Below are 258,483 nucleotides of genomic sequence, written 5' to 3'. Positions count from 1 at the left end.
TATTCCAATTATTCCTTTTCACAGCCTAACAGATTAACATTCTTGGATCAGAATCACCTGACACTCTTTTCAAACATCAAGCTGTAATTACTGCAGTCAGTTAACCTTAGTACCTGTACTTTTTCGGCACCCTTAAACAGATGAAGGTAAATGTGCTTATTACAAGGAAAAATACATCCCAGCTTCAGCAAGATCACTCACCGGTACATAACACAGACGTACTGCACCAGATGCCTGGCCAAAGCTCTGCAGGTTCTATTTAATTAGGACTTTCAATAGTTTTAAGAACAGGTTGATGGAATATCTCAATGATAAGGGAAGCATATTAGAAGGACCTATCAGGCATGGGCCACCAGGCCTTATTAGGTATTCCTGAAAGGGAAGGAGGGGGGAAGGGACATTTAAGTGGTTCCCTGATATTTTCTTTTCTTCAACTTTTCTTTTTAATTTCAAAATTTGAAACATTTGTGTATGGCATGAAAACCAGATTCCTGGGACAATTAGTATCTGCAGGTTCCCTATTATGAAAGGTGTTGAGCCCCTTCCCAGCATCCTAAAATGGCTCTTACAAAACCTTGGGTGACGTAGCACAAAATTTAAAAAAAAAATGAAAGCAGCTAATTCGACGACGCTGGAGAGCGAAATTCGAGTGTGAAGGTGAAGATTTACACTTTTTATGTTTAAAAGAATGTGAAATTTTTATTCTCGTTCAATTGCTTAAAATATATTTCAGTCTATATCTCTTGATATAGACTATTTAATGAATATCTGACGGCTAGGATAAAACCCAATAAGATTAATTTATGTGCAAGCATATTAGGTATTATAGTAAAATAGTTAAAAAAAAAAAAAGGCATCTTTCAATTGAGGGAAATCGTTCCAAAACGGAAAAACGAAAAATGCGTCTTCCGATCAGAAATAAAGGGCAGTGTTTGACTGGACCGAGTAATACTAGGTTAAATCTAGATAAATTTTGTTTATGTACCTATAACAACCGTATTCTGCCAAGAAAATTGTATAAAAAAAAGTATGTTATCTACCCAAAATTTTAATATATCATTGCTTATTTGCATGCACTCATATTTAAATCTTAAACACTGGTGAATCTAAGTGAAAAGTTTGGATTATTTTTATCATGTGCCGGTTCTAATTTGCCTTTTTATCCGAGGAAGAACCTGGGGAAAAATTTAAGCATTGATTTTCAAGCAATAATTTCTGAGTGGTTCATGCAGTTAGTCTAACTCATAAATGTTGATAACTTGATAATGCAGATTCTGAGCTGGTTTAAATTTAAAACGTTAGCATATTTTAAGATATCAGTTTTTTTTTCGTAACAAGAGAATGCTTTCTCAGTTTGACAGCAAAACGTTTTTTTTTCTTTGTGGAACTTTCATCTCCATCATCAAGAAAAACAACCAGAGACTTCATAGCAAGATGTATTCTAGAACAAATATTTTCCAAACCGTCTGAACTACATAAATTTCCCAACACCTCAGGAAGCAGCTTTAACAAAGAAGTACGAGCCATTGGAATTAACAAATCGAAGTAAAGTAACAAATCGAAGTCTCCCTTCTATTTGATACCACTTAGACAAACCATCTTAAGAAGATGGTCAATTTTGTGCAATTTAGCTGAATGGTTAAGTGGTTTTCTTTCCTCGGCATGTTTTCCCAATCACATTTGACGTATTCAGAAGATTTCACTGGAAAAGCTAGAAACATCAACTTGCTGAACAAAAGGATGTTGAGTCTGCACTCCTTACTCACTAGAGTTCCAGTCTATGATATCCTGGATTTCCTAGACAAAATTGCTTCCACATCAAAAGGAGCTCCCACTTTAAATCCAGAGAATCTTAACCCAGGTTATATTACCAATGTTTACTCTTTCAACAATGAATTATTCAAACAGAAATGTATGGGAAGCCCACTATCTCCCGTTCTTGCTAATCTATAAATAGATTTTTAGAAACTTCCATCCTACCCAGCATCAAACCACCAGAGATGATCTTGTACAGATTCGTTGATGATGTCTTCGCCATATGAGACGCCTTAAGTCAGGAAACTCAAGTCAGAAGCACTTTTAACTCGCTCTTGGAGAATCTTAACCATTTTGTACCTTCTGTACAGCTCAAAGTTGAAAAGGAAACATGCAGTCAACTACCATTCCTTGATGTGCTCCTCACAAGAAATAACGATCAGGTTGAATTTTCACTTTTTAGTAAGCTCGTTCATACTGTTAACATGGGTCATTTCTACAGTCTCCCTTCACAACAAATTTAAAAGAACACCGTCTGAAGCTTTTTTTTAGGTACACTCAAGATATGCAGCCCCTCGTAGTTGAAACAAGAAGAAGAAATCCTCAGAGAACAATTTTCCAAACTGGGATACCATGACGGGTTTATCAGACAGAAAATAAAATAAATATTAATAAAAGCACTCTATCCATGGGATACACGTTACTCCTGTTATAGAAATGAATTTATCAATGAAAGGTGCTGCAAAATCTGTGAAGTACTTGTCTAGCTAGTAATTAATGCCAGTTACGCTATTTAAACATTCGATATTTTCCCGCCGCGGCAAAATGCTTCATATGAAAGGTCAACAAAATGGCACTAACACTCAGCTAACATACTGAATGTCTGATTTATCCCTGGCACTAGTGGAAACGTTAGGCATCTGTCTTTACACCTGCTGTTCCTATTCACCCATCAGTAAGTAGGTAACTGGATGTTATTTGAGTGTTGTGGATGTGTTGCATCCCAAGGATGGTTGTATGCCTCAGATAACGCTTTAAAATGAGCTGAGGCAGGATAACAGCTCTTAGCCTGTCAAACTGATCTTCGTTATTAAAATTATCATTAAAATGTAATTTAAAAAAAAAAATAGTGTCTATTAACCTCTTTCAACAACTTAGAGACGAATTATAAATTGTTATTTCTGCTCTATTAACAGATGATAGTATCACAATATTAACACACTGATATAGACGAAGGAAAAACACAAAAACATTAAAATATACCATTAAATTAAAAATATTTTTCATGAACTCTCGTCAGCAGTTTTCAGCTAAATATTTCACTTCTATATTTGAAAGTGTGAAAGCTTGCGATAAACTGTACGATAATGGAAAAGTTGTGATTGTTTGATACATTTGGTGATCTGAAAAAAAAATTATTGCTTAAAATTTAGCTTTTCATTGGTAACATTTCTTTCCTGAAAGTTTCTGGTGTCTTGAAAATTTGTTGGATTTTTAGAAGGTTGTAGTACCTTGGAAAGTTTGTAGTGCCTTGGAAAGTTTGTAGTGTCTTGGAAAGTTTGTACTGTCTCGGAAACTTTGTAGTGCCTTGGAAAGTTTGTAGTGCCTTGGAAAGTTTGTAGTGCCTTGGAAAGTTTGTACTGTCTCGGAAACTTTGTAGTGCCTTGGAAAGTTTGTAGTGCCTTGGAAAGTTTGTAGTGCCTTGGAAAGTTTGTAGTGTCTTGGAAAGTTTGTAGTGCCTTGGAAAGTTTGTAGTGTCTTGGAAAGTTTGTAGTGCCTTGGAAAGTTTGTAGTGTCTTGGAAAGTTTGTAGTGCCTTGGAAAGTTTGTAGTGCCTTGGAAAGTTTGTAGTGTCTTGGAAAGTTTGTAGTACCTTGGAAAGTTTGTAGTGCCTTGGAAAGTTTGTAGTGCCTTGGAAAGTTTGTAGTGTCTTGGAAAGTTTGTAGTGCCTTGGAAAGTTTGTAGTGCCTTGGAAAGTTTGTAGTGCCTTGGAAAGTTTGTAGTGTCTTGGAAAGTTTGTAGTGCCTTGGAAAGTTTGTAGTGTCTTGGAAAGTTTGTAGTGTCTTGGAAAGTTTGTAGTGTCTTGGAAAGTTTGTAGTGCCTTGGAAAGTTTGTAGTGTCTTGGAAAGTTTGTAGTGCCTTGGAAAGTTTGTAGTGCCTTGGAAAGTTTGTAGTGTCTTGGAAAGTTTGTAGTGTCTTGGAAAGTTTGTAGTGCCTTGGAAAGTTTGTAGTGTCTTGGAAAGTTTGTAGTGCCTTGGAAAGTTTGTAGTGCCTTGGAAAGTTTGTAGTGCCTTGGAAAGTTTGTAGTGCCTTGGAAAGTTTGTAGTGTCTTGGAAAGTTTGTAGTGTCTTGGAAAGTTTGTAGTGCCTTGGAAAGTTTGTAGTGCCTTGGAAAGTTTGTAGTGCCTTGGAAAGTTTGTAGCACCTTGGAAAGTTTGTAGTACCTTGGAAAGTTTGTAGTACCTTGGAAAGTTTGTACTGTCTCGGAAACTTTGTAGTGCCTTGGAAAGTTTGTACTGTCTTGGAAAGTTTGTAGTGCCTTGGAAAGTTTGTAGTGTTGGAAAATTTGTAATGTCTTGGAAAGTTTGTAGTGTCTTGGAAAGTTTGTAGTGTCTTGGAAAGTTTGTAGTGGAAAGTCTTGGAAAGTTTGTAGTGTCTTGGAAAGTTTGTAGTGTCTTGGAAAGTTTGTAGTGCCTTGGAAAGTTTGTAGTGTCCTTGGAAAGTTTGTAGTGGAAAGTTTGTAGTGTCTTGGAAAGTTTGTAGTGTCTTGGAAAGTTTGTAGTGTCTTGGAAAGTTTGTAGTGGAAAGTTTGTAGTGCCTTGGAAAGTTTGTAGTGCCTTGGAAAGTTTGTAGTGTCTAGGAAAGTTTGTAGTGCCTTGGAAAGTTTGTAGTGTCTTGGAAAGTTTGTAGTGACTTGGAAAGTTTGTAGTGTTGGAAAGTTTGTAGTGCCTTGGAAAGTTTGTAGTGCCTTGGAAAGTTTGTAGTGTCTTGGAAAGTTTGTAGTGCTTGGAAAGTTTGTAGTGCCTTGGAAAGTTTGTAGTGCCTTGGAAAGTTTGTAGTGCCTTGGAAAGTTTGTAGTGTTGGAAAGTTTGTAGTGTCTTGGAAAGTTTGTAGTGTCTTGGAAAGTTTGTAGTGCCTTGGAAAGTTTGTAGCACCTTGGAAAGTTTGTAGTGCCTTGGAAAGTTTGTAGTGCCTTGGAAAGTTTGTAGTGCCTTGGAAAGTTTGTAGTGTCTTGGAAAGTTTGTACTGTCTCGGAAACTTTGTAGTGCCTTGGAAAGTTTGTAGTGTCTTGGAAAGTTTGTATTGTCTTGGAAAGTTTGTATTGTCTTGGAAAGTTTGTAGTGTCTTGGAAAGTTTGTAGTGTCTTGGAAAGTTTGTAGTGCCTTGGAAAGTTTGTAGTGTCTTGGAAAGTTTGTAGTGTCTTGGAAAGTTTGTAGTGCCTTGGAAAGTTTGTAGTGCCTTGGAAAGTTTGTAGTGCCTTGGAAAGTTTGTAGTGCCTTGGAAAGTTTGTAGTGTCTTGGAAAGTTTGTAGTGCCTTGGAAAGTTTGTAGTGTCTTGGAAAGTTTGTAGTGCCTTGGAAAGTTTGTAGTGTCTTGGAAAGTTTGTAGTGTCTTGGAAAGTTTGTAGTGCCTTGGAAAGTTTGTAGTGTCTTGGAAAGTTTGTAGTGTCTTGGAAAGTTTGTAGTGTCTTGGAAAGTTTGTAGTGCCTTGGAAAGTTTGTAGTGCCTTGGAAAGTTTGTAGCACCTTGGAAAGTTTGTAGCACCTTGGAAAGTTTGTAGTGTCTTGGAAAGTTTGTAGTGTCTTGGAAAGTTTGTAGTGTCTTGGAAAGTTTGTAGTGTCTTGGAAAGTTTGTAGTGTCTTGGAAAGTTTGTAGTGAAAGTTTGTAGTGTCTTGGAAAGTTTGTGTCTTGGAAAGTTTGTAGTGCCTTGGAAAGTTTGTAGTGTCTTGGAAAGTTTGTAGTGTCTTGGAAAGTTTGTAGTGTCTTGGAAAGTTTGTAGTGCCTTGGAAAGTTTGTAGTGTCTTGGAAAGTTTGTAGTGCCTTGGAAAGTTTGTAGTGTCTTGGAAAGTTTGTAGTGTCTTGGAAAGTTTGTAGTGTCTTGGAAAGTTTGTAGTGTCTTGGAAAGTTTGTAGTGTCTTGGAAAGTTTGTAGTGTCTTGGAAAGTTTGTAGTTGGAAAGTTTGTCTTGGAAAGTTTGTAGTGTCTTGGAAAGTTTGTAGTGTCTTGGAAAGTTTGTAGTGTCTTGGAAAGTTTGTAGTGTCTTGGAAAGTTTGTAGTGTCTTGGAAAGTTTGTAGTGTCTTGGAAAGTTTGTAGTGCCTTGGAAAGTTTGTAGTGTCTTGGAAAGTTTGTAGTGTCTTGGAAAGTTTGTAGTGTCTTGGAAAGTTTGTAGCACCTTGGAAAGTTTGTAGTGTCTTGGAAAGTTTGTAGTGTCTTGGAAAGTTTGTAGTGTCTTGGAAAGTTTGTAGTGTCTTGGAAAGTTTGTAGTGTCTTGGAAAGTTTGTAGTGCCTTGGAAAGTTTGTAGTGCCTTGGAAAGTTTGTAGTGCCTTGGAAAGTTTGTAGTGCTTGGAAAGTTTGTAGTGCCTTGGAAAGTTTGTAGTGCCTTGGAAAGTTTGTAGTGCCTTGGAAAGTTTGTAGTGCCTTGGAAAGTTTGTAGTGCCTTGGAAAGTTTGTAGTGCCTTGGAAAGTTTGTAGTGCCTTGGAAAGTTTGTAGTGCCTTGGAAAGTTTGTAGTGTCTTGGAAAGTTTGTAGTGCCTTGGAAAGTTTGTAGTGCCTTGGAAAGTTTGTAGTGCCTTGGAAAGTTTGTAGTGCCTTGGAAAGTTTGTAGTGTCTTGGAAAGTTTGTAGTGCCTTGGAAAGTTTGTAGTGTCTTGGAAAGTTTGTAGTACCTTGGAAAGTTTGTAGTGTCTTGGAAAGTTTGTAGTACCTTGGAAAGTTTGTAGTGTCTTGGAAAGTTTGTAGTGCCTTGGAAAGTTTGTAGTGCCTTGGAAAGTTTGTAGTGCCTTGGAAAGTTTGTAGTGCCTTGGAAAGTTTGTAGTGCCTTGGAAAGTTTGTAGTACCTTGGAAAGTTTGTAGTACCTGGAAAGTTTGTAGTACCTTGGAAAGTTTGTAGTGTCTTGGAAAGTTTGTAGATGATTGGAAAGTTTGTAGTGTCTTGGAAAGTTTGTAGTGTCTTGGAAAGTTTGTAGTGCCTTGGAAAGTTTGTAGTGTCTTGGAAAGTTTGTAGTGCCTTGGAAAGTTTGTAGTGTCTTGGAAAGTTTGTAGTGTCTTGGAAAGTTTGTAGTGCCTTGGAAAGTTTGTAGTGTCTTGGAAAGTTTGTAGTGCCTTGGAAAGTTTGTAGTGCCTTGGAAAGTTTGTAGTGCCTTGGAAAGTTTGTAGTACCTTGGAAAGTTTGTAGCACCTTGGAAAGTTTGTAGTGTCTTGGAAAGTTTGTAGTACCTTGGAAAGTTTGTAGCACCTTGGAAAGTTTGTAGCACCTTGGAAAGTTTGTAGTGTCTTGGAAAGTTTGTAGTGTCTTGGAAAGTTTGTAGTGTCTTGGAAAGTTTGTAGTGCCTTGGAAAGTTTGTAGCACCTTGGAAAGTTTGTAGTGTCTTGGAAAGTTTGTAGTGTCTTGGAAAGTTTGTAGTGTCTTGGAAAGTTTGTAGTGTCTTGGAAAGTTTGTAGTGCCTTGGAAAGTTTGTAGCACCTTGGAAAGTTTGTAGCACCTTGGAAAGTTTGTAGCACCTTGGAAAGTTTGTAGCACCTTGGAAAGTTTGTAGTGTCTTGGAAAGTTTGTAGTGTCTTGGAAAGTTTGTAGTGTCTTGGAAAGTTTGTAGTGCCTTGGAAAGTTTGTAGTGCCTTGGAAAGTTTGTAGTACCTTGGAAAGTTTGTAGTGTCTTGGAAAGTTTGTAGTGTCTTGGAAAGTTTGTAGTGTCTTGGAAAGTTTGTAGTGCCTTGGAAAGTTTGTAGTACCTTGGAAAGTTTGTAGTACCTTGGAAAGTTTGTAGTGTCTTGGAAAGTTTGTAGTGCCTTGGAAAGTTTGTAGTGTCTTGGAAAGTTTGTAGTGCCTTGGAAAGTTTGTAGTGCCTTGGAAAGTTTGTAGTGTCTTGGAAAGTTTGTAGTGCAAAGTTTGTAGTGGAAAGTTTGTAGTGTCTTGGAAAGTTTGTAGTGTCTTGGAAAGTTTGTAGCTTGGAAAGTTTGTAGTGCCTCTTGGAAAGTTTGTAGTGTTGGAAAGTTTGTAGCCTTGGAAAGTTTGTAGTGTCTTGGAAAGTTTGTAGTTACTTGGAAAGTTTGTAGTTCCTTGGAAAGTTTGTAGTGTCTTGGAAAGTTTGTAGTGCCTTGGAAAGTTTGTAGTGCCTTGGAAAGTTTGTAGTGCCTTGGAAAGTTTGTAGCACCTTGGAAAGTTTGTAGCACCTTGGAAAGTTTGTAGCACCTTGGAAAGTTTGTAGCACCTTGGAAAGTTTGTAGCACCTTGGAAAGTTTGTAGCACCTTGGAAAGTTTGTAGCACCTTGGAAAGTTTGTAGTGTCTTGGAAAGTTTGTAGCACCTTGGAAAGTTTGTAGTGTCTTGGAAAGTTTGTAGTGTCTTGGAAAGTTTGTAGTGTCTTGGAAAGTTTGTAGTGTCTTGGAAAGTTTGTAGTGTCTTGGAAAGTTTGTAGTGTCTTGGAAAGTTTGTAGTGCCTTGGAAAGTTTGTAGTACCTTGGAAAGTTTGTAGTGTCTTGGAAAGTTTGTAGTGTCTTGGAAAGTTTGTAGTACCTTGGAAAGTTTGTAGTGTCTTGGAAAGTTTGTAGTGTCTTGGAAAGTTTGTAGTACCTTGGAAAGTTTGTAGTACCTTGGAAAGTTTGTAGTACCTTGGAAAGTTTGTAGTACCTTGGAAAGTTTGTAGTACCTTGGAAAGTTTGTAGTACCTTGGAAAGTTTGTAGTGCCTTGGAAAGTTTGTAGTGTCTTGGAAAGTTTGTAGTGTCTTGGAAAGTTTGTAGTGTCTTGGAAAGTTTGTAGTGCCTTGGAAAGTTTGTAGTGCCTTGGAAAGTTTGTAGTGCCTTGGAAAGTTTGTAGTACCTTAGAAAGTTTGTAATGTCTTGGAAAGTTTGTAGTGTCTTGGAAAGTTTGTAGTGTCTTGGAAAGTTTGTAGTGTCTTGGAAAGTTTGTAGTGTCTTGGAAAGTTTGTAGTGTCTTGGAAAGTTTGTAGTACCTTGGAAAGTTTGTAGCACCTTGGAAAGTTTGTAGTGTCTTGGAAAGTTTGTAGTGCCTTGGAAAGTTTGTAGTGTCTTGGAAAGTTTGTAGTGTCTTGGAAAGTTTGTAGTGTCTTGGAAAGTTTGTAGTGTCTTGGAAAGTTTGTAGTGTCTTGGAAAGTTTGTAGTGTCTTGGAAAGTTTGTAGTGTCTTGGAAAGTTTGTAGTGTCTTGGAAAGTTTGTAGTGCCTTGGAAAGTTTGTAGTGTCTTGGAAAGTTTGTAGTGGAAAGTTTGTAGTGCTTGGAAAGTTTGTAGTGTCTTGGAAAGTTTGTAGTGTCTTGGAAAGTTTGTAGTGTTTGTAGTTGGAAAGTTTGTAGTGTCCTTGGAAAGTTTGTAGTGCCTTGGAAAGTTTGTAGTGGAAAGTTTGTAGTGCCTTGGAAAGTTTGTAGTGTCTTGGAAAGTTTGTAGTGCCTTGGAAAGTTTGTAGTGCCTTGGAAAGTTTGTAGTGTCTTGGAAAGTTTGTAGTGTCTTGGAAAGTTTGTAGTGTCTTGGAAAGTTTGTAGTGTCTTGGAAAGTTTGTATTGTCTTAGAAAGTTTGTAGTGTCTTGGAAAGTTTGTAGTGTCTTGGAAAGTTTGTAGTGTCTTGGAAAGTTTGTAGTGTCTTGGAAAGTTTGTAGTGTCTCGGAAAGTTTTTAGTTTGTAGTGTCCTTGGAAAGTTTGTAGTGTCTTGGTTTGTAAAGTTTGTAGTGCCTTGGAAAGTTTGTAGCACCTTGGAAAGTTTGTAGTGCTTGGAAAGTTTGTAGTGTTTGTAGTGCCTTGGAAAGTTTGTAGTGTCTTGGAAAGTTTGTAGTGTCTTGGAAAGTTTGTAGTGCCTTGGAAAGTTTGTAGTGCCTTGGAAAGTTTGTAGTACCTTAGAAAGTTTGTAATGTCTTGGAAAGTTTGTAGTGTCTTGGAAAGTTTGTATTGTCTTAGAAAGTTTGTATTGTCTTGGAAAGTTTGTAGTGTCTTGGAAAGTTTGTAGTGTCTTGGAAAGTTTGTAGTGTCTTGGAAAGTTTGTAGCACCTTGGAAAGTTTGTAGCACCTTGGAAAGTTTGTAGTGTCTTGGAAAGTTTGTAGTGCCTTGGAAAGTTTGTATTGTCTTAGAAAGTTTGTAGTGCCTTAGAAAGTTTGTATTGTCTTGGAAAGTTTGTAGTGTCTCGGAAAGTTTTTAGTACCTTGGAAAGTTTGTATTGTCTTAGAAAGTTTGTAGTGTCTTGGAAAGTTTGTAGTGTCTTGGAAAGTTTGTAGTGTCTTGGAAAGTTTGTATTGTCTTGGAAAGTTTGTAGTGTCTTGGAAAGTTTGTAGTGTCTTGGAAAGTTTGTATTGTCTTGGAAAGTTTGTAGTGTCTTGGAAAGTTTGTATTGTCTTGGAAAGTTTGTATTGTCTTGGAAAGTTTGTATTGTCTTGGAAAGTTTGTAGTGTCTTGGAAAGTTTGTATTGTCTTGGAAAGTTTGTAGTGTCTTGGAAAGTTTGTATTGTCTTGGAAAGTTTGTATTGTCTTGGAAAGTTTGTAGTGCCGTTTGAAAGATAGGAGGGCTTTTAAAAATTTGTAGTGCCTTTCAAAGTCTGTGGCACTTTTATAAGCTTGAAGTGCTCTTTGAAGTTCGTAGTGTCGTTGAGAATTCGTAATGCTTTGAAAGTTTGTAGTCTTCAAATCCGGTTGTTTCGTGAACATTTGTAAAATCTTGTATTTTTGTAGTCTCAAAAGTTTGAAATCTTGGAAGTTTGAAGAGGCTTTAAATTTTGCAGCGTTTTGAGAATTTGAGGTGACTGAAGTTCATGATTGGTTAAAAGTTTGTAGTGGTTTGAAAGTTTGTCAATGAATGTTTTGTTGGCTAGAAAAGTTGTGGTAGTTTGATAGTTTGTGGTTGCTTGAAAATCTGTGTTTGATAGTTTGTGGTTGCTTGATAGTTAATGGTGACTTGAAAATTTGAAGTGGCTTAAAAGTATGTAGTGATTTGAACGTTCGTGAAGGCAAGAAAGTTTGTGGTGGATTGATACATTGTGGTGGACAGAAAGTTTGTAATGCCTTGATATTATATGGTGGCTTGAAAGTTTGCTGTAGTTTGAGAGATTATGGTGGCTTACAAAGAGTTTGAAATTTATGAGAGAGAGACAGAGAGAGAAGGAGGGAGAGGGAGAGAAAGAGAGAGGGAGAGGGGGAGAGACTATTTGGAGGGTGATGAACGGACTACCTAAATAAGCAGAGAGATATTAATGGCATTATGCAAAAGATGGGTCATCAGGGGCACTTTGTAATGGTTAAGTTGTCAGGTGTAGAATGGGAGGGTTGGGTTGTCAGGGGAGGAATGAAGGCTAGCTTGTTAGGAGCAGCATATACGGGTTTGACATGGGAAGCACTGGATTGCCTGGCTTAATATTTAAATCTTGTGTTATTAGGGGCAGACTGTAAGGGTTGGGTTGAATTGCCAAAAGCAACATAAGAAGGTTTACACGTCAGGAGAATCGTGTAAGTGATGCAGTGTCAGTGATAACATGACAACGGCGTCATACAATGGTTGGATTACCAGAGTTCAGTATTTCAGGGTGGGTTCTAAGGGATTCGATGTAAACATATAAGATATATAAGACTTAGTATTCTGTGTGTGCATTTTATTTAGCTTGTTAAATATTTTTTTTAATTTTCAGGAAGAAAGAGCTATTTACTTATATTTCAGGATTTTTGCTCACATTCAGTTTTTTGTCACATTCAGTAGAATGAGAGAAGCAAACTTTAAAAAATGTTTTATGCAATGACATCACATCACAATAATAGAAAGATAAATGTGTAAAAAATTATATTTGAAAAAAATAGCGATATATATATATATATATATATATATATATATATATATATATATATATATATATATATATATATATATATATATATATATAATAAAATTAATGAAAACTGTTAGACTCCAGAACAGGTTACATTAACAAGAGAAGTTTGTCAACCTGGGGTAATAATTACTTACGTCTTCATAAACTACCATCATTTTTCACTGGGTGCAATAGGTCATTACGAAACATCAGTCATATGATTAAAAAACTTTTTTTTTTTAGCTATATATATATATATATATATATATATATATATATATATATATATATATATATATATATATATATATATATATATATATATATATATATATATATATATATTATTGTAACCACGAACAAGTATTTAATCAATAACAACACTGCGATTAGACGTGGCTTCGAACCCATGTCGTTTTGGCCCGCCTCCTGGTGAGCGAAAATCACACGACGCTCTAACCCATAGGACCACAGAATCCTACAAGAATCAAGCTCCCAGCAGAGCTAGGTGTTTTACCTTGATCCGAGGATATTCGGTGGTGTGGGTGCCTCTGAGCTAATTTCATTCTACTCCGTTTAGTGTACCAGCCCTCACGAGCAGTCTATATATCAGTGAAATACTGGCCAAGCCGCAGTTCTGTTTATGATTCCAAATCACTTGTTTAATGATTTCACTGATTAAAAATTCACTTGTTTCGTGATTTCATTATTATATATATATATATATATATATATATATATATATATATATATATATATATATATATATATATATATATATATATATATATATATATATATTGTAACCACGAACGAGTGGTAATGATCAATAACAAACTGCGCAAGCCAAGGACACGAACCCATCTCATACTGGCTCGCCATTGTGAGCGAGAACCACATGACGCCTTAACCCACTGGACCACCCAATCCTACAAGCTGTGTACTTGCTTCTTGTAGGATTTGGTGGTCCTGTGGGTTAAGGCATCATGTGGTTCTAGTTCACAATGGCTGGTCAGTACTACATGAGTTCGGGTCCTTTGCTAACGCAGTGTTGTTATTGATTATATATATATATATGTATATATATATGTCGTGCCGGATAGGCAGAACTTGCGATCTTGGCTTAAATAGCAACGCTCATCTTGCCACATAAGCGAAAATTTGTGTATGCAATAATTTCGCCAAAATCATTCTGAACCCAACGAAAAAAATATATTTCACTGTGTTTAGTATTAAATTATTGTAAACAAATCTAAAATATATTTAGTTGGGTTAGGCTAAAATAAATTGTTCTTGTTATAATAAGGTTAGGTAAGTTTTCTAAGATTCTTTTGATGCAAAATTATAAATTTTTACATTAACATTAATGAAAAAAATATATCTTTAAAAGTATAAGAGAAAATTTTAGAAAGGACTTAATTTTAAATGAGTTCTTGCTAATTGACCAGTTTTACATATTCGGCACGACATATATATATATATAATATATATATATATATATATATATATATATATATATATATATATATATATATATATATATATATATATATATATATATATATAGGCAAAATGATGGGCTAGTGAGAATGTAGGTAAAAAGGTTGAAGAGGTATGGAGGAGACTTATTAAGAATGCAGTGTTAGAGAGTCGAGACGAAGGTTGTGTAAATAGGAGGGAGACTGAAGGAAAGAAGAGGAGCTATTGGTGGAATTTAGCAGAGAGTGGTAAGAGAAAAAAAAGTAATTATTTGACAGGCTTTTGTAAAACAGAAATAAGGAGTGAAAGGTATATAGAGAGAAACAGTGAGGTTAAGAAATTGATAAGGGACTGTAAAAAGAGTAGAAATGAGAGATCGTCTGAGGCACTGTCAACAAATTTTGCTGAAAATAAGAGAAAGTTTTGGAATAATATTAATAACATGAGAGAGCGTAGGAAAAGAATGGATTTAACAGTTAAAAACGGAAGAGGAGACTTACTAGATGAGAAGTTGGAGGTATCGAGAAGACAAAGGAATATTTTTGAGGGTCTCATAAATGTTGAAGAAATGGAAGCTTCGATTTCATGCATTGATAAGGGAGGTATAACATCTCTTAGGAGTGAGGAAAAGCCATATATGAGTGTGTGGAAGTGCGTGGGGCAATGTGTAAAATGAAATAGGTAAAACAGCTGGGATTGATGGGATAAAGACAAATGTTGAAAGCAGGTGGGTATATAATTTTGGAGTTGCTGATGCTTTTATTTAATATATGGAAGAGGATATGGTACCTAGGGAGTGGCAGTGTGTGTTCACAGTTTCTTTGTATAAAGGCAAAGGAGGCAAAAGAGAGTGTGAGAATTATAGGAGATTAAGCCTTTTGAGTTTACCTGGTAAGCTGTAGGGTAGAGTTATCATTGAAAGAATTAAGAGTACGACGGAGAGTTGGATAGCAGATGAACAAAGAGGTTCAGGAATGGCAGGGGTTATAAGTGAACAGTATTTAGATAAGGGTAAAGAGGTTTTCGTTGCATTTATGGATTTTTCCAGGGGATGTGATAGGGTGCATAGGGAAGCAATGTAGTGTTTGGAAAATGTGATACGTTTATGAAAGTAGTTAAGAGATTTTACGAGAATAGTGAGGCTCACGTTAAGGTATGTAGGGGAGAGGTAGATTATTTTCCAGTAAAAGTAGGCCTTAGACAAGGAAATGAGATGTCACCATGATTGTTCAATATAATCATAGATGGGGTTGTAAGAGAAGTTAATGCAGGAGTATTAGGAGAGGTGAGGGATTGGAAGATAAAGAATCTAACTGACAAATTAAATTTAACGTGACAAATTAAATTTAAGCGACAAGAAATTCAGTAATAGAACGCACGGTTTACAACTGAAGGGACACAGGTTTGATTCCCGGGCTGAATAGTTCGAATGAACAAGTCTTTTTTCATCTTTTTCTTCTGTTCGTCTAGCGGGTAATTAGTTGCTAAGTGTTAATTAAAAAAATATGGGCACTTGAGGGAGGTCACTCCATCCTTCTAACTACTATGTCAATTTTCACGTAAGGTTTGTAGAACTTTTCTAAGTTAGGTTATGTTATTTTAGATTACGTTACGTTATGTTTGGCAAAGATATGGCTCAAAAAATAATGAGATAAATGATAAAAAAAATACGAGGTAACTGAAAACGGGTAACCACCTCACGTGGCTGATGAAATAGTGATATTTCAACTGCTGAATTCTCCATCAAGAGGTCGGGCTGGATTGTATCACAAAACTGAGACAAGATTTGCAATAATTTCTTTAAAATAACAACCATAAGGATGTAAGTAAAAGTTATTTGTGGCATGATGTCTGCTAGAGGTGATTTTTATAATTATAATCATGGGGAGCGCTAAACCCGTAGGATTATACAGCGCATGTGGGGGGATGGAAGGTATTCAGGTTCAATTCAGGGAACCGGAGCACAGATCCAATTCCCTAGATCAAGAGCCCCTCACCAACGTCAAGGAACCTCCCTTGAGGGGTGCTAGAGGTGAAAAATATTGTTTTAAGCATTTCATTTTACTGAAGATTTTAAATAAAATGTGTGATAAGTAAGGAATGTATGAGAAAGTCTGCTGCAGGATTAAGGCTTTGAGTCATGAAAGTCTGCTGAACTTAGCAGTTGTGGCTAGTGTACATTTGTACGTCTGTGAAATGAAGCTTTTGTCAATTGAAGAGAAATATAAGCAGCCAGGTCCCTCACTGTGTTACATTTTATATCGTGGTAGGAATATTTGTTGCCAACCTTCTTATTAACCCTGTAAAGATTATTCTGGTAAGAATCACAAATTTTACCTAGTAATTGAAACCATCCATTATTTATCGTCATATAAGGTGATTATCAGGTCTGTTAATGTTTTAGAGTTAGACGTAATTATCAGGTCTGCTGGACTGTTTTAGACCAAAGGTCATAATTTAACATCATCAGGTCTGCTGATTTAAGCATAAAAATTATTATATAACATCATACATTCTGCTCATTTATTTATATTAATGAGTTTTACTGAATTAAGTCTTATATAAAATTGGGTCTCTTGATAATATTTATATACATTATCTACTGGATGTACTCCTCATCTCAGTTTAAAAAAAAAAAAAAAGGAAATTGGATGACCAAAATCTCAGACCCCCATTAACACAGGTCAAATTTTGTAGCCGAAATTTTACATGATGGAAGTTTCTCCAAATAAAATTCTACCCCAGGCGCCGTAATAAAAATTCTACCCCAGGCGCCGTAATAAAATTCTATTCCAGGTGCCGTAATAAAATTCCACCTCAGGCGCCGTAAAGCGGTTCTCCACAGGACCAATCATCACAAAACAGTTGATTACTTGCAAATCAAACATTTCGAGAGAGGTTGATAAAAAGATTTCTACATACAACAGTACAAATTATTTCAAAGATTATTGCTTCTTCTGTATTAGTTTATATATATACATATAAATACAAATTATTGTTGGTTTTGGAAATGGAATGCAGGAACACCATTTCTTACCAAATTCCACTTCCAAAAGAAACATTTTGCCAATACTGTTTTAACTCCCAACACTACCTTTTGTGGTAGCTTCGTAGTTACAGGGAGAACATGTCCCGTATCGATGTGGTTTAAGTATATACACATCTAGGCTAAGGTACCCTTAACTACTGAAGCAAAACACGACACAACCACACGCACGCTGACTCATTATAACGTAGGTCCCGTCAACAGGAGGTAAATAAAAACTGCAATTTGGTATTACTTTGTAAAGACAGGGACCTTACCGAGATTTATGACTTCACAATTACTGTGTGCTGAAATGCAGAAGTGATAAAGAAATATTACGTGCTGGTGAACTTGGTGTGCATTTGATAAATTAATAATCGTACATTTTTATTAAGCCTTTGGACGAGGACATTAATGCTTTAGCCTGCTGATGGGATATTTTAATTTACAATGGAGAATATAAGACAACAGTACTAAGGACAAACATACGTAAGAAACAAATCAATTGTATATATATATATATATATATATATATATATATATATATATATATATCAAATTCTGTGACAGAAATCAAAAAAACGGTGTAGCATCAAAGAAAACATGTGCTGATGAACGAAAAAATGGATCTACCTTGAGTGAGGTCTTAATGTCTTCGTCTCCCATGGCCACCGCAGCCGCTCTGTCCTTGTCACAGTAGACTTCCTCCTTTCCCGGTCCTCCAAGGTGGCCCATTAGTTTCCTTTTCTGCCTCAGTTCAGTTGCCACAAATCTGTTAACCATCTTGCCTTTGAGCGTGCGTATACTATCGTCTGCTTCTTCAGGATTCCTGAGAGAGTTGTGAGGCATATTGAGGAAGTGACGCAGCCAGGGATATCATGTATAAAGATAATGAAAGAACAGTACACATTATTGGCTGAAGAACACATATGGGCATTGTCTTGTAAATTATAGCCCAGGAGTTAAAAATAAATAAACAGGAAATTAATGCGTATATTGCTGTTCAAAAAAACGAATACTTTCATAATATATAAGAACATTTTTGTGCCAACCGTATGGATCTGAATACAGTATTTATAGCAACTTACTCAAGCACAGAAATTAGCGGTAAATCAACTTGATACTGAGGCTGACGGTTAACATCTGTGTTTATCTCTGCCTAGTGAGCAGCAGCCAGCATCTTCTGCCAGTACGCTCCTCTCTTGCTTACCTTCATATCTTTTCTCTCTCCTATAGTATCATCACACATGACTTCTTATGCATAACGAAAATACTTTTTTACATCAATAGACAACAAAGATGTGCCTTATTTGTTAATAAATATCTTCTAACTCGTGAAAACGGTGACTACTTAACTGATTCACTCAACGAAAACTTTGTTAGATCTGAAAACGCCTACAGTGGTTTTACAACATATTTCTCCTCTTTTGGTTATTGTAATATATATAGTCTTGGATCTCAGAAAAAAAAAATTGGAAAAATATTTCTTTAGCAAAATGAACTTTGTGATGGCAAATGGTACCTTTAGAATCTCGAACACCTCAGTGATTCAGCTCGACAGCTGGAGCGAAGCTCAAAGCATCTGACATCCTACGAATATGTAGAGTGAATATACAAGAAATTTTAAAAAACAAAATAGGAAGAGTGTAAAAAATGCTCAAAAAAATGTGGCGCTCGCTCAAATATCAAAATAATTTGTTGAATTATACTTCGAGGATGGCTCGAGCTCTTGGGCCAAATTGGTCACTCGGTCCATCGTGCCACACTATATTGATCATCATTTCCAGAGAAACGAAGGTGCAAGCTCAGATAATTTATGTCGCGGTTTCTTGACAGTATAGCCACTGCATAAAGATCAAGCTTGATTCGTTTAAAGGTCCACCAGCAGAAGCCACCTACACACCAATGGAATGTGAAACACTTGCTTACCTGCCACGTCCACCACTAGCTTTGCCACGTCCTCTTCCGCGGCCCCTCACAGCACCTTTCTCCAAGGTCCCGAGCCCTGCCACACCATCCTGAAGGAGGTGTGCTTCAACGTTTGGAGTGTGGAGGCCTGGTGGTGGTGGTGTGGTGGTGACCGTTGTTGGTGTAGTTTCTTTGATGGTGGTGCTGGTGCGGGTGGGTGACTTATTCGTTGTTGGCGTTGTGTGGAATGCTAAAGATTTAACTCTAATCTAGTGTCAAATGACTGTAATCGAGTCATAAACTTCCATAACTGTAATCCTGTGTTTTTGTTTATGGAATTTCAATAGGTGATGTTGTTTTCAATGTTGGATACACTAAGATTCGTATTTATGATGTCAGTAGTGCACATGTTGGAGAAGTTATACATGTATATACATGGATACAATAGAATGTGTTAGTGAAGGTAGGATAAATTGATGCCACGAAACATTGAGAGTGCAACAGTAACATGCCTCACATTACCAACAGTGCTTTATGGCAATTCTACAAAACACACATCAATATAATAAGCGAACACACACATTATATTTATGTTTAACGGTGCTAGACAACGGACAGTCTTATATTCTGGAGAGTGCAAAATATCGGACATAATTACAGGTGCTGGACACGAACTACGAGTTGTTTACATTCCTACTCATAATAAAACTGATTATTCCTGAATAGTATTAAGTGCACTAAAATAAATATTTTGTTTTTGATAACTAAGTCAATGAATGTTCTTGTTTTATAAATGATCTAAAATCAGTGTTGCATTTACTGGGGATTACTAATATGCTTTTCGTTAGTCACAGTAATTAAAAATATTTATTAGCAATAAAATTAATGGGCCAGTAAGTTACAACTTTTGCAATTATTTATTTTTATAGATATTCAATTTATTTAAATAGGTTATAATGCTATAAATATAAAATTAAGATTGATATAATTCAGCTTTCGCCATATTTTTCTATTTTTCCTATGTATTATTCCTTCTTTGAGGTGTATAAGATGGAAGAACCGATAATTTATCCCATACATGATAAACGTGTGTATATGTGCATGTGTGAAGTAGCTGTAATATTAGTAACAGTGTCAAAGGCTCTTGGCCTTTTTTTTCTGTATATGTAAACAGAACCACAGTTTAGGAGTAGAATAAAGGTTATAAAAAATGTGCACAGTAACCATTCAATTCTCAAGAACAGTGAATAATTCATGTAATCTCTAGAAGCAATAAAACAATCACGTCACTTCTAATACTACATGTTAGATATTTCGACAAACAAAATTATCAACACACTACTGTAAATAAATTTTCTGTCAAGTTTATAAAACAAATACTACATTGTTATATGCAAAGTTACTTGCAAAGCATTAAGTGATATAATTATATAAGCTTCGTTATCTTATATTAACAGTTGGTTGGCGCATTTTATTGCCTATTAACCTTTGAATAAATAAGTTTACATTCAACGAAGGATGATTATATATATATATATATATATATATATATATATATATATATATATATATATATATATATATATATATATATATATATATATATAGTCGTGCCGAATAGGTAAAACTTGCAATTTTGGCTTAAATAGCAACGACCATCTTGGGGAATAAGGGAAGCGAAAATTTATGTATGTCATAATTTCACAAAAATCTTTCTGAGGCTAACGAAAAAAAACATACTTTATTGTGTTTGTTAATTATTAAATTATTGCTTAGTTGGATTAAGCTAAATTAAATTGCGCTAGTTATAATAAGGTTAGGTAAGTTTTCTAAGGCTCTTTTGGGACAAAATTTTTAATTTTTACATTACATTAATGAAAAAATGTATATCTTTAAACATACAGGAGAAAATTTTAGAAGGACTTAGTTTTAAATGAGTTCTGCTAATTGGCCAATTTTACCTATTTGGCACGACATATATATATATATATATATATATATATATATATATATATATATATATATATATATATATATATATATATATATATATATATACACAATATGCTCTGGATTTTTCAAAAACACACACGCAGAAATTTCTGTAAACCTACTAAGTAACTTAAAAGGAAATAAATAATATTTAATAATTAAGTGATCGTGCTGTCATCCTTCATTTTTTTAAATCTGTGCATTTAATTCATTTTTTTAAACTTGATTTAATGATGCTCTCGTTTATTATTTATGATTCAGTGTTGCTTTTGTCCATCTATTTTATGTATTTTTGAAAGTTGTGTGTGTGTGTGTGTGTGTGTGTGTGTGTGTGTGTGTGTGTGTGTGTGTGTGTGTGTGTGTGTGTGTGTGTGTACTCACCTAATTGTGGTTGCAGGGGTCGAGACTCAGCTCCTGGCCCCGCCTCTTCACTGATCGCTACTGGGTCCTCTCTCTCTCTCTCTGCTTCCTGAGCTTTGTCATACCTCTTCTTAAAACTATGTATGGTTCCTGCCTCCACTACTTCACTTGCTAGGCTATTCCACTTGCTGACAACTCTATGACTGAAGAAATACTTCCTAACGTCCCTGTGACTCGTCTGTGTGTGTGTGTGTGTGTGTGTGTGTGTGTGTGTGTGTGTGTGTGTGTGTGTGTGTGTGTGTGTGTGTGTGTGTGTGTGTGTTCGTGTCTTCACTTTCCACCTTATATTCCCATTCCACATTACTCGCTGCCGCAACTCTTCCACCATCACCATTATCAACACATTTGGTTTACCTCTGTTGTTTATGCTGGCCAAAAAAGTTTACATAAATTGTATACACTCAAACATAGACAAATTGAAGTTTAAACTTTAACATGCAAAGTAAATTCTACTTTACATTTTGAGTTTGTTAATAACATGTACACTAGAGATTGTTCTTGTAACATGTTAGTAACATGTACACTAGAGATTGTTCTTGTAACATGTTAGTAACATGTACACTAGAGATTGTTCTTGTAACATGTTAGTAACATGTACACTAGAGATTGTTCTTGTAACATGTTAGTAACATGTACACTAGAGATTGTTCTTGTAACATGTTAGTAACATGTACACTAGAGATTGTTCTTGTAACATGTTAGTAACATGTACACTAGAGATTGTTCTTGTAACATGTTAGTAACATGTACACTAGAGATTGTTCTTGTAACATGTTAGTAACATGTACACTAGAGATTGTTCTTGTAACATGTTAGTAACATGTACACTAGAGATTGTTCTTGTAACATGTTAGTACACTAGACATGTACACTAGAGATTGTTCTTGTAACATGTTAGTAACATGTACACTAGAGATTGTTCTTGTAACATGTTAGTAACATGTACACTAGAGATTGTTCTTGTAACATGTTAGTAACATGTACACTAGAGATTGTTCTTGTAACATGTTAGTAACATGTACACTAGAGATTGTTCTTGTAACATGTTAGTAACATGTACACTAGAGATTGTTCTTGTAACATGTTAGTAACATGTACACTAGAGATTGTTCTTGTAACATGTTAAACATACACTATATTCTTGTAACATGTTAGAACATGTACACTAGAAATTGTTCTTTTAACATGTTAATAACATATACTACAGTTTCTTCTTGATACTTGTTAATAACTTGTGGAATTTTTTTTTTGTAACATGTTAATAACATTTACCATTATAGTTTATTCTTGTAACTTGTTAATAACTTGTACTAGAGTTGTGACTCATGAAATCGCAATAACCCGACAACAAACATACCACGGCACGGGTGGGGATTGAACCCATGGCGAGTGAGTCGTAAAACTCCAGGCCAGTGCGTTAGCCACTGAATCAGCTGGCTACAATAGTATTCATCAAACCAGATATATTTATACACCAAAGGGAGGTTGGCATGGGCCACCACTGTGACCACAAATGCAAGCTTTTTACAGTTGAATCTCCTGACAGCGTGGCTGTGGTGAACTCAGGTTCAAGTCCAATCAAAGCCGCTATCACGACTCATGGCTTCGCACTGGCTTGGAGTTTTTCGACTTGCTCGCCATGGGTTCAAATCTTACCCTTTGCATGGTTCTCACAACAGTTTTTTCTTGTAAGTTAATAACATGTACTTCTATAGTTTATTCTTGTTAATAACATGTGCCTCTACAGTTTATTGTTGTAAGTTGTTAATAACATGTACTTCTACAGTTTATTCTTGTTAATAACATGTACTTCTACAGTTTATTCTTGTTAATGACATGTACATCTACAGTTTATTCTTGCTAATAACATGTGCTTCTATAGTTTATTCTTGTTAATTACATGTACTTCTACAGTTTATTCTTGTAAGTTGTTAATAACATGTATATCTGTAGTTTATTCTTGTTAATAACATGTACTTCTACAGTTAATTCTTGTTAATAACATGTACATCTACAGTTTATTCTTGCTAATAACATGTGCTTCTATAGTTTATTCTTGTTAATTACATGTGCGTCTACAGTTTATTCTTGTTAATTACATGTACTTCTACAGTTTATTCTTGCTAATAACATAACATGTAATAACATGTAGTTCTATAGTTTATTCTTGTTAATAACATATACTTCTACAGTTTATGTTTTTCTGTAGTTTATTCTTGCTAATAGCATGTACTTCTACAGTTTATTCTTGTAAGTTAATATGTACTTCTATAGTTTATTCTTGCTAACAACATGTACTACAGTTTATTCTTGCTAATAACATGTTTATTCTTGTTAATAACATGTACTTCTACAATTAATTCTTGTTAATAACATGTACTTCTACAGTTTATTCTTGTAATAACATGTACTTCTACTAATAACATGTACTTCTACAGTTTAATTCTGTTAATAACATGTACTAGTTTATTCTTGCTAATAGCATGTACTTCTACAGTTTATTCTTGTAAGTTAATATGTACTTCTATAGTTTAATAACATGTACTTCTACAGTCTTGTTAATAACAGTTTATTCTTGCTAATAACATGTACTTCTACAATTAATTCTTGTTAATAACATGTACATCTACAGTTTCTTCTTGTAAGTTTTTAATATCATCTACCACTATTGTATATATATAACAACTCCTCGTGACTAGGATATTTTCTTTTAATATATCATTTCTACAACTGCATCTACACTTAGAAATTTTAGGAAATATTTGTTGCACAAACAGCACTAATAAACGATAATAAATAAACCATGCAATGAAGTTTTTAGAACTTACAACAATAAACTGTAGAAGTACATTGGCTTTTGTTACTAGGTCAGATGCTGTGCTCCTTCCTTAAGTGAACGTGACCTGACCTGACTAGGTTAATTAATCCGATAAGAGAACTGAACCTGCCTCGCATGGGCCAGTAGGCCTGCTGCAGTGTTCCTTCTTTCTTATGTTCTTATATATAGGTAGATTTGATTAGGACCTGCCTAACAAGGGTCAATATATATGTAAACCTGACAAGTATTTGCAGTGAGTCTTACTAGCTGACGCTAGGTACCTTTTCTTCCAAGATGAGTTGTGCAGTAGAAGTCCACGAAGTAAACATACCACAATTGCTTTATGGTGTTATTTAGTTTGACATTGGATGACGCCGACCACTTATGTTTAATCTTGTCATTTTCTTGAAACACGTGTCTGGTTCTATCCCAAGCCATGACGTAGACGTTAGTATTTCGGCTTGGTACACAAGCGTTGGTAAGTTTAGTTGTGCCACCTAAGCAGCACAACTTAAAAAATCACAGGATTACAGAGATTACATTGGGTCTTTGTCCGACCCCACTGGTAAGTGTCACCTTACTAGAAAGAAATATTAGTCATTTCAAATTGGACAATTTCTTCACATAGTTAATGTACTCAGTACAGTATGGAAAATAATCTCTAAACATTGATATCTTACTACATCTGTGAAAACCCTTCGTTCATCAGTCGATGCAAAATGTGAATACAAGCAATGAGGTGTTTTGCCATATCATGTAAGGTTTGCATGGAGGTGTCTCTTAAAGGCTGGATGTTTGGAAACTAAAAAAATAGTGTTGCAGTGTGTGACCGTGTCTGTTCACACACTTTGAATTTTAGGTCATTGACTTCTTCATATAAACCGTACAGCCACAGATACAGCCTAGCCTTAGTCTAGTAGTAACATCTTTCAGTCTATTGAATCTGTTACTTTCTCCACTTATAAGTTTAACTTGACACTTTTCATTATACTCATTCTCTTTATTTAATGTTTGTTTAGCTAATTCACCAACTTGACCAATGTGAGAGGGAATCCACAAAAGATTAACTGTAATCCCTTTCTTAATAATTTGTGTATATCTGTGTCTAGCTTCATACACAAACATGACACATTTAGGTGTCAGGCTATTTAGAACAAGTATTGAGGGAAGTTTAAAATTACGCTGTGAGCGGTCAGTTCCCACGGGCTCGAGAGCAATAAATATGACAAATAGCTATTTTTTTTAAGGTGGAAGCCCAATTTTTTATAGGAAGCCTAATTATTATTGATATTATTGCTAATTCTGCAGGCATCTATGTGTTTATATATGCGTATGGAATGACTCCTAGCAGTTTTACAAATGAAAACTCGATAATAACTACTGGGGATGTTGTACACTGGCGTTCTTGGTTCCTGTGTGGTGTATGGATGCCTTTGTGATATTGCACATGGCTTTATTGTTGACCACAACAAAATGGATTTTAGATTTCCTTGTAATTGGAGCCGGTATGTAAACAACAAGATTTAAACGTAGGTATTTTGAGTCATCTAGAAACTAAACACCACAAAACAATATTGTTGTTTGTTTCCATTGGTATCTCTCACAGCACAACTCATCTTAGTAAAAAGGAAACCTATCGTGCGCCAGGAGCTCTGTTTAAGTGAAACTTCTAACCATACTAGCACTTACACCAGCCTTTGCTAGGCAGGTCCATTCACACTCATATTTGTCCAACCTCTTTTTAAAAGCATCAGTAGACTATCCGCCTCCGATGCTCTATATAAGAAGCATGTTCTCTTCAATAATAAATGTATTTGATAAAGCACACTCGTCGTAAAGATTTCATTGCATTCTGCCTATTTACTTCTTATTGGCGTTAAGAACTTATGTAATATGTAAGTATTAATAAAACTGGAAAAATAATGTATTTGTTACTATTAATTTCAATACGATTATTTCAGATCTGAAGTCAAATTAGCTCAGCACTTGAGGAATTTTAGCCACAGAAAACATTTTTTGTAACGAAATAACAGGCAAATCTTTGTTTTTCTTCTAGAATCAATATTAAAATTTAATATTAATGCGATACTTCACGATCATCAGTGTCTGTAAAATATTACAATGATATAAACAGAATAAAGTAACAGATTTATTACAAGTTAAAAATAGTACAATTAATTAAAATAAAGTAAAGACTAGAAGAATATACGAAGGAGAGGATGTTACCCCATGTGGAGTCACAGGTACTAACTACATGCTGACACTGGGTCAGTAGAGGTCATGTGGAGTCAGACAAGTAATAACTACATGCTGACACTGGGTCAGTAGAGGTCATGTAGAGTCAGGTACTAACTACATGCTGACACTGGGTCAGTAGAGGTCATGTGGAGTCACAGGTACTAACTACATGCTGACACTGGGTCAGTAGAGGTCATGTGGAGTCACAGGTACTAACTACATGCTGACACTGGGTCAGTAGAGGTCATGTGGAGTCACAGGTACTAACTACATGCTGACACTGGGTCAGTAGAGGTCATGTGGAGTCACAGGTACTAACTACATGCTGACACTGGGTCAGTAGAGGTCATGTGGAGTCACAGGTACTAACTACATGCTGACACTGGGTCAGTAGAGGTCATGTGGAGTCACAGGTACTAACTACATGCTGACACTGGGTCAGTAGAGGTCATGTGGAGTCACAGGTACTAACTACATGCTGACACTGGGTCAGTAGAGGTCATGTGGAGTCACAGGTACTAACTACATGCTGACACTGGGTCAGTAGAGGTCATGTGGAGTCACAGGTACTAACTACATGCTGACACTGGGTCAGTAGAGGTCATGTAGAGTCAGGTACTAACTACATGCTGATGTTGGGTCAGTAGAGGTCATGTGGAGTCAGACAAGTAATAACTACATGCTGACACTGGGTCAGTAGAGGTCATGTGGAGTCAGGTACTAACTACATGCTGACACTGGGTCAGTAGAGGTCATGTAGAGTCAGGTACTAACTACATGCTGACACTGGGTCAGTAGAGGTCATGTGGAGTCAGACAAGTACTAACTACATGCTGACACTGGGTCAGTAGAGGTCATGTGGAGTCAGACAAGTACTAACTACATGCTGACACTGGGTCAGTAGAGGTCATGTGGAGTCAGACAAGTACTAACTACATGCTGACACTGGGTCAGTAGAGGTCATGTGACACTGAGTCATGTGGAGTTTGACAAGTACTAACTACATGCTGACACTGGGTCAGTAGAGGTCATGTGGAGTCAGACAAGTACTAACTACATGCTGACACTGGGTCAGTAGAGGTCATGTGGAGTCAGACAAGTACTAACTACATGCTGACACTGGGTCAGTAGAGGTCATGTGGAGTCAGACAAGTACTAACTACATGCTGACACTGGGTCAGTAGAGGTCATGTGGAGTCACAGGGTCAGTAGAGGTCAGAGTACTAACTACATGCTGACACCGGGTCAGTAGAGGTCATGTGGAGCCAGACAAGTACTAACTACATGCTGACACTGGGTCAGTAGAGGTCATGTGGAGTCAGACAAGTACTAACTACATGCTGACACTGGGTCAGTAGAGGTCATGTGGAGTCAGACAAGTACTAACTACATGCTGACACTGGGTCAGTATAGGTCATGTGGAGTCAGACAAGTACTAAAAACATGCTGACACTGGGTCAGTAGAGGTCATGTGGAGTCAGACAAGTACTAAAAACATGCTGACACTGGGTCAGTAGAGGTCAACTAAATCCTTCATGGGGAGACACACTAATTTAAGCAGCAAAAAAAAAACTAGAGATGATACAATTAATTAATTTCTCGTTTAAACTATAAAGAAGAGACTTTCTACTGTTTTATTAACTCTTAAACTATCTCATGTCCTCGCTATAATTTTAAAGTTATTATCTTCAGTTTCAAGATAAGGTATGATTACTGAAAAGGAAGGTTTAACTTGTTAAGCGAGGGTCATTAATGACATTATTCATTTATGTTCATTTATCACTGCATAGAAGTTCCGAAAAGAATCACCAGTGCATCTAAAATTAAAGTAAAAGAAATAAACCTATAAATGACACTCCAAAATTGACGTAGTTTATCTTTATTCTTAAATCTAAAATGACAAGAAATCGTTAAAGAATTAACGTTGAATTTAAATAAGTTTTGTGGAAAACACATTTCTGTATATATTTTATAAATATTTCCATATAAATCAAATGGTCACAGAAAAGAAGATTAATTCGACTAACATTTTTAGAAAAAGTTACCATGCACTGTGTTCACTATATGACGAATTATTATCGAGGAAAGAATTTAAAATTTGTTGAAACAGTGAAAATGGTTAACTATGACATACCAAGAAGTTGTTAAAATTTATTCTCGATATTAAATAAAAAAAAAAATCCTAAATACTGTATTGTTAATACCAACGACAGTAGTTCTTAAATTTTCATCAAGAATGGACAACTTCTCATCTTTCTTCTCTTTCTCAGTAAAAACAGCTTACATGTTTAGAATGTAAATAATCCTTAATCTCGGCAGGATTTTAAAAAGCGGGAAAAAAATCTACTCAACATATGCCATATAAACATTTCTTTAAAGCTTAATTAAATAATCATCAGCTCATTTTTTTCCTCATACTAATAAACAAATATTAGCTAATGTAGAACTTAAAGATATTTCCTTACAGTTCCAACAACTACATCTGATGTGACTTTGTATTTGACAGTGAAAACCTGAACTTAATACCAATAAAAAAGGAGTTCGATTATAGAACTTTAAACAGTTGTCTCTCTCAAGTCTATGTTTAATATAAATTTTCCTCTACTGGTCTACTGTATGAATATAGCCAGTACTTGTCTACACCCACCTGAGATAACATTGTATGAATATAGCCAGTACTTGTCTACATCCACCTGAGATAACTTTGTATGAATATAGCCAGTGCTTGTCTACATCCGCCAGAGATAACAGTGTAGGAATATAGCCAGTACTTGTCTACACCCACCTGAGATAACTTTGTATGAATATAGCCAGTACTTGTCTACACCCACCTGAGATAACATTGTATGAATATAGCCAGTACTTGTCTTCACCCACCTTTGATAACTTTGTATGAATATAGCTAGTACTTGTCTACATCCATCTGAGATGGCATTGAATGAATATAGCCAGTGCTTGTCTACATCCACATGAGATAACCCAGGTCTTGAGATGGCATTGAATGAATATAGCCAGTGCTTGTCTACATCCGCCAGAGATAACAGTGTAGGAATATAGCCAGTACTTGTCTATATCGTCCTGAGATAACATTGTATAAATATAGTCAGTACTTCTCTAAATCCACTTGAGATAATATTTTATGAATATAGCCAGTACTTGTCTTCACCCACCTTTGATAACTTTGTATGAATATAGCTAGTACTTGTCTACATCCATCTGAGATGGCATTGAATGAATATAGCCAGTGCTTGTCTACATCCGCCAGAGATAACAGTGTAGGAATATAGCCAGTACTTGTCTATATCCTCCTGAGATAACATTGTATAAATATAGTCAGTACTTCTCTAAATCCACTTGAGATAATATTTTATGAATATAGCCAGTACTTTTCTCTATCCAACTGATATAACATTGTATAGATATAGCCAGTACTTGTCTACATCCAACTGAGATAACATAACATTGTATGAATATAGCCAGTATTTTTCTATATCCACCTGAGATAACATTGTATGAATATATCAAGTACTTATCTATATCCACTTGAGATAACATTGTATGAATATAGCCAGTACTTGTCTACACCCACCTGAGATAACATTGTATGAATATAGCCAGTACTTGTCTACATCCACCTGAGATAACATTGTATGAATATAGCCTGTACTTGTCTACATCCACCCGAGATAACGTAGTATGAATATAGTCAGTAATTGTCTACATTCACCTGAGATCTTGAATATAGCCAGTGCATATCAATATCCACCTGAGATAACATTGTATGAATACAGCCAGTGCTTATCTATATCCACCTGAGATAACATTGTATGAATATAGCCAGTACTTGTCTATATCCACCTGAGATAACATTGTATGAATATAGCCAGTACTTGTCTACATCCATCTGAGATAACATTGTATGAATATAGCCAGTACTTGTCTACACCCACCTGAGATAACATTGTATGAATATAGCCAGTACTTGTCTATATTCACCTGAGATAACATTGTATGAATATAGCCAGTACTTGTCTATATCCACCTGAGATAACATTGTATGAATATAGCCAGTACTTGTCTACATCCACCCGAGATAACATTGTATGAATATTGCCAGTGCTTATCTACATCCACCTGAGATAACATTGTATGAATATAGCAAGTGCTTATCTATATCCACCTGAGATAACATTGTATGAATATAGCCCGTACTTGTCTACATCCACCTGAGATAACATTGTATGAATATAGCCAGTACTTGTCTATATCCACCTGAGATAACATTGTATGAATATAGCCAGTACTTGTCTACATCCACCTGAGATAACATTGTATAAATATAGCCAGTATTTGTCTATATCCACCTGAGATAACATTGTATGAATATAGCCAGTACTTGTCTACATCTACCCGAGATAACATTGTATGAATATAGTCAGTAATTGTCTACATACACCCGAGATATTGAATATAGCCAGTATTTGTCTACATCCACCTGAGATAACATTGTATGAATATAACCAATACTTGTCTACATCCACCCGAGATAACACTGTATGAATATAGCCAGTACTTGTCTATATCCACCTGAGATAACATTGTATGAATATAGCCAGTACTTGTCTACATCTACCCGAGATAACATTGTATGAATATAGTCAGTAATTGTCTACATACACCCGAGATATTGAATATAGCCAGTGCTTATCTATATCCACCTGAGATAACATTGTGTGAATATAGCCAGTACTTGTCTATATCCACCTGAGATAACATTGTATGAATATAGCCAGTACTTGTCTACATCCACCTGAGATGACATTGTATGAATATACCCAGTACTTGTCTATATCCACCTGAGATAACATTGTATGAATATAGCAGTGCTTGTCTATATCCACCTGAGACAACATTGTATGAATATAGCAGTACTTGTCTATATCCACCTGAGATAACATTGTATGAATATAGCCAGTGCTTGTCTATATCTACCTGAGATAACATTGTATGAGTATAGCCAGTACTTGTCTACATACACCTGAGATAACATTGAATATAGCCAGTGCTTATCTATATCCGCCTGAGATAACATTGTATGAATATAGCCAGTACTTGTCTACATCCACCTGAGATAACTTTGTATGAATATAGCCAGTACTTGTCTACACCCACCTGAGATAACATTGTATGAATATACCCAGTACTTGTCTACATCCAGCTGAGATAACTTTGTATGAATATAGGCAGTACTTGTCTACACCCACCTGACATAACATTGTATGAATATAGCCAGTAGTTGTCTACACCCACCTGAGATAACTTTGTATGAATATAGCCAGTACTTGTCTACACCCACCTGAGATAACATTGTATGAATATAGCCAGTACTTGTCTACACCCACATGAGATAACTTTGTATGAATATAGCCAGGTACTTGTCTACATCCACCTGGGATGACATTGAATGAATATAGCCGGTGCTTGTCTACATCCGCCAGAGATAACTTTGTATGAATATAGCCAGTACTTTTGTATATCCTCCTGAGATAAATTGTATGAATATAGCCAGTACTTGTCTACCTCCACCTGAGATAACATTGTATGAATATAGGCAGCGCTTGTCTATACCCACCTAAGATAACACTGTATGAATATAGCCAGTACTTGCCTATATCCTCCTGAGATAACATTGTATGAATATAGCCAGTACTTGTTTATATTCACCTGAGATAACATTGTTTGAATACATCCAGTACTTGTCTACATCCACCTGAGATAACATTGTATGAATATAGTCAGTACTTCTCTAAATCCACTTGAGATAATATTTTATGAATATAGCCAGTACTTTTCTATATCCATCTGATATAACATTGTATAGATATAGCCAGTACTTGTCTACATTCACCTGATATAACATTGTATGAATATAGCCAGTGCATTTCTATATCCACCTGAGATAACATTGTATGAATATAGCCAGTACTTGTTTATATCCACCTGAGATAACATTGCATGAATATAGCCAATACTTGTCTATATAAATCTGAGACAACATTGTTTGAATGTAGCCAGTAGTTGTCTATAAAAATCTGAGATAACATTGTATAAATATAGCCTGTACTTGTCTACATCCACCCGAGATAACGTAGTATGAATATAGTCAGTAATTGTCTACATTCACCTGAGATCTTGAATATAGCCAGTGCATATCAATATCCACCTGAGATAACATTGTATGAATACAGCCAGTGCTTATCTATATCCACCTGAGATAACATTGTATGAATATAGCCAGTACTTGTCTATATCCACCTGAGATAACATTGTATGAATATAGCCAGTACTTGTCTACATCCATCTGAGATAACATTGTATGAATATAGCCAGTACTTGTCTACACCCACCTGAGATAACATTGTATGAATATAGCCAGTACTTGTCTATATTCACCTGAGATAACATTGTATGAATATAGCCAGTACTTGTCTATATCCACCTGAGATAACATTGTATGAATATAGCCAGTACTTGTCTTCATCCACCCGAGATAACATTGTATGAATATTGCCAGTGCTTATCTACATCCACCTGAGATAACATTGTATGAATATAGCAAGTGCTTATCTATATCCACCTGAGATAACATTGTATGAATATAGCCCGTACTTGTCTACATCCACCTGAGATAACATTGTATGAATATAGCCAGTACTTGTCTATATCCACCTGAGATAACAATGTATAGTATATCCACCTGAGATAACATATAGAGATAACATTGTATGAATATAGCCAGTACTTGTCTACATCTACATCCTATATCACCTACCCGAGATAACATTGTATGAATATAGTCAGTGAGATAACATTGTATGAATATAGCCAGTACTTGTCTACATCCCAGTACATTGTATGAATATACCCAGTACTTGTCTATATCCACCTGAGATAACATTGTATGAATATAGCAGTATATCATACACCAGTACTTGATAACCAGTGCTTGTCTATATCTATAGATCATTGTATGAGTATAGCACTTGTCTACATAAACCTGAGATAACATTGTATAGCCAGTGAATATAGCATTGTATGAATACAGTAGCATATATATAGCCAGAGATAACATTGTATGAATATAGCCAGTACTTGTCTACATCCACATTGTATGAATATAGCCAGTACTGAGATAACATTGTATGAATATAGCCAGTACTTGTCTATATCATGAGATAACTATGAATATAGCCCGAGATAACATTGTATGAATATAGTCATCTACATCCACCTGTAATTGTCTATCATACACCCGAGATATTGAATATGAGCCAGTACTTGCTATATCTATATGTATGAATATAGACCACCTGAGATAACATTGTGTGAATATAGAGATAACCAGTACTTGTCTACATATCCACCTGAGATAACATTGTATGAATATAGCCAGTACTGCTGTCTACATCTACCCGAGATAACATTGTATGAATATAGTCAGTAATTGTCTACATACACCCGAGATATTGAATATAGCCAGTGCTTATCTATATCCACCTGAGATAATATTGTGTGAATATAGCCAGTACTTGTCTATATCCACCTGAGATAACATTGTATGAATAAAGCCAGTACTTGTCTACATCCACCTGAGATGACATTGTATGAATATACCCAGTACTTGTCTATATCCACCTGAGATAACATTGTATGAATATAGCAGTGCTTGTCTATATCCACCTGAGACAACATTGTATGAATATAGCAGTACTTGTCTATATCCACCTGAGATAACATTGTATGAATATAGCCAGTGCTTGTCTATATCTACCTGAGATAACATTGTATGAGTATAGCCAGTACTTGTCTACATACACCTGAGATAACATTGAATATAGCCAGTGCTTATCTATATCCGCCTGAGATAACATTGTATGAATATAGCCAGTACTTGTCTATATCTACATGAGATAAAATTGTATGAATATAGCCTGTACTTGTCTACATCTACCTGAGATAAAATTGTATGAATATAGCCAGTACTTGTCTATATCTACCTGAGATAACATGCTCTTCTTGGTATTTTCATTTTGTCTTAACGTTTAAACTTAATTTTTTTTAACTTGTTAAACATCTGTTCCTTAAAAACATGGTGGCGAAAGACCATAAAATTTTGAATATTAATTCTTATGTTTTGTTAAAAATAATAATAAAGGTTTATGGTCCCTGTTTGGTGTACTAGTGCAACGAGCAGTATTTTATATTATTGTGACCACTAACGAACAGGGACTAGAATGAAATTAGCCTAGAGTCAACCACGCCATCGTGTGTCCTAGGGTAGCGAGTACAACATCTAGTTCCGCTGGATGTGCTACTCTTAAGGATTGTATGGTTCAGTGGATTAGGGCGTCATGTGTTTATCCCCACCATGAAGCAGGTCAAAGCAGCATGGGTTCGAGTCCTTGGCTAGTTCAGCGTTGTTATTGACCAATACCATTCGTTAGTGGTATTGATGTATATACATATATATATATATATATATATATATATATATATATATATATATATATATATATATATATATATATATATATATATGCAAGACAAGCCAAGGTGGGTGGAAATGTTTAGCTCAAGTATTTGTGTGGTAAGACACACATGCAACAGTTAGGTATCTTTATTTCGAAACGTTTCGCCTACACAGTAGGCTTCTTCAGCTGAGTACAGAAAGGTTGAAGTTTCGAGGTGGTCAGTCCCTCAGTCGGTATTTTATACCATTTCAATGTTCAGCTCAAGTATTTCCACACTTCTCAATGTGTCAGCAGGAGACATGCAATATTGCAAGGCTGCTACTGAAAGAGTGAGGGAAGTTTTCTCAGAATAGCGAAGTGTGGGTCTGTCACCAGCTGCTGTTTCTCTCAGATTGTAGGCATACGGTCAGTGCCAACCCCCGCACCACACATCATCTCCCGGCTCCCCATGTGGGGTAGGATGATTTTGAAATGTCAAGTATTATGAAATTAGAAGATTTAACAACGAGCCCCAAGCCCTCGTACTCCATATGGGGAGGAAGGGGATGGTGGTGGTGCGGGGGTTGACACTGACTGCAGTGCCCACATTCTGAGAGAAACCGCGGCAGGTGACAGACCCGCACTGTGCTACACTGAGAAAACTTCCTCACTCTTTCAGTTGCAGGCTTGCAACATTGCATGTCTCCTGATGATACATTGAGAAGTGTGGAAATACTTGAGCTAAACATTTCCACCCACCTTGGCTTGTCTTGCATATATATATATATATATATATATATATGTATATATATATATATATATATATATATATATATATATATATATATATATATATATATATATATATATATATATATATATATATACATATATATATATATATATATATATATATATATATATATATATATATATATATATATATATATATATATATATATATATATATATATATATATATATATATATTTTCAACAAGTCGGCCGTCTCCCACCGAGGAAGGGTGACCCAAAAAAGAAAGAAAATCCCCAAAAAGAAAATACTTTCATCATCATTCAACACTTTCACCACACTCGCACATTATCACTGTTTTTGCAGAGGTGCTCAGAATACAACAGTTTAGAAGCATACCCATATGAAGATACACAACATCTCCCTCCAAACTGCCAATATCCCAAACCCCTCCTTTAAAGTGCAGGCATTGTACTTCCCATTTCCAGGACTCAAGTCCGACTATATGAAAATAACCGGTTTCCCTGAATCCCTTCACTAAATATTACCCTGCTCACACTCCAACAGATCATGTCCCAAGTACCATTCGTCTCCATTCACTCCTATCTAACACGCTCACGCACGCTTGCATATATATATATATATATATATATATATATATATATATATATATATATATATATATATATATATATATATATATATATATATATATATATATATATATATATATATATATATGTATATATATATATATATATATATATATATATATATATATATATATATATATATATATATATATATATATATATATATATATATATATATATATATATATATATATATATATATATATATATATATATATATATATATATATATATATATACATCCTCACGAGCCGTATTTATATATTATTGCAACCCCGAACGAGTGGTATTGATCAATAACAACACTGCGCTAGTCAAGGATTCGAACCCATGTGGTTACTATAATATATAAATACTGCTCGTGAGGCTAGTACACCAAACAGGGATGAGAATGAAATTAGCTTAGAAGCTCCCACACCTCCGTATGCCCTCGGATGGCGCCCCAACAGCTAGCTGTGTGCTGGCTGCGCCATTCTTGTAGGGTTGGGTGGTCCTGTGGTTTAAAGCGTCATGTGGTTCTCGCTTACCATGAGGCAGGCCAGTACAACATGGGTTCGAATCCTTGGCTAGCGCAGTGTTGATATATATATATATATATATATATATATATATATATATATATATATATATATATATATATATATATATATATATATATATATATATATATATATATATATATATATATATATAATGTGTGTGTGTGTACAAACCCAAACCATTATGTTGTCTCACATTTCTGTGTGACGAGGAGCCCTTCTCCCGCCGGACGTGGCAAAATGTAGACCTGAATCTCTCATAAGGAGGTTTACCAAAGACCTGTCCCAAGAAGGAGCAGTCTAACCAGGACCCACAACAAACTTTCAGTGTGACATTGATAATAAAGCGGCAGACAGACAAACCAGTATCTGCGACTGTACGTGAAGGAGCAGCTCAGAGGATCATTACAACACAAACATAAACATGCAATGTAACCGCAACATTTAAACAAAAATTTGTGGAATTTTAAAAGACGAAGTTTCATCAATGCTACACGTAATTAATAGCTAATTAAAAAGAGTTCTGACACCGATCAAAATACAAAATACTATCAGGTTAAAGGTTTAGATGGTATCTAAGTTTAAATTTTATGACAATTCTTTAATAAGAGTTTTAAAAAACTCATAATTATTACTAGATGCTGAAGTGCTTGTATCAGATGTGTATTTACCAGGGTTGTAGAGGCCTTCATCCTCAGCTATGATGTGTGTGTATTTACTCTGGCAATAGAGGCACTGACTATGAACTATTAATGTAATGTGTGTGTTATTATGATTGTAATGACTTTCATCATGAGGTAGTGACGTGTTACTCTGATTATAGTGACTCATCATGAGGTAGTGACGTGTTACTATGATTATAGTGACTCATCATGAGGTAGTGAGGTGTTACTGTGGTTGTAGTGACGTGGGTCTTTTGTCTCAAGCAGTAACGCTGTAGACAGAAGAAGACCTGTTTACTGTGATTATATATATATATATATATATATATATATATATATATATATATATATATATATATATATATATATATATATATATATAATTTATATATTTATATATATATATTATATATATATATATATTATATATATTATTTATATATATATATATATATATATATATATATATATATATATATATATATATATATATATATTTATATATATTTATTATTTATTATCACACTGGCCGATTCCCACCAAGGCAGGGTGGCCCGAAAAAGAAAAACTTTCACCATCATTCACTCCATCACTGTCTTGCCAGAAGGGTGCTTTACACTACAGTTTTTAAACTGCAACATTAACACCCCTCCTTTAGAGTGCAGGCACTGTACTTCCCATCTCCAGGACTCACGTCCGGCCTGCCGGTTTCCCTGAACCCCTTCATAAATGTTACTTTGCTCACACTCCAACAGCACGTCAAGTATTAAAAACCATTTGTCTCCATTCACTCCTATCAAACACGCTCACGCATGCCTGCTGGAAGTCTAAGTTCCTCGCGCACAAAACCTCCTTTACCCCCTCTCTCCAACCTTTCCTAGGCCGACCCCTATCCCGCCTTCCTTCCACTACAGACTGATACACTCTTGAAGTCATTCTGTTTCGCTCCATTTTCTCTACATGTCCGAACCACCTCAACAACCCTTCCTCAGCCCTCTGGACAGCAGTTTTGGTAATCCCGCACCTTCTCCTAACTTCCAAACTACGAATTCTCTGCATTATATTCACACCACACTTTGCCCTCAGACATGACATCTCCACTGCCTCCAGCCTTCTCCTCGCTGCAACATTCATCACCCATGCTTCACACCCATATAAGAGCCTTGGTAAAACTATACTCTCATACATTTCCCTCTTTGCCTCGAAGGACAAAGTTCTTTGTCTCCACAGACTCCTCAGTGCACCACTCACCCTTTTCCCCTCATCAATTCTATGATTCACCTCATCTTTCATAGACCCATCCGCTGACACGCCCACTCCCAAATATCTGAATACATTCACCTCCTCCATACTCTCTCCCTCCAATCTGATATCCAAACTTTCATCACCTAATCTTTTTGTTATCTTCATAACCTTACTCTTTCCTGTATTCACTTTTAATTTTCTTCTTTTGCATTCCCTACCAAATTCACCCACCAATCTCTGCAACTTCTCTTCAGAATCTCCCAAGAGCACAGTGTCATCAGCAAAAAGCAACTGTGACAACTCCCACTTTATGTGTGATTCTTTATCTTTTAACCCCACGCCTCTTGTCAAGACCCTCGCATTTACTTCCCTTACAACCCCATCTATAAATATATTAAACAACCACGGTGACATCACACATCCTTGTTTAAGGCCTACTTTTGCTGGGAAATAATTTCCCTCTTTCCTACATACTCTAACTTGAGCCTCACTATCCTCGTAAAAACTCTTCACTGCTTTCAGTAACCTACCTCCTACACCATACACCTGCAACATCTGCCACATTGCCCCCCTATCCACCCTGTCATACGCCTTTTCCAAATCCATAAATGCCACAAAGACCTCTTTAGCCTTATCTAAATACTGTTCACTTATATGTTTCACTGTAAACACCTGGTCCACACACCCCCTACCTTTCCTAAAGCCTCCTTGTTCATCTGCTATCCTATTCTCCGTCTTACTTTTAATTCTTTCAATAATAACTCTACCATACACTTTACCAGGTATACTCAACAAACTTATCCCCCTATAATTTTTGTACTCTCTTTTGTCCCCTTTGCCTTTATACAAAGGAACTATGCATGCTCTCTGCCAATCCCTAGGTACCTTACCCTCTTCCATACATTTATTAAATAATTGCACCAACCACTCCAAAACTATATCCCCACCTGCTTTTAACATTTCTAGCTTTATCCCATCAATCCCGGCTGCCTAACCCCCTTTCATTTTACCTACTGCCTCACGAACTTCCCCCACACTCACAACTGGCTCTTCCTCACTCCTACAAGATGTTATTCCTCTTTGCCCTATACACGAAACCACAGCTTCCCTATCTTCATCAACATTAACAATTCCTCAAAATATTCCCTCCATCTTCCCAATACCTCTAACTCTCCATTTAATAACTCTCCTCTCCTATTTTTAACTGACAAATCTATTTGTTCTCTAGGCTTCCTTAACTTGTTAATCTCACTCCAAAACTTTTTCTTATTTTCAACAAAATTTGTTGATAACATCTCACCCACTCTCTCATTTGCTCTCTTTTTACATTGCTTCACCACTCTCTTAATACCTCTCTTTTTCTCCATATACTCTTCCCTCCCTGCATCATTTCTACTTTGTAAAAACTTCTCATATGCTAACTTTTTCTCTCTTACTACTCTCTTTACATCATCATTCCACCAATCGCTCCTCTTCCCTCCCGCACCCACCTTCCTGTAACCACAAACTTCTGCTGAACACTCCAACACTACATTTTTAAACCTACCCCATACCTCTTCGACCCCATTGCCTATGCTCTCATTAGCCCATCTATCCTCCAATAGCTGTTTATATCTTACCCTAACTGCCTCCTCTTTTAGTTTATAAACCTTCACCTCTCTCTTCCCTGATGCTTCTATTCTCCTTGTATCCCATCTACCTTTTACTCTCAGTGTAGCTACAACTAGAAAGTGATCTGATATATCTGTGGCCCCTCTATAAACATGTTCATCCTGAAGTCTACTCAACAGTCTTTTATCTACCAAAACATAATCCAACAAACTACTGTCATTTCGCCCTACATCATATCTTGTATACTTATTTATCCTCTTTTTCTTAAAATATGTATTACCTATAACTAAACCCCTTTCTATACAAAGTTCAATCAAAGGGCTCCCATTATCATTTACACCTGGCACCCCAAACTTACCTATCACACCCTCTCTAAAAGTTTCTCCTACTTTAGCATTCAGGTCCCCTACCACAATTACTCTCTCACTTGGTTCAAAGGCTCCTATACATTCACTTAACATCTCCCAAAATCTCTCTCTCTCCTCTACATTCCTCTCTTCTCCAGGTGCATACACATATATATACATATATATACATATATATATATACATATATATATATACATATATATATATACATTATATATATATACATATATATATATACATATATATACATATATATACATATATATATATACATATATATATATATATATATATATATATATATATATATATATATATATATATATATATATATATATGGCTGAAGGGGACTCGAACCCACGAACCTACCTTTCATTCCTCCTAGAGCTAGCTCACCACTTGTTTCTCTCTCTCTCTCTCTCTCTCTCTGGGTTCTCTCTCTCTCTCTTTTGGGTCTCTCTCTCTCTCATTTTTCGAGAAAAGGAGAAACCTTACCATGGAGTCCCATGCCCATGAAATTCCTCATCTGAGACCCCTTTCTCCTGCTTCGCCCTCTCACTACCCTGACTCGTTATTAGACCATTCTTCGGATCTCTCATATCCTGGTACCCTCGCGGGTAACATTTCGTTGCCCAACTCTGGTACCGAGGTTCCACCTGACTCTTGATTTGTCCGACCTTCGGATGTCATTGACCATACTTCTGGCTTCTGCCACTACAGCGCGACGATACACTACCACACCTAAAACGATCACGACCACTAATGGATGCCCTTCCCAGAAATTACCGATACGACACTTGCTTCCCTTACACTCTGCATTTAAAGATGCACAATGGATTAAGTTTTTCACTCTACAACTGACATCTCCCACTGACTATCTTTCTGATAATGTTACAGGTACACCATCGATTTTCCGGCAATGGATGGTCCAGTATCTCTTTAAGTTCGGACAAAAATACCAGTGGGAACGTATTAAGTACTGTTTAGTATTTCTTTAATTTAAGCATCTAATAGTCATAGTGTTTTAGTGACATACAGGAAATGTATAAGTAGTGGGTTAAAGTGTGTTGACGAAGATAACCACGGATAGTGCGGCAAAAGGACCTGCCTAGTATGGGCCAACAGGCCTGCTGCAGTGTTCCTCCGTTCTTATGTTAAAACGGTTACTACGACAAAGCTTTGGAACCAAGGGTACCGGAAAATCGGTGGTATACCTGTATCCTACGCCATATTGGTCAAAATATTTCATTTCATGCTTTTAAGAGTGGTGCACGCATTGTCATGGTATGAAATGTCAGCCAGGATCACTCTCTCCCTTCCTACTTCCACTTATGATACTACGGTCATGATTCATGAACGTATGTCTCTCATTTCTTTAAATGCTACTGTAGTTCTTCCACATACCATTGTCCAAAGTGATATCCAGACATGCGATGCTTACATTTAGAATATCGCGCTGTATAGTCCTTGTGGCTTAGCGCTTCTTTTTGATTATAATAATAATAATACATTTAGACTTGAGGTTAAAGACCTTCCACTTAAAGTGGACACTTATGTACTGCCTGCCCGTGGGCCGAGATGCTTTCCCTGCAACGTGGCTCTGTTAACTCTTGACTGCCGGGAATTTCCGTCCTCTGTATATATTGCGGGACACCGTTTACAAGTACAGGAATTGATTCCTACACCACAACAACGTAAAAATTGCTGGTGCTTCGGTCACTCAGCGATATACTGCAGGTCCATGATAGAAGGCCCGGTCTGTATTGCTGCTGACAATAACAACACATCCTGCAGCCGACCTCCCTCTTGCCTTAACTATAATGTGGCTCACCCGGCTTATTCTCACCGTTGCCAGGTTTTCTAAGAAACGGGAAATTCGCTGTCTCAAAGAGAAAGAAGGTTTCTATTACGCCGTGGCAGTCGCCCTTCTCCGCCTTCAAGGGAGACTTCCACGGCTTTCTTATTCTCAAGTTACTAGGCGGCCTTAAACCTCGGTGATACCTATTTCAACAATATCCTCTATAGTCCCAACTTCCACAGTCATCTCTGTATCTAACTCTTTTTGCAGCCCTGGACTCCGAGGTCCCTTTCTTGTCGACTCCCACTGTCCTCGCATGCATGTTTCTATGTCTACACGACCTCCCACAACACCACCATCACCTCGCGTCGCTACTTCTCCAAAGTCTAAAGCATTACCAAAGTTCAAATCTTCTTTAATCCTTCCATCACTCGTCCTTCCCGAACATATTCCTTTTCCGATGTTTGAGCCTGTTATGGGTGTTTAGGTTCATCCTTCCTTTTATACAGTTCCCTCCTCCCAAGTCCGCACTTAAGTACCTGCTTATCCTGTCCTATCACAGATTTCTTCTCAAGTTACCTTTATCCTCTCATCCCCTCTTTAGAAATTCACATTGTCTCTCCAGTCTTTACTCACCTTCCATCATCTGTTTCTGATATCTTACTACGTGCTATGTCATTGCCATCTGAAACCCTTGAAGCCATCTCCGAAGATACTGAGGAGATAAAGCCAATGATGGACACCGAAGCCCCCTCCTCTCACTCCTCCTTCACACCTCTTTTCTTTACAGCATTCTGATCCTTCACTGCTTACTAATTTGTAGCTGCCTGAACATATAGACTTTACTAACCCTGCTAGTCCGTAGACTCCTCCTGCTTCTTTTTACCGGTATACTTGTGTAATTGTACCTACCAGTATACCACACTCTCAGATCTTTGTTCATACTTCGCTTCATTACAATGCAGTCCTCATTTATTTGAACAAGTGGTATACAGCCTGTTCATTGTATCTTTCTCCTTCTCGACCTCTGTTCCTAATGTTGATTTTTTGTTTTGTTTTTTCCCTACCTCCACCTCGCCTACAAATAGGTGATTTTAAAGATCATTATTACCACTGGGGAGAAAGGTCTCATTGTGACTCTCGTGGCAATCAGTTAAAGGTTTTTCACACTTCTCTTTCCCTCCATGTTTTAAATATGGATACTCCCAGCCATTTTCACTCTCGAACTCAAACTCTGTTGCATAGATATCTCAATTTGCACTTCCTCAACTGCGTTCGACTTTACCTGGTCTGTGCTCCCAGAATTACATGGTAGTGATCATTTTCCTGTCCTTCTTACTTCCCACTCGTATTCTCACCCTCCTCAAAGCCCACGTTGGTAGTTTGAACAGTCGAATTGGGCCATTTACTCGCTTTAAGATGCTTTTAGTGAGGAACCTTCTTCTTCGTCCTCCCCTAATAAGCTTTTAAAATTATTTTTGGAATAGGTTTAACCGCGGCTTCACATTCAGTCCCTCAATCCTCGAGTAGGCACTCTTGGAAATGAGCGCCTTTTGATCTCATACTTGTGCTCGTGCAATGCATTTGAAACGTGATGCATGGGGCCAATATCGTTACAGTAGGACCACTGAGCGGTTCCTTGATTTTAGGCGTGCGAGGGCGGTTACCCGACATGTAATCAGTTAAGCAAAATGCACTTGTTGGCGGGATTATCTTTCTAACGCCACTTCCGCTTTCTATGAGTGCAGTTTGGAAAAACAGTACGGAAACTGAGTGGCAGGTATTCTCCAGCAGTTGCTCCTGTTCTTAGGATTGCCGGTGTCAGCATTGCAAATCCTATTGAAGTTACTACAGTAATTATAAATCATCTTGTCCGTATCTCTCTGGAGCTCCATCTGTCCCCATTGTTTCTTTCCCCAAAGTCTGTCAGAGAGATGCAGCTTCAGACTTTTCTTCTAGCAGAGATGAGTCTATTAATGTGCCTTTTACGATTCTGGATCTAGTCTTTTCGCTTGCCGATCGTCAGCAGCTGGGCCTGATGACATTCATCTGTCAGCCTTTGCAGTTCTCCTACGTCTTTTAATCTTGTTTGTTCGCAGGAGGTTCTTCTCTGTCCATGGGAAAATACCGTGGTTCTGCCCTTTCTTAAACCAGGTACTTCGGGCCGTGATGCTTCCACTATCGGCCCATTGCTCTTATCAGTGCAGTCTGCAAGTTGATGGAACGTCTAATAAATAGACGTTTGGTGTGGTATTTAGAGAGACAGTAATCTTTCCACTCGTCAGTTTGATGCTCCACCATCGACCCTTCTCCAGTTAGATACGTATGTTCGTAATGCCTTTGCTAGGAACCACTCGATTATGTAAGTCTCTTTTGATATTCAAAAAGCATGTAGCACTACTTATAATATCTTAGCCCAAGCTCATTCCTTAGGCCTCCGGGGCACTCTGCCACTTTTTCTTAATTTTTTTTTCTCCAAGATAGATTTCCGTGTCCTGGTTGATAATCTGCTTTCCCCTGACTATATCCAAGCTGAAGGTGTCCCTCCGGGATGTGTCCTTAACACCACTATTTTTTCTATTAGCTATTAATGATCTGACCTCTGTCGCCTCATCTAATATTTGAGCATCACTTTATGTTGGTGACTTTGCTGTGCAGGCGTAAACTGCCACCTAGTAGCAGCCTCTCTCCAGAATGTTATCGAGCGTGTTTCCCATTGGGTCACTACTCATGGGTTTAACTGTTCTTGTACTAAAACACACCAGATTACTTTTACTTGATGTTCTGTTGTCTATAATACTCCGCTATACCTGTAGAGTGCCCAGATCCCTAAACGTGATACGGTCAGATTTCTCGGTCTTGATCGCTGGCTGTCCTGGAAACCTCAGTTACCTTCCTGAAAGCAACTTGCCATAGCTGGCTGAACCTCCATAAAACCCTCGCCCATCTTTCGTGGAGAGCAGATCGTCGAACTTTCCTTCGTCTTCATTCAGCCCTAATTATATCCAAACTAGATTATGGCCACCAGAAATATTCTGCGGCCTTTCCCGCAAATCTTTCTAAACTTGTTCCCATTCATCATCAGCGATGACGTTTACGTCTAGGTGCTTTCCGTTCCTTCCCTGTCAAGAGCCTATATGCAGATTCGAATGTTCCATCATCCTTGAACAATCGTGGTTATACCAATTGTCTCGTATATTTTGTCCGCTCTCATGACCTTCAGGACAGTAACGGACGTTAGTAAAGATATATTATTTGTTCGCACTTCTGTTTACTCCATCTCTTTTCTTTTATCTTCCCTCGCTCTTGGCTTCTCTTTAATTGCCCGCTTTATATGTTTATCTGGCAACTAACTTGTCTCTTCCTGCATGGAAGGTTCCAAGAGTTCGAGTCTGTTGTTCCTAATGCCGCACGAGAAAGCTAAAATACCTACAGCTGCTTCTCGCTCGCTTTTTCTTCTACTTTTGGTTTCATTCTCATGTCATTGGAGTGTACACTGATGGTTCTAAATCCTCACCGGGTGTCGGGTTTGTAGCAATGTTTCCAGATAGTGCTGTGCGAGGTCATTTATTAGACTCGTCTACTATTTTCACGGCTGAACTGTATGTCATTCTCATAGCAATTATACGTAATGCGTTACCTCAACACTCGTTTTAGTTATAGACTCATTTAGTGCTTTGCAGGCTATTAGAAGATTTAATTTGCCTCATCCCCTAGTTCTTCGTGTAGAACTTTGGTCGCCCCGCATATCTTGCGAACACAAAGAAATCGTTCTCTGCTGGGTCCCTGGTCATGTTGATGCTCAGGGTAACGAGCAGGTGGACTCTGTTGCGCAGTCAACGGTATGACTTTCATGTTTCATATAGGGGTATTCCATTCTCAAGCTATTTTGCTGTAATCTCAAGTCATCTCCGCAACCGTTGGCAAAAACGTTGGTCTGGGTTGATTCATAACAAATTACATTCTATCAAACCGTGTTTAAGATTCTGGTCTTCTTATCATCGATGTCGTGATTGGGAGACTACGCTTTCCCGTCTTGGCATTGGGCACACATGTCTCACTCATGAGTATCTCATGGAGAGGCGCCCGGTTTCAGTCTGTGAGAATTGTCAGGTTCCCATAACAGTTTGCCATATTCCGTGACTGTCCTGTTTACCAGTGAGCACGCAGAATTTACCTCTGACGTCATCACCGCTCTAACAACTTTATCTTCCCTTCTCGCAGACGGACCCATCTTAGACACCGACTCCTTCTTTGACTTTTTGACATCACTAGTAAGGGTGGTGAAGAGCGCTAAAGGAAGTATAACCAGATATTATGTATTAACATAATATCTGGTTATACTTCCTTTAGCGCTCTTCACCACCCTTACTAATTTTACCTCTGTTATACTCTCCACCCTCGTTAGTCTGCAGTGCTGTATAACCCTTGTAAGTTTAACGCTTAGATCTGCTTATATTAATAATCAAGACGTGCATAGTCTACAGTGTCGTGAATAGCTATTCATACTTAGGTTTGCCAGGCGCCCATATGCTGCAGTAATTATTTGGTTGATGTGCGCCTCATGGGATGTGTTCGGTATGATACTCACCCCAACATCCTTTCCACTGAGAGATGTTCCAAGCCTTTGACGCCAGAGCCTAAACTCCGTGGTCTTCTTTGTCATTCGTATATGCAATTCTCATAGCAATCGTACGTCTGGCAAGAGAGCTGCTGCACACGTGAGGGTGAATGTGTTTCGGTTTTTGTTTGAGCCGACTTCAGGGAATGTGTGTGTGTGTGTGTGTGTGTGTTTATATGTTTATATAAATATATATATATATATATATATATATATATATATATATATATATATATATATATATATATATATATATATATATATATATATATATATATATATATATATATATCACCATACACTTGCAACATCTGCCACATTGCCCCCCTATCCACCCTGTCATACGCCTTTTCCAAATCCATAAATGCCACAAAGACCTCTTTAGCCTTATCTAAATACTGTTCACTTATATGTTTCACTGTAAACACCTGGTCACACACCCCCTACCTTTCCTAAAGCCTCCTTGTTCATCTGCTATCCTATTCTCCGTCTTACTCTTAATTCTTTCAATAATAACTCTACCATACACTTTACCAGGTATACTCAGCAGACTTATCCCCCTATAATTTTTGCACTCTCTTTTATCCCCTTTGCCTTTATACAAAGGAACTATGCATGCTCTCTGCCAATCCCTAGGTACCTTACCCTCTTCCATTCATTTATTAAATAATTGCACCAACCACTCCAAAACTATATCCCCACCTGCTTTTAACATTTCTATCTTTATCCCATCAATCCCGGCTGCCTTACCCCCTTTCATTTTACCTACTGCCTCACGAACTTCCCCCACACATATATATATATATATATATATATATATATATATATATATATATATATATATATAATGTAATATATATAATATATATACAATATATATATATAATATATATACAATATATATATAATATATATACATATATATATATAATATATATATAATATATATATATATATATATATATATATATATATATATATATATATATATATATATATATATATATATATGCATGCAATAAAATCACAGTAGACAGATGATTTTAAAATGTGTAATATAACCACTGTAAAAGAGTGGTGAAATTCCAAGCGCTTTCGTGACTTCTCACATTATCAATCAAGGAACTATAAAAACAATACATCAAAGGAAGGCATATAAAGGGTCAAGACTACACCTCACCATTACATCCCACAACAAAGCAACACCTCACTCACACGTGACGACACCCGACTCTGTGAAACCCACCTAATACTCTTCCCAAGAATTGAGATTTATTACTTATTTAATATATTATTAAATTCTTCCTAAATTTTATTAATTATAAATGAATCTAGTTTATATAAACCAAAGGAAATATTCATATTATTTTCAAAACCCTTTTTTTATGAAACATGATTTAATTATATTCTTGTCGACCATGGTCTTGCTTGATACAACTTTCTCAGCCTTTTGATAATTAATTGGATTGTTAAAATCTTTCACATGAATAAATAGAGCATTAGAATCTTGCCCAGTTCTAATGCTATATTTATGTTGTTTTAATCTTAGTTCGAGACTTATAGACACATCCGTCAGCAGTTTGGGGGGAATTCTTTGTCAAAAGTTTTTTTTTTACTTTATCAAGATTTTTAAATACAATTTTGATATTAAAAGTCTTAAGAAGAGAAGGCATATCAACCAAGTTTTCATGGTAAGGGAGAACCAACATATTTTTAGTTGAATAAGGCTGGTTGTCCCTTTTTGGGTTGTAAAAAGTATTTCTAGCAATTTTAAAAGATTTATCAATTACGTTTCTTGGGTATTTCAGATCATTAGCTATTTAATAAATTTTGGATATTTCTTTATCTATGACCTCTGGACTACAAATACGCAAAGCTCTCAAAAACATTGATGAGAAAACCGACAGCTTAACACTATCTTGATGTGAAGAATAATAGTGTACACAGAAACAGTTATTTGTAGCTTTTCTGTAAATTTTGAATGTGAAGTCATTAATACCCTTAATAATTAAAACATTCAGAAAAGGCAATGAGTTATTTTCTTCAAACTCAAGAGTAAAATCTATAGAATGGGCTAAGCTATTTAATTTAACAAGGTGGTTTATATCTACATTTTTGGGCATAAGACAAAATATCATCAACATATCTGAACCATTTAGCTCTATTAGGAAGGATTATATAAAGCTGTCTTTTTTTTTTTTTTGAAAATGCATATATAGGTTACTAAGAACAGGTGAAAGAGGATTTCCCATTGCCATACCAAACTTCTGAGTATAAAACTTATCATTATATACAAATTTTGTATCAACATTGCAAAGTTAATAAGTTCAATGATAGTAGGAACTGGCAATGATAAGTCGTGATTAATAAGTTCTTCAGATAAGACCCTTAATAAATCATCAACTGGAACGTTTGTAAACAAGGAAGTAACATCAAAACTAACCATGTTAATATTTAAGTCAGTCCAGGAGCTTAAATTATCAACTAAATCTATGTTGTTTTTAGCATTTAAGTTAGAAATTTTTCCAATAATAGGGCTCAGTATCAACAAGCAAGTCAGATAATTTATATGAAACTGATCCTATGGAGCTAATAATTGGTCTGACTGGATTACCTGGTTTGTGTGTTTTTATTAATTCATACATGTTGGGTAAAGATGGATTAGTGGAAGTAATTTTTTTAATTCATCTTTGCCTTTCAGTTGAAGTTTTATTGTTTTATTGAAATTGCTGTTAACAGTTCCTAAGGGATTCTAAGTTTAGAAAAGGTTTCAGTATCATCTACTAGATTATTCATTTTATCTTGGTAATCATTTTCTTTCATAAATACTATTGCATTTGTTTTATCTGCTTTAGTAAGGCGCAAATTTTTATTATTATTAAGTGTATCATAAGACTTAAAGAATCTCTGAGGGCAAATGGGAATATTTTGTTTTAACATAGAGGCATATACCATTCCCTTACTAATAATAATTTCATCAGTGGATAAATCAGAAGATTTTTCAAAGTTACAAAGGCTTTTTCGCAATTTCAACATTAATAAGTTTTTTTGAAGTTGAAAAACTTAGACCAAAACCTAGAGCAGCAGTTGTATTTTTATCTAATATTTCATCTGATAAGTTAATTACAAAATTGTTATTAGCATGCTTTGTCCAATCACTGTTTTCAATTAAAATGTCTAATTTTCTTTGTAGTTTGTTTTTTGAGTTCATTACAAATTCTTCTGAGTTTATTATAGCAATGATCTAACATACTGTGTTACCATCCTGATGGAATGGCTTGATTAAAGGAGTATTTTTTGTTTCTCAATATTTTGAATGCTTCCTTCTCCTGTATTTTAGCAATTTCAATATGAGAGCTTTGCGTATTTGTAGTCCAGAGTTCATAGATGAAAAAATATCCAAAATTTATGAAATGGTTAATGATATGAAATAACCAAGTAATTGATAAATCTTTTAAAATTGCTAGAAATACTTTTTACAATCCAAAAAGGGACAACAACCTTATTTAACTAAAACTATGTTGGTTCTCCCTTACAATGAAAACTTGGTTGATATGCCTACTCTTCTTAAGCATTTTAATATCAAAATTGCATTTAAAAATCTTGATACAGTATAAAAAACACTTTTGATAAGGAATTCCCTCCAAAATGCTGACGGATGTGTCTGTAAGGTTCCTTGTAAAATTAGCGATAAAGTTTATTTCGGTCAAACTGGTAAAAGTCTCGAACTAAGATTAAAACAACATAAATATAGCATTAGAACTGGACAAGATTCTAATGCTCTATTTATTCATGTGAAAGATTTTAACCATCCAACTGATTTTCAAAAAGTTGAGAAAGTAGTATCAAGCAAGTCCATGGTCGACAGGAATATAATTGAATCTTGTTTCATAAAAAGCAGTTTTGACAATAATATGAATATTTCCTTTGGTGTATATAAATTATATTGATTTATAATTTAATAAAATTTGGGAAGAATTTAATACATTAAACAAGTAATAAATCTTAAGTCTTGGGAAGAGTATTAGGTGTGTTTCACAGAGTCGGGTGTCGTCACGTGTGAGTGAGGTGTTGCTTTGTTGTGGGATGTGATGGTGAGGTGTAGTCTTGACCCTTTATATGCCTTCCTTTGATGTATTGTTTTCATAGTTCCTTGATAATGTGAGAAGTCACGAAAGAGCTTGGAATTTCACTATTCTTTCACCGTGATTGTTTTGTATATTTTTATTATTTTATTAACACACTGGCCGATTCCCACCAAGGCAGGGTGGCCCGAAAAAGAAAAACTTTCACCATCATTCACTCCATCACTGTCTTGCCAGAAGGGTGTTTTACACTTCGGTTTTTAAACTGCAACATTAACACCCCTCCTTCAGAGTGCAGGAACTGTACTTCCCATCTCCAGGACTCAAGTCCGGCCTGCCGGTTTCCCTGAACCCCTTCATAAATGTTACTTTGCTCACACTCCAACAGCACGTCAAGTATTAAAAACCATTTGTTTTGTATATATATATATATATATATATATATATATATATATATATATATATATATATATATATATATATATATATATATATATATATATATATATATATATATATATTATATATATATGCAATAAGATATTATTATAGTATATATTATATATGTAATATCAAATAGAAGATGAAGGCCTTTTCACGGTGTTGGGAAGATGTTTGTGTATGCAATAATTTCACCAAAATATTCTGATGAAAAAAGTATATTTCTTGTGTGTGACAGGATGTTTTATAACAAAATCATGCGAACACATCAAATTGTTCCTAACATAATCATGCAAACATTTACAACAATCACAATTATTGTGGACTTGATATTCTTGTGAAAACATTATCGATATTCTATGTAAATGTTTATAGGTACTTGTATGTTTATGTATGTCATATATATATATATATATATATATATATATATATATATATATATATATATATATATATATATATATATATATATATATATATATATATATATATATATATATATATATTCATCAATAAGTTACTAAATACTAAAATGGTGATAGAAGAGGAAGGTGGGCGGCGTGTGTGCCGCCGCCCACCCAGCCACCCACCACCACACCGGCCATCCATGGTGGCGGGTCCGTCCGTGCTGCCTGAACACCTTTGGCTTCCTCAGACTTCTTGTCTTTTTTCTCCTCTTCGGGTTCGTTTTGAAGCTAAAAGAAGGAGGTAACAATTATGTATAGTCAGTTGCAATCAGGTTACGTTCTTTAGGCACTAAACTAATGAAATACCAAGAACGTGTGATGATTGTCATATGGCTGGTGAGAGGCACTGGAGGCAATGCTTGCCTCACCACAAGGCTGGTGAGAGGCCCTGGAGGCAATGCTTGCCTCACCACAAGACTGGTGAGAGGCCCTGGAGGCAATGCTTGCCTCACCACAAGACTGGTGAGAGGCCCTGGAGGCAATGCTTGCCTCACCACAAGGCTCGTGAGAGGCCCTGGAGACAATGCTTGCCTCACCACAAGACTGGTGAGAGGCACTGGAGGCAATGCTTGCCTCACCACAAGACTGGTGAGAGGCCCTGGAGGCAATGCTTGCCTCACCACAAGGCTCGTGAGAGGCCCTGGAGACAATGCTTGCCTCACCACAAGACTGGTGAGAGGCACTGGAGGCAATGCCTCACCACACGGCTGGTGAGAGGCCCTGGAGGTAATGCTTGCCTCACCACAAGACTGGTGAGAGGCCCTGGAGGCAATGCTTGCCTCACCACAAGACTGGTGAGAGGCCCTGGAGGCAATGCTTGCCTCACCACAAGGCTGGTGAGAGGCCCTGGAGGCAATGCTTGCCTCACCACAAGGCTGGTGAGAGGCCCTGGAGGCAATGCTTGCCTCACCACAAGACTGGTGAGAGGCCCTGGAGGCAATGCTTGCCTCACCACAAGACTGGTGAGAGGCCCTGGAGGCAATGCTTGCCTCACCACAAGACTGGTGAGAGGCCCTGGAGGCATCTTGCTAGTGTAATTATGTCGTCAAAGTAGCCATTCAGAATGAGTCATCAAATAATTCCTGAAAGCTAGACAAGAAAATAGAAATACGCGTTGTGAGGGATGAGTCTGTGTGTTGTGAGGGATGAGTCTGTTGTGAGAGATGAGTCTGTTGTGAGGGATGAGTCTGTTGTGAGGGATGAGTCTGTTGTAGAGGATGAGTCTGTGTGTTGTAGGGGATAAGTCTGTGAGTTGTGAGGGATGAGTCTGTGTACTGAGGGATGAGTCTGTGTGTTGTGAGGGATGAGTCTGTGTGTTGTGAAGGATGAGTCTGTGTGTTGTGAGGGATGAGTCTGTGTGTTGTAGAGGATGAGTCTGTGTGTTGTGAGGGATGAGTCTGTGTGTTGTGAGGGATGAGTCTGTGTTGTGAGGGATGAGTCTGTGTGTTGTGAGAGATGAGTCTGTGTGTTGTGAGGGATGAGTCAGTGTGTTAAGGGATGAGTCAGTGTGTTGAGGGATGAGTCTGTGTGTTGAGGGATGAGTCTCTGTGTTGTAGGGGAGGAGTGTGTGTTGTAGGGGATTAGTCTGTGTGTTTTAGGGGATGAGTCTTGTGAGGGATGAGTCTGTGTATTGTGAGGGATGAGTCCGCGTAATGTGAGGGATGAGTCTGTGTTGTGAGTGATGAGTCTGTGTTGTGAGTGATGAGTCTGTGTTGTGAGTGATGAGTCTGTGTTGTGAGGGATGAGTCTGTGTGTTGTGAGGTATGAGTCTGTGTTGTGAGGGATGAGTACGCGTGTTGTGAGGGATGAGTCTGTGTGTTGTGAGGGATGAGTCTGTGTGTTGTGAGGAATGAGTCTGTGTGTTGTGAGGGATGAGTCTGTGTCATGTGAGGGATGAGTCTGTGTGTTGTGAGGGATGAGTCTTTGTGTTGTGAGGAATGAGTATGTGTGTTGTGAGGGATGAGTGTGTGTGTGTTGTGAGGAATGAGTCTGCGTGTTTGAGGGATGAGACAGTGTGATGTGAGGGATGAGTTCGCATAATGTGAGGGATAAGTCCGCGTGTTGTGAGGGATGAGTATGTGTGTTGAGGGATGAGTCTGTGTGTTGTGAGGGATGAGTCTGTGTGTTGTGAGGGATGAGTCTGTGTGTTGTGAGGGATGAGTCTGTGTGTTGTGAGGGATGAGTCCGCGTGTTGTGAGGGATGAGTCCGCGTGTTGTGAGGGATGAGTCCGCGTGTTGTGAGGGATGAGCCTGTGTCTTGTTAGGTATGAGTCTGTGTCTTGTGAGGGATGAGTCTGTGTGTTGTGAGGATGAGTCCGCGTAATGTGAGGGATGAATCTTTGTTGTGAGGGATGAGTCTGTTGTGAAGGATGAGTCTGTTGTGAGGGATGAGTCTGTGTGTTGAGGGATGAGTCTGTGTGTTGTGAGGGATGAGTCTGTGTGTTGTGAAGGATGAGTCTGTGTGTTGTGAGGGATGAGTCTGTGTGTTGTGAGGGATGAGTCTGTGTGTTGTGAGAGATGAGTCTGTGTGTTAGGGATAAGTCTGTGTTGTGAGGGATGAGTCTGTGTGTTGTGAGGGGATGAGTCTGTGTTGTGAGGGATGAGTCTGTGTGTTGTGAGGGATGAGTCTGTGTGTTGTAGGGGATGTGTGTGTGTTGTAGGGGATGAGTGTGTGTTGTAGGGGATGAATGTGTGTTGTAGGGGATGAGTCTGTGTGTTGTGAGGGATGAGTCTGTGTGTTGTGAGGGATGAGTCTGTGTGTTGTGAGGGATGAGTCTGTGTGTTGTGAGGGATGTCTGTGTGTTGTGAGGGATGAGTCTGTGTGTTGTGAGGGATGAGTCTGTGTGTTGTGAGGGATGAGTCTGTGTGTTGTGAGGGATGTCTGTGTGTTGTGAGGGATGAGTCTGTGTGTTGTGAGGGATGAGTCTGTGTGTTGTGAGGGATGAGTCTGTGTGTTGTGAGGGATGAGTCTGCCTCACCTGGTTCCCTGAACAACGTCGCTGTAATCAGAAATAGGGTGAGAATTTTCTAAACTTTTATCATCGTTGTTACTGAAGTTTTGCAAACTGTGTACTCATCTAGTGTGTGTGTGTACTCACCTAGTTGTAATCGCCTATTTGAGGTTGCAGGGGTCGAGTCCAAGCTCCTGGCCCCGCCTCTTCACTGTCCGCTACTAGGTCACTCTCCCTGAACTGTGAGCTTCATCATACCTCTGCTTAAAGCTATGTATGAATTCTGCCTACACTTCCCAAACTATTCCACTTCCTGATTACTCTGTGGCTGAAGAAATACTTCCTAACATCCCTGTGATTCATCTGTGTCTTCAGCTTCCAACTGTGTCCCCTTGTTGCTGTGTCCCATCTCTGGAACTTCCTGTCTTTGTCCACCTTGTCAATTCCTCTCAGTATTTTGTATGTCGTTATCATGTCCCCCCTATCTCTCCTGTCCTCCAGTGTCGTCAGGTTGATTTCCCTTAACCTTTCCTCGTAGGACACACCTCTTAGCTCTGGGACTACTCTTGTTGCAAACCTTTGCACTTTCTCTAGTTTCTTTACATTCTTGGCAAGGTGTGGGTTCCAAACTGGTGCCGCATACTCCAATGTGTGTGTGTGTGTGTGTGTGTGTGTGTGTGTGTGTGTGTGTGTGTGTGTGTGTGTGTGTGTGTGTGTGTGTGTGTGTGTGTGTGTTTGTGTGTGTGTGTGTGTGTGTGTGTGTGTGTGTGTGTGTGTGTGGGTGTGTGCTCACCTAATTGCTCACCTAATTGTGGTTGCAGGGGTCGAGACTCAGCTCCTGGCCCCGCCTCTTCACTGATCGCTACTGGGTCCTCTCTCTCTCTGCTTCCTGAGCTTTGTTATACCTCTTCTTAAAACTATGTATGGTTCCTGCCTCCACTACTTCACTTGCTAGGCTATTCCACTTGCTGACAACTCTATGACTGAAGAAATACTTCCTAACGTCCCTGTGACTCGTCTGAGTCTTCAGCTTCCAGTTGTGACCCCTTGTCCCTGTGTCCCCTCTCTGGAACATCCTATCTCTGTCCACCTTGTCTATTCCCCGCAGTATCTTGTATGTCGTTATCATGTCTCCCCTGACCCTTCTGTCCTCCAGTGTCGTCAGTCCGATTTCCCTTAACCTTTCCTCGTACGACATTCCCTTGAGCTCTGGGACTAGCCTTGTTGCAAACCTTTGTACTTTCTCTAACTTCTTGACGTGCTAGACCAGGTGTGGGTTCCAGACTGGTGCTGCATACTCCAGTATGGGCCTAACATACACAGTGTACAGTGTCTTGAACGATTCCTTATTAAGGTATCGGAACGCTATTCTCAGGTTTGCCAGGCGCCCGTATGCTGCAGCGGTTATTTGGTTTATGTGTGCCTCCGGTGATGTGCTCGGTGTTATGGTCACCCCAAGGTCTTTCTCCCTGAGTGAGGTCTGTAGTCTTTGTCCACCTAGCCTATACTCTGTCTGCGGTCTTCTTTGCCCCTCCCCAATCTTCATGACTTTGCATTTGGCTGGATTGAATTCGAGAAGCCAGTTACTGGACCACATGTCCAGCCTCTCCAGGTCTCTTTGCAGTCCTGCCTCACCCTCGTCCGATTTAATTCTTCTCATCAACTTCACGTCATCTGCGAACAGGGACACTTCAGAGTCTATTCCTTCCATCATGTCGTTCACATATATCAAAAATAGCACTGGTCCTAGAACTGACCCCTGTGGGACCCCGCTCGTAACAGGCGCCCACTGTGATACCTCTTCACGTACCATGACTCGTTGCTGCCTCCCTGTCAGGTATTCCCTTATCCATTGCAGTGCCCTTCCTTTTACGTGTGCCTGATCCTCCAGCTTCTGCACTAATCTCTTGTGGGGAACTGTGTCAAAGGCCTTCCTGCAGTCTAGGAAAACGCAATCTACCCAACCCTCTCTCTCGTGTCTTACTTCTGTTACCTTGTCATAAAACTCCAGGAGGTTTGTGATACAAGATTTGCCTTCCATGAACCCATGCTGGTTTTCATTTATAATCTTGTTCCTTTCCAGGTGTTCGACCACTCTCCTCCTGATAATCTTCTCCATGACTTTGCACACAATACATGTCAGAGACACAGGTCTGTAGTTTAGTGCCTCGTTTCTGTTTCCTTTCTTAAATATGGGGACTACATTAGCTGTCTTCCATTTCTCAGGTAGTTGCCCAGTTTCAAGGGATGTGTTGAAGATTGTGGTTAGAGGCACACACAGCATCTCTGCTCCTTCTCTAAGGACCCATGGGGAGATGTTGTCCGGTCCCATCGCCTTTGAGGTGTCAAGGTCACTTAAGAGCTTCTTCACCTCCTCCTCAGTTGTTCGTATGTCATCCAACACTTGTTGATATATTCCCTCTTGATGTTCCCTTCTGTGCTGTCTTCCCACAGCCCTTCCTGTCTCTACTGTAAAAACTTCCTTAAATCTCCTGTTCAGCTCCTCACATACCTCCTGATCATTTCTTGTGAGTTCTTCACCTTCTGTCCTTAATCTAATCACCTGGTCTTTGACTGTTGTCTTCCTCCTGATGTGGCTATACAACAGTTTCGGGTCAGTCTTGATTCTCGATGCTATGTCATTTTCATACTGTCGCTGGGCCTCCCTCCTTACCTGTGCGTACTCATTCCTGGCTCTGCGACTGATCTCCCTATTTTCGTGTGTTCTCTGCCTTCTGTACTTTTTCCATTCTCTATTGCACTTTGTTTTTGCCTCCTTACACCGTCGGGTAAACCAGGGGCTTGTTCTGGTCTTCCCGTTGTTACTGTTGCCCTTGGGAATGAACCTTTCCACTGGAATTTTGTGTCGTGGTGTTGTGACCATGTATTTGGCAGTGTTGTGTAATACTGTTGTGACAATGAATGTAGCAGTGTTAAGTAGTGCTGTTGTAATCGTATATATATATATGTAATGGTGTTGTGTTGTGACGTCGTGTTGAATCTATGTATGCATTAGAGTTGTAGCAGTTTTGTATAGAGGTGTTACGGTGTTTTGTAGTTGTTTTGAAGCAAGTGTTGTGATGTAGTATTATGATCACCTACGTAGCAATATTGAAACCTGGAGTTGATTCAATGAATGTATCAGGGTTGTGTAGTGATGTTATCATGTATATAGCAGTGCTCTGTAGCGATGTTGTGGTCATGTATATAGCAGTGTTTTGTAGTGGTGATCATGTATATAACAGTGCTCTGTAGGGATGTGATCAGGTATACAGCAGTGCTCTGTAGTGATGTGATCATGTATATAGCAGTGCTCTGTAGTAATGTGATCAGGTATACAGCAGTGCTCTATAGTGATGTGATCATGTATATAGCAGTGCTCTGTAGTGATGTGATCATGTATACAGCAGTGCTGTGTAGTGATGTGATCATATATACAGCAGTGCTCTGTAGTGATGTGATCATGTATATAGCAGTGATCTGCAGCGATGTTGTGGTCATGTACATAGCAGTGTTTTGTAGTGATGTTGTGATCATGTATATAGCAGTGCTCTGTAGCGATGTTGTGATAATGTATATAGCAGTGCTCTGTAGTGATGTGAGCATGTCTATAGCAGTGCTCTGTAGTGATGTGATCATGCAAATAACAGTACCCTACAGTGATGTAACCATGCAAATAGCAGAGTTTGTAGTGGTGTTGTGACCATGTATGAAAGACTGATGTGTTTTGGTAGTGAACCTATGATTTAAGCAGTGTTGTATAGTGGTGTTGCAGTTTTGTAGCAGTGTTGCATAACAGTGTTATGTAGTGGCACTGTAATTGGAATGTTTTGTACTGGCGTTGTGTACAGGGTTGTGTAGAGGTGTATTCATTACAGGTGTGTGGTAGAGTAATGAATAAAAAAGTACAATGAAATTAATGACGACGCTTCGGTCCGACTATGATCATTAACTAATCACCCAGAAGTGAGAAGGGAAGGGAGCCAGTCGGGGGCGGGGGGGGGGAAGGAGTAGGTAGTAATATAGCAGCAGAAGTAGTGGCAAATGTAGTAGTAGTAGTAGTAAAACTAAGTGAAACAGTGGCAGAGGTGGCCAGCCTCAGAACACACTCACTTGACATGGTCTTTATTTCAATTCTTACCTCTTTTGATTTCCTATATTGCCTTTGCTTTTCCTTTCTTCTGCTTAGGTGGGTTCTGTCCTACGGGTCTTTATTCCCTGAGTTTGTGTCCTCTCGTGGACTCTGACTCTTCTGTCATTAACACTACTCCCTTCTTATTGCCACCTCTGCTGCTTTTCATTACTATTACTACTAACACTTCTACTAGTACTAGTACTACCTCTACCACTACCATTATACTACTACCACCTATTCTTCTCCCGTATATCTACTGGCTCCCTTTCCTTTGCGTTTCGGCGTGACTATTTAATGGTCCAAGTCGGATCTAAACATCGTAATGTAGGTTATTCGTGAGTAGTGGTGTTTATCATGTATATAGCAGTGCTGTATACAGGTGTTGTAGCTATTTGTATGCAGCAGTACTGAGTAGTGATACTGTAACCATGCATTGCTATGTAATGGTGTATTGAATATGTTTGTAGCAGTGTGTGACTGTGTTCTGATTATTAATGTATTCGGGTTGTGTATTAGTGCAAAATCTGTGTATAGCAGTGCTGCGGAATGGTACTGCAGCTATGCAAGAAGTGGTGGGCTTTGTGGTGTGTATTGCTGCCAGGTTGTGTCTCGTTACGTGCATGTGAGCGTGACTCACTTATGTCGTGATTCAGACGGCATGTTAAAGTTTGCCCTCAGTGTTTAACAAATTCCTTGGTCATGAATCAACGAACCAGAAAAGGGGCAAAAATAATAAACAGTGCGTCCAAGAGATCCCCCTCCTGAAATCTCGTAGGCCTATGAAATTCATATGCTCCCATTGGCATATATATCTTAGCAACCACTTAAGATAGGTACATGAAAGATTCATTTTTATATACGCTTTAAGGCATGAGGAATCAAATTTCACCACTATTTCTGGTCTTAAATGTGCCTGCAGCACATGAAAGCTGTTTTACTGACGAAATTCTCGAGAAATATATTTCCAACCCAGGTATAGGCATACAGGCGTATCATTTAATAATGCTTCAAAATAAACATTTTATAAAACTATTTTTAACTTCAAATGGAACCAAAATGATCGTCATAAAAAGAACTACAACAGAGTAAAGGGTAAATTATGCAAGTCCAATAGAAAACAAGAAGAAATCATAATTTCAATAACAGTTGTAGCTGTCATATGTATAGGAGATGAAGTTGCGATAGTACAGTACTGATAATTAAATAATTTTACAAACATATTATAATTTTTTATACACATATGCAGAGGGCTGTGCAGAGTAGCCCTTTCATGTTGCAACTGAAAAATTGACTACATGGCTCTCTATATTCACAGTTTATCAGGTCCTGGTGCTACGCTGCGACTTGTGGGATGGTAATCTAATCATGCTGGGAAGGGGTCTGGTTCTTGAACTAATGAATAATGGCAGATACTCAAATGGTGGCCTGCTAGAGAGCACTTTGAGACAGGTAATACAGAGCATTCCGTGAGGGTGAAATCATCTCTACATTGTGATGTCGTTGGCCGAACAGTTACTTCTTGCGATGGTTCACTTCACATCTCTTCTCTAGACCCGAATAATAAAATGCTCAAAAAAACTAAAGAGCTCATTATAGGGCTGAAAGGAACCCAGAGTCTCTATTACATCATCAGGGCACTTCTGCAAGACTGAAACAAAGGTATTTTGAACGGCTTTTTTGGTCACAAGTTGAATAACAACCAGTGACTGCAGTAAACAGAAGAAAAGCACTCCATAGTTCTCTATCAAAAGTTGCGGTAACGTTCCTGATGTTCAGAATGTGTTGATGTCTGCCAGTGTCATAGCTAACAGAAGCTTCATTATTGGCCGCAGAAGTGACTTGAAAGAGAGGAAAATAATGGTAAAAATTATCAGAACATCAGAGACCCTCAACAAAATGCTTGAATAACCTGTCCTCAAAGCAAGAAGAAAATGTAGCACGAGTCATGTGTCTTCCTCTTGGCAGAATTGTCCATCCATGTCTTGGCCTGGTCCCCAGTGCTTAACTGTCTTCCCATCACTACCGGACAAGTATATTCATGATAAAAGATTATTTTATTTTCAACTAGTTTCTGGATCTGGTAAGTCTCTCTTTTCTTCATCATTCAGAGCTCTGCGTGACTGAAACATAGAAACAGCGGTACTACGAAATAATTCCCGATATGTACTTAAAGACGGATCATGATCAATATTGTTGACAGAACTCTCTGTGAAAAGCCGAAGACGGAAGCCAGGAGAACTCAGTCTGTACCAGCAAACTGGCACATAAGGTATTTAACACGGCTAAAGTAGACTGACAGACCAATGAACAATGTGTGGAGGAAGATACCAATGTAAACAGCACATTGTGTTTGATTTGAAATGTAACGATTCTTCATCATCGAACAACTGTTAAAGATGCCGATACTTGCGTTAATTGTTGGTCTTCACTGTTAGACTCACATAATGGACCACGTGTGATCTTTCCAGACAGAAATTTGAGAGCTCAAGGTACTGATGATTGTTGACATTCAAACGAATCTATGCTTCTCCAAATACATTCTTATCATCAGTTAGATGATATGCAATCTCTCAGCGACATATAAGTGCAGCTATAGCGAGTTTCGTGTAGTCACTGGATGCATAGATTCCAACGAGGAATGTCATACCAAGATCAGTCAAGGTTTTGTTGATCACAAGCATAACTTCCCTTCCTTATCCAGGTTTCTTTCCAGTGCGGTCAATCCACGATGTGTATCCATCCAAATGCTTTCGGCTAATGCTTCTTCAAAAGCACGGTGTCGGGCAGTTTTGAGTTACTCTATTTCCCTATCCTTGCAGACCTTGGCGTTCTTGTGACTTTTATCTCTCGACTTGAACTCGAAGGCAGAAGATACTGAAACTCGTCCATTCAAAAATTTCACCGACAAATGTTGAGTCATCCGGCATTCTGCTTTGTGATGAGGATTTCAAAAGAACTTAAATTATTTGTCGGCCTTTCTACAACAACTCCACATGCTGATGGGCATTACTGAAGGTCATTGAGAAAGGTTCCATAAGCCTTGATGTCATCCTTATCCTTACTGAGAGATGGACATTTAAGTCATATTTAGATGATCCCTGACACAGCAGACTTTACGATCACTCCGTTATATTAAGTCTTAATGAAGAACCCGGTGAAAGAGACATAGGATCACATTAATTATCTGAATTTTAAGTGTTAATACAGTACTCACAATGCATCACTATGGGAAATATAAACATATATTACATAAATGACATTTTCTTTACCTACGATAATCAAACAGGAAATTTTACGAAAAAAAGTTAACCTAACCTTCCGAAACATTACAAAAAAAAAAAAAAAATAGTGGGGGTCAGTGCAAAGTAAAATTTAGTTGCGGTTCAAAAACAGTACCGCCCAGACACAGTACCGCCCAGACACAGTACCGCCCAGACACAGTACCGCCCAGACACAGTACCGCCCAGACACAGTACCGCCCAGAGACAGTACCGCCCAGACACAGTACCGCCCAGACACAGTACCGCCCAGACACAGTACCGCCCAGACACAGTACCGCCCAGACACAGTACCGCCCAGACACAGTACCGCCCAGACACAGTACCGCCCAGACACAGTACCGCCCAGACACAGTACCGCCCAGACACAGTACCGCCCAGAGACAGTACAGACATAGTACCGCCCAGACACAGTACCGCCCAGACACAGTACCGCCCAGACACAGTACAGACACAGTACCGCCCAGACACAGTACCGCCCAAACACAGTACAGACACAGAACCGCCTAGACACAGTACCGCCGAGACACAGTACCGCCCAGACACAGTACCGCCCAGACACAGTACCGCCCAGACACAGTACCGCCCAGACACAGTACCGCCCAGACACAGTACCGCCCATACACAGTACCGCCCAGACACAGTACCGCCCAGACACAGTACCGCCCAGACACAGTACCGCCCAGACACAGTACCGCCCAGACACAGTACCGCCCAGACACAGTACCGCCCAGTACACAGTACCGCCCAGACACAGTACCGCCCAGACACAGTACCGCCCAGACACAGTACCGCCCAGACACAGTACCGCCCAGACACAGTACCGCCCAGACACAGTACCGCCCAGACACAGTACCGCCCAGACACAGTCCCGCCCACAGACACAGTACCGCCCAGACACAGTACCGCCCAGACACAGTACCGCCCAGACACAGTACCGCCCAGACACAGTACCGCCCAGACACAGTACCGCCCAGACACAGTACCGCCCAGACACAGTACCGCCCAGACACAGTACCGCCCAGACACAGTACCGCCCAGACACAGTACCGCCCAGACACAGTACCGCCGAGACACAGTACCGCCCAGACACAGTACCGCCCAGACACAGTACCGCCCAGACACAGTACCGCCCAGACACAGTACCGCCCAGACACAGTACCGCCCAGACACAGTACCGCCCAGACACAGTACCGATCAGACAGAGTACCGCCCAGACACAGTACCGCCCAGACACAGAACCGCCCAGACACAGTACCGCCCAGACACAGTACCGCCGAGACACAGTACCGCCCAGACACAGTACCGCCCAGACACAGTACCGCCCAGACAAAGTACCGCCCAGACACAGTACCGCCCAGACACAGTACCGCCCAGACACAGTACCGCCCAGACACAGTACCTCCAAGACACAGACACAGTACCGCCCAGACACAGACAGAGTACCGACCAGACACAGACACAGTACCGCCCAGACACAGACACAGTACCGCCCAGACACAGACACAGTGCCACACAGACACAGACACAGTACCGCCCAGACACAGTACCGCCCAGACACAGTACCGCCCAGACACAGTACCGCCCAGACACAGTACCGCCCAGACACAGTACCGCCCAGACACAGTACCACCCAGACACAGTACAACCCAGACACAGTACCGCCCAGACACAGTACCGCCCAGACACAGTACCGCCAAGACACATACACAGTACCGCCCAGACACAGTACCGCCAAGACACACACACAGTACCGCCCAGACACAGTACCGCCCAGACACAGTACCGCCCAGACACAGTACCGCCAAGACACAGACACAGTACCGCCCAGACACAGACACAGCACCGCCCAGACACAGACACAGTACCGCCCAGACACAGACACAGTACCGCCCAGACACAGACACAGTACAGCCCAGACACAGACACAGTACAGCCCAGACACAGACACAGTACCGCCCAGACACAGACAGTACCGCCCAGACACAGACACAGTACCGCCCAGACACAGACACAGTACCGCCCAGACACAGACACAGTACCGCCCAGACACAGACAGTACCGCCCAGACAAAGACACAGTACAGCGCAGACACAGACAGTACCGCCCAGACACAGACACAGTACCGCCCAGACACAGACAATACCGCCCAGACACAGACAGAACCGCCCAGACAAAGACACAGTACCGCCCAGACACAGACAGTACCGCCCAGACACAGACACAGTACCGCCCAGACACAGACACAGTACCGCCCAGACACAGACACAGTACCGCCCAGACACAGACACAGTACAGCCCAGACACAGACACAGTACAGCCCAGACACAGACACAGTACCGCCCAGACACAGACAGTACCGCCCAGACACAGACACAGTACCGCCCAGACACAGACACAGTACCGCCCAGACACAGACACAGTACCGCCCAGACACAGACAGTACCGCCCAGACAATGACACAGTACAGCGCAGACACAGACAGTACCGCCCAGACACAGACACAGTACCGCCCAGACACAGACAATACCGCCCAGACACAGACAGAACCGCCCAGACAAAGACACAGTACCGCCCAGACACAGTACCGCCCAGACACAGTACCGCCCAGACACAGTACCGCCCAGACACAGTACCGCCCAGACACAGAACCGCCCAGACACAGTACCGCCCAGACACAGTACCGCCCAGACACAGTACCGCCCAGACACAGTACCGCCCAGACACAGTACCGCCCAGACACAGTACCGCCCAGACACAGTACCGCCCAGACACAGACACAGCACCACCAGTACAGACACAGACACAGTACCGCAAAGACACACAGTACCACACAGACACAGTACCGCCCAGACACAGTACCGCCCAGACACAGTACCGCCCAGACACAGAACCGCCCAGACACAGTACCGCCGAGACACAGTACCGCCCAGACACAGTACCGCCCAGACACAGTACCGCCCAGACCCAGTACCGCCCTGACAGACAGTACCGCCCAGACACAGTACCGCCCAGACACAGTACCGCCCAAACACAGTACCGCCCAGACACAGAACCGCCCAGACACAGTACCGCCCAGACACAGTACCGCCCAGACACAGTACCGCCCAGACACAGTACCGCCCAGACACAGTACCGATCAGACAGAGTACCGCCCAGACACAGTACCGCCCAGACACAGAACCGCCCAGACACAGTACCGCCCAGACACAGTACCGCCGAGACACAGTACCGCCCAGACACAGTACCGCCCAGACACAGTACCGCCCAGACACAGTACCGCCCAGACACAGTACCGCCCAGACACAGTACCGCCCAGACACAGTACCGCCCAGACACAGTACCTCCAAGACACAGACACAGTACCGCCCAGACACAGACAGAGTACCGACCAGACACAGACACAGTACCGCCCAGACACAGACACAGTACCGCCCAGACACAGACACAGTGCCACACAGACACAGACACAGTACCGCCCAGACACAGTACCGCCCAGACACAGTACCGCCCAGACACAGTACCGCCCAGACACAGTACCGCCCAGACACAGTACCGCCCAGACACAGTACCACCCAGACACAGTACAACCCAGACACAGTACCGCCCAGACACAGTACCGCCCAGACACAGTACCGCCAAGACACAGACACAGTACCGCCCAGACACAGACACAGTACCGCCCAGACACAGACACAGTACCGCCCAGACACAGTACCGCCAAGACACACACACAGTACCGCCCAGACACAGTACCGCCCAGACACAGTACCGCCCAGACACAGTACCGCCAAGACACAGACACAGTACCGCCCAGACACAGACACAGTACCGCCCAGACACCGACACAGTACCGCCCAGACACAGACACAGTACCGCCCAGACACAGACACAGTACAGCCCAGACACAGACACAGTACAGCCCAGACACAGACACAGTACCGCCCAGACACAGACAGTACCGCCCAGACACAGACACAGTACCGCCCAGACACAGACACAGTACCGCCCAGACACAGACACAGTACCGCCCAGACACAGACAGTACCGCCCAGACAAAGACACAGTACAGCGCAGACACAGACAGTACCGCCCAGACACAGACACAGTACCGCCCAGACACAGACAATACCGCCCAGACACAGACAGAACCGCCCAGACAAAGACACAGTACCGCCAAGACACAGACACAGTACCGCCCAGACACAGACACAGTACCGCCCAGACACAGACACAGTACCGCCCAGACACAGACACAGTACCGCCCAGACACAGACACAGTACAGCCCAGACACAGACACAGTACAGCCCAGACACAGACACAGTACCGCCCAGACACAGACAGTACCGCCCAGACACAGACACAGTACCGCCCAGACACAGACACAGTACCGCCCAGACACAGACACAGTACCGCCCAGACACAGACAGTACCGCCCAGACAATGACACAGTACAGCGCAGACACAGACAGTACCGCCCAGACACAGACACAGTACCGCCCAGACACAGACAATACCGCCCAGACACAGACAGAACCGCCCAGACAAAGACACAATACCGCCCAGACACAGACAGTACCGCCCAGACACAGACACAGTACCGCCCAGACACAGACAGTACCGCCCAGAAACAAACACAGTGCCGCCCAGACACAGTACCGCCCAGACACAGACACAGTACCACACAGACACAGTACCACACAGACACAGTACCACACAGACACAGTACCGCCCAGACACAGACAGTACCGCCCAGACACAGACAGTACCGCCCAGACACAGTACCGCCCAGACACAGACACAGTACTACACAGACACAGTACCACACAGACACAGTACCGCCCAGACACAGACACAGTACCGCACAGACACACAGTACCACACAGACACAGTACCGCCCAGACACAGACACACTACCGCCCAGACAGACACAGTACCGCCCAGACACAGTCACAGTACCGCTCAGACACAAAGACAGTACCGCTCAGGCAGAGTACCGCCCAGACACAGACACAGTACCGCTCAGACACAGTACCGCCCAGACACAGACACAGTACCGCCCAGACACAGACACAGTACCGCCCAGACACAGACACAGTACCGCCCAGATACAGACACAGTACCGCACAGACACACAGTACCACACAGACACAGTACCGCCCAGACACAGTACCGCCCAGACACAGACACAGTACCACCCTGACACAGACACAGTACCGCCCAGACACAGACACAGTACCGCCCAGACACAGACAGTACCGCCCAGACACACACAGTACCGCCCAGACACAGACAGTACCGCCCAGACACAGACACAGTACCACCCAGACACAGACACAGTACCGCAAAGACACACAGTACCACACAGACACAGTACCGCCCAGACAGACACAGTGCAGCCCAGACACAGACACAGTACCGCCCAGACAAAGCGCCAACCAGACACAGACAGTACCGCCCAGACATAGACAGTACCGTCCAGACACAAACACAGTACCGCCCAGGCAGAGACACAGTACCGCGCAGACAGACACAATACCGCCCAGATAGAGACACAGTACCACAGACACAGTACCGGCCAGACACAGACACAGTACCGCCCAGACACAGACACAGTACCGCCCAGACACAGACACAGTACCGCCCAGACACAGACACAGTACCGCCCAGACACAGACACAGTACCGCCCGGACACAGACATAGTACAGCCCAGACACAGACAAAGTGCCGCCCAGACACAGACACAGTACCGCCCAGACACACACAGTACCGCCCAGACACACACACAGTACCGCCCAGATACAGTACCGCCCAGGCACAATACCGCCCAGACACAGACACAGTACTGCCCAGACACAGACACAGTACCGCCCAGACACAGACACAGTACCGCTCAGACACAAAGACAGTACCGCTCAGGCAGAGTATCGCCCAAACGCAGACACAGTACCGTCCAGACACAGAGTACAGACACAGACACAGTACCGCTCAGACACAGTACCGCCCAGACACAGTATCGCCAGACGCAGACATAGTACCGCTCAGACACAGTACCGCCCAGACACAGACACAGTACCGCCCAGACACAGACAGAGCGCCACCCAGACACACACAGTACCGCTCAGACATAGATATAGTACCCTCCAGACACAAACACAGGCAGAGAGACAGTACCGCGCAGACAGACACACAATACCGCCCAAATAGACACACAGTACCAGACACAGTACCGCCCAGACACAGACACAGTACCGCCCAGACACACACAGTACCACCCAGACACAGACACAGTACCGCCCAGACACACACAGTACCGCCCTGACACAGACACAGTACCGCCCAGACATAGTACCGCCCAGACACAGACATAGTACCGCCCAGACACAGACACAGTACCGCACAGACACAGACACAGTACCGTCCAGACACAGACACAGTACCGCCCAGACACAGACACAGTACCATACAGAGAAAGAACCGCCCAGACACAGACACAGTACCATACAGAGAAAGAACCGCCCAGACAGAGACACAGTACCGCCCAGACACACACAGTACCGCCCAGACACAGACAGTACCGCCCAGACACAGACACAGCACCACCCAGACACAGACACAGTACCGCAAAGACACACAGTACCACACAGACACAGTACCGCCCAGACAGACACAGTGAAGCCCAGACACAGACACAGTACCGCCCAGACACAGCGCCAACCAGACACAGACAGTACCGCCCAGACATAGACATAGTACCGTCCAGACACAAACACAGTACCGCCCAGGCAGAGACACAGTACCGCGCAGACAGACACAATACCGCCCAGATAGAGACACAGTACCACAGACACAGTACCGCCCAGACACAGACACAGTACCACACAGACACAGACACAGTACCGCCCAGACACAGACACAGTACCGCCCAGACACAGACATAGTACCGCCCAGACACAGACAAAGTGCCGCCCAGACACAGACACAGTACCGCCCAGACACACACAGTACCGCCCAGACACACACACAGTACCGCCCAGATACAGTACCGCCCAGGCACAGTACCGCCCAGACACAGACACAGTACCGCCCAGACACAGACACAGTACCGCCCAGACACAGACACAGTACCGCTCAGACACATAGACAGTACCGCTCAGGCAGAGTACCGCCCAGACACAGACACAGTACCGTCCAGACACAGAGTCCAGACACAGACACAGTACCGCTCAGACAGTACCGCCCAGACACAGTATCGCCAGACGCAGACATAGTACCGCTCAGACACAGTACCGCCCAGACACAGACAGAGCGCCACCCAGACACACACAGTACCGCTCAGACATAGACATAGTACCCTCCAGACACAAACACAGGCAGAGAGACTGTACCGCGCAGACAGACACACAATACCGCCCAAATAGACACACAGTACCAGACACAGTACCGCCCAGACACAGACACAGTACCGCTCAGACACACACAGTACCACCCAGACACAGACACAGTACCGCCCAGACACACACAGTACCGCCCGTACACAGACACAGTACCGCCCAGACATAGTACCGCCCAGACACAGACATAGTACCGCCCAGACACAGACACAGTACCGCACAGACACAGACACAGTACCGCCCAGACACAGACACAGTACCGCCCAGACACAGACACAGTACCATACAGAGAAAGAACCGCCCAGACACAGACACAGTACCATACAGAGAAAGAACCGCCCAGACACAGACACAGTACCATACAGAGAAAGAACCGCCCAGACACAGACACAGTACCATACAGAGAAAGAACCGCCCAGACACAGACACAGTACCGCCCAGACACACACAGTTCCGTACAGACACAGACATAGTACCGCCCAGACGCAGACACAGCACCAGCCAGACACACACAGTAACGCCCAGACACAGATACAGTAACGCCCAGAGACACAGTACCGCCCAGACAGAGACACAGTACCGCCCAGACACACACAGTACCGCCCAGACACACACAATACCGCCCAGATAGAGATACAATACCGCCCAGACACATACACAGAACCGCTCAGACACAGACACAGTACCGCCCAGACTTGTACAGCCCAGACAGAGACTTAGTACCGCCAAAACTCACACTACCTCCCAGACAGACACACAGTACCGCCCAGACACAAGCATAGTACCGCCCAGACACAGTACCGCCCAGATACAGACACAATACCTCCCAGACACAGACATAGTACCGCCCAGACACATACATAGTGCCGCAAAATAGCTACGACCGGTTTGGTCACCGCCCAGTAGCTATTCCCGGGGTGGTCACAGTCCAGTAGCTACGCCCAGGGTGATCACCGCCCAGTAGTTACGCCAGGGGTGGTTGCCGCCCCGTAGCTGCACCGGGGGTTGTCACCGCACAAAAGCTATGCCCGGGGTGGTCACCGCCCAGTAGCTACGCCCGGGGTGGTCACCGCCCAGTAGCTACATCCGGGGTGGCCACAGCCCAATAGCTGCACCCTGGGTGGTCACTGCTCAGTAGTTACTCCCGGGGTGGTCACAGTCCAGTAGCCGCACCCGGGGTGGTCACAACCCAGGAGCTGCGCCCAGTGTGGCCACCGCCCAGTAGCTATGCCCGGGGTGATCACCGCCCAGAAGCTACGCCCGGGGTGGTCACCACCCAGTAGCTACGCCCGGGGTGGTAACCGCCCACGAGCTACGCCCGGGGTGGTCACCGCCCAGGAGCTACGCCCGGGGTGGTCAACGCCCAGGAGCTACGCCTGGGGTGGTCACCGCCGATGAGCTTCGCCCGGGATGGTCACCGCCCAGTAGCTACGCCAGGGGTGGTCACCACCCAGGAACTACGCCCCGCGTGGTCACTGCCCAGGAGCTACCCCCGGGGTGGTCACCACAAAGGAGCTACGACCGGGGTGGTCACCACCCAGAAGCTACGCCCAGGGGGGTCACTACTCAGGAGCTACGCCCGGGGTGGTCACCACCCAGGAGCTACGCCTGGGGTGGTCACCACCACCACCCAGGAGCTACACCAGGGGTGGTCACCGCCCAGGAGCTACGCCCGGGGTGGCCACCGCTCAGTAGATATGCCCGCGGTGGTCACCGCCCAGAAGCAACGCCAGGGGTGGTCACCGCCCAGGACCTACGTCCGCTGTAGTCACCGCCCAGGAGCAACGCCAGGGGTGGTCACCACCCAGGAGCTACGCCCGAGGTGGTCACCACCCAGGAGCTACGCCCAGGGGGGTCACTACTCAGGAGCTACGCCAGGGGTGGTCACCACCCAGGAGCTACGCCTGGGGTGGTCACCACCACCACCCAGGAGCTACGCCAGGGGTGGTCACCGCCCAGGAGCTACGCCCGGGGTGGCCACCGCTCAGTAGATATGCCCGCGGTGGTCACCGCCCAGAAGCAACGCCAGGGGTGGTCACCGCCCAGGAGCTACGTCCGCTGTAGTCACCGCCCAGGAGCAACGCCAGGGGTGGTCACCGTCCAGGAGCTACGCAAGGGGTGGTCAACGCCCAGTAGCTACGCACGGGGTGGTCACCACCCAGGAACTATGCCCGAGGTGGACACTGCCCAGGAGCTACGCCCGGGATGGTCACCGCCCAGGAGCTACGCCCGGGATGGTCACCCAGGAGCTACGCCCGGGGTGGTCACCACCCAGGAGCTACGCCCGAGGTGGTCACCACCCAGGAGCATCGCCCGGGGTGGTCACCACCCAGGAGCTACGCCCGAGGTGGTCACCACCCAGGAGCTACGCCCGCCGTGGTCACCACCCAGGAACTACTCCCGGGGTGGCCACCACCACCACCCAGGAGCTACGCCCGGGGTGGTCACCACCCAGGAGCTACGCCCGGGGTGGTCACCACTCAGGAGCTGCGCCCGGGGTGGTCACCACCCAGGATCTACGCCCGGGTGGTCACCACCCAGGATCTACGCCAGAGGTGGTCACCACCCAGGAGCTACGCCCGGGGTGGTCACCACACAGGATCTACGCCAGAGGTGGTCACCACCCAAGACCTACGCCCGGGGTGGTCACCACCCAGGAGCTACGCCCTGGGTGGTCACCACCCAGGAGTTACGCCCGGGGTGGTCACCACCACCACCCAGGAGCTACGACCGGGGTGGTCACCGCCCAGGAGCTACGCCCGGGGTGGCCACCGCTCAGTAGATACGCCCGCGGTGGTCACCACCCAGGAGCTACGCCCGGGGTGGTCACCCTTCAAAAGCTACGCCCGGGGTTCTCACCGCATAGTAGCTACGCCCGGGGTGGTCACCACCGAGGAACTACGCCCGGTGTGGTCACTGCCCAGGAACTACGCCCGGGGTGGTCACCACCCAGGAGCTATGCCCAGGGTGCTCACCACACAGGAGCATCGCCCGGGGTGGTCACCACCCAGGAGCTACGCCCGAGGTGGTCACCACCCAAGAGCTACGCCCGGGGTGGTCACCACGACCACCCAGGAGTAACGCACGGGGTGGTCACCGCCCAGGAGCTACGCCCGGGGTGGTCACCGCCCAGGAGCTACGCCCGGGGTGGTCACCGCCCACGGGCTACGTCCGCTGTAGTCACCGCCCAGGAGCTACGCCCGCGGTGGTCACCGCCCAGGAGCTACGCCAGGGGTAGTCACCGCCCAGAAGCTACGCCCGGGGTTGTCACCGCGTAGGAGCTACGCCCGGGGTGGTCACCGCCCAGTAGCTACGCCCGGGGTGCTCACCACCCAGGAACTACGCCCGGGGTGGTCACTGCCCAGGAGCTACGCCCTAGGTGGTCACTGCCCAGGAGCTACGCCCGGGGTGGTCACCACCCAGGAGCTACGCCCGAGGAGGTCACCACCCTGGAGCTACGTCCGTAGTGGTCGCCACCCAGGAGCTACGCCCAGGGTTGTCACCACCCAGGAGCTACGCCTGGGGTGGTCACCGCCCAGGAGGTACGCCCGGGGTGGTCACCACCCGGGAGCTGCGCCTGGGGTGGTCACCACCCAGGATCTACGCCCTGGGTGGTCACCATCCAGGAGCTACGCACGGGTTGGTCACCACCCAGGAGCTACGCCTGGGTTGGTCACCACCCAGGAGCTACGCCCGGGTTGGTCACCAACCAGGAACAACGCCCGGGGTGGTCACCACCCAGGAGCTACGCCCGGGGTGGTCACCGCCCAGAAGCTACGCCCGGGGTGGTCACCACCCAGTAGACACGCCAGCGGTGGTCAACGCCCAGGAGCTACGAACGAGGTGGTCACCGCCCAGGAGCTACGCCCGGGGTGGTCACCGCCCAGGAGCTACGCCTGGGGTAGTCACCGCCCATGAGCTTCGCCCGGGATGGTCACCGCCCAGTAGCTACGCCTGGGGTGGTCACCACCCAGGAACTACGCCCCGCGTGGTCACTGCCCAGGAGCTACCCCTGGGGTGGTCACCACCAAGGAGCTACGCCCGGGTTGGTCACCACCCAGAAGCTACGCCCAGGGTGGTCACCACTCAGGAGCTACGCCCGGGGTGGTCACCACCCAGGTTCTACGCCCGGGGTGGTCACCACCCAGGAGCTACGCCCGGGGTGGTCACCACCCAGGAGCTACGCCTTGGGTGGTCACCACCCAGGAGCTACGCCTGGGGTGGTCACCACCACCACACAGGAGATACGCCCGGGGTGGCCACCGCTCAGTAGATACGCCCGCGGTGGTCACCGCCCAGGAGCAACGCCAGGGGTGGTCACCGCCTAGGAGCTACGTCCGCTGTAGTCACCGCCCAGGAGCAACGCCAGGGGTGGTCACCGTCCAGGAGCTACGCTCGGGGTGGTCACCGCCCAGGAGCTACGCCCGGGGTAGTCACCGCCCAGTAGCTACGCCCGGGGTGGTCACCACCCAGGAACTATGCTCGGGGTGGTCACTGCCCTGGAGCTACGCCCTGGATGGTCACCGCCCAGGAGCTACGCCCGGGATGGTCACCCAGGAGCTACGCCCGAGGTGGTCACCACCCAGGAGCATCGCCCGGGGTGGTCACCACCCAGGAGCTACGCCCGAGGTGGTCACCACCCAGGAGCTACGCTCGCGGTGGTCACCACCCAGGAACTACTCCCAGGGTGGTCACCACCACCACCCAGGAGCTACGCCCGGGGTGGTCACCACCCAGGAGCTACGCCCGGGGTGGTCACCACTCAGGAGCTGCGCCCGGGGTGGTCACCACCCAAGATCTACGCCCGGGGTGGTCACCACCCAGGAGCTACGCCCGGGGTGGTCACCACCCAGGAGCTACGCCCGGGGTGGTCACCACCCAGGAGCTACGCCCTGGGTGGTCACCACCCAGGAGCTACGCCCGGGGTGGTCACCACCACCACCCAGGAGCTACGACCAGGGTGGTCACCGCCCAGGAGCTACGCCCGGGGTGGCCACCGCTCAGTAGATACGCCCGCGGTGGTCACCGCCCAGGAGCTACGCCCGGGGTGGTCACCCCCCAGTAGCTACGCCCGGGGTGGTCACCGCCCAGGAGATACGCCCGGGGTGGTCACCGCCCAGTAGCTACGCCCGGGGTGGTCACCACCGAGGAACTACGCCCGGTGTGGTCACTGCCCAGGAACTACGCCCGGGGTGCTCACTGCCCAGGAACTACGCCCGGGGTGGTCACTGCCCAGGAGCTACGCCCTAGGTGGTCACTGCCCAGGAGCTACGCCCTAGGTGGTCACTGCCCAGGAGCTACGCCCAGGGTTGTCACCACCCAGGAGCTACGCCTGGGGTGGTCACCGCCCAGGAGGTACGCCCGGGGTGGTCACCACCCGGGAGCTGCGCCTGGGGTGGTCACCACCCAGGATCTACGCCCTGGGTGGTCACCATCCAGGAGCTACGCACGGGTTGGTCACCACCCAGGAGCTACGCCTGGGTTGGTCACCACCCAGGAGCTACGCCCGGGTTGGTCACCAACCAGGAACAACGCCCGGGGTGGTCACCACCCAGGAGCTACGCCCGGGGTGGTCACCGCTCAGAAGCTACGCCCGGGGTGGTCACCACCCAGTAGACACGCAAGCGGTGGTCAACGCCCAGGAGCTACGAACGGGGTGGTCACCGCCCAGGAGCTACTCCCGGGGTGGTCACCGCCCAGGAGCTACGCCTGGGGTGGTCACCGCCCATGAGCTTCGCCCGGGATGGTCACCGCCCAGTAGCTACGCCTGGGGTGGTCACCACCCAGGAACTACGCCCCGCGTGGTCACTGCCCAGGAGCTACCCCTGGGGTGGTCACCACCAAGGAGCTACGCCCGGGTTGGTCACCACCCAGAAGCTACGCCCAGGGTCGTCACCACTCAGGAGCTAAGCCCGGGGTGGTCACCACCCAGGTTCTACGCCCGGGGTGGTCACCACCCAGGAGCTACGCCCGGGGTGGTCACCACCCAGGAGCTACGCCTGGGGTGGTCACCACCCAGGAGCTACGCCTGGGGTGGTCACCACCACCACCCAGGAGCTACGCCCGGGGTGGCCACCGCTCAGTAGATACGCCCGCGGTGGTCACCGCCCAGGAGTAACGCCAGGGGTGGTCACCGTCCAGGAGCTACGCTCGGGGTGGTCACCGCCCAGGAGCTACGCCCGGGGTGGTCACCGCCCAGTAGCTACGCCCGGGGTGGTCACCACCCAGGAACTATGCTCGGGGTGGTCACTGCCCTGGAGCTACGCCCTGGATGGTCACCGCCCAGGAGCTACGCCCGGGATGGTCACCCAGAAGCTACGCCCGAGGTGGTCACCACCCAGGAGCATCGCCCGGGGTGGTCACCACCCAGGAGCTACGCCCGAGGTGGTCACCACCCAGGAGCTACGCTCGCGGTGGTCACCACCCAGGAACTACTCCCAGGGTGGTCACCACCACCACCCAGGAGCTACGCCCGGGGTGGTCACCACCCAGGAGCTACGCCCGGGGTGGTCACCACTCAGGAGCTGCGCCCGGGGTGGTCACCACCCAAGATCTACGCCCGGGGTGGTCACCACCCAGGAGCTACGCCCGGGGTGGTCACCACCCAGGAGCTACGCCCGGGGTGGTCACCACCCAGGAGCTACGCCCTGGGTGGTCACCACCCAGGAGCTACGCCCGGGGTGGTCACCACCACCACCCAGGAGCTACGACCAGGGTGGTCACCGCCCAGGAGCTACGCCCGGGGTGGTCACCCCCCAGAAGCAACGCCCGGGGTTGTCACCGCCCAGGAGCTACGCCCGGGGTGGTCACTGCCCAGTAGCTACGCCCGGGGTGGTCACCACCGAGGAACTACGCCCGGTGTGGTCACTGCCCAGGAACTACGCCCGGGGTGCTCACTGCCCAGGAGCTACGTCCTGGGTGGTCACCGCCCAGGAGCTACGCCCGGGGTAGTCACCACCCAGGAGCTATGCCCGGGGTGGTCACCACCCAGGAGCTATGCCCGGGGTGGTCCCCACCCAGGAGCATCGCCCGGGGTGGTCACCACCCTGGAGATACGCCCGAGGTGGTCACCACCCAGGAGCTACGCCCGGGGTGGTCACCACGACCACCCAGGAGCAACGCCCGGGGTGGTCACCGCCGAGGAGCTACGCCCGGGGTGGTCACCGCCCAGGAGCTACGCCCTGGGTGGTCACCGCCCTGGGGCTACGTCCGCTTTACTCACCGCCCAGGAGCTACGCCCGCTGTGGTCACCGCCCAGGAGCTACGCCAGGGGTGGTCACCGCCCAGAAGCTACGCCCGGGGTTGTCACCGCGTAGGAGCTACGCCCGGGGGGGGTCACTGCCCAGGAGCTACGCCCGGGGTTGTCACCACCCAGGAGCTACGCCCGAGGAGGTCACCACCCAGGAGCTACGTCCGTAGTGGTCGCCACCCACGAGCTACGCCCAGGGTTATCACCACCCAGGAGCTACGCCTGGGGTGGTCACCACTCAGGAGCTACGCCCGGGGTGGTCACCGCCCACGAGGTACGCCCGGGGTGGTCACCACCCGGGAGCTGCGACTGGGGTGGTCACCACCCAGGATCTACGCCCTAGGTGGTCACCATGCAGGAGCTACGCCCGGGTTGGTCACCACCCAGGAGCTACGCCCGGGATGGTCACCACTCAAGAGCTACGCCTGGGTTGGTCACCACCCAGGAGCAACGCCCGGGGTGGTCACCACCCAGGAGCTACGCCCGGGGTGGCCACCACCCAGGAGCTACACCCGGGGTGGTCACCACCCTGGAGCTACGCCCGGGGTGGTCACCACCCAGGAGCTACGCTAGGGGTGGTCACCACCCAGGAGCTACGCCCGTGGAGGTCACCACCCAGGAGCTACGCCCGGGGTGGTCACCACCCAGGAGCTACGCCAGGGGTGGTCACCACCCAGGAGCTACGCCCGGGGTGGTCACCACCCAGGAGCTACGCCCGGGGTGGTCACCACCCAGGAGCTACGCCCGGGGTGGTCACCACCCAGGAGCTAGGCCCGGGGTGATCACCACCCAGGAGCTACGCCCGGGGTGGTCACCACCCAGGAGCTAGGCCCGGGGTGGTCACCACCCAGGAGCTACGCCCGGGGTGGTCACCACCCAGGAGCTACGCCCGGGGTGGTCACCACCCAGGAGCTACGCCCGGGGTGGTCACCACCCAGGAGCTACGCCCGGGGTGGTCACCACCCAGGAGCTACGCCCGGGGTGGTCACCACCCAGGAGCTAGGCCCGGGGTGGTCACCACCCAGGAGCTACGCCAAGTTTGGTCACCACCCAGGCGCTACGCCCGGGGTGGTCACCACCCAGGAGCTACGCCAGGGGTGGTCACCACCCAGGAGCTACGCTACGCCCGGTGTGGTCACCACCCAGGAGCTACGCCCGGGGTGGTCACCACCCAGGAGCTACGCCAGGGGTGGTCACCACCCAGGAGCTACGCCCGGGGTGGTCACCACCCAGGAGCTACGCCCGAGGTGGTCACCACCCAGGAGCTACGCCCGGGGTGGTCACCACCCAGGAGCTACGCCCGGGGTGGTCACCACCCAGGAGCTACGCCCGGGGTGGTCACCACCCAGGAGCTACGCCCGGGGTGGTCACCACCCAGGAGCTACGCCCGGGGTGGTCACCACCCAGGAGCTACGCCCGGGGTGGTCACCACCCAGGAGCTACGCCCGGGGTGGTCACCACCCAGGAGCTACGCCCGGGGTGGTCACCACCCAGGAGCTACGCCCGGGGTGGTCACCACCCAGGAGCTACGCCCGGGGTGGTCACCACCCAGGAGCTACGCCCGGGGTGGTCACCACCCAGGAGCTACGCCCGGGGTGGTCACCACCCAGGAGCTACGCCCGGGGTGGTCACCACCCAGGAGCTACGCCCGGGGTGGTCACCACCCTAGCCAGAGCGCCCGGGGTACGCTACGCCCGGGTGGTCACCACCCAGGAGCTACGCCAGGGGTGGTCAGCACCCAGGAGCTACGCCCGGGGTGGTCACCACCCAGGAGCTACGCCCGGGGTGGTCACCACCCAGGAGCTACGCCCGGGGTGGTCACCACCCAGGAGCTACGCCCGGGGTGGTCACCACCCAGGAGCTACGCCCGGGGTGGTCACCACCCAGGAGCTACGCCCGGGGTGGTCACCACCCAGGAGCTACGCCCGGGGTGGTCACCACCCAGGAGCTACGCCCGGGGTGGTCACCACCCAGGAGATACGCCCGGGGTGGTCACCACCCAGAAACTACGCCCGGAGTGTTCAACCAGGAGCTACGCCCGGGGTGGTCACCACCCAGGAGCTACGCCCGGGGTGGTCACCACCCAGGAGCTACGCCCGAGGTGGTCACCACCCAGGAGCTACGCCCGGGGGGGTCACCACCCAGGAGCTACGCCCGGGGTGGTCACCACCCCAGGAGCTACGCCAGGGGGTGGTCACCACCCAGGAGCGACGCCCGGGGTGGTCACCACCCAGGAGCTACGCCCGGGGTGGTCACCACCCAGGAGCTACGCCCGGGGTGGTCACCACCCAGGAGCTACGCCCTGGGTGGTCACCACCCAGGAGCTACGCCCGGGGTAGTCACCACCCAGGAGCTACGCCCGGGGTGGTCACCACCCAGGAGCTACGCCCTGGGTGGTCACCACCCAGGAGCTACGCCCGGGGTGGTCATCACCCAGGAGCTTCGCCCGGGGTGGTCACCACCCAGGAGCTACGGTCGGGGTGGTCACCACCCAGGAGCTACGCCAGGGGTGGTCAGCACCCAGGAGCTACGCCAGGGGTGGTCACCACCCAGGAGCTACGCCCGGGGTGGTCACGCCCAGGGGTAGTCACCGCCCAGAAGCTACGCCCGGGGTGGTCACCACCCAGGAGCTACGCCCGGGGTGGTCACCACCCAGGAGCTACGCCCGGGGTGGTCACCACCCAGGAGCTACGCCCGGGGTGGTCACCACCCAGGAGCTACGCCCGGGGTGGTCACCACCCAGGAGCTACGCCCGGGGTGGTCACCACCCAGGAGCTACGCCAGGGGTGGTCACCACCCAGGAGCTACGCCCGGGGTGGTCACCTCCCAGGAGCTACGCCCGGGGTGGTCACCACCCAGGAGCTACGCCCGGGGTGGTCAGCACCCAGGAGCTACGCCCGGGGTGGTCAGCACCCAGGAGCTACGCCCGGGGTGGTCACCACCCAGGAGCTACGCCCGGGGTGGTCACCACCCAGGAGCTACGCCCGGGGTGGTCACCACCCAGGAGCTACGCCCGGGGTGGTCACCACCCAGGAGCTACGCCCGGGGTGGTCACCACCCAGGAGCTACGCCCGGGGTGGTCACCACCCAGGAGCTACGCCCGGGGTGGTCACCACCCAGGAGCTACGCCCGGGGTGGTCACCACCCAGGAGCTACGCCCGGGGTGGTCACCACCCAGGAGCTACGCCCGGGGTGGTCACCACCCAGGAGCTACGCCCGGGGTGGTCACCACCCAGGAGCTACGCCCGGGGTGGTCACCACCCAGGAGCTACGCCCGGGGTGGTCACCACCCAGGAGCTACGCCCGGGGTGGTCACCACCCAGGAGCTACGCCCGGGGTGGTCACCACCCAGGAGCTACGCCCGGGGTGGTCACCACCCAGGAGCACCCAGGAGCTACGCCAGGGGTGGTCACCACCCAGGAGCTACGCCCGGGGTGGTCACCACCCAGGAGCTACGCCCGGGGTGGTCACCACCCAGGAGCTACGCCCGGTGTGGTCACCACCCAGGAGCTACGCCCGGGGTGGTCACAACCCAGGAGCTACGCCCGGGGTGGTCACCACCCAGGAGCTACGCCCGGGGTGGTCACCACCCAGGAGCTACGCCCGAGCTGGTCACCACCCAGGAGCTACGCCCGAGGTGGTCACCACCCAGGAGCTACGCCCGGGGTGGTCACCACCCAGAAACTACGCCCGGAGTGTTCAACCAGGAGATACGCTCGGGGTGGTCACCACCCAGAAACTACGCCCGGAGTGTTCAACAAGGAGCTACGCCCGGGGTGGTCACCACCCAGTCACCACCCAGGAGCTACGCCCGGGGTGGTCACCACCCAGGAGCTACGCCCGGGGTGGTCACCACCCAGGAGCTACGCCCGGGGTGGTCACCACCCAGGAGCTACGCCCGGGGTGGTCACCACCCAGGAGCTACGCCCGGGGTAGTCAACACATCATGTAATACTACTCTACTGTATATCAACTTAAGATGATTGCTAAGATATGTATGACAATGGCTGGTTGCAATTTTTCACAGGTGTGTCGGGGTTCAAGTAAGGTTTCCTCGAGATGGATTTTTCATGACCTATACAATTTGGAAAACATAGCCAAATTTTAATATCCTATTTGAGTCAAAACTAACGTTTACTGTATGCGTTGACGCCCAATAATAATGTTTGTTTCTTTTGGTGTCCTGTTCTGCTATAACTATTGTGTGCTCAACAGTTAGTGTTTCTGATGATCAAGACTCAGTTCCTGGTCCTCCGTATTTCTCGTATCCATAGCGCTCATAGCTACTCCTTAAGCTGTGTACTAAGTTTACTCCACTGTCTCATTCACTTCAACCAACCTGAGACAAAAAATCTTGATTTCATCAATATGTCTTAACCGTCTTTTTCAGCTCCTTGTGTGTCCCTTTGATCTTAATTTAAACATACTGATCCTGTCTTCCCCATCAAGTATTTGTAAGATTTTGTATGTCGTTATTATATCTCTCTCTGTCTCCTTGTCTATTTCTCTACCAAGGTGGTCAAATTCAGTTTCTTTATTCTTTCCTCATAGTGCATTCTTCTCTGCTCTGGTTCTAGTTTAGTAGTGAACCTATGTGCCACTTCGAGCTTCTTGACGTGCTTGACAAGGTGCGAACTGCATGCTGGTACCTTATATTCCTTTTATGTCGTTGATAAAGTTGAGAGCGATTCTTTACTCTAGTTCGTGAATTCTGCTCCAGGGCTTTCTAATCTTACATATACACTGCTGACTTTATGCAATTTATAAGCGATTGGGGCGATTTGCTTTGTGTTATATTTACCACTAGTTTTTTCACTCTTTAATATTTGCAACTTCTCTATTCCATGCTACTGTCTATGTCATGCCTTTTCCAACATCTCCAATTCGCATAACCTTTCCTTTGTTTAGATCGATTTCATGAAGCTACTTGTTTGACTATACCTGGAATCAATTGAAATTTTCCTGGAGCTTATCAGTGTTCTCTCCTGTTCACATTATTTTCTTAAGTATTAAATTATAAGTAAACAATCAGATACAGGCAGTTTTTTCACGTATACTAGGAACACCATTGTCTTAATACTCATCTATGATCCAATGGATCAGTATGTTGTGTCAAATACTTTCTTGCAATCTAAGAAGATTCAATCCACTCTGTCCTGTCGTTTTTATTCTACCTCACTGACTCTTTCATAGAGCTCCAGAAAATTAGTAAGACATAATTATTCATTCGTAAATCAGTGATGGTTTTCTGTAAAAAATATATTCTTTCCAAGTGCCCCAATTTTCTTTTCCTTAGTATCTTCTCAAGAAATTTTAGCAGAATATTTTTTTTAGAGATACCGAGTCTGCAGTTAAGTGTTTTCAGTCTGTTTCTCTTTTTATATGTGGATAATATTTACCTTCTTCCTTTCAGCCGGCAGCTGTCCTGATTCGATCAATTGAAGAACACCTTTGCTTTTGTTTCACACATTGACTCTGCTCCTTAACTCAGCTAACGTGAAGATATGTTGACTGGTCCCAGTACATTTGATTCATCGGATGTGTTACATCAATTCATTTGTTGTACTGATGCTTTGAACCTCCTGTTGATCTTATATGACAAAAATACCATTACGTAGGTTTCCACTTTCTTCGTCGAAGGCCTCTGAATAATTCGCTAAGCTTATCTCATACGTTGTTAATCTCAGCAATCTTCCGTCCTCCTTTCTCAAACTTCTTAAGGCGCCTTCAGCAGAAGTCCTAATTCTTAGAAGTAGTAGTCATTCATTTAGCGTCTAAGATTCTATGTAATTGAATTTTTTTTCGACTTTCCTTTTTATTCCACCAAATTCACTTTTACTACCCCTGCTTGTTTCCCGTTTTCTGAGGTTTGAGTTGCTCTATATTTCTTCCAAGTCTTCTTTCACCACCAGCTTGCATTTCCAGTTCCTGATTGAATTATGCTGTTTCTAGTGTGTGGGTTCCTGCTCTTAGTGTATGGGTTGCTGCTAGTGTGAGGAGTTTCTGTTGTTAGTGTGAGGTTGCTCCTGGTATGTGGGATGCTGCTAGTGAGTTTGTTCCTTCTGTTAATGTGTGGGTTTTTTCTAATGGGTGGGTTTCTGCCAGTGTGTGGGTTGCTGCTGGTGTTGGGCTGTTGACAGTGTGTGGGTTGCTGTTAGCTTGTGCGTTGTTGTTAGTATGTAGGTTCCTGTTAGCGTGTGGGTTGCTGTTAGTGTGTGGGTTGCTCTTAGTGTGTGGGTTGTTGCTAGCGTGTGGGTTGTTGCTAGTGTGCGAGTTGCTGTTAGTGTGTGGCCTGCTGTTAGTGTGTGGGTAGCTGCTAGTGTGTGGGTTTCTGCTAGTGCGTGGGTTTCTGATAGTGTATGGGTTGTTGCTAGTGTGTGGGTTACTGCTAGTGTGTGGGCTGCTGCTAGTGTCTTAGTTGTTGTTAGTGTGTAGGTTGCTCCTAGTGTGTGGGCTGCTGCTAGCGTGAGAGTTGCTAATAGTGTGTTGGTTGCTGCTAGTGTGTGGGTTGCTGCAAGCGTGAGGGTTACTGCTAGTGTGAGGTTTGCTGCTAGTGTGCAGGTTGCTGCTAGTGTGTAGGTTGCTGTTAGTGTGTGGGTTGTTGTTACTGTGTGGGTTACTGTTAGTGTATGGGTTGCTGGTGTGTGGGTTGCTGCTAGTGTGTGGGTTGCTGTTAGTGTTTGGGTTGCTGCTAGTGTGTGGGATGCTGCTAGTGTGTGGGTTGTTGTTAGTGTGTGGGTTGCTGCTAATATGTTGGTTGCTGTTATTGTGTGGGTTGCTGCTAGTGTGTGGGTTGCTGCTAATGTGTGGGTTGCTGCTATTGGGTGGGTTGCAGTTAGTGTTTGGGTTGCTGCTAATGCGTGGGTTGCTGCTAGTGTGTGGATTGCTGCTAATATGTGGGTTGCTGCTAATGTGTGGGTTACTGCTAGTGTGTGGGTTGCTGCTAATGTGTGAGTTGCTGCTAATGTGTGGGTTGCTGCTAATGTGCGGGTTGCTGCTAGAGTGTGGGTTGTTAGTGTGTGGGTTGCTGTTAGTGTGTGGGTTGCTGTTAATATTAGGGTTGCTGTTAGTGTGTGGGTTGCTGTTAGTGTTAGGGTTGCTATTAGTGTGTCGGTTGCTGCTAATGTGTGGGTTGTTGTTAGTGTGTCGTTTGCTGTTAGTGTGTGGGTTACTGCTAGTTTGTTACTTCTAGTGTATAGGTTGCTGGTAGTGCGATGGTTACTGTTAGTGTCCGGGATTCTGCTAGTGTGTGCATTTCTGCTAGTGTGTGGGTTGCTCTTAGTGTGTGGGTTGCTGTTAATGTTTTGTTTGCTGTTAATGTGTGGGTTGCTGTTAGCGTGTGGGTTACTGGTAGTTTGTTACTTCTAGTGGATAGGTTGCTGCTAGTGCGTTGGTTTCTGTTAGTGTGCGCGTTGCTGCTAGTGTTTGCGTTGCTGCTTGTGCGTTGGTTGCTCTTAGTGTGTGTGTTGCTGCTAGTGTGCGAGTTACTGCTGGAATGTTTGTTATTGCTAATGAGTTGGTTGCTGAAAGTGTGTTGCTGCAAGTGTGTTGCTGCTAGTGTGTTGGTTGCTGTTAGTGTGAGGGTTGCTGCTAGTGTTTGAATTGGTGCTGGTGTGTATTGCTACATTTGTGTTGGTGGCCGCTGCATGTGTGTTGGTTGCCAGTGCTAGTGTGGGGGTTGCTGCTGCTAGTGTGTGGGTTGCCGCTGTTATTGTGTATGTTTCCGCTGCTAGTGTGTTGGTTGCTGCTGGTAGTGTGTTGGTTGCCTCTTCTAGTGTGACGGTTGGTGCTGTTATTGTGTTTTTTTTCTGCTAGTGTGGGTAGCGGCTTTTAGTGTGTTGGTTGACGATATTGTGTGGGTTCATGCTAGTGTGTGGGTTGCTCTTAGTGTGTGGGTTGCTCTTAGTATGTGAGTTGCTGTTAGAATGTGAGTTGATGTTAGTGTATGGGTTGCTGTTAGTGTGTGGGATGCTCGTAGTGTGTGGGTTGCTGTTAGCGTGTAGGTCGCTGTTAGTGTGTGGGATGCTCTTAGTGTGTGGGTTGCTGTTAGTGTGTGGGATGCTCTTAGTGTGTAGGTTGCTGTTAGTGTGTAGGTTGTTGTCAGTGTGTCGGTTGTTGCTAGTGTGTGGGTTGCTGCTAGTGTGTGGTATGTTTTTAGTGTGTGGGTTGCAGCTAGTGTGTGGGTTGTTGCTAATGTGTGGGTTGCTGCTAGTGCGTGGGTTGCTGCTAGTGTGTAGGTTGATGCTAGTGTGTCGGTTGCTTCTAGTGTGTGGGTTGCTGCTAATGTGTGGGTTGTTGCTAATGTGTGGGCTGCTGTTAGTGTGTAGGTTGCTGTTAGTGTGTGGGTTTCTGTTAGTGTTAGGTTTGCTGTTAGTGTGTGGGATGCTGCTAGTGGGTCCGTTGCTGCTATTGTATAGGTTGTTGTTAGTGTGTGGGTTGCCTTTAGTGTGTGGGTTGCCGTTAGTGTGTGGGTTGCCGTTAGTGTGTGGGTTGCTGTTATTGTGTGGGTTGCTGCTAGTGTGTAGGTTGCTGCTAGTGTGTGGGTTGCTGCTACTGTGTGATTTGCTGTTAGCGTGTGGGTTGCTGCTAGTATGTGGCTTGCTGGTAGTGTGTGGGTTGCTGCTAGTGTGTGGCTTGCTGGTAGTGTGTGGGTTGCTGCTAGTGTGGGGTTGCTGCTATTGCGTGGCTTGCTGTCAGTGTGTGGGTTGCTGCTAGTGTGTGGGTTGCTGCTGATGTGTTGGTTGCTGTTAGTGCGTGGGTTGCTGTTACTGTTATGGTTGCTGTAAGTCGGTGGTTTGCTACTAGTGTGTGGGATGCTGTAAGTGTGTGGGTTGCTGCTATTGTGTGGGTTGTTGCTAGTGCGTGGGTTGCTGTTACTGTTATGGTTGCTGTTAGTCGGTGGTTTGCTACTAGTGTGTGGGTTGCTGTAAGTGTGTGGGTTGCTGCTAGTGTGTGGGTTGCTGCTAGTGTGTGGGTTGCTGCTAGTGTGTGGGTTGCTGTAAGTGTGTGGGTTGCTACTAGTGTGTGGGTTGCTGTAAGTGTGTGGGTTGCTGCTAGTGTGTGGGTTGCTACTAGTGTGTGGGTTGCTACTAGTGTGTGGGTTGCTGTAAGTGTGTGGGTTGTTGCTAGTGTGCGGGTTGCTACTAGTGTGTGGGTTGCTACTAGTGTGCGGGTTGCTACTAGTGTGTGGGTTGCTACTAGTGTGTGGGTTGCTGTAAGTGTGTGGGTTGTTGCTAGTGTGCGGGTTGCTACTAGTGTGTGGGTTGCTGTTAGTGTGTGGGTTGCTGTAAGTGTGTGGGTTGCTGCTAGTGTGTGGGTTGCTACTAGTGTGTGGGTTGCTACTAGTGTGTGGGTTGCTACTAGTGTGTGGGTTGCTGTAAGTGTGTGGGTTGCTGCTAGTGTGTAGGTTGCTACTAGTGTGTGGGTTCCTACTAGTGTGTGGGTTGTTGTAAGTGTGTGTGTTGCTGCTATTGTGTGGGTTGCTACTAGTGTGTGGGTTGCTGTAAGTGTGTGGGTTGCTGTAAGTGTGTGGGTTGCTGCTAGTGTGTGGGTTGCTACTAGTGTGTGGGTTGCTACTAGTGTGTGGGTTGCTGTAAGTGTGCGGGTTGCTGCTAGTGTGTGGGTTGCTGCAAGTGTGTGGGTTGCTGCTAGTGTGTGCGTTGCTGCTAGTGTGGGTTGCTGCTAGTGTGTGGGTTGCTGCTAGTGCGTGGGTTGCTGTAAGTGTGTGGGTTGCTGTAAGTGTGTGGGTTGCTGCTAGTGTGTGGGTTGCTACTAGTGTGTGGGTTGCTGTAAGTGTGGGGGTTGCTGTAAGTGTGTGGATTGCTGCTAGTGTGTAGGTTGCTACTAGTGTGTGGGTTGCTGCTAGTGTTTGGGTAGATGGAAGTGTGCGGGTAGCTGCTAGTGAGTGGGTTGCTGCAAGTGTGTGGGTTGCTGCTAGTGTGTGCGTTGCTGCTAGTGTGTGGCTAGTTGCTGCTAGTGTGTGGGTTTCTGCTAGTGTGTGGGTTGCTGCTAGTGTGTGGGTTGCTGCTAGTGTGTGGGTTGCTGCTAGTGTGTGGGTTGCTGCTAGTGTGTGGGTTGCTGCTAGTGTGTGGGTTGCTGCTAGTGTGTGGGTTGCTGCTAGTGTGTGGGTTGCTGCTAGTGTGTGGGTTGCTGCTAGTGTGTGGGTTGCTGCTAGTGTGTGGGTTGCTGCTAGTGTGTGGGTTGCTGCTAGTGTGTGGGTTGCTGCTAGTGTGCGGGTTGCTGCTAGTGTGTGGGTTGCTGCTAGTGTGTGGGTTGCTGCTAGTGTGTGGGTTGCTGCTAGTGTGGGTTGCTGCTAGTGTGTGGGTTGCTGCTAGTGTGTGGGTTGCTGCTAGTGTGTGGGTTGCTGCTAGTGTGTGGGTTGCTGCTAGTGTGTGGGTTGCTGCTAGTGTGTGGGTTGCTGCTATTGTGTGGGTTGCTGCTAGTGTGTGGGTTGCTGCTAGTGTGTGGGTTGCTGCTAGTGTGTGGGTTGCTGCTAGTGTGTGGGTTGCTGCTAGTGTGTGGGTTGCTGCTAGTGTGTGGGTTGCTGCTAGTGTGTGGGTTGCTGCTAGTGTGTGGGTTGCTGCTAGTGTGTGGGTTGCTGCTAGTGTGTGGGTTGCTGCTAGTGTGTGGGTTGCTGCTAGTGTGTGGGTTGCTGCTAGTGTGTGGGTTGCTGCTAGTGTGCGGGTTGCTGCTAGTGTGTGGGTTGCTGCTAGTGTGTGGGTTGCTGCTAGTGTGTGGGTTGCTGCTAGTGTGTGGGTTGCTGCTAGTGTGTGGGTTGCTGCTAGTGTGTGGGTTGCTGCTAGTGTGTGGGTTGCTGCTAGTGTGTGGGTTGCTGCTAGTGTGTGGGTTGCTGCTAGTGTGTGGGTTGCTGCTAGTGTGTGGGTTGCTGCTAGTGTGTGGGTTGCTGCTAGTGTGTGGGTTGCTGCTAGTGTGGGTTGCTGCTAATGTGTCGGTTGCTGCTAGTGTGTGGGTTGCTGCTAATGTGTCGGTTGCTGCTAGTGTGTGGGTTGCTGCTAGTGTGTGGCATGTTTTTAGTGCGTGGGTTGCAGCTAGTGTGTGGGTTGCTGCTAATGTGTGGGTTGCTGTTAGTGTGTGGGATGCTCGTAGTGTGTGGGTTGCTGCTAATGTGTCGGTTGCTGCTAGTGTGTGGGTTGCTGCTAATGTGTCGGTTGCTGCTAGTGTGTGGGTTGCTGCTAGTGTGTGGGTTGCTGCTAGTGTGTGGGTTGCTGCTAGTGTGTGGGTTGCTGCTAGTGTGTGGGTTGCTGCTAGTGTGTGGGTTGCTGCTAGTGTGTGGGTTGCTGCTAGTGTGTGGGTTGCTGCTAGTGTGTGGGTTGCTGCTAGTGTGTGGGTTGCTGCTAGTGTGTGGGTTGCTGCTAGTGTGTGGGTTGCTGCTAGTGTGTGGGTTGCTGCTAGTGTGTGGGTTGCTGCTAGTGTGTGGGTTGCTGCTAGTGTGTGGGTTGCTGCTAGTGTGTGGGTTGCTGCTAGTGTGTGGGTTGCTGCTAGTGTGCGGGTTGCTGCTAGTGTGTGGGTTGCTGCTAGTGTGTGGGTTGCTGCTAGTGTGTGGGTTGTTGCTAGTGTGTGGGTTGCTGCTAGTGTGTGGGTTGCTGCTAGTGTGTGGGTTGCTGCTAGTGTGTGGGTTACTGCTGATGTGTTGGTTGCTGTTAGTGCGTGGGTTGCTGTTACTGTTTTGGTTGCTGTTAGTCGGTGGTTTGCTACTAGTGTGTGGGTTGCTGTAAGTGTGTGGGTTGCTGCTCTTGTGTGGGTTGTTGCTAGTGCGTGGGTTGCTGTTACTGTTATGGTTGCTGTTAGTCGGTGGTTTGCTACTAGTGTGTGGGTTGCTGTAAGTGTGTGGGTTGCTGCTAGTGTGTGGGTTGCTGCTAGTGTGTGGGTTGCTGCTAGTGTGTGGGTTGCTGTAAGTGTGTGGGTTGCTACTAGTGTGTGGGTTGCTGTAAGTGTGTGGGTTGCTGCTAGTGTGTGGGTTGCTACTAGTGTGTGGGTTGCTACTAGTGCGTGGGTTGCTGTAAGTGTGTGGGTTGTTGCTAGTGTGCGGGTTGCTACTAGTGTGTGGGTTGCTGTAAGTGTGTGGGTTGCTACTAGTGCGTGGGTTGCTGTAAGTGTGTGGGTTGTTGCTAGTGTGCGGGTTGCTACTAGTGTGTGGGTTGCTGTAAGTGTGTGGGTTGTTGCTAGTGTGCGGGTTGCTACTAGTGTGTGGGTTGCTACTAGTGTGTGGGTTGCTGTAAGTGTGTGGGTTGCTGTAAGTGTGTGGGTTGCTGCTAGTGTGTGGGTTGCTACTAGTGTGTGGGTTGCTGTAGTGTGTGGGTTGCTGTAGTGTGTGGGTTGCTGCTAGTGTGTGGGTTGCTGCTAGTGTGTGGGTTGCTGAAAGTGCGAGGGTTGCTGTAAGTGTGTGGGTTGCTGCTAGCGTGTGGGTTGCTGCTAGTGTGTGGGTTGCTACTAGTGTGTGGGTTGCTGTAAGTGTGTGGGTTGCTGTAAGTGTGTGGGTTGCTGCTAGTGTGTGGGTTGCTACTAGTGTGTGGGTTGCTACTAGTGTGTGGGTTGCTGTAAGTGTGTGGGTTGCTGCTAGTGTGTGGGTTGCTACTAGTGTGTGGGTTGCTGTAAGTGTGTGGGTTGCTGTAAGTGTGTGGGTTGCTGCTAGTGTGTGGGTTGCTACTAGTGTGTGGGTTGCTACTAGTGTGTGGGTTGCTGTAAGTGTGTGGGTTGCTGCTAGTGTGTGGGTTGCTACTAGTGTGTGGGTTGCTGAAAGTGTGAGGGTTGCTGTAAGTGTGTGGGTTGCTGCTAGTGTGTGGGTTGCTGCAAGTGTGTGGGTTGCTACTAGTGCGTGGGTTGCTGTAAGTGTGTGGGTTGCTGTAAGTGTGTGGGTTGCTGCTAGTGTGTGGGTTGCTACTAGTGTGTGGGTTGCTGTAAGTGTGTGGGTTGCTGTAAGTGTGTGGGTTGCTGCTAGTGTGTGGGTTGCTGCTAGTGTGTGGGTTGCTGCTAGTGTGTGGGTTGCTGCTAGTGTGTGGGTTGCTGCTAGTGTGTGGGTTGCTGCTAGTGTGTGGGTTGCTGCTAGTGTGTGGGTTGCTGCTAGTGTGTGGGTTGCTGTTAGTGTGTGGGTTGCTGCTAGTGTGTGGGTTGCTGCTAGTGTGTGGGTTGCTGCTAGTGTGTGGGTTGCTGCTAGTGTGTGGGTTGCTGCTAGTGTGTGGGTTGCTGCTAGTGTGTGGGTTGTTGCTAGTGTGTGGGTTGCTGCTTGTGTGGGTTGCTGCTAGTGTGTGGGTTGCTGCTAGTGTGTGGGTTGCTGCTAGTGTGTGGGTTGCTGCTAGTGTGTGGGTTGCTGCTAGTGTGTGGATTGCTGCTAGTGTGTGGGTTGCTGCTAGTGTGTGGGTTGCTGCTAGTGTGTGGGTTGCTGCTAGTGTGTGGGTTGCTGCTAGTGTGTGGGTTGCTGCTAGTGTGTGGGTTGCTGCTAGTGTGTGGGTTGCTGCTAGTGTGTGGGTTGCTGCTAGTGTGTGGGTTGCTGGTAGTGTGTGGGTTGCTGTTAGTGTTAGGGTTGCTGTTAGTGTGTGGGTTGCTGCTAGTGTGTGGGTTGCTGCTAGTGTGTGGGTTGCTGCTAGTGTGTGCGTTGCTGCTAGTGTGGGTTGCTGCTAGTGTGTGGGTTGCTGCTAGTGTGTGGGTTGCTGCTAGTGTGTGGGTTGCTGCTAGTGTGTGGGTTGCTGCTAGTGTGTGGGTTGCTGCTAGTGTGTGGGTTGCTGCTAGTGTGAGGGTTGCTGCTAGTGTGTGGGTTGCTGCTAGTGTGTGGGTTGCTGCTAGTGTGTGGGTTGCTGCTAGTGTGCGGGTTGCTGCTAGTGTGTGGGTTGCTGCTAGTGGTTTGCTGCTAGTGTGTGGGTTGCTGCTAGTGTGTGGGTTGCTGCTAGTGTGTGGGTTGCTGCTAGTGTGTGGGTTGCTGCTAGTGTGTGGGTTGCTGCTAGTGTGTGGGTTGCTGCTAGTGTGGGGGTTGCTGCTCGTGGGGGGGTTGCTAGTGTGTGGGTTGCTGCTAGTGTGTGGGTTGCTGCTAGTGTGTGGGTTGCTGCTAGTGTGTGGGTTGCTGCTAGTGTGTGGGTTGCTGCTAGTGTGTGGGTTGCTGCTAGTGTGTGGGTTGCTGCTAGTGTGTGGGTTGCTGCTAGTGTGTGGGTTGTTGCTAGTGTGTGGGTTGCTGCTAGTGTGTGGGTTGCTGCTAGTGTGTGGGTTGCTGCTAGTGTGTGGGTTGCTGCTAGTGTGTGGGTTGCTGCTAGTGTGTGGGTTGCTGCTAGTGTGTGGGTTGCTGCTAGTGTGTGGGTTGCTGCTAGTGTGTGGGTTGCTGCTAGTGTGTGGGTTGCTGCTAGGGTGTTGGTTGCTGCTGCTAGTGTGTGGGTTGCTGCTAATGTGTGGGTTGGTGGGTTGCTGCTAGTGTGTGGGTTACTGCTAGTGTGTGGGTTGCTGCTAGTGTGTGGGTTGCTGCTAGTGTGTGGGATGCTGCTAGTGTGTGGGTTGCTGCTAGTGTGTGGATTGCTGCTAGTGTGTGGGTTGCTGCTAGTGTGTGGGTTGCTGCTAAAGTGTGGGTTGTTGCTAGTGTGCGGGTTGCTGCTAGTGTGTGAGTTGCTGCTAGTGTGTGGGTTGTTGATAGTGTGCGGGTTGCTGCTAGTGTGTGGGTTGCTGCTAGTGTGTGGGTTGTTGCTAGTGTGTGGGTTGCTGCTAGTGTGTGGGTTGCTGCTAGTGTGTGGGTTGCTGCTAGTGTGTGGGTTGCTGCTAGTGTGTGGGTTGTTGCTAGTGTGTGGGTTTCTGCTAGTGTGTGGGTTGCTGCTAGTGTGTGGGTTGCTGCTAGTGTGTGGGTTGCTGCTAGTGTGTGGGTTGCTGTAAGTGTCTGGGTTGCTGCTATTGTGTGGGTTGTTGCTAGTGCGTGGGTTGCTGTTACTGTTATGGTTGCTGTTAGTCGGTGGTTTGCTACTAGTGTGTGGGTTGCTGTAAGTGTGTGGGTTGCTGTAAGTGTGTGGGTTGCTGCTAGTGTGTGGGTTGCTGCTAGTGTGTGGGTTGCTGTAAGTGTGTGGATTGCTACTAGTGTGTGGGTTGCTGTAACTGTGTGGGTTGCTGCTAGTGTGTGGGTTGCTACTAGTGTGTGGGTTGCTACTAGTGTGTTGGTTGCTGTAAGTGTGTGGGTTTTTGCTAGTGTGCGGGTTGCTACTAGTGTGTGGGTTGCTACTAGTGTGCGGGTTGCTACTAGTGTGTGGGTTGCTACTAGTGTCTGGGTTGCTGTAAGTGTGTGGGTTGTTGCTAGTGTGCGGGTTGCTACTAGTGTGTGGGTTGCTGTAAGTGTGTGGTTTGCTGCTAGTGTGTGGGTTGCTACTAGTGTGTGGGTTGCTACTAGTGTGTGGGTTGCTGTAAGTGTGTGGGTTGCTGCTAGTGTGTAGGTTGCTACTAGTGTGTGGGTTGCTACTAGTGTGTGGGTTGCTGTAAGTGTGTGGATTGCTGCTAGTGTGTGGGTTGCTACTAGTGTGTGGGTTGCTGTAAGTGTGTGGGTTGCTGTAAGTGTGTGGGTTGCTGTAAGTGTGTGGGTTGCTACTAGTGTGTGGGTTGCTACTAGTGTGTGGGTTGCTGTAAGTGTGTGCGTTGCTGCTAGTGTGTGGGTTGCTACTAGTGTGTGGGTTGCTGTAAGTGTGTGGGTTGCTACTAGTGTGTGGGTTGCTGTAAGTGTGTGGATTGCTGCTAGTGTGTGGGTTGCTACTAGTGTGTGGGTTGCTGTAAGTGTGTGGGTTGCTGCTAGTGTGTGGGTTGCTGTAAGTGTGTGGGTTGCTACTAGTGTGTGGGTTGCTGTAAGTGTGTGGGTTGCTGTAAGTGTGTGGGTTGCTGCTAGTGTGTGGGTTGCTACTAGTGTGTGGGTTGCTGTAAGTGTGTGGGTTGCTGTAAGTGTGTGGGTTGCTGCTAGTGTGTGGGTTGCTACTAGTGTGTGGGTTGCTGTAAGTGTGTGGGTTGCTAGTGTGTGGGTTGCTGCTACTAGTGTGTGGGTTGCTGTAGTGTGTGGGTTGCTGTAAGTGTGTGCGTTGCTGCTAGTGTGTGGGTTGCTACTAGTGTGTGGGTTGCTGTAAGTGTGTGGGTTGCTGTAAGTGTGTGGGTTGCTGCTAGTGTGTGGGTTGCTACTAGTGTGTGGGTTGCTACTAGTGTGTGGGTTGCTGTAAGTGTGTGGGTTGCTGCTAGTGTGTGGGTTGCTGCTAGTGTGTGGGTTGCTGTAAGTGTGTGGGTTGCTGTAAGTGTGTGGGTTGCTGCTAGTGTGTGGGTTGCTACTAGTGTGTGGGTTGCTGTAAGTGTGTGGGTTGCTGTAAGTGTGTGGGTTGCTGCTAGTGTGTGGGTTGCTCCTAGTGTGTGGGTTGCTACTAGTGTGTGGGTTGCGGTGTGTGGGTTGCTGCTAGTGTGTGGGTTGCTGCTAGTGTGTGGGTTGCTGCTAGTGTGTGGGTTGCTGCTAGTGTGTGGGTTGCTGCTTGTGTGTGGGTTGCTGCTAGTGTGTGGGTTGCTGCTAGTGTGTGGGTTGCTGCTAGTGTGTGGGTTGCTGCTAGTGTGTGGGTTGCTGCTAGTGTGTGGGTTGCTGCTAGTGTGTGGGTTGCTGCTAGTGTGTGGGTTGCTGCTAGTGTGTGGGTTGCTGCTAGTGTGTGGGTTGCTGCTAGTGTGTGGGTTGCTGCTAGTGTGTGGGTTGCTGCTAGTGTGTGGGTTGCTGCTAGTGTGTGGGTTGCTGCTAGTGTGTGGGTTGCTGCTAGTGTGTGGGTTGCTGCTAGTGTGTGGGTTGCTGCTAGTGTGTGGGTTGCTGCTAGTGTGTGGGTTGCTGCTAGTGTGTGGGTTGCTGCTAGTGTGTGGGTTGCTGCTAGTGTGTGGGTTGCTGCTAGTGTGTGGGTTGCTGCTAGTGTGTGGGTTGCTGCTGCTAGTGTGTGGGTTGCTGCTAGTGTGTGGGTTGCTGCTAGTGTGTGGGTTGCTGCTAGTGTGTGGGTTGCTGCTAGTGTGTGGGTTGCTGCTAGTGTGTGGGTTGCTGCTAGTGTGTGGGTTGCTGCTAGTGTGTGGGTTGCTGCTAGTGTGTGGGTTGCTGCTAGTGTGTGGGTTGCTGCTACTGTGTGGGTTGCTGCTAGTGTGTGGGTTGCTGCTAGTGTGCGGGTTGCTGCTAGTGTGTGGGTTGCTGCTAGTGTGTGGGTTGCTGCTAGTGTGTGGGTTGCTGCTAGTGTGTGGGTTGCTGCTAGTGTGTGGGTTGCTGCTAGTGTGTGGGTTGCTGCTAGTGTGTGGGTTGCTGCTAGTGTGTGGGTTGCTGCTAGTGTGTGGGTTGCTGCTAGTGTGTGGGTTGCTGCTAGTGTGTGGGTTGCTGCTAGTGTGTGGGTTGCTGCTAGTGTGTGGGTTGCTGCTAGTGTGTGGGTTGCTGCTAGTGTGTGGGTTGCTGCTAGTGTGTGGGTTGCTGCTAGTGTGTGGGTTGCTGCTAGTGTGTGGGTTGCTGCTAGTGTGTGGGTTGCTGCTAGTGTGTGGGTTGCTGCTAGTGTGTGGGTTGCTGCTAGTGTGTGGGTTGCTGCTAGTGTGTGGGTTGCTGCTAGTGTGTGGGTTGCTGCTAGTGTGTGGGTTGCTGCTAGTGTGTGGGTTGCTGCTAGTGTGTGGGTTGCTGCTAGTGTGTGGGTTGCTGCTAGTGTGTGGGTTGCTGCTAGTGTGTGGGTTGCTGCTAGTGTGTGGGTTGCTGCTAGTGTGTGGGTTGCTGCTAGTGTGTGGGTTGCTGCTAGTGTGTGGGTTGCTGCTAGTGTGTGGGTTGCTGCTAGTGTGTGGGTTGCTGCTAGTGTGTGGGTTGCTGCTAGTGTGTGGGTTGCTGCTAGTGTGTGGGTTGCTGCTAGTGTGTGGGTTGCTGCTAGTGTGTGGGTTGTTGCTAGTGTGTGGGTTGCTGCTAGTGTGTGGGTTGCTGCTAGTGTGTGGGTTGCTGCTAGTGTGCGGGTTGCTGCTAGTGTGTGGGTTGCTGCTAGTGTGTGGGTTGTTGCTAGTGTGTGGGTTGCTGCTTGTTGGTGGGTTGCTGCTAGTGTGTGGGTTGCTGCTATTGTGTGTGGGTTGCTGCTAGTGTGTGGGTTGCTGCTAGTGTGTGGGTTGCTGCTAGTGTGTGGGTTGCTGCTAGTGTGTGGGTTGCTGCTAGTGTGTGGGTTGCTGCTAGTGTGTGGGTTGCTGCTAGTGTGTGGGTTGCTGCTAGTGTGTGGGTTGCTGCTAGTGTGTGGGTTGCTGCTAGTGTGTGGGTTGCTGCTAGTGTGTGGGTTGTTGCTAGTGTGCGGGTTGCTGCTAGTGTGTGGGTTGCTGCTAGTGTGTGGGTTGTTGCTAGTGTGCGGGTTGCTGCTAGTGTGTGGGTTGCTGCTAGTGTGTGGGTTGCTGCTAGTGTGTGGGTTGCTGCTAGTGTGTGGGTTGCTGCTAGTGTGTGGGTTGCTGCTAGTGTGTGGGTTGCTGCTAGTGTGTGGGTTGCTGCTAGTGTGTGGGTTGCTGCTAGTGTGTGGGTTGCTGTGTGTGGGTTGCTGCTAGTGTGTGGGTTGCTGCTAGTGTGTGGGTTGCTGCTAGTGTGTGGGTTGCTGCTAGTGTGTGGGTTGCTGCTAGTGTGTGGGTTGCTGTAAGTGTGTGGGTTGCTGCTAGTGTGTGGGTTGCTGCTAGTGTGTGGGTTGCTGCTAGTGTGTGGGTTGCTGCTAGTGTGTGGGTTGCTGCTAGTGTGTGGGTTGCTGCTAGTGTGTGGGTTGCTGCTAGTGTGTGGGTTGCTGCTAGTGTGTGGGTTGCTGCTAGTGTGTGGGTTGCTGCTAGTGTGTGGGTTGCTGCTAGTGTGTGGGTTGCTGTAAGTGTGTGGGTTGCTGCTAGTGTGTCGGTTGCTGCTAGTGTGTGGGTTGCTGCTAGTGTGTGGGTTGCTGCTAGTGTGTGGGTTGCTGCTAGTGTGTGGGTTGCTGCTAGTGTGTGGGTTGCTGCTAGTGTGTGGGTTGCTGCTAGTGTGTGGGTTGCTGCTAGTGTGTGGGTTGCTGCTAGTGTGTGGGTTGCTGCTAGTGTGTGGGTTGCTGCTAGTGTGTGGGTTGCTGCTAGTGTGTGGGTTGCTGCTAGTGTGTGGGTTGCTGCTAGTGTGTGGGTTGCTGCTAGTGTGTGGGTTGCTGCTAGTGTGTGGGTTGCTGCTAGTGTGTGGGTTGCTGCTAGTGTGTGGGTTGCTGCTAGTGTGTGGGTTGCTGCTAGTGTGTGGGTTGCTGCTAGTGTGTGGGTTGCTGCTAGTGTGTGGGTTGCTGCTAGTGTGTGGGTTGCTGCTAGTGTGTGGGTTGCTGCTAGTGTGTGGGTTGCTGTAAGTGTGTGGGTTGCTGCTAGTGTGTCTGTTGCTGCTAGTGTGTGGGTTGCTGCTAGTGTGTGGGTTGCTCTAAGTGTGTGGGTTGCTGTAAGTGTGTGGGTTGCTGCTAGTGTGTGGGTTGCTACTAGTGTGTGGGTTGCTACTAGTGTGTGGGTTGCTGTAAGTGTGCGGGTTGCTGCTAGTGTGTGGGTTGCTGCTAGTGTGTGGGTTGCTGCTAGTGTGTGGGTTGCTGCTAGTGTGTGGGTTGCTGCTAGTGTGTGGGTTGCTGCTAGTGTGTGGGTTGCTGTAAGTGTGTGGGTTGCTGCTAGTGTGTGGGTTGCTGCTCGTGTGTGGGTTGCTGCTAGGGTGTGGGTTGCTGCTAGTGTGTGGGTTGCTGCTAGTGTGTGGGTTGCTACTAGTGTGTGGGTTGCTGCTAGTGTGTGGGTTGCTGCTTGTGTGTGGGTTGCTGCTAGTGTGTGGGTTGCTGCTAGTGTGTGGGTTGCTGCTAGTGTGTGGGTTGCTGCTAGTGTGTGGGTTGCTGCTAGTGTGTGGGTTGCTGCTAGTGTGTGGGTTGCTGCTAGTGTGTGGGTTGCTGCTAGTGTGTGGGTTGCTGCTAGTGTGTGGGTTGCTGCTAGTGTGTGGGTTGCTGCTAGTGTGTGGGTTGCTGCTAGTGTGTGGGATGCTGCTAGTGTGTGGGTTGCTGCTAGTGTGTGGATTGCTGCTAGTGTGTGGGTTGCTGCTAGTGTGTGGGTTGCTGCTAGAGTGTGGGTTGTTGCTAGTGTGTGGGTTGCTGCTAGTGTGTGGGTTGCTGCTAGTGTGTGGGTTGCTGCTAGTGTGTGGGTTGCTGCTAGTGTGTGGGTTGCTGCTAGTGTGTGGGTTGCTGCTAGTGTGTGGGTTGCTGCTAGTGTGTGGGTTGCTGCTAGTGTGTGGGTTGCTGCTAGTGTGTGGGTTGCTGCTAGTGTGTGGGTTGCTGCTAGTGTGTGGGTTGCTGCTAGTGTGTGGGTTGCTGCTAGTGTGTGGGTTGCTGCTAGTGTGTGGGTTGCTGCTAGTGTGTGGGTTGCTGCTAGTGTGCGGGTTGCTGCTAGTGTGTGGGTTGCTGCTAGTGTGTGGGTTGTTGCTAGTGTGTGGGTTGCTGCTAGTGTGGGTTGCTGGGTGTGGGTTACTGCTAGTGTGTGGGATGCTGCTAGTGTGTGGGTTGCTGCTAGTGTGTGGGTTGCTGCTAGTGTGTGGGTTGCTGCTAGTGTGTGGGTTGCTGCTAGTGTGTGGGATGATGCTAGTGTTGGGTTGCTGCTAGTGTGCGGGTTGCTGCTAGTGTGTGGGTTGCTGCTAGTGTGTGGGTTGCTGCTAGTGTGTGCGTTGCTGCTAGTGTGTGGGTTGCTGCTAGTGTGTGGGTTGCTGCTAGTGTGTGGGTTGCTGCTAGTGTGTGGGTTGCTGCTAGTGTGTGGGTTGCTGCTAGTGTGTGGGTTGCTGCTAGTGTGTGGGTTGCTGCTAGTGTGTGGGTTGCTGCTAGTGTGTGGGTTGCTGCTAGTGTGTGGGTTGCTGCTAGTGTGTGGGTTGCTGCTAGTGTGTGGGTTGCTGCTAGTGTGTGGGTTGCTGCTAGTGTGTGGGTTGCTGCTAGTGTGTGGGTTGCTGCTAGTGTGTGGGTTGCTGCTAGTGTGTGGGTTGCTAGTGTGTGGGTTGCTGCTAGTGTGTGGGTTGCTGCTAGTGTGTGGGTTGCTGCTAGTGTGTGGGTTGCTGCTAGTGTGTGGGTTGCTGCTAGTGTGTGGGTTGTTGCTAGTGTGTGGGTTGCTGCTTGTGGGTGGGTTGCTGCTAGTGTGTGGGTTACTGCTAGTGTGTGGGTTGCTGCTAGTGTGTGGGTTGCTGCTAGTGTGTGGGATGCTGCTAGTGTGTGGGTTGCTGCTAGTGTGTGGATTGCTGCTAGTGTGTGGGTTGCTGCTAGTGTGTGGGTTGCTGCTAGAGTGTGGGTTGTTGCTAGTGTGCGGGTTGCTGCTAGTGTGTGAGTTGCTGCTAGTGTGTGGGTTGTTGCTAGTGTGCGGGTTGCTGCTAGTGTATGGGTTGCTGCTAGTGTGTGGGTTGCTGCTAGTGTGTCTGTTGCTGCTAGTGTGTGGGTTGCTGCTAGTGTGTGGGTTGCTGCTAGTGTGTGGGTTGCTGCTAGTGTGTGGGTTGCTGCTAGTGTGTGGGTTGCTGCTAGTGTGTGGGTTGCTGCTAGTGTGTGGGTTGCTGCTAGTGTGTGGGTTGCTGCTAGTGTGTGGGTTGCTGCTAGTGTGTGGGTTGCTGCTAGTGTGTGGGTTGCTGCTAGTGTGTGGGTTGCTGCTAGTGTGTGGCATGTTTTTAGTGCGTGGGTTGCAGCTAGTGTGTGGGTTGCTGCTAATGTGTGGGTTGCTGCTAGTGTGTGGGTTGTTGCTAATGTGTGGGTTGCTGCTAGTGCGTGGGTTGCTGCTAGTGTGTAGGTTGATGCTAGTGTGTGGGTTGCTGCTAGTGTGTGGGTTGCTGCTAGTGTGTGGGTTGCTGCTAGTGTGTGGGTTGCTGCTAGTGTGTGGGTTGCTGCTAGTGTGTGGGTTGCTGCTAGTGTGTGGGTTGCTGCTAGTGTGTGGGTTGCTGCTAGTGTGTGGGTTGCTGCTAGTGTGTGGGTTGCTGCTAGTGTGTCTGTTGCTGCTAGTGTGTGGGTTGCTGCTAGTGTGTGGGTTGCTGCTAGTGTGTGGGTTGCTGCTAGTGTGTGGGTTGCTGCTAGTGTGTGGGTTGCTGCTAGTGTGTGGGTTGCTGCTAGTGTGTGGGTTGCTGCTAGTGTGTGGGTTGCTGCTAGTGTGTGGGTTGCTGCAAGTGTGTGGGTTGCTGCTAGTGTGTCTGTTGCTGCTAGTGTGTGGGTTGCTGCTAGTGTGTGGGTTGCTGCTAGTGTGTGGGTTGCTGCTAGTGTGTGGGTTGCTGCTAGTGTGTGGGTTGCTGCTAGTGTGTGGGTTGCTGCTAGTGTGTGGGTTGCTGCTAGTGTGTGGGTTGCTGCTAGTGTGTGGGTTGCTGCTAGTGTGTGGGTTGCTGCTAGTGTGTGGGTTGCTGCTAGTGTGTGGGTTGCTGCTAGTGTGTGGGTTGCTGCTAGTGTGTGGGTTGCTGCTAGTGTGTGGGTTGCTGCTAGTGTGTGGGTTGCTGCTAGTGTGTGGGTTGCTGCTAGTGTGTGGGTTGCTGCTAGTGTGTGGGTTGCTGCTAGTGTGTGGGTTGCTGCTAGTGTGTGGGTTGCTGCTAGTGTGTGGGTTGCTGCTAGTGTGTGGGTTGCTGCTAGTGTGCGGGTTGCTGCTAGTGTGTGGGTTGCTGCTAGTGTGTGGGTTGCTGCTAGTGTGTGGGTTGCTGCTAGTGTGTGGGTTGCTGCTAGTGTGTGGGTTGCTGCTAGTGTGTGGGTTGCTGCTAGTGTGTGGGTTGCTGCTAGTGTGTGGGTTGCTGCTAGTGTGTGGGTTGCTCTTAGGTAAAAGGTCGCATGTGTAACTAATGTGAATGTTTAATGTAGCATCGTCTCGCTCTTCAGAAGCTTTGTCTTCCCGTTACAAGTGATACAGATGGTTTATGTAGGTACGTAGTGATGTGCTGTAGTAGAGTACTTGTGGTGGTGGTAGTAGTAGTAGTTGCAGTAGTTTTGGTGTCAGTAGTAGCAGTTGTAGTACTAGTGGTATCAGTACTAGTAGTTGTAGTACTTGTGATAGCAGTAGTAGTAGTTGTTAGGCTTGTGGTAGCAGTAGTTGTAGTACTTGTGGTAGCGGTAGTAGTTGTAGTTCTTGTGGTAGCGGTAGTAGTTGTAGTACTTGTGGTAGCGGTAGTAGTTGTAGTACTTGTGGTAGCGGTAGTAGTTGTAGTACTTGTGGTAGCGGTAGTAGTTGTAGTACTTGTGGTATTTGTTGTAGTACTAGTGGCAACATTGTAATAACTGTTATAGTACTTGTGGTAATAGTAATAGTAGTAGTTGAAGTACTTGTGTTAGTAGCAGCAGTAGTTGTAGTAATTGTCGTAGTAGTAGTTACAGTTGTAATACTTGTGGTAGTAGTAGTTGTAGTATTTGTGGTAGTAGTAGTATCAGTTGTAGTACCTTTGGTAGTAATAGTGGTAGTTGTAGTACTTGTGTTAGTAGTAGTAGTACTTGTGGTAGTAGTAGTTGTAGTTGTAGTATTTGTGGTAGTAATAGTACTAGTGTTATTATTAGTTGTAGTTACGGTGGCAGTAGTAGTAGTAGTAATTGTGGTGCTTGTGGTAGTAGTACTCTTACTTGTAGTAGTAATAGTAGTAGCTGTGGTGCTTGTGGTAGCAGTGGTAGTTCTAATATTTGTAGCAGCTGTAGTTGTTGAGGTAGTAGTAGCAGTAGTAGTAGTAGTTGTAGTGCTTGTGGTAGTAGTAGTAGTTTTTGTAGTACTTGTAGTAGCTGTAGTAGTTGCATTACTTGTGGTAGTAGTTGTAGCACTAGTGATACTATTAATTTTAGTACTTGTAGTAGTACTTGTGGTAGTAGTAGTTGTAGTTGTAATACTTGTTATAGTAGTCGTTGTAGTTGTAATGCTTGTGGTAGTAGTAGTTGTAGTACTTGTGGTAGTAGTTGTAGTATTTGTGGTAGCAGTAGTAGTATTTGTTGTAATGTAGTAGCATTAGTAGTAGCTGTAGTACTTGTGGTAGCAATAGTTGTAATAAAGTACTTGTGATAATAGTAGTAGTAGTAGTTGTAGTGCTTGTGGTGGTATTAGTAGTAGTAGTAGTAGTAGTAGTAGCAGTAGTAGTAGTAGTAGTAGTAGTAGTAGTAGCAGTAGTAGAAATAGTAATAGTTGTAGTACTTGTGGTAGCAGTAGTTGTTGTAATATTTGTGGTAGTAGTAGTTGTAGTCATAGTGCTTGTGGTGGTTGTAGTAGTAGTAGTGGTAGTAGTAGTACTTTTGGGAGCAGTAGTAGGAGGTGTAGTACTTGTAGTAGTAGGTGTAGAACTTGTCCTAGCGGTAGTAGTTGTAGTGCCTTTGGAAATAGTAATAAGAATTGTAGTACTTGTGGTAGCAGTAGTAGTTGCAGTACTTGTGATAGCAGTAGTAGAAGAAGTGCTTGTGGTAGTAGTAGCTGTAGTACTTGTGGTATTATTAGTAGTTGTAGTACTTGTGATAGAAGTTGTAGCACTTGTACTTGTAGCAGTAGTTGAAGTACTTGTTTTAGTAGTTGCAGCACTTGTCGTCGTAGTAGTGGTAGTTGTAGTAATTTGGAATCAGTAGCAGTAGTTTTAGTACTTGTGGTAGTAGCAGGTGTAGTATTTGTGGTAGCAGTAATAGTAGATGTAGTACTTATGTTAGCAGTAGTAGTAGTTTAGTACTTGTGGTAGTAATAGTTGTAGTACTTGTGGTGGTAGTAGTAGTACTTGTGGTAGTAGTAGTTGTAGTACTTGTGGTAGTAGTAGTAGTTGTAGTACTTGTGGTAGTAGTAGTTGTAGTACTTGTGGCAGTAGTAGTAGTAGTAGTAGTTGTAGTACTTGTGGTAGTAGTAGTTGTAGTACTTGTGGTAGTAGTTGTAGTACTTGTGGTAGTAGTTGTAGTACTTGTGGTAGTAGTAGTTGTAGTGCTTGTGTTAGTAGCAGGTGTAGTATTTATGATAGCAGTAGTAGAAGTTGTAGTACTTATGGTGGTAGTAGTAGTAGTTTTAATACTTGTTCTAGTTGTAGTGCTTGTGGTAGCAGTAGTAGTAATTGTAGTACTTGTGGTAGCAGTAGTAGAAGCTGTAGTACTTATGGTGGTAGTAGTAGTAGTAGTTTTAATACTTGTTGTAGTTGTAGTACTTGTGGTAGCAGCAGTAGTAGTTGAAGTAATTGTGGTAGTTGCAGTACTTGTGGTAGCAGTAGTAGTAATTGTAGCACTTGTAGGAGTAGTTACAGTACGTGTCGTTGCAGTAGTAGTAATTACAGTAATTGTGGTAGCAGTTGTAGTACTTGTGGTAGCAGTAGTAGTAGGTGCATTACTTGTGGTAGAATTAGTAGTTGCAGTACCTGTGGTAGCAGTAGTAGTAGCTGTAGTACTTGTGGCAGCAGTAGTAGTAGTTGTAGTACTTGTGGAAGCAGTAGTATTAGTTGTAGTAGTTGTAGTACTTGTGGAAGCAGTAGTAGTAGTTGTAGTACTTGTGGAAGCAGTAGTAGTTGTAGTACTTGTGGTAGCAGTAGTAGTAGTAGTTGTAGTACTTGTGGAAGCAGTAGTAGTAGCTGTAGTACTTGTGGAAGCAGTAGTAGTAGTTGTAGTACTTGTGGAAGCAGTAGTAGTAGTTGTAGTACTTGTGGAAGCAGTAGTAGTAGTTGTAGTACTTGTGGAAGCAGTAGTAGTAGTTGCAGTACTTGTGGTAGCAGTAGTAGTAGTTGTAGTACTTGTGGTAGCAGTAGTAGTAGTTGTAGTACTTGTGGTAGCAGTAGTAGTAGTTGTAGTATTTGTGGTAGCAGTAGTAGTTGTTGTAGTACTTGTGGTAGCAGTAGTGGTAGTTGTAGTACTTGTGGTAGCAGTAGTAGTTGTTGTAGTACTTGTGGTAGCAGTAGTAGTAGTTGTAGTACTTGTGGTAGCAGCAGTAGTAGTTGTAGTACTTGTGGTAGCAGCAGTAGTAGTTGTAGTACTTGTGGTAGCAGTAGTAGTAGTTGTAGTACTTGTGGTAGCAGCAGTAGTAGTTGTAGTACTTGTGGTAGCAGCAGTAGTAGTTGTAGTACTTGTGGTAGCTGCAGTAGTAGTTGTAGTACTTGTGGTAGCAGTAGTAGTAGTTGTAGTACTTGTGGTAGCAGCAGTAGTAGTTGTAGTACTTGTGGTAGCAGTAGTAGTAGTTGTAGTACTTTTGGTAGCAGTAGTAGTAGTTGTAGTACTTGCGGTAGCAGCAGTAGTAGTTGTAGTATTTGTGGTAGCAGTAGTAGTAGTTGTAGTACTTGTGGTAGCAGCAGTAGTAGTTGTAGTACTTGTGGTAGCAGTAGTAGTAGTTGTAGTACTTGTGGTAGCAGTAGTAGTAGTTGTAGTACTTGTGGTAGCAGTAGTAGTAGTTGTAGTACTTGTGGTAGCAGCAGTAGTAGTTGTAGTACTTGTGGTAGCAGCAGTAGTAGTTGAAGTACTTGTGGAAGTTGTAGTACTTGTGGTAGCAGTAGTAGTAATTGTAGCACTTGTAGCAGTAGTTACAGTACGTGTCGTCGCAGTAGTAGTAATTACAGTAATTGTGGTTGCAGTTGTAGTACTTGTGGTAGCAGTAGTAGTAGGTGCATTACTTGTGGTAGAATTAGTAGTTGCAGTACTTGTGGTAGCAGTAGTAGTAGTAGTTGTAGTACTTGTGGCAGCTGTAGTAGTAGTTGTAGTACTTGTGGAAGCAGTAGTAGTAGTTGAAGTACTTGTGGAAGCAGTAGTAGTAGTTGTAGTACTTGTGGAAGCAGTAGTAGTTGTAGTACTTGTGGTAGCAGTAGTAGTAGTAGTTGTAGTACTTGTGGAAGCAGTAGTAGTAGTTGTAGTACTTGTGGAAGCAGTAGTAGTAGTTGTAGTACTTGTGGAAGCAGTAGTAGTAGTTGTAGTACTTGTGGAAGCAGTAGTAGTAGTTGTAGTACCTGTGGAAGCAGTAGTAGTAGTTGCAGTACTTGTGGTAGCAGTAGTAGTAGTTGTAGTACTTGTGGTAGCAGTAGTAGTAGTTGTAGTACTTGTGGTAGCAGTAGTCGTAGTTGTAGTATTTGTGGTAGCAGTAGTAGTTGTTGTAGTACTTGTGGTAGCAGTAGTAGTAGTTGTAGTACTTGTGGTAGCAGTAGTAGTTGTTGTAGTACTTGTGATAGCAGTAGTAGTAGTTGTAGTACTTGTGGTAGCAGCAGTAGTAGTTGTAGTACTTGTGGTAGCTGCAGTAGTAGTTGTAGTACTTGTGGAATCAGTAGTAGTAGTTGTAGTACTTGTGGTAGCAGCAGTAGTAGTTGTAGTACTTGTGGTAGCTGCAGTAGTAGTTGTAGTACTTGTGGTTGCTGCAGTAGTAGTTGTAGTACTTGTGGTAGCAGTAGTAGTAGTTGTAGTACTTGTGGTAGCAGTAGTAGTTGTTGTAGTACTTGTGGTAGCAGTAGTAGTAGTTGTAGTACTTGTGGTAGCAGCAGTAGTAGTTGTAGTACTTGTGGTAGCTGCAGTAGTAGTTGTAGTACTTGTGGTAGCAGTAGTAGTAGTTGTAGTACTTGTGGTAGCAGCCTTAGTAGTTATAGTACTTGTGGTAGCAGCAGTAGTAGTTGTAGTACTTGTGGTAGCAGCAGTAGTAGTTGTAGTACTTGTGGTAGCAGTAGTAGTAGTTGTAATACTTGTTGTAGCAGCAGTAGTAGTTGTAGTACTTGTGGTAGCAGTAGTAGTATTTGTATTACTTGTGGTAGCAGTAGTAGTAGTTGTAGTACTTGTGGTAGCAGCAGTAGTAGTTGTAGTATTTGTGGTAGCAGTAGTAGTAGTTGTAGTACTTGTGGTAGCAGCAGTAGTAGTTGTAGTACTTGTGGTAGCAGTAGTAGTAGTTGTAGTACTTGTGGTAGCAGTAGTAGTAGTTGTAGTACTTGTGGTAGCAGCAGTAGTAGTTGTAGTACTTGTGGTAGCAGCAGTAGTAGTTGTAGTACTTGTGGTAGCAGCAGTAGTAGTTGTAGTACTTGTGGTAGCAGTAGTAGTAATTGTAGTACTTGTGGTAGCAGTAGTAGTAGTTGTAGTACTTGTGGTAGCAGCAGTAGTAGTTGTAGTACTTGTGGTAGCAGCAGTAGTAGTTGTAGTACTTGTGGTAGAAGCAGCAATGATGGGAACGACTCAATAAAGGTATCCTAAGTGAATGCATTCTTGTCCATTTTTCTTCTTGTCTGGCAGTCATCTTGTTACCACAGTAAAGGTAATCAGAGACTACGGGAGACTATGTGCGAATCTGCGGAAATCTCCACCCAGCTTTCACTACTCTTGACTCTTGTGTAACCTCGGTCTCATTTTTAACTTTTTATTTTTGATCTTTACCTATCGTGAATTTCTGAACGTACGTGTGTGTGTGTGTGTGTGTGTGTGTGTGTGTGTGTGTGTGTGTGTGTGTGTGTGTGTGTGTGTGTGTGTGTACTTACCTAGCTGTGGTTGCAGTGGTCGATTCATAAAATCACAAGGGTATTAAAAGAGGTCAACATCAAAGCTGCTTTCATAGAAAACCTGGAAGCTTTCTACAACAGATGGGAACATAAAAAGTCCGGGCTGAATGGTACTGCCCTTGATACTAGCCATGTAGTCAGAAACTGTAAGGCTGGAGATGATGTCCTGGTAGTCAGTAAATGGGGGGCTGATAGTGCTGTCCTGGGAGACAGTAATGGTGAAGCTGGAGGTGCTGTCCTGGGAGACAGTAACGGTGAAGCTGGAGATGCTGTCCTGGGAGACAGTAATGGGGAAGCTGGAGATGCTGTCCTGGGAGACAGTAATGGTGAAGCTGGAGATTTTGTCCAGGTAGTCGGGAATTATACGCAGGAAGGAATACATATGAATGACCGCATAGGGGACAGGAGCCATAGTAGGGAAACAAGTGTAGTCAAAGATAAGATAAAACCAATATTGCAAACTAGAAATACCGCAGGAAATAGCAAACAAGAGGACTCCACTAGCAATAGTGAGGATATATTACCAAAAACAAATGGTGGGAGCTCCATTGTTGGTGCTAGGGAGGATAGAAGTAAGACAGGGAAACATGCACCAACAGGGAATACAGTCACAGAAACCCAAGGCAAACGGAAACCAAGCCTGTGCACATACTATGCACTCGGTATCTGCTGGCATGGGAAATCTGGAAAAACAGATGGGACGTGCAACTATGACCACCCTAGGAAATGCCATGCCCATATGACAACAGGAAAATGCAAACTCCCTTCCTGTAAGCTTTTTCACCCTGAACTGTGTACCTCTTCAGTACAGGAAAGACTGTGCTATAACTTAAATTGCCAGGCATACCATCTAAAGGGGACAAAAAGATACAAAACATCCAGGCCATGGGAAAACCTGGGTAGCCACAGCCACTCAAGAGGGAGAGGTTTTTTAGTGCCAGGAAGGAAAAAAAACTGGCAGGAAATGGCAGAAATCGTACACCAAATCCAGTCATTCCTGGAGTGGAACCACAGTCGATGGCCTCCACTCCAAACCAACAGATACAGATACTAATGCCGGAAAAAAAATCCCCCCCCCAGTACCAACAATACCACCAGTCCGATAACATTCTTCTTTGCAAATATACAGGGTCTAAAGCCAGCAACAAACAACAAAATACCTTTCATCCGTGGACTGCTTGCAGAGGCAAAGGCAATGTTCGCGGCTTTCACTGAGACCCACATAAAGGATCACTTGGACAATGAAATATGGATCCCAGGTTACAACCTATACAGATGTGACAGAGTGAACAGGCAAAAGGGGGGGGTTGGCCTGTACATTGCAGAGTCACTTGTTTGCACAGAACTGCTAAATGCCTCAAATGATGTAGTGGAAGTTTTAGCAGTAAAGGTCGAGAACCAAAACCTAGTCATTGTGATAGTCTACAAGCCTCCGGATGCAACATCCCAGCAATTCCAGGAACAGCTGTTAAAAATTGACCACTGTCTGGAAAACCTTCCAGCTCCTGCACCCAACATCTTGCTCCTGGGGGATTTCAACTTAAGGCACCTAAAATGGAGGAATATAGCAAATAATATTGTTGCAGTAATAACCCCAGGAGGCAGCTCTGATGAAAACTCACACTCACGCGAGCTTTTAAATCTCTGCACAAAATTCAATTTAAACCAGCAAATAATAGAGCCTACTAGACTGGAGAATACACTAGACCTCATCTTCACTAACAATGATGATCTGATAAGAAATATCACCATATCAAAAACAATATACTCAGATCACAACATAATTGAGGTTCAGTCATGTATGCGCGGAGCCCCAGACCGACATAATGAGATTAGTCACGAGGGAGCATTCACCAAATTCAACTTCAATAACAAAAACATAAAGTGGGACCAAGTAAACCAAGTCCTAACCGATATAAGCTGGGAAGATATACTAAGCAACACAGACCCCAACTTATGCCTAGAACAGATTAACTCGGTAGCACTCGATGTATGCACATGGCTTATTCCTCTAAGAAAAAGGAGGAGTAGATGTAAAACAGAAAGAGACAGGCGCTCCCTTTACAGGCGACGGAAAAGAATAACAGAGCGGCTAAAAGAGGTCAATATATCTGAAATGCGTAGGGAGACACTGGTCAGAGAAATAGCAAGCATCGAACTTAAGCTAAAAGAATCCTTTAGGAGTCAGGAATCGCGGGAAGAACTAAAAGCCATAAATGAAATCGAAAGAAACCCAAAGTATTTCTTCTCCTATGCCAAATCAAAATCGAGAACAACGTCCAGTATTGGGCCCCTACTTAAACAAGATGGGTCCTACACAGATGACAACAAGGAAATGAGTGAGCTACTCAAGTCCCAATATGACTCAGTTTTTAGCAAGCCGCTAACCAGACTGAGAGTCGAAGATCAAAATGAATTTTTTATGAGAGAGCCACAAAATTTGATTAACACAAGCCTATCCGATGTTATCCTGACACCAAATGACTTCGAACAGGCGATAAATGACATGCCCATGCACTCTGCCCCAGGGCCAGACTCATGGAACTCTGTGTTCATCAAGAACTGCAAGAAGCCCCTATCACGAGCCTTTTCCATCCTATGGAGAGGGAGCATGGACACGGGGGTCGTCCCACAGTTACTAAAAACAACAGACATAGCCCCACTCCACAAAGGGGGCAGTAAAGCAACAGCAAAGAACTACAGACCAATAGCACTAACATCCCATATCATAAAAATCTTTGAAAGGGACCTAAGAAGCAAGATCACCACGCATCTAGAAACCCATCAGTTACACAACCCAGGGCAACATGGGTTTAGAACAGGTCGCTCCTGTCTGTCTCAACTATTGGACCACTACGACAAGGTCCTAAATGCACTAGAAGACAAAAAGAATGCAGATGTAATATATACAGACTTTGCAAAAGCCTTCGACAAGTGTGACCATGGCGTAATAGCACACAAAATGCGTGCTAAAGGAATAACAGGAAAAGTCGGTCGATGGATCTATAATTTCCTCACTAACAGAACACAGAGAGTAGTCGTCAACAGAGTAAAGTCCGAGGCAGCTACGGTGAAAAGCTCTGTTCCACAAGGCACAGTACTCGCTCCCATCTTGTTCCTCATCCTTATATCCGACATAGACAAGGATGTCAGCCACAGCACCGTGTCTTCCTTTGCAGATGACACCCGAATCTGCATGACAGTGTCTTCCATTGCAGACACTGCAAAGCTCCAGGCAGACATCAACCAAATCTTTCAGTGGGCTGCAGAAAACAATATGAAGTTCAACGATGAGAAATTTCAATTACTCAGATATGGTAAACATGAGGAAATTAAATCTTCATCAGAGTACAAAACAAATTCTGGCCACAAAATAGAGCGAAACACCAACGTCAAAGACCTGGGAGTGATCATGTCGGAGGATCTCACCTTCAAGGACCATAACATTGTATCAATCGCATCTGCTAGAAAAATGACAGGATGGATAATGAGAACCTTCAAAACTAGGGAGGCCAAGCCCATGATGACACTCTTCAGGTCACTTGTTCTATCTAGGCTGGAATATTGCTGCACACTAACAGCACCTTTCAAGGCAGGTGAAATTGCCGACCTAGAAAATGTACAGAGAACTTTCACGGCGCGCATAACGGAGATAAAACACCTCAATTATTGGGAGCGCTTGAGGTTCCTAAACCTGTATTCCCTGGAACGCAGGAGGGAGAGATACATGATTATATACACCTGGAAAATCCTAGAGGGACTAGTACCGAACTTGCACACGAAAATCACCCACTACGAAAGCAAAAGACTTGGCAGACGATGCACCATCCCCCCAATGAAAAGCAGGGGTGTCACTAGCACGTTAAGAGACCATACAATAAGTGTCAGGGGCCCGAGACTGTTCAACTGCCTCCCAGCACACATAAGGGGGATTACCAACAGACCCCTGGCAGTCTTCAAGCTGGCACTGGACAAGCACCTAAAGTCAGTTCCGGATCAGCCGGGCTGTGGCTCGTATGTTGGTTTGCGTGCAGCCAGCAGCAACAGCCTGGTTGATCAGGCTCTGATCCACCAGGAGGCCTGGTCTCAGACCGGGCCGCGGGGGCGTTGACCCCCGGAACTCTCTCCAGGTAAACTCCAGGTAATAGCTCCCCGCTTCTTCACTGGTCGCTATTGGGTCCCTCTTCCTGCTTCATGAGCTTTATCATACCTCTTCTTAAGGCTATGTGTGGATCCTGCCTCCTTTACATCACTTTCCAGACTATTCCACTTCCTGGCAAATCTGTGACTGAAGAAATATTTCCTAACACCCCTTTGCAAAATTCATCTGAGTCTTCAACTTCCAACTGTGACCCCTTGTTCCTGTGTCCCATCTCTGGAACATCCTGTCTCTGTCCACCTTGTCGATTCCTCTCAGTATTTTATATGTCGTTATCATATCCCCCCAATCCCTCCTATCCTACATCGTCGTCAGGTTAATTTCCCTTAACCTCTCCTAGTAGGGCATACCCCTTAGCTCCAGGAATAGTCTTGTTGCAAAGCTTTGCACTTTCCCTAGTTTCCTTATTTGCTTGGCTAGGTGCGGATTACAAACTGGTGCTGCATACTACAATATAGGCCTAACCACTCCTTACTGAGATGTCGGAATGCTGTTCTTAGGTTTACTAGGCGCCCGTATGCTACAGCAGTTATTTGGTTGATGTGCTCCTCAGATGTGCCCGGTGTTATGCTTACCCCAAGATCCTTTTCCTTGAATGAGGTTTGTAGTCTCTGGCCCCCCTAGACTATACTCCGTCTGCGGTCTTCTTTGCCCTTTCCCAATCTTCATGACTTTGCACTTAGTGGGGTTGATCTCCAGGAACCAGTTGCTGGACCAGACCTGCAGCCTGACCAGATCCTCTTATAGTTTTGCCTGGTCTTCTTTCGATTGAATTCTATTCCTTCTGTCATGCCGTTCACAAAAACTAGAAACAGCACCGGTCCTAGGACTGTCCCCTGTGGAACCCCGCTCGTCACAGGCGCCCATTCTGACACCTCGCGGCGTACCATGACTGGCTGTTGCCTTCCTGACAGGTATTCCCTCATCCATTGCAGTGTCTTCCCTGTTAACCCTGCCTGATCCTCCAGCTTTTGTACTAATCTCCTGTGTGGACTGTGTCAAACACCTTCCTACACTCCAAGGAAATGCAGTGTACACAACCCTCTGTTGTGTACACTGTCACCTAATTGTGCTCACCTAATTGTGGTTGCAGGTTTCGAGACTCAGCTCTTGGCCCCGTCTCTTCACCGAACGGTACTAGTTCCTCTCTCTCTCTGCTCCATGAGTTTAATCATACCACGTCTTTTAGCTATGTATGGTTCTTGCCTCCACCACATCACTCGCCAGACTGTTCCGCTTCCTGGCTACTCTATGGCTGAAAAAATACTTCCTAACATCCCTTTGACTCATCTGGATCTTCAACTTCCAAGTGTGACCCCTTGTTTCTGTGTCCCCTCTCTGGAACATCATGTCTCTGTCTACCTTGTCTATTCCACGCAGTATTTTGTATGTCGTTATCATGTCTCCTGTAACCCTTCTCTCTTCCAGTGTCGTCAGGCCGATTTCCCTTAACCTTTCTTCGTGGGGCATTCCCCTTAGCTCTGGAACTAACCTTGTCGCAAACCTTTGCACTTTCTCTAATTTCTTGACGTGCTTGACCGGTGCGGATTCCAAACTGGTGTTGGTATCGAATGCTATTCTCAGGTTTGCCAGGCGCACATATGCTGCAGCAGTTATCTTTTTGCTCTGTGCTTCTGGAGACGTGCTCAGTGTTATACTCACCCCAAGATCTTCCTCCTTGAGCGAAGTTTGTAGTCTTTGGCCATCTAGCCTATAATCTCTCTGCGGTCTTCTTTGCCCTTCCCCGATTTTCATTATTTTGCATTTGGCTGGGTTAAATTCGAGAAGCCAGGTGCTGGACCAGGTGTCCGTGCTGTCCAGGTCGCTTTGAAGACCTGCCCGATCCTCATCTGATCTAATTCTCCTCGTTAAATTCACATCATCTGCGAACAGGGACACTTTTGAGTCTATCCCTTCCATCATGTCATTCACGTATACCAAAAATAGCACTGGTCCTGGGACCAACCCTTGTGGGACCCCGCTCATCACAGGTGCCCACTGTGATACCTCATCAGGTACCATGACTCGTTGTTGCCTCCCTGTTAGGTGTTCTCTGATCCATTGGAGTGCCCTTCCCGTTATACGAGCCTGATCCTCTAGCTTCTGCACTAATCTCTTGTGAGGAACTGTGTCGAAGGCCTTCTTGCAGCCCTAAAAAATGCAATCAATCCACCCCTCTTTCTCGTGTCTTCTGTTACTTTATCACAAAATTTCAGAAGGTTTGTGAAGCAGGATTTGCCTTCCATGAATCCGTGCTGGTTGTCGTTTATAATCTTGTTCAGTTCCAGGTGTTCCACCACTCTCCTCCTGATAATCTTCTCCATGACTTTGCATACTATACAGGTCAGTGACACTGGTCTGCGGTTTAGTGCCTATTTTCTGTCTCCTTTTTTTAAAAATGGGGACTACATTTGTGTGTGTGTGTGTGTGTGTGTACTCACCTAGATGTGGCTGCAGAGGTCGAGTCATAGCTCCTGGCCCCGCCTCTTCACTGGTCGTTACTGGGTCACTCTCCCTGAGCCATGAGCTTTATCATACCTCTGCTTAAAGCTATGTATGGATCCTACCTCCACTACACCGCTTCCCAAACTATTCCACTTTCTGACTACTGTGGCTGAAGAAATACTTCCTAACATCCTTGTGATTCATCTGTGCTTCAATTTCCAACTGTTGGTGTGTGTGTGTGTGTGTGTGTGTGTGTGTGTGTGTGTACTCACCTAGTTGTACTCACCTAGTTGAGGTTGCGGGGGTCGAGTCCGAGCTCCTGGCCCCGCCTCTTCACTGATCGCTACTAGGTCACTCTCCCTGAGCCGTGAGCTTTATCATACCTCTGCTTAAAGCTATGTATGGATCCTGCCTCCACTACATCGCTTCCCAAACTATTCCACTTACTGACTACTCTGTGGCTGAAGAAATACTTCCTAACATCCCTGTGATTCATCTGTGTCTTCAGCTTCCAACTGTGTCCCCTTGTTACTGTGTCCAATCTCTGGAACATCCTGTCTTTGTCCACCTTGTCAATTCCTCTCAGTATTTTGTATGTCGTTATCATGTCCCCCCTATCTCTCCTGTCCTCCAGTGTCGTCAGGTTGATTTCCCTTAACCTCTCCTCGTAGGACATACCTCTTAGCTCTGGGACTAGTCTTGTTGCAAACCTTTGCACTTTCTCTAGTTTCTTCACGTGCTTGGCTAGGTGTGGGTTCCAAACTGGTGCCGCATACTCCAATATGGGCCTAACATACACGGTGTACAGGGTCCTGAATGATTCCTTATTAAGATGTCGGAATGCTGTTCTGAGGTTTGCTAGGCGCCCATATGCTGCAGCAGTTATTTGGTTGATGTGCGCTTCAGGAGATGTGCCTGGTGTTATACTCACCCCAAGATCTTTTTCCTTGAGTGAGGTTTGTAGTCTCTGACCCCCTAGACTGTACTCCGTCTGCGGCCTTCTTTGCCCTTCCCCATTCTTCATGACTTTGCACTTGGTGGGATTGAACTCCAGGAGCCAATTGCTGGACCAGGTCTGCAGCCTGTCCAGATCCCTTTGTAGCTCTGCCTGGTCTTCGATCGAGTGAATTCTTCTCATCAACTTCACGTCATCTGCAAACAGGGACACCTCAGAGTCTATTCCTTCCGTCATGTCGTTCACAAATACCAGAAACAGCACTGGTCCTAGGACTGACCCCTGCGGGACCCCGCTGGTCACAGGTGCCCACTCTGACACCTCGCCACGTACCATGACTCGCTGCTGTCTTCCTGACAAGTATTCCCTGATCCATTGTAGTGCCTTCCCTGTGTGTTGCTAACAGTGATACTGTTAGGGTGTTGCTAACAGTGATTGTTATTGTGTTGCTAACAGTGATACTGTTAGGGTGTTGCTAACAGTGATTCTGTTATTGTGTTGCTAACAGTGATACTGTTAGGGTGTTGCTAACAGTGATTCTGTTATTGTGTTGCTAACAGTGAGGCTTCATCATGAATGTTTCTAGTCCTCTGAACACTGTGAGATGCAGTTGCAGTGATCTTTATTACTGTGACTATTAATTCCCGCTGTTGCATAACATGATGTCTAATCAGATGCTGATTTTATTAGTAAATATATCACCGCGATAATTGCTGTGTCATTCAAGGAATGAGTTTGTCGGATTAGTTGCTCCTCTGACTATGTATTTCCGCTTTCTTTGATTTTATTAAAAATAAATAAAATTATTTTAAAAATAAATCATGGCAAAACTTAACCATTATTTTTCATTATTTTATCATGCTAAAAACTATGTAATTCCACTTACAACTGCAACAAATTGTTCATTTAGAATCTCAGAATTATGTGGCTATTATAGCAAAAATCAGATTTCCTAAGTAATATTCCTAAATTGGAAAGCAGTCGTATTTACACTCAATAACTCGGATTTTCAAGTGAGCTAAAATTTGACATGTGTTTTGACGACCACAAGTACTTTCCAGGGACCTGATGTTCCCGGTTGTGCTATGTATCAACTGTAGTGAAGTCAAACTGAAATAAAAAGAATATGGAATAAAACATTTTAACATAGATTCCAACCATCAGAATATATGCACAGGCTAAATACACTATGCACGAAATTCAAGGACAGGTTAAAAACCAAATCATACCACGGGCGGGATTTGAACCCGTATGGTTTGTTTGCAATCGTCTCATTACGATTTCGTGAGTCATGTTGACAGGTTAACTTATACTGAACAGAATTTTAAGGCAAGTGTATGTGAGAACACATTTAAAGCATACGCATACAGGAGACAGAAGTGTAATAGTGAGAGCTACTCAGTGGCTTGAGAAGTTCGGAAGTGCTCCTAGAATGAAGGTTCTCTCTCTCACTGCGTCCACCCATCCGTTGTAATGGTAGATCAGTAAAGCGTCTTGTTATCCACCCTGTACTAGGATGCTGCGCTCATCTTAACAAACAACGATTAACGTGCTTCTGAATATCTAAGATGACACACAGAGAAGTGGATTTGTGTCACACGTCGGATGCAAAAATAATGTTCCTAAACTTGCAATACGTGGTTATCAGTTGCGAACATTGATAGAGACAGCAAACATGAATAGAGACAACGACTATTCCAAATTTTACTGTCATAATTTCCGGTTCACATTGTGATAAATAATTTTTTTTACAATTCACGCCTCATATTTTGCATATTGAAAGTCACGTAGTTTTCACGACTCTAGATTTACTCTCAAGATTAAGATGTAAATTTGCAACTTTGACATCACAAAGACGAAAGGTAAATATTCACTAACAATACCAGCAACAACACCTGCAAATTCAACAACAGCAGCATTATTCATTATTCATCACTAGAAGAAACAGTAAAAGAAGCCACATCAGCCACGACAGCGACAGCAGCAGCGACTTCAGCAAGAGCACCTGAAGAAGCATCAATTGCAAGAGAAGAAGCATCAGCATTGACTGCAACAGCGGAATAAACGACAACAACAGTGACAACAGCAACGTCATACAAAGTAATTGCTACAGTTCCATCAGAAGTATTGGGTGAACCAGCAGCTGAAGCACCAACATCTGGATTCTTCGGCAGACGCAAGATCAGTTGCGTTATCAGACGTATAACAGATGCCACGTCTTCAGCAGTAAGAGTATTCACACTGTACTCACCTGCTATGACAATGGTGTACCAGTATTCCACCTGTGGTTGATCTCAGTGTCTTTCACATTAATTTAGTTACTGTATTATCATTGGATTGACAACTAACCCTCAGTTGTATTATCAATGGGTGATAACTACTCAGTTAGTTGTGTTATCGCTGGATTGACAGCTAACCCACAGTTTGTTGTATTACCACTAGATTCACACTAAACAGACAATTTGCTGCACTGTCTGAATTAAGGGCTAACCCAAAATTTGTTTTATTTTCATTTGACTGACAAATAACACTCTATTTGAAGAGGAAAGTTTACAATACGTTTTTATTCGTTCTGGACTTTCATCAAGTCGCGAGTGAGAGAAAAGGTGAAAGATAAGAACAAATAATGAGGTGAGGAAGCCAGGGGGTCTTCTGAATATTACAACATTTCACAGTGTATTGGGAAAGGTTAATCTCGTTTTATCCTGTCGAATAGAAACTGGAAGGATGACAAGCTATCCGCCTTATTAATTAATTTGAAATAAATTAAAAAATTTGTTTTTTTCAGGTTTAAAGCCTACTGACTACCCAAGGTAGGATAAGGCTGTATGTAAAAATCCATGAAAACAGCGTGTGAGCTAAAATAAACTTTGCTCTTTTCACTTAACAACTGAGCGTTCATACAAACTCACCTCGCATGTTTTAAGCTACGAAGACCTCTCTGCCAACTCATTTGTCCTCAAAGGAAAGTGACTGAGCGAGTTTCCTGGTGTGAACTACTTGTTTATGCATGATATCAATGACATTACTTCATCTGATCATATTACCACACAGTAATCACAGTCGATTTCATTAGCTATCATGAATGTCTCGACTCTCTTAAAAGTGGCTTTTATTGTTGCGATTTTCTTGCTTGTCTTCTCACTCTCCTCGAATCAGCCCTTTTTACATAAACATCTCCTTGATATTGTTACTCATCTTCGTTCTGTCTTGTCGTTCCTCCCTGCCCCTCCGACTCGCTTTGTTTTCTTGTTTATCCTGGAAATGAGAGGCAGCACAGCTACTGCACTCTTAAGCTGGGGAAGGCAGCACAGTTCCTGCGGTCTCAAGCAAGGGAAGGCAGCACAGTGCCTACACTTTCAAGCAGGGGAAGGCAGCACAGTGCCTGCACTCTCAAGCAGGGGAAGGCAGCACAGTGCCTGTGCTTTAAAGCAGGGCAAGGCAGCACAGTGCCTGTGCTCTTAAGCAGGGCAAGGCAGCACAGTGCCTGTGCTCTTAAGCAGGGCAAGGCAGCACAGTGCCTGTGCTCTTAAGCAGGGCAAGGCAGCACAGTGCCTGTGCTCTTAAGCAGGGCAAGGCAGCACAGTGCCTGTGCTCTTAAGCAGGGCAAGGCAGCACAGTGCCTGTGCTCTTAAGCAGGGCAAGGCAGCACATTGCCTGTGCTCTTAAGCAGGGCAAGGCAGCACAGTGCCTGTGCTCTTAAGCAGGGCAAGGCAGCACAGTGCCTGTGCTCTTAAGCAGGGCAAGGCAGCACAGTGCCTGTGCTCTTAAGCAGGGCAAGGCAGCACAGTGCCTGTGCTCTTAAGCAGGGCAAGGCAGCACAGTGCCTGTGCTCTTAAGCAGGGCAAGGCAGCACAGTGCCTGTGCTCTTAAGCAGGGCAAGGCAGCACAGTGCCTGTGCTCTTAAGCAGGGCAAGGCAGCACAGTGCCTGTGCTCTTAAGCAGGGCAAGGCAGCACAGTGCCTGTGCTCTTAAGCAGGGCAAGGCAGCACAGTGCCTGTGCTCTTAAGCAGGGCAAGGCAGCACAGTGCCTGTGCTCTTAAGCAGGGCAAGGCAGCACAGTGCCTGTGCTCTTAAGCAGGGCAAGGCAGCACAGTGCCTGTGCTCTTAAGCAGGGCAAGGCAGCACAGTGCCTGTGCTCTTAAGCAGGGCAAGGCAGCACAGTGCCTGTGCTCTTAAGCAGGGCAAGGCAGCACAGTGCCTGTGCTCTTAAGCAGGGCAAGGCAGCACAGTGCCTGTGCTCTTAAGCAGGGCAAGGCAGCACAGTGCCTGTGCTCTTAAGCAGGGCAAGGCAGCACAGTGCCTTCACTCTCAATCAGGGGGAACTGATGACAGTTTGCAAAGTCATTATAACTGTGTCGTCCGCTAAGCTCTGAAAAGCAGCTGTTGAATAAACCGCAGGTCTGGAGTGGAAGCTTCCACTCTTCTAGGAATCATTAGTTGTTTGTAATATGGAGAATGGTTGTCATTGCAATTCTAATGATGTATATATTTATCGTGTAAACTGCATTGATAATATTACTGATACATCTCATTTCTCGTTTAATATTTATTAAAACATTTGATACATTTTTGCACATATTAGTTTAAAATATCCCAGTCCATTGACCACTTTCTTCCTGTTTAAACAAAAGTGATTTTTTTTAAATTGGTGTTTAATTGTTTGCAGTTGCCATTAACTGAGTGTTTTCCTTCACTGGATAAAGATGTGTTGAGTAAATAACCTCGTCTTATACTTTTGTGTACCTTATGTACCATCCATACACTACCCACACACCATCCATACACTACCCACACACCATCCATACACTACCCACACACCATCCATACACTACCCACACACCATCCATACACTACCCACACACCATCCATACACTACCCACACACCATCCATACACTACCCACACACCATCCATACACTACCCACACACCATCCATACACTACCCACACACCATCCATACACTACCCACACACCATCCATACACTACCCACACACCATCCATACACTACCCACACACCATCCATACACTACCCACACACCATCCATACACTACCCACACACCATCCATACACTACCCACACACCATCCATACACTACTCACACACCATCCATACACTACCCACACACCATACTCACACACCATCCATACACCATCCATACACTACCCACACACCATCCATACACTACCCACACACCCTCCATACACTACCCACACACCATCCATAACACCATCCATACACTACCCACACACCATCCATACACTACCCACACACCATCCATACACTACCCACACACCATCCATACACTACCCACACACCATCCATACACTGCTCACACACCATCCATACACTACCCACACACCATCCATACACTACCCACACACCATCCATACACTACCCACACACCATCCATACACTACCCACACACCATCCATACACTACCCACACACCATCCATACACTACTCACACACCATCCATACACTACCCACACACCATCCATACACTACCCACACACCATCCATACACTACCCACACACCATCCATACACTACCCACACACCATCCATACACTACCCACACACCATCCATACACTACCCACACACCATCCATACACTACTCACACACCATCCATACACTACCCACACACCATCCATACACTACCCACACACCATCCACTCCACACACACCATCCATACACTACCCACACACCATCCATACACTACCCACACACCATCCATACACTACCCACACACCATCCATACACTGCTCACACACCATCCATACACTGCTAACACACCATCCATACACTACTCACACACCATACACTACCCACACACCATCCATACACTACTCACACACCATCCATACACCATCCATACACTACCCACACACCATCCATACACTACTCACACACCATCCATACACTACCCACACACCATCCATACACTACCCACACATCATCCATACGCTACTCACCATCCATACACTACCCACACACCATCCATACACTACCCACACGCCATCCATACACTACCCACACGCCATCCATACACTACCCACACACCATCCATACACTAAACACACACCATCCATACACTACCCACACACCATACACTACCCACACACCATACATACACTACCCACACACCATCCATACACTACACACACACCATCCATACACTACCCACACACCATCCATACACTACCCACACACCATACACTACACTACACCATCATACACTACCAACACAATATCCATACACTACCCACACACCATCCATACACTACCCACACACCATCTGCACAGTACCCACACACTACCCATACACACACTACCCACACATCCATACACTACCCACAAATTATCCATACACTACCCACACACCATCCATACACTACCCACACATTATCCATACACTACCCCACACACCATCCATACACTACCCACACACCATCCATACACTACCCACACACCATCCATACACTACCCACACACTGTTCATACACTACCCACACACCATCCATACACTACCCACACACCGTCCATACACTACCACACACCATCCATACACTATCCACACACTATTCATACGCTACCCACACACCATCCATATGCTACACACACACCATCTGCACAGTACCCACACACTACCCACACACCATCCATACACTACCCATACATTATTCATACACTACCCACACACTACCCACACACTACCCACACACTACCCACACACCACCTATACACTACCCAAACGCCATCCATGCACTACCCATACACCATCCAAACATTACCCGCACCATCTACAAAGTACTCACACACCATCCATACATTACCCACACACTATCCATACACTAAATATACACCACACACTATCCATACACCATCCATACACTGCCTATACACCACACACTATCCATACACCATCCATATACTACCCGCACACCAACTATACACCACCCACACCCCATCCACATAATACCCACACACCATCCACACAATACCCACACACCATCCACACACCACCCAGACCCCATCCACAATATACCCACACACCATCCACACAATACCCACACACCATCCACACACCATCCACACAATACCCACACACCATCCACACAATACCCACACACCATCCATTCACTACCCACACACCATCAATACACTACCCACACACCAACCGTATACTACCCACACACCATACATTACCACACACCATCCATACACTGCTCACACACCATCCATACACTACCCACACATCATCCATACACTACCCACACACCATTCATACACTACCCACACACCATCCATACACTACCCACACACCATCCATACACCACCCACACACCATCCATACATTACCTACACACCATCCATACATTACCTACACACCATCCATACACTTCTCACACACCATCCTTACACTTCTCACACACCATCCATACACTACCCACACACCATCCATACACTACCCACACACCATCCATACACTACCCACACATCCATACACTGCTCACACACCATACACTGCTCACACACCATCCATACACTACCCACACACCATCCATACATTGCCCACACACCATCCATACACTGCTCACACACCATACACTGTTCACACACCACCCATACAGTACCCACACACCATCCATACATTGCCCACACACCATCCATACACTGCTCACACACCATCCATACACTACTCACACACCATCCATACACTACCCACACACCATCCATACACTACCCACACACCATCCATACATTACCCACACACCATCCATACACTGCTCACACACCATCCATACACTGCTCACACACCATCCATACACTACTCCCACACCATCCATACACTACCAACACACCATCCATACTACCCACACACCATCCATACACTACCCACACACCATCCATACACTACCCATACACCATCCATACATTACCCCCACACCATCCATACACTGCTCTCACACCATCCATACACTACCCACACACCATCCATACACTACCCACACACCATCCATACACTGCTCACACACCATCCATACACTGCTAACACACCATCCATACATTACTCACACACCATACACTAGACACACACCATCCATACACTACTCACCATCCATACACTACTCACACACCATCCATACACTACCCACACACCATCCATACACTGCTCGCACACCATCCATACACTACTCACACACCATCCATACACTGCTCGCACACCATCCATACACTACCCACACACCCTCCATACACTACTCAAACACCATCCATATACTACACACCCACCATCAATACACTACCCACACACCACCCGTATACTACCCACACACCATCCATACACTGCTCACACACCATCCATACACTACCCACACACCATCCATACACTACCCACACACCATCCATACACTACCCACACACCATCCATACATTACCCACACACCATCCATACACTGCTCACACACCATCCATACACTGCTCACACACCATCCATACACTACCCACACACCATCCATACACTACCCACACACCATCCATACACTGCTCACACACCATCCATACACTACCCACACACCATCCATACATTACCCACTCACCATCCATACACTGCTCACACACCATCCATACACTACTCACACACCATCCATACACTACCCACACACCATCCATACACTACCCACACACCATCCATACACTACCCACACATCCATACACTGCTCACACACCATGCACTGCTCACACACCATCCATACACTGCTCACACAGCATCCATACACTACTCACACACCATCCATACACTGCTCACACACCATCCATACACTACTCACACACCATCCATACACTACTCACACACCATCCATACACTACTCACACACCATCCATACACTACCCACACACCATCCATACACTACTCACCATCCATACACTACCCACACACCATCCATACACTACTCACACACCGTCCATATGCTACCCACCCACCATCAATACACTACCCACACACCACCCGTATACTACACACACCATTCATACATTACCCACACACCATCCATATATTACCCACACACCATCCATACACTACCCATACATCCATACATTACCCACACACCAACCATACATTACCCACACACCATCCATACACTACCTAAACACCATCCATACACCCACACACCATCCATACACCACCCACACACCATGCACTACCCACACACCATTCATACATTACCAACAAACTATCCATACACTACCCACATACCATCCATACACTACCATACACCATCCATACACTACCCACACGCTATCCATACACCACCCATACACCATTCATAAACTACCCACACATCCATACACTACCCACAAATTATCCATACACTACCCACACACCATCCATACACTACCCACACATTATCCATACACTACCCCACACACCATCCATACACTACCCACACACTGTCCATACACTACCCACACACCATCCATACATTACCCCCACACTGTCCATTCACTACCCACACACCATCCATACACTATCCACACACTATCCATACACTACCCACACACCATCTATAGACTACACACACACCATCTGCACAGTACCCACACACTACCCATACACCATCCATACACTACCCATACACTATTCATACACCATCCAAACATTACCCACACCATCTACGAAATGCTCACACACCATCCATACATTACCCACACACTATCCATACACTAAATATACACCACACACTATCCATACACCATCCGTACACTACCTGCATACACTCCATCACTATTCACCACTCACACACCATCCACACAATACCCACACACCATCCACACAATACCCACACACCATCCATACACTACCCACACACCATTCATTCACTACCCACACACTATTCATACACCAACCACACACCATCAACACACTACCCACAGACCTTCCATACATTACCCACACACTACCCATACACCATCTACGCAGTACCCCCACATCATCCATGCACTACCCGCACTCCATCCATTCACCACCCACATACCATCCACACACCATCCATTCACTACCCACACACTATTCATACACCAACCACACACCATCAACACACTAAACACAGGTCATCCATACATTAGCCACACACTATCCATACACCATCCATACACGAAATATGCACCACACACTATACATACACCATCCATTCACTACCCATACACTATACATACACTACCCATACATTACCCACACACTATCCATACACTTCCCATACACCAGCTACACAGTACCCACGCACCATCCACACACTGCCCACACACTGTTCATACACTTTCCACACACCATCTACACTGCACCCAAATACTATCCACACACTACCCACACACCATCTACACAATACTCCCACACCATCCATTCACCACCCACACTCCATCTACACAGTACCCACACACCATCCACACACTACCCACACACCATTCATACACTTCCCACACACCATCTACACTGCACCCAAATACCATCCACACACTACCCACACACCATCTACGCAGTACCCACACACCATCCACACACTACCCAAACACCATCCATACATTACCCATATATCATCCGTTCATTACCTACATATCCATGCACTACCCATTCACCATTCATACACTACCCACACATTATACATACACTACCCCACACACTATCCATACATTACCCACACACCATCCATACATTACCCACATACCATACATTGCCCACACACAGTCTGTATATTACTCCACACACCATCCATACATTATCGACACACTATCCATACGCTACCCATGCACCATCCATACACTACTCATGCACTATACATATACTACCCACACACTATACGCTACCAATACGCCATCCATATAATACCCACACACCATCTATACAGTACCCATACACCATCCATACACCACACATACACCATCCATAAATTACCCACATACCATCTATACACTACCCATACACCATCCATACATTACCCATACACTACACATGTACACCCACAAACCATACGCTACCAATACGCCATCCACATATTACCCACACACCATCTATACAGTACCATACACCATCCATGAACTACCCACATGCCATCCATACACGACCCACTCACCATCCACACACTACCCATACACCATCCATACACTACATATACACCATACACTACCTACACACCATCCATACGCTACCCACACACCATCCATACACCACACATGCACCATCTATACACTAGATATACTCCAGGTATACACTATCCATACACTATCCACACACCTTCAACACACTATTCAGATACTACCCACACATCATCCACAAACTACCCGCACACCATCAACACACTGTCTATGCACTTTCAGCCACACAACTGATTCTACCTACCATCTACGCACAATTCAGCCACTAACAACATATTACCTATATACCATTCATAAAACTACACTCACACTACTTTACACACTGCCCACACAAGACCTACACATAATCCACACAGTACCCACACACTATCACCACATTACTCAGATACCATCCACACAATACACATACACAATGGCTATGTACAAACGGGACACAGAGGGAAAGGCAATGGGAGGAGGACAGGGAGAAGTCAGCGTTCATTCATGGGCTTCAGGAGAGAGAAGGGAAGACATTTAATATAAGATGGCAGAAAGAAAAACACTAGATTAGAAACATCAAAGAAATGGGCCAAGAGGATATGACTGAGATAGTAAATTTTCAGAGAACTGGAGGGTACTTGAAAGGGAGAAACTGGCCGGTCAAATTGGTTTTCAAGAGAGAAATAGTGCAGAACAGGATCCTGCAAGAGAAACCACGGCTGAAAGAATCATCAACTTACAACAGGGTGTTCCTAGACCGCGACAGAAGAGCAGAACGACAGAAGTTAGGGGAGAAGACACAGAAACGAAAGGGGCTAGGAAGAGAAACAAGGACAGAATCAGCAGAGGACAACCAGAGATGGGCAGAAAAACAAGGACAAGCACACACAGAACCACCATCAAAACCCCACAGTCAAGCCAGCTATGCCAACACAAACCATAATCCACACTTACAGCCCCTACCCCACCCCACACTATGCTGTAGAATCCCACAGCACACTGCCAGGTCCCCCACCCCCACAAACCCCCCAGAACAAAGTGTTGGGAAGGAAACCGAAAGTATGGTACATCAACACTGATGGAATAATGAATAAGTTGGAGGAGTGACACGACAGAATAAAATAATAAAAGAGACATCACCAGACATCATAGCTCTAACCGAAACCATGCTCAGAAGCGTGATAACAGATGCCATCTTTCCAACAGGATATCAGATCCTAAGGAAAGACAGAAGGAACAGAGAGGGTGGAGGAGTGGCACATCTCATCAAAAACCAATGGGATTTTGATGAGCCGGAGAGATGAGACAGAGGAACACTTCAGTCTGGAGACCCCAAGGTGGTAATTGCAGTGATGTATAATCCACCACAAAACAGGAGGTCAAAGCCAAGAAAATGATGGGAGTAACAGAGCGATGGTTGACACACTGGATGAAGTGATCAGAAGGTTTCATGAGAGCAGGGCAAAGCTAGTGATTGTGGGTGACTTCAATCACAAAGAAATTGACTGGAAGAACTTGGAGCCACATGGGGGCCCAGAAACGTGGAAGACTAAGATGATGGAGGTGGTACTGGAAAACCTCATGTACCAACACATAAGGGACAACAAGACTGGACTTAGTATTCACTTTGAGTAGTGCAGATACTGAGGACATCACATATGAAAGGCCCTTCGGAGTCAGTGGCCACGTGCTTCTGAGCTTCGAATACATGGCAGAGTTACAAGTGGAGAGGAAAGCAGGAAAGGCAGGACGAATGAAACCAAGCTACAAGAGAGGGGACTACAGAGGCATGAAGAATTTCTTGCATGAGGTTCAGTGGAACAGAACACTGGCAGGAAAGTCAGGAAAGGAAGCTGAGGAGAGGTTTGTACCCAAGGATAGCAGAAATAACGAGAAGGCCAGGATGAGCCCTTGGTTAACTTAAAAGTGTAGAGCGGCCAAAATCAAGTGTGCTAGAGAATGGAAGAAGTATAGAAGGCAAAGGACCTAGGAGAATAAAGAGAGCAGTCGAATACCAAGAAAATAATATGCACAGGTAAGAAGGGAGGCCCAACGACAATACGAAAATGACATGGTAGCGAGAGCCAAATCTGACCCAATGCTGTTGTACAGCCGCATCGGGAGGAAAACAATAGTCAAGGACCATAACAAGAAACGTCCGAGAGGTATGTGAGGACTCAACATGAGACTGAAAAGAGTGTTCACAGAGGAGACAGAAGGGACTCCAGAAAGACAGAGAGGTGGGAAACCATCAAGTGTTGGACACAATACCTACAACCAAGGAAGAAGTGAAGAGGCTGCTAAGCGAGCGAGATACCTCGAAGGCGATGGGGCTGGATAACATCTCTTCATGGGTCCTGAAAGAGAGGGCAGAGGTGCTATGTGTGTCACGCCCCTTGTGCAGATATCCAAGAACTAGCTACAAGCAGTATTAAAACAGGGAAGTGTTTTTGGGTATGCCCAAAGGAGATAAATCTGTGGACTAAAATCACAAGGGTATTAAAAGAGGATAACATCAAAGCTGCTTTCATAGACAACCTGGAAGTTTTCTACAACAGATGGGAACATAAAAAGTCTGGGCTGAATGGTACTGCCCTTGATACTGGCCATGTAGTCAGAAACTGTAAGGCTGGAGGTGATGTCCTGGTAGTCAGTAAATGTGGGGCTGATAGTGCTGTCCTGGGAGACAGTAATGGTGAAGCTGGAGGTGCTGTCCTGGGAGACAGTAATGGTGAAGCTGGAGGTGCTGTCCTGGGAGACAGTAATGGTGAAGCTGGAGGTGCTGTCCTGGGAGACAGAAATGATGAAGCTGGAGGTGCTGTCCTGGGAGACAGTAATGGTGAAGCTGGAGATGCTGTCCTGGGAGACAGTAATGGTGAAGTTGGAGATGCTGTCCTGGGAGACAGTAATGGTGAAGCTGGAGATTTTGTCCAGGTAGTCGGGAATTATACGCAGGAAGGAATGCATATAAATGACCTCATAGGGGACAGAAGCCGTAGTGGGGAAACAAGTGTAGTCAAAGATAAGATAAAACCAATATTGCAAACAAGAAATACAACAGGAAATAGCAAACAAGAGGACTCCACTAGCAATAGTGAGGATATATTACCAAAAACAACTGGTGGGAGCTCCATTGTTGGTGCTAGGGAAGATAGGAATAAGACAGGTAAACATGCACCAACAGGGAATACAGTCACAGAAGCCCAAGGCAAACGGAAACCAAGCCTGTGCACATACTATGCACTTGGTATCTGCAGACATGGGAAATCTGGAAAAACAGATGGGACGTGCAACTATGACCACCCTAGAAAATGCCGTGCCCATATGACAACAGGAAAATGCAAACTCCCTTCCTGTAAGCTTTTTCACCCTGAAATGTGTACCTCTTCAGTACAGGAAAGACTGTGTTTTAAATTAAATTGCCAGGCACACCATCTAAAGGGGACAAAAAGATACAAAACATCCAGGCCATGGGAAAACCTGGGTACCCACAGCCACTCAAGAGGGAGAGGTTTTTTAGTGCCAGGAAGGAAAAAAAACTGGCAGGAAATGACAGAAATTGTACACCAAATCCAGTCATTCCTGGAGTGGAACCACAGTCGATGGCCTCCACTCCAAACCAACAGATACAGATACTAATGCCGGAAAAAATCCCCCCCCCCCAGTACCAACAATACCACCACTCCGATGACATTCTTCTTTGCAAATATACAGGGTCTAAAGCCAGCAACAAACAACAAAATACCTTTCATCCGTGGACTACTTGCAGAGGCAAAGGCAATGTTCGCGGCTTTCACTGAGACCCACATAAAGAATCACTTAGACAACGAAATATGGATCCCAGGTTACAACCTATACAGATGTGACAGAATGAACAGGCAAAAGGGAGGGGGTTGGCCTGTACATTGCAGAGTCACTTGTTTGCACAAAACTGCTTAATTAATGCCTCAAATGATGTAGTGGAAGTTTTAGCAGTAAAGGTCGAGAACCAAAACCTAGTCATTGTGGTAGTCTACAAGCCTCCGGATGCAACATCCCAGCAATTCCAGGAACGGCTGTTAAAAATTGACCACTGTCTGGAAAATCTTCCAGCTCCTGCACCCAACATCTTGCTCCTGGGGAATTTAAACTTAAGGCACCTAAAATGGAGGAATATAGCAAATAATATTGTTGCAGTAATAACACCAGGAGGCAGCTCTGATGAAAACTCACACTCACACGAGCTTTTAAATCTCTGCACAAAATTCAATTTAAACCAGCAAATAATAGAGCCTACTAGAATGGAGAATACACTAGGCCTCATCTTCACTAACAATGATGATCTGATAAGAAATGTCACCATATCAAAAACAATATACTTAGTTCACAACATAATTGAGGTTCAGACATGTATGCGTGGAGCCCCAGACCGACAAAATGAGATTAGTCACGAGGGAGCATTCACCAAATTCAACTTCAATAACAAAAACGTAAAGTGGGACTAAGTAAACCAAGTCCTAACCGATATAAGCTGGGAAGATATACTAAGCAACACAGACCCCAACTTATGCCTAGAACAGATTAACTTGGTGGCACTCGATGTATGCACAAGACTTATTCCTTTAAGAAAAAGGAGGAGTAGATGTAAAATAGATAGAGACAGGTGCTCTCTTTACAGGCGACGGAAAAGAATAACAGAGCGGCTAAAAGAGGTCAATCTATCTGAAATGCGTAGGGAGACACTGGTCAGAGAAATAGCAAACATCGAACTTAAGCTAAAGGAATCTTATAGGAGTCAGGAATCGCGGGAAGAACTAAAAGCCATAAATGAAATCGAAAGAAACCCAAAGTATTTCTTCTCCTATGCCAAATCAAAGTCGAGAACAACGTCCAGTATTGGGCCCTTACTTAAACAAGATGGGTCCTACACAGATGACAGCAAGGAAATGAGTGAGCTACTCAAATCCCAATATGACTCAGTTTTTAGCAAGCCACTAACTAGACTGAGAGTCGAAGATCAAAATAAATTTTTTATGAGAGAGCCACAGAATTTGGTTAACACAAGCGTATCTGATGTTATCCTGACGCCAAATGACTTCGAACAGGCGATAAATGACATGCCCATGCACTCTGCCCCAGGGCCAGACTCATGAAACTCCGTGTTCATCAAGAACTGCAAGAAGCCCCTATCACGAGCCTTTACCATCCTATGGAGAGGGAGCATGGACACGGGGGTCGTCCCACAGTTACTAAAAACAACAGACATAGCCCCACTCCACAAAGGAGGCAGTAAAGCAACAGCAAAGAACTACAGACCGATAGCACTAACATCCCATATCATAAAAATCTTTGAAAGAGTCCTAAGAAACAAGATCACCACCAAGATAGAAACCCATCAATTACACAACCCAGGGCAACATGGGTTTAGAACAGGTAGCTCCTGTCTGTCTCAACTATTGGATCACTACGACAAGGTCCTAGATGCACTAGAAGACAAAAAGAATGCAGATGTAATATATACAGACTTTGCAAAAGCCTTCGACAAGTGTGACCATGGCGTAATAGCGCACAAAATGCGTGCTAAAGGAATAACAGGAAAAGTCGGTCGATGGATCTATAATTTCCTCACTAACAGAACACAGAGAGTAGTAGTCAACAGAGTAAAGTCCGAGGCAGGCACGGTGAAAAGCTCTGTTCCACAAGGCACAGTACTCGCTCCCATCTTGTTCCTCATCCTCATATCTGACATAGACAAGGATGTCAGCCACAGCACCGTGTCTTCCTTTGCAGATGACACCCGAATCTGCATGACAGTGTCTTCCATTGCAGACACTGCAAGGCTCCAGGCGGACATCAACCAAATCTTTCAGTGGGCTGCAGAAAACAATATGAAGTTCAACGATGAGAAATTTCAATTACTCAGATATGGTAAACACGAGGAAATTAAATCTTCATCAGAGTACAAAACAAATTCTGGCCACAAAATAGAGCGAAACACCAACGTCAAAGACCTGGGAGTGATCATGTCGGAGGATCTCACCTTCAAGGACCACAACATTGTATCGATCGCATCTGCTAGAAAAATGACAGGATGGATAATGAGAACCTTCAAAACGAGGGATGCCAAGCCCATGATGACACTCTTCAGGTCACTTGTTCTATCTAGGCTGGAATATTGCTGCACACTAACTGCACCTTTCAAGGCAGGTGAAATTGCTGACCTAGAAAATGTACAGAGAACTTTCACGGCGCGCATAACGGAGATAAAACACCTCAATTACTTGGAGCGCTTGAGGTTCCTGAACCTGTATTCCCTGGAACGCAGGTGGGAGAGATACATGATTATATACACCTGGAAAATCCTAGAGGGACTAGTACCGAACTTGCACACGAAAATCACTCACTACGAAAGCAAAAGACTTGGTAGACGATGCAACATCCCCCCAATGAAAAGCAGGGGTGTCACTAGCACGTTAAGAGACCATACAATAAGTGTCAGGGGCCCGAGACTGTTCAACTGCCTCCCAGCATACATAAGGGGGATTACCAACAGACCCCTGGCAGTCTTCAAGCTGGCACTGGACAAGCACCTAAAGTCGGTTCCTGATCAGCCGGGCTGTGGCTCGTACGTTGGTTTGCGTGCAGCCAGCAGTAACAGCCTGGTTGATCAGGCTCTGATCCACCAGGAGGCCTGGTCACAGACCGGGCCGCGGGGGCGTTGACCCCCGGAACTCTCTCCAGGTAAACTCCAGGTAAACAACAATATTTATCACATCTATCGAAAAAGGGGAGGGCCTAAGGTATGGGCCCAATCTTAAAAAAAAGGAGACAGACACGAACCATTAAACTACAGATCAGTGTAGCTGACACGTATAGTATGCAAAGTCATGGAGAAGATTGTCACGAGGAAGAGTGGTGGAGCACCTAGAATGAAATTACCAGCACGGTCTCGGGGACAGGAAATCGTGTGTCACGAACCTACTGGAGTTCTATGACAGGGTGGCAGTAGTAAGACAAGAGAGAGGGGTGGGTAGATTTAATTTTCTTGGACTGTAAGAAGGCTTATGACACAGTGCCACTCAAGAGATTAGTGCATAACCTGGAAGACATGGCAGGTATAACACGGAAGGCACAGCAATGGATCGAAAAGACATCGGCGAGTCATGGTACGTGACGAGGTGTCAGAGTGGGCACCTGTGACGAGTTGGGTTCAACGGAGGTCAGTCCTTGGACTGGTGCTGTTTCTGGTATATGTGAACGATATGACAGAAGGAATAGACTCAGAAGCGTCCCCGTTTGCATAAGAGGTGAAGTTGATAAGAAAAATTCAATCGGAGGAGGACCAGGCAGAACTATGAAGGGATTTGGACAGGCTGCAGGCCTGGTCCAGAAACTGGTTCCTAGAGTTCAACCCCACCAAGTGTAAAGTCATGAAAATTGGGAAGGGCAAAGATGGCCGCAGAGAGAGTACAATCTAGGGGGCCAGAGATTACATACATCACTCAAGAAAAAGTATCTTGGGGTGAATATAACACCAGGTACATCTCCTGAGGCGCACATCAACCAAATAACTGCTGCAGCATATGGGCGCCTACCAAACATAAGAATAGCATTCCATCATCTCAATAAGGAATTGTTCAGGACCCTGAACAATTCATTTTTTAGACGAAAATTCCTTATTGTATGTCTAGCCTATATTGGAGTATGCAGCACCAATTTGGAACCCACAGCTAGTCAAGCACGAAGGAAATTAGAGAAAGTGCAAAGGTTTGCAACAAGAATAGTCCCTGAGCTAAGGGGCATGTCCTACGAGGAGAGGTTAAGGGAAATCGATCTGACGACACTGGAGGACAGGAGAGATAGGGGACATATAACAACGACATGTAAAATACTGAGAGGAATTGGCAAGGTGCACAGAAACAGGATATCCCCTTCCTGTAACTTATTTCGCTTCGAAATACGTCACTCGTCACTCCATGAAAGAAAATGCTACAACGCAAACTGCCAAAGGGAACAAGAAGACACAAACTAGCCAGATTATTGGAAGCAAAAGAAGGGAGCCATAACCTCTCCAATTTTAGTGCTAGGAAGGAAACAAGGCTAGCAAGAAATGACAGAATTCTTACAACAACTGAAAACACTTCTGGAGCTGAGGCACAGGCATTGACCTCCACTTCAGAACAACAGATGCAATGTTTGCACCTTTCACGCAGATACACATAAAAGATCATTTTGATAACGAAATATGGATCCCAGGTTATAACCTATTCAGATGCTACAGACTAATCAGGCAACAAGGGAGGGGGAGGGGTTGGCTTGTACGTCACAGAGTCGTTCATTTGCTCAGAATTACTAAACTCCTCAAATTATGTAGTTTAAGTTTAGGTGATAAAGATTAAAAACCAAAACTTTGTCATTGTAGTTGTATACAAGCCTCCAGATGTAACTTTCCAGCAGTTCCTGGAACAGCTTTTTAAAATTGACCACTGTCTGGAAAATCTCCCAACTCCTGCCCCAGATATCCTGCTAGCGAAATGTAGCAAATAATATTTTAGCAAACTTCACCACAGGAGGCAGCTCAGATAAAAATTGACACTCACACGAGCTATTAAATCTCTGCACCAAATTCAGCTTAAACCAGCAAATATTAGAACCTACAAGACTAGAAAAAATGCTGGACCTCATCTTCACTAAAAACGACGATCTGATACTTAATATAACCGTATCAAAGACAATACACTCAGGTCACATCATAAGAGAGGTACAGATATGTATGCACAGGGCTACTGACCAGCAAAATGTGATCAGTCATGAGAGTGTCTTCACAAAATACAACTTCAGTAACAAAAATATACAATGGGAATAAGTCAATGTCCTAAATGAAACGAGCTGGGAAGATATCCTAATTAACACAAATCCAAACTTTTGCTTACAAAAAATACTCTGTGATTCTTGAGATCTGCTCAAGGCACATTCCATTAAGAAAAAGAAAGAGAAGATGTAAACTAGAATGAGAGAGACGTTCCCTATACAGAAGAAGGCGGAGTGTCACAGAGCTGCTGAGAGGGGCCAATATGTCTCATATACGAAGGGAAGCACTGGTCAATGAAATTGCAAATATCGAATTTAAGTTGAAGGAATCTTACAGGAGACAAGAATGGCAGGAAGAACTAAAAGCCATAAAGAAAATTGAAAAGAACTCAAAATATTTCTGCTCTTATGCCAAATCTAAAGGAAAAAAAACATCTAGTATTGGGCCCCTGTTTAGGCCCAAGAAATGAGTGAGATAATAAAGTCCCAATGTGATTCAGTGTTCAGCGAGCCGCTATCCAGACTAAGGGGTCGACATCCAGATGAATTCTTTATGATCAAGACCCAAAATTTGGCCATCTCAGAAATCTCTGATATTATCCTAACACTACAAGACTTTGGAGAGGCAATAAATGGCATGCCCATGCACTCTGCCCCAGGCCCAGACTCACGGAACTCCGTGTTCATCAAGAACTGCAAGAAGCTCCTGTCACGTACCTTCAGCATTCTATGGAGAGGGAACATGGACACAGGGGTCATCCCACACTCACTAAAAACAACAGACATAGCCCCACTCTACAAAGGTGGCAGTACAGCAACTGCAAAGAACTACAGACCGATAGCACTAACATCTCATATCATGAAAATTTTTGAAAGGATTCTAAGAAGCAAGATCGCCAACCACCTAGATACCTATCGGTTACACAACCCAGGGCAACACGGGGTTTAGAGCAGGTCGCTCCTGCCTGTCCCAGTTACTGGACCACTGTGACAAGGTCCTGGATGCTGTAGCAGATATACAAAATATAGATGTAGTATACTAAGACTTTGCAAAAGCCTTCGACAAGTGTGACCATGGTGTAATAGCACACAAAATTCGTGATAAAGGAATAACAGGAAAAGTTGGTAGATGGATCTAAAACTTCCTGACAAATAGAACACAAAGAGTAATAGTAAACAGAGTAAAGTTCGAGGCAGCTATGGTGAAAAGCTCCTCCTCATATATGACATAGACAGAGATGTAAGCCATAACTCCATGTCTTCCTTTGCGGATGACTCCCGCCCTCTTCAAGGGAGGCGAAATTGCTGACCTGAAGAGTGTACAAACAACTTTCACGGCACACTTAAGTACGATAAGGCACCTAAATTACTGGGAACAGTTGAAGTCCCTTGATTTGTATTCCCTGGAATGCAGGCGAGAGAGATACTTGATAATATACTCTTGGAAAATCCTACAATCAGCCCTACTCACACTATACTATTCACTCATCTATCCCTACCTCACATATGCCATTTGTGCCTTGGGATCAACAGCAGCAACCCACCTAAAGCTAATAATAACCCAACAGGCCGATGGAGTCCCACTACCCTTTTTCTCTTGGCCATTTCATATTTTATTATCACTTTATGTGGATGACTTTGCTATAGCTTTCTCAGGCGCTGACTATCGCCTGGGAGCTGCCTCCCTTCAGGATGTGATTGACCGTGTTTCTCATTGGGCCACTTCTCATGGATTTAAATTTCCTTGTGCGAGAACCCATTTCATTACCTTCACTAGACGCCCTCTTGTCCCAGATATTCCATTGTATTTTCAGAGCTCACGTATCCCAGATTGTGATACAGTCAAGTTTCTTGATTGCCAGTTGACATGGAAACCTCACATTTCCTCTTTGAAGGAAGCTTGCCATGGTCGGCTGAATCTTCTTAAAATTCTTGAGCATCATTCATGGGGAGAAGATCACCAGACTCTCCTCCATTTGTATTCCTCCCTAATCTTGTCAAAGCTGGATTATGGCGACCAAGTCGGCTTCTGCTACAACGTTTATGCCATGGTGCCTTTCGTTCATCCCCTATTGAAAACCTCTATGCCGATCGTCGTGATGCTCATTGCCATCGTTACTTTGTCCGCTCTCATGACCTTCGTGTTCCTTCTACGTATTGGTTGGTCTCAGATGTTAGTAGAAGCCCCTTATTTGTTCGGCGCCCCTGTTTACTCCGTCCGTTTTCTCTTCGTCTTCTCTCTGGTCTCCTCTCCAGTTACCTCCCTTGTATGTTCATGTAGCGTCTGCCTTTTTGCTTCCCCCTTGGGAGGTTCCTACGGTTCATGTCTGTTCTCCCATACATCCGTGCACCAAAGCTATCCTACCTGCGGCTGCTTCTCTCTCTTTTTCTTGATCACTTTCGGTCTCATGCTTCTGCCGTCGCTGTTTATACAGATGGTTCTAAGTCTTCTGAAGGTGTTGGGTTCGCGGCGGTGTTATCTGACGATGTTGTCCCAGGTCATTTGTTAGACTCAGCTAGTATTTTTACTGCCGAGTTGTATGCCATCAAGTTCCCTCAGCTCTTTACAGGCCATTAAGCAATTTGATCCCCCTCATCCTTCGTATTCAGCTATAGTTGCACCGTGTGGCTAGCAAAATCAAAGACGTCGTTTTCTGTTAGGTCCCTGGACACGTTGATGTGCAGGGTAATGAACAAGCGGATGCTGCTGCACGGTCAGAGGTGCTGATCTTCCGGTTTCCTATAGAGGTATTCCGTGCAGGGATTATTTTACAGTCATCTCTCCCCTTCTTCACAGCTGTTGGCAGCAATGGTGGTCGAGCATGCACCATAACAAATTGCGGTGGGGGATGGGGATGCCCGGGTGTTGTGCATGCGTCATTTCGTCCTGTCGGTATTATATACAATTCTTGTACTACTACTACTACTACTACTACCACTACTACTACCTCCACCTCTTCCTGCCTATATATAGCCGTCCTGCTCCTCCTCTGTTAGTGTGACTTTGTCAATGGTCCAAGTCGGACCGAAACGTCGTCGTAAGCTTCTGTCTTTTATGTGCGGGTTATTTGTGTAACAAATTGCACTCTATTAAACCGCTTCTAGGTTTGTGGCCATCTTACCACCGTTGCCGTACTCGGGAGGCTGCGCTCTCCCGTCTCCACATTCCCCATACTCGCCATACCCTTGCACAAACAAAACACCGGCACCCCACCCCCTTACTTGACTAAATTCTTGCGAGATCTCATCAGACTAAGTTCTTTCGCCCTCTCCCTAGAATAAATTCTGGCACACTCTCCTTAGACTAAGTTCTGGTGCCCTCTTCCCAAACTAATTCTGGCACCCCGTACCCAAACTAAACTCTTGCACCCCATCCCCATACCAAGACTTAACGATGTCACTCCCTTCCCAGACTAAATGCTTGTACCCTTTTCCAGGATTATACTGGTTCCTCCTTCTAAGTCTAAATGTTTACAATCACTCCTCAGACTAAATTCTGGTTCCTTATCCAATAGCTAAATACTGGAATCGTTTCCCAGATTAAATACTAGCACCCTGTCCCAGACTAAATAATGGTACTGTACCTCTTAAGACTAAATACTGTCACCCCTCCTTATACTAAATCCTAGTACTCTCTGAGATAATACTGGTACTCTCTCCGATCTAAATTCTGACACACTCTTCTCAGATTAAATACGGGTATGGCTTCCCAAGACTACAACTAAATTCTTTCACTTATTTTCAAGAAAGGTTGCCAGTTTTGTAATACAAGAAACCTTTGTCCTGTGCAGAGAATCTTTTTCACATGAAGCTGGTAATCCAGTCACCTTAATTTCACAACCACAGAGTAACTAAATAGGTTACGAAAAAGCTGCCTTGAAACATGTTACGCCACCACATTTTTTTAATAAAGAACTGCCATTAGCCGATTTAACAGATCATATATTTTCATTGGCCTACTGCATGCAAAAATTTTATAACCCAACCTCTCTCGAGAAGTGTCAACAGGATGCCACAAAGAACGATAAAGTACAGGAGGTAAATATCACAATTTTTCGTCATTCGATTTCGCAGCCTCGGTGATCCTGAGTTACCGTTCAGTTGAGAAATTTTGAAGTTTCTTTAATAATTTTCAGTGAATAATATAACGCTAAATATTATAACTTTCTGGATGAATAATATATGAACTATGTAAAGTAAAAGGACTGCTTGTGACAATTTGGCAACGTTTCGCTCTCCATTGATAAAGCTCCTTCCACAATGTCGATTGTGTCCTTTTACTTTACATATTGTCGGTAATTCTACCAACTTTATTACAATACATGAACTAGATGATAGATTTGCCTGACTCAGCAACATTGTCGACCAGTAACAGTAGGATGTAGCTGTAACAAACTATCCAACTAGCCCTTCCATCCCACCTACTAACCTCTTCCCCCCCCCTTCCTCTACCCCTTCCCATCCCACAATTGCACTCCTTCCATTTACCACATCTCTTTCCTTTATCCGACCCCTTCATCTACACTGCACACTCTCAGAAGGGAGTTGGCATTCTGGTGTCGACCAAGAGAGAACTAGCATGCTCTGTCTCCGCCACACTTTCTTGCGCCGTGATTTTAGGAATTAAGCATTTCAGAGCATCGTTTCGTGTCTTCAACCTATGTCTATTTGTGGACCCTTTTTTTTGGGGGAGCCTTGATCTTCAACTGTTATGTGTGATAGTGTAGATAGTCTGTTTACATTCATTGTTAAGTTTTCTTGTCTGTACACTGTCATGTGTGTTATGTCCAGTGTACACTGCCAGTTTACCTTCATTGCTAACTTTGTCTCTAGTGTTCAGAATACACATAACACATCATGCAGAAGGAAACACGTAGTCTATACTTTGTAATCGGATATTTCTTTATTTGTGCTTTCTGTTGTGACTGTTGCTTCTCATAAATACTGTACATAGTTACTTATCATTAAAAATAGGTGCACATCACTTCTTATTTTTACCAAATTTTTATTTTGGTGAATAGAAGATTGTTTTTCAGTTTTCTTTATGAGATGTTTGCCTACAAAAGGCCCTGATAATCAAGCAGAGGTAAGCATGTCTTAAAATAAATTGTATAACTTCGGAAAATATCTGAGGTAAGTAACAGAGTGGGGAAGAGGGCAAGTTTATTCTTTCACTTGGATTTCGTTTTTCCTGGAAAAAGTAAAATGACCTATCCCAGGAAACTGAAGTCTATGAATCTATATTCGCTGATGTAAAAGTGATGAGGAACATAGATACCAGAAACCACAAGGAATGGATCAAAGATGACTTGAGAATTCTGCAAAACTATCAGGAAGGTGGCTGTTGGAATTAATTCCTCATAAGTCCAAAATTATATATATTGGAAAGAGAGTGAGAAGGAGGAACATAGACTGCAACCTTAGTGTGTTATGCCAGAGACAACCAGTAATATTCGAGAATAAGCATCACTAACCATATGACCAAAAGAACATATCACATGTTTAACTGAGGCACTATTTGCAAAACTAGTTAACGTTACTCAAACAAAAGCACATCAAGAACATTATATGCATGTTAAGTTGGGTTAATGTTAGAGTCATGCAGCGCCAGCATGAGACCCGAGCCTGATCAATCATTTGAAGAGACAAAAGAATATCCTTAGACTCGCAACGAGAAGAGAGGAAGACCAAAATATTATATGATCATGACATACAAAATATTTAGTGAATTGGGAAATAAATCGGATGCGAGGAGAGAAACCAGAGGATATAGGAGGCATCAACATGCATTGCTGAGTCACTGCAGAGATAGTAAGTAACGATTCAGTTACTCAGTGATGAATTAGCGATACACACACACACACACACACACACACACAAACACACACACAAACACACACACAAACACACACAAACACACACGCAAACACACACGCAAAAACACACACACACACACACACACACACACACACACACACACACACACACACACACACACACACACACACACACGCACACACACACACACACGCGCACACCCACATACCTCAAAGGCGAAGGGGCCCGATAACATCTCTCCATGGGTCTTAGAGAGGGAGCAGAGCCGCTTTCTGTACCACTAACAACTATCTTCAACACATCTATCGAAACAGGGCGACTACCGGAAGTATGAGAGACAGTGATTGCAGTCCCAGTTTTTTTAAAAAAAAGAGACAGACAAGCATTAAACTACAGTCCATTGTCACTGACGTGTATAGTATGTAATGTCAAAGAGAAATTTATTGGAAGAAGAGTGGTGGAGCACCTAGAAAGGAGTGAGCTTATCAACGACAGCCAGCACGGTTTCAGGAACGGGAAATCCTGCGTGACAAACATACTGGAGTTCTATGACAAGGTGACGGCAGTAAGAAAAAAGAGATTGCGATGGGTAGATTTCATTTTCTTGTACTGTAAGAAGGCGTTTGACACAGTTTAATACAAGAGATTAGTACAAAAGCTGGAGGACCAGGCAGGGATAACAGAGAAGACACTACAATGGATCAGGAATACCTGTCAGGAAGACAGCGAGTCATTGTACGTGGCGAGGTGTCAGAGTGGGCGCCTGTAACAAGCAGGGTGCCACAGAGATCAGTCCTAGGACCGGTGCTGTTTCTGTTATTTGTGAACGACATGACGGAAGGAATAGACTCCAAAGTGTCCCTGTTTACGGATGATGTTAAGTTGATGAAAAATTCAATCGGACGAGGACCAGGCAGAACTGCAGAGTGATCTAGACAGGCTACAGGCCTGGTCCAGCAACTGCATCATGGAGTTGAACCCCACCAAATGCAAAGTCATGAAGACTGGGGAAGGGCAAAGATCTCAGACGGAATACAATCTAAGAGGTCAGAGCCTACAATTTTCACTCAAGGAAAAGTATCTTGGGGTGAGTACCTATAACATAGGGCACATCTGAGGCACCCATCAACCAAATAACTGCTGCATCATACAGGCGCCTGGGAAACCTAAGAACAACATTTCGACATCTAAATAAGGACTCATTCAGGACCCTGTACTCTGTGTACGTTAGGCCCATATTGGAGAATGCAGCGCCAGTTTGGAACCTTCACCTAGCCAAGCATGTGAGGAAACTAGAGAAAGTGCAAAGGTTTGCAACCGTGTCTTGGCTTCCAGTGTCTTGACGACACTGGAAGCCAGGAGAGTTAGGGGGTACATTATGACGACATATAAAATTCTGAGAGGAATCGACAAGGTGAACAGAGACAGGATGTTCCAGAGATGGGACACAGCAACAAGGGGTCACAGTTGGAAGTTGAAGATTCAGATGAACCACAGGGATGTTTGGAAGTATTTCTTCAGTCACAGAGTTGTCAGGAAGTTGAATAGTCTGGATAGTGATGTAGTGGAGGCAGGATCCATACATAGCGTTAAGAAGAGGTATGATTAAGCTCATGGAGTGGGAAGAGTGACCTAGTAGCGGCCAGTGAAGAGGCAGGGCCAGGAGCTGTGACTAGACCCCTGCAACCACAACTAGGTGAGTACACACACACACACACGCACACACACACATTCAGACGGGATTGGTTCGGATATTGAGGAATGGATGGAAGAACAATGCATACGGATGGAACAAGAGTGGGAGAGAAAACTATGAGAGCTTGGTGCAAAAATGGAGACAGAGCTTTCTGTGAAAATGGAAAAGAAGTTGGAGGAGAAGAAGCACTGAGAGTCCCAAGTCGAAGCTGCAGTAGCCAGGATAAGGGTCCTAGAATATGAGGTAAATACTCCGAAGCGAGCTACAAGGGTATTGACCAGATGAGGCACAGCATCTGAAGCTGGTACACCCCTACTGAACAAGGGGCCCGACGGGAAGGAAGGAGACATAAATTACGCTAAGGTCCTATCAGCCCTATCACCTCACCAAGCAAGGCCAAGGAATGAAGAGGGAGAGCAGCTGGGTGCAGGTGGTGAGGGGGACAGGTCATATGCAGAGACAGGACCTTGCCACCAAGAGCTAGAGGAAAAAATAAGGGAGAAAATATTCATGTACAGACAGGAACCAGAGACTCAGAGAGAAAGGCAATGGGAGAAGGAGAGGGCGAAGTCAGTGTTTATTCGTGGGCTGCAGGAGAGTGAGGGAAGGACACACTGAAAGACGGCTGGCGGAAAGACAGGAGATTGAGAACATCATCAAAGAAATAAATGAAGAGGAAATGTCTGAGATTGTAAATTTCCAGAGAATTGGGAAGGGTACCTGAAGGAGTATGATGAGAGTAATAGAGTGATAGTTGACACACTGGCTGAAGTGGCCAGAAGGGCTAATGTGAACAGGGCAAAGTTACTGATAATGGGTGACTTCAACCACAAGGAAATCGATTGGGAGAAAATGGATCCACATGGGGGCCAAGAAACGTGGAGGCTAAGATGATAGAGGTGGTACTGGAAAACTTCATGTACTAACATGTAAGGGACACTACCAGAGAGAGAGGAGAGGATGAACCAGCGAGACTGGACCTAGTATTTCTTTCGTCACAGAGTTGTCAGGAAGTGGAATAGCCTGAAAAGTGATGTAGTTGAGGCAGGATCCATACATAGCTTTAAGAAGAGGTATGATAAAGCTCACGTAACGGGAAGAGTGACCGGATAGTGGCCAGTTGAAGAGGAGGGGCCAGGAGCTTTGACTCGATCCCTGCAACCACAGCTAGGTGAGTACACACACATACACACACACACACACACACACACACACACACGCACACACACACACACACACACCCACTCCCACACACACAATAGAAGGAACTAAATCACCTCAGGGGATGCAAAGGGAGATACAGTGGGAGGACGAAAGGTTGAGGTCAGTTTTTGTCTGCGGGCTCCAGGAAGTTGAACTGGAAACCTATGATGCAAGAAAACAGAAGGAGAAAGCGATAGGTGTGGACGACATGACCCAGTTGACAAATTTTCGGAGAATTGGATGGTTTGCAAGAGGAAAAACAGTTAAAGTGATTTTCAAGGCAGAATCAGCTCGAAACAGGATACTGCAGGAGAAAACAAGATTAAGGGACAAACCAGAGTACCAGAGAGTGTACCTCAATCGAGACAGAACACAAGAAGAAAGGATGATACTGAAAAAGAGGGTACAAAGACAAAAGGAGGAATGAGAGGCAAAGACGGAGATGAGCGGGAGACTCACGAAATCGTAATGACACGATTGCAAACAAACCATACCGCGGGTTCAAACCCCCACCCGTGGTATGGTTTATGAGGTGGAAGAGCAAACACACCCTCCTCCAACCCTAATGCAACTAAACAATATAAACCAAAACCCACACACTGTCCCCTCTGTCCCCAACCATTACATCACAACCCCCCCTACAGCAACCCCAATAGGTACTCTACCCCCACCCCCTCATCACAAACCCCACCCCCACTGAAACTCCTCACAGGTCTATGCCATGGCTCCCACTCACCCAGTGCCACCATTCTCCCCGGACCACAGTTTTAGAAAAGTTGAAGGTTTGGTATACGAATGTGGATGGAATAATGAGTAAATGTGAGGAGTGGCATGAAAGAAGCAATGAGATGTCCCCAGAAATCAAAGTAGTCACAGAAACGAAATTCACTGAGACAATAACAGAAGCAATCTTCCCACTGGGATATCACATCCTGAGGAAAGATAGAAGGAGTAGAGGGAGAGGAGGCGTTGTACTGCTTATTAAAAACCGATGGGATACGAAGAAATGGAAGGAATGGACGAGATTGGAGGAACGGATTACATGGTAAGTACAAGTCAGTCTGGGGAATATAAGGTAATCATTGCAGTGATGTATAACCCACCATAGAACTGCTGGAGGCCAAGAGAGGAATATGAAGAGAGCAACAGAGCAATGGTGGACACACTAGCTGAGGTGGCCAGAAGATCTCACTCGAGCAGAGCAAAGTTACTGGTTATGGCCGATTTCAACCACAGGGAGATTGACTGGGAAAATCAGGAGCCACATGGGGGTCCCGAAACACGGAGAGCCAAGATGATGGCTGTGGTATTGGAAAACCTCATGCACCAACATGTTAGAGAAACTACCAGAGAGAGAAGGGAGGATGAACCAACAAGATTAGACCTCGTGTTCACCTTTAGCAGCTCAGACATTGAGGACATCACATATGAGAGACCCTTTGGAGCTAGTGATCACATGGTTCTGAGCTTTGAATACATAGAGTTACAAGTGGAGAGGGTAACAGGAGATGAATGGGAAAAGCCAAACTATAAAAGTGGAGACTACACAGGTACGAGTAACGTCCTCCAAAAGGTTCAGTGGGACAGAGAATTGGTAGAAATGCCAGTAAACGAGATGATGGAATACATAACAACAAAATGTCAGGAGACAGAGGAAAGGTATGTTCCCAAGGGCAACAGAAATAATGGGAAGACCAGAACGAGCCCTTGGTTCACCCGAAGGTGTAGGAGGCGAAAACTAAGTTCACTTGAGAATGGAAAAAGTACAGAAGGCAAAGGACCCAGGAAAATAAGGAGATTAGTCGAGGAGCCAGAAACGAATATGCACAGATAAGGAGGGAGGGCCAGCGACAGTACGAAAACAACGTAGCATCGAAAGTCAAGTCTGACCCGAAACTGCTGTATAGCCACATTAGGATGAAGACAACAGTCAAAGACCTGGTAATCAGTCTGAGGAAAGAAGGTGGGGAGCTTCAAGAAACGATCAAGAGTATATGAGGAGCTTAACAAGAGATTTAAGGAAGTATTTACAGTGGAGATTAAATGACTCTGGGAAAACAGAACAGAGGGGGGCATCAACAAGGGTTATACTAACAAGTGTTGGAAGAAATACACACAACTGAGGAGGAGACGAAGAAGCTGCTAAGTAACCTTGATACCTCAAAGGCAGTGGGACAGGACAACATTTCTTTGATGGTGCTGAGAGAGAGGGCAGAGACACTGAGTGTGCCACTAATCACAATTTTCAACACATCCATTGAAACTGGGCAACTACCTGAGGTATGGAAGACGGCAAATGTAGTTCCCATTTTTAAGAAAGGAGACAGAAACGAGGCAATAAACTAGTGTTACTGACGTGTATAGTAAGCAAAGTCATGGAGAAGATTATCAGGAGAGGAGTAGTGGAGCATCTGGAATGGAACAAGATTATAAATGCCAAAATGCACGGATTCATGGAAGGCAAATCCTGTGTCATAAATCTTCTGGAGTTTTATGACAAGATAACAGAAGGAAAGCACGAGAGAGAGGGATGTGTTGATTGCATTTCTTGAACTGCAAGAGGGTCATCGACACAATTCCTCACAATAGATTAGTGCAGAAGCTAGAGGATCAGACAAATATATAACAGGATGGGCACTACAATGGATCAGAGAATACCTGACAGGGAGGCAACAGCGAGTCATTGTACGTGTTGAGGTATCACAGTGGGTGCGTGTTACGTGCGGGGTCCCACAGGGGTCAGTCCTAGGACCAGTGCTATTTTTGGTATATGTGAATGACATGATGGAAAGAAGAGACTCAGAAGTGTCCCTGTTCGCAGGTTATGTGAAGTTAATGAGGAGAATTAAATCAGATGAGGATCAGGCAGGACTACAAAGAGACCCGGACAAGTTGGATACGTGATCCAGCAACTGGCTCCTCGAATTTAACCCCTCCAAATGCAACGTCATGAAGATCGGGGAAGGGTAAAGAAGACCGCAGACAGAATATAAGCTAGGTGGCCAAAGACTGCAAACCTCACTCAAGGAGATCTTGAGGTGAGTATAATACCGAGCACGTTTTCGGAAGCACACATCAACCAGATAACTGCTGCAGCCTGGCAAACCTGAGAATAGCGTTCCCATACCTCAGTAAGGAATCGTTCAAGACACTGTACACCGTGTACGTCAGGCCCATACTGGAGTATGCAGGAGCACTTTGGAACCCACACCTGGTCAAGCACGTCAAGAAATTAGAGAAAGTACAAAGGTTTGCAACAAGGCTAGTTCCAGAGCTAAGGGGAATGTCCTACGAAGAAAGGTTAAGGGAAATCGGTCTGACGACACTTGAAGACAGGAGGGTTAGAGGAGACGTTATAACAACATACAAAATACTGCGAGGAATAGATAAAGTGGACATAGAATGTTCCAGAGATGGTACACAGAAACAAGGGGTCACAATTGGAAGTTGAAGACTCAGATGAGTCAAAGGGAGGTTAGGAAGTATTTCTTCAGTCATAGAGTTGTTAGAAAGTGGAATAGTGTGGCAAGTGATGTGGTGGAGGCAGAAGTATGATCAAGGTCATAGAGCAGGAAGGGAGGACCTAGTAGCGAACAGTGAAGAGGCGAGACTAGGAGCTGAGTCTCGACCCCTGCAACCACAAACAGGTGAGTACAAATAGGCGAGTATACACACACACACACACACACACATACACACACACACACACACACACACACACACACACACACACACACACACACACACACACATACACACACACACACACACACACACACACACACACACACACACACATCTTTACACTCCGCCTCTAAAAATCACACACACAGCAACCCATATCATCACTCATTCCTTCGTCCACACATCCCCACTCGCACATCCACCAACCGGTTCTGGTTTGCCAGCGTTCTCCAGACTCCTCCTGCGAGCAGCCAGTATCGCCTGCAGGGCTCTGTCCTCCACGGGCGGTTTACTAGGGCGTGGGTGCGAAGGTGGGGCGGCCGATGGTTCACTGGTACTGCCACCGCTCGCGCCACCCTTGCTCTTGCCGCCCTCCTCAGTCTCCCGACCAGCGAACTGTTCCATCACCTGCAGTCAAGGAGACTCCAAATTAAGCATATTACTGGAATTGAAATTCTGTTTTTGTTTCAGTTATTTAAATAGTTTTAATATATTGAGCCATCCATTAATTATTTATAAATGTTGTGTATTTATTTGGTTTGAATTTACATATTATATTTGCATATTATATTTGCATATTATATTTATATATTTTTAAAGAATTACATTTATATACTCTATAAAACAGTAGACATGAATAACATAATATCAATATTTTACTTCATTCCAAAATAATCCTCTATAATAAAGTATTTCTAAAAGACAGATATTGTTTATAAGAAGATCTTTCACAGCAAGATATATATATATACATATATACATATATATATATATATATATATATATATATATATATATATATATATATATATATATATATATATATATATATATATATATATATATATATATATATATATATATATATATATATATATATATATATATATATATATATATATATATATATATATATATATATATATATATATATATATATATATATATATAGATATAGATATATTTCACACAAAATAATTCTTCGAGAGATAATCCACAATAACAAGATTTCCTTCATAAGATATTGTTTAGTACAAAATATTTTCTATACTCTCATATTTATCAAAATTTCTTTCCATCATACACAATACCCTTCATAACATAAGCCTTCAAATTTTTATAACAAACGGCTGTACACTACAACAGGACACAGCATCAGATTTTAGGACGTCTGTGCAACATGTCAGGCTGCCCTGGTTCATATCTATGGTACACTGGGTGCACCAGTCAATGGTTAAGCCACACACACATGGATGTTCTGTACACTGTGTGCTTTTAAGGAACCTGATAGTATTCCTTCAACAGATCCAGCTTTGATATTATATTTGAATGTTTCATCAGCTTAATAGTGTCATCTTTGCTACGTAGAGAATGACCAGCCATTTCAATAACAGATTTGGCTCTTACTTTTTTTTGTACACGTGTTTTGGGTCATTTGGCTTAATTACGAGGATACACTGTGAAGAAAACAAACTATTATTAGTTTCTGCGAGATTGTTCTTGAGCAGGAAATTGCTGCTAAGCTTTTAATAAATTGGTCTTAACTGTGTTTATAAACACATCTGAAATTATTTCTCAAAATGATAATCTGTTTTAACATACTGGGCGATGGAGGTCTGGGTCTTAAACATAAAATAAATTTTATAAAATTAAATCAAATTGGCATTTTTATGTAAAATACATCTACAATATTGATGTGTGATGCGTAGAAGTGATGCAATTGTTAAATATTGATGAAGATAGGGAAGCTGTGATTTCGTGTATAGGGCTGGGAGGAATAACATCATCTAGGAGTGAGGATGAGCTGTGAGTGTGCGGGAAGTTCGTGAAGCAGTGGGTAGAATGAAAGGGGGGTAAGGCACCTGGAATTGATGGGATAAAGATGTTAAAAGCAGGTGGGGATATAGTTTTGGAGTGGTTGGTGTTATTATTTAATAAATGTATGGAAGAGGGTAAGGTACCTAGGGATTGGCAGAGAGCATGCATTGTTCCTCTGTGTAAATGCAGAAGGGATAAAAAGAGAGTGCAAAAACTATAGGGGAATAAGTCTGTTGAGTATACCTGGTAAAGTGTATGGTAGAGTTGTTATTGAAAGAAGAGTAGGACGGAGAGTAGGATAGCAGATGAAGAAGGAGGCTTTAGGAAAGGTGTGTGTAGACCAAGTGTTTACAGTGAAACATATAGGCGAACAGTATTTAGATAAGTGTAAAGTGGTTTTTGTGGCATTTATTGATTTCGAAAAGGCATATGACAGGGGGGCAGTGTGGCAGATGTTGCAGGCGTGTGCTGTAAGAGGTAGGTTACTGAAAGCAGTGAAGAGTTTTTACAAGGATAGTGAGGCTCAGGTTAGAGTATGTAGGAGAGAGGTAGATTATTTCCCAGTAAAAGTAGTCCTTAGACAAGGATGCGTAATGTCACCGTGGTTGTTCAATATATTAATAGATGGGGTTGTAAGAGAAGTAAATGCGAGGGTCTTGGCAAGAGATGTGGAGTTAAAAGATAAAGAATCAAACACAAAGTGGGAGTTGTCACAGTTGCTCTTCGCTGATAACACTGGGCTTTTGGGAGATTCTGAAGAGAAGTTGCAGAGGTTGGTGAATGAATCTGGTAGGGTATGTAAGAGAAGAAAACTAAAAGAGAATATAGGAAAGAGTAAGGTTATGAGGATAAAAAGATTGGGTGGTGAAATACTGGATATCAGATTGGAGGGAGAGAGTATGGAGGAGGTGAATGTATTCAGATATTTAGAAGTGGACGTGTCAGCAGATGGGTCTATGAAGGAGGAGGTGAATCATAGAATTGAGGAGGGGAAAAGGGCGAGTGGTGCACGTAGGAGTCTGTTGATGTAAAGAACTTTGTCTGTGGAAGCAAAGAGGGGAATGTGTGAGAGTATAGTTGTACCAACGCTCTTGTATGGAAGTGAAGCATGGGTGATGAATGTTGCAACGAGGAGAAGGCTGGAGGCAGTGGAAATGTCATGTCTGAGGGCAATGTGTGGTGTGAATATAACGCAGAGAATTCGTAGTTTGGAAATTAGGAGGTGCGGGATTACCGAAACTATTGTCCAGAGGGCTGAGGAGGAGTTGTTGAGGTGGTTCGGACATGTAGAGAGAATGGAACAAAACAGAGTGACTTCGAGAGTGTATAAATCTGTAGTGGAGGGAAGGCAAGGTAGGGGTCGGCCTAGAAAGGGTTGGAGGGAGGGGGTAAAAGAGGTTTTGTATGTGAGGGGCTTGGACTTCCAGCAAGCGAGCGTGAGCGTATTTGATAGGAGTGAATGGAGACGAATGGTTTTTAATACTTGACGTGCTGTTGGAGTGTGAGCAAAGTATCCTTTATGAAGGGATTCAGGGAAACCGGCAGGCCGGACTTGAGTCCTGGACGTGCTGTTGGAGTGTGAGCAAAGTATCATTTATGAAGGGGTTCAGGGAAACCGGCAGGCCGGACATGAGTCCTGGAGATGGGAGGTACAGTGTCTACACTCTGAAGGAGGGGTGTTAATGTTGCAGTTTCATAACTGTAGTGTAAAGCACCCTTCTGGCAAGACAGTGATCGAGTGAATGATGAAGAAAGTTTTTCTTTTTCGGGCCACCCTGCCTTGGTGGGAATCGGCCGATGTGTTAATAAAATCTGCAGTATTCAAATGCTTATAATTCAGGCTACAAGTAGGTTGCAGAGAATGAAAGCAGCAAATTTTGAGTTTTGAGTACTTATATAATAAACATGTGTCAGTAAAACTTGATAGTCAGACTTGTAAAACATGTGCTGGGGTATGAAAAATGTATTTTCCCTATCTATGTTATTGTGCAAAACAAGATGTCAGCTACTGCGATTCATAACTTGGAAGTGCCATTAACTAGAAAAACTGACACATTTTTTTGCCATGGTCCGGTTTTCCTAAAGCCGTAGTCAAAATTTTGAAATGCATTCATTCATCAACGTCGCTGAGAAGACCAACACAAGTTTTTTCTTTTTTTTTTCTTTTTGGAAGGACTAAGCAATGCCTCGATTACAGGAGGATGCTCCTGGTGAGGGTAATGGTGTCATACTTCAAAATTTAATAGCAAGTATTCCTCACTATACCTTTATGCGAAAAGCTGAAGAAACACCAGAAGAATTACATCTCCAAAAATAGAAGTATTCACTTTGATATTAATTGCAGTACGCTCCGAGGTTCCTAGGTCTGACACCCGGCATATTTCTACCATACTGATCATAACCCATTCTCTTTTACTCATATTATGAAAAAAAAACACGACTTTATGCATTTGCCATTCACTACAGCCATTTTATACATTTTGGTGGTGGAGCTCAGTATACCATGTTAACCTGGTTACTCAAAACATGTGTAGCACATGTTAAAAAACATGTGAACTGTGCTGTATTAAAGTTGTATTGTATGATGTAATGTACATTCAACTCGATGGTCAGTGTAAACCCGTCAGTAATGGAAGGAGCACACGATTTCCTCCCTAGGATTCTATGGAACCCTGATACTATTTGATTAAGATCCTGGCTTGATTTTTGTGCAGGATCTTCTTAGAATTTTAGCCTTTCGTATAAATAACAGATGTCATATATTTAATATCCATGGATACTACACTATGAGTCAGCTGCTCATCTCTGTCACTTCTTCATTGACGATACATGATTATCGTCCATCCTGATTTCATGCATTCAGAGACCAGAGAGAAAATTGTAAATAGTATATTGTTGTTAAACATAAATATAAATACGATATGAGTTTTATCTTTTGTGAACTAGCAAATAGCACTGTTGTTTTGACGAGTCATCTTTCAGAGCAGTTTATATACTAGAACCTGAATGTTCTGCAATTTACAGTGTGTATGTTGTAATGTTTTTCCTGTTGTAGTATAAGGGGTTATAATGTTATACTCTGATCCCACCAGGATGATGTAATGTAAGAGACTAAATTATTCTGCAAACACACTTTGATTGGAAGTATCAATTATTTGTAAAATTTCGCAAGTTTGAGCATTTTTATTGATGAAACGTTTCGCCCGTTTGGTAGAATTCATCAGACGAATACAGAATACGGAGGTGAATGACAGTTCTGAAGGCAGTAGAAGAGGAATGATGGTTAAGGGTAATCAATCCCTTAACTTTGATGAAAGACGGTAATGCCTGAAGCAGAGGCGCATGAGGCCAGAGGCAGTAACCAAAAGCGAGGTGTAACAGCTTCAATATGTCTCAGGTTCGTGGGTAATACATGCAGTTGAGGTCGTACCTTGTACTAAGATACCATGTTGCTGCTGTGTCAGACTAGCATCAGGTTGTAAATGGTATAAAATTCCGACAAGTTGATGAGAAATGCACATGTGCAACACTTAGGTTTCGTCAATAAAGATACCTATTTGTTACATATGTGTCTTATTCGCGAGCTTGTCGATAGTGTATATTATCTGTATTACAGCGTGAGCATAGCCAGAACGTGTGCATCAACAACTTACTTGTTCCTTCAACAAACTATTTTAGAGTGTAGAACAATGTAACTTGTTTGGTTTATTAATGTAAACTAGTAAAGGAGAAAGTAATGTAGATGAATGATTCAGAGAACCGACAAGTTGGTAAATTAGACACATGTGCAACACTTGGGTATCTTTAATGAGGAAACGTTTCGCCACACAGTGGCTTCATCAGTCCATACAAAGGAGAAAGTGAAGAACAGGAGATGTTAATACAGGCATCTTAATACAGGGAATTCCTTGGGCATGGCCTACTTCACATTGGAAGTAGGTCATGCACCTCTCCTGCCTACAGTATATAAGCCACTCGTTCGCACATATGCTGTATTCTTTTCAAGACTGATGGACTGATTACACGACTCAAGGCTGAGGGACTGATTACCTCGAACTCCTCCTGTTCTTCAACATTCTCCTTTGTATGGACTGATGAAGCCACTGTGTGGCGAAACGTTTCCTCATTAAAGATACCCAAGTGTTGCACATGTGTCTAATTTATCAACTTGTCGGTTCTCTGAACCATTCATCTATATTACGTTCTTCTTCACTGGGTTTACATTAATAAACCAAACAGGTTACAGTGTTCCATACATCTATGGTTTTCTTGTTATTTAAGAAGCAGATTAAGACAAACTGGGCATAAACAAGGTGCCCCAGACCTAAGGGTGAGCCATAAACACTTATTTCCCGCCCCATTAGATAGTGTAGTCTCAGGAGTAACTAAACGCATGCTACTCTGTTTATAACTATGCCCAGATTTTACGTAGAAATAGTTATAATATGCTAACTCATATAATTAACTGCAGAAAGATTTTAAGTTTCATATCCAGGTTTAATTAATTACAATTAAAACTTGTATAGTGATTTAATGACATTTTGAGCTGTCTTTCAGTTTCGTTATTCATGCTTTCTTTTTAAGTAAACAATAGACCATAAGTGCCACACTCTCCTAGGTATCTATTTACTTATAGGTGAACAGAGGCATAAGTTTAAGGAGACTTGGTCATACTAGTGTTGTTAGTAATAGCAGCGAAATAATAACGGTGAGACGGTAGATAAAATAAAGTAGTGGTACCTAAGTATGAGTAATAGCAGTTGATAGAATAATAGCAGTAGTGTGAATAGATATAAAGTGGTAAATAATAGTAATAATAGTATTAGAAAAAACTGAGAGCGTAAAAGCTGAATCAACAATATTAGTATCAATCGTAGTGGCAGTGGTAGACTATTATGATTATAATCATGAAGGAGCGCTAAACCCAGAGGATTATACAACACATGTGGGGGGGATGGAAGGCATTCAGGCTTAATTCAGGGAACTGGAGCACAGGTCCAATTCCCTAGATCAAGAGCCCCTCCCCAGCATCAAGGAACTCCCTTGAGGGAGGCAGTAGCAGAAGAAGCCAAATTAGTGTAAACCAAATTGTTAGTAGTGGTAGTAGTAGTTTACGTTGAAGCAGAGGTAATAGCAACAAAAGGACGTAGTTGTAGAAGCAACTGCTAAAGTGATAAAACTGGTTGCCAAATCAGTAGCAGCAGCAGCAGCAGCAGCAGCAGCAGTAGTAGTAGTAGTAGTAGTAGTAGTAGTAGTAGAAGTAGTAGTGGTATTAGTGGTAGTAGTTTTAGTAGTAGTAGTAGTAGTTTTAGTAGTAGTAGTAGTAGTAGTAATGACAATACGAAAGTAATTTTAGTGATAGTTGTGGTTGCAGCTGATGTTGATGTACGGTAGTAGTAATTGTAGCCAAAACAATAACATTAATAGTCATAGTGGTAACCGAAGCAAAGACAGTAGTAGTAGTTACAGTAATTAGAAAATACAATAGTAACAAAACTACTAACAGTAGTAATATTTTGTATTATGTGTAATACTAATAGTAATAGTATATATATAAATTGACAGCAGTTTTACCAATAAAACAGAAGTTCACTTGACAGCAGCAATACGAATAACAAGCAGAAGTGCACTTGACAGCAGCAACACTAATAAACAGAAGTGCACTTGACAGCAGCAATACGAATAACAAGCAGAAGTGCACTTGACAGCAGCAACACTAATAAACAGAAGTGCATTTGACAGCAGCAACATTAATAATACAAGTAGAAGTGCACTTGACAGCAGCACACTTCTCCACCTTGACAGTGACAGGGGAGGACGTGTGCCCGGAGTTCCCCAATACCTTCACCTGTGTGACTGGCCAATTCTCCATAGCAGCGGGTCTGAGGAGGCTTGTTAATACAGTGGGCATAGAGCTACTGAAGTAGGCCACAACACACAATGTGTCCAATCCTACCCTATCCTAGCCTATCTCACACCATCCTAATCTACCCAAGCCTATCCCACACTATCCTAGGCAATCCTACCCTATCCTAGCCTTGTTACCAGCCATCATCAAGAACACATGGGATGGACGACGAGGAGCCCTATGGTGTAGCTTTAAATGGGGTCACCCTCTTGTTTGTGAAGTTTCTCTCAGCCCAGGTGTATGAGTACCAAGATATAATAATGGAGGTTAATGACGACGTCTGAGTTCGCCTAATTGACGGATCGAAATAGACGGCGGTCATTGTACTGGTCCCAAAGGGTAAGAGGCAGGTGGGAATTTATGATTATCGTGCTATTTCACTTTTGTGTGCGGATTATAAACTTTTTGCTAAGGTGTTCGGTAATCAAGAGTGTGTGGTGGGTCTTGTTACACCAGGTCAGTATGGTATTCCGGGAAGATCCATATTAGCGAGTTATTCCATTATTGATGGTTTTGTGAGTGCAATGCAGTTGAAGGGGAAGACGGGTGCATTATTTGCCCTTGACTGGAAAAGATATGATTCGGTGGAACGGGACACTATGCATAGTATCGTCCTTAAACAGGGGTTTGGGAAGTAACAAAAAATTAGTGGACATATTGTATTGTGAAGCGATGGCTGAAGTCCAAAGTTAACGGCACACTCGGTAGTTTTGTGCCCATGTGTGCAGGACCCGTCCTATAGGATGGTGAGGAACAGAGTTTTTGGTTGGATGATTATTGGTGGAACTTTTCCAGCAATTATGGGATAAGTCGATGATACGATGTTATTAGTGAACGAGCGCTGGAAGGGATAGTTGGGACGTTTGGGAAGGCGTCGTGTATGATCGTGAACGTCGATAAATCTAGTCATCTAGTCTTAGGTCCTGAGGATTGGGTTCACAGTAGGGATTGGGGATGCTTGATCATAACGAGTATGGAAGGGCCTTTAAAAATTTGTGGGATTGTGTGTACAGGTGACAGAGAGATGGGTGGAGAAAAACATTTATAATAGCTTACAAGCAATGCTGCTTTATCATTCAAGACTCTGAAAGAGAGCCAGTACTGTAAATGCCCTTCTGTATAGTAGGGCTTGTAATGTTGCCAACGTTTACCTTTTAATAGTGTTTTGACGCGAATGATTCAAGGTAGGGTTTATTGGTTCCTGGGGTCCTCAGAGTGTGAATGATTAGGGAGGGAAGTGATCACTTTGCAAGTTAGAAGGGAAGGTTTGAGGTTATTCGATCTACGTTAAGGTGTGTGATGAGTTTATGCAAAAAGAGTTGTGTTGCATGCAAGGCCCTTTAAACAAAGGTGTCTCGATTGAATGTATAGTGTATTAAACTATACTTTTAGATGAACAGATCTTAGAGATAGTTTGCGGTTCTTGAAGGCGATGTCTGTGGTGGAGCGGGACAGCTTAAGAACAGGGTGTTGAATGACGTTTTTACGGGAGATATAAGGGCTCCAGTGCTCATTATATTCTTTGTATGATTGGGGAGCATATATGGGAGGTTTGATAAATTAGGTATCCCTTCGAGGCAACGAGAAGTTATGTATAATTTTTTACATTGCATTCTCCCGGCTAGTGTTGTTGTATCGGAAGATGGTGGAGGATGGATCTTGCGGAGTCTGTGGGGGAAGCTGACACTACACTCCCTTTAGTGTACTTCTGTGACCGTTATGAGGAGTTGCAGACATGGCTTGCTCGAGTGTTAATTCTGGTGAAAGGTGGTAGGGACGTATCAATGTTACTAGCGTTGAGCTTGGACATGAGAGGACTAACTTATGTCGCGGCGAAAGCTACGACATATGTCGGTGTTGACTATATTCACACAACGTGGTGTTCCGTGAGAAGGTGGGGAATTTGGATGTCAGGCGTCGTATCCTGTGCAGGAATTAATCGTTGTATGGGAAGACGCTGAGTAAGAGATTCCCACTGAGATATTGTAGGGGATTTGCTGACGTAACCGAGGTGGATTATTATAATTATGAAGTTCTAAACCATTAGGATTATACAGCACATGTGGGGGGGATGGATGGTATTCAGGCTCAATTCAGGGAACTGGAGTACAGATCCAATTCCCTAGAACAAAAGCCCCTCACCAGCGTCAAGGGGTGACCAAGGTGGAGCAGGTGACGGAGGGGGGGGGGAGAACGGAATTACAGGGCTCCTGTTAGGGGAAGAGTGGGGGGGGGGTCTTGGTAGGTGTTCTGTGCCCGTGTGCATGAGGGGAGGGGAAGGTATCCAGCATGTATGTGAGATGCGTGTGAAGTGTAGATGTAATAATGTTAGGTTCATGTAATAAATACATGATTCCTTCATATGGGTATGTCTATGTAGGTGTGTGTATTTGTACATGTATGTGCAGGTGCGTATCTATATGGCTATGTATATGTATATGGAATGTATATATATATATATATATATATATATATATATATATATATATATATATATATATATATATATATATATATATATATATATATATTATATATATATATATATATATATATATATATATATATATATATATATATATATATATATATATATATATATATATATATATATATATATATTAGTGTGTGTGTGTGTGTGTGTGTTTGTCTCCGGTGATAAAATAATGGCATGGTCATTTAATTTAAGTGTATGTTTATAAATATACGTGTGTGCATTTGTAAGTGTATGTGTATTGGATCTTCATGTAACTGTATGTCTGTACGTCTAGGTATCAACACAGTATTAACAGAATTTTTAAGAATGTGTATCACTGTGTGTATTTAGTAGTAGGGTGTATTAGCACCAATATGTATGGTGTATGTTCTCAACGTGAACTGAAGTTGTGCCAGTGCTACGTTCTTTTTCATAAAATATGCCATTGTAACATACTTAGTATGGTATATCTAAACTAATTTCAGGTAACGATATATTTATGTATGTCGTGTGCAACATTTGACACTTGTTTATAATTTGTATTACAAACGTATTAAAGATATGCATATTTTAATGTTTAATTAAATGAGCTGTTGGTATAAGTTTAACCAAGTGAGTCAACATTGTTTTAACTTGTGGGGGGAAGGGGGGTGGGGGAAGGGGGGTGGGGGAAGGGGGGTGGGGGAAGGGGGGTGGGGGAAGGGGGGTGGGGGAAGGGGGGTGGGGGAAGGGGGGTGGGGGAAGGGGGCTTGTAGAAGTGTAGGATATATGTGTTAACATCTGTGTATTATGAAGATCTTTGTCATTATGTAGCACTGTGTATTTAGAGATAGTTTGTATTAAGTTTATCTTAGCACAATATTTTATTGTGTATTTCTTAAGTAGATTGTAATAGTACCAGTGTTATTTTTTTTCTCATAATATGTACCATTGAATGGTACCTATGTATATATTTTGTAAATACATACATACTTGTCAACCATAGCACTGATAATACAAGCAGAAGTGTACTTGACAGCAGCAACACTGATAATACAAGCAGAAGTGTACTTGACAGCAGCAACACTGATAATACAAGCAGAAGTGTACTTGACAGCAGCAACACTGATAATACAAGCAGAAGTGTACTTGACAGCAGCAACACTGATAATACAAGCAGAAGTGTACTTGACACCGGCAACACTAATAATACAAGCAGAAATGCACTTGACAGAAGCAACACTATTATTACAAGCACACTTAACAGCCAACGGGAAGGTGAAGGCTAGGTAAAGCTCTGCAATAAGCAATAACAACAAAACTTTGTTAGTATTCGCAGGATCTGAGTGTCAGTAAGAGGACTAATTCTAGTACCAGTGTTAGAAAAGGCAGCAACAATATTACCATGAGCAGCAGCAGACGAATGAGAAGTGTTTGACGTAGGAGTAGCAGCAGACGTGCGAGTAGAAGCAGCAACATCGGATGTATCACCATCAGCAGTTGTGTTTCAGTCAACAGCAGAAGCCACATTATCAGCATCAGCAGCGACAACAATTACTGTAGCATCAAATTACTAGCCTAGCAACATTCAGAGTAACAGTAGCAGTAGGAAAAGTTTGGGCGTCAACTGGGCTACAAGAAGCTCTACTATATTGCTTATTTTCTAAATTAAATATCTATTGTAAAAACAGCTATTAATAACTATGTAAAAATAGCTACCTAATTTACTAATACGATTCAAGCAGTTATTTACAAATAGCTACAGCTGTATGATCCTCTCAGGTAAAACATTTAACTTACTGTATTATTGTTATTAATATTACAAAAAGGACTTAAACGATTGTTATATATAATACATATACTGAAGTTAACTTTAATTCTTATAAAAGCGACTGGTTAGCCAGCTGAAGGATTCTGTCATATATAATAATACTCCGGTTGGTGGGTTATCATGTGACTAAGACTGGTGTCAGGAAGCATTTGTACTAACCTCATCATTTACATTTATGACTGGGGCAATTGTTTACAAATATATATATATATATATATATATATATATATATATATATATATATATATATATATATATATATATATATATATATATATATATATATATATATATATATATATATATATATATCACAAACGAAGTGATACAGGATGCTAAACAACCACGGGGGGAGTAGCTCTAGGCCTTTCGTGTTGCATTCAACACATCGGGAGTTAGCAGAATTGCAGGAGGATGTCCAAGCAAGTAAGCTCCCAGAGGATCGTCTTTACAGGAGTGAGTGAGTGATGGAGAGAGAGAGAGGAGGGGGATACAGGAAATGCTCCCAGGCACAACAGTGCCCACAGCGAGAAGGATGAATATTATAGCAATAGAAAAATCCCACAAGCATTGATATTGTAAAAGCCTGAAGGAAATTAGCGTGGCAATAATAAAAAAAACGATCATATTCCGTTATGACATCAATAACCTTACACACACAAATATATTGTGAGTGATATAGAAGTCTCTGGTAATTACAGGGTAGCCTTCCAAGGGACAACGTGTCAATTTAAATTGACGAGAAAACGATAACATTTAGAGGAGAGACTTCTGAAACTTATGTAAAAGAAACGGGGCTCATTAAAATACTCATTTAAGGGAGGAAGCATCTGCAATAACAAGAAAGACGGCCACAGATATTCAACCCGCATAATTCTGAGGCAAATTCTGGTTCAACCTTCAGAAACTGCTTGGACCTCCTCCTCTTTTCTGCAATTCTGCAAGCTCCTGATGATGTGTTGATTGCAACACGTGGTTATTTCGTGCATGTATATCTATATATATATATATATATATATATATATATATATATATATATATATATATATATATATATATATATATATATATATATATATATAAATATATATATATATATATAAAAATATATATATATATAAATATATATATATATTATTATTATTATTATTATTATTAATATATTATTATCACACTGGCCGATTCCCACCAAGGCAGGGTGGCCCGAAAAAGAAAAACTTTCACCATCATTCACTCCATCACTGTCTTGCCAGAAGGGTGCTTTACACTACAGTTTTTAAACTGCAACATTAACACCCCTCCTTCAGAGTGCAGGCACTGTACTTCCCATCTCCAGGACTCAAGTCCGGCCTGCCGGTTTCCCTGAATCCCTTCATAAATGTTACTTTGCTCACACTCCAACAGCACGTCAAGTATTAAAAACCATTTGTCTCCATTCACTCCTATCAAACACGCTCATGCATGCCTGCTGGAAGTCCAAGCCCCTCGCACACAAAACCTCCTTTACCCCCTCCCTCCAACCTTTCCTAGGCCGACCCCTACCCCGCCTTCCTTCCACTACAGACTGATACACTCTTGAAGTCATTCTGTTTCGCTCCATTCTCTCTACATGTCCGAACCACCTCAACAACCCTTCCTCAGCCCTCTGGACAACAGTTTTGGTAATCCCGCACCTCCTCCTAACTTTCAAACTACGAATTCTCTGCATTATATTCACACCACACATTGCCCTCAGACATGACATCTCCACTGCCTCCAGCCTTCTCCTCGCTGCAACATTCATCACCCACGCTTCACACCCATATAAGAGCGTTGGTAAAACTTTACTCTCATACATTCCCCTCTTTGCCTCCAAGGACAAAGTTCTTTGTCTCCACAGACTCCTAAGTGCACCACTCACTCTTTTTCCTTCATCAATTCTATGATTCACCTCATCTTTCATAGACCCATCCGCTGACACGTCCACTCCCAAATATCTGAATACGTTCACCTCCTCCATACTCTCTCCCTCCAATCTGATATCCAATCTTTCATCACCTAATCTTTTTGTTATCCTCATAACCTTACTCTTTCCTGTATTCACCTTTAATTTTCTTCTTTTGCACACCCTACCAAATTCATCCACCAATCTCTGCAACTTCTCTTCAGAATCTCCCAAGAGCACAGTGTCATCAGCAAAGAGCCGTGCCGAATAGGCAGAACTTGCGATCTTGGCTTAAATAGCAACGCTCATCTTGCTATATAAGACAAGTGAAAATTTGTGTATGCAATAATTTAGCCAAAATCATTCTGAACCTAAAGAAAAAAATATATTCCACTGTGTTTGTTAAGTATTAAATTATTGTAAACGAATCTAAAATATATTTAGTTGGGTTAGGCTAAAATAAATTGTTCTTGTCATAATAAGGTTAGGTAAGTTTTCTAAGATTCTTTTGGTGCAAAATTAAAAATTTTTACATTAACATTAATGAAAAAAATATATCTTTAAACGTATAAGAGAAAATTTTAGAGAGGACTTAATTTTAAATGAGTTCTTGCTAATTGACCAGTTTTACATATTCGGCACGACATATATATACACATATATATATATATATATATATATATATATATATATATATATATATATATATATATATATATATATATATATATATATATATATATATACATATATATATATATATATATATATATATATATATATATATATATAGCAGAACTTGTGATCTTGGCTTAAATAGCAACGCTCATCTTGCCATATAGAACAAGTGAAAATTTGTGTATGCAATAATTTCGCCAAAATCATTCTGAACCTAACGAAAAAAAATATATTTCACTGTGTTTGTTTAGCATTAAATTATTGTAAACATATCTAAAATATATTTAGTTGGGTTAGGCTAAAATAAATTGCTCTTGTCATAATAAGGTTAGGTAAGTTTTCTAAGTTCCTTTTGGTGCAAAATTATAAATTTTTACAGTAACATTAATGAAAAAAATATATCTTTAAACGTATAAGAGAAAATTTTAGAAAGGACTTAATTTTAAATGAGTTCTTGCTAATTGACATATATATATATATATATAAATAAATATATATATATATATATATATATATATATATATATATATATATATATATATATATATATATATATATATATATATATATATATATATATATACATATATATATGTATATGAGTGACTGGGAACCCTCATCCTCAGAGAAGACATTAAACCTACCTCAGGGAAAACTCAAATTTCTGCCCGGAGCTGTTTGAATATTTTCTTCTCCTACCTCTATTAATAGACAGAATACATTGATAGAAAACACAAACATGAATACAGTGGTACAATATATCAAAGGTTACGAATCTCCTCCAGCTCCTCCGTATGCAGCATGCATTTCCCCCTATGGATGGCCACGATGAGGCGCTGGAGTATAAAAGTGGCTGCTCTTGGGTCCCTGGTGGTGTCGATGAGTCTGGAACCCAGTTCTTTAAGGAAACGTGTGTCATGTTTTCCCCATGATCCCAAGGTCTCTGATCAAACTGGGACAAATTGATATTGTTGGCTTGTGTCCCTGTACTTGCCGATCTTGTACTCCTGTGGTCCTGTAGTCAGTAGCTCCTCCTTGTCCCCCGACACTGTGATGGATATAGGTGTCTGCCAGTTTGGACACACAGGTATAGTCCCATGCTAAGAGCTTCGCATTCTTCCAAGGATAGATGGTGATCCCATCAGGAAGGTTTGCTGGGTTGTGGGTATTGTTGGCTGCTAGTGATCGGGGCTCCCTCTCAGCTGGGCATCCAGCTGTAGCAAGGGTTCTCTTTATGATGTCGTTGACCTCATTGTGTCTTGCATGCCAGTCTTTGGTTTTGGAACAGTTAAGACCATGTAGACCATATTGGCCGGCTTGCGCATCGCCGCAAATACACGTATATTCCGTGTGAATTGGGGCAGCAAAGCACAGAGCTACTGCAATACGGAGGGTCTTAGGGTCGAGGCGCGTTCCCGTTGCCGATATGGGAACTGTTTGGAGGAAGTCCCCGAAGTGAGGTGCACTCACAGCTTGGAGACGGGCAGTCTCCTTTTCTGATGTTGCAGCCCTGGGCATGTTGGCAAGCACCTTTTCAGCGATGGGGCCATCCAAGCTTGATTGTTAGTAAGCCAGTGCTGCACTATTGTTTGGTGCTGGAGCAGCAAGAGTCTCCCATTCAGTGATGGCACTGGCATAGTTCGGGTCCTATATTCCTGCTAAGTCACTGAGGTTGTTAGGAAGAATTTGTCTTATTAACTCGTTTGATGCTATGAAAGAGGATGGGAAGCTGGTAGGGCAATCTGACCGGAAGTGAGGCTTGCAACCACTGTCCATCTTCAAGGGAAAGGTTCAATATACTTTCCAGCATGGTCTTAAGGAAAGAGTCATATTCCTTGAGTTTCGGACTGCTGAAGGCTGGGGAGCATCTCAGAAAGTAGGTAAGCACCTGGTGAGTAGGTTGAAGGCTTTCCATCGTCTGGAGGTCTGAGATTTTTTTTCTAGAATCAGATCGATGGCACTGGACCCAAGAGGAGCTCCAAGAAGAGCGCTATTGGCTGGATCAATGGCTCGTGCTCCTGGTAAAACAGCACTAATATTCTGGATCATCTGTGGATTGGTAGAAACTATTTCACATTTGGTGGGGTTTAAAGATAGGCCCAGACTTTCTCCCATGTCTTTAATTTTTCTGATGACCTCTAGGAGAGATTCTGTTGTGCCAGCTAGGGTACCATCATCCAAGAACCAGATATTGAGCTCACTGGAAAGTGCTTCTGTGACTTCCTTCATGACCAAACAAAATAGAAAGGGGGCGAGAGGGTCCCCCTGTTGCACACCCTCACATGAGTCAATTTTGTGGTACCCAAACAATAGTTTAGAAGTCACACTCGAACACGATTCTATGAAGGGATAGAGGGAATGGAAGTTTCTAGAAACTGTCCAATTTCATCAGAGCTTTTTCATCGGAGATGATGTTGATGTATACTCGTTATGCGTGGGCAGCTGCTTCACAGCCTTGTTGAACACCAAAACCGAGCTAAGTTGGTTTCAACATTGCAGCAGCCTCTTGATCACCCTACTGCAGCCTTGGCGATTAGGATCCAAAGGGTGTTGCCCACTGCAATGGGCCTGATTCCTCCATCTTTTTCTGGAGGGCATACAATGAAGCACAAAAGAAAAGGGGTCGAATGGCCTCTGGGACACTGCCAACCAGGCACACATTGGAAAAGTTGGTGAGTTCGGACAGCAGCCTCTCTGAAACATCACCAAGTGCTGGACTGAGCATTTTAAACCGGTGACACCTCCTGCTGAGTTCTGTGGAAATAACATAGCAGCTTTATACACATCAGCATCCTGTAAGGTTAGATTGTCACACTCTGTAATCTCCGGTGGATACTCACGATGATGTCTCCCGAAACTGGCCCATGTAAACCATGTTGGTTCTTGGTTTACACAAAAGGTAGGGAGCACCACCAACTGGCTCCCTCCCTCCAGGCAGGCACACGTATATATATATATATATATATATATATATATATATATATATATATATATATATATATATATATATATATATATATATATATATATATATATATATATATATTCCTATTGGTATAGTTTAAAAGATGGGGTGGTAGGGGAAGTGGAATATTCAAATGGCTTCAGGAAGAAATCCAAATATTCTTCCTTGAAGCCTTTTTATCCACTTCTTTATATATATATATATATATATATATATATATATATATATATATATATATATATATATATATATATATATATATATATATATATATATAACAATCGCAGGCAGGCGATGTTAACAATGCAAGACAGGTTACAGGGGGTGGAAATCTTTAGCTCTAGTACTTTCACACTTCTCAGTGCATCACCAGGAGCTGTGCAAAGGCAGCAACAGGAGAAATGAGTATGGTGGAGTGAGTGGCACTCACTAGTATCACAGTCTGAGGGAGGGGGGCCAAGCCGAAAGCCATCCACCCGCCGGGCCCTCCACAACTCACCCCAGATGAGATCGGGTGTGCTAAGACTCATAGTTTGCAGACAGCATGAGGCAGAGTAACCAGGATATTTTTAATAGCCAGCCCTAGGCTTCTACCCGCTGAGAACAGGCCATGTGACAAAAATTACATTACTATAGTAGATCATCCACATATAGAATGCAGCTATTGTGTGCGACCATTTAATTGATAAAATAGAAGAAATAAGTGTCCTCATTTTGTCACCTGACATTATCATATGTCCAAGAACCTTATAGAATATTCAGGAAATGCTCTCAGTGTCAGTTAACATGTCTGTGTGATCTCTACCAATCCGATTTTTCATTCTTATAATAACTATGATAATTCATGACTTTTTTCCATTGTTAATGCAACTCTTATCATCATTATCATCATTATTATTATAATACTAACAGCCTATTTCAGTAAATCACTAAACTAGTTGTAATCATGATGTTACAATCAACTATGTGTACCTTGTACCGCTGTACCTAGACAGCTTAGGACCTCAGTAAGTCACTCTGCCTCTTGTTTTTTTTTTTTTTGTATATCCTAGGATATTCGTACATGTGCATCCATACCTAAATGAACCTCCATACCTGCTTCCTTACTACTGATGTTATATCACTCAGGTTGCAAAATGTGTCTGTAGCACACCGCCTAGAGTACCAGTAACCCTACGATACCTGTTTGCAGTAGTACCTGGGTGGGTTATACATTATGTCAACGTTCACGGCAAAACTAACACGATGCTATATATCGACGATCACGATGGACTGAACATGATGGTATACATTATAGATAACACAGAAGATTCAAATTTACAGTTTACAGAAGGTTCACCAATGTGTCGTCATACACTCATTATTATTTTAGTGTTAAAAGGAGTGTTTTTCTTAAAATATTCCTGAGAGCTTTTTGTATCTGCAGTCCTGAGTATTTAACAGATGAAATCAACAAGATATTTCACATAACCACAAAACTGAGATTCCCCAGGGATCTGGTTGAGAAGGACCTAATATCAGCTAGGAAGACTTTCTACAGGACTGAATTTAAAGAGACGACTGCGAGGAAAAATGTACTGGTCTTGCCATACAATGATAATTTGGTCTGCCTGCATGAGGCACTAAAAAAGTTCTATATAAACCTTATTTTCAAAAACACTGGAGCAGTGAAACAGAGACTGATTAAAAACTTACTGTCTGAGGTGGGTGGTGTTTACAAGGTTCCATGTACTCTTTGCCAGCTCTCATACATTGGTCAGACAGGTAAACCTCAAGAAACCAGATTATCCCAACATCAGTACTCAATCAGAACAGGCCAGGTGTCAGATACTATCTTTAACCATGTCAGTTCTTGTAAACACCCACAGGGTGACTGCAACAGTTCCATCATGGAAAAAAAATAATTGAGTCCTCTCTTGAAACATGATAGGAATGCCGAATATAACTCAGATTATGGGCTGTACAAACTTGATAGTTATTTAGTGGAGTCTATTGTGCACAACCTTAAACAACAATGTTATACAAAAGTGCAGGATTGCTCATTATGCCAGGGGGTCTCGTAATGTTCTGGTGAAGTTCGACCAGAGTCTGCACATTGAACATTATGGTCTGCCCGTCGTGAACATTGATATAATATATAACATCATCTTAAGCCCATCGCGAACGTCGATATTTAACATCATGTTAGGTCTGCCGTGAACGTCGTCATAAGGCATAACGCGCCAAGCTACAACTTCATCCAGGTATCGTAAGGTTACAGGTACTTTAGGTGGTGTGTTACAGACACAGAGTGATATAACATTAATAGTAGGTTAGTAGTCATGGGGGTTCATTTAGGTATGGGTTCACATGTGCGAATATCCTAGGATAGCCCCAAAAAGAGACAAACTGAGTGACTTATTGAGGTCCTAAATTGTCTAGGTACAGCGGCACAAGGTACACATAGTTGATTGCAACATGGTGATTGCGACTAGTTTAGCGGTTTACTGGATTAGGCTGTTAGTAATACAATAATAATGCTAATGATAATAATAATGATAATAGTGGCGTTTAAAAGGAAAAAAAATAAGAATTGCTTGGTTATTATATTAACTGACACTGAGAGTATTTCCTGAATATTCTAAAAGGTTCAGAGACATCAGGTAATGTCAGTTGACAAACTGAGAACATTTATTCCTTCTGTTTTTTATTAATTAGAAGGTTGCACACAATAGTTACATTCTGTATTTGGAAAATACAGAAATGCAATTTCTTGTCACATGACCTATTCTCAGCGGTTAGAAACCTAGGGCTGGCTATTAAATATCTCCTAGTTACCTTAAATCATACTATCTACAAACTTAGAGACCTAGCCAACCCGACCCCATATGGGGTGGAGTGTGGAGGGACAGGTGGGTGGATGGCACTCGGCCTGACCTCCCTCACTCAAGTGTAAAGAGATCACTGGCGGCTGCCACAACGCTATCATACTCTGAAAAAAACTTAACCTCATTTCTCCTGTTGCTGCCTTTGGAACATTGCACAGGTCCTGATGATGCACTGAGAAGATCGAAAATACTTGAGCTAAAGATTTCCACCCCCCGTAACTTGTCTTGAGCATGTATAATATATATATATATATATATATATATATATATATATATATATATATATATATATATATATATATATATATATATATATATATATATATATATATATATATATATATATATATATATAATTGCATACACAAATTTTCGCTTGTCCTATATGGCAAGATGAGCGTTGCTATTAAAGCCAAGATGGCAAGTTCTGCCTATTCGGCACGACATATATATATATATATATATATATATATATATATATATATATATATATATATATATGCAAGGAATTCACGAGAGCAGGCGAAATATACACAAACACTGATCTCTGGCTGAAGGAGACTCGAACCTACGAACCTTAGGACAAGGTACGCAGTGCTTTACCGATCTACCCACACTGGACAATACCTTGGCATGCAGGGGATGAGATGAAAAACTGTAAGCCTTCTCCCTGAAAGCTGGCTGCCTTGGATCAAACGTGTAGCGCAAGCTACATGCCAAGATATTGTCCAGTGTGGGTAGATTGGTAAAGCACTGCGTACCTTGTCCTAAGGTTTGTAGGTTCGAGTCTCCTTCAGCCAGATATATATATATATATATATATATATATATATATATATATATATATATATATATATATATATATATATATATGCAATAAGATCACAGTAAACAGGTGATATCAGAATATGCAAAACAACTTCTGTGAAAGAATAGTGAAATTCCAAGTGCTTTCGTGACTTCTCACATTATCAAGGAACTATAAAAACAATTCATCAAAGGAAGACATATAAAGGGTCGTTAGCATATATGACTTCCTTTGATGTATTGTTTTTATAGCTCCTTGATAATGTGAGAAGTCACGAAAACTCTTGAAATTTCACTGTTCTTTCACAGTGGTTGTTATATATATATATATATATATATATATATATATATATATATATATATATATATATATATATATATATATATATATATATATATATATATATATATATATATATATATATATATATATACACACACACACACACCCATCAATCACTTATATCTTGTTCATCCCAATAATCCTTCTCGTTCCCCTCTTATTAACCACCTCCATCCCGTTCCTTCCCACTCTGCTCTTCCACTCCCCTTCCCTCTATTCCACATACCCTACAGCGCTTCCATACTTCTACAAACAATGTGTCTATTCTTATTCACCGTTTATTCATTACCTCTAACTCACGATCACCACTTACTAACCTCCCCTTCACCCCTTCTACTCACCCCATACCACTTCTTCCATTCACCTCCTCCCACTTACAGCCATTAGTTCCATCCTACTTTATCCTTCACACTCATTCACTCGCACTCACTCCCGTTCAACCTCACCACACTCATTTACTCCCACCTACCCCCTCCCACTGATTATATACCACTCCCACTCACTCTCTCACCTTCATCAACTCACCTTATCAGTGTCAGAAGATTTATTAATGAATGACTTGGCTTTCTCGTCCAGATCCGTCGGTGACTTGGAGTTTGATGGAGATGACCTCCCACTTGAGGGTGACCTTAATGTAAAAGATCAAACATAACCTTACACTTGAGGGTGACCTAATGTAAAAGATCAAACATTACCTCACACTAGAGGGTGACCTAATGTAAGAGATCACACTATAGGGTAAATGATGAAGAGAGATCAAACATTACCTCAAGCTAGAGAGTAACCCATGAAGAGAAATCAAACATTACCTCACACTCCAGGGTAACCTAATATTTACCGGGATTATTGGTCATTCCTGCAGAGCGGGGTTCAATGATAAGGCTTCGGAGGCTTCTTACTTAATTTGCAATGTCGTGGGGTACATAGGCAGTGTGTTAAGTGCCCGAGGCTCGGGAGGGCCATGCCCATGAGGGAGAGAGGACTAGACCTGTTGTCTGAGTGAAGGCTGCTGAGAGAGTGAGGCAGAGGCAGGTGTGGGCATACTGAAGTGGTAGGCCTATAGGTGGCAGCACGAGCATGGCACGAAATATGAACTCAGCTGGCAGACAGCATGGGCTGTCTATGCAGACAGTACAGGCTGTCTACATTTGTGAGACAGAGGCAGGTGTGGGCATACTGAAGTGGTAGGCCTGTAGGTGGCATCACGAGCATGGCACGAAATATGAATTCAGCTGGCAGACAGTACAGGCTGTCTACACTAAGATGAGAGATCAAACATTACCTCACACTAGAGGGTAACTTAAGATGTTTCAATTCTGTGGTGACAAAAGTTGTAATAGCAAGCATTATCACACACTTGACCTCAGATCATTCTTGATCACTTGTGTGGCAATTTGCTGCTGAGGTAACAGAGGGAGTCTCATGCAGTTGCTAGTTTTAGCTTTCACAATATTCAAGTTGGGCAACATACACTGAGGAGCGTATATTTCTTTGTAGACAGGTGTAATTGTACCAACATTTTAAGAAAGGAAACAAGTGCATACACATATAAATTCTTTATTAGACACTTCTATCCTGGAACCTTGACCACTCAAAATGATTTAAGAGAATGAGAGAACACAGAATATATAGTGAAGAAAACAGGTCACTGGTAACGATCACGTGAAGGAATCGTAATGACACGATTGCAAACAAACCGTACCACGGGCGGGGATAGAACCCGCGATCAGAGTCTCAAAATTCCAGACTCTGATCGCGGGTTCTATTCCCGCCCGTGGTATGGTTTATGTGAAGGAATTTGTGTGGAATTATATCATGGGTGCAACGCAAGTTGAGACGACACATTTGCCGGATTTTTGTTTTATAGTGCTGGAAATAGCAATTAAAGATGCTGCTGAATAGTGGCGCCTATCAATATTAGATTGTTTGTAGATCACTTGTGTTTTCTTACATGTGATGGATCACTTGAGATTTGTGCAGGACACAAGCATTTCTGGTGTCGTCCAGATGCACACATTTCTGCACCCGGTATTAGACTAGAAAGGCTTGTTTGTGGCGCACACAAACAGAAGTGATCAACATGGAATGGAACACTGTTGGGCGCCACTGTACTGAAACATTCTAAATTGCTACTTTCAACACTATAGAACAAAGAGCCGGGAAATAAATCATCTCAACTACTCTTGCTCATACTACTACAAGATGATTCTCTGCTGCCACTTATGACAGTGGGATGATCTGACAATTACACTCAGCTTCACCACTGACAGCGTTCTGCACTTACTTACTATGTTCTCTCAGAGTCTTGCATTATGTGGAGTGACCAAGATCCTAGGACCCAAAAGTATCCAATAAAAATGTCCTGAGCATCCTTTGACCCATATTTCATTAAATTTACAGTGAGATTTTATTTTAATCCCTATTTACATTAGTAAAAAATTGTGTTAATGAAAAAGAATAACTTTAATAATTCTAGCGCAGTTGATCAAGCTGTCTTTATAAAACTAACTAGTGTCTTATAGACAGCTTTTAGATCTATCCTTAATATACGTTATTTTGGTAACATTACGTTCATTTACGTTACACAGTCGCCAGATAGCAATATTTAACTAAATATAACATACCATAGAACTAATATTTGTAATGATGCATGGAAGTGTAAATTAATCATATTTTAAGTCTAATGTCAACGTCATAAATCAGACGATCTTCAGCCAAAGTAAAATATTGACGCCGCTTTGAGTCCGATAATTTTAGATAATATTTAAAACTCGCAGACAGACCTGACACAGGTACCAAATTTTTAGATTTAGATTTTGATGCTATGTCATCACCATACCTTTCCTGTAGGAAAGGTATGGTGAACAATAATGATCCAGGTTATTCTAACAATGAAAAAATATTAGTGCCTACCTTTTGCTAAAACAAAATGAAAAAAAAAACCACATTGATTGATTTTCCAAATACCTTCGACAAAATCATTGTAGAACAATAAGCACAATGTTGTTATACTATGCCTAAATGAGTAATAAAATCTTTGTTGCCTATATTTAGGTTGTAAATAAGTAACACATAAATTATAAGACAATAAAGCAATTGTAATGGAAACTGCTCTCCAGATGTTATCAGATGGTATAAGTCATCGCTGCTCTAGAGTCCATCGCTGCTCTAGAGTCCATCGCTGCTCTAGAGTCCATCGCTGCTCTAGAGTCCATCGCTGCTCTAGAGTCCATTTATGGTATAGCTGAGTTCTTTCAGTGAATTAACATTATAGCAATTTCTTTTTCAGGAACGTTATGAATTGTACATTATGCGATATATGACACCATACTAGACAGTGACTGAGGTATCCTTGATTGTTTCCAAGACTGGACACAAATTAGAGCAGAAGAGATAATGCTTAAACTATATTATGGAAAATTTTAGGAAATACTATCTACAACGAAGTATAAAACAAATTCTAATCAGAATAGAGCAAAAAACTAATGTGGGAGTGATAATATCAGAGGATCTCACCTTCAAGGATCACGTCATTGTCATTATCACATTTGCGAGGAAAATGATAAAATGTATGAGAACTTTCAGAACAAAGGATGCCAGGCCAATGATCTCTCTAAGCTGGAACTAGAAAATACGCAGAAACCCTTCATTGCACATATTTGTTCAGTCAAGCACTTTAATTACTAGGAACATTTGAAGTCCCTTGACCTATTCTCCCCAGAATGCAGGCGAGAAAGATACATGATAATCTCTACCTGGAAAATCCTAGAGGGATTGGTTCCAAATCTACGCACAGAAATCACTATATTCAAAAGCAAGACTCGGCAGAGGGGGCAACATACCCTCAGTGAAAAGCGTAGGTGCCATGAGCAGACCAAGAAACATCACAGTAAGTGTCCAACACCCAGATCTGTCATACAGCCTCTCTTCGTACATAAGGGGGATTACTAACAGATCTCTGAATGTCTTCAAGAGGGAACTGGATTGATATCTAAAGTTAGACCTTGATTTTTCGGGTTGTGATTTGTACATTAGATCCCTTGCTCCCAGCAGTAATAGCTTAGCTGATCAGATCATGATCCATTGAGAGACCTGGTCGAGGGCCAGGTCGTGGGGGCGGTGATCCCCGAAACAACCTCCAGATAGACGCTCTAACACTTGTCCTCAAGAGATTTCCTGATCAGTTGCATATTGTGGACTGTGGGTGGTGGGTACCCAATAGCATGATTGATCATTTAGCAACCAGGAAGTCTGGTCAAGTACCAGGCTGTGGAGGTTGTGACTCTCAGAAGAGATTACAGGGAGCCTACTGATAACGGGCGGAGAAGAACTGCAGTAGGTCAACTTGCTTAGCTGGAAAGTAAAGGCAGCAAGAAAGATGAAAGCTATAAGACAATGAAGATAAAATTACGGAAGACAGGTCAAGAGAAAAGGAGGGGAAAAGACAAAGTTCAAAAGGCTGGTATCTACAGAAAAAAAGAAGAGTAAGTTTCGTGATAAGAAGCTGAAGTATACGAGCTGATTCTACAAAATGGCGTCCTTGAAGGCTTTAAGAGGGGTAGATAGTTTTACCAGAGGACCAGTTAATAAAATGACTGTTACCTCTGATATAAAAGAAAAGAATAATATTGGTATCGGCAAGGCGACCACTTCTTTTGTGTTCTTTGTCAAAAAGAAGGCCGCCAGTTTTACCAGAATACTGGAGAGGACAATATAAACAAAAATGGAAGAGGGAAAGTGTCTAAGACAGGAGGAGAAGAAGCATGAAGAAGATTACTGCAAGCGTGTAAATCTGGTAAAATCAAGTTTATGCTGAGGACGGAAGGTGTTAAGATTTGAAGATTGAAAATGTAAGGAAGGAAAGGACTAGGAGATCTTACACAGATAAGTTTAGGAGGGAAGAAAGTTCGCTTAGCAAGAGAATAGGCAGAGTTAATAAAATAAGGAATATAGCTACGCCGGGAGGAGCTGCGGAGAGTGAAGATATCAGAGTCGAAAATTTGAGGACACAGATGCCTAGGTCAAGCAGACAGAGAGAAACATAAATAAGTAAAAAGTAGTGTATATTCATTCCACTGGGCATAGGCTTGCGGCAAGTGTAGAGAGAAAAGCTTGTCACCGAGCGGAGGACATGACCATCAAGGAAAGGAACCAGAGTTAGATTCGCATTCGGTTTTGTAGTTAATAGAAGGAGCAAGACTGTAAAGGCATCGATAAAAAGTTGTAAAGGATTTAGTTATGTGGCCATTGAGCAAAGACATCTGTACAACAAAGACAGAGAGGACATACCCTAAAAGTAGAGAGTAGAATGGTTTTAAAATAATTCATGTAAGAAAAATTGGAAAAGGCAAGCGATAGAGGGCCCATTCCAGCACCATAAGACTGAGAATGAAATATGCCTGGAACAAGAGAGAAAATCCATGCAAAAGAGAATAAGATGGAGTAAATATAAATGAGTACAAGAAGATGAAGTTTGCCTTCAGTGGACTTCACTCTGGGAAAACTGAGATCATCATCAAAGGGAACATTAGTGAAGAGAGAATCAACGTCAAGACTTAGACTCTTACAGGTCAGATTCTTGAGAATGAAGGAGGATCGCAGTAGAAAAAAAGCTATGAAAAGGAGTGGGGGTTTTCGTCATCTAGGAGGCAAGAGGATAACAGACAGAAGATCTAGAGTAAAGGATGGGACGAAGAATACCATATTTGTGGGATGTAGAAAAAACATAGAAATAAATTAGAAAGTCACATAACACTCTAATATTAATCAAGCTCAAAACCATTAGGAGAGAGATTGAAAAGAGTTACAGTTTATGGTGGAAAGTTCTTTTCGTGAGATCAAGGGGGATGGAAGAGGGATAGAGTAGGAGCGTGTGTCAGAGAGAAAGGATCCGACACTTCGAAAATAATGTAAATAGCAGTGATATAAGCAGCATTAGTGAAAGGCTTTTTAGTACTATTAGTGGTAGTACTCGTAGTATTAATACAATAGACAAAATAGCATAAAAGCACTCCAGGAAATCTTAGCTTGACTGTCTAAGTAGCCTAATGAGACAAATTACTTGTATGGTCTCTCCTGCACACTGGCTCTGATAAAAACACACAAGACTGAAGGAACACTCCGTTCCTTCCGCTTCTGTAACCATCAAATTCTCGAGTCCCAAATGTTCATTCTTCACGGCTCCTTCTCTCGCCTTAACCATTCTCTCGATTTTATAAACTCTATTTCATCTCTCGGTTATTGAAAATTCCTCTCTCTCTCCTGAACTCATTCCACAGTGAAATGTGTTCTTTTCCATTCCTAGAAGAGAGCAAGAGGGCAAAAAAGACATTGAATGGAGCTAGTATTAGATCTAATCCAGAAAGGAGTATATGAAAAACGGGTATAAAATATCTTGGTAACACTACATGCTTCCAAAAAGAACAAGAAACAGAGGAAAGAGCAGAATGGGCTTGTGGTTCACCCAGAAGTGCAGGAAGGCAAAAATTATAAGTGCAAGAACATGAAAGACATACAGGAAGCAAAGAGAGCCAGATAATAGGGAAGCAAGCATAACAACCAGCAATGAATATGTGTTGATAAGAGAAGCTGAACGGCAATTCGAGAATGACATAGCATCAAAATCTAAATCTGAACCAAAAATAATGAACAGCTACATCAGAAGGAGAACCAGGTAATAAGGCTGAAGGAAAGAAGGTAGCTTATTAGAAATGACTATTAATTCAATTAGGAGTTTAAAATATTTAGAGAGGTATTATCAGTCTAGTAGTAGGTTGGTAGACAGCAACCACCCAGGAAGGTACTACCGTCCTGCCATGTAAGTGTGATATGGAAACCTGTAACTGTTTTACATGATAGTAGGATTGCTGGTGTCCTTTTTTCTGTCTCATGAACACGCAGGATAACAGGTACATCTTGCTACTTCTACTTACACTTACGCTACACTACACAGGCAAGCACATACATATATATATATATATATATATATATATATATATACACACCCATCAAGGTTTTTCTTATTTTTTCTTAATAGTTCTTGTTGATCTTTATTTCATCTATTCTCCATGGGGAAGTTGAAAAGTATCTTTCCTCCGTAAGCCTTACGTGTTGTAGGAGGCGACTAAAATGCCGGGAGCAAGGGGCTAGTAACCCCTTCTCCTGTATAAACTACTAAAAAGCAAGAACTTGGATGTTTGAATGTGAGTGGATGTAGTGAGGATGATAAAAAAGAGATGATTGCTAATGTTATGAATGAAAAGAAGTTGGATGTCCTGGCCCTAAGCGAAATAAAGCTGAAGGGGGTAGGGGAGTTTCAGTGGGAAGAAGGGGTAGCAATAATGTTGATGTACCAGGTATGGAATGAGTAGAGGGAAAATAAATGTATAATTCAAAGATTATGTGGATTAAAATATGGGTTGGATGCTAAAAGTGGGTTATAATAAGTGTGTATGCGCCTGGAGAATTTGGTAGATTTTGGTAGGCACTAAGCGAGCGTGCAGGAACTTTTGAACTGAGTGCAAGAGTAATTGTGGTAGGGGACCTAAATGCTAAAGTAGAAGCATTTAAAGAGGGTGTGGTAGTTAAGTTTGGGGTGCCAGGTGTAAATGATAATGGGGGAGGGGGGCCTCTGATTAAACTTTGCATAGAAAGGGGGTTTGGTTATAAGTAATACATATTTTAAGAAAAAAAGGTAAATAAATATGCAAGATATGATATAGGGCGTAATGACAGTAGTTTGCTGCACTATGTATTGGTAGATAAAAGACTGTTGGGTAGAGGGGCCACAGATATATCAGGTCACTTTTAGTTGTAGCTAGAGTGAGAATAAAAGGTAGATGGGATACAAGGAAAACGAAAGAAGCAAGTAAGAGAGAGATGAAGGTTTATGAACTAAAGGAGGAGCCAGTTAGGGTAAGATATAAACAACTATTGGGGCTGAAGATGTATGGGGTAGTTTTAAGAATGTAGTGTTAGTGTTCAGCAGAAGTTTGTGGTTACAGGAAAGTGAGTGAGGGAGGGAAGAAGCGCAACTGGCGGAATGCTGAAGTAAAGAGAGAAAAAGTTAGTATATGAGAAGTGTTTACAAAATAGAAGTGATGCAAAGAGGGAGGAGTATATGGAGAGAGGAAAAGACAGGTTAAGAAAGTTGTGAAGGAATGTTAAAGGAGAGCAAATGAGAGAGTGCTATCTTATCAACAAATTTTGTTGAAAATAAGAAAAAAATATGGAGTGAGATTAATAAATTGAGTATGCCTAGGGAATGGATTTGATAGTTAGACATAGAAGAGGAGAGTTTTACATAGAGAGTTAGAGGTATTTGGGAGATGGAGGGAATATTTTGAGGAATTGCTAAATGTTGATGTAGATAGGGAAGCTGTGATTTCGTTTATAGGGCAAGGAAGAATAACATCTTGTAGGAGTGAGGAAGAGCCAGTTGTGAGTGTGGGGGAAGGTCATGAGGCAGTGGGTAGAATGAAACGGGGTGAAGCAACTGGGATTGATGGGATAAAGATAGAAATGTCTAAAGCAGGCGAGATATAGTTTTGGAGTGGTTAGTGCTTTTATTTAATGTATGGAAGAAGGTAAGGTACCTAGGGATTGACAGAGAGCATGCATAGTTCCTTTGTATAAAGGCAAATGGGACAAAAGAGAGTGTAAAAATTATAGGGGAATAAGTCTGTTGAGTATACCTGGTAAAGTGCAGGGCAGTTATTATTGAAAGAATTAAGAGTGAGACGGGGAGCAAGATAGCAGATGAACAAGGAGGCTTTAGGAAAGGTAGGGAGCATGTAGACCAAATGTTTACAGTGAAACATATAGGTGAACAGTATTTACATAAGAGTGAAGAGGTTTATGTGGCATTTATGGATTTGGAAAAGGCGTAAGATAGGGTGGATAGGGGGCAATGTGGCAGATGTTTCAAATGTATGGAATAGGTAGGTTACAGATAGCAGTAAAGAGTTTTTATGAGGATAGTGAGGCTCAGTTTAGAGTTTATAGGAGAGAGGAAGATTATTTATCAGTAAAAGTAGGCCTTAGACAAGGATATGTGATTTTATCATGGTTGTTCAATATATTTATAGATAGGGTGTAAGAGAAGTGAATACTCGGGTGTTGGCAAGAGTTTGGGGTTAAAAGATAAAGAATCTAACACTTAGTGGGAACTGTCACAGTTGCTCTTTGCTGATGACACTGTGTTTTTGGGAGATTCTGAAGAGAAGTTGCAGAGGTTGGTGGATGAGTTGGGTAGGGTATGTGAAACATAGAAATTAAAAGTGAATATAGGAAAGAGTAAGGTGATGAGGATAAAAAAAAGTTAGGTAACAAAAAATTGGATATCAGATTGGAAGGAGAAAATATAGAGGAGGTGAATGTATTCAGATATCTGGGAATGAATGTCTCAGCAGACTGGGCCATGAAAGATGAGGTGAATCATAGAATTGATGAGTGGAAAAAGGCGAGTGGTACACTGAGCAGTCTGTGGAGACAAAGATCATTATCCAATGAATCAACTCTATTATATGGATGTGAAGCATGGGTGATGGATGCTTCAACAAAAAGACTGGAGGCAGTGGAGTTGTCGTGTCGGAGAGCTTATATACCTACGGTATATAAGCTACTTCTCGGCACATATGCTGTATTCTATTCAAGATTGATGGACTGACCACATCGACTCAAGGTTGAGGGACTGATTACCTCATTCTCCTCCTGTTCTTCACGTTTCTCCTTCGTATGGACTGATGAAGCCACTGTGTGGCGAAACGTTTCCTCAATAAAGATACCCAAGAGTTGCACATGTGTCTAATTTATCAGAGAGAGAGAGAGAGCAAGAGCAGGGCAGAGCAGAAATCAGCGACTACAGACCAGTGTCACTCAGGTCAATCGCTGGCACGATCCTTGAGACAATAATCTCAAGGCAATTAACAGAGTTTTTTGACTACCACTCACTACTTTGTGATCTTCAATATGACTTCAGAAAAGGTTACTCTGCTGCTGAACTGTTGTTAAACCTCACCAATAAATGGCACCAGTCACCGGATGAATCCAAAGTCAGCTGTGTGGTAGCACTGGACATTGCTGGTGCTTTCGACCGGGTGTGGCATCAGGGCCTCTTAGCAGGCTCTACACTATGTCTCCTCAGTGATTACCCTCATGGTAGGTTTCTAAGGGTAGTTCTCAATTATTTTTATGACATATATTTCCGATATTTTATGCTACCCAAGTAAAAGCTTTTATAACCTTTTACTCATGTGCAAGTTGACTGTTCTACCATTTTGTATTACTACTACTACTACAATGACTAATATTACTTCTACTACCACTAGTATTATACCTCATTCTAAGCCTATATATACCCTCTGTGTCCGTGTATTGTTCGTAATGGCCTGATAAAGCTCCTGGAGAGCGAAACATTGCCACATTAAAATGTTACATTAGCTGCACTTGTGTCTTTTTTGCCTATTATATTTTCGTAATTCTACCAACAATAATACAAATAACTGCTGCAGCATATGGTCGCCTAGCAAACCATAGAATAGCATTCCGACATATCAGTAAGCAATCGTTCAGGACCTTGTACACCGTGTATGTAAGGCCTATATTGGAGTCTGCAGCACCAGTTTGTAACACATACATAGTCAAGCACGTCAGAAAATTAGAGAAAGTGCAAAGGTTTGCAACAAGACTAGTCCCAGAGCTAAGGGCCATGTCCTACGAGGAGAGGTTGAGGGAAATGGACCTGACGACACTGGAGGACAGGAGTGATAGGGGAAGGGGGTATGACAATGACATAGAATACTGAGAGAAATCGACAAGATGGACAGTGACAGGATATTCAAGAGATGGGATACAGCAACAAGGGGTCACAATTGAAAGCTGAAGACTCAGATAAGTCACAGGGTTGTTAGGAAATATTTCTTCAGTCATAGAGTTGTCAGGAAGTTAATTTTTTTGGAAAGTGATGTAGTGAAGGCATGTTCCCTATATAGCTTTAAGAAGAGGTATTGTAAAGTTCATGGAGCAGGGAAAGTGACATAGTAATGACAGTGAAGAGGCGGCTCCAGGAGCTGTGGCTCGACTCCTGTAACTACAACTCGGTGAGTACACACACACACACACACACACACACACACACACACACACACACACACACACACACACACACACACACACACTCACGCACATACAAACACTCATACCCCAAATACCACTTCATCCTTTTAGCCCATCAAGTAAACTTGCTCTTACTTCTTGTCCGAATGGTCTGGTGAAGATACTCGCGAACCTCTGCCCTCTGGTGGAGCCAACTTGGTCCCCTTGCTCTGAGAGTTCCTTCGCATCTCGGTCTTTCTGTTCACACCGTTGCCAAGGGTCTCTCCAAAATTCACGCTGCTGGAACCCCTGTTTGTGACGTTGGAAGACAGAGTCAGGGTGTTAGTGGTGCGAGTAACGTCGCTGCACTGTAGTTTCCGCTGAGTAAAAGACTGGCTGGTGTCGCAGCTGCTGTTGGTTTTATGCCTCTTGTGTCCCGTGTTAACGGCGGAAGATGTCCTCGTACTCTGGCCTGCCAAACAGCGAGAGAAAAATTGTATCCTAGATACATTGCATGTTATAAATTTATGGGAAATGGAACAAAGAAAAAGAAAAGAGAACGTATACAGGAGCGAATGTGTGTGTGAAAGGTAGATAACAGAAGACCTGGTTGTCCTCAACAAGGCTGTCTCCCGAGAAGGACTTTCTACTTATCTATGCTAAAATCTATCCACTATTTGCTATGTGGATAAGGCAATGATAGCAAAGATGGCTGCTCTTTCATAATCTTCAATTCCCTTCCCTGTTGCCTGTGTCACACAGAATTAAAAACTTACCATAATGTACTGGAAATGAATGAATAGAAGTTATTCCTGCTACTTCACTGACACCTTTACCCGCCGGTGAGGGGTCTCGTGTTGAACCAGGCGCTAAATGATCCCTATGGGTTTACATCTTCCTCGTAATTCAAAAAACTATCACAAGTTCGTTCTCAAAATGTAACTATTTCTACTAGTAAATACAGTGGTACAGCTGGACTCGAGAAACCGGAAATCTAAACAGTATAGAAACTACCACTTGGATCCAAATTCCCTCATCCAAGAGAAAATAAACACGATTTTATGTAGAATTAACTAGTGTAGTGAGGAGACTGTCAATGCTCCACAAATCAAAATTTGTTTTACGCATGTCCATTAAGCCTCACTACAAAGAGATCAAGCTGCTGTTTCTAATAATTGTATCACATTTCACTTCAGAAAAATTGTATTTGAATATATCAGTCTAAGGTCACCTCGTAGCCTCAGTTTATGAGAGAATAAGGCTAGTGATTTAAGTTTTTCATCGCATGATTTGACTGAGGAAGGATTATCTTCAGAACAACATTTCCTGAGAGTGCCCTATGCCTCATCGCTGCCAGACACCGCTACAGGACGCAAGTAAACATGTATTGTAGTGGTGAGGGTGTGAGTTTCTAGGCTAATTGACCTGACACAAGCTGGAAGCGGAGGGTCCACTCTATCCTGCTTGAGCTAGGAAAAGAAATATTTGAAATTAATAAGAAACAACTTTATAGCAAGCAGTCAAATATTGTAGCTAGTACATACAAACGAGGTATATTTTATTGGCCAGCAGGGTCAACAATATCCTAGATGGAAATATAAACACACATGCAGTATAATGTGATCCTTTATTGACAACGTTTCACCCACACAGTGGGCTTTTTCAAGTCACACACAGATCTACCTGGGGTGGAAGGTACGGGAGTATTTATAGTCATGTTCAGAATGTTGAGGTCAGGTGGAGAATGCTGCATCTGATGATCTACCGGGTGGAGTTATAGTCTTGGGTAGCTAGCAGGGGTATTGGATAAGTTGTGAGTAGACCTTCTGCAGTGTTCTATGTTCTTATGTGGGATAGCGATGAAGAAGTTTCTTTGCAAGTGGTTCAGCTATGTTATAGAAGCCATTGTTCTGGTTGAAATTGTTGGTTATCGAGATAAGCGATGATTCCAGGATTCTTCGGTATTGAGTGTTGTCTTCTGTGGCGATAAGTCTTGAGTTTCTGTAGTTAATTAAATGGTTGTGTGAATTGCGATGTTGTACACAGGCATTCCTTGTATCGTCAGTCCTGCTTGCATATTGGTGTTCTGAAATACGTGTTTGGAGGTCCCTTGATGTTTCGCCCACATATAATTTGTTGCAGTCATTACAAGGGGTTATGTATACCCCTGCAGAGGATGGAGGCTTGTCCTGTCTACTAGTGATGTCCTTGATGGTCGTGGTTGTGGAGGTAGATACTTGGAATGATGTATTGGAAAAAATGTTGGAAACATGTTTGGCAATGGAGTTGTTGGGGAGGACTATGTATCTCTTCTCGGCAGTGTCTTGTGGGCGAAACATCAAGGGACCTCCAAACACGTATTTCAGAACACCAATATGCAAGCAGGACTGACGATACAAGGAATGCCTGTGTACAACATCGCAATTCACACAACCATTTAATTAACTACAGAAACTCAAGACTTATCGCCACAGAAGACAACACTCAATACCGAAGACTCCTGGAATCATCGCTTATCTCTATAACCAACAATTTCAACCAGAACAACGGCTTCTATAACATAGCTGAACCACTCGCCAAGAAACTTCTTCATCGCTATCCCACATAAGAACATAGAACACTGCAGAAGGTCTACTCACAACTTGTCCAATACCCCTGCCAAGCTACCCAAGACTCTATAACCCCACCCGGTAGATCATCAGATGCAGCATTCTCCACCTGACCTCAACATTCTGAACATGACTATATATACTCCCGTACCTTCCACCCCAGGTAGATCTGTGTGTGACTTGAAAAAGCCCACTGTGTGGGTGAAACGTTGTCAATAAAGGATCACATTATACTGCATAGGTGTTTATATTTCCACTGTGTCGGTATTTGATACCATTTATTTCCAATATGCTAGATAGACAACAGTGGGGTGATCACACACACACACACGCACACACACACACACACACACATACACACACACACACACACACACACACACCACACGTCGTGCGTACACACGACGCACACTCACACAGAAACCGTAAAATGAGGGCACACTCATATACCCATACTAACATACCCATACACACATACACACAAATATACAGACACACACACAGACAAACACACGCACACACACAAATACACGCACACAAAGACAGGATGTTCCAGAAATGGGACACAGAAACAAGGGGTCACAATTGGAAGTTGAAGACTCAGACGAGTCAAAGGGATGTTAGCAAGTATATCTTGAGTCATAGAGTTGTCAGGAAGTGGAATAGTTTGGAAAGTGACGTAGTGGAGGCAGGATCCATGCACAGTTTTAAGATGAAGTATGATAAAGCTCTTGGAACAGGGAGAGAATGACCTAGTAGCGACCCGTGAAGAGGCGAGGCCAGGAGCGATGACTCGACCCCTGCAACCACAATTAGGTGAGTACACACACACACACACACACACACACACACACACACACACACACACACACACACACACACACTACTAGAAGTAAGACAGGAGAGAGAGAGAGATAGGTAAAGTTCATCTGTAAGATGGCTTTCGACAGTACCAGACAAAATACTAGTTGAAAAGCTAGAGGAGCAGGCAGGAATAGGAGGGAAAGTACTGCAATGAATCAAGGAATACCTAACAGGAAGTAAACAACGTGTGTCGGTACGAGACGAGGTGTCAGAGTGGGTATATGTGTAGAGTGGAACTCCACAAGAGTCAGTCCTACGTCCGGTGTCTTTTCTTCTATATATGTAAATGACATAACGGAAGTGATAGATTCGCAGGCGATGTGAAACTAATGAGGAGAATACAAGCGGTCGAGGATCAGGTAAGGCTATAAGGGGATCTAGACAGCCTGCAAGCGCTATCTGACGACTGTCTCCTGGAGTTTAACCCCAGCAAGAGCAAAGCTATGAAACTAGAAAACACAAAGAAGACTGCAAACGGAGTACAGCCTAAGAGGTCAGAGGCTGCAAAACTCACTCAAGGAAAAGAATCTTGGAGTGAGCATCATACTGAGCACATCTCTTGAGGCGCATATCAACCAAATAGCTGTTGCAGCATACAGGTGCCTGGCAAACCTAGGAATAGCGTTTCGACATCTAATTAAGGAGTCGTTCACGACACTGTACGCCGTGTACGTCGGACCCATATTGGAGTATGCAGCAGCAATATGGAACCCACACCTGGTCAAACACGTCAAGAAATTAGAAAAAGTACAAAAGTTTGCAACAAGACTAATCCCGGAGCAGAGGGGTTTGTCCTACGAAGAGAAGTAAAGGGAAATCAACCTCTCAACAATGAATGACAAAAGGGATAGGGGGGACACGATAACAACTTGTAAATCACTGAGAGGAATTGGCAGGGTGGAGAGGAAGAGAATGTTTCAGAGATGACACAAAAACAAGGGGTCACAACTGGATGTTGAAAACTCAGATGAGTCACAGGGATGTTAGGTAGTACTTCTTGAGTTAGAGTTGTCACTAACTGGAAGAGTCTGGAGAGTGATGTAGTGGAGGCAGAACCCATACTTAGCTTTAAGAAGAGGTATGATGAACCTCAGAGTGAACCTAGTAGCGAATGGTCAAGAGGCGGAGGCCAGGAGCTATAACTCGACCCCTGCAACCACAATTAGGTGAATGTAAACACACACACACACACACACACACACACACACACACACACACACACAAGGTGGACAAAGACAGGATGTTCCAGAGATTGGACACAGTAACAAGGGGACACAGTTGGAAGCTGAAGACACAGATGAATCACAGGGATGTTAGGAAGTATTTCTTCAGCCACAGAGTAGTCAGTAAGTGAAATAGTTTGGGAAGCCATGTAGTGGAGACAGGATCCATACATAGCTTTAAGCAGTGGTATGATAAAGCTCACGATTCAGGGAGAGTGACCTAGTAGCGATCAGTGAAGAGGCGGGGCCAGGAGCTCGGACTCGACCCCTGCAACCTCAACTGGGTGAGTACAACTAGGTGAGTACACACACACACACACACACACACACACACACACACACACACACACACACACACATACACACATACATACATACACACACATACACACACACATACACACACACATACACACATACACACACACATACATACACATACATATACACACATACACACACACACACACACACACACACACACATACACATACACACACACATACACCATCACACACACCATCGCACACACACACCATCACACACCATCACACGCGCACATGTATGTACACCATAAATAGTTGAGTATGTACACACACACACACACACACATATGAGAGAAAGAATAGACTCCGAAGTGTCCCTGCTTACGGATGATGAGAAGTTGATGAGAAGAATTCAGTCGGACGAGGACCAGGCAGAACTACAGAGGGATCTAGACAAGCTGCAGGCCTGGTCCAGCAACTGGCTCCTGGAGTTCAACTCCACCAATTGCAAAGTCATGAAGATTGGGGAAGGGCAAAGAAGACCACAGACGGAGTACAATCTAAGGGGCCAGAGCCTACAAACCTCACTTAAAGAAAAGGATATTGGGACGAGTATAACACCGGGCACATCTCCTGAGGCACACATTAACCAAATAACTGCTACAGCATACAGGCGCCTAGCAAACCTAAGAACAGCATTTCGACATCTAAATAAGGAGTCATTCAGGACCCTGTACACTGTGTACGTTAGGCCCATATAGGAGTATGCAGCTCCAGTTTGGAACCTTCACCTAGCCAAGCATGTGAGGAAACTAGAAAAAGTGCAAAGGATTGCAACAAGAGTAGTCGCAGAGCAGAGGGGTATATCCTACAAGAAGAGGTTAAGGGGAATCGACTTGACGACACTGGAAGGCAAGAGAGTTAGGGGGGATGTGATAACGACATATGAAATACTGAGAAGAATCGACAAAGTGGACAGAGACAGGATGTTCGAGAGATGGGACACCGCAACAGGGGGTCACAGTTAGAAGTTGAAGACTCAGATGAACCACAGGGATGTTAGGAAGTATTTCTTCAGTCACAGAGTTGTCAGGAAGTGGAAGAGTCTGGGTAGTGATGTAGGAGGCAGGATCCATACATAGGTTTAAGAAGAGGTATGATAAACCTCATGGAGGGGGAAGAGTGACGACCGAATAGCAGCCAGTGAAGAGGTGGGGCCAGGAACTGTGACTCGACCCCTGCAACCACAACTAGGTGAGTACACACACATACACACCCAGGCGAGGGAGATCACAAGAAACGATCAAGAAGTATATGAGGAGATCACAAGATTTAGGAATTTATTTCCAGTGTAGAAAGAAAGACTTCCAGGATGGCAGGGTACACCAACAAGTGCTGGACACACTACACACAACCCAGAAGAAGGTGAAAAGACTGCTAAGCAAACTAGATGCCTCAAAGGCGGTGGGACCGGACAACATCTCTCCCTCGGTCCCGAGAGAGGGAGCAGAGGCACTGTGCGTGCCACTAACAGGAATCTTTAACACATCTCTCTTAACGGGACAAAAACCTATGGTGTGGAAGACAGCAAATGTAGTCCGAATTTTCATGAAAGGAGACAGATAGGTAGCATTAAACTATAGATCAGTGTTAGTTACATGTATAGTATGCAAAGTCATGCAGAAGATTATCAAGAGAAGAATGGTAGAACACATTGAAATAAATGAACGTATACACGATAACCAGTACGGTTTCAGGGAGGGGGAAATCCTGTATCACAAACTTACTGAAATTTTACGAAAAGGTAACAGGAATAAGACTGGAGAGAAAGAGGTGTGTGTAGACTGTATTTACTTGGACTCTAAGAAGGCTATCGACACAGTTCTACCCAAGAGATAAGAACAAAACCTAGAGGAGCAGGCAGGAATAACAGGACAGGAGATGCAATGGATCAGGGAATACCTGGCAGGAAGGAAACAAGGAATGATGTTACGTGACAAGGTATGAGAGTGGGCGCAAGTAACGAGCGGGGTTCCACAAGCGTCAGCCCTAGAGCCAGTCCTGTTTCTTGTTTTCGTGAATGGCATGATGGAAGAGATGGATCCAGAGATGTCCATGTCTGCAGACGATGTGCATCTAATGCGAATAATTCAAGCGGATGAGTATCAGGTAGGACTAAAAGGGACCGGGACAGGCTGCAGGCCTGATTCAGCAATTGTCTTCTGTACTTTAACCCCAACAAGTACAAAGTCATAAAGACTGAGGAAGGTCAAAGAAGACCGCAGATGGAGTACACGCTAGGGAAACCAAAGGCTATAAACTTCACTCAAGGTAAAGGATGTTGGGGTGGGAATCATACCGAACACATTTAAGGCGCACATCAACCAAATAGTTGCAAACTTAAGAATAGAAAATTTCTACACCTGAGTAATGGTGCATGCAGTACTAGCATGGAACCCACACCTGGTCAAGCACGTTAAGAAATTAGAGAAAATGCAAAGGTTACATCAAGGCTATTCACGGAGCTAAGCAGTACACACTACGAGAAATCGATTTGACGACACTGGAGGACAAGAGGGATAGGGAGGATAAGATAACGTATAAAAATACTGACAGGAATTGGCAAGATGGATAGAGATAGAATATTTCATAGATGGGACACAGCAACACTGGGTCACAACAAGAAGTTGAAAACTCACATGAGTCACAGGGATGTTAGGAAATATTTCTTCAGTCACAGAATTGTCAGGAAGTGGAACAATCTGAAGAGTGATGTAGTGGAGGCAGGATTCATACATAGCTTTAAGAAGATGTACGATAAAGCTCTTAGAGCAGGGAGAGAGTGGACCTATTAACGACTAGCGAGGACGCAGGGCCAGGAACTGTAACTAGACCCCTACATTGACAAATGCACTCGTACTTGTGCACTTCATTATGTCTCTGGGTGCGTTTCTCAGTTCCCAAACCGAAAATAGCCACTGAAAACGTTCATGCAGTAGGTAAACAAATTTAAGTTTAACTTTCAAGGAATTAGGTAACTGCGTGCATGCATGAATCTACAGGCACACGCAAACCTGAAAACTGCCTCACTCCCGCACTAATACAACAGCAGACAGCGCAGGTTTAACTGGCACGCGTTTAACCTATGATTTCTTCGCTATTATAAGTACTGTAATTTTACGTTTTTGAAGGTTTGTAACAAATTACTTACGTGTATTTTATATTTTAAGGATATTTATGTAATTATGAGTTTTTAAAGTATTATTAGGAATTTTTTCTGTTAAGATCTTTGATTATTGTTTTAGAAATGCTGATGTGATGTATTTAGAGGATTTGTAAATTTAGAACAGTCCATAGTATATTTCAGAATATTTATCAGGATTTTTTTAATATGGACTGAACAGGGCCTAAACAGGACCTAAACAGGGACTAAACAGGGACTAAACAGGGACTTGGGTGTGTGTAAGCAACAGATAACAGGATTAAGAAAACATCTTCATAAAAATGTTGATTGTTACTCACTTCGTACTGTGTAACTTTCAATTTACTATTATTAAGTAAATTGATTTAAATGTAGTTACTAGAGAATGATTTATCTGATTATCTTCAAACTTTAAATATTGGTGAATATTAAGTGGAAGAATTGTGTTAATTTAAGGCTGTGTGACTGCCAGTTTGCCTCTTTTGTTAATTTTATCAGATAAAATGAAAAGCAAATATTTTTTCTTATAGAATGGAAGAAAATTAAAAAAACAAAAACAAATGAGAACTTGTTATTCGACCGGCTTCAAACTTTCGACGCTTGTGTAGTGTATCTTAAGCAGGATTCATGGGTATATTTACAAGTGGGATACCCAGTGCACAATGCTACACAGATAATTCGCAAATTTTGTTTCCGGGTAAAATAGACCGGCTCCTCCGAACGGCATCAAAACTGGAGAAGGAAGTGGTGGAGGCAGGAGCCATACTTAGCTCCAGACACTCTCCTGGTGGTGGAGGCAGGAGCCATACTTAGCTCCAGACACTCTCCTGGTGGTGGAGGCAGGAGCCATACTTAGCTCCAGACACTCTCCTGGTGGTGGAGGCAGGAGCCATACTTAGCTCCAGACTCTCTCCTGGTGGTGGAGGCAGGAGCCATACTTAGCTCCAGACTCTCTCCTGGTGGTGGAGGCAGGAGCCATACTTAGCTCCAGACACTCTCCTGGTGGTGGAGGCAGGACCCATACTTAGCTCCAGACTCTCTCCTGGTGGTGGAGGCAGGAGCCATACTTAGCTCCAGACACTCTCCTGGTGGTGGAGGCAGGAGCCATACTTAGCTCCAGACTCTCTCCTGGTGGTGGAGGCAGGAGCCATACTTAGCTCCAGACACTCTCCTGGTGGTGGAGGCAGGAGCCATACTTAGCTCAAGACACTCTCCTGGTGGTGGAGGCAGGAGCCATACTTAGCTCCAGACACTCTCCTGGTGGTGGAGGCAGGAGCCATACTTAGCTCCAGACTCTCTCCTGGTGGTGGAGGCAGGAGCCATACTTAGCTCCAGACACTCTCCTGGTGGTGGAGGCAGGAGCCATACTTAGCTCCAGACTCTCTCCTGGTGGTGGAGGCAGGAGCCATACTTAGCTCCAGACACTCTCCTGGTGGTGGAGGCAGGAGCCATACTTAGCTCCAGACACTCTCCCGGTGGTGGAGGCAGGAGCCATACTTAGCTCCAGACTCTCTCCTGGTGGTGGAGGCAGGAGCCATACTTAGCTCCAGACTCTCTCCTGGTGGTGGAGGCAGGAGCCATACTTAGCTCCAGACACTCTCCTGGTGGTGGAGGCAGGAGCCATACTTAGCTCCAGACTCTCTCCTGGTGGTGGAGGCAGGAGCCATACTTAGCTCCAGACACTCTCCTGGTGGTGGAGGCAGGAGCCATACTTAGCTCCAGACTCTCTCCTGGTGGTGGAGGCAGGAGCCATACTTAGCTCCAGACACTCTCCTGGTGGTGGAGGCAGGAGCCATACTTAGCTCCAGACACTCTCCTGGTGGTGGAGGCAGGAGCCATACTTAGCTCCAGACACTCTCCTGGTGGTGGAGGCAGGAGCCAAACTTAGCTCCAGACACTCTCCTGGTGGTGGAGGCAGGAGCCATACTTAGCTCCAGACACTCTCCTGGTGGTGGAGGCAGGAGCCATACTTAGCTCCAGACACTCTCCTGGTGGTGGAGGCAGGAGCCATACTTAGCTCCAGACACTCTCCTGGTGGTGGAGGCAGGAGCCATACTTAGCTCCAGACACTCTCCTGGTGGTGGAGGCAGGAGCCATACTTAGCTCCAGACACTCTCCTGGTGGTGGAGGCAGGAGCCATACTTAGCTCCAGACACTCTCCTGGTGGTGGAGGCAGGAGCCATACTTAGCTCCAGACACTCTCCTGGTGGTGGAGGCAGGAGCCATACTTAGCTCCAGACACTCTCCTGGTGGTGGAGGCAGGAGCCATACTTAGCTCCAGACACTCTCCTGGTGGTGGAGGCAGGAGCCATACTTAGCTCCAGACTCTCTCCTGGTGGTGGAGGCAGGAGCCATACTTAGCTCCAGACACTCTCCTGGTGGTGGAGGCAGGAGCCATACTTAGCTCCAGACACTCTCCTGGTGGTGGAGGCAGGAGCCATACTTAGCTCCAGACACTCTCCTGGTGGTGGAGGCAGGAGCCATACTTTGCTCCAGACTCTCTCCTGGTGGTGGAGGCAGGAGCCATACTTAGCTCCAGACACTCTCCTGGTGGTGGAGGCAGGAGCCATACTTAGCTCCAGACACTCTCCTGGTGGTGGAGGCAGGAGCCATACTTAGCTCCAGACACTCTCCTGGTGGTGGAGGCAGGAGCCATACTTAGCTCCGGACTCTCTCCTGGTGGTGGAGGCAGGAGCCATACTTAGCTCCAGACACTCTCCTGGTGGTGGAGGCAGGAGCCATACTTAGCTCCAGACACTCTCCTGGTGGTGGAGGCAGGAGCCATACTTAGCTCCAGACTCTCTCCTGGTGTTGGAGGCAGGAGCCATACTTAGCTCCAGACACTCTCCTGGCGGTGGAGGCAGGAGCCATACTTAGCTCCAGACACTCTCCTGGTGGTGGAGGCAGGAGCCATACTTAGCTCCAGACACTCTCCTGGTGGTGGAGGCAGGAGCCATACTTAGTTCCAGACTCTCTCCTGGTGGTGGAGGCAGGAGCCATACTTAGCTCCAGACACTCTCCTGGTGGTGGGGGCAGGAGCCATACTTAGCTCCAGACACTCTCCTGGTGGTGGAGGCAGGAGCAATACTTAGCTCCAGACTCTCTCCTAGTGGTGGAGGCAGGAGCCATACTTAGCTCCAGACACTCTCCTGGTGGTGGAGGCAGGAGCCATACTTAGCTCCAGACACTCTCCTGGTGGTGGAGGCAGGAGCCATACTTAGCTCCAGACACTCTCCTGGTGGTGGAGGCAGGAGCCATACTTAGCTCCAGACACTCTCCTGGTGGTGGAGGCAGGAGCCATACTTAGCTCCAGACACTCTCCTGGTGGTGGAGGCAGGAGCCATACTTAGCTCCAGACACTCTCCTGGTGGTGGAGGCAGGAGCCATACTTAGCTCCAGACACTCTCCTGGTGGTGGAGGCAGGAGCCATACTTAGCTCCAGACTCTCTCCTGGTGGTGGAGGCAGGAGCCATACTTAGCTCCAGACACTCTCCTGGTGGTGGAGGCAGGAGCCATACTTAGCTCCAGACTCTCTCCTGGTGGTGGAGGCAGGAGCCATACTTAGCTCCAGACTCTCTCCTGGTGGTGGAGGCAGGAGCCATACTTAGCTCCAGACACTCTCCTGGTGGTGGAGGCAGGAGCCATACTTAGCTCCAGACTCTCTCCTGGTGGTGGAGGCAGGAGCCATACTTAGCTCCAGACACTCTCCTGGTGGTGGAGGCAGGAGCCATACTTAGCTCCAGACTCTCTCCTGGTGGTGGAGGCAGGAGCCATACTTAGCTCCAGACACTCTCCTGGTGGTGGAGGCAGGAGCCATACTTAGCTCCAGACACTCTCCTGGTGGTGGAGGCAGGAGCCATACTTAGCTCCAGACACTCTCCCGGTGGTGGAGGCAGGAGCCATACTTAGCTCCAGACTCTCTCATGGTGGTGGAGGCAGGTGCCATTCTTAGCTCCAGACTCTATCATGGTGGTGGAGGCAGGAGCCATACTTAGCTCCAGACACTCTCCTGGTGGTGGAGGCAGGAGCCATACTTAGCTCCAGACACTCTCCTGGTGGTGGAGGCAGGAGCCATACTTATCTCCAGACACTCTCCTGGTGGTGGAGGCAGGAGCCATACTTAGCTCCAGACTCTCTCCTGGTGGTGGAGGCAGGAGCCATACTTAGCTCCAGACACTCTCCTGGTGGTGAAGGCAGGAGCCATACTTAGCTCCAGACACTCTCCTGGTGGTGGAGGCAGGAGCCATACTTAGCTCCAGACTCTCTCCTGGTGGTGGAGGCAGGAGCCATACTTAGCTCCAGACTCTCTCCTGGTGGTGGAGGCAGGAGCCATACTTAGCTCCAGACACTCTCCTGGTGGTGGAGGCAGGAGCCACACTTAGCTCCAGACACTCTCCTGGTGGTGGAGGCAGGAGCCATACTTAGCTCCAGACTCTCTCCTTGTGGTGGAGGCAGGAGCCATACTTAGCTCCAGACACTCTCCTGGTGGTGGAGGCAGGAGCCATACTTAGCTCCAGACACTCTCCTGGTGGTGGAGGCAGGAGCCATACTTAGCTCCAGACACTCTCCTGGTGGTGGAGGCAGGAGCCATACTTAGCTCCAGACTCTCTCCTGGTGGTGGAGGCAGGAGCCATACTTAGCTCCAGACACTCTCCTGGTGGTGGAGGCAGGAGCCATACTTAGCTCCAGACACTCTCCTGGTGGTGGAGGCAGGAGCCATACTTAGCTCCAGACACTCTCCTGGTGGTGGAGGCAGGAGCCATACTTAGCTCCAGACTCTCTCCTGGTGGTGGAGGCAGGAGCCATACTTAGCTCCAGACACTCTCCTGGTGGTGGAGGCAGGAGCCATACTTAGCTCCAGACACTCTCCTGGTGGTGGAGGCAGGAGCCATACTTAGCTCAAGACTCTCTCCTGGTGATGGAGGCAGGAGCCATACTTAGCTCCAGACACTCTCCTGGTGGTGGAGGCAGGAGCCATACTTAGCTCCAGACACTCTCCTGGTGGTGGAGGCAGGAGCCATACTTAGCTCCAGACACTCTCCTGGTGGTGGAGGCAGGAGCCATACTTAGCTCCAGACTCTCTCCTGGTGGTGGAGGCAGGAGCCATACTTAGCACCAGACACTCTCCTGGTGGTGGAGGCAGGAGCCATACTTAGCTCCAGACACTCTCCTGGTGGTGTAGGCAGGAGCCATACTTAGCTCCAGACTCTCTCCTGGTGGTGTAGGCAGGAGCCATACTTAGCTACAGACACTCTCCTGGTGGTGGAGGCAGGAGCCATACTTAGCTCCAGACTCTCTCCTGGTGGTGGAGGCAGGAGCCATACTTAGCTCCAGACTCTCTCCTGGTGCTGGAGGCAGGAGCCATACTTAGCTCCAGACACTCTCCTGGTGGTGGAGGCAGGAGCCATACTTAGCTCCAGACTCTCTCCTGGTGGTGGAGGCAGGAGCCATACTTAGCTCCAAACACTCTCCTGGTGGTGGAGGCAGGAGCCATACTTAGCTCCAGACTCTCTCCTGGTGGTGGAGGCAGGAGCCATACTTAGCTCCAGACACTCTCCTGGTGGTGGAGGCAGGAGCCAAACTTAGCTCCAGACACTCTCCTGGTGGTGGAGGCAGGAGCCATACTTAGCTCCAGACACTCTCCTGGTGGTGGAGGCAGGAGCCATACTTAGCTCCAGACTCTCTCCTGGTGGTGGAGGCAGGAGCCATACTTAGCTCCAGACACTCTCCTGGTGGTGGAGGCAGGAGCCATACTTAGCTCCAGACTCTCTCCTGGTGGTGGAGGCAGGAGCCATACTTAGCTCCAGACACTCTCCTGGTGGTGGAGGCAGGAGCCATACTTAGCTCCAGACACTCTCCTGGTGGTGGAGGCAGGAGCCATACTTAGCTCCAGACTCTCTCCTGGTGGTGGAGGCAGGAGCCATACTTAGCTCCAGACACTCTCCTGGTGGTGGAGGCAGGAGCCATACTTAGCTCCAGACACTCTCCTGGTGGTGGAGGCAGGAGCCATACTTAGCTCCAGACACTCTCCTGGTGGTGGAGGCAGGAGCCATACTTAGCTCCAGACTCTCTCCTGGTGGTGGAGGCAGGAGCCATACTTAGCTCCAGACACTCTCCTGGTGGTGGAGGCAGGAGCCATACTTAGCTCCAGACACTCTCCTGGTGGTGGAGGCAGGAGCCATACTTAGCTCCAGACTCTCTCCTGGTGGTGGAGGCAGGAGCCATACTTAGCTCCAGACACTCTCCTGGTGGTGGAGGCAGGAGCCATACTTAGCTCCAGACTCTCTCCTGGTGGTGGAGGCAGGAGCCATACTTAGCTCCAGACACTCTCCTGGTGGTGGAGGCAGGAACCATACTTAGCTCCAGACTCTCTCCTGGTGGTGGAGGCAGGAGCCATACTTAGCTCCAGACACTCTCCTGGTGGTGGAGGCAGGAGCCATACTTAGCTCCAGACTCTCTCCTGGTGGTGGAGGCAGGAGCCATACTTAGCTCCAGACTCTCTCCTGGTGGTGGAGGCAGGAGCCATACTTAGCTCCAGACACTCTCCTGGTGGTGGAGGCAGGAGCCATACTTAGCTCCAGACTCTCTCCTGGTGGTGGAGGCAGGAGCCATACTTAGCTCCAGACACTCTCCTGGTGGTGGAGGCAGGAGCCATACTTAGCTCCAGACTCTCTCCTGGTGGTGGAGGCAGGAGCCATACTTAGCTCCAGACACTCTCCTGGTGGTGGAGGCAGGAGCCATACTTAGCTCCAGACACTCTCCTGGTGGTGGAGGCAGGAGCCATACTTAGCTCCAGACACTCTCCTGGTGGTGGAGGCAGGAGCCATACTTAGCTCCAGACACTCTCCTGGTGGTGGAGGCAGGAGCCATACTTAGCTCCAGACACTCTCCTGGTGGTGGAGGCAGGAGCCATACTTAGCTCCAGACACGCTCCTGGTGGTGGAGGCAGGAGCCATTCTTAGCTCCAGACACTCTCCTGGTGGTGGAGGCAGGAGCCATACTTAGCTCCAGACACTCTCCTGGTGGTGGAGGCAGTAGCCATACTTAGCTCCAGACTCTCTCCTGGTGGTGGAGGCAGGAGCCATACTTAGCTCCAGACACTCTCCTGGTGGTGGAGGCAGGAGCCATACTTAGCTCCAGACACTCTCCTGGTGGTGGAGGCAGGCGCCATACTTAGCTCCAGACACTCTCCTGGTGGTGGAGGCAGGAGCCATACTTAGCTCCAGACTCTCTCCTGGTGGTGGAGGCAGGAGCCATACTTAGCTCCAGACACTCTCCTGGTGGTGGAGGCAGGAGCCATACTTAGCTCCAGACACTCTCCTGGTGGTGGAGGCAGGAGCCATACTTAGCTCCAGACTCTCTCCTGGTGGTGGAGGCAGGAGCCATACTTAGCTCCAGACACTCTCCTGGTGGTGGAGGCAGGAGCCATACTTAGCTCCAGACTCTCTCCTGGTGGTGGAGGCAGGAGCCATACTTAGCTCCAGACTCTCTCCTGGTGGTGGAGGCAGGAGCCATACTTAGCTCCAGACACTCTCCTGGTGGTGGAGGCAGGAGACATACTTAGCTCCAGACTCTCTCCTGGTGGTGGAGGCAGGAGCCATACTTAGCTCCAGACACTCTCCTGGTGGTGGAGGTAGGAGCCATACTTAGCTCCAGACTCTCTCCTGGTGGTGGAGGCAGGAGCCATACTTAGCTCCAGACTCTCTCCTGGTGGTGGAGGCAGGAGCCATACTTAGCTCCAGACACTCTCCTGGTGGTGGAGGCAGGAGCCATACTTAGCTCCAGACTCTCTCCTGGTGGTGGAGGCAGGAGCCATACTTAGCTCCAGACACTCTCCTGGTGGTGGAGGCAGGAGCCATACTTAGCTCCAGACTCTCTCCTGGTGGTGGAGGCAGGAGCCATACTTAGCTCCAGACACTCTCCTGGTGGTGGAGGCAGGAGCCATACTTAGCTCCAGACACTCTCCTGGTGGTGGAGGCAGGAGCCATACTTAGCTCCAGACACTCTCCTGGTGGTGGAGGCAGGAGCCATACTTAGCTCCAGACACTCTCCTGGTGGTGGAGGCAGGAGCCATACTTAGCTCCAGACTCTCTCCTGGTGGTGGAGGCAGGAGCCATACTTAGCTCCAGACACTCTCCTGGTGGTGGAGGCAGGAGCCATACTTAGCTCCAGACACTCTCCTGGTGGTGGAGGCAGGAGCCATACTTAGCTCCAGACTCTCTCCTGGTGGTGGAGGCAGGAGCCATACTTAGCTCCAGACTCTCTCCTGGTGGTGGAGGCAGGAGCCATACTTAGCTCCAGACACTCTCCTGGTGGTGGAGGCAGGAGCCATACTTAGCTCCAGACTCTCTCCTGGTGGTGGAGGCAGGAGCCATACTTAGCTCCAGACACTCTCCTAGTGGTGGAGGCAGGAGCCATACTTAGCTCCAGACTCTCTCCTGGTGGTGGAGGCAGGAGCCATACTTAGCTCCAGACTCTCTCCTGGTGGTGGAGGCAGGAGCCATACTTAGCTCCAGACACTCTCCTGGTGGTGGAGGCAGGAGCCATACTTAGCTCCAGACTCTCTCCTGGTGGTGGAGGCAGGAGCCATACTTAGCTCCAGACACTCTCCTGGTGGTGGAGGCAGGAGCCATACTTAGCTCCAGACACTCTCCTGGTGGTGGAGGCAGGAGCCATACTTAGCTCCAGACTCTCTCCTGGTGGTGGAGGCAGGAGCCATACTTAGCTCCAGACACTCTCCTGGTGGTGGAGGCAGGAGCCATACTTAGCTCCAGACACTCTCCTGGTGGTGGAGGCAGGAGCCATACTTAGCTCCAGACTCTCTCCTGGTGGTGGAGGCAGGAGCCATACTTAGCTCCAGACACGCTCCTGGTGGTGGAGGCAGGAGCCATTCTTAGCTCCAGACACTCTCCTGGTGGTGGAGGCAGGAGCCATACTTAGCTCCAGACACTCTCCTGGTGGTGGAGGCAGTAGCCATACTTAGCTCCAGACTCTCTCCTGGTGGTGGAGGCAGGAGCCATACTTAGCTCCAGACACTCTCCTGGTGGTGGAGGCAGGAGCCATACTTAGCTCCAGACACTCTCCTGGTGGTGGAGGCAGGAGCCATACTTAGCTCCAGACACTCTCCTGGTGGTGGAGGCAGGAGCCATACTTAGCTCCAGACTCTCTCCTGGTGGTGGAGGCAGGAGCCATACTTAGCTCCAGACACTCTCCTGGTGGTGGAGGCAGGAGCCATACTTAGCTCCAGACACTCTCCTGGTGGTGGAGGCAGGAGCCATACTTAGCTCCAGACTCTCTCCTGGTGGTGGAGGCAGGAGCCATACTTAGCTCCAGACACTCTCCTGGTGGTGGAGGCAGGAGCCATACTTAGCTCCAGACTCTCTCCTGGTGGTGGAGGCAGGAGCCATACTTAGCTCCAGACTCTCTCCTGGTGGTGGAGGCAGGAGCCATACTTAGCTCCAGACACTCTCCTGGTGGTGGAGGCAGGAGCCATACTTAGCTCCAGACTCTCTCCTGGTGGTGGAGGCAGGAGCCATACTTAGCTCCAGACACTCTCCTGGTGGTGGAGGTAGGAGCCATACTTAGCTCCAGAATCTCTCCTGGTGGTGGAGGCAGGAGCCATACTTAGCTCCAGACTCTCTCCTGGTGGTGGAGGCAGGAGCCATACTTAGCTCCAGACACTCTCCTGGTGGTGGAGGCAGGAGCCATACTTAGCTCCAGACTCTCTCCTGGTGGTGGAGGCAGGAGCCATACTTAGCTCCAGACACTCTCCTGGTGGTGGAGGCAGGAGCCATACTTAGCTCCAGACTCTCTCCTGGTGGTGGAGGCAGGAGCCATACTTAGCTCCAGACACTCTCCTGGTGGTGGAGGCAGGAGCCATACTTAGCTCCAGACACTCTCCTGGTGGTGGAGGCAGGAGCCATACTTAGCTCCAGACACTCTCCTGGTGGTGGAGGCAGGAGCCATACTTAGCTCCAGACTCTCTCCTGGTGGTGGAGGCAGGAGCCATACTTAGCTCCAGACACTCTCCTGGTGGTGGAGGCAGGAGCCATACTTAGCTCCAGACTCTCTCCTGGTGGTGGAGGCAGGAGCCATACTTAGCTCCAGACACTCTCCTGGTGGTGGAGGCAGGAGCCATACTTAGCTCCAGACACTCTCCTGGTGGTGGAGGCAGGAGCCATACTTAGCTCCAGACTCTCTCCTGGTGGTGGAGGCAGGAGCCATACTTAGCTCCAGACACTCTCCTGGTGGTGGAGGCAGGAGCCATACTTAGCTCCAGACACTCTCCTGGTGGTGGAGGCAGGAGCCATACTTAGCTCCAGACACTCTCCTGGTGGTGGAGGCAGGAGCCATACTTAGCTCCAGACTCTCTCCTGGTGGTGGAGGCAGGAGCCATACTTAGCTCCAGACACTCTCCTGGTGGTGGAGGCAGGAGCCATACTTAGCTCCAGACACTCTCCTGGTGGTGGAGGCAGGAGCCATACTTAGCTCCAGACTCTCTCCTGGTGGTGGAGGCAGGAGCCATACTTAGCTCCAGACACTCTCCTGGTGGTGGAGGCAGGAGCCATACTTAGCTCCAGACTCTCTCCTGGTGGTGGAGGCAGGAGCCATACTTAGCTCCAGACTCTCTCCTGGTGGTGGAGGCAGGAGCCATACTTAGCTCCAGACACTCTCCTGGTGGTGGAGGCAGGAGCCATACTTAGCTCCAGACTCTCTCCTGGTGGTGGAGGCAGGAGCCATACTTAGCTCCAGACACTCTCCTAGTGGTGGAGGCAGGAGCCATACTTAGCTCCAGACTCTCTCCTGGTGGTGGAGGCAGGAGCCATACTTAGCTCCAGACTCTCTCCTGGTGGTGGAGGCAGGAGCCATACTTAGCTCCAGACACTCTCCTGGTGGTGGAGGCAGGAGCCATACTTAGCTCCAGACTCTCTCCTGGTGGTGGAGGCAGGAGCCATACTTAGCTCCAGACACTCTCCTGGTGGTGGAGGCAGGAGCCATACTTAGCTCCAGACACTCTCCTGGTGGTGGAGGCAGGAGCCATACTTAGCTCCAGACTCTCTCCTGGTGGTGGAGGCAGGAGCCATACTTAGCTCCAGACACTCTCCTGGTGGTGGAGGCAGGAGCCATACTTAGCTCCAGACACTCTCCTGGTGGTGGAGGCAGGAGCCATACTTAGCTCCAGACTCTCTCCTGGTGGTGGAGGCAGGAGCCATACTTAGCTCCAGACACTCTCCTGGTGGTGGAGGCAGGAGCCATACTTAGCTCCAGACACTCTCCTGGTGGTGGAGGCAGGAGCCATACTTAGCTCCAGACTCTCTCCTGGTGGTGGAGGCAGGAGCCATACTTACCTCCAGACTCTCTCCTGGTGGTGGAGGCAGGAGCCATACTTAGCTCCAGACACTCTCCTGGTGGTGGAGGCAGGAGCCATACTTAGCTCCAGACTCTCTCCTGGTGGTGGAGGCAGGAGCCATACTTAGCTCCAGACACTCTCCTGGTGGTGGAGGCAGGAGCCATACTTAGCTCCAGACTCTCTCCTGGTGGTGGAGGCAGGAGCCATACTTAGCTCCAGACTCTCTCCTGGTGGTGGAGGCAGGAGCCATACTTAGCTCCAGACTCTCTCCTGGTGGTGGAGGCAGGAGCCATACTTAGCTCCAGACACTCTCCTGGTGGTGGAGGCAGGAGCCATACTTAGCTCCAGACTCTCTCCTGGTGGTGGAGGCAGGAGCCATACTTAGCTCCAGACACTCTCCTGGTGGTGGAGGCAGGAGCCATACTTAGCTCCAGACTCTCTCCTGGTGGTGGAGGCAGGAGCCATACTTAGCTCCAGACACTCTCCTGGTGGTGGAGGCAGGAGCCATACTTAGCTCCAGACACTCTCCTGGTGGTGGAGGCAGGAGCCATACTTAGCTCCAGACACTCTCCTGGTGGTGGAGGCAGGAGCCATACTTAGCTCCAGACTCTCTCCTGGTGGTGGAGGCAGGAGCCATACTTAGCTCCAGACATTCTCCTGGTGGTGGAGGCAGGAGCCATACTTAGCTCCAGACACTCTCCTGGTGGTGGAGGCAGGAGCCATACTTAGCTCCAGACTCTCTCCTGGTGGTGGAGGCAGGAGCCATACTTAGCTCCAGACTCTCTCCTGGTGGTGGAGGCAGGAGCCATACTTAGCTCCAGACACTCTCCTGGTGGTGGAGGCAGGAGCCATACTTAGCTCCAGACTCTCTCCTGGTGGTGGAGGCAGGAGCCATACTTAGCTCCAGACACTCTCCTGGTGGTGGAGGCAGGAGCCATACTTAGCTCCAGACTCTCTCCTGGTGGTGGAGGCAGGAGCCATACTTAGCTCCAGACACTCTCCTGGTGGTGGAGGCAGGAGCCATACTTAGCTCCAGACACTCTCCTGGTGGTGGAGGCAGGAGCCATACTTAGCTCCAGACACTCTCCTGGTGGTGGAGGCAGGAGCCATACTTAGCTCCAGACACTCTCCTGGTGGTGGAGGCAGGAGCCATACTTAGCTCCAGACACTCTCCTGGTGGTGGAGGCAGGAGCCATACTTAGCTCCAGACACTCTCCTGGTGGTGGAGGCAGGAGCCATACTTAGCTCCAGACACTCTCCTGGTGGTGGAGGCAGGAGCCATACTTAGCTCCAGACACTCTCCTGGTGGTGGAGGCAGGAGCCATACTTAGCTCCAGACACTCTCCTGGTGGTGGAGGCAGGAGCCATACTTAGCTCCAGACACTCTCCTGGTGGTGGAGGCAGGAGCCATACTTAGCTCCAGACTCTCTCCTGGTGGTGGAGGCAGGAGCCATACTTAGCTCCAGACTCTCTCCTGGTGGTGGAGGCAGGAGCCATACTTAGCTCCAGACTCTCTCCTGGTGGTGGAGGCAGGAGCCATACTTAGCTCCAGACACTCTCCTGGTGGTGGAGGCAGGAGCCATACTTAGCTCCAGACTCTCTCCTGGTGGTGGAGGCAGGAGCCATACTTAGCTCCAGACACTCTCCTGGTGGTGGAGGCAGGAGCCATACTTAGCTCCAGACACTCTCCTGGTGGTGGAGGCAGGAGCCATACTTAGCTCCAGACACTCTCCTGGTGGTGGAGGCAGGAGCCATACTTAGCTCCAGACACTCTCCTGGTGGTGGAGGCAGGAGCCATACTTAGCTCCAGACACTCTCCTGGTGGTGGAGGCAGGAGCCATACTTAGCTCCAGACACTCTCCTGGTGGTGGAGGCAGGAGCCATACTTAGCTCCAGACACTCTCCTGGTGGTGGAGGCAGGAGCCATACTTAGCTCCAGACTCTCTCCTGGTGGTGGAGGCAGGAGCCATACTTAGCTCCAGACACTCTCCTGGTGGTGGAGGCAGGAGCCATACTTAGCTCCAGACTCTCTCCTGGTGGTGGAGGCAGGAGCCATACTTAGCTCCAGACACTCTCCTGGTGGTGGAGGCAGGAGCCATACTTAGCTCCAGACTCTCTCCTGGTGGTGGAGGCAGGAGCCATACTTAGCTCCAGACACTCTCCTGGTGGTGGAGGCAGGAGCCATACTTAGCTCCAGACACTCTCCTGGTGGTGGAGGCAGGAGCCATACTTAGCTCCAGACACTCTCCTGGTGGTGGAGGCAGGAGCCATACTTAGCTCCAGACACTCTCCTGGTGGTGGAGGCAGGAGCCATACTTAGCTCCAGACACTCTCCTGGTGGTGGAGGCAGGAGCCATACTTAGCTCCAGACACTCTCCTGGTGGTGGAGGCAGGAGCCATACTTAGCTCCAGACACTCTCCTGGTGGTGGAGGCAGGAGCCATACTTAGCTCCAGACACTCTCCTGGTGGTGGAGGCAGGAGCCATACTTAGCTCCAGACACTCTCCTGGTGGTGGAGGCAGGAGCCATACTTAGCTCCAGACACTCTCCTGGTGGTGGAGGCAGGAGCCATACTTAGCTCCAGACACTCTCCTGGTGGTGGAGGCAGGAGCCATACTTAGCTCCAGACACTCTCCTGGTGGTGGAGGCAGGAGCCATACTTAGCTCCAGACTCTCTCCTGGTGGTGGAGGCTCTCCTGGTGGTGGAGGCAGGAGCCATACTTAGCTCCAGACACTCTCCTGGTGGTGGAGGCAGGAGCCATACTTAGCTCCAGACACTCTCCTGGTGGTGGAGGCAGGAGCCATACTTAGCTCCAGACACTCTCCTGGTGGTGGAGGCAGGAGCCATACTTAGCTCCAGACACTCTCCTGGTGGTGGAGGCAGGAGCCATACTTAGCTCCAGACACTCTCCTGGTGGTGGAGGCAGGAGCCATACTTAGCTCCAGACACTCTCCTGGTGGTGGAGGCAGGAGCCATACTTAGCTCCAGACACTCTCCTGGTGGTGGAGGCAGGAGCCATACTTAGCTCCAGACACTCTCCTGGTGGTGGAGGCAGGAGCCATACTTAGCTCCAGACTCTCTCCTGGTGGTGGTGGCAGGAGCCATACTTAGCTCCAGACACTCTCCTGGTGGTGGAGGCAGGAGCCATACTTAGCTCCAGACACTCTCCTGGTGGTGGAGGCAGGAGCCATACTTAGCTCCAGACACTCTCCTGGTGGTGGAGGCAGGAGCCATACTTAGCTCCAGACACTCTCCTGGTGGTGGAGGCAGGAGCCATACTTAGCTCCAGACACTCTCCTGGTGGTGGAGGCAGGAGCCATACTTAGCTCCAGACACTCTCCTGGTGGTGGAGGCAGGAGCCATACTTAGCTCCAGACTCTCTCCTGGTGGTGGAGGCAGGAGCCATACTTAGCTCCAGACACTCTCCTGGTGGTGGAGGCAGGAGCCATACTTAGCTCCAGACACTCTCCTGGTGGTGGAGGCAGGAGCCATACTTAGCTCCAGACTCTCTCCTGGTGGTGGAGGCAGGAGCCATACTTAGCTCCAGACTCTCTCCTGGTGGTGGAGGCAGGAGCCATACTTAGCTCCAGACACTCTCCTGGTTCAAACCAGGAAAGAGTGAACCTAGTAGCAACCAGCGAAGAGGTAGTGCCACGAACTTGAGTCTCGCCTCCAGTACCCACATACACGTTAGTACTCACACTTACACAGAAGTATAAACTGTAAGTATGAAGAAAGTGACAGATGAAAGATAGACATGGAATGTCATTTTTTAAGCTGAATGAGTATATACGCACCAAAAGAATCTTAGAAAACTTACCTAACCTTATTATAAGAAGCGTAATTTATTTTAGCCTAATCCAACTAAATATATTTTAAATACGTTTACAGAAGTTTAATACTAAACAAAAACAATAAAATACATTTTTTTTCGTCAGGTTTAGAATGATTTTTGCGAAATTATTGCATACACAAATTTTCGCTTGTCTTAAATTTCAAGTTGAGCGTTGCTGTTTAAGCCAAGATCGCAAGCTTTACATATTCGACACGACATATATGTTCTGCTTACTGAAGTAGAGGTAAACTTGAAGCCAGGAAATTTTCAGTAAAGATTATATATAATATAAACATCCTTACTGAAAATTTGCTCTCTTCAAGTTTACCTCAACTTCAGTAAGCAGAACATAAGATGAAGTTGACTCAAGAAATCGTAATGACACGATTGCAAATATGACCGCGGGTTCAATCCCGGCCGGGGGTATGGTTTATAAGATGAAGTTACTTGAAATAGACAGGATGGTCACAAAAATACTCCCTTATTTCAAACAGGTATAACATGTAACTTTATTGCAATAATCTTTCACAGTTAGTAGTTTCGATGCAGGATTTCATTCAGTTTCATGTGGTATAGGGTAGCATTAAAGGCACTCAATGTGCGCCCCTCTGGTTGCTCGGTAAACATCGATGAGATAGTCCAGTTCGGTCCAGAAGCTCTGCAGCATATTTGGTGTTATCATGCGAACTGCTTCAGTATTAGAAATTTTCAGCTCCTCCAGGGTTGCAGGTAGTGGTGGCACGTAAACTGTACTCTTCACGTACCCCCAAAGAAAGAAATTACAAACAGTTAGCTCCGGAGACCTCGCAGGTCACTTAATGCTACCGTTTCCATATGAAACGTAATGAAATCCTGCATCTGAAGCTACTAACTACGAAAGTTATATCTGTTTGAAATCAGGGAGTGATTTTGTGGACACCCTGCATAATGTATAAATAGGAAGGCTTAACATAAACACGCATCGACATTCAACATCCACACTCACTCACACTTGAGGAGACGGGGAATCATTAGATTTATGGCTGCCTGGCGTACTCTCGGGCTGTCTCTTCCACACACACACACACATACACACACACACACACACACACACACACACACACACACACACACACACACACACACACACACACACACACACACTCACACACACTCGACCCCAGCAAAAACAATTAGGTGAGTACCCACACACACACACAAAAGCACTTTAAGAATTTAGAGAAAGTGCAGAGGTTTGCAGATACTGCAAGGAACTTGCAGTGTCATTCATTGACAACTGAGACAACTTCTGTGGAAAATTGCATTTATCTGTATGTAACTCATTACGTACATAACAATAAATGAACATAAATAATTATTATTTATCAGTTAGACAAGTAGGAATTTAGGACACCTAGGTCGCAAAAAATGTCCCCCTTCGATACCTACCACTGTCATATCCACAAGTTGCTCTGGACCTATTAATCATAAATGATTTGTATCACCAGGAATGCTGGTAAATATATAAATTTGTGGACTGTATATTAAAAATAATAAATGATTATAGATACACATATATACACATTTATACAACAGGAGAATATATCTTAATCATAACACTCACCAATTTGACTGGAGATTAATGTGTCATGTACATGAACCCCCCTTTTGCCTACATTTATGAAGAATTTACTGGCCAGAAATTAAACATAATTTAGACAGCATATCTGAGGTTCCTGGAGTTGCCCTGTCCTGTCGCCTGATTCTCAACTTATGCAGGAATGCACATCCAACAATTTCGCCTCCTATTTGAGAGGTGTCAACCCACTTTTAACCTCTAGAGCATGAAAAATTCTTCCCATTATTCACAACGTGTTATTCAATTCAAACAAAATGGCGACTCGCCTCCCCAGCCGCAGGTTTCCCATTTTCGATAACATACTTCTTTTAAAAATACAATATAGGGCATCTATTTACCTATAAATTACCGTATTTCCGGAAAATATATACAATATTTTCCACACTGCGGCCGGCCGGAGTTCTTTGCTAAACGACTCAAATTGCTCATTTGACAATGGTGGAGGACCTGGGTACATATAGGATCTGGCATCCACAGAAAGCTTCCCTAATACAATTTAAGGTATCTTGTACCCCACCATGCATTACATTTTTATGGGCATTTAGAACAATTAAATTTGTTCCCTAAATACAGCCCCAATTTCTCTATTATAGAACCTTTCACAATTTTTCTTTCCATCATCAATTTAATCTCATTTCTATAGATTTCCTCCTGTACCCTCTTTATCCAATATTCAAGAGGATGTGAAAACTTATATGATATATTCATCTTGTTTAGAAAATTAAACATCAACTTAGTTACACCGATTAGTTTGGGTAAAGAATACCTATTTATATCAGTGGCTAAGGGAGGACAAACTATTGGAGCGGTGGTCACAGTAATTTCAACAGGAGCAATATACGCCTTTTGTATAGGCCAATTAGCTTTATTTACCAACCAACTCGGTCCTTTAAACCATGATACAGCATTTACAAATTTAGCATAAGGTAAACCTCGAGGCAAGAAATCAGCTGGATTCTCCTCACCAGGTATATGATTAAATATTAACATATGCTGACCCAAACTATTATACTTCTCTTGCATCTGATTAATTTCAGTGACTCTGTTTTGTACGTACACAATTTTACTGTTTCCATTACGAATCCATTGTAAGGATACCTCATTATCAGACCAAATTACAGTGTCGTTAATATTTATCTCCTGCAACTTATTTCTTATATAATTAGCTAATTTGACACCTACATAAATGGCTGTTAATTCCAACTGAGGTAAGGTACGTGATTTAATTGGAGACACTTTAGTTTTAGACACAACAAGAGAAATAACACTATTACATTGAAGATAAGCAACTGCTCCATATGCCAATTTTGAAGCATCACAAAAAATGTGGAGTACATTTTTCCCAATTGGATTGGCCACCTGGTGTGGGAACTCCAACATTGGAATTTTCTCATAATCACCAATTAATTCATCCCACCTGTTAATGAATTCCTCATGTAGAATTTCATCCCAAGCACATTTAAGTTTCCATGCTTCCTGAATTAATAATTTCCCTCTTATAGTAAGGGGTTACACTAAACCTAGTGGATCAAAACATTTGGAAAATTCAGCAAGCAAGGCTCTCTTAGTTAATTTATTGGGCATACTGTAATTATTAGGTTTTAACATTAACAAATCTCTCTCAGTATCCCAAGTTAATCCCAATACATTATTACATTTTGACACTTCATCTCCAGGGTAATCTTTACTTATTTTGTTCTTTAATTTGGACGAATTACTGTTCCATTCCCTCAGAGGCATATTTGCACTTTGCATTATTTTATTAGCTTCTCCATAAGTCATTAAGAGTTCCTCTTCAGTTGACGTCACACCCAGGAAATTGTCCACATAAAATTGTTTGCTCATTACTTTACTCAATGGATTTTCCATACGTTTAATGTGTGCATTTATCGTCGCTTGAAGTAGGAACGGACTGGATGTAGCACCAAATAATACGCTCCTAAAGAGAAAGGTTTTCAGAGAGCTAAGTGGCTCAATAGGATTCTCAGGCCATAAGGAGCGGGTACAATCCCGGTCAGCCTCTTGTAAACCCACCCTTAGGAAAGCTTTACTTATGTCAGCCGTAAAGGCATAATGATTCACTCTGAAATTTAATAAGATATCTCCTAATTTTTCCGTCAACGACGGACCTGTCATCAAACAGTCATTTAAACTAGGTACATTTTTGTTACTCCTGGCACTACAATTAAACACAATTCTCAGAGGAGTGGTCTTAGAATCCTTCTTAACTCCGTGATGTGGCAAATAGTGACCATAAATTTTGGCTTGCTCAGGAGGTACCTCTTCTATAAAGTTATTAATTAACTGCTCAGCAATTATATCATTATAGGCAGTTAACAATTCTGTTGTCTTACTCAGTTCGCGGAGCTGAGCCTTTAATTGTCCATATGCCATTCTGTAATTAGTGGGCAATTCTGGATGGTTCAGTCTCCACGGAAGTCGTACCCAGTATTGTCCAGATTCAAATTTTACATCTCTCAGGTATTGCTCCTGAGTAAAAGAATCGTCTGGACTTTCTTCATTTACATTTATTCCAATGCTGTCTAATTCCCACAATTTATGCACTGGCTCAACACCATCCTCTATGGAAGAATTATACTGGGGTACGATTTCATGAGTAAGACACACAGTTAAGGTATTTGTAGTTTCCTCTAGTCATGATTTATTATTACGAGGAATCCTACCATACATTACATGGCCTCCTGCAGTCTTCTAAAAGGTGACACCACATTTCTTTACCATACCCTTTACAAAGGAGGCATAATAGTCACTACCTATCAAAATATTTATTGGGCTTACAGAATCATCACTTACCCCAGAAGGTGCTAAATTTACATTATGTGAGTCTTTCTGTAGCTTTACTAAGCCCTACTGTAGATATTTTCTCTGGAAGTCCATCTACAATTACTGCATTAACACGTTTTTTCTCATTGCCCAACCCGACAGTTACATAAACAGTGTCATACAATTGAGCCCTTTTATCCGAGAGAAAACCAGATAATTTTAAAGTTGTGGGATCTCCCATCTGTACTTTCATACCATCAAGACATTTACGTTTTATGAAAGTACGCTGGGATCCCTGGTCCAATAATGCAGTCACATTTTTTGATTTATGCCTTTTATCATCAATTTTTACCTGTAACACAGGTAAGGCGACTTCAGCAAAACCATCATTATTAACATTAGCAGTAATTTTTACATTAGCCACTGTTGTGTCAGGATTGTCAACATTATCATATAGACCTTTACACATGACTATATGGTGTCTTCCTCTGTGACATTGATAACAGAAGTTTAATTTGGCATAACAATCCTTTACATTGTGCTTACCCAAACACCTGATACATCTGTCAAGTTCCTCCAATTTTTCAACTTTATCATTCCATGAATTGTATGCATTGCATTTCTTAGAAAAATGAGTACCCTCGAAGAAAAGACTCTCTTTTCTCTGACTGGTTTCTTATTAACTGGGCTACTCTTAGGAGGGTACTTATTCTTCTTACCTTGTGGAGAATCATTATTTCTGATTCTTGCTACCTGATATGCACCTATGCAACTATTTTTAGGAAATGAATTTTGATTATTACCATTGGGATAATTTTTCCCTTTGTGAAACTTGACAGATACCTCAGAGTTATTATGTGTTGCAGCTTTAAAATGAGTTAGTTGGCTGGTCTGCAACTGCACAATTAATTCTTGTAGACCTAGTCTTATTTCCTCCAGTCCAAAATAACCTTTGTGATATTTATTCAAGAGCCATTCAAGTGTTTTACAACTTAATTTATTCTGTACCATGGCACTCAATAACCAGTCTGATTCCTTCAGATTATATTTATTACTTAAAGTTTTGAGTGTGCTCTCCAGTTTAACTCTAAACTGCTGTAAACCTTTGTAAGTGTGATCTGGAGTTTTTAAATTAACAATGATATTCACTAGATCCAACCTACTTTGTTCTATATTACCATAAGTGACTTTCAACAAGTCAACTGCTTTCTTGTAAGAGTCATCTACATTGGGAAAGGCTTGTATGAGTATGTGAGCATCTCCTATTACCTGTCCTTTGAGGTAAAATAATTTAGTTACACAGGCTAGGTCACTCCTGTCATGCACAGCTGCTTTAAAAATTGACCAAAATTCCTCCCAATTTTCACCAGGATTAAATACAGGTAAACATAGTTCCGGGAGTTTTGGCAAAGACATATTATTTGTTGGAGCAGACTGATTAACTGCCTGGTTTACACATTTTAATTTATTCAGGGCCTGACTTTTACAAGAAAGAATCTTTTCCTCTAATTCATAATACTGATTAATCATGAGATCTACTTCAGTCTCATCTACACAGTTTACTAACAAATCTCCTTCATATTTGTTGTAATATAATTTGTATGAATCATATCTATTACCTAAACTAAAGCATCTAAATACAATTTTAAATCATCAGTATTCACAGTTTCTTGATTCATTAATTCCAAACATTTATTATATGCCTTGGTTACATGACCATTTCTAGCTTGCCATGATATTTATTGCTCTATATTCCATATGTTTGTCTTCTATATTAATTTCCTCATTTTCAGCCATGATGCAATGTCTTAAATTCAACCCAATCAATAACACTGATTACAACTTACAACACTGATACAACTTACCTTTGAATAAATCCCATCTACTTGAGCTCAGCAATTACATGTAAAAAATTATAATATAAATTTTAAATGTACATTAATACAAACCTTTAGCCAGACTTGGCTCATCAAAATTATTATGCAAATTAATATAAATCCTTGCCAGAATTTGGCATAGCAAGATTAATATTATACACATTAATATAATTAGCAACACTTGGCTTATCAATTACACATACACTGATATAAATCTTGGCCAGAATTGTCTTATCAAATTAATATTGTACAAATACATTAATATAAATCCTAGCCACTTTGGCTTTGCAAAATTAATATTATTCACATTAATATAATCTTTAGCCACCCTTGAGCTTAGCTTATCAAAATTAATATTGTAATTATTATAATCCACTACACATTAAGTAAATCTGTGAACTTAACATCCACCTCCTGTCATTTCACATATAATTATTAAGTAATTAACTAATTAATGACTTCACTAATTACCTCCGGTTTGAAGGACCAATGGGCAAATTAAATGTGGAAAATTGCATTTATCTGTATGTAACTCATTATGTACATAATAAATGAACATAGATAATTATTATTTATCAGTTAGGCAAGTAGGAATTTGGGACACCTAGGTCGCAAAAAATGTCCCCCTTCGATACCTACCACTGTCATATCCACAAGTTGCTCTGGACCTATTAATCATAAATGATTTGTATCACCAGGAATGCTGGTAAATATATAAATTTGTGGACTTTATATTAAAAATAATAAATGATTATAGATACACATATATACACATTTATACAACAGAAGGAGAATATATCTTAATCATAACACTCACCAATTTGACTGGAGATTAATGTGTCATGTACAGGAACCCCCCTTTTGCCTACATTTATGAAGAATTTACTGGCCAGAAATTAAACATAATTTAGACAGCTTATCTGAGGTTCCTGGAGTTGTCCTGTTCTGTCGCCTGATTCTCAAATTATGCAGGAATGCACATCCAACAATTTCGCCTTCTATTTGAGAGGTGTCAACCCACTTTTAACCTCTAGAGCACGAAAAATTCTTCCCATTATTCACAACGTGTTATTCAATTCAAACAAAATGGCGGCTCACCTCCCCAGCCGCAGGTTTCCCATTTTCGATAACATACTTCTTTTAAAAATACAATATAGGGCATCTATTTACCTATAAATTACCGTATTTCCGGAAAATATATACAGTATTTTCCACAACTTCTCTCTGGAGCAGCTCGAGTGGGAGGGCCATTGCTGATGTCTAGGATTTTAAAGTGATAGAACATAGAGGTATTGGTGTGTGTGGGTAACAGTCAGGTTGCAGCATTAGGGTTGAAAACAGTAAATATTTAAAAGATATTATTCATAATAAAGTTACATGTAAAGAGAATGGATCAGGTCAACAAACAGAGAAAGACAGTATAGGGCAGCGAGAGACTAGCTCACTTGAGGTTTACTATACTAATAGCAGGAGTTTAAGAAATAAGATAGATAAGCTAAGAGTAATTGCAAGTGCAGGAAGCATGTGGTGGAGTAGCGATGTATGTCAGAGATAATTTAAATTGTTGTGTTAGACAAGATATGAAATTTGAAGCGTCAGCCACTGAATCTGTTTGGTTACAGCTTCTCGAGGGCCGTGTAAAACTAATCTTGGGTGTGATTTACAGGCCCCCAAACCTTGATAGGGAGTGCAGTAAACATCTATGGAAAGAAATTCGTAAGGCATCTACATACGAAAATGTGCTAATTTGTGGTACTGGAAGATTTTAACTTTAAACAAATTGGCTGCATCAGTTTGACAGTAAATTTAGAGTCAAGTGACTTCCTTGATACGATTCAGGATTGTTTTTTAATAGTTTGTGACAGAACCAACTAGAGGAAATAACCTGCTTGACTTGGTTCTTGCCGGCAAGGACTCATTAATTACTAATCTTCAGGTTAATGATGAGCTTGGGGAAAGTGATCACAAATCACTCAGTTTTAATATATCATGGAATTACTTTCATAATGGCAATCAAGTCTCTGTCCCTGACTTCTGCTTGGCTGACTTCATAGGACTGAGAAATTACCTGGGTTGGCTGAATTGGAATGACCTGACTCTGAGTCAGGTAGGTGGTGCTGCTCAGACAACTTATGTTCCGAATAGGGAAATCATATCGAACTAAAATGATCCTAAATGTATAATCAATAGATTAAAACAACTCATTAGTCAAAAGAGAGACATGTATATGCGAATCAAAATAGGAGAGTGGCAGTTAAGAAATCAATATACTCAGTTAAAGAGAGAAATAAAAAAGAGAATAAGAAGAGCAAATATAGATTATGAGGTTAAAGTTGCAAAAGAACCGAAAACAAACCCAAAAGGATTCTTTCAGGTATACAGAAGTAAGATTAGGGACAAGATTAGAGTCAACTCACCGACAGTGATAAAGAAATGTGTAGAATTTTTTAATACTTACTTCTTCTCAGTTTTTACACAGGAAGATACCAGCGATATTCCAGAAAAAAATAAATTATGTAGAACAAGACGATAATAAACTATGCACGATTAGGGTCACAAGTGACATGGTCCTTTGACAGATGAATTAAAACTTAACAAATACCCAGGCCCTGATGAACTGTATGCAAGGATTCTAAAGGAATGTAAAGAAGCCTTAACAAACCTTTGGCTAATCTTTTCAACATATCTGGCACTATGCCAGTTTGTACTGATAAGTGGAAAATGGCAAATGTGATACCTATTTTCAAAGCAGGTGATAGGTCCTTAGCTTTGAATTATAGCCCAATAAGCCTTACCTCCATAGCTGTTAAATTTGTGGAATCAATAACTGCCGAGGCAATTCGCAGCCATTGTGAAAAGCATAAACTGATCAACGTATCTCAGAAAGGTTTTACAAAGGGGCGTTCCTGCCTTACGAATTTATTAACTTTTTTACACTAATGTATTTGAGGAGTTAGATCATGGTAATGAATATGATATTGTGTATATGGACTTCAGTAAGACTTTCGACGGAGTCCCACATCAGAGACTATTGAGGAAAATTAAGACACACAGAATAGGAGAATTTTTTTCTGGATAGAGGCATGGTTGATTGACAGCGGAGAGTTAACATAAATGGGGAGAAATCAGAGTGGGGAAGCGTCACGAGCGGTGTTCGACAGGGCCCCTTGTTGGGCCCCTTGTTCCTAATCTATATAAGCGACATAGATGAGGGAATAAATAGAGACATAAGCAAGTTTGCCGATGACACCAAAACAGGCCGTCGAATTCATTCTGACGAGGACATTAGAAGACTCCAGGAAGATTTGAATAGACTGATGCCGTGGTCGGAGAAGTGGCAGATGCAGTTTAATAAAGACAAATGCAAAGTTCTAAACATTGGACAGGAAAATAACCGTACCACATATAAACTAAATAATGCAGATCTTAATATTACTGACTGCAAAAAGGATTTGGGACTTTTGGTTAACAGTAATCTAAAAACAAGACAAAATTGCGTAAGTGTTCGCAATAAAGCTAACAGAATCCTTGGCATCATGTCAAGAAGCACAATAGCAGCTTTTCAACTCTATAAATCCTTAGTTAGGCCTCATTTAGATATGCTGCACAGTTTTGATCACCGTATTACAGAATGGATATAAATTCACTGGAGAACATGGTAGATAAGACACATAGGCAACACTTAGACAATTTTATTCCGAAATGTTTCGCCTACACAGTAGGCTTCTTCAGTCGAGTACAGAATGTAGGCATGAGCATTAGAGATGTGAGGACATTGTAATCAGTCCATCACCCTTAAAGTCGTAGATTTGAGGTTGTCAGTCCCTCAGCCTGGAGAAGAGTTCTGTTCCATAATCTGAGGGATTGACAACCTCAAACCTACGACTTTAAGGGTGATGGAATGATTACATCGTCTTCACATCTCTAATGCTCCTGCCTACTTTCTGTACTCGACTGAAGAAGCGGAATAAAATTTCCTAACTGTTGCCCATGTGTCTTACCTACCAACCTGTCGGTATTGTATACCATTTTGATATTCACTGGAGAGCATACGAAGAAGGATGACAAAGTTGATCCCATGTACCAGAGATCTTCCCTATGAGGATAGACTGAGGACCCTGAATCTGCACTCTCTAGAAAGGCGTAGAATTAGGGGGGATATGACTGAGATGTATAAATGGAAAACAAGAAAAAATAAGGGGTATGTAAATAGCTTGCTAAAAATATTTAGCCATGACAGGAATCGCAGCAATGGTTTTAAGTTGTAAAAATTCAGATTCAGGTTTGGTAATAGAGTTGTGGATGAGTGGAACAAACTCCCGAGATAAATATATGAGTAGGTGTGGGTGGGTGAGAGTTTTACTTGACTAGCTTGTGCTACTAGGTCTGATGCCGTGCTCCTTCCTGAAGTGAATGTGATCTAACCTGACTAGGTTGGGTCATTAGCTTAAGCAGGTAGGAGACTTGGACCTGCCTCGCATGGGCCAGTAGGCCTCCTACAGTCCGTTCTTATGTTCTTAAAGACATGGAGAAGATTATGAGAAGAGTGGTGGAGCACCTAGAGAGGAATGAGCTTATGCATGATAACCAGCACGGTTTTAGGGAGGGAAATCCTGTCACAAACCTACAGGAGTTTTACGGCAAAGTAACAGAGTATGACAGGAGAGAGAAGGATAGGTTGACCTGGTGTCAAAATGATGGTGCGTGACCTGGTGTCAGAATGATGGTGCGTGACCTGGTGTCAGAATGATGGTGCGTGACATGGTGTCAGAATGATGGTGCGTGACCTGGTGTCAGAATGATGGTGCGTGACCTGGTGTCAGAATGATGGTGCGTGACCTGGTGTCAGAATGATGGTGCGTGACCTGGTGTCAGAATGATGGTGCGTGACCTGGTGTCAGAATGATGGTGCGTGACCTGGTGTCAGAATGATGGTGCGTGACCTGGTGTCAGAATGATGGTGCGTGACCTGGTGTCAGAATGATGGTGCGTGACCTGGTGTCAGAATGGATATATGTGACAAGTTACGTGTGAATGACATGACTGAAAGGATACATTCAGAGGTGCCCTTTATGCAGACGATGTAAACATAATGCGGTGAATTCAAAGGAATGAGTAACTGGTAAGACTGAGAAAGGGATCTAGACAGGCTGCAAGCCTGGTCCAACAACTGGCTGCTGGAGTTTAACCCCACCAAGTGCAAAGTCATGAAGATTAGGTAACAATAATATTAAATATATTACGTTTACACTAGAAGCATATTACACTTTTTGTTGTAATTCAACTTTCATTTGATAACTTACACACCCACAACACACCCATTACGCGCACTGTAAGAAAAATAGACACACTGTAAGATAGCACATGTACTGTACACTCACTATCATACAAATACACCCACGGACCAAGATAGCACATGTGCTGTACACTCACTATGATATAAATACACCCACGGACCAAGATAGCACATGTGCTGTACACTCACTATGATATAAATACACCCACGGACCAAGATAGCACATGTACTGTACACTCACTATGATATAAATACACCCACGGACCAAGATAGCACATGTGCTGTACACTCGCTATGATATAAATACACCCACGTACCAAGATAGCACATGTACTGTACACTCACTATGATACAAATACACCCACGGACCAAGATAGCACATGTACTGTACACTCACTATGATACAAATACACCCACGGACCAAGATAGCACATGTGCTGTACACTCACTATGATATAAATACACCCACGGACCAAGATAGCACATGTGCTGTACACTCACTATGATATAAATACACCCACGGACCAAGATAGCACATGTACTGTACACTCACTATGATATAAATACACCCACGGACCAAGATAGCACATGTGCTGTACACTCGCTATGATATAAATACACCAACGTACCAAGATAGCACATGTACTGTACACTCACTATCATACAAATACACCCACGGACCAAGATAGCACATGTGCTGTACACTCACTATGATATAAATACACCCACGGACCAAGATAGCACATGTGCTGTACACTCACTATGATATAAATACACCCACGGACCAAGATAGCACATGTACTGTACACTCACTATGATATAAATACACCCACGGACCAAGATAGCACATGTGCTGTACACTCGCTATGATATAAATACACCCACGTACCAAGATAGCACATGTACTGTACACTCACTATGATACAAATACACCCACGGACCAAGATAGCACATCACTCACTATGCTATGATATAAATACACCCACGTACCAAGATAGCACATGTACTGTACACTCACTATGATACAAATACACCCACGGACAAAGATAGCACATGTACTGTACACTCACTATGATACAAATACACCCACGGACCAAGATAGCACATGTACTGTACACTCACTATGATATAAATACACCCACGGACCAAGATAGCACATGTGCTGTACACTCGCTATGATATAAATACACCCACGTACCAAGATAGCACATGTACTGTACACTCACTATGATATAAATACACCCACGGACCAAGATAGCACATGTGCTGTACACTCACTATGATATAAATACACCCACGGACCAAGATAGCACATGTACTGTACACTCACTATGATATAAATACACCCACGGACCAAGATAGCACATGTGCTGTACACTCGCTATGATATAAATACACCAACGTACCAAGATAGCACATGTACTGTACACTCACTATCATACAAATACACCCACGGACCAAGATAGCACATGTGCTGTACACTCACTATGATATAAATACACCCACGGACCAAGATAGCACATGTGCTGTACACTCACTATGATATAAATACACCCACGGACCAAGATAGCACATGTACTGTACACTCACTATGATATAAATACACCCACGGACCAAGATAGCACATGTGCTGTACACTCGCTATGATATAAATACACCCACGTACCAAGATAGCACATGTACTGTACACTCACTATGATACAAATACACCCACGGACCAAGATAGCACATGTACTGTACACTCACTATGATACAAATACACCCACGGACCAAGATAGCACATGTGCTGTACACTCACTATGATATAAATACACTCATGGACCAAGATAGCACATGTACTGTACACTAACTATGATACAAATACACCCACGGACCAAGATAGCACATGTACTGTACACTCACTATGATACAAATACACCCACGGACCAAGATAGCACATGTGCTGTACACTCACTATGATATAAATACACCCACGGACCAAGATAGCACATGTGCTGTACACTCACTATGATATAAATACACCCACTGACCACAGGAGCAAAAGTACATTCGTTATTAGACAACTACACCTGCTATAAGATAGATACACCCATTATAAATCACGCGCACTATGAGGCAAATACAAAAAGTCCACCAACTATTTGGTAAGTACACCCACTATAACACGAGTACATCCATTAAAATGGTCAACAACCAAAATGCTTCAGAGACCAGAGTAGCAATATCCAACTAATTTTAGGTCACTGATAATGAATATCATGAATATCGCTATAAGACAAGTACACTCACTACAAAACAAGTACACTCACTATAAGGCAAGTACACTCACTATAACCAAGTACACTCACTATAAGACAAGTACACTTACTATAAGACAGGTACACCCACTATAAGACAAGTACACTCATAAGACAAATACACCCACTGTATGACACATAATTACACCCCAATAAGAGAAGTACGTCCACTACAAGACACGAACACCCACTATAAAACAACACCCATTATAAGACAAGTACACCCGCTATAAGACAAGTACACCCATTACGAGACAAGTACACCCACTAAGAAACAAGTACACTCACTATAAGAGAAGTACACACACTGTAAGACAAGTACACCCACTATAAGACATGTACACTCACTATAAAACAGGTACACTCACTATAAGACAAGTACATCCACTATAAGAAAAGTACACCCATTATAAGAAGTACATCCACTATCAGACAAGTACAGTCACTATAAGACAAGTACACCCACTATAAAACAAGTACACGCACCCACTATAAGAAAAGCGCACACACTATAAGACACACCCACTATATGACAAGTACACTCACTGTAAGTACACCCACTATAGGACAAGTACACTCACTATAAAACAAGTACGCCCACTGTAAGACAAGTACACCCCACTATAAGACAAGTACACCTTCTATATGACACGTATACCCACTATTTGACAAGTACAACCACTGTAAGTCAAGTACACTCACTATAAGGCAAGTACTCCTACTATAAGACAAGTACACCTACTATAGGACAAGTACACTAAATGTAAGACAAGTACACTAACTGTAAAACAAGTACAACCACCCTATGACAAGTACACCCACTGTAAGGCAAGTACACCCACCCTAAGACAAGTACAACCACCCTAAGACAAGTACACCCACTATAAGAGAAGTACACCCACCCAAGTACACCCACTATAAGACAAGTACACCCACCCTAAGACAAATGCACCCACCATAAGACAAGTACACACACCCTAAGACAAGCACACCCACTATAAGACAAGTATACCCACCCAAAGAAAAGTACACCCACTATAAGACAAGTACACCCACCCTAAGACAAGTACATCCACCCTAAGACAAGTACACCCACTATAAGACAAGTACACCCACTATAAGACAAGTACACCCACCGTAAGACAAGTACACCCACTATAAGACAAGTACACCCACTATAAGACAAGTACACCCACCCTAAGACAAGTACACCCACTATAAGACAAGTACACCCACCCTAAGACAAGTACACCCACTATAAGACAAGTACACCCACCCTAAGACAAGTACACCCACCCTAAGACAAGTACACCCACTATAAGACAAGTACACCCACCCTAAGACAAGTACACCCACCCTAAGACAAGTACACCCACTATAAGACAAGTACACCCACCCTAAGACAAGTACACCCACCCTAAGACAAGTACACCCACTATAAGACAAGTACACCCACCCTAAGACAAGTACACCCACCCTAAGACAAGTACACCCACTATAAGACAAGTACACCCACCCTAAGACAAGTACACCCACTATAAGACAAGTACACCCACCCTAAGACAAGTACACCCACTATAAGACAAGTGCACCCACCCTAAGACAAGTACACCCACCCTAAGACAAGTACACCCACTATAAGACAAGTACACCCACCCTAAGACAAGTACACCCACCCTAAGACAAGTACACCCACTATAAGACAAGTACACCCATCCTAAGACAAGTACACCCACTATAAGACAAGTACACCCACCCTAAGACAAGTACACCCACTATAAGACAAGTACACCCACCCTAAGACAAGTACACCCACCCTAAGACAAGTACACCCACTATAAGACAAGTACACCCACCCTAAGACAAGTACACCCACTATAAGACAAGTACACCCACCCTAAGACAAGTACACCCACTATAAGACAAGTACACCCACCCTAAGACAAGTACCCCACCCTAAGACAAGTACACCCATCATAAGACAAGTACACCCACCCTAAGACAAGTACACCCACCCTAAGACAAGTACACCCACTATAAGACAAGTACACCCACCCTAAGACAAGTACACCCACTATAAGACAAGTACACCCACCCTAAGACAAGTACACCCACTATAAGACAAGTACACCCACCCTAAGACAAGTACACCCACTATAAGACAAGTACACCCACCCTAAGACAAGTACACCCACTATAAGACAAGTACACCCACTATAAGACAAGTACACCCACCCTAAGACAAGTACACCCACCTTAAGACAAGTACACCCACTATAAGACAAGTACACCCACTATAAGACAAGTACACCCACCTTAAGACAAGTACAACCAATATGTGACAATTAGGCTAATTGTAAGTCGTTTTCATCCATTGTAAATCATACACACTGAAAGAAAAAGACAAGTACCGTTAAGAGCAGCTCTTCCATGACAAGACAATTAAGCAATTACACCCATGTTAGTCTTGTATATACTTACCTGAGAAGCTGGCTTGAGTTGTGCCTTTAGTAGGTGTGTTTCCTGCCTGACTCCTGCATGTAATGATGCTCCTGGGGTTTCCTTGCCTCCCTGCCTCTCCTGAGGAAGCTCCACCCACACTGCTGGCTCCGCCCAACCTGACCACCCGCCCGTGACCATCTTCGGTCACTCTCCGCTTCTCAATTTGACTCTTGGCATCAGCCAAGGCGACTGATCCCTTTGTTTCTGTATTTGGTTCTTCATGTCCTCTTTCCCTCTCTTTCTCTTCATTGGCTCCACTCTCACCCTTTCCAGTCGTAACCTCTTTATCTACCCTCCCGTCTCCTTTATCTTCGAGCGAAGGAAGAGTGAGACGTCTAGTTAAACATTTACTTTCTAAGGGAGTATGTGCCGCCTGTCTCCAGAGTTCCTGATCTTGTACGTTCCGTGACGTGGCTTCCCGCTGGGCGTCCTCGTCGTCCTTGACGGGGGCAGGAGAAAGCAAGATCACTTCTACATGGCTGCCCATCACCCCTCTCTTCTTCACCACGCCTCAGAGTTTTCCTGTTACTCTTCTAAGCTGGGTCGGCTCATCCGATAAATATTGAATTCTTATGGAGTAGCCAACAGGCTTTGAAACTCCTATTGATTTTGGAGCCACGTTGTTGATAATTATATATTAACTTCAGCAATATTTTCTTGAAACAATTCGAGCCAAATGTTGAACAAATTCATTTGTTTCCGTAAAATATCGTTCGATGAACGTTAATCTTTGCAATATTTGTTACCAGACTGTCTTGGCTCAACCGTCCATTGTATTACGCCACGCCCACGAAACACGAAAGCCACGATGAGAACAATTTTGCAACAAAACTTCGTTGTTGGTTTGTCCCAGACAGCCGCTGTTGCAAGGTAACCATGGCAACCACTATAAACACCCTTGTTACTGGCGTAACCGACAGAGGGCAGCACGCAACATTGATCACAGGTTGCCACTGTCTTGAGGTATTTCCACCCTAATGCAACACAACAATAAGACTTATTTCGCTGTTTATCTCAAGACGATAATAAAATACTTAAAATCTTATATAATAGGATTTTAGGATATATTTTTTCCTGATCTCCCTGAGGGGCTGAGGCGTCTCCAGGCTATGTTTAGAAGACTGGTATTAGCTGAGAGGAGTCCCAGCAGCTGTACAAGTGCACATGTGCTGAGAGGAGTCCCAGCAGCTGTACAAGTGCACATGTGCTGAGAGGAGTCCCAGCAGCTGTACAAGTGCACATGTGCTGAGAGGAGTCCCAGCAGCTGTACAAGTGCACATGTGCTGAGAGGAGTCCCAGCAGCTGTACAAGTGCACATGTGCTGAGAGGAGTCCCAGCAGCTGTACAAGTGCACATGTGCTGAGAGGAGTCCCAGCAGCTGTACAAGTGCACATGTGCTGAGAGGAGTCCCAGCAGCTGTACAAGTGCACATGTGCTGAGAGGAGTCCCAGCAGCTGTACAAGTGCACATGTGCTGAGAGGAGTCCCAGCAGCTGTACAAGTGCACATGTGCTGAGAGGAGTCCCAGCAGCTGTACAAGTGCACATGTGCTGAGAGGAGTCCCAGCAGCTGTACAAGTGCACATGTGCTGAGAGGAGTCCCAGCAGCTGTACAAGTGTACATGTGCTGAGAGGAGTCCCAGCAGCTGTACAAGTGCACATGTGCTGAGAGGAGTCCCAGCAGCTGTACAAGTGCACATGTGCTGAGAGGAGTCCCAGCAGCTGTACAAGTGCACACGTGCAGAGAGGAGTCCCAGCAGCTGTACAATTGCACATGTGCTGAGAGGAGTCCAAGCAGCTGTACAAGTGCACATGTGCTGAGAGGAGTCCCAGCAGCTGTACAAGTGCACATGTGCTGAGAGGAGTCCCAGCAGCTGTACAAGTGCACATGTGCTGAGAGGAGTCCCAGCAGCTGTACAAGTGCACATGTGCTGAGAGGAGTCCCAGCAGCTGTACAAGTGCACATGTGCTGAGAGGAGTCCCAGCAGCTGTACAAGTGCACATGTGCTGAGAGGAGTCCCAGCAGCTGTACAAGTGCGCATGTGCTGAGAGGAGTCCCAGCAGCTGTACAAGTGCACATGTGCTGAGAGGAGTCCCAGCAGCTGTACAAGTGCACATGTGCTGAGAGGAGTCCCAGCAGCTGTACAAGTGCACATGTGCTGAGAGGAGTCCCAGCAGCTGTACAAGTGCACATGTGCTGAGAGGAGTCCCAGCAGCTGTACAAGTGCACATGTGCTGAGAGGAGTCCCAGCAGCTGTACAAGTGCACATGTGCTGAGAGGAGTCCCAGCAGCTGTACAAGTGCACATGTGCTGAGAGGAGTCCCAGCAGCTGTACAAGTGCACATGTGCTGAGAGGAGTCCCAGCAGCTGTACAAGTGCACATGTGCTGAGAGGAGTCCCAGCAGCTGTACAAGTGCACATGTGCTGAGAGGAGTCCCAGCAGCTGTACAAGTGCACATGTGCTGAGAGGAGTCCCAGCAGCTGTACAAGTGCACATGTGCTGAGAGGAGTCCCAGCAGCTGTACAAGTGCACATGTGCTGAGAGGAGTCCCAGCAGCTGTACAAGTGCACATGTGCTGAGAGGAGTCCCAGCAGCTGTACAAGTGCACATGTGCTGAGAGGAGTCCCAGCAGCTGTACAAGTGCACATGTGCTGAGAGGAGTCCCAGCAGCTGTACAAGTGCACACGTGCAGAGAGGAGTCCCAGCAGCTGTACAATTGCACATGTGCTGAGAGGAGTCCAAGCAGCTGTACAAGTGCACATGTGCTGAGAGGAGTCCCAGCAGCTGTACAAGTGCACATGTGCTGAGAGGAGTCCCAGCAGCTGTACAAGTGCACATGTGCTGAGAGGAGTCCCAGCAGCTGTACAAGTGCACATGTGCTGAGAGGAGTCCCAGCAGCTGTACAAGTGCACATGTGCTGAGAGGAGTCCCAGCAGCTGTACAAGTGCACATGTGCTGAGAGGAGTCCCAGCAGCTGTACAAGTGCACATGTGCTGAGAGGAGTCCCAGCAGCTGTACAAGTGCACATGTGCTGAGAGGAGTCCCAGCAGCTGTACAAGTGCACATGTGCTGAGAGGAGTCCCAGCAGCTGTACAAGTGCACATGTGCTGAGAGGAGTCCCAGCAGCTGTACAAGTGCACATGTGCTGAGAGGAGTCCCAGCAGCTGTACAAGTGCACATGTGCTGAGAGGAGTCCCAGCAGCTGTACAAGTGCACATGTGCTGAGAGGAGTCCCAGCAGCTGTACAAGTGCACATGTGCTGAGAGGAGTCCCAGCAGCTGTACAAGTGCACATGTGCTGAGAGGAGTCCCAGCAGCTGTACAAGTGCACATGTGCTGAGAGGAGTCCCAGCAGCTGTACAAGTGCACATGTGCTGAGAGGAGTCCCAGCAGCTGTACAAGTGCTCATGTGCTGAGAGGAGTCCCAGCAGCTGTACAAGTGCACATGTGCTGAGAGGAGTCCCAGCAGCTGTACAAGTGCACATGTGCTAGTGTTTATATCTTAGAACATGGCGTTTGTTTTTGCTCTTTGTTTGTGATTAATAGTATTAACTGGTGCGCGATGTTTCGCTGGCGGTTTTTTTTATGTATTGCATTTTAAGTTTTTCTGTGTATTGCTGTGTTTGGTACATAAACGTTTATATTGAGTAATTGTTTGATTTTGATTTTTTTGTTGAGGAGAACGTTGATGTGTCATGTTTGTTACTGCTTGGTTTTCGTTTGTTTGTTATTCGGGTTTCGTTGGGGTTCCTGATGTGTGTAAATGTCTGTAAAATGTTGTTTGCTATTGCCGTAGCTAGATATTTTATTAATTAATGTGTTTCTTTAGTGAGCGGTGATCGACGGTGGATGTTTGTATGTATTAGTTAATTGTCAGTGTTGTGTTGACTGCTGTGTTGTATTTATTAGTGTGTTGTGTTTAGTGTGTTGTGTTTATTAGTGTTGTATGATTATTAGTTTGTTGGAATTGTTAGCGTGTTGGGATTATTACTATTATGCATTTATTAGTGTGTTACTAGTTAGCTAGTTGTGTTTATTTATGTGTTTCATTTGTTAATAACTTGTGTTTATTTGTGTGTTATGTTTATTAGTGTGTCGTGTGTATAAGTTACAGTAGTGTGCAGATTAATTGAGACAGGAGTAAATTTTGTGAATTTCTCATGCGTCTTAGTCTTCAGCTTTAGTGTAGTTTGGGTTCCTTTCTGTTCAGAAGAATTTGCTACCGACTTCTGGCAACCATCAAGCTGTGGTGTTACCCTGAGACTCGTCAGTTCTACAACAGCTGTTGTTCTGTAAGGCTATTCCTGCAAACGTGTTCTGTGAGTGAATGTGGGTTTTTGCCAAATTTTCCCCTTCAATTCATGATTACTGCTGAAATTCATGATGGCTGTTACACGTAGCAAGTGTGCAAGTATTGTAGCTCTTCGAAAACATGCTGATTTAATTATCAGACATATCGACGAAAATTTCAGCCTAGCAAAGTCAACTGTTGATTGGATTCTGAAGAGAGCTGACAACACTGGTGATTGTGGAGCGCTGCTTCGTGGAAGATATAGAAGAAGAGGCAAGACAACACCTCACGATGACAAGGCTGTCTTAAGGAATAATGTAAGGGATCCCATGAAAACCAGAAAAAAATCTACAGAGAGATTTGTGTCCTTGAAAGCCGGTAAAGAAATATTAGCTTCTGTTATGAGGAAAAAGCGGCTGCGGTTGGCACCCGAAAACAAGGGACCACAGTTGAATGAAGAGGCGCATTTTAAAGTACATGGATGTACAGATCGCTGGTAGGGAGAGGGAGCAAAGGCGAACCTCTTTGCAATGGACACATTCAACAAGCGCCATAGCACCCTCCTTTAATGTTTTGGAGCAGTTTTTACTGATGAAGGCCCTGGATGCAGGGGTGTATCTATGGATAATAGCACGTATGGCAAGAACTGAAACTGCACCCTTGTCCAAACATCTGATACCCATTATTTATATAGCTTTACCATAATATCAGCTAAAAAATACAAGTCAAGCTCGTTGATCTTTTAATTAGTTAGTTTAATATGTTTATTATGCACCCCATACCCATCCTGTGGGCGGTAGTCAAAAGATTACAGAGGTACATAATTGGTCCAGGGACTGGACTCCAAAGTTTTGATAGCTGAGCAAGTTACAGAGGTAATGAACTCACAATTTACAAAGGTAATGAACTCACAATTTACAAAGGTAATGAACTCACAATTTACAAAGGTAATGAACTCCAGGTAAGTCTGGTCACAATCATGACAAGTTACAAAGGTATTTACAGATTACAGAGGTACGTAATGGGTCCAGGGACTGGGGCCCCAAAGTTTTGATAGCTGAACTAGGTACAAAGGTAATGAGCTCACAAGTTACAAAGGTAATGAATTCTGTAGAATGGTTACTTACGTTTATACTTTGGCTACAATCATGAACAAATTATAGAGTAATGAGCAATTCACACTTCCACACCCGGTCACAATTGTAATGAGTTATTGGTGCAAATATTGATTGTTGAGTCACACACACCACACACACACACACACACACACACACACACACACACACACACACACACACACACACACACACACACACACACACACACACACACACACACTTTAGTTTAATATCTTTATGCACCCCATACCCATCCTGTGGGCGGTAGTCAAAAGATTACAAAGGTACATAATGGGTCCAGTGACTGGACCCCAAAGTTATGATAGCTGAACTAGTTACAAAGGTAATGAACTCCAGGTAGATCTGGTCACTAATCATGGCAAGTTACAGAGGTAATGAATCAGCTTCACTCCTATACATGGTTACAGTCATGAACAAATTACAAAGTAATGAACCACTGATACGTCCACACCTGGTCACAATTGTAATGAGTTATAAATACAAATATTAAGTGGATCATACACCCACACTAGTGAGCGCGCGCACATACACACACGAGGGCGCACGCACGGACATGTGCACACGAGCGTACAAATATATGCATACACACAAGGACGCACACCCACACACACACACCCACACACACACACACCAACACCCACACACACACACCCTCACACACACCCACACACACACCCTCACACACACCCACACACACACACCCACACACACACACACACACCCACACACGCACACACACACCCACACACGCACACACACACCCACACACGCACACACACACACACACACACGCACACACACACACACACCCTCACACACACCCGCACACACACCCTCACACACACCCACACACACGCACGCACACACACACACACACACACACACACACACACACACACACACACACACACACACACACACACCCCCTCACACACACACACACACACACACACACACACACACACACACACACACACACACACACACACACACACACACACACACACACATGCACACATGTGGTAATGCTTTATTTACAGCTAGCAAAGTCAGGGTATTTCTCCAGAATGGTCTGCAATATACCACTGTGGATAAAATACTTAGCCATTTCTTGAACACTTCTGAGTGAGTTGTTTCTAAATTCATTAATTTGATCACACTCCAGTACATAATGACGCAATGTGTGACAATAGTCCATCTGGCAAAGTTTACATTTCGTTTGGTCTACATCTGGTGGTGGTGATTTAACCTGCCAAAGATACTTGTAACCCAGCCGGAGCCGGGCAGTAGTGACATCCAAGAGTCTACTTATCTTGTTGGATGCACCATAGACATGTGGCTCCTCCTGCATGATGGAATGATGATAGATGGACTGACTTGTGTCAATCTCCCTAAGTCTTAAGTCAATAAAGTTCATTTGAAGTTCTTTTCGTATTATTGTTCTCAAACTGCTAAATGACAACCCAAGATTGTAATCTACCCCCTCTTTGAAAGCATACAGCTTAGCCAATTTATCAGTTCTATCATGCATCTGAAGACCAATGTGAGATGGAATCCATAGCATGTGCACTCTGACTCCACTGTCCACAATCTTACCATATCTATGTCTGGCTTCTGACAAAAGCATGCCACAATTTATACTTAATGAGTTGAGAGCATTTATGGATGACAGAGAATCAGTTACAATTAAAGTGTCAACCTTAGATACATGGACACATTTGAGTGCAAGGAGTATGGCAAACAGTTCTGTTTGAAGGGTAGAGGCCCAGTTATTGATGCGTGCTCCAATTTCTTTATGAGAGCCATCACTCTGTGTGACAACAGCAGCACTACCAGCTGCACCAGTGGACTGGTGAACAGAACCATCGACGTAAATAATTTGTGAAAGATTGTTCTGTGTGACTAAGTTATCAATACAGCTTAAGGCATCATGTTTGGCTTCAAGACGAAGCTTTGGTTGTGATTTAAGAAGAGTTTTGGGGGGAAATGGAGGAATGGTAGTTTGGAATGGGGTAATATCCCATGGAGCAGGGAAATGTCTCTGTTGTCCAACTTGATATAGATCATGTAGCTGGTTCATGCGGAGGTCGGTTCCAGTTTTTTCGATCCATCTGGAAGGATGTTCACCAGTGCTGAGGAAAGTTTGGAGGGCTTCTGTGCAGGGGTTTGAATGGGCTAGCCTAAGCATATTGACCCCAATAAGGATATTTCTTTCAGTAACACGATCTCTAATGCTTGGAATATTAAGTTCTTTCCGCATATTTAAAATTTTGGCAGTACGAGGGCATCCTAGGATGATCCTCATTGCTTCGTTTTGCAGTTTTTCCAGCCCTCCAAGCTTCCAGTCAGACACGAGTGCAAGTAGTGGCGCTGCATAATCAACCAATGATCTAATATAAGCAAGATACATCATTTTCACAATTTTAACATTAGCACCATACCTGTGATGAAAACCTGCAACAACTCTAAGTGCTCTCAGCCTTTCTTTGTATTGGCGACAAAGTCTCATTACAACAGGTCCAAGTAGTGGAACCTCAAAGCCTAGATACCTGTATCTGCTTACATATTCTAGAAGAGACCCATCATGCAACTGGATCTGACGAACTGTGCCTCTCTGCCGAGGAGGACGCCTGTTGAGTATCTTTGTTTTATCCCCTGAGATTATTAACCCCAGGTCCTGACACGAGGCTAAAACATGATTAAGAATGTTTTGGGTGTTGGAGAATCCGGTAGTGTGAATCATTATGTCATCAGCAAAACTAACCATATAATGATGGGGCTGGCTAGGCATGGCATTAAGTAAGGCATTAATCAAAATGTTGAAAAGGGTGGGACTAAGCACACCTCCCTGTGGGGTTCCTAATTCAAAATCTTTAGTTACACTTCTATGTCCCTGGAACAACACAGACGACTTTCTGTTGGACAGGTAACCTTTAATCCAGCGGAGAAGCCATCCTCCAACATCCATTCTGGCAAGTTCACTAATGATTACATGTCTGTTGGCTACATCAAAAGCGGATTTAAGGTCAAGGAACGTAGTGTATGAGCTGTCAGTGTGCAGAGTGAGAAAGGTGGTAATGCAATGATGCACACTCCTTCCATGCATGAAGCCATGCAACCGGGGTGACAAGAATTCCTTAATTCTGTGCATAAGACGATTAAGAATCATCCTTTCAAATGTTTTACACAAGCAGCTAGTAAGGGATATTGGGCGAAATGAGTTTTGTTGATTGGGCTTTGGAATGGGAATAATGAGGCTATTGGTCCATGATTTAGGGAGCTCCCCAGTGACATAACTCATGTTATATAATTCAAGTAAAGGATTACCTGGTACTCGACACAGCAATCTGAGTATGTTGTAAGTAATACCATCCTCACCAGGCGACGTGGAGTTGCCCTTAGTGCTGCATCAAGTTCATAATTAGTGAAAGGAATGTTGCAGTCATCTGCCTTGCTGAGCATAAAGCAAACAAGTCTCTCCCTTGCATCATATTTGTCCATTAATTTCGCCTGTGTGGTACTGGGAAGACTGTCATAGCTAGATGTAGCAGCCCAAGCACTGACTAACTCATTCGCCCTATGCAAGGGATGAGGGTGCGCGATCTGCCCAGTTCGGTTACCCTTAATTCTATTTATGTCCCTCCATGCCCGGCTAAGTGGGGTGTGAGCATTGAGACCATTGACAAATTGTTCCCAGTGTGTTTGCCGCAGCTCTGTCATACGCTCTCTGGCAGCAGCAAGGGCAGTTTGGAAGAGGCTCAGCATTTCAGGGGTACGATGGTTTCTATAGGCTAGGCCTAGTCTGCGAGCAGTACATTTCAATGTTCGAAGTTTAGAATCATTGTAATAGGTATGATTTTTATAAGACTTATGATTATTATGGAAGTCATTTGGATTTAGAGTAGTAGGAGGTTTCAGAGGCGGCTCTAAGAAGTTCTGAATACTGCTCACAAGGTCATTGTTAAAAGTCTCGACAGAGGTACACTCATAGGAATTATACCAGTCAGTCACATGTGCAACAAAGTCATCATGTTGATCAGGGGAAACATTAAGACGTTTCCGTTTGAATATCCCACCAGGCAGAATAGTATTACCAATATCTAGAGAGGTTAGCCTTGGGAAATGATCAGACGCTATATCTGTTACAATGGAAGACTCACAGCTGGCAGAAGTAATGTTGAAGCCAAGACACAGATCAAGGACACCTCCATAGATATGTGTGGGTTCAAGGTCACCTACAATTTGCACATTATCATGGCTGTTTAAGAGTGACAACAGTTGATTGCCATTACGATTACCAAACTGAGAGTTTCCAATGCTTTTGTGTCTTGCATTATAATCACCAATAATGAGAGTAGGTTCAGACTGAGCACAAGTTGGGAGCTCCAAGTAATTAAACTTATCAGCAGGAGCGTACAAGTTAAATATGTTGAGAGCAGAGTTCCCAATAAAAATCCTAACACCGTGATACTGTAGCCCCTCTGTTTTCTTATGTGCAAGAAGTTGATGGGGAAGTGATTTTTTAATATATAGAACACAAGAATTAGTAGATTTGAGGTTATATGCAACAAACGATGGCAATTTAGGGGGTTGGGATTTTTCAGGGACTCTGCACTCTTGTAGACACACAATATCAATGGATTCAGTGGTTACTTTATGATGCAGGTCAGAAAATCTTTTTCTAAGTGACGCAATATTCCAACTTAAAATGGATAGTTTATACGAGTTTGGTTCCATTATAAAAGTCCAGGGATAGTTTTCAATTTCTCAGCAAAATGAAAAAACTTACTAAATAACAAACAGACATAATCAATATCAATATCATCAGTATTATCCTTATCCATGAGTCTCCTAAGTGCACTTCCATTAGTGAGACCTCTTGGGAGTCTTTGTACACAGAGGTCACTGCGCTCTTTGTCTGTGAATGTATGGAAGGTGACACTATCCCTCGCACTCAACTCTCCGCTTTTATTACACTCATCACTATCATCACATGTATCACTTCCCTCATCATTATGACCAGTGATACATACACCATTATCAACAACCGGGTCATCTCCACACTCGGTATCTATCAATACATTACACTCATCAGGTTGACTATCATGATGGCCTTCACTGCCCTTATCATCTTCACTGTGATTGTAAACACCACTATCAGATTCATCGTTTTTGTGATTATTAACACCACTGCAATCATCAGTTTGTTCATCATCACCACACTCATTTTCATAATGGCTGACTATCTGTGGGTTGATGTACTCATTTGCAACCTCTGTAAGTTTTTCCTCGTGGTGCTCAAGTTGTTGTTTCAAACACCATTGTTGCTTCTCCAGTACTGTTATGCGCAGCTGCATGTTGTGTACCACCCCAGCAAGACTAGCGTCATCAGGAAGTATGAAGTCCCGATCAGCTGAGTCAGGTGGCTGACTGACAGCTGACTCAGCCAGACAGATGGTGTCAACACCAGCAGCATTACTAGTGTTGATAGCAGACGTGATCGTGCTCTGTTGATGTACTCCCAGAGTGACTCGCTCAACCATATTGTCTGAGTTCAGGCATGGGTCAGTATTCAGACATGAAGTATCTGGTAGGCCTATTGCCTCATCATGGGGGGTGATGGGTGAGGCGGGAGCTCTGCGGCTGGCGATGTGGGCAGCTTTCGCTCTGCAGTCAGCATGAGCAGCTGTGACTCCTGGAGTCTTACAATTGATACATTCTAATGCAACGGTCTGGTGTTTCTTGATCATATCATAGCACTGGTGAGAAGGATGGGCCTTGGCACACACTGCACACCAGTATGACTTAGATGAGCATTTCCAAGCAATGTGACCCCAGCGCTGACACTTGTAGCATCTACGGTGAGGTGCTTTGTACAAAGCTATTTTGTAACTCCTGTTAAGCGCTGCACGAGAGTAGATATATGATGGTGGAGTCCCTTGACCAATCCACTCAGCCAATATCAGATCATTTGGAAGTCGACGAGGGTTTGCAACTTGATCTGACAACAGGAATTTAGGATCCATGTACTTATTGACATTGTGGATAACAATAAGTACTTTAGGTGATCTTGGTGGGGCAGCTTGGAGTTGGATGTTAGCATATTTATGAGTAAGAAGTTTTTCTATGAATGTTGGGTCGTTAGTAACAAAAACGTAATTATCCTCGTCATGACGAAAGCGAATCCGAAGGTTTTTTTCTGGGTTGTCTAATGAAGCTTCGTAAAACCATCTAAACTTGACCTCAAACTCAGTGTTAGCAGGGAAATCAAGCCTAACCGTTCTGCAATGGTTGTTGTTGCTCTCGTTGTTTCTTGCAGCAAGTCTCCTTTGAAATCCTCTTTCTTTTTTCAAAGCTCCCTTACTTCTAAAACGTACGAATTCGCCTTCACCATCATTTACTTCGTTCACATCCATAGGTCACTTTTAGTTCAGCTGCTTGAGATGGAAGAGTTAGTCTGTTACTTTTGGGTCAGTGAAACCGCCTTTATTCCATAAGAGAGAAGGGACAAGGAAGGGATATTCACCTCGCTAGACACAGGCAATATGGGTGTAGTGGCCTGCAGGTCGCAGTGCGATTTTCAAGGTCATTCACTGGGCCCACAGTCGTCTCGAGAGTTACCAACACTGTACTACTTGTTAATTACTCCAGACCCGCAGCACTTAACACATCTAGCACACGTGTCTTGGAATGACAGACAAATTTTCACTACTTAAGAACTAGTTCTCACAACACCGAAGGTACGGCCGGAACACTGTAGAACGTTCACAAAGGCATTCTGTAACTTGGCCTTCACTGGCTGGCTTGGAGCGCTGTTTAGCCTGGATCAGCTAAACTCGCCCTTATCCCATATGTAGATAATGGCGACGAGTTAAGGGATACCGGTGAATAGGAAAGTCGAGGAAGGGACATTCACCTCACTAGACACACGCAGTATGGGTGTAAGTGGCATGCGGGTCTTATAGTGCCATTTTCAAGGTCACCCAGCAGGCCAGACATTCCTCACTCATTTTAAGCCTATGTAGGTATTGATGGTCGCACAATGTCCTAAGTCAGTGAAATCCACTCGTGCAAATAGTTACAACAAATCTGCAGCACTTAACACTACTAGCACAAACTTACAATGTTTATAGGTGAACCTCTGGCATGTCCCACTTAAAGGTTAGTACTGCAATGCTCGTTAAATTGTTCTTAACTAAGCCACTGCAGGAAACACTGGTATGCCAGCAACACTGTAGAACGTATACGTAGACATGCTGGGCCTTCAAATGCTGCTTTCAAGCCTGCTTGAATGTGCTTGCTAAGCCCGTGTCAACCACTTGGATATTTGCTTGTAGCAGGCAGGTAGGCACACAGGAGAATATTCGTAAGATGAGTGGAGTGCGGCACGGAGGACTGACACGGGCACTCAAGCATTTATGTGGTCTTTCAAAAACCGCCTCTAGACCATAAGTAAATAGAGGCGAATGCCTGAGTTCCAAATCGAGGAAGGAGGGGAGACAGGCGAGTTTAAAGGAGGAGAGTTGGGGATACAGGAGAACAGCAGAGGTAACTGAGCACGCACATTCGCCTTTCTTCACATAGTCAATATGGGCGAAAGTCTCAGGCAGGTGATGCAGTGCCTCGCTCAAGGTCACAGGCTGAGGCAGACTTCTCAAGAGTTACCACACACTGCAATACTCGTAGAGATTGTTACTCACTCCAACTTGCAGAACTTCTAGCACACGTGTCTTGGAGTGAAAGACGAATTTTCAGTGTGTGGACACCTGGGTTACCAACTCACGTAGAACTGCACACTCGTCGTTATTCCTCAGGTTGGTAGAGCGATGAGTTGTGAGCATTTTGAGAGGCACGAGTAGCAGTGGACTAGCAAAATTCGCCTCTACACTCTATGTTGATAGAGGCGAAAGGCTGAGGTCAAATGAAAGGCAGAGGGGAAGCAGAGGCCTGTGAGGGCCTTTGCAAAAAGGAAAACTATTTCCAGTGTTTGACTAGGTATATCCTTAGTCACAGCTCGCACATAAGAGTTCTCACAACACTGAAGCTGTCTTCCAACAGTAGGAGTTTTAATGATGACTTATCAGTCGGGAGAAATGGGTAGGCCTGTGAATTAGTAGGTCCAGATCCCCAGCACACGTCTACTCTCCTCAACCACTCAGCCGAGACTGTCTTTTAATTAACAAATTATGATGCTACATGCAAATTACAACTGCATCTTCCTTACATTCAATGATGCAGATTGGTCTATGATGTGCTCAAATTCATTATTTTTTTTTTCACTTTCTACACTTAGCAGAGCAAGATCACAGAGTCTGCCTTAACCCATGGAGGATCTCAAATACGAAAGTATTAGCTTAATTTGCTGACTGATCTCTCACAGCTGGAGATGGAACCTGCGATGGCTAGCATTATCTGAATAACAATGCGAAGATTGAGGAAGACGTTCTCGTCTCCATACTGAACAATGAATTTGACGAGCTCTTCCGATCTTGATATTTTCATGTTGGACCAACTTAATAGCAACATTCTGCAAAACAAAATCTCTTCATATTGCTGCGTTCCATCAACATAACACAGTCCTCGACATCGAGAAGGAACTCAAACTTGGCGTCAGTGTTGTGCAAACGAGCGAACCCTTCATCCATTTCTCTGTGGAGACGGTCGAGTATTCCCATCATGACTCTTTCTATTTCCTCCTTGGCTGTTATCCCAGCGTCTCTCATGTTCTCATCAGTCATTCGTTTCTTTCATCTATGATGTCTTTAAACCTCAATATTTCATTCTTGACACAGACTGAGTCCCTCTTCGAGTGACTCACTGCAATTTTTATCATCAAAATGATCTCGGAGAGCTGTCAGATCCAAGGCAGCATCGTGGAGGTTCATGCTCCAGTTCTGCAGCCTCTTTTGAATACGGTCATTGCGAATGAGTACTTTGTTCCAAATTAATAGCAAAGTCAGAAAATCGTAACCCTACACGCAGTTATACAGCTGCCTTGCATCACTTATTGTTACGTTGTTCTCGTATTTATTGTCTATCATGTCATGCAGAACTTGAAGTATCTCATCAAAGTGCTTGTTAACGGGTTTCACTGCTTTTATCCTTTGATTCCATCTGGTTTCGGACTCCGATTTACCAAAGGAACGGCGTTTTTTAGTTTCTCCCAGAGCTCTGTTGAACGAGAGAAGAACACGTAGAAAGCTCCAATGATTCTAAAAACCGTGACTATCATTGTATCCTGCTCGGCTGCATGTACACCCACCAAGTTGAGTGAGTGATTGTCAGTAGTGATAAATGCGGCTGAGCGGTGTATCCGGTTTTTATGCATGCGGCTGAGCGGTGTATCCGGTTTTAGGGGTGCGGCTGAGCGGTTTATCCGGTTTTAGGGGTGCGGCTGAGCGGTGTATCCGGTCTAGGACCAGCAGCTGGAGGGTCACCTTTTCACACCTAGGTGTTACTTCCGGTTTTGACCATGACCTCGCCCTCGAGACTACCTCACCCTTGACCCCCCCAACCAATACTCCCACCCACGACCCCCCCCCCTTCACAACCCCCGTCGCGCCGCGCACCCGCCCGCGCGCCCCGCGCCCTTCGCGACCCCCGCCCGCGCCCGCGCCCTTCGCGACCCCCGCCCGCGCCTTCTGCTGCGCCTTCTGCAGCGTCGTCCGGATCGCCCCCGCGCCCCGAATTTTTTTTCTTATGATCTCCTTGGATCAAGGTTTTTGGATTCTCCCCTATGGGGTTTCGAATTTTTTTTGAATTTCATTTTCTTGTGCTCTCCACTTCCTCAGATCAAATTTTTGAGGTTCCCCCTCCCACTTTCACCCCCCATCCCAAAATTTCTCGAAATCAAAGTCTCCACTTCCTTGGATCCCCCTCCCACTTTCACCCCCCATCCCCAAAAAATTTCTCAATATCAAATTCTCCATCTCCTTGGATCAAGGTTTTTTTGGATTGTCCCTCCTTTCGGCCCCCCAACCCCAAAAATTTCTCGATAATACAAGTTTTTTGGATTCCCCCCTATAGGGTTTTCGAAATTCTCCAATTCCTTGGATCAAGTTTTTTTGGATTCCCCCTATGGGGTTTTCGAAATTCTCCAATTCCTTGGATCAAGGATTTTTGGATTACCCCTCTCACTTTCACTCCCACCCCAAAATTTCTCGATAATACCAAGACTCCATCTCCTTGGATCAAGGTTTTTTGGATTCCCCCCTCTGAGGGTAAGCATTCAAATGAACTCCTCCTATGGGGCATGGTGCTCTCTCTTACTACAGGTCTAAACAAGTGTGACGTCAGTATTCCTCTCATTAATGTGTTTACTCGACGGTCAGTGACGTCACGCGATGACCCCCACACACACAGGCTGAATCTTGTCGACCCTTTTAGTTCAATAAAGTTAATAAGGGGACATAGTAGTGACGTCACACACACAGGTTGAATCATGACGACCCTTTTAGTTCATTAAAGTTAATAAGGGGATATAGTACCTACATCATAGGGAAAACATTTTCACTCTTAACCCAGGTTAATCCAAATAATTTCACATTTTTTTTCGTTAATACCCACAACAATCCAACAATTTCTTTACAACACAAGTCTAGACATTTTTCTCGTTTTAACTATTTCATCTCAGGTCACTCCCCCACGAAGTAACCTCCTCCCCACCCTCCCGAACCCTCACACTCCAACCAACACCTCACAATTTTCACTCATAACCCCCAATTTTTCTCGTTTTAACCCTTTTAGTTCATTAAAGTTAATAAGGGGACACAGTACATCAGAAAGTCACCACAACACTTATAACCACTTTTCGATAAATTCACTAGTCACAATTTTACATATTACGAAGTCAATACGCACACACACCTCACTTTGAACACCTTCAAAACACTCTCTTAAATCATTCGAATACTCACAAAAATACCTTTATACATTTCCAAACAACACTGAAACACTTCCAAAATAACATTTTGAATACTCCCAAATAAGATTTGACAGCTCTAATTTATCTGCACTTACACATTTCATTAAATTACAACTCATCCCTCCAAACTCCTCCCTCAGTCTCCAGACTTCACAACATTATCACAAAAACTAACTCAATCACTTTACTTTGAACATCACCAAAAAAAAACACTGAAATACTCCAAAACATCATTCGAACACCCCCAAAATCACCTCTGAATACTCCCAGAACACCTTCATAAGTACTCTTGCACATCATTTGAACACCTTCAAAACACCTTTGAACATTTCCAAACAACACTGAAACACGTCCAAAACACCATTTGAGTACTCCCAAATACACCACTGAATACTACTAAAACACCACTGAATACACTCAAAACACCACCAAAATCACCATAAACTAAGATCAACACCCACATCCCACAACACCCACAACCCACAACACCCACAATTTTTTCTCGTTTTAACCCTTTTAGTTCATTAAAGTTAATAAGGGGACACAGTACATCAGAAAAAGTCACAACAACCCACTTATAACATCTTTTCGGTATCTCTAGTTCGACAACAACACCCACAACACCCACATCCCACAACACCCACAACCCACTTCACCCACACCCCACAACACCCACAACCCACAATTTTTTTCTCGTTTTAACCCTTTTAGTTCATTAAAATTAATAAGGGGACACAGTACATCAGAAAGTCACAACAACAACAACCCACAACACCCACAACCCACAGCACCCACAACACCCACAACCCACAACACCCCACAACCCACAATTTTTTCTCGTTTTAACCCTTTTAGTTCATTAAAGTTAATAAGGGGACACAGTACATCAGAAAAAGTCACAACACCCACAACCCACTTCACCCACACCCCACAACACCCCACATCACCCACATCCCACAATTTTTTTTCTCGTTTTAACCCTTTTAGTTCATTAAAGTTAATAAGGGGACACAGTACATCAGAAAGTCACCACATCGCTTACATCCACTTTCGTTAAATTCACTAGTCACAATTTTACATATTACGAAGTTAAATACGCACTTTTACTTTGAACACCTTCAAAACTCTCTCATAAATCATTTGAATACTCACAAAAATACCTTTATACATTTCCAAACAACACTGAAACACTTACAAGACAACATTTTGAATACTCCCAAATAAGATTTGACAGCTCTAATTTATCTGCACTTACACATTTCATTAAATTACAACTCATCCCCACATACTCCACCCTCAGTCTCCAGACTTCACAACATTATCACAAAACTAACTCAAACACTTTACTTTGAACATCACCAAAAAACACCATCAATTGCCTTTAAATACTCCAAAAACATCATTCGAACACCCCCAAATCACCTCTGAATACTCCCAGAACACCTACATAAGTACTCTTGCACATCATTTGAACACCTTCAAAAAACACCTTTGAACATTTCCAAACAACACTGAAACACTTCCAAAAACACCATTTGAGTACTCCCAAATACACCACTGAATACTAAAACACCACTGAATACACTCAAAACACCACCAAAATCACCATAAACTAAGATCAACACCCACATCCCACAACACCCACAACCCACAACACCCACAATTTTTTCTCGTTTTATCTAATTTCATCAGAAAGTCACAACACCCACACCTCCCATTTTTTTTCTCGTTTTAACCCTTTTAGTTCATTAAAGTTAATAAGGGGACACACTACATCAGAAAAAGTCACATCAACAACCCACTTATAACGTCTTTTCGGTATCTCTAGTTCGACAACACCCACATCCCAAAACACCCACATTCCACATCCCACACACACACACACACACACACACACACACACACACACACACCCTAACCTAGCCTAACCTAACCTAACTTATCCTAACCTAGCCTAACCTAACCTAACCTAGCCTAACCTAACTTAACCTAACCTTTACCTAACCTTTACCTAACTTAACCTAACCTAACCTAACCTTTACCTAACCTTTACCTAACCTAATCTAACCTTGCCTAACCATTACCTAACCTAACCTAACCTATCTTAACCTAACCCAACCTAACCTAGCCGAACCTATCCTAACCTAACCTAAAATATATTGGAACACTTCCAAAATACATTAGAGTACTCCAGAATTACTTTGAACGACTCCATTTTTGGATATTTCCAAATTAGTTTTGAAAACTTTATCGTAAAATCGAACATTATTTTCTTGTTGGTAAACACACTCAATGGTAGAAATATTTACTCGATTTCCGAATAGAAACACTTTCCTCGCTCTGAGAGACTCATTGTGGGTCACCCCTTCCCCCCAACACCACTGGGTAATGCGGTTCACACCCAAGGTAGATTTAAGATAATCATGAACACCTGCGTCAACTCAGGACAGACAGACGCCATGAAATGCGGGTAACATCCAAGGTAGAAAATCATCTCTTTCCAGACCAACTGTCTATCCTAACCTAACCTAACCTAACCTAACCTAATTCCTAACCTAATCTAACCTCACCTAACCGAACCTAACCTAACTCCATCAATCACCTCTATCCTAACCTAACCTAACCTAACCCAACCTAACTCCATCAAACACCTCTATCCTAACCTAACCTAACCTAACTCCATCAAACACCTCGAATACTACCTAACTTAACCTAACCTAACCTTACCTAACCTACCAAACCTAACCTAACCTAACCTAACTATCCTAACCTGTCCTAACCTAACCTAACCTATCCTAACCTAACCTAACCTAACCTAACCTAACTTATCCTAAGCTAACCTAACCTAACTTATCCTAACCTAACCTAACCTAACTTATCCTAACCTAACCTAACCTAACCTAAAATAACGAACCTAACCTAACTTATCCTAATCTAATCTAACCTAACCTAACCTAACTTATCCTAACCTAACCTAACTTATCCTAACCTAACCTAACCTAACCTAAAATAACCTAACCTAACTTATCCTAACCTACTCACTTTACTTTGAACACCTTCAAAACACTCTCATACATCATTTGATACCCCCTTTTCTCAATATCTCTCATCCACAACCTTTATCATCTCACTACAGAACAACCCCAAGATTACTTCGAACACTCTCATAAAGCATTTGAGTACTCACATAAACACTTTTGAACATTTCCAAACAACACTGAAGCACTTCCAAAATACCATTTTGATTACTCCCAAATAAGATTTGACAGCTCTAATTTATCTACACTTACACATTTCATTAAATTACATCTCATCCCCCCAAACTCCTCCCTCATTCTCCAGACTTTACAACATTAGCACAAAAAAAACTAACTCATACACTTATGACATGAGACATTACCATATCTAATACACTGACTAACTTTGAACCAACTCTGAACACCACTGATCTTCTTCAAAAATGCTCTGCACATCATTTGAACACATTCAAAAAACACCATCAAACACCTCCGAATACTCCCAAAAAACACTACTGATTACTACCAAATCTCCACTGAATACTACCAATCACCGTCAAAATCACCAGAAAATAAGTTTAACATCACCATCTAACATCCTTTTTATAGAAATCCCCTCAAATCACTATAACCAAGAACTCCCTCCCCATTTGGCGCATAAAAAAAAGCAGGAACACAAACCTAATACGCAAACACTTAGTACATGATCACCATCAACTGAAAACATATCTTGTACACACACATAATATAAGACAATCACTAACTACAATCACCCATGTTCACTTACCTCAAAATCACTAATATCACAGAAAACAATCATTTTTATAAACATTTCACACACACACAAAAAAAAAAAAAAATCATATTTGACAATATCTAAGCGCATTCACCTCACTACCACCAACACACGATGTCTCACCTCACAGGACCGACGAGCTCACCTCCAGTGACGTCACACTCCCATTGTGTTACTTGGTGGTTGGTAACATCACACCTAACCCCCCCCCCCCTTGTTTCAACCTGTTGTACCCTACATTATCTAAGAACACTATATCCAAGACGATTACCAGATTTTATGACCCCACCACCAAGATCACAGAAAACACACATTTTTATAATTATTCACACAAAAATCACGATCACCAATTCCATATCATGTTTACCGCCATCTATCAACACTAATCACCAAGATCACCAAAAAAATCTAAGATCATGCATCTCAAAACTACTATGATCACTGAAAACACTTATTTTTTAAACATTCGCACAAAAATAAGACATACACAAAAATACCACAACACTTCCACCAACATCTATAACATAACATGAGCACTATAACATATCACTATCACAAAAAATAATACACAGACACCCACATATTATACATTTTAATTGCAAATTTAAGACATGAGACATACACACCAAATCTAAGACATTCACCTCCAACTAAGACATACACATCACCCCTAAAACTTCCTTCCTTATTCATTCCGTATATCTCCTAGAGCTGTTTTAACCCCGACGGATCCATCACGGCGTAGGAGCCAGAGTGTAGTAGGTGGTGTTGGAGTGGTGATGGTTCCTCTGGCTCCTACGTCGTGATGGATCCGTCGGGGTTAAAACAGCTCTAGGAGATATACGGAATGAATAAGGAAGGAAGTTTTAGGGGTGATATGTATGTCTTAGTTGGAGGTGAATGTCTTAGATTTGGTGTGTATGTCTCATGTCTTAAATTTGCAATTGAAATGTATAATATGTGTGTGTCTGTGTATTATTTTTTGTGATAGTGATATGTTATAGTGCTCATGTTATATTATAGATGTTGGTGGAAGTGTTGTGGTGTTTTTGTGTATGTCTTATTTTTGTGCGAATGTTTAAAAAATAAGTGTTTTCAGTGATCATAGTAGTTTTGAGATGCATGATCTTAGATTTTTTTGGTGATCTTGGTGATTAGTGTTGATAGATGACGGTAAACATGATATGGAATTGGTGATCGTGATTTTTGTGTGAATAATTATAAAAATGTGTGTTTTCTGTGATCTTGGTGGTGGGGTCATAAAATCTGGTAATCGTCTTGGATATAGTGTTCTTAGATAATGTAGGGTACAACAGGTTGAAACAAGGGGGGGGGGGTTAGGTGTGATGTTACCAACCACCAAGTAACACAATGGGAGTGTGACGTCACTGGAGGTGAGCTCGTCGGTCCTGTGAGGTGAGACATCGTGTGTTGGTGGTAGTGAGGTGAGTGCGCTTAGATATTGTCAAATATGATTTTTTTTTTTTTTTTTGTGTGAAATGTTTATAAAAATGATTGTTTTCTGTGATATTAGTGATTTTGAGGTAAGTGAACATGGGTGATTGTAGTTAGTGATTGTCTTATATTATGTGTGTGTACAAGATATGTTTTCAGTTGATGGTGATCATGTACTAAGTGTTTGCGTATTAGGTTTGTGTTCATGCTTTTTTTTTTATGCGCCAAATGGGGAGGGAGTTCTTGGTTATAGTGATTTGAGGGGATTTCTATAAAAAGGATGTTAGATGGTGATGTTAAACTTAGTTTCTGGTGATTTTGACGGTGATTGGTAGTATTCAGTGGTGATTTGGTAGTAATCAGTAGTGTTTTTTGGGAGTATTCGGAGGTGTTTGATGGTGTTTTTTGAATGTGTTCAAATGATGTGCAGAGCATTTTTGAAGAAGATCAGTGGTGTTTAGAGTTGGTTCAAAGTTAGTCAGTGTGTTAGATATGGTAATGTCTCATGTCATAAGTGTATGAGTTAGTTTTTTTTGTGCTAATGTTGTAAAGTCTGGAGAATGAGGGAGGAGTTTGGGGGGATGAGATGTAATTTAATGAAATGTGTAAGTGTGGATAAATTAGAGCTGTCAAATCTTATTTGGGAGTAATCAAAATGATATTTTGGAAGTGCTTCAGTGTTGTTTGGAAATGTTCAAAAGTGTTTATGTGAGTACTCAAATGCTTTATGAGAGTGTTCGAAGTAATCTTGGGGTTGTTCTGAAGTGAGATGATAAAGGTTGTGGATGAGAGATATTGAGAAAAGGGGGTCTCAAATGATGTATGAGAGTGTTTTGAAGGTGTTCAAAGTAAAGTGAGTAGGTTAGGATAAGTTAGGTTAGGTTATTTTAGGTTAGGTTAGGTTAGGTTAGGTTAGGATAAGTTAGGTTAGGTTAGGATAAGTTAGGTTAGGTTAGATTAGATTAGGATAAGTTAGGTTAGGTTCGTTATTTTAGGTTAGGTTAGGTTAGGTTAGGATAAGTTAGGTTAGGTTAGGTTAGGATAAGTTAGGTTAGGTTAGCTTAGGATAAGTTAGGTTAGGTTAGGTTAGGTTAGGATAGGTTAGGTTAGGTTAGGACAGGTTAGGTTAGGTTAGGTTCGGTAGGTTAGGTAAGGTTAGGTTAGGTTAAGTTAGGTAGTATTCGAGGTGTTTGATGGAGTTAGGTTAGGTTAGGTTAGGATAGAGGTGTTTGATGGAGTTAGGTTGGGTTAGGTTAGGTTAGGTTAGGTTAGGATAGAGGTGATTGATGGAGTTAGGTTAGGTTCGGTTAGGTGAGGTTAGGTTAGGTTAGGAATTAGGTTAGGTTAGGTTAGGTTAGGTTAGGTTAGGTTAGGATAGACAGTTGGTCTGGAAAGAGATGATTTTCTACCTTGGATGTTACCCGCATTTCATGGCGTCTGTCTGTCCTGAGTTGACGCAGGTGTTCATGATTATCTTAAATCTACCTTGGGTGTGAACCGCATTACCCAGTGGTGTTGGGGGGAAGGGGTGACCCACAATGAGTCTCTCAGAGCGAGGAAAGTGTTTCTATTCGGAAATCGAGTAAATATTTCTACCATTGAGTGTGTTTACCAACAAGAAAATAATGTTCGATTTTACGATAAAGTTTTCAAAACTAATTTGGAAATATCCAAAAATGGAGTCGTTCAAAGTAATTCTGGAGTACTCTAATGTATTTTGGAAGTGTTCCAATATATTTTAGGTTAGGTTAGGATAGGTTCGGCTAGGTTAGGTTGGGTTAGGTTAAGATAGGTTAGGTTAGGTTAGGTAATGGTTAGGCAAGGTTAGATTAGGTTAGGTAAAGGTTAGGTAAAGGTTAGGTTAGGTTAGGTTAAGTTAGGTAAAGGTTAGGTAAAGGTTAGGTTAAGTTAGGTTAGGCTAGGTTAGGTTAGGTTAGGCTAGGTTAGGATAAGTTAGGTTAGGTTAGGCTAGGTTAGGGTGTGTGTGTGTGTGTGTGTGTGTGTGTGTCTGTGTGTGTGTGTGGGATGTGGAATGTGGGTGTTTTGGGATGTGGGTGTTGTTGTCGAACTAGAGATACCGAAAAGACGTTATAAGTGGGTTGTTGATGTGACTTTTTCTGATGTAGTGTGTCCCCTTATTAACTTTAATGAACTAAAAGGGTTAAAACGAGAAAAAAAATGGGAGGTGTGGGTGTTGTGACTTTCTGATGAAATTAGATAAAACGAGAAAAAATTGTGGGTGTTGTGGGTTGTGGGTGTTGTGGGATGTGGGTGTTGATCTTAGTTTATGGTGATTTTGGTGGTGTTTTGAGTGTATTCAGTGGTGTTTTAGTATTCAGTGGTGTATTTGGGAGTACTCAAATGGTGTTTTTGGAAGTGTTTCAGTGTTGTTTGGAAATGTTCAAAGGTGTTTTTTGAAGGTGTTCAAATGATGTGCAAGAGTACTTATGTAGGTGTTCTGGGAGTATTCAGAGGTGATTTGGGGGTGTTCGAATGATGTTTTTGGAGTATTTAAAGGCAATTGATGGTGTTTTTTGGTGATGTTCAAAGTAAAGTGTTTGAGTTAGTTTTGTGATAATGTTGTGAAGTCTGGAGACTGAGGGTGGAGTATGTGGGGATGAGTTGTAATTTAATGAAATGTGTAAGTGCAGATAAATTAGAGCTGTCAAATCTTATTTGGGAGTATTCAAAATGTTGTCTTGTAAGTGTTTCAGTGTTGTTTGGAAATGTATAAAGGTATTTTTGTGAGTATTCAAATGATTTATGAGAGAGTTTTGAAGGTGTTCAAAGTAAAAGTGCGTATTTAACTTCGTAATATGTAAAATTGTGAGTAGTGAATTTAACGAAAGTGGATGTAAGCGATGTGGTGACTTTCTGATGTACTGTGTCCCCTTATTAACTTTAATGAACTAAAAGGGTTAAAACGAGAAAAAAAATTGTGGGATGTGGGTGATGTGGGGTGTTGTGGGGTGTGGGTGAAGTGGGTTGTGGGTGTTGTGACTTTTTCTGATGTACTGTGTCCCCTTATTAACTTTAATGAACTAAAAGGGTTAAAACGAGAAAAAATTGTGGGTTGTGGGGTGTTGTGGGTTGTGGGTGTTGTGGGTGCTGTGGGTTGTGGGTGTTGTGGGTTGTTGTTGTTGTGACTTTCTGATGTACTGTGTCCCCTTATTAATTTTAATGAACTAAAAGGGTTAAAACGAGAAAAAAATTGTGGGTTGTGGGTGTTGTGGGGTGTAGGTGAAGTGGGTTGTGGGTGTTGTGGGATGTGGGTGTTGTGGGTGTTGTTGTCGAACTAGAGATACCGAAAAGATGTTATAAGTGGGTTGTTGTGACTTTTTCTGATGTACTGTGTCCCCTTATTAACTTTAATGAACTAAAAGGGTTAAAACGAGAAAAAATTGTGGGTGTTGTGGGTTGTGGGTGTTGATCTTAGTTTATGGTGATTTTGGTGGTGTTTTGAGTGTATTCAGTGGTGTTTTAGTAGTATTCAGTGGTGTATTTGGGAGTACTCAAATGGTGTTTTGGACGTGTTTCAGTGTTGTTTGGAAATGTTCAAAGGTGTTTTGAAGGTGTTCAAATGATGTGCAAGAGTACTTATGAAGGTGTTCTGGGAGTATTCAGAGGTGATTTTGGGGGTGTTCGAATGATGTTTTGGAGTATTTCAGTGTTTTTTTTTTGGTGATGTTCAAAGTAAAGTGATTGAGTTAGTTTTTGTGATAATGTTGTGAAGTCTGGAGACTGAGGGAGGAGTTTGGAGGGATGAGTTGTAATTTAATGAAATGTGTAAGTGCAGATAAATTAGAGCTGTCAAATCTTATTTGGGAGTATTCAAAATGTTATTTTGGAAGTGTTTCAGTGTTGTTTGGAAATGTATAAAGGTATTTTTGTGAGTATTCGAATGATTTAAGAGAGTGTTTTGAAGGTGTTCAAAGTGAGGTGTGTGTGCGTATTGACTTCGTAATATGTAAAATTGTGACTAGTGAATTTATCGAAAAGTGGTTATAAGTGTTGTGGTGACTTTCTGATGTACTGTGTCCCCTTATTAACTTTAATGAACTAAAAGGGTTAAAACGAGAAAAATTGGGGGTTATGAGTGAAAATTGTGAGGTGTTGGTTGGAGTGTGAGGGTTCGGGAGGGTGGGGAGGAGGTTACTTCGTGGGGGAGTGACCTGAGATGAAATAGTTAAAACGAGAAAAATGTCTAGACTTGTGTTGTAAAGAAATTGTTGGATTGTTGTGGGTATTAACGAAAAAAAATGTGAAATTATTTGGATTAACCTGGGTTAAGAGTGAAAATGTTTTCCCTATGATGTAGGTACTATATCCCCTTATTAACTTTAATGAACTAAAAGGGTCGTCATGATTCAACCTGTGTGTGTGACGTCACTACTATGTCCCCTTATTAACTTTATTGAACTAAAAGGGTCGACAAGATTCAGCCTGTGTGTGTGGGGGTCATCGCGTGACGTCACTGACCGTTGAGTAAACACATTAATGAGAGGAATACTGACGTCACACTTGTTTAGACCTGTAGTAAGAGAGAGCACCATGCCCCATAGGAGGAGTTCATTTGAATGCTTACCCTCAGAGGGGGGAATCCAAAAAACCTTGATCCAAGGAGATGGAGTCTTGGTATTATCGAGAAATTTTGGGGTGGGAGTGAAAGTGAGAGGGGTAATCCAAAAAACCTTGATCCAAGGAGATGGAGAATTTCGAAAACCCTATAGGGGGGAAGCCAAAAAACTTGTATTATCGAGAAATTTTTGGGGTTGGGGGGTGAAAGGAGGGACAATCCAAAAAAACCTTGATCCAAGGAGATGGAGAATTTGATATTGAGAAATTTTTTGGGGATGGGGGGTGAAAGTGGGAGGGGGATCCGAGGAAGTGGAGACTTTGATTTCGAGAAATTTTGGGATGTGGGGTGAAAGTGGGAGGGGGAACCTCAAAAATTTGATCTGAGGAAGTGGAGAGCACAAGAAAATGAAATTCAAAAAAAATTCGAAACCCCATAGGGGAGAATCCAAAAACCTGGATCCAAGGAGATCATAAGAAAAAAAATTCGGGGCTCGGGGGCGATCCGGACGACGCTGCAGAAGGCGCAGCAGAAGGCGTGGGCGGGGGTCGCGAAGGGCGCGGGTGGGCGCGCGGGCGGGCGCGCGGCGCGACGGGGGTTGCGAAGGGGGGGGTCGTGGGTGGGGGTATTGGTTGGGGGGTCAAGGGTGAGGTAGTCTCGAGGGTGAGGTCATGGTCAAAACCGGAAGTAACACCTAGGTGTGAAAAGGTGACCCTCCAGCTGCTGGTCCTAGACCGGATACACCGCTCAGCCGCACCCCTAAAACCGGATACACCGCTCAGCCGCACCCCTAAAACCGGATACACCGCTCAGCTGCATGCCTAAAAACCGGATACACCGCTCAGCCGCATTTATCACTACTATTGTCATAATTCACAAACACTGCCAAGTTGTTGTTCTCGCTTAGTCTTTGTTGAACACCACTTGTGTGTCCAGCTATCACAGCAGAGTTGTCATAGCACTGTGACCGACAATCTTGTAGCTCCATTTCGTCCTCTGTTTCAAGATGACTTTAATCAAGCTCACAGCATCCTTTGGTTTATCTGGATAAAACCAAGAATGGACTCCCTAACACGAGCTGTTTTCCTCTCAAAATCAACTTCCACGTACCTCACTACTTCTGACATCTGCTCACTGCGTGCCTGATCAGGAGTTGGGACCCTAGCACTTGGTTTTACGAACACTTCTCAGTAAACGCTGGCTAACAATTGATGCCATCTATGTGGATGAACACGTTCTGGATATCCCGTGAAAAATAAGACTTGGATCCAAGATTAATTTCCACACGAGTGATGGAGTCATCGTCCAGCTGAAGTGACTCTCTGTGTCTTCGCAAAGCCAGGTTCTGAGTCGCAAGGAATTTTATGCAGTGAAGGATTCTCGTCATGATATCACGCCAATTCTGCTTCTTTCTTCTCAATCTGTGACTGAAGTTCCGCTTCAACAAATTTAGTTACATAGATTATCATACATAGCAGCATATGTGTAGAGAACATAGGATAACCCAAAAAAGTCAGACTTATTTCCTGATAATTCTTAGCATTTTCATGAACACTAATTCTTTCAGGTGCTTTCCGCTGGTTGAATCCACATTCTGCTCTATTGAAGATCGATGGTCAGACCGGGAATAGAAAAGACAACAAATACAAAATGCAGACCATTTTGGAGGGATTACAAAATTCCTTTTAAACCAAGTTTTGTTCATAGAGCAGTTATTTGTTGGTAGGAAAGGCCCCTTACTGTTCTGGAAACTCTTCTAACCCAGCTTTATTATTTTTGTTCTCAACGTGTCAGGCAGAATTACCTTTCAGCATCCTTTTCGAATTTCAGAAGTCTTATGTCATTCTGTTCAATCATTTCTGGTGTGACAGTTCGAGGTTCGCTAGATTCATTCTCGTCAAGTTCAATCTCGTCTCGTAACATCACCACCACGACCATCGTTTTCCCCTCCTGTCATGTCCACGTTCTCTGGCAGCCTCACAACAAGGCACGGCAGCTTCACAACAAGGCAATCCTGGCAATTCCTTTGCATTCTTTTGTGGATAGAGACTTTCCTGATGGAGAAGGCATTTTCCAGCAGGATCTTGCTGGCCTAGAAACTCTCCTGACCTCAGCCTATTTGAGAATCTATGGGTAATAACTAAACACAGGATCGCGAAACAGGAATTTTCAGCTGTGGAGAGGCTGATGGCTGCTCTTATTTTGTTATAATGTGTTCAACATTAGTCGACTCTATGCCAAAGCAAATGGTAGTTACATCTCTTATTAAATCAATTATCTATCATATCATTGACGTGTATTTTTTCAAATAAACATTAATTTTCCAAATAAATGTCACATTTCATCACTGTCCAGTGATACTAATTGGTCTTCTACAAGTCCGGACATAAAAAGGGAAGAATCCTGGGGGATGATAGAGTTAGGAAGCCTTATTTGAACCTCCGGAACTGTATACAGGAAATCAGTGTCGTCAATCGGGTCTGGGACAGAGGATAAAGTCTTTTTCCTGAGACCTGAAGTGACTCAAAAACTTTTTTTAATCTGATTAATGTGGTAGACTTTTACTTTAGCTGGTTATATCCAGAGGTGCTACCACGTAGGTTAGGTCAGAATTTTTAAACCACCTGTATCAGGCCCACAAATCCCGCTTGTAAAGTGTGACCTTGCACAGGTTTCCGAACCAACACCTTGCCTACTGGGTCAAAGGAGTAAAATATTGAAGTCGTCTTATAAACGTCTAACAGCTCAGGGAAAGGGGAACTACCCCTTTCACTTTTGCTCTGTTACAGAAGGCGAGAACGTGCCAGGGCTATCCCTGGATTGCCATTAACGGGATGGGGAGGATCACATTTCTTACAACATTGAAGCCTATCTAAACACTTTTAAATTAGAAGGGGATTGCGTGTAGATAGGCCGTGGTCATCAACACATTCCAGTCGAGCCATGGGCGCCAATACTTTCCTACACATTCCAACAAACCCTGCGGTAATATTCATACTTATGTTTTCCCTAGAAATACCTTTATTTAAAGACTTCTAAAAAATACGTATACTGTGGAATGCATCAGGACAAGAGAAATCAGTGCATTGACACATTCACATTGTCAGCATTATTTCGCCCATATAAGGGGCCTACACGACCGTAAGAGCATGCTAGTACTAGACTTCTAGAAATCTAGTTCCATGAGAGTGCAGAATCATGACTTAGTGGTCAAATCGTGTGTCTTCATTTCATTGCTCGTGGGCAATCACTAAGGAGAACTGGAGCAAAGATACAGTGTCTAAAGTATCGTGGTTGTCTTTCCAAAGCGAAGTGATGCTAACATTCTCCCTGACGTAAACATTATCCATAGATATAGTTCACAAGTTGAACTCATGAACAAGTGATGGTAGTCGAATGATACTGAAACAATTTGTAGTATGCGGTGTGTTGAGTTCACTGAAGAAGAACACTAGTGTCCAATGAACATGATCGTGTGAGAAAGGCGTCGCGATATTATTCAAAGGAAGAGTAGAGACATCCTCCAATCAAGTCATCTTTCCTGGTATCATCTCAGTGGGGTCCAATACATACACTCCGATAAGTTCTTATCAGTCCCTTACCCATTCCTCTGCAGCAGAAGGGTATATCGGGGCAGGGAAAGGGGGAGCGTAGATAGGACTCGCCAATTAGACGCCATTCTTCGTGGACGATTTCCCACCACCAGGTAAGACTTCCTTCATGACGTTCCAGGTGACAAACATAAAACAGTGGCACATGTAAGTCTTTAGGTTTCGTGCATATCCCTGGTTGTAACGCTCCTTCACAGCCCCGTGGGACACCAGTAGCCATCGTAGGAGATTCTCCAGGTTGCGGCTGCTGGGGTTCTCAGCTGTCATCTATTAAGATAAGTGCCATCTAAGAACCTTTAAAGTATTTATCATTGAAAGGTCCAATATTTGTCATACCTCTGTTTCATATTTTGAGCTGGGTTTATTTTTTTAGGTTGGTCGTAGTTATTTGACGTGCCACCTAGAGTCTTTATGTGGAATCGGAGGGCGTTTTGCAGGTGTCTTCCAAACATCTTTCCTCGAGCACGTGTAGTGGACCAATCTCATTATGCTCAAAAATCAGCTTAAAATGACTGTACCTTGTTGATTCTTGCACAGTTTCTTGCTTTGTGAACAGCAACAGAGGAAGCAATTCATTAAGTGCACAACACAATTTATAATGTTTGATAAACCATCTAGTGTACTGTCTGTGAATCCGAACCGAGATGCCCTCCAATGAACAACTTTAAAAGCAGCTTAAAGAGGAACTGAGGGTGGCTAAGCTTGAGATACGGTGAGTGACGGAGGAAAACAAGAGGATTCATAATAATCCTTCTGTTGTGAGTCCTCAGGTCAAGAGGGTAACCTGGACAGTGCCGGGCAACATGGAACGAAGCTGAAGATCAAGAAGATTGATGGAGTGGCAGAAACAATGAAGATCCAGAAGACTACTGTGGAAACTTCAAACCCATTTTCGGTGCTACCTGACGAATGTGGGTTGTCCACTGGGAACGTCACAACGAGCACCAGGGAAGCATTGGCAGATGAGGGTGAGTCGACATCCCTTGAAACTCCAATGAAGACCATTCCAATGAAGGCCATTCGAGAACACCACGACGAACTCCGCCAGTGAAGGTAAGAACATTGTTTTAGTTGGGGACAGTCAGGTTAAGACAGGATAGGGCTTTTTGTCTTAGGGATATGGAGGGGAGGCAGAGGGTATGTTTTGCTGGGGCTGGGATGGGGATATTGTTAACTGTTTAGATGATATCATGAAAGGTAATGTAAGCAATCCTATTATCTACTTCAATGCAGGAGGCAACGATGTTGGCAGACGTAGGAGTGAAGCCCTGATTAACAGGTATAGGACAGCAATAGAGATAATTAAGAAGAAGGGTGGGAACCCTGTGATATGTGGCATCTTGCCAAGGAGAGGAGTTGGAAATGAATGGTTGTCCAGATTTACTGTTATGCAAGCTACTGCATTATTGTAAAAATTGTATAAATAATATCAGCACATTTGTGAAAGCATAATAGACCCACCAGTTGACGTGTATTGGATGCATGACATGATTTTACACTCTTGAAAATCAGCAAAAATCAAACATTTCTGCTATTTTGAGCTCAGTTTCAAGATATGTACTTTAATTTGTAAACCATTCACAATCAGCTCTGTTTCTGTAACGTGTTTTTCATTCTATCAAAAAACAAGGCAGGAGATCTCAATAACTTGCAACCAGTCCCGTATTAAAAAGCAGCTTATGTGCTGTCCCCCATGACTGCAATACTATTTAACAATTCTGTTGAATCTTCAACATTCCCATCCATACTCAAGACAGCAAGCGTCACCCTAATCCTCAAAGGAGGAGGTCCAACAGAACTAAACTAAAGGCTGATATCTAATTTGCCTTTACTCTCTAAAATCTTTGAAAAAGTACATCAACAAATCTAGTCCTACCTCATATCCCACAACATACTGAACCTCTGCCAGTTTCAGTCCTCTACTCTTCCTTATTTACATCAGTGACCTCCCACCCAAACCCGGCTATACTTAGTGGCACTAAACAGCGAGCTACTAAAAATATCAAACTATTAATATGACGATCAACACACTCCCTCTGAATATAGAGAAAACCTACTTCATGCTTTTTGGAAAGAGTACATTAAAATAAAAACGAGAAAAAAGTATATCGGTAACACTTCCGTAAGCAGCAGTACTCCATGTTGTCGTTAGGTGAGCACCTAGCGCCAACTTTGTGGCCTATATCTTGGTAAGTAATGATCCTAAATTTTTTTTTCTTTATTACACACAGAAAATTGGCCTCTTTAATTACTTTTTTTTTTCAAAATATTTGGAGCGCTTGCAGTGGAAGCATAGATCAACATTTAGACAGTTAACAGGTTAATATGTACTGTCTGGTATGTTGTTATGATGAGATGCATTCATAAGTACAAAAGTAATATTGTGTAAGAGTGTATAACAATCTATTCGCCAAACAGCATTAATGATCGAAATGGCAATGTACAACACAGTGTCAGGCAAGGAACCAAGGAGACCAAAAACAACCCTAACTGTGGACCTTCAGCAGATCCTACACGAAAGGCAAAATACTCCCAATTTACTGAAAATGAGTTCAGCAATTCCAAATTCCTAGTGATGACAGTGTGTTCACCTGGAGTTTACCTGGAGAGAGTTCCGGGGGTCAACGCCCCCGCGGCCCGGTCTGTGACCAGGCCTCCTGGTGGATCAGAGCCTGATCAACCAGGCTGTTACTGCTGGCTGCACGCAAACCAACGTACGAGCCACAGCCCGGCTGGTCAGGTACCGACTTTAGGTGCTTGTCCAGTGCCAGCTTGAAGACTGCCAGGGGTCTGTTGGTAATCCCCCTTATGTATGCTGGGAGGCAGTTGAACAGTCTCGGGCCCCTGACACTTATTGTATGGTCTCTTAACGTGCTAGTGACACCCCTGCTTTTCATTGGGGGGATGTTGCATCGTCTGCCAAGTCTTTTGCTTTCGTAGTGAGTGATTTTCGTGTGCAAGTTCGGTACTAGTCCCTCTATAATTTTCCAGGTGTATATAATCATGTATCTCTCCCGCCTGCATTCCAGGGAATACAGGTTCAGGAACCTCAAGCGCTCCCAGTAATTGAGGCGTTTTATCTCCGTTATGTGCGCCGTGAAGGTTCTCTGTACATTTTCTAGGTCAGCAATTTCACCTGCCTTGAAAGGTGCTGTTAGTGTGCAGGAATATTCCAGCCTAGATAGAACAAGTGACCTGAAAAGTGTAATCATGGGCTTGGCCTCCCTAGTTTTGAAGGTTCTCATTATCCTTCCTGTCATTTTTCTAGCAGATGCGATTGATACAATGTTATGGTCCTTGAAGGTGAGATCCTCCGACATGATCACTCCCAGGTCTTTGACGTTGGTGTTTCGCTCTATTTTGTGGCCAGAATTTGTTTTGTACTCTGATGAAGATTTAATTTCCTCGTGTTTACCATGTCTGAGTAATTGAAATTTCTCATCGTTGAATTTCATATTGTTTTCTGCGGCCCACTGAAAGATTTGGTTGATGTCCGCCTGGAGCCTTGCAGTGTCTGCAATGGAAGACACTGTAATGCGGATTCGGGTGTCATCTGCAAAGGAAGACACGATGCCTAAACAATGTAGGTCGAGAGTTGAACTCGGACCACAGATACAGTGTCTCCACGACACACAACCTCTAAAAGCGTCAAATATTACCAAGTCTAAATAATGCTCTGTGAACTGAGTTTCACAGAGTTATGAGATGTATGTCCAGGCTCACCATCAGAGACATGCTATACCAGAGAGAGAGAGAGAGAGAGAGAGAGAGAGAAATGGGGCCGAAAGATACAACGTCGAGTTACATGTACCAGATGAAGCCTGGCACAAACTGTGAAACAAGCGAGCAGGTAGTTAGCATTGTAGGCAGCCAATCAATACTCTCCGATTCGCTGCCTGACCACGGTAGAGTGCGGTAGTGCTCTGCACCCCTCTGCTGTTTGTAGGCGAGCGCCCTTGTCAGTTACCTGGCTGCAGTGGTGTGAAGTGGTGCTGTCACACCTCGGCTAACAACTTCGGTGCACTGTGATTGTCAAGATGGCGGTTAGTCTGAGACGAAGGATAAATACTGTAGGCATTGAGCTACTTAAAGGAACGATAACGCCCAGTTCTGCGCAAGTCTTATTGCCAAAGATCATCCGGGAGACATATGGCGTACAAGATAGTGACTTGTATGGTGTAGCATTGAACGGAGGACAACGAATTTTCGTCAAACTGCTATCAGCAACGGTTTATGAATCGTTGGTCACCAGGTTTCAGGACGTGAGTCTTAACGTCACACCAGCTGTCACTGTAAGAATGATAGATGTTTCACGGTATTATACGTGGATCAAGTTACGCAACGTTCCCTTTGAGGCGGACGAGGCGGATATAAGGAAAGTTTTTGAGAAGTATGGGACGGTGCATTATGCTCAACATGGTACGTGGGCGGCAGGAGCCTATGCTGGTTTTCCAGAGGGTTCTTTCAACCTCAAAATGACTTGAGGCACCCAATACCATCCTACGTGTATCTACAAGATTTCAGGACGCAGGTAATGGTTTATGTACCCAGGACAACGACGTACGTGCCGCCTATGTGGTGAGTATGATCACATAGCGGCGACCTGTGACAAGCGAAGACATGTGCCTGGACCTGTGGTGGACGTCGCAGCCCCTGCTTCAAAGGTGGCAGGTGAGGAACAAACATCGGATGGAGGGCGTGGTGTTTTGTGGAGCGAGATAGTGGATCGGGCACACAGGACTGGTGGTGAGTTGGAGTCCCAGCCCCAACTGCCTGATCAGGTGTCGTCTCCTGTGGATAAGGAGGAGCAGCAAGTACAAGAGAAGGTTCTTGAGATTGAGGAGGAATTGGTGGAGGTGTTGAAGACGTTGTCACCACCAGAGAGGGACGTTACATCTGAGCGTGGTGTCATTGGAGAATCGTCGCTTCCAGAAAGTCTGAGACATGATAATTTGGGACGTGATGGTGGTTTGGAGTCGTCCATTGACTCATTAAACCATTCTCAGGTGGAGGTGGAGGTTCATCGAGAGGTAACATCTGACCAAGACATGTGTAACATGACTGTCACGAGAAAGAGGGCGGCTACATCAGATTCTGATGACGTCCTTACGCCTGCACAAAGGCATGGGAAACAGACTGAGGTGAAGTGTGAAGGTAGTGGTGTAGGTGGTGGTAGCCATGATAGGAGGCACCGGAAGAAGGGGGGAGGGAAAGAGAGCACTCTGAAGGTGTCTAACGTAAATTCAAGCTCTGGAGTTGTAAAGAGTGATGAGAGGAAGCAGGAGTGGAAACTTTAATAGGCCTTAGGTGTATGTCTATAAATGTTAATGGGTTATGTAGCGGTATGAAGAGAGATTGGTTTCGTAATTTTCTGAATAAATCTAGAGTGGATGTTGTGTTCCTGCAGGAGCACAATTTCAAAGAGGGTAGGGTGTTGGAGGTGGCAGGATTTCGAGTAGTTATCCTGCCATCTCCCCGTCTAAAAGGTGGTGTCGGAATTTTAATAAGGGAGACGAGCCCGTTTGTTTTGCAGAGAAGCGAGGGAGGAGGGGGAGGGAGGGTGTTGCGTGTGGATGGGTGGTGGATGGGTAAGTGTGTGTCTTTTGTGAGTGTGTATGCGCTGGCTGAAAATAACATAAAGGTAAAGAATGATTTTGTGTGTGAGGATCTTGTGTTTTTCTTAAGTGCACTGCCAGAGGTGGCAATAGTTGGTGGGGACTGGAATAGTGTAATCAGGGTGGCTGATGTGGACCCAAGAGGGGCTGGATATATGTCTGTGGCTCTTAGGGATTTATTAAGGGATGTTAGGTTACGTGATGCCTTTGGGGGGGCGGTGTGGGAGACTGAATATACGTTTGTTAAGAGTGGATATGCTGCGAGACTAGATAGAGTGTACCTTTCTCAGGGAGTGGATGTGAAATCTTTCAGTACTGTTGAGGCTACAATGTCAGATCATAGGGCAGTGGTGGTGGTGGTTGGGTGGGGGACGCTCGCGGACATATATAGAAGTTATTGGAAATTAAATATAAGTGTGTTAGGTGATGAGGAGGGGTTGGAGGGGTTTTCAGTCCTATGGAGGGAGTTTAGTGTGGAAGTACAGGGAGTGGATGACATTGTGACATGGTGGGATAGTGTCGCAAAGGAAAGGATTAGAAAGTTTTATGTGAGAGAGGGAAAACGTATTAATAATTTAAAATATGGACTGGCTAACTATTTAGAGGATAGGTTAAGAGGTTGCTATGGGAGGGGGGTGGGTGGGAATAATTTTCCTATGGATGAAATAGCTGAAATAAAGGGAAGGTTGAGGGTGTTGCAAAATGAAAGGTTTCAAGCTGTAAGGATGCAGGCAGGGGTGGAGGAAGTGCTTTGGGGCGACAAGCCGTCAGCATGTGTTTTGCGGCATCAAAAGCAAAGACAGGTGGTGACAGCTATACCATGTTTAGAGGTAACGGAGATGGTTGGGAATTATAGAGTAGGGCAGGAGATACGAACCACGAAGGGGATGTGTGCGTATGCGGAGGCTTGGTACGAGAAGTACTGGAACAGTGGGGGGGTGGGTGACGGGGCGTTGGACAAGGTGTGTACGTATGTGACGTGTAATTTAGGAAGTAGTGATAGAAAGGCTTTAGGTGGGACTATTACGGCAGAGGAAATAGAGAATGCGTTAAGGGGAATGAGGAAGGGGAAAGCCCCCGGTATTGACGGTCTCCCGGTAGAATTTTATTTACAACATTGGGCGTTGATAAAGGAATTTATAGTTAGGTTATTTAATAGTATGAAGAAGAAGGGTAAGTTGGGGGAGAAGCAGGAAACAGCAGTTGTAGTGTTGGTCCCGAAGGTCAAGGGGCAGCCCACCCTTCGGGAGTACCGAGCCATATCACTGATGTGTGCAGACTATAAGGTGTTTGCAAAAATTTTAGGTAATAGGTTCAAATGGGTTGTGGAGAGGGTGGTGTCAAAATCTCAGTTTGGGTTGCCGGGAAGGTCGATGATTGAAGGACATGGGATACTGAGAAATTTGTGGAAGCTAAGGGTGGGGGTGGAGGGGCGGCTTTGTTGGCTCTAGATTGGCAGGGAGCATATGATAGAGTGGAAAGGGGAGCTTTGCAGGTTATACTTAGGAGACAGGGTTTTGGGGAGGAAATAGTCGAGTGGGTAAATACGTTGTACAAGGGGGCGAAAATGAGGATACAGATTAATGGGTGTATGGGGAGGGAAATTGCAATGGGAAGAGGCCTTAGACAGGGATGCCCCATGTCCCAAATATTGTTTGCGTGTTTCCAGGACCCCTTTTATAGAATGGTTGACCGTAGCTTATGTACGCCATGTGAGGGAAGTGTGGGGGGTGGGAGGGCCTGGCCGGGGTTAATTGGATATGTTGACGACACCACTGTTCTCATTCGTGAAGGGATGTCAATGGGAGTGTTGGACGAGGTGGTGCAATTATTTGGAAGTGCCACGGGTATGCAGGTAAATAGTGCGAAGTCAAGGTGCATGGGGTTGGGTTCTTGGGTGGGGGGTGTGGGGGGGAGATGTAATGTTGTTAAAGAATGGGCGGTGTCTTTAAAGATTTGTGGTATTATTTATAGGGATGACATGGTTGCGGCGCGGGAGGAAAACTCGGATAGGTTATTGGAAAGGATCGTGGGGCGTCTAGGTGTTCTGAGACCCCAGCACCTAACTCTGATACAGCGAGTGATAGTCGTGAACATTTTATTGTATAGTAAGGTTTGGCATGTTGCAGCTGTGTTCCCAATTACAGGGACAGCGATTGCGGGGATACTAAGACGGGTGTACAAATTTTTGTGGGGTTCACGTTGTGATTGGTTACGGAGGGAAGTTGTAATGTTACCTGTAAGTCAGGGTGGGTTGGGGTTGTTGGATTTGAGATGGAGGGCTAAATGTGTATTTATTAAATGGGAAGTGTTGCGTGAGGGTGTGAACGCGGGGCGTTTGGGAAGGATACATGACAGGCTGGGTATGTGGTATCGAGGAATGGAGTTGAGGGAATGTGAAATAGTTTTGAGGGCTGTGATGTTGGTTAGGAAACTGAGAAAGGTTCGTATAAGGGTTTTGTGTAGGTTACTTGTAGGTAGGTGCGTTGTCCCAGTTGAGGGTTTGTTCCCCATGTATGCGTGGAAGAGTATTTGGTTTAGATTTAGTAAAATGAAGTTAAACCCTCGAGTGCATGAGGTGATGTTTCGTTTTCTGCATGGGATCCTTCCGTCTGGTGAGATATTACGAAACAGACAGGTTGTAGAGGGTGGGGGGTGTGGTATCTGTGGAGAGGATGAGACAGTGTTCCATGCAGTTTACTTTTGTGAAGGGCTAGAGGAGGTTAGGTGCTGGTTAAGTAGGTTGGTACAGAGGGTGGGGGGCCGTGGGGTGTCGGTTTTGCGTGCTCAAAGTCTAGATATGGGTGGGTTAGACGAGGGTGTCATAAGAGCTTTAGATTATATCATGGTAGATTATATATATATGTCGTGGGTGATGAGGGGGAGAGGGGATAGTGAAGAGCGAAGGAAGGTTCTTGCGGTAACGTTCTACCGTACGAGGTGTCGTAACAGAGATTTGTATGGGAGGAGGTGGGATCAGGCTTTCTCAGAGGGGTATAGAATGCTAACGTTAGGGATTCTCGTAAATCTGTGACTGGAAATGAGTGAGTGAAGGGGTTTTCATAGGTTGGAGGGAGTCAGGGGGTAACAGCGGGCTCGCCTCCCTGGGGGGGGGGTCGTGAGAGTGTTGTGAATGTGGGTTTGGAATGGTTTCCTGGTTTTCATTGAGACTTTATGGCATCCAAGTGTGGATGTAGAGCTCAAGGTCTCGTTATGTTAGATATAACACTTTTCAGAATGTAGGTATAATATAGTAGATTTTTTTTATGTATAATTATGATGTGTATCAGTCTTGTATAACATGATTCTTGAGAAATAAGTTCTTTGCGACATGAAGTGTGTTTTAGTTTGTATTTATGTTACGTGCTGGGTTTTTGCACGATGAGATATACTTATATACTGTTTTGCATTGTGCATACAGTGCATCCGATTCAATGTGATTTTGTGAAAATTTTTGTGTGTACGTGTGGGTGTGGTGTGTGGATGTGGGTGTGGGTGTGTGGGTGTGTGTGTATATATATAAATATATATCCCTTTCTATTGTATTGAGCCTTTGTCATGGGTCAGACGTTATGTAATACTTTATATATGCATGATTGATTCTTTTTAAAGTTTATAATTATGGTCTGTACCCTGATACCGGTTTGGTGTTAATGCAAGTTCTTGATGTTAAGTTTTAGTCTGTATGGTATACAGACATATCTAGACAGTTTAGTGACGTAGTCCATTTGTGTCTGAGATTTGTATATGGGTTTATTGTAACAGTATAGAGCTTCAGTTATTGTGTTCTAAGCTGTATTCTTTTTCTGTTTATTTGTATGTTGGTATATGTAAAGCTGTATTGTTAGGGATAAGTATGTAGATTTTCTAGTAAGATTATGATGTTAGGTTTTGGTTTTTTGATTAATGTGAAGGATGGGATTTAACTGATATAACTTCTTTGTATATTTCATGTTCAGGTGTATTGAACCTTTGTCAGATGTCATTTATATGTACAATTTATATATATGCAAGGTTTTGTATATATGTCAATTCATGACCCTGTGACATGTAATTTTTTTAAGCTATGTTCTTGCTGTAAGTTTTTGTTGTAATATCTTGCGAGCATGTAGGTACAATCCGTTTGTCAGTTAATTTGATTAGGTTCCATACTGTTTCTTTATTTTTATGTTAAACTGTATTGGTTTTAAATAAAATATAAAAAAAAAAATACTCTCCACTAACAAGCACAATGACAGCAAATAATATGTCAAATAATATAAAAATCAAAATGTAACAAAAACTCAATCATATAAAATTACAGTAGAGCCCCACTTATACGGCAGGTTAGGTTCCAGGGTATCGCCGGAATGCGAACATTTCCAAAAAGCAGAATACCATTTTTTCCACTTATAAATGCATATAATGCCAGATAACAAGTCTTGTCAGAGTGTCTGAAAGAATAACGTTTTCTCTAGTTTTACACCAAAGAAAATATGTACACGATAGTATTCCTCGGCCTAACTGTAGGAAATTATTATTTTCGTATGCCTTCACTAAAAATGGTGTGTTACATGAGAATGGGAGTGTTGCTTTTTATTTATTCATTTATTTATTTATTATTAATTTGAACATGATGCATAGCTGTACAAAGAAATACAGTGGTTAAGTGTAACATGTCAAAAGCCCCTTGTATGCAGAGCATTATGGGCAGGCTTAAAATTAACTTAAGATTAATTAAGTAATGATATACTCAGTGGTAAAAATTGCAGTGAACAAATAACAATTAAACATAAATGAGTATTTCAAAGACAGGTTATATGGTCATTTGCTGAGTTGCTGTGCATTCAATAGAATGAAGTATTCTGTTAGGTAATGTAATTAAAAAAAACAAAGTTTGATAGTGTCACGGGTAAAACATTTATGAGATACAGTTATTCAGTATTTATTTAGTTGTGGGCAAGTAAGTGATTTTTAAGAAGAGACTTGAATTTACCAACGCGGTGACAACTTGTAATTGGACAGTAACATCGGTAACAGCAGCGGCATCTTACCCGCTCTTATTCTTCAAGAAACCATGGCTCATCAAAGCTTGTGATGGCCTAATTGAAGGTACAACTGCTTGAACCCACTTAGACCACAAAATGACCCAAGAATACTTATAATGCATCCCAAATCTTTACAAAATAGATTATCTAAGGAAAACAGCCCTGGTAACCCAAACGCCGCCTCCACTGCTCAGGGAATTAAAGCCTTCTCCTCCATAGCTTCATAGTATGTACTTCAGTGATTCTATGAAAGGAAATCGCAGGAGAAACAACAGCAGTAACAAAAGACTCTACAACTCAACATGTCTAACCAGCAGGACGCCGGTGTATCATATACCCCCTCACCACCGCCCAAGAAACAACAACAACAAACATGGCTGACTCTCCCTTCTACTCCACTCCCTTCAAAGGATTCTCTCATGAACACCGAGGTATGATTCTTCCTGACACTATTAGAGAATACATCGTCGCCCTAGAAAACGAAAACAAAGATATTAAAGCAACACTTGGGCGATGTGAGTCCAAGCTCACCATCCTCGAGAACAAGATCCAAAACCTTGAAGAGAAGATTACATCGGGAAGTGCTGACACAGAAAATATTCCGAAAACCAGCTATAGCCAGTCACACTGAGCAAATAACAACTCTAAATATGAAGGTTGAAGAAGCAATCAAGGACTGGAATCAGAACATGCACACTCGACTGAATGAATACCTTGATTTCCAAGATGACAAAACTGAACAAGATAAGTTATCTGATGCAGTTATAATAAACAGCCCACATATTCCTAGTGACATAATCCAAGCCCAGTGCAAAGAAATTGCTGTCAGGATAATACAAGACCATGTACAAGTGATCGTGCAAAGCAATGAAAGCAATGAAATGCGTCTGCAAGTAAAACAAGGTAGTAAACACAGTATTATGATCAGACTTCATACATATGATAA

At 44.0% G+C, this 258,483-nt stretch overlaps 1 protein-coding gene across 3 annotated transcripts; it reads right to left on the bottom strand.

Annotated features, from left to right (window-relative positions):
* Window positions 1-16,840: 16,840 nt before the first annotated feature.
* LOC138851190 (dentin sialophosphoprotein-like) lies at window positions 16,841-217,894 on the bottom strand. Of its 3 annotated transcripts, none has more exons than XM_070079988.1 (5): window positions 217,067-217,893; window positions 177,520-177,835; window positions 166,795-166,897; window positions 144,881-145,081; window positions 16,841-17,098 (listed from the first exon to the last, which is right to left on the bottom strand). In XM_070079988.1, exons 1-5 carry the CDS (start codon window positions 217,572-217,574, stop codon window positions 17,090-17,092), a joined length of 1,137 nt encoding a protein of 378 aa, XP_069936089.1. In that variant the 5' UTR covers window positions 217,575-217,893; the 3' UTR covers window positions 16,841-17,089. The 3 variants fall into 3 exon arrangements, with proteins under 3 accessions (XP_069936089.1, XP_069936091.1, XP_069936092.1); XM_070079990.1 differs by having other exon boundaries at window positions 144,881-145,069; XM_070079991.1 differs by lacking the exons at window positions 16,841-17,098; window positions 144,881-145,081; window positions 166,795-166,897 and adding an exon at window positions 168,043-169,491 and having other exon boundaries at window positions 217,067-217,894.
* Between the last annotated feature and the right edge of the window lie 40,589 nt (window positions 217,895-258,483).

This window comes from Cherax quadricarinatus, unplaced genomic scaffold (genome assembly GCF_038502225.1).
Source record: "Cherax quadricarinatus isolate ZL_2023a unplaced genomic scaffold, ASM3850222v1 Contig67, whole genome shotgun sequence".
Lineage (NCBI taxonomy): Eukaryota > Metazoa > Arthropoda > Malacostraca > Decapoda > Parastacidae > Cherax > Cherax quadricarinatus.
The sequence above is the reverse complement of the archived record's forward strand: the minus strand, read 5'-3'. Positions and strand labels throughout refer to the sequence as shown.

Coding starts and splice junctions, on each gene's coding strand:
- LOC138851190 (XM_070079988.1), bottom strand. CDS start 217,574: ATGGGCAGCCATGTAGAAGTGATCTTGCTTTCTCCTGCCCCCGTCAAG. Junction 166,898..177,519: donor CCAGACCATTCGGACAAGAA/GTAAGAGCAAGT, acceptor TTTTACATTAAG/GTCACCCTCAAGTGGGAGGT. Junction 145,082..166,794: donor AATCTTCTGACACTGATAAG/GTGAGTTGATGA, acceptor CCTTGACTGCAG/GTGATGGAACAGTTCGCTGG.